The sequence below is a fragment of the Chelonia mydas genome, chromosome 9, assembly GCF_015237465.2.
Source record: "Chelonia mydas isolate rCheMyd1 chromosome 9, rCheMyd1.pri.v2, whole genome shotgun sequence".
In the NCBI taxonomy this organism is placed as follows: Eukaryota; Metazoa; Chordata; order Testudines; family Cheloniidae; genus Chelonia; species Chelonia mydas.
Genome location: NC_057855.1, coordinates 7723975 through 8003177, shown reverse-complemented (window position 1 = coordinate 8003177; position 279203 = coordinate 7723975). Strand labels below are relative to the sequence as shown.

Genomic DNA, 279203 nt, shown 5'->3' with positions numbered 1-279203 from the left:
TTGGTACCATGGTAGGGGGTTAGTCCATTGGGGGTATAACCCTTCCCAGAGACTGAGCCCATGGGGCTGGAGAGGATGAATGGGAGCCATTGAATGGTCTGGGTCCCACTCTGCAGCCTCCCCCAGAGTCCCTGCACAAGGTGGGCTCCCTAGAGAAGGAATTCAGCCCACCCAGGGCTCTAGGGAGGAGGCTGGGAGTTCATTTCTCCTGTTCAATGAGGGGTTTTAGAGTAAAGCCCTGGAGGTGACCTCCAATGGCTGGGGGCACTAGGGGGGAAAGGGCACCTCTTGATCACAGAGGTCAGGGCCGCCCCCATCCCCTAGCAGGAGGTTAGGTCAGGGACCGGCCAACCCCTTTTCAGGGTGCCGCGGGGTTGGCAGAGAACCTAGGGCCTGCAGCGCCGCTAGGCCCCGCCCTGCTGCCTGGGTGCCTAGATCCTGTGGCTCGGCCCCGCCCGACACCCTGAGAGCCCTGAGCCTGCAGCTCAGCCACCCTACAGGCCTGTGGCTGAGCCCCGCCCACTCGCCCGAGGAGCTGGGGTCCTGCAGCTTGGCTCTGCTGCCCCCTCTCCAAATGCCTGGATCCTGCAGCTCGGCCCCACCCCACTCACCCTGGTCTGGTGACCCCGCCCAGCCCCACTCCCTGAGTAGCCTGGGGCTCTGCCTTGCCTGCTGTCCTGGCCTCATCCTGCCTTTGGGACTGTCACTTGCTCATCACTGCTGAGGGCTCAAGCTTCTCCGTGGTGATGCTCAGCGATATCAGAAGTCCCAGGACCTCTGGGCAGCAGAGCTGGGACTGTGGCACATCCTAGCACCCAGTCCCACGGGGGGCAGTTCACAGTCAGGCCCAGTGACCTGGGTGGACACAGGGAGGGGGTTGGTGTTTCTTGCTTCAAAGGCCACTTACCAGGGAACCTCTCTTGGACTCTGAGCGCCAGAGACCCAGCTGCAGCATGGTCACCTGTAGCCCAGAACGGGCGCCTCTACTCATGGCATGACCTCCCTCCTCTCCTCCTACATTGCGTGGGTCTCAATAGGCATGGGAGATGTCCCTGGGGGCCAGTGTAGGGGATGCTAGGGCCACGGGCAATGCAACTGGAGGCTGTTCCTGGAGTCTGTATTGCCATGACAGCGCACCCCTGGAGGGTCTCACTGCATCAGGAGAGAGCCTTGGAAAGGACAATGCCTGTGATGGGGTGTGTGGGGCCAGGTGGCTACCAGAGCCAGTCGCGCTACGTTGTGGGCAGGAGGCTGAAGGAGCCAGTGTTACAGGCTCAGCGGAGCTGCCCGTCCTCTTGCTGGGCAGGTTGTTGGGGCTTTCTGTTTGGGAGAGTGGGGCAGGTCTCCATCGTAGGGAGCTGTGCTTTCCCAGGCGCAGGGCCTCCCTGAGCTGGAGGGGTGGGTGGGGGGAATCCCTGGCTCAGACGAGGCTGCCAGCAGGATGCTGAGACATTTTCACAGATGCCAGCGGCTCCCAGGAATCCTTCCCCAACCAGGGAGTTTCTGCCAAATGTTTTTTCTGAACAGACTCGTGCCCGTTTCCTGAGCTGGCAGCTTCTTTTGTGCAAACCCCAGCACTCGGTGGCTAGCGGAGTGCGCTGCCTCTTGAGTCTTTTTGACCCGGGCCCTGGCGCTCACGCTCCAGCCACTGCCCGAGCCACCCCTCACTGTGAAACTGGGCTCCCCGGTCTTACCTTTGATTTTTCCAAAACTCCCTTTCTCACCCTCGCCGCTGGGAAGGAAACCTTGAAAACGGGAGCCAAGTATAAGCGACATGGCAGTGTTGGCCCGAGTCTACAGATAGCCTCAAACAGGAGCTGAGAGAGGTGAACTGTCCCCATTCAGCTCAACGACATTAACCCTGAAACCTAATAGCAATTTTAACGTAACTGTCATTAACTATTTCACTGTTGGTCAATTAGCAAAATCAGCCATCTTGTGTGCTTATCACACAATCCTAAATCCCCTCCCCAAGGGGAAATCCCCAGCTGCTCAAACCCGCAGGTTTCCCCCTCATCTACGAGGCCGTCTAGCATGGGCAATGCCAGAGAAGTCCCAATGAAATGTCCAGCTAACCATGATTGAGGCCTTGTCTAGACTAGGTTCAAAGCTGCTTTAGCACTTTCTGACTAAGGCCTGATCTACGCTTGGAATTTGGCTTGCCGCCCTCTGCCCCAGTGTAGACATGGCTAGCTCGACCTAGCTACCATTGCTTGGGGAAGTGGTGTTTGGGGAATGATGGAAAACCCCTTCTGCCACTGTAGATGCATCTACACTATGGGGTTATGCTGGCATAGCTATGGCTGCACCGTAGCGATGGCACTATAGCCCCCCGCAGTGTAGACAAACCCTAACACCATTGAAAGTCTCGTGTAGACAAGGCCAGGGTGATTGAAAGGACAGGCTACCTGGTCTAGTCTTTTTTTTACTTTGATTGCCAGTCACTTGAGGAAGCAACCTAGTGTAAAGACTGAACGTTTGTAGCCTGGAACAAAAGTGTGGCGAGTGTCCACACCAGCCTTTGCAAGCATGCTAGGCAACTCAAGGGGCAGGGACACCTGGAAGGCAAGGTGTCCTGTCTACACTAGAACAGGTTAGCTAACACCGCTGTCATCACAGCCTTGTATCCCAGTCCAGACACAAGCCTTGCTTCCTACTACCATCTTTAGTAACCTGGTCCCCATCTCTCTGCAGCACAGAGTAGCTTTAGGGCAGGGGTTCTCAAATTGGGGGTTCTGACCCCCCAGGGGGTCACAAGTTGGTTACATGGGGGTCACAAGCTGTCAGCTCTGTGGGGCTGACAGCCCTGAGTCCCCATTAAGTTAAATTACCCCCCCTTTTTAATTTTAAGGGAGGGTCATGCTCAGAGACTTGCTGTGTGAAAGAGGTCACCCATACAAAAAGTTTGAAAACCACTGCTTTAGGGGCTGCAGGGCTACTGCCTTCCATGTTTTGGCTGTGCCCCATCTCCCACTATCCTCGCTTGGCTTTAGGGGGCACGGTGCTGCCTTCCTTGGCTATCCCTCAACTCCCACCACCTCAGCCTGGCGTTAGGGGGAGCTGCCCTGAGTATGCTCCTTGCCCCACCAGAGAGGAAAGCTCAGGATCAAGGCTGATGCCTCAGTTATGGGGCACCGAGAGTAATGGGAGGGCTGCGTTGAAGAGGGGGAGGGAGCAGGGCGGGTGGAGGCAGCTGGATGTGAGGGTGCTGGGCTGGATGGGAAGGGGGAAGGAGCTGGACTGGGGGAGGTTCCTCTCACCCAAGCAAAGGTCTCTCTGAGGTCAGTAGAAGCCCATTGGGCTGGGCAGATATGGCTGCTACAATGGAAGTGAATTCCCCTCCTGAGCTCCATGCAGGCTGCTGGCGCCAGCCTGCCAAGGCAGCCCGTTCCAGATGTTTCTTGGACTGACCACATCTGCATGGCAGCCGTGCAGAGGGAGGAGGCAGTGGCATTGCTAGGAAATGAAGCTGCAGGTTGCCTGGGAACCGAGGACTGTCTCCATGAGGCAATCTGACACCTGTCAGGAATGCTGATGTCAGAGCGGCTTCTGCAGAGGCAGCCATGGCAACCCACAGAGGGCGAATGGACGTACGTTGCTCAGGGGCAACTGCTGGTGCCTGGTGGGGGCAAGAGCTTCCTCTTCTCCACAGCACAAGCCTGGCAGCACCACCTGGTCCTGCATTTGAGTCGCTCAGGGGCCAGGCAGGGAAGGAACGTGACCCTCTAAAGTTGCAGGCAGAGGGAAATGCATTTGCCCACTCTTGGTTGGCATCGCCAGGACCTGCACCCTGTCTGCAAGGAGCCCCTTGGTGCCCCGGGAGATGATTCAGGCTCCCTGATACTCAGAGTGCAGGATCAGTGTTTTATGTAAAGGGAAGGCAGGCAAGTCCCACTGTGGTGCACCAGCCAGGAGAGGCCACAGAAATGGAGCGCTCCAACCTGAGGGAGATGAAATTGTCCTGCTGTAGACAGCTCCGTGGCCCCTCAGCTCTGCCTCAGTGTCACTGGGTCCAGCGCCCCCTGCAGGATCCTGGCTCTGGGTCAGCTGGGCCCCGTGCCCCCCTGCAGGATCCTGGCTCTGGGTCAGCTGGGACCAGCGCCCCCTGCGGATCCTGGCACAGCCCTCTGCGATGTCATTCCTAGCCTGTTTTTTCTCTCTGCAGATGTCTGATTACAAACGAGCTACTTTCCAGGATGACGAGGGAGTGGATGCGGCTGGGGATGGAAGCGCCTCTCCTGATAGCGTGGAGGTAGGATCATGCTCCTGGAACGTGCGTTAACGTGGGGCCTCTTTTAGACCAGGACAGGGCGCGGCTTCTTAGCGGCCAGGGCCCATGCACCGCGAGGGAGGACACGGCTCGGCTTCTGGGCCTTTCTGGATTCCCATGGGAGCCCCGCCAGCTCGTGTCCAGCAGCAGAGCTATTAATAAAAGCTGTCTCTGGAATCTCTGGGGCAAAATAATTTCATTGCCCAGGCTAGTTACCGAGCATCTGATACCACCAGCAGGGACTGGAGAGGGAAAGAGGAGGAAAAGGGGCTGTTTCCCATGGGAACGAAAGCTGATTTTGCCTCCTTTTCCCAAAGGCCACACGCCCGTGGCTCTGCCAATGCCTCTCGGTCCTGCTCTGCATCCTCTCTTCCCCACACTGTTCCAGTCCTGGGCTCCCCACACACAGCTCTGCCACTGCCCCTTAGTCCTCCCCCACAGCCCCCCGTCTCTCCTGGGACGGGACTGCCTATCACTTGGACTTGTATGGACCTGGGTGGCAGTTTTTAGAGGTGATTAACCTCCCCGCAAGCCCTTTGGGAGCCAAGGCTTCTCTTTCTACATGAATGGGCCCCGGTGCCAGGCCCTGGCTCCCAGGAACGTAGCTGTAAGGGTGGGCAGTCCTTGTGGGATCTCCAGGGGGGCAGATCCAGCTTTTCCCACTGGTTCTTCCTCTCCCAGCCAGACCATATGGATTGTAGGCAGATAGGGGAACTCTGACAATGCCTGACCCCTGCTCTTCCCTCCCACCCTCCAGCAGGTGCCATCCAAGTCCAGCCACGGGCAGGATCTGTTTGCAGCGCTGGATGGGTCCCGCTCCCAGCAGAATTGCTGTACCCTGGCGCTCAGTGCTGGGGAGGGGCCACAGCATCTTTTCACTCCCACAGGCAATAGGGCAGCCCAGGGAGAAGCAGGGTGGCACTGCCATGGCGGGGTTCGTCTAAGACAGGGCTACCATGAGGGAAGGGTGGAGTGGCACTGCCAAGGGGAGGGCCTCAGGGTCCGCGTGCAAGGCTGATTTGTGGCTATTTCTGATTGTGTGTTTGGGTTTAATCCATCAGATGCCCCTTAATACACTCTCCCCTTCTGTTCCCTTCCCCCCCCACACACACTCCCTCTCTCTTTCCCTCCCAGGTGGGGTTCAGGAAAGGGGTCCCCCCCTTGCTGAGCCGCCCGGGTTCACGGACCCAGCTGGAGCTGGCTCTCTGTGCCATCTGCCTCATCACGGCTCTGCTGCTGCTGGGCTCTATGATTGCGCTGGGCGTCCAGTACAGCAAAGGTAGGAGGGGGTGGGGCTCACACACCTTCGCTGCAGCCCCCCCAGCCCATCTCCCTGCAGCTCCCGCCGCTCATCAGGCAGACGCTGAAACAGCTGGGGCTACTCACTAGAGGAAAGATCCTGGGCCTGTCCCAGGGAGTTGCTGTGTGGGGAGGCTCCCCTGGGCTGGAATTACCCTGGGGAACAGCAGTTGCTACCAGAGAGTGGGGGACATACGGGGACAAGATTCTCCTGGGACTGTCCGGCAGGAAGTAAAGAGTAACTATTCTAAGGGACCACGTGGCCCCAGCCCAGGGTCTCACCGTGCAGCTGAAGAAGGATTCTGCTGCAGGACTCGGTCTCCCATCTCCTGAGGACCGTGGGGGCCACCTCCCGCGCCCCTGCGTTGGCAATCATACTCCCATTGCCCCCTCTCACGGGCATCCAGGCACCGACACAGGAATGGTCAATTGCAGGGTTGGGAGGCAGGGCTCCTGGGCTGTGTTCCTAGCTCTACCACCGACTTGCTGCAGGGCCCTGCCACTCTGTGCCTCCGTTTCCCCACTTGTTGGCCCTGGGACCTAATGACTGCGTCTCTCCCCCCCAGACCCTTCGCACAGCACGTGCCTAACAGAAGCCTGCATCACGGTGGCCAGTAAGATCTTGGAGGCCCTGGACCGGGAGACTAATCCCTGCGAGGACTTTTACCAGTACTCCTGCGGGGGGTGGATAAAGCGGAACCCGTTGCCCGATGGGCGCTCCAAGTGGAGCACTTTCAACAGCATCTGGGACCAGAACCAGGCCATCATGAAACACCTCTTAGGTGGGTGTAGCCCTGTGCTGGGGTGCCCCCTTGCGCACAGGCACAGAGAACCGGGGAGGGCGGCACTGCAGGAGGGCCCCTGGTGGGTTGTATGGACAAAATGCAGCCCAGGCTGGGCCAGGGAGAGACCCTGGGTCATCAGGGATCAGCTTCCCAGGGCCTGCCCTGGAAGGGGAGAATGCCCATACGGTCAGGGATTGCAGGGGCTCCCCCTCCCCCCCACACACGCTGGGTGCGGGTAGGAAACATTCCAGACATGGCCAGACAGGCCCTTCAGCCCAGAGGCTGATGAGTCTCCTGGATTGGCTCCATTTGGCCAGTGGGCCCAGCCCAGCTGGTGCTGGTGACAGGGATGGGGCAATAACCTATGTGGGCATTCAGCTGCTGGCATATATTGCTAGATTACAGCTTCTTGGAAACAGCACAGGGCAGACTGAGGTCTATATCCTGCATCAGCTTCCACGCTCTCTGCCTCAGTGAGGGCACACTGGCCGGCAGTCAGTCCCACATCAGCACTGGCTAGGGACAACCAATGGCACGCCAGCCGGCAGGCTGTCCCACACCGGCACTGGCCGGGGCACACCAGATGCACCCGGGCAGACCCTTGGGCAGCTGCAGGGGACAGTTCCCTGGTGCCATCACTGGTGGGGATCATGCCGTATAATCTGCGGGAACCTAACCCACATGAGACTACATGGTGATACAGGGAGCTCCAGATATAGCAGGAGGGTGAGATGGGACCCAGGGCTAAGGCGTGGTCACAGGCACGAAGTTCTAGGAGACCAGGGCCCGTCTCCAAGGTCCCTCCACGGGCCAGAGCCCTCCTGTAAGGGAGGAAGTGATTGAGTCCCTCTGGTTATCCACTCCTCAGAGAACGCCACCTTCAACTCCAGCAGCGAGGCGGAAAGGAAGACCCAGCGCTACTACCTGTCCTGTCTGAAGGAGCAGAAAATCAGGGAGCTGGGCTCCCAGCCACTGATGGACCTGATTGAGAAGGTGGGTGCCGGGGGTGAACCAGACCACCATGAGGTCTGGGCGGGAGCCCAGCTCAGGGAGGGAGGCTGCTCAGCGCACTCGCCTCTCTGCAGGGGAAAAGTCTCTCCATTGGGAGACCATCCTGGAGAAGGGCTGAGCCCTGGGAGCCTTTGCCTGGCCGAACACCATTCCCACGTGGGCATGGCTCAGGGGCCCAGGTGAGACGAAGTGCCAGGTCTCAGCCCAGTCTGCCATACACGGAGCGTTCACGTTCCTGTTACAACTGAAGAGCGCCAGCAGAGGAGCCATGCGCTGAGCTGCTCTCTTCCCTGGCAGGGGTCCCTCCAGGCAGGGTTGAGGCCACTAGTAGGGGTGGGAGTTTGCACTGGACGGGCTGAGCCCTATTTCCAGGGCTGTGATTCCTGCCTCCCCCTCACCCCATTTGTTATATTTCCCATCGTGTAAGTGATGTGAGAATCACCCCTCTCCAAAGGGGGCGCTTCTGTGCCTGGAGTCACACAGCAGCTTCACAGTCAAAGCACAGCACCCCCTTCTGCTAGGCAGGGGCAGTGCGCGTGGCACACAGGCCAGGCGTAGTGGGTAGCACAGTGCCCCCTACTGCTGGGCTGGGAGCACAGGCAGGGTGTACAGGGCAGCTCCCCCAAGCACAGTAATGGCTGGTGCGCATGGGGCACAGGCAGAGCTTGGAAGGAAGCACCCCCAGCAGCACCCCCTAGTGCTGGGCTGGGGACACATGGGAGAACACCAGCAGCACCCCCTAGTGCTGGGGTATAGTGCATGGAGCACAGGCAGGGTATAGAGGGTCTCTTATGCTGGGTGTGAAGGTGGAAGATTAAAGCCAGAGGAATTTGGCGACCCAGAGAGGCACAAGCCCAAATCCCTGCATTCCTGTTTCCTGCAGATTGGCGGGTGGAATATCACCGGGCCCTGGAACCAGAGCAACTTCATGGAGGTTCTGAAGATGGTGTCGGGGACCTACCGGGCCGCCCCCTTTTTCACAGTCTACGTGGGCGCCGACTCCAAGAGTTCCAACAGCAACGTCATTCAGGTAGCCCTGCGACCATGCCCCTGTCAGAGCTGGGGAGGGGGCGTGGTGCCAGAACCTCACACCGAGCTCCCAGGTGCAACGGACCCAGAGCAAACCCTTCCCATTGCCCCTAGCTCGGAAACATCGTCACCACAAAACGGGGCTGGAGGAGCCAGCCAGGCAGCGGGGAGAAGGGCCCATAAAGAAACCTAGCCAAGGACAGAGGGAGCACGGGGGGCCAGAGGGCGCACAGGGCTATCATGGCTGGGCATTTCTGACTCTGGCCTTAAGTGGCCCAGTTCAGACACCCAGCCCTCTGCCTGCCCCCTCCTGCCTGGGGACACACTGGGAGGGGTTCAGTGCAGACGGTAACTGTTTTGGGGCCACATCACATACCTGGGCATAAAACGGTGCCAACGCCCGAGGGCCCCAGGAAGGCGCCTCAGCCTCTCGCTTCTGGGGATGTGAACGCCACTTGAGGATTCCCCACAGGTCAGATTTGATGGCCCTGGTCTACTGCCGAGGGCTGGGGTTGCCACAGGTCCTCCACCCCCACTGATTCCCAGGAATAGCTATGACTGGATGTGGAGGCAGGGCAGGGGGCTTTGTGCTACAGAGCGGTGGCTGTGGGTATACAGTCCAGGCTCATTTGTTCTCCGTCTCCAGGTGGATCAGTCAGGCCTTTTCCTCCCCTCCCGGGATTACTACCTGAACAAGACAGCCAATGAGAAGGTAGGGGGCTGGGTGGGGGCAGCCCATACACACCAGCCCTTCCACAGAGCCGGCCTCATGAGCAGGCCCGAATTCACGCCTGACTTCCGGTCTGCATTGGTCTAGCTTCAGCTCCCAGCCACTGGCCTGTCTCTGCCAGCCTGATGAGCCCATCATCAAATTTTGGGGATTGGTCCTGCTTTGAGCAGGGGGTTGGACTAGATGACCTCCTGAGGTCCCTTCCAACCCTGATATTCTATGATTCTATGAAATATTTGGTCCTCATCTAGGTACTTTCAGCCTGATCACGTCACCCTTAGCCTTCTCTTTGTTAAGGTAAATAGGATGGAGCTCCTTGAGTCTCTCACTATCAGGCAGGTTTTCTCATCTTCTAATCAGTCTCGTGGCTCTTTTCGGAACCCTCCCCAATGTGTGCCCCATCTTGGAGATGACCCAAGAGGCCTTTGCTCTCTGAAATGAGCATTCCCACCCCAACACCCTGGGTAGGACCCACACCTTCCTGTGCTCCTGACGCAGATCCAGCCCAGTGGGTAGAATGTGCCCCACCCCAAATCACAAGGGGCCGAAGGAAAGGGACCCCCGAGTGCTAGGACCCTGGATTGGAGCCTGTGCTGAGACCTAGTTGGCAGGACATTTTGAGGGGGAGGTTTGGGAACTTAAGAGCACAGGATCTGAGGGAGCTGAACTCCCCCACGGCCCATGACTGATTGTGTGGGGTTGCCCCTGCCTAGGTGACTAACCCCTCTGCCTCTTGCTTGAGTGACAGGTGCTGGCTGCTTACCTGGACTATATGGTGGAGCTGGGGATGCTGCTGGGTGGGGAGACAGTCTCCACCCAGGAGCAGATGGAGCAGGTGCTGGAGTTCGAGACCCTGCTGGCCAATATCACCGTCCCCCAGGATGAGAGGCGGGATGATGAGAAAATCTATCACAAGATGAGCATTGCAGAGCTGCAGGTGGGTCCTGGGGAAGGGGGCCAGCCTGGTGCTGCTTGGGGAGAGGACTAGCATGGTGCTGCTGGAGGTGGGTGAAGAGCTGGGGGGAGCAGGGGAGGAACCAACCTGGTGCTGCTGCGAGCAGCGGCTGGGCTCTGTCCTCTGGCAGGTGTTGGGGATCAGTAGCGGGAGGCTCCCATTTGCTGGGCGGGTTCCACCGTGGCCTGGAGCAGCTGGGAGAAAAATTCAGAATGAAAACTGAGAGACGAATTCAATTGGTCTGAGTCCTTCGTTACATTTCGGAGCTGCCTGGGCAGAGCGTGAGGGCCCAGCCCAAAGTACATGGGGAGAGGACAGCCGCACCACGGTAGCCCCTTTCTGTGCCCCTTCTGCTTCCCCTGGGAGCCCCTGGCTGCTTTCCCCACACACTCCAGGCCTCTGTGTTGCTGGGCTCTTTGTTGCCCATCCCCCCACCTGGATTTCATTAGGATTCCAGCGAGGTGGAGTGTCATTAATGCCAGAGGCCTGGCTGAGCAGCATCCCAAGCAGCTGGGAGCCACTGCTGAGCTGCCTCCACCATCCCACAGGCTCAGCACAATCAGACCCATATGCCAGGGTGACCAGGTGTCCCGATTTTATAGGGACAGTCCTGATTTGTGGGTATTTTTCTTATATGGACTCCTATGACCCCCCACCCCTGTCCTGTTTTTTCCACGTTTGCTGTCTGGTCACCCTACCATATGCAGAAACATGGGGGCCCCCTGCCAGCCATTGCTCACTCCCCAGGGCCAGCGGGTCAAGGGGGCGTCAACATCCCCAAAGTCAGACAGAACGAGCAGCTTCTGGGTGAGATCCTCCCTCAGTCCCGCTGCACCATGCCCTGTTACCCCACTGGGGTCCCAGACCCCCTCTCTGTCACTGCCCCTCAGTCCCGCTGCACTGTGCCCTGTTACCCCACTGGGGTCCCAGACCCCCTCTCTGTCCCTGCCCCTCAGTCCCGCTGCACCGTGCCCTGTTACCCCACTGGGGTCCCAGACCCCCTCTCTGTCAGTGCCCCTCAGTCCCGCTGCACTGTGCCCTGTTACCCCACTGGGGTCCCCAACCCCCACTCTGTCACTGCCCCTCAGTCCCGCTGCACCGTGCCCTGTTACCCCACTGGGGTCCCAGACCCCCTCTCTGTCACTGCCCCTCAGTCCCGCTGCACTGTGCCCTGTTACCCCACTGGGGTCCCCAACCCCCACTCTGTCACTGCCCCTTAGTCCCTTTGCATCGTGCTCTGTTACCCCATTGGGATCTCCCTCCAGCTCTGCCACTGCCCCTCAGTCCCGCTGCACCGTGCCCTGTTACCCCACTGGGGTCCCAGACCCCCTCTCTGTCCCTGCCCCTCAGTCCTGCTGCACTGTGCCCTGTTACCCCACTGGGGTCCCCAACCCCCGCTCTGTCACTGCCCCTTAGTCCCGTTGCACTGTGCCCTGTTACCCCACTGGGGTCCCCAACCCCCGCTCTGTCACTGCCCCTTAGTCCCATTGCACCATGCCCTGTTACCCCACTGGGATCTCCCTCCAGCTCTGCCACTGCCCCTCAGTCCCGCTGTACCATGCCCTGTTACCCGTCTCTGGGTTCCCCCCAGCTCTGTCACTGCCCCTCAGTCCCGCTGCACCGTGTCCTGTTACCCCACTGGGGTCCCCAACCCCCGCTCTGTCACTGCCCCTTAGTCCCGCTGTACCATGCCCTGTTACCCATCTCTGGGTTCCCCCCAGCTCTGTCACTGCCCCTCAGTCCTGCTGCACCGTGTCCTGTTACCCCACTGGGGTCCCCGATCCCCGCTCTCTCACTGCCCCTCAGTCCCGCTGCACCGTGCCCTGCTATCCCAGCTCTGAACGCCCACACCCAGCTCTGCGGCTGTCCCTCAGTATTGATGGCACCCTGCTATCCCAGCTCTGGGGTCCCCACACACCCAGGCCCGATCCGCAGTGCCCTGCTGTCCCACCGCTGGGCTCCACACACAGCTCCGTGAATGCCCCTCAATCCCAACCTGCAGCCCCCTGCTATCTCAGCCCTGAATTCTGTTGTGTTGGGGAAGGGGATGCCAGGACCCTCACCCCAGGGTTTAAGTTCCTGGCAATACAGAAAATCCAGCCTTCGTCATCAAGCAATGGTCACCAAGCAACCAGTCACCATAGCAACAGGGAGAGATGCAATCCTGTCTAGTGGGAAGGGAGGTCTCTTAGGAGGCTGAGGCAGGAGCCAGGGATCGGAGTGAGGCGGTGGGGCAGGGCAGGGATGGGAGAGGATCAGGGGGCTGGGAGTGAGGCAGAGATTCAGGCAGCCAGTCTAAATGATGGGGGGCTGGAGTGAACCTGAGGGACCTGAAGTGTTTCTCCAGGGACATGCATCCTCCCCCTGCCCCAGTGAAACCCACCCACCGGCCCTGGCTGCCTTGTGGGATGGGGTTCCCTCGCAGGGAGGTGGCCCTGCCTGGAGCCCCAGGTACCCGGAGGTGGGGACCCACCCTCGGAGCCGGGGGGGGAGCAGCGTTCCCCCTCACAGCCCCGTGTCTCGGCAGGTTCTGGCCCCCGCCATCGACTGGCTGGATTACATGGCCTATGCCCTGACCCCGCTGGAGCTGAGTGAGGCGGAGCCCGTGGTGGTGTATGGCCGTGAGTACCTGCAGCAGGTCTCCGAGCTCATCAACAGCACGGAGAGAAGGTAAGAGCCCCGGCTGGCGGGAGGGGCTGGCGGACACCAGCGAAGTGACATCAGGGGTCTCCTTGCAGCACCCATTGCGAAGCAGGGGCCATGTCCATTGAGGATGAGGGAGTATCTGTTCAGAGCTGTGCCTGTTGGGGCATTGGGATGTGTCTCAGGGCCATGCCCATTGTGGGGGTAGGGTGGGGGCATGTGTCAGGGCCATGCCTATCGGGGGGGTGAGTAGGTGGGGATGTCTCAGTGTGGTGCCCATCAGGGGCAGGGTCGGGGTCTTGGGGAGTCAACGTGGCTCTGTCGTTTGCAGCATTTTGAACAATTACATGATCTGGAACCTGGTTCAGAAAACTGCCTCAAGCCTGGACCAGCGATTCGAGACAGCCCAGGAGAAGCTGCTGGAGACCCTCTATGGCACCAAGAAGGTGAGGGGCTGCTGCGTGGGGCACACAGGACCAGGCCACTGGCATCAGCCCCGAGGCCCCTTTCTCTATGCACATGGGGGAACCCTGTGCCCTGTGGGTGTTGACACCTTATATGCCCCTGGGAGACCCCAGGGGATCCTCAGCCAGGCAGCCACGGCCTGGCCTGTCTGGGGCGTGGGGTAATGAGGCACCGATGTGAGTGGCGAGGCTGCTAAGGGGAAGATGCCTGTGCACCACTCAGCCTCCAGCCCTGGGTCGGAGTCAGAGAGCTGCGAGCAGGGGATGCTGGGTGATGGGGCTGAGCTGGGACAGCCGGGGGGTGACGGCAGGGTTAGCGAAGCGCGTGGGGGCTCTGTGGCCGGGGAGGGAAGTGAGCACAGCAGGAGGGGTGGAACTCGGGGCAGCATGAGGCAACGCAACCGGCATCCCCTAGAGATGCAGACAGGCCTCAGCTTAGGGGATCCTTGGAGGGGGGGGAGAAGCTCAGTCCCTGAATGTGTGTCCCCAACACCCCAGGATGGCCTGGCAGACCCTGAGAGGGGGCAGGCAGATATCAGGAGGGGTTCCCCATCCAGATGAAGGCCCGTCTGCCTTGGAAGGAGACAAGGCGAAGGGACATACCTGAGCTCCAGGGGTCCCTCGACGACATGACGGGCAGGCCATACAGAGAAGAGAGGAGGGAGCCCTCTCCCTCTGCCACAGTGCTTGGGGTCTTGGGAGGCCAGAAATTGTGTCCTCCTGTGTCAGGGTGTGAGCTCGGCCCAGGCCCCTGCCCCACAGCCAGCAAGGACTCAGGGACGTGGCGCCAACCCTCCTCAGGTCTCACCCTGTGTCTCACTCTCTCTCTGGAGTCCTGCACCCCTCGCTGGCAAACCTGCATCTCCAACACCGACGACACGCTGGGCTTTGCCCTGGGCTCCTTGTTTGTGAAAGCCACCTTCGACAGAGACAGCAAGGAAATTGTGAGTTGCCCTGCCCTGCTCTGAGCCCTCTGGCCTCCCTCACGCCAGCACTCCTGAAGCCCCTTATCCCCTTCTCACCCTGATCTCCCCACCGCCCCCCGAAACTTCCGTACACCAGTTCTCTTGCAGCCCACCCTCCGATTTCTCTGCAGATCCCTATTTGTCTTATCTTCCCCTATTTCCTACCCCTCTCCAATTCCTTTGCAGCCCTTCAATTCGCCAGCGGTGAGCTCCCCAGCTCGAGGTGCCTCTGTGCAGCAAAGGGCAGGGGTACGCAGAACAGAGAGAAGGGAATTCCCTGCCCTACCAGTCACCCAGGCGAGAGGAGTTCAACCTGGCTGCATGCGCCCTCCTGTTCTCACCCACTACAGGAGCAGGGCAGTCCCCACAGCGGGAGTAGGGCTGGGAGGCAGGGCTAGTGCAGCATGACAGTCTCCAGGGGACGGGGGGTGCAGGCTGGCCCTGGGGGAGGAACTGACTCTCCCACTCCCCCATAGGCAGAGGAGATGATCAGTGAGATCCGGGCGGCCTTTGAGGAATCCCTGGAGCAGCTTGACTGGATGGACAAGACGACGAGACAGGCCGCTAAGGAGAAGGTGACCGCCGTTCCGCTGGCCTCCCAGACCCCAGCGGGAGGGGAGTCAGCCCAACTCCTGCCCTGAGTCAGAGGGGAGACGATGTCAGAGCTGACTCCTAATAGTCCCTCCCCAGGCAATGCCCCCTGCAACTACTGCTACTGTGCATTCCCCCCGCATGAGACACGAGGCAGGAACATCCCCAGTCTCTGGGACACGGGCGTCCTGGTGGCGGGGAAATCCCAGCCACGTAGTCCCACTGGCTCCCTGGCAGGGAACCCCAGCCCTGTGCTCCCTGGAGTAGCAGCGCTTGCTCCTGTGTGACCGCGCACACTTCCCCTGGAGGAGCCAGGGCTGGACACGGGGAGCTCCCAGGTCTCTCCCCGCTATGATCTCAGCCACTGGCCTCGCCCCGTCTCCACAGGCAGACGCCATTTATGACATGATCGGCTTCCCGGACTTCATCCTCGACAACAAGGAGCTGGACGACGTCTATGATGGGGTAGGTGGCCCCGGAGCATAGGGACCTGGGCCAAGAGTGGCCCTGGGATTGCAAGGCCAGTGGGGAGCAAGTGGCTCCCAGCTGCTTGTGCCAGGCACATGGCAGGGATCCAGTGAACCAAGGGTCTGATTGAGGTGAGATTTTGCCTGGCGCCCATCCTGATTGTCCCACCCAGGGTATCTGGGCCCACTGGTGGGGCTGTGCAGTGGGGATGGGATCCAGGCCCTCATTGCTATACTAACTGAGTGCCTAAAGTGATCTATCTACCCCCATCTCACCCCTTCACTGCGTGTGGGGTTGGCAGGGTGTGTCCTAGCCCATCTCAGACCCCCCCCCACCCTGTACCCAGCCTGCAGGGTGGAGGGGTGCAGCCCTAGCCCATCTCAGCCCCTTGTGTTTCTTTCTCAGTATGACAGGTTTCAGAGTAGCAGCCGTGTTAGTCTGTATCCGCAAAAAGAAAAGGAGGACTCGTGGCACCTTAGAGACTAACAAATTTATTTGAGCATAAGCTTTCGTGAGCTACAGCTCACTTCATCGGATGCATTCAGTGGACATGCAAGTCCTCCTTTTCTTTTTTCTCAGTATGAAGTCTCTGAAGACTCCTTTTTCCAGAACATGCTGAACTTCTACAATTTCTCTGCCAAGGTCATGGCCGACCAGCTGCGGAAACCCCCCAACCGGGACCAGTAAGGAGCTGCTGCAGCCTGGGCACCTTCCCACCCATGGCGGCAGGAAGCAGGGTGGGGGGTCAAGGCAGGGCATGACCGGGAGGCCCGGGGGCTAATTTTGGGGCATGGCTGGTGCTGTCCGTCTCCTGCTAGAGAGGGTAAAGGGAGATCCTGCCCCATTCTGCTGCCACCCTCACTTCAAGGGTGGAGCTGCAGCCTGTGGACACTACCAGTCCCAGCATGCAATGCTCTACCTGGAACCTACCAGCTGGCTCCACTGCATGCTGGGAGATGTAGTCTCCACAGACTGCACCTTCAGGAAAGTGAAGAAGGCAGCTGCCACTTGCTCCTTCCATCCAAGGTGGGGACTTGAGAAGCATTTGGCCCATTGGAAGACTCTCCCGCAGGCAACCCCACTCTTGGCACAGATGCAGCCGTGCATCCATTCACAAGCACACGCGCACTTGTCCATGCCCCACAACACAGTCACATGCCAGGGCCCGCCTGGCTCTGACTGTATCAGAGACACACCAGCAGCCGCCTGCCCCCTCTGTAATAGAAAAAGATCAGCCACGACCCCAGAGAAGGGGGCCGATGTCCTGCTGTGTTCCTGGCCAGCCTTTGACTCATTCCCCCCGGCCCCAGTCCCCGGGACAGACCTCAGCTCCCGGACAGCTGAGAGACTGCTACAATGGTGCAAGGCTCAACCAGCCCCCAGCACTTGAGCCGAGTGTTTCTGGCCAGACCAAAAGGGTCATGGTGAGGCTGGCTCTGGGGCCCTTAACACTGGGTGCGGAGAGGAGCTTCCCCCTGTGTCGCTGGCTGCTCCTCCTGCTGGGGCCTGTCCTGGTCCTTTGCTAGCAGGGTGCCAGGTGCAGGGGGAGATGCTGCCTAACATGTCTGACCCTCCCTAGGTGGAGCATGACCCCGCAGACCGTCAACGCCTATTACCTTCCCACCAAGAACGGGATCGTCTTCCCAGCTGGGATCCTCCAGGCTCCTTTCTATGCCCGCAACCACCCCAAGTGCGTCTGGCGCTCTGGGCTCTCGCCGGGTGATGCCTGTGTGGGTGGCAGGAAGCGGCTGGGGAAGGAAATGAGGCCCACTGGCAGCTGTAGGTTCCTGGGTGTACTCAGATCTGGGCAACCCCCTCTCTCACACAGGGGCAGCACCTGGTCCCAGGAGCAAGGAGCGGAGCTTCCAAGGCAGAGACACTGGGTCTGAGCTGCTGCTGTCCAAGCGCTAATGGAGGATTTCACAATCCCTGCCTTCCCAAACCCGCCCCTGATCAGAGAGGAGCTTCCTACCCTGGGATCCCAGTGGGGTGGGCACTCGCTAATGCCCTCAGCTATTCCCTCGGTCCCTTAGGAAGCAGCCTTGCCCATGGCGGCTGTGGGCTCGGGGTGGGGTGAGCAGTCACAGGAAGACAGTGGGCCCACTCTCCCTGCTCACTGCCCTTCTCACCCTCACGAGAGGGCAGGACCTGCATCAGTCCTTCCCCCGGGGAGTCAGAGAAGGGGGCAGCCTTAGCGCCAGTGCTGTGGAAGAGGCCGGGCAGGTGTCACCATCCCAGCAGGGGTGGCCAATGGTTGACCCATGGTGTTCCACTGGCACTGCTCTATCCGCAGGGCCAGGTCCATTGCGAGGACTGGCAGCCTTCCCCCGGGGCCAGCCTTCAGTGTTAACTAGGGCAGCTGAAGGCAGAGTAGAGCTGTTTTATGCCCATTGGGTTCCAACCTTGGGCTCCCAGCAAGCTGGCACTGTAGCCCTTGGCTAGGCAGAGTTTATGCTTTGCCCAGTACTGACACTAAGTGACTCTAGGTAAGGATCTACTCCAAGCCTGGCCTGCTAGCGCAGCGTATTGTTACGGGCAGCCATCCTGAGCGGGTTTCCTAGCCGGACATGTGCTTCGGTCAGTGGAGTCTCACCTCCATTGGGCATCCAGGCCCCCGGCACTCTGCATTCACTGCTCCTCGAAAGGGCACTAGGGAGCACTGGGAACGCAGCATGGGGCTGACTCACTTTGCTGCATGAGCAGCGATCAGGGAGGCTCCAATACCACCGGGATACGGGCCACGTGAAGAGCTTAGACAATAAACGAGGGTTTCTTCTTGGCTTCATCCAGGGCCCTCAACTTTGGCGGCATCGGAGTAGTGATGGGGCACGAGCTCACACACGCGTTCGATGACCAAGGTAGGACCCAGCTGGCCTGTCAGGCTCCCCTCTCAGCTCCCCGGTCTCTCGCGCACACCCTGCCATTCCAAGAATGCACATGGGCCACTATTGGAAAGGACAGTTGGTACAGGGACACCTTAACCAAACAATCCTTATACTGGATAGAGAGGTGACGCTATCCTGCCCCCCCGGCACAGTGCTCCCAGCTCCTCTTCATTGCAGCCTCATCCTGTCCTTTGCATCATGGAGCTGCCCAGCACCTCTGTCCTGTACATGTCCTGCAAAGGCTTCCAACATCGCTCTCCTCTGGGCTACCAGTGGCCTTGCCATCCATTCCATCCTGTGCTTCCCCACATCATCTTCTTCCTCATGGCCAACACTCCTTGCCCACATTAGCTTCTTTACAGCCCTCAAGATGTCCTTTCTCTTTGGCTGGCTCTCCTCCCCATTTTGTTTGTCCTCCTGTTTCCCCAGGTGACACCTGCAGGCATCTCCCCAGGCTTCTCTGTGCAGCTTTCGCTTCTGCTCCATCTGCTTGGTGAGGACCCATGTCTCTGCATCTTGAGCCATGGCTAGTGCCTGGCAATTCCCAATCCCCCCGCTCCACACTGCTCCTTGTGGCTATTGGAGATCTTCCCCTTTTCCAGCTGGACACGTGTTTGTTTTGTTTGCATCCTCTCTCTGCATGCTGTGTAGTGTTGCTAGGCCATGACCAATGGTGGAACGCAAAAGGCAGCTTTGGGGTGATTGGAGCCTCCATGCCAAGACTCACTCCCTGGGGGTCTGGTTGAGAAGCGGGTTGAGATCCCATAGTTACAGGGGTACAGAGAACGCCACCATCAGGGTAGGGGGCCTGCGTGCTCAGAGCATTGAGAATGGGCATGGAGACTTTCACCTCTAGGCTGCTGGTTCATAGCTAGCCCTGGGTGGCAGGGAAAGAGCAAGTCATCCGGGACTCTTTGGTGGCTGAGGTGAAGCGAGCTGGGATCCTGGCCAGTTCCTGGCAGACAGAAAAACCACCAGCACAACCAGCGCCAACTGACCCCATTGTTAGCAACTGAAGAAGCCGAGGATCGAGCAGGCCATGGAGTGTGATCTCCTCTTCTAGAGGGGTCCCGGCAGGTCGAAGAAAATTCATACAGCTGCTGCCCAGGCAGCTCCTGCTGGAGAGATGAAGCCGTCAGTCTCCAAGGCTGCACAGCCACCATCCTGGCCGCAGAAGATCCTGGGAGATGATCTTGTCCTTTCCCTGTTGCTCACTCACAGAGGCACCATGGGTAGGGAGGAATCCTGAAGCCCATAGAGCAGGTGCTCCATCCCCATCCTGAGCTTGACTGGCCTGTGCCTCTTATTTTTCCCTTTTCATGTCCCTCTCCATTTCAGCAGCCCCTCCCCTGCCAGATGCCCCCAGTCATGGGCAGCAGGCTTAAGATCCCATGTCAAGCCATCACATGGACCCTTGTAACTTACCTTAGCCTTTGGGCTGCTTGCAACATCCGTCATGCTGGGGGCCACTCAGGATGGAACTGAGACTGTGCTGGGGGTCGTGGCTCAGTTCTCTAGCGGGCCGCTTGAGGAGAAGGCTCCAGAGACAGGTGCAGGTGATAGAACTGTCGCTGCCGGCAGCGCCTCCTCCGGCCATTTATCATGCACCGGGTTGTCTTCCAGGTCGAGAATACGACAAGGAGGGGAATCTGCGTCCCTGGTGGCAGAACTCCTCCCTGGAGGCCTTTAAGAACCGGACCGAGTGCATGATGGAACAGTACAGCAAGTACATGGTGAACGGAGAGCACGTCAACGGCAAGCAGACCCTGGGCGAGAACATTGCAGATAACGGGGGCCTGAAGACAGCATACAATGTGAGTAACCCAGCGAGCCCGCCCCATATGCAGGTGATGGACAGCAGGTCCTAAGGCCAAGGTTCAATTCCCACTGCCCCCTGATTCTGAGGGGAGCATCACTCTGTTTGCTGCTGTTTCACAGCATGCCTTCTTGGTTCCCTCCAGGCCTACAAAGCCTGGCTGCAGAAGAATGGAGAGGAGAAGCACCTGCCTGCCGTGGGGCTCACCAACAACCAGCTCTTCTTTGTAGGATTTGCACAGGTACGACTCTAGGATGGGGCAGATGCCCCTCAATCTCAACCTGCAGCCCCCCTGCTACTCCAGTCCTGGGCTTCCCCACAAACAACTCTGCTGATGTCCCTCACTGCTGTTGACCTGCAGTCCCCTGTTATTCCAGTTGTGGACTCCCCCAGACACCTCTGCCAGTGCCCCTCAGTGCTAACCTACAGCTCCCTGCTATTCCATTTTGGGAACAACGGGCCATGGTTTTTAAAGGCCTGAGTCTACAGTATTGAGACCCAAGAGAAGAGAACCAAATGAGCTCCTCAGTGAGGCCAGATGGGACTATCCTAGCCCTCCACAGCTATACCAAGGGTCAGACCCCCTCCCAGCTAGCACTCCATCTTCCCCTAGCTCCATTCACCACCTCCCCAACGGGGCAGTCTTGGGGCTGCTGCTGCATTGGGAGGTACACTCCCTGTCCCAGTGCAGGGCAGCCTTGGCCCCTGGTGCCCAAGGCAGGAAACTAGTTGAGAAGAGGGTGCTGCTCAGCAGTTGTCTGGCTAGGCGTTGGGCTGAGGCTAAGGCCAGGTCTGTGCCTCCCTAATCCTGGTCCTTGTTGTGTCCCTCGCACAGGTGTGGTGCTCCGTGCGCACTCCGGAGAGCTCGCACGAGGGGCTGGTCACCGATCCACACAGTCCAGACAAGTTCCGGGTCATCGGCACCCTCAGCAACTCCAGGGATTTTGCTGAGCACTTTAAGTGCCCGGTGGGCTCGCCCATGAACCCCGGCAAGCACTGCGAGGTGTGGTAGAGAGGGGCTGGCAGGGCAAGGAGGCATGTAGCCAGGGAGGGGGACAGAGACTCTGTATATACACAACCAAGCAACTTCTCCAGGACATAGACAGGCAGGAGCACCCAGGTAGAGTCCCAGAGCCATGCCCCCCCGCCAGCCTCTTGGATGGGGACACGTGGGGGGACATCTCCGGGAATAGCCAGTGGCCTCAGCTTCTCAGCTCTGGCTTGTCCTGTGCAGGCTCCTCCCATCTCAGACAGGGCTCCAGGAGGGAGTGTAGGAGCCGCAGCGTCCTGCACCACCTGCTGGGTGGAGCCTGGAACCCAGCCCACCTGCCTTGGTCATACTCCACCCCTGCGCCATTGACCCCATCTCCACTATCAGCACCGGCCCCCACTGCACATTGCCAGGGGTGTCAGCCCAGGGTCTCCTGCTTGAGCCCCACTCCAGCCAATCAGTCAGCCCCGCCTCCCCCAGCTCCGGGTCATCGGGACCTGCCCACCCAAGCAGGGCATGGGTGGAGAGAGCCTTCAATGGCTCACTTTGGGCAACGCCAGCCTTTTCCTTACAGCCCTGCCCTGTGGGTCTAGTCTGGGTGCAGCTCCTCCAACGCAAGCAATGCTGGGAGTGCTGGCACCGTGTAACCGCCGAGTGATCGAACGCAGCTAGGGCAGGTTGAGATGCCCCCGACGGTTAGAACGGCAGTACCAGTGCTCCCAGCAGTTGACCTGCACCAGGGGGCAGAACTGGCGCTGCAGCAAGGAAGGGGGCAGGCTCTGAAGAAAAAGGCCAGAGTAGACAAGGCCAGTTATGGGAACACTGGGTGGGATGGGGCAGAGAGCCTCCGCAGCCTGGTGTCATCCCAGGGATGGGCATAGCCAGGGTAGGAAGGACAGCACCCACAGCAACCCGGTGCCCCTGTTGCCAGGCTGGGATGCAGGGAGAGGAGACCCCTCCAGGACACAAAGGGCAGGAGTGCAGCTCCCCTACCGCCACTCTGGGCACGGGGAGGTGAGGCATAATTCAGGTCTGAAGGGCAGCAGCCCAGCACCCTCTCGTGCCAGGCTGGCAGGGTGGAGAACATCCACAGACATTTATCTTTTTAAACCAAATGGAACAGCAACAGTTAACCCCAGGAGGATCCCTTCTGACTACGGGATCTTCCCCGGGATTTGCCCTGAAACAAGCCGCCTGTTCTAAACCAACTCCGATCCCCTGCCAGCTTCCCTCCCACTAACCCAACTGTGTGCCAGGGCAGGCTTTTTCTGGATTGTTTGAGGGGGATCAGACAAGGCGTCTGAAAGCTGGGAGCTTCGGACTGTGAGCTGCTCTCGCTTCTGGGGCATTTTCTTAACCTTCTTAGGCTCATTGTAATCCAAAACCAGCTTGGCTTAGAAACTCCCCATTTGCTTTAATAGGTTGGTCATGGTGGGGACTGGTGCCTTGGACTAGCTTTGGGTGGTTCTTGATGGATTTATTTAACGATTAAAAGCAGTTTCCACTTTCACACTAGGTTCTGTTCTTAACTCCGCACAGTCCCAGGGTAGATGGGAATAAGCCCCGGCAGGGTACGACTCAAGGGGAAGGGGTGGATTCTGTGGGGAGTGGGAACACACAGACTGGCGGTGGGGCAGAGTCTGGGGAGCGCAGCCTGCGAGGTGCTTGGGAAATCCTAACACGGAACACTTCTTACATTTTAAAAAACCTAAGGAAATTCCCAGGGGACCAGGCTGGGGGGCGGGCTGTGTTAAACTGGAGTTAAGACTGGAAAAATCTAGCAGTGACTTTCGTGAACGTTCTCCAAAAACACCAACCTTGAACAGCCTGGAAATTAGGTTACACGTACATAAAAAAAAGAAAAAGAAATGAGCAAGTCTGCAAATGTACAAGTGAGGTCATTCAGCCAACCCTAACTCCACCCCAGAATGGGGCACCATCAGCCCCCCGGCTTCTTATGTTCACCCACCGTCTAACTAGGGGAGTGACATAGGAAGGGCTGAATCTTGGAGTGACAGGGCAATTTCTATCCCCCATGAGGGGAAGCTGCTCCCTAAGGGAGATGGGGTGGTACTAACCCCAGTTGGAGTCACGCTGATTTGCTAGGGAGATGGGCCCCATTTCCCTAGCAGATCTGTACCCCTCCCCTGACCCATAATGAAGTAATGGGAGGCCCTCAGCCTCTGTTGATGGAGTCAGTTCTCCCAAAAGTACAAGCACAGGTAAGGGCCAGGCACCCCCTGTACAGCAGGGCCCGCACCATCCCCAGCACTGAGCCCGCATGCACCTGAGCACACGGTAGCATGGGGACATGCATCCCCCAAACCAGCAAGTCTCCCACAACAGCCACCGAGAGTTGGGTTCCATTTCATGCTGTTTTATGTAAAATTTTCAAGGGCATTTAGCAGGGGTGCAAAGGGCCAGAGCAACAACCCCAAAGACCAAGGCAGCGTGTATCTACAAAGCAGGTCCTGCTTGGGCAGCAGCAGGATAGGCCTCACACTGCTCACTGCCAATGCAGCTCCCCCTGCCCCACAGGGACCACCCCCCCACCCCCCGCTACCCAAGGGGAGAGCAGTCTCCACTGCCCACTCACTCACTGGCCAACAAGGGAGCCAATTACTGCCCACTGTAACATGGTCCCTTATCCACTGTAACTGGACCCTCTACTCATTTCACATGGGGCTGCTGGATGGTAACATCTCTGGCACTACAGAGCCGGGACAGACTGGAGCCCTGACCTCTCGGTAAAGGGCTCTGTGCCCCACCCAGGCCATCCCACAGTGTAAGGGCTGCAGGATTAAGGCCCTAAGGAAACTGGGGAATGAAGTAGGATCCCAGGAGCTGCAGCAAATAGAAGCCCCTCCCCCGTCCCGTTGCACGCCTTGGAGGTCTGCTGGAAGGAAGGCTGAAACTGTGGCATCACCAGCTGGAGTTGGGCAGGCCGCATAGCCACTGTGGGAGCAACCTCTCCACCAGCTCTGAATCCCCTGGCCCAGCTGCCAAACCTCCCCAAGACACGTGCTCCGGAGCAATGCCCCAGGTGGAGCGGTTTCACGTGGGTCCACTGCATTGCAACCCATGGAACCCGAGAGACCTGGCTTGGGGGTGCGGGTCAGAGAGGTTGTTTTTACATGTAGAACGAGCTAGCGAGTGGCTGGTGAATTTCTCCGATGCTAGAAGGAAATGAAAGGAAAGCTCTGAAAACTCCATCCCAGCCTCTGGCTTTCATCCTCTCCTCCTGCTCACGGCCTCCCCAGCTCCCTGACAGGCTCAGAAGTGCTGAGGGCGGGCTTCCTGCAGAAGGGAGGGGCAGAGGCCTCCCCATATGCCGGCTTCTTTGGGTATGAACACACCCAGGCCTGCAATCCAACCCCCACCTTCCTCTCCCCAGGAGCCACTTGTATAGGAACAACCTCACTGCGTCCCCTCGGAACACACGCCACAGTTCTGCCTAGGCCAGGGGAGTGCGGGTGGGATTAACTGGCGACCAAATTGCTTTTCTCTCCTCCACCCCAGCCCATCTCTCCATTCTGTGGGTATTTGCTGCGGTTAACTCGACTGATCGGCACCTGGGCATACACACCTGGGCTAGCCTATTCAGGTGTGAGCTTCCCCACCGCAAAGCCCTACCCAAGCTACCCGTACTGCTGCACTCCTCCATGTGTGGCTAGGACTGCTGGGAGCACATCCCATGGCGCTAAGCCCTGCAGTGAGCTGAGCCCCTCCGTGATTCCTTCCCAGGGAGAACTTGTCTGTCCTGGGCAGACCAGGAGAACTGTGGGAAGGCACTGGAGGACTATCAGCACTCCAGCGGGTTAGCCTGCACCCACGCTGGGCTTCAGCCAATACCCCAGAATAGGCCAGCCAGCCCGGGTGCATAGCACTCCTATGCTCAGGTGAGAGGGTTGTGCGTGAGGACAGGAGCAAGGTTGGGGCAACACCTCAGAAAGAGCCTGAGTTCACTCTGCAGTGGAGACAAGCCCTGTGCTTCTGTTACTACCCTGCTGCCCCCAGCCAGGGGTCACTCGCTCAAGAGCAGAGGGTCATGGGCAGGTTTCACCCACACCAAAGCCTACTGAGAAATGCCAGTCTCCAGAGAGCAGCTCGGTTCCTTCACGTACAATCCCCAGACTTGCCACGTCGGCCACCAACTCAGTTTCTCCTTGGCCTTTTGGCCAAGATCAGACACACTTTCACACGAAGGTGTGATATGCTGCCTATTGAGGCCTAGAGCCTGCCCCAGCCCCCTTTCAACAGACACCTTCATCTCTGATCTTTACAGTGTGCTGTTCCTAAGAGAAATATCAGCCCAGCTGCTAGGGGGAAGAGACAGACATGTCCTTGTTCCACCAGGGCATGGACAAGAAATCAGCCAGTGCTGAGCAGCTGGGAAAACAATATTTAGAGCAACATTTTCAGAAGTGGTGGCTGATTTTGGCTGCCAAGCCGAGTTCCCATCTCTTGCAGTTTTACAAAATTTGCAACATTTGGTGATTTCCTTAAAACCCCAGCTCCTGGAGTCACAGGATTATGTTGGGATCTCAATTTGAATTTCAAAGATAATTTCTAGCCCTTCCTGGTTGCGGAGAAAAGTTGGAAAATGTGACCCCAAAAGGCTAAAACCAAAACCCCCCCCCATTTATTTGTTTATTAAAATCTCATGATTTTGGGAGCCTGATTCTTGATTTTTGAATGACTTGGCCGAGCTATGCTGCAGCATGACATCCCCTGGGCCTGAATTTCAAAGATGGTGAGCATCCACGTTCCCACTGACTCCATTGTGGAATCTGGGCCTCGGGTGCGTGAGGCTGGGCACCCAAACACAGAGGCCACTTCTGAAAACACTGACCTAATTTGTGTAATTAGGAACCAAATGTACCTATTTCGAGCTAATGCAGCTATGTCTGTTTAAATACAGGATCTCTGACCGTCTCTCTCCCCCTTCCCATGTTGCTCATTTTAGACTGTAAATGCTTTGGCTGTGTGTTCATGCAGCACTAAGACCTGGATACTCTTTCCTTTTGGTGCTACCACAATATAACAATGATAGAAGGTATGCTCGTGGCCCTCTCAGGAAGAGCCCGGACTGCCCTGGCATTCGATGCCAGCCAGGCACTACTCTAATAAGTGGCATTCCTCCTCTCAGACCTCCCGCTCCTTCCGCATTGAACCGGTTCTCTAGTGGGCATTGGAATAAAAACATCCCGTTGTCTGCATAAGCTACTCAAGACCAGCGCACATGAGCTGCCCTTCTGACAAGCCAGTATGCCCAGGTTTCCTGAGCAACCCTACAACAACACACCGCCACGGGCAGGCAGGTACAACCCAATAGTCGCCAGCCTGTATAAACTGCACAGCTCTGAGCACGCCCTGCGAGAACACTCATACAATCGTAACACCCGTACTTCTCAGCACACTGACCCCAACAAACCAGTCTGGGGCGCTCAGAGCTCGTGAGCGACCCTACAATAACACACCAGCGTGAGTGCAAGGGGAGATCAGCGTGCAGCAGGGGGGAAGTCTGGATGTCAGAGACACTTAGGGTGACCAGACAGCAAATGTGAAAAATCGGGACGGGGGGGGGTGCGGGGGGGGGGAATAGGAGCCTACATAAGAAAGAGACCCCAAAATCGGGGCTGTCCCTATGCAAACGGGACATCTGGTCGCCCTAGGGATAATTACAAACACACGTCGGTTCTTTGGCGGTGAGAAGCGGGCAAGTCTGAACCTCCCCCGACCCTGCCCCGGCCCCCTGGAGCCCAGCCCTGGCCCCTAGGGCCCCACCCATGCCGCTGCATTGAGAACGGGGCTGCAGCAGCCCCACGTGCGCCTCCCCTCCCGATGCCATAGGGCCGTAGCCAGCGCGTTCGCCGCAGTGCCTCACGGGAGTCGTAGTCCCTGGAGCGGCGCCGCACGCCCTCCCCCAACGCCCCTTTGCGGTCTGCCCGGCGCAAGGCTCGACGGGAGTCGTAGTTCCGAGCACCCCTAGGGCGCGGCGCGGTGCGGTGCACGCTGGGAACTGTAGTTCCACAGGCTCTCGGCGCCGCGGCGGCCCCCAGGAGCCGAGCGCGGCCGGACTCCATCTCCCAGGGGGCAGCGCGGCGGGGCTGTGGCTCCCCGGCCGGTCCTGGACTCTTGGCCCTTGGAGCCCTCTTGGGCCTCGGGAGCGGGGCGGTTCCTCCCAGGCCCGGGTGAGTCTCCCAGCAAGGGGCCCCGGTCCGCCCCCGCCCGCCGGGCCCAGCCCCACGTGGGAGCCGGGCCCCCCGCCCCGGGCTAACGAGCAGCCCCCCCCGTGTGCTCTCCTTGCAGTCGCGGCGCCGCTGCCCGGCACCATGGACGCCCTGCCCGTCACCTCCGGGGAGCTGCTCTGCCTGGCCTCCAGCCTGGCCGCCTCCGGCCTCTTCTATTACCTGCACCGGAAGAAGGCCAAAGCGCTGGCTCGGATCCAGGTACCTGGGGCTCCCCGGCCCTGCCCTCCTGCCCCCGGCGCGCCCCCCAATCGCTGCCCACTTTAGCAGCTGTCCAGGTGCCCGGACAGGGCAAGGGGGGACCCTGCTGCCCGCCCCGCAGATCTCAGATCCCCACGGGGCCCACAGATCCCAGCCTGCAGCGCGCCGCCCCCGGGGTCACCGTCCAGCGCAGCCCCGGCTCTGGCCGCCCTGTTTGCACCCCCGTGCCTGGAATCCGGCCAGGTGCGCTGCGTCGCCGTCTCCTGCACCCCTCGGGGGCCCTGGCCTGGCCTGGCGCACTTGTATCTTTATAGAACTTGGTTTTGAGTTGAGCTGGCCTGGCTGGCCACTGCGTGCTGGGAGCTGTAGTCTCCAAAGTGCATGCGGCCTGCTGGGTGTGATAGTCCCCCTGGGCCGGGTCTCCCTGTTAAAAGAGAAGGATGGACAGACCGTATGGTGGGATTTGGCAGGTCACGTCTGCCCCAACCTCTCAGTCTAGACCCCTCTGCAGTTCTGCTCACAGGATTCCTCACTATCCACCTGCACATCTGGGAAAGGAGTCTGTGCCACCCTATGCTTCACCAGCTATGCCTGGCACAGGGCCCGCTGCACAGGGTGGGTCTGGTGTGCCCACTCCTGCGTGAATCGTACGGGCAGAGACGCTGCCAGCGGCTAAATGCAGCAGAGCCACGCAAGCGCTAGAATCGGATGGTGGCAGTCAGCTTCGCAGAAAGATGAGACTCCAGTAAGGGGCCCTTTTCCCCTGCAACGTGCCCTAATCCTCTTGACCCCAGGGCCTCCTCTAGTGCCACCTTTCCACAGCCTGCAGAGTAACGTAGTTCAAGTGAACCAATGTCACAGTGCAAAGCCTGGGGGCCAAAGACATTCCAGGGATGAGGGAGGTACCCACTGGTCTCTGGAGGTGGGGCACAACCAGGCATGGGCGGAGTGGGTGTTTCCCCCCAACAGGAGCTGAGTAGCAGCTCACTGAGATTGAAAGTGGCCAAGGCTCACTCATGTCTGGTTTCTTCTTCTGCAGGACGCCCCAAAGCTTCAGGTAGATGATGGTCTGCCTGACCTGCTATCTGCCACCAGTGGCCAGTGCCTGCATTATGTTGCCTTAGAAGGTAAGATCCCTGCACGCTTATCCAGCTTGGTGCACCGGGGCCCATCTCTCAGCGACTTTCACAGCAGCAGCATGCCGTCTCCTGGTGGGTTTGGAATCCCCATTCTAGTAACTGGGGAATTACAGTCACTGATAGGGCTTGTCTGCAGAGCAACATGTGGGTGGCCATTCAGAAACCCCTCCTGGGATGTCCTGCTTGGGCCCCAGAGGGGAGACCCCCCCCTTACTGAATCAGCTGAATTTTTGGAGGGGGAGAGGGACTCCTAGTTAAGCAGCTATAGCTCTCCCAACCCACTAGTCAAACCTAGTCTCCTACAGGCTGTGCTGGATTATAGCACCAGGGACCCCACAGGAATTTTCGACAGCTCTGGGAGCTGGAGATGCTCCATGAACCAGCGTGAGCCCCACAGGGATCACCCCCCCACCCCATTATCCATCTCTTTTCCATAGGGCTTGTCCTGCCAGCAAAAGCAGCTCTGTCCAGCCAGCACCATGAGGAGCTGCAGGGAGTGATCCAGAAACTAGTTCTGAAGGAGCATCGACTGATCTGGAACAGCCTGGCCCGGAGTTGGTGAGTGGTCATTGTGGCAGACCCAGGAGGGAGGGATGGGCTAACAGCTGGGAAGAGAAGGGCACCAGCTGCAGGCAGTGTGGGGGAGCACAGGGGGCCAGCAGATCTGCGGTGCCTGGCAGAGCTGCCCTATGGGAGGTTCCCTTCTTGCAGTGGAGGCAGTGTCCTCTGCAGGCCTGGGTTGGTTTGGATTCATTCTACCTGGGCTGGGGACTCAGCTACATCAGAGGCCCACAGACTGTGCCCCACAGACTGTGCCCCAGGGCCACTCACTAGTGGGGTAAGGTAGGAGAGCAAGGTTAGCCTGGGGGGGTGAGGGCAGACAGGGATCTAGGGCCGTTGGAGAGTCACCGGCTCAGCTGTTGTGCTCTTGATTGGTTGCAGGAATGAAAGTGAGCGGGTGGTTTCGGAGCAGGTGTACACAGTGCCCTTTGCCCTGGCAGCCCCCAGTGCTGAGGCAGCGACACGGGTGAGCGTAGAGAGCCCCCTACGGGCTGTCCGGCTGCCCCTGGAGACTGTGTATGAGCACTTCCAGCACCCAACCCACGGCTTCAAAGACCTGATCAGTCACTATCTGAGCGGGGAGAAGCCCAAGGGCCTCCTGGAGACAGAGGAGATGCTGCAAGTGGGGGCAAGCCTGACTGGCATCGGGGAGCTGGCCCTGCACCCAGATGGGACCCTCCACCTGCAGCCCCCATCTGATGGGTCCGACTACTTCCTGCACCTGGGGGACTGGCAGACGCTGCTGGCAGAGATGGAGTCAGTGAGCAGCTTCTGGAAGGGGGCAGCAGTGCTGTGCGGCTTGACAGGCATGGCGGTGATCCTGTACGCCCTCTGCCGGGCCTATCAGCAGCGCCGGCACAAGCAGGAGCAGGAGGAGCAGCGGCGGCAGTTTGAGGCCCTGTGGGGCAACGGGGACACGGTGACGGAGTCTGGGGAGGGTGCGTCGGAAGACACCTGTATCATCTGCCTGACACGGCCCCGCGAGTGCGTCCTGCTATGCTGCGGCCATGTCTGTTGCTGCTTCCGCTGCTACAAAGCCCTGCCTAGCCACACCTGCCCCATCTGCAGGAGCCCCATAGACCGGGTAGTGCCCCTCTATCAGGCCTGAGGGGGAGAAGGGGCTTCAAACGGTACCAGGGCAAGAGCAGTGGAGTTCCTGACACTAGGCAACACCACTGTGCCCATAAAACCCCAGCAGCTTGGGGGGGCAGTGTGCAAGCCACAAGTGTGTGGTTACTTGGGGTGTGAGCTCACAACCGTAGGGTTTGGGGGGAGGGAGGGGGTTCTGCAAGCTTCGCCTCCTAAGCTGGGTTTGGGGGTGTGCTCATGATCCCTCTCTTCAGTGATTGGAGCATGTGGCCTGAATCAGCATCACTCAGCACGAAGCTCTTGCTGAGTTTCCACCCGCTCACCCAAGCCTCATAGCGTGTCTGTTCCCAGCCCTGCTAGGAGAGTCTGATGGGCACAGGGCAGCTATTGAGCTGATATGCCAAGAGGTGTGTGTCAGTGAGGGGGAGGAGAAATAGAGCCACCCCTGCCCCAGCCATGTGGGAGTTTGAAGGGGGACCCTGTTGCGTGGAGCTGCATGGCTGAGTTGGAGAGGCGTTTGTGCTCTCGCTGATTTCCTCCGAGTCCTGCCTGGGCCCGGCCTTCTCAGTGCTGACCCCAGGAAGAGGCCGACTGGAGCTCAGCAGGCCTGCGGTGCAATGCTCCATCAGCGGCCCGGGATGCAGCTGGAACACAGCGGTTTTGCTCTTGCGAAGGGGCCACGTTTTACACTAGAGTTTATTTTTCTAGCACGTCTTTGCCACTGCTGTCCAGCTACTGCGCTGGGGAGAGGCCAGCAGAAGCTGGGTGGGAGAGACGGGAGGCTCAAGGTAGTTTGGGGCTGTGGGTTTGAGGGCAGAGAGGGTCTGGCTGAGGGGGCAACATGCATTGCACAACTGAACAGTCAGGGTTGGTCCATCCTCTGCCCGATTTCCTCTGGGTAGGCCCATGCAGCATGTTACACAGGCAGCAGCAGTCTCTGGTGTGCATGGTGGGGGGATGTGGGTCTTTCCCTCATGGTCTCCTACATGAGGGTGTTGAACTACAGAGGCTTCCCCTGTGAGTGAAGGCCAGCAGCCGGGGCCCTGTGCCCTCCTCAGCGTCCAACTGTTGCACCCCCTTTACTCCCACATGTGGGAGTTTGAGGCAGTGCCACAGCTGAAGCATGGGAGGGTGGATTGCAGCAGCTGTGGCTCCTGATCGCAGGAGGAGGACAGCCCTCTGCTTCCCTGCTTAAGCTGGAGGACGAAAGGAGCCACAGTGGAGGCCTACCCAAGGATTGGGGTGGGTTATGTTTGCCACCCCCCCCCCCCATTAAAGTGCTGGTGGAAGTCTGCCTGAAATCAGCAGAGCTCCTGCAAGCCCTGGGCTACCTGGCTGGAGTGCTGCCTTCCTGCCCAGCTCCCAGGACATGCCATAGCTGCAAGGGGCCGGGGGGGACACGACTCACTGAATCAATGTTGGTCATTATTTATAAAGAGAAGGATCAGAGACTGGGTTTGTGTCTTTCTTTAAGCCACACATTAGTAAAAGAATGGGCTAACTTTGAAGAGGGGTCCGGGGGGACATAGCTGCTGTATGGATCACCTAGACAGGCCCAAGGGGAGAAATGCTCTACCACAGAGCAGGACTTTCACAGGGTTGCTCTCTCAGGAGGTGAGTGACTCATTACAGATCCTTGTACTCACCCTGCCCCACTTACTAGCTGGTTTTCAAGCTCCAGCCCCACAGGTACAAAACAATTCAACAGCCCCAGGCAACATAGGAATGCAGATGAAACCCCAGCGGGAGGGAAGATCCCCACAAGTACTTACCAGCAGGGAGGGAGGGAGATGTAGTCTGTTACAAAATGGCTACTTTAGGAGTGCAGTAGTTTAGCTCGCCCATATTTAAAGGGCCAGTCTCAGAAAGGCATGCTGGGAAAACAGCTCCTCTCAAAGGTGTGGAAACTTAGGGCATGTCTTTACTGCACAGTTACCCTGAGTGCTTAGTGCCTGGGTTAGCCTAGCCCAGCTGTGAGCATCCCCACCCCAAAGCCCTTCCCCATGGTACTGTGGCCTCAGTTTTTCTGCACTCACCTGTGTGTGGCTGGGGGCAGAGCCACGGGTCTTTGTGTTGAGCTGCTCCAGGACTCTGTTCCAGCAAACAGCAGGAGACCTTGGCTGCCCTTAGGGGGTGTTTGTGGGAAGGCACTGGGGGACATCAATATGAGTACTTTTGCCTTCATTCTCACTGCAAAGCGGGCAGATTCCAGCCTAAATTCAACCAGGGCCCTGGGCTCTAACCCCCCCCTGCTCCCCAGCTGTGTAAATGCCTGGACTCGAAGCCCCACCAACCCTGAGTCAGGGTTAGTTTTTTTTGAGCGGGGGAGGGAGAAGAGGGGTGTTGGGCTAAAACACAAGTCAGAGCCTGGGATTACTGGTGTCGACTTGCCCTTAGCAGAGAGCAGGTGGTCACTGGGGATGGTGCTGCTGGGGAAGCTTGTTGCTGTTCCATTGCACTCCTTCCCCAACCCCCCCTTTGCATAGTGATTATTTTCCTAGGCCCCCTCCCTCTACATAAGCTCCCCTTCCCCTGGGTTATCTGTCCCCCAGGGGCTGGGGGGTCCCAAGGGCTCCCCACTCTGTGGCTGTGCAGGTGGAGGGATGAGTCACATGCAAAAGGCCAGGGTCTGTGACAATGCTGCTGGGCCCTGCTTGTTACTAGCCGCCTACTCAGTCACCTCCTCCCAGCGGTGAGTCTCAAAACCCCACCCCGCCTGCAACTGCAAACATCCTCTGGGCACCTGAGGCTGGAATGTAGCTGCCTCCCTGGAGCAGTACAGAGGGAGAGGGTGGCTCCTGCGGCCACAAACCCCACGTTCCAGGCTCCGTGTGGGGGCAGGCATAGAGTGGACTCCCACCCTGTCCTGTCGGTGGAGGAGCGATTGGAAAATGGACCTGGCCCAAACGCTGGCCTGTGCTGGGACTCAGTGATGGGTAGCGGCTGGTGCCGCGAACATAGATCTCAGCTGCTAAACCCAGCCTGGACACTTCCACGCCTTCTCCCGCCCCGTGCGTGGGATCGTGCTGAGGGCCTGCAGGAACGAACGCAGGTTTTTGCTCTGCGCTTTGGCACTGCAATGCGCTCGTGGCAGTCTTGATTGCCGAAGCACCCCTGGCTGCCTCCAGCAGGGGGTGTGCGGGGACAGCGTTTGCAGAGGGATGGCGGGAGGCGCGGTGCAGTGGGCCTAGGGTTGGATTCGTAGGGACGTGGTCTTCAGCCACTGCAGAGGCAGAGGAAAAAAAAAAACAAACAGGGAATCTGAGGATGGGGCCCCCCCCCCGAGCGTAGGGCGAGCCACGCAGAGCAAGAACTGTTCACCTAGAACAGGGCTGCGGCCGTGAGCCCCTCTCTAAAGGCGCCGGCCACTCGACTGATCCTTCGTTGTGAGCAGTCGGGTCCCGTCCTGTTGTGGGCCCCTAGAGCAGGGGAACCCCAGTGATCCCCCAGCCTAAGGCCCTGCCTGCTGAGAGTTGCTATAGCAAAGGAGAGCAGGGGTGGTTTCTCTGTGGTAGTGGGCACATGGGGGGGGGGGCGTGCCCCATTGCTGAGGCAGGCAGGGAAGTGGCAGCTCCCTCCCCTGTCCTGACTGGGGGGCATGACCCCTCTGCCATTGAGCACGGCCAGCCTGCTGGCCGCTTACCCCAAACTCCCTGCGCAGCTAACTCCCCCTGCTGCTGGCGAGCAGCGATGGGACAAAAGCCACGTGGGCCAGCAGCGGGGCCCGGGCCAGCAGCGGGGCCCAGCCCTGCCGCCACCAAAGGAGGTGAAAGAACTGGAGCAAGGTTTGGAAAAGCCAAGCTGGCTCTTCCTGTCGCTATGGCAACCCCACACCATCCTTCTCCACCGCTGTTCCTGCTCACACACTCCGGTTGCCTTGGAAACCCATCCCAGCGTGTTTGGCATCTCTGGAGTTCGTCGTTTATTTTCATATCATGGAGACACCTGGGAGGGAGGGAGATGGGCCAGCCAGGGCCCCGAGCTCAATGACAGCACGCCCAGCCAAAGTACCTAGCTGCAGAGCACGTGACGAGGCGCCAAGGTGCCGTTACGGGGCTACAGCCTGGGGTTGGCCCTGAGATGGGTGTGGCTGCTCCTGGGGCCGGTTCCTGAAAGGCAACAGCTTTATGGTGTTGCCCACTCTCACAATTGGTGATTTGGTCCTTAAAGCCCCAGCTCCCAGAGTCGCATGAGCATGGGAGAATCTCAGCTTTTAAGTTGCTCGGCCCCACGGGTGCAGACAAAACAAACAAACTTGAAAACATGATGCCACTGGGACTGGGAAGGCAATGAACACAAGAATGGACCTACTGGGTCAGACCAAAGGTCCATCTAGCCCAGTATCCTGTCTTCCGACAGTGGCCAATGCCAGGTGCCCCAAAGGGAATGAACAGAACAGGTAATCAAGTGATCCATTCCCTGTCACCAATTCCGAGCTTCTGGCAAAGAGGCTAGGGATACCATCCCTGCCCATCCTGGCTAATAGCCAATGGTGGACCTATCCTCCATGAATTTATCTAGTTCTTTTTTTAACCCAGTTGTGGTATTGGCCTTCACAAAATCCTCTGGCAAGGAGTTCCACAGGTTGACTGTGCATTCTGTGAAGAAATACTTCTGTTTATCTGTTTTAAACCTGCTGCCTATTAATTTCATTTGGTGACACCTAGTTCTTGTGTTATGAGAAGTAGTAAACAAGACTTCCTTATCTACTTTCTCTATACCAGTCATGATTTTATAGACCGCAATCATATCTCCCTTTAGCCATCTCTTTTCCAAGATGAAAAGTCCCAGTCTTATTAATCTCTCCTCATACAGCAGCCATTCCATACCCCTAATAATTTTTGTTGACCTTTTCTGAATCTTTTCCAATTTCAATATATCTCTTTTGAGATGGGGCGACCACATCTGCACGCAGTATTCAAGATGTGGGCGTACCATGGATTTATATAGAGGCAATATGATATTTTCTCTCCTATTTTCTATTCCCTTCTTAATTATTCCCAGTATTCTGTTCGCTTTTTTGACTGCCACTGCACATTGAGTGGATGTTTTCAGAGAACTATCCACAATGACCCCAAGATCGCTTTCTTGAGTGGTAACAGCTAATTTCGCCTCCGTCGTTTTATATGTATAATGAAAGAGCCCAACGTTGCTTATTGATTTAAAGTCTCATGGGTTTGTGGGTTTTTTTGTTTTGGCCAATCTGGTCATTTTTTCAGGCCTGATTATTTTAAGGCAGGGGGGCTGGTAGGCCTCCCTTTAGAATGCTGTAAATCATTTGTGGAAAGCTGTTACAACTGGCCCCTGAAAATAGCCCAAGGACTCATGTGGAACCTATCTGAGTCTATAGGGTTCCCTGGATAGATCCAGCTTCTTGGACAGACCATGAGTCAATCACAGTTACTTTCATTCTCTCCTCTCACTGCAGAGACCTATGGGTAATTGCATGTAGCCACATGAACTGCAACATAAATGTTCAGCATGATCAAAAGAACCTCCCACTCCCCAGTCAGCAGGTCTTCCCTGCCAGCCCTTTGCAGAGGGAAACCCTCTCCAGCATGGCCCCTCCACCCCCATCAGTCCTGCCTAGCCCCAAGGCAAAGGCCTCCCCAGCACTGCCCCAAGACTGGAATGAACACCTCTCCAGGAACTAGGCACCATCACAAGAGTCAGCATCTCTAAGTGCATGGTGCATTTCTTTGACCTGCCTTCTCTAACAAGCCTATAAGGGAAGGGGAGAGGGTGTGAGATATAACAGCACTCTGCTGCCCTAACTTCTCTTCCTGGGGAGAGGATGGGGGAACAAACATGCAACTGATGTTGGTCATGTCGCTCAGAGCATGACCAGAAGGTACAGATGCTATGGTGATGAGCACGGCATAAGAACTTGTATAGAACAGAATAGAATCAGCCCTGCACATGCCCTTGCAGGGTGAAGGCCTCTATACTGGAAGGTTTGCGCTGTTACTGGCTGCACCTGGGCAGCATCAGTGACCAAGAAGCCATCTCAACCTCACTCCATCATGGTTGCCCCTGCCAGGATGATCTCACTCCCTTTCAGGCCAGTTGCTACAAGGCCCACCACCATCAAGGTGGTGGCTCTGACTTCAGGGGGTATGAAACACTGTTTATGCAGCTGAGAACATGGGACCAGTGCCCTGAGAGGCAAATTCTCCAGAAAGCCAAACGGGCCAGTTGAGTTCAATCAGTGACTGAGCTTCGGAGGTAGCAGAGGGTGAAAAGGGCCCTCGCCCCTGGATCCATGATGCCACACAAGGCTAAGCCATGAGCTATCACTTCACCATAGGGCACCTTCTAGTCCCAACGGTGTGTACAGGACAGACCCCAGCCGGGTCCTTTCTATCCTCCAGTTTTATAACTGGGGCGCTGTGGAGTGGGGAGGAGAGGAGACCCAGTTCCCTTGGGAGTTAAATCTCTCCTCAGCATTAGCCTCCCAGCGTGAGGTATTTCACAAAGGAGACAAACACCAGATGGGGGAAGAGTTGGTTGCCAGGAACACGGCTCCCAGTGTGCAGAGAACATTTGGTGTGAGCGAGTGAGGGCGGGAGGCAGGAGATCCCCTGTGGCGGCCCACCTTGTTTGTGTCCTCTCCGTGCCAGAGTTCAGTTCACCGGGCAGATGGGGAGGGGATGGGCAGTGAATTCCCCTTGAGTGCACTCCAGGATCCCTCCCAAAGGACACATGGCCTCCAGCACCAGCTCCCTCTACATCGTCTGCTCTGGTCGCCTCATCAGATTGCTGGTCCATGGAACCGGGCAGCTCACTTCCTAGCAGAGACTGGATCAGACTGTTCGTAGGAGCTAGGGCTGGAGAAGACCCATTAGGAGGTCTAGTCTGTCCTCCACCATTGATCCTTCCAGTTCAGGAGCCCACCTCCCACCTCTCAGATCAGAGCACTGGTTGGTACCTTCTGATTTCCTGCCTCTGGCAATGGCCACTTCCCTTAGCAGGAGGCGGAAGCACCTCGTTGGCGGTGGGGCTGTGCATGCAGTGACTATGGCAGCACCTGGGCAGGAGACTGCTCAGAGTTGCTGGAGGCATCTCAGGGCAGCTCTCAGCACCCAGGAGGTTCTGTACTGTGAACTCACTGAGCATGGCCTATGGGGAGCCTAGGGGATGGTGGGGGTGCGGGATTCAGTCCAGGGCATCATCCAGCATAGAGTTCAGCCCCAATTCCAGCTGCCGGTCCCTCTGCCTGCGCTCTCACCCCATTCACAGCTGGGCTTGGGGCTGCCTTCTCCCGGACAGGCTGCAACCTCCTGGGGCTGATTCCTGGGCGAAAGAGTAGGAAATAGCATCTAAAAGGAATGACAAGCCAAGGAAGCCGCTGTGCCCAAGGGGGAGGCAAGCCAAGGGCAGCATCCCAGTGGGTCACCTTGTGCCACTGCTCCCAGGAGGGAGCAGGAATTCACTGCTCCAGCAGCCGCTGCTGGAGGAGCAGGCTCAGCAAACAGATCTCCATGGATGTGACTGACAGATGACAGTCCCGCCCCCACCTCACCAGCGCTCTCCCATTTCCCACCTCAGGGAATCCATCACTCTCACCCCTTGGCACTCTGCCCCAGTCGCCTCCTTTTGTGTCTTGTCCCATGGACTGCGGAGGACACAAGCACCTGGCCTGAGGCTGACACCCCCCTGCTCCACACACACAGCTGTAGATGCAGACCTGCTCGCTCACCCCTGGATACACCCAGCCAGGCGTGCTTGTCCATACCCACCAAGAAGGGTCCTGTGACTCAAAAAGCCTTACAAAGAAAGGGAAAAGGGGGCCCTTTTTGGCTTCTTTGCGAGGCCCGAAAGCAGAGCTGCTTGTCTGTAAGGGGGTCTTGCCCCTTTGTTTGGTGCATTAGAAAGTCCAGTCTTGCCTACCCTGTTTTCCCAGAAAGCCCTGGAGCTTCCCAAATGATTCCCTGCACTGGGACATTGCAGCTACCAAGGCAGAGATGCCTGTGGAAAGGAGATGGGGAGGGCCTGGAATTCAAAGGGCTTTGGAACACTTTGCTTTTTGCTGATGTCGATTTAACTATGAGGCCCAACAACTAGTCCAGAACGCTCCATTTGCTTGAAGGTTCAGCAGGACCTCCCGACGCAAGCAGGGATGGGGAGACGCCACCGTCCTGCTGTTGCCAAGATCAGAGATCAGCAAAACTACCCTTCCCACTCTTTCAAGGGAGGCCCTAAATACCCTCTCTCCAGCAGAAAGCTGCAAAATGGGGCACAAGGCCCTGTGATGGTTCCTGCAATATATTTGAAAACCCCGACTGAATGATGCTGAAGTGTCTTTGGAGTCCATTGTATAAAAAATCCAACATTTGTGTGTTGTTGGATTGTGTGTAACTTGGGGGGGTAGGGGAAGCCAGGGCCAAGGTAAACCTTGGGAAGTGTTCTGAGCTTCAAAGGCACAGATAAAGATAAGTAGGAATCTCTAAGGGGAGAAGAATGCATATGTATCTCCCTCTATCAATAGACTCTCAGATATGTACCTGTATGTAACATATCTATACTGTGACAGGGTCAGGCCAGATGGTTACAGGAAAGTGATTCTACTGAGATCCAGGAAGTGGGCGGGTGGAAGCCTGCCCTCTACTAAAGGACCTCCCCCCAGCCTAAGGGGAGTATCCACAGGTCTGGGATTCCAAGTGAGTAAGGGGATAAACTAAAGATAAAACAGGGACAGGAGTGAGGTCATAGGGCTAAACAAAGGGAACTTGATGGGGACACCGAGCAGAGAACCCCGGACAGCGCCCACTGCTCCTCGAAGGTGTCAAGGGAGCCAGCGGATGCCACCCAGAGGAACTCTGCCCAGATGCATGAGCGGACGGAGGAGCGGAAATAGGCCCCACAGTCACAGGAGACCCCGTCGGCCAATCCCCTCTCCCTGGTTTTGCAGATGGCCATTTTGGCCAGGGCTAGGAGGAGGTTGACAAGGAGGTCCCGTGACTTCGTGGGGCCATGGATAGGGAGTGCGTAGATAAGAAGGTGAGGGGAAAAGTGCAACCAAAAATGTAACATGATGTTCAAAAGGAGCCGGAATAGGGGCTGAAACCTGGTGCACTCCAGGTATACGTTCGCCAGGGTCTCCCTCACGCTGCAGAAGGGGCAGGCGTAGGAATCTCTAAGGGGAGGAGAATGCAAATGTATCTCCCTCTAGTTAGGCAAAACCCCAGCCCTGAGGAAAGGCCCTTTGTCTGCCGATCACCTGTAATGTGGACCAGATCAAAGGCCCCAGTTGAATAAAGGAAAGAATGAACTATTTGCGGTTCCTCTCTGTCTCCCGTGTTGGGCGCTGTGTGAGGGCGAGCTCAGAGGACTGCTCCCAGAAGAGGTTGCAGAGGTTGGCTGTTGGCCATGCAACGTGACAACCTTTTGCTGCTGAACGGCCTCTTTGCGATGCTGGGTAACGTGCGGACATCTCTGTGGCTGTCCCCATGTGTAGCAGAGGGCCCTGTCCCTCTGGACACATCTTGGGGATGTGCCCAGCTGGGAGGAGCAAGCTTCCCTGGCAGGGCCAGAGGGTCATCTCACCACCTCACGTGGCCCAGGGATTGCTGGGATGGAGCTTCTGCTCGCTTGGGGGGAGGCTGCATTTGCTGAGGGCTGTTCCCAGCCTTCTTTCTCCGATGCACAGGAAGATACGCACCCTCTACTCGACAGGGGACCCGTCACACTGACCCTGGGGCTCGTCAGCCCTCAGGGGCCCGGCAGAGGGGTGGGGTGTCCTCCTGGCTTAAATATTCTGGGGCCACAGTGGCTCAGGAACTGGGGAGGACACCTGTGTGCACACAGGAAGGTACTTATCTGAAAACCGCACACACACATCCCATCCACCCTCCATGTTGTGACAGCTCCATCCCATCCCCCCATGCTCTGACTGACAGACCCCCGGCCCCCGCACAGACCGTCTTCAGTCTGGCAACTCCCCCTCTCGCTAACATTGCCGTCTGTTACTATGGCAATGATAGTTATGGCGACAGACAGAAGACTGCAGCCTATTCAGATGAACAAGCGGGAGCAGGTGAGAATCTTTGCTCAGAAATCATCCCTTGGGATCAGGGGCCTGCAAGGGCGGCTCTGCCTGGACCCCGAAGGTCACCTCCACAGCCACAGGGATGGGGAGGACCAGCTGGGGCCCCAGGGAGGGATGCTTTGACACACTAGGTCTTCTTTACTCTCCTCACCAGCTCCCAGGGAGTCCCAAGGGGCCACTTGGGCTGGTTGCCTCTCCTAGAGGCAATGTTCAGAGCCTAAAGAGGTAAAGCTCCCAGCAGGCAGGAGGCTGCAGCGGTAGTTACTAGCTGTATGACAAAAAGAAAAGGAGGACTTGTGGCACCTTAGAGACCAACAAATTTATTTGAGCATAAGCTTTCGTGAGCTACAGCTCACTTCATCGGAGGCATTCAGTGACAGTGGCCATCCAGAGACTCCAGTGAGGATCAGGGCCCCTGTGGTGCCAGCCCTACAGGATCGGGTACCCTGAGGTGCCAAGTGCTGTGCACACAGCAGGAAGAGACAGTCCCTGGTGCACAGAGCTTGCAAACCAGTTAAAGACAAGGGGAGGCCCTGGCAGATCCAGCCATTCCGCAATTAGTTGGAGACGCTGAATAAAGGACTCAGCCAAGAAACAGAACTGAGGGATTCCCCCAAAGAACCCCAGGCTCCAAACATCCCCCACTAACGCTTCTCTCTCCCCTTGGCTTTCTCCCCTTGCTCCCCATTCTGCCACTGGGGGTGCTCTGCCCTGGAACCCGACTCAAACCCAACAGGACCCGAGGACACACGTCAGGTTCAGGTCAGAAAACAACCCCGACCTTCTCAGGCTGGGGCCAGGTCGCCTCTGCTGACCTTCACCTGCCCAGGGGGGCAGTGCAGCCAGAGCTGCGTGCCCCGCCCCGGCCCGTTGGCTGCGCTGTGTGTGCTACAGCATAAGAGTGCCAAGCAGTCACAGCACCCGTCACTCCACAGCACTCACACAACGCAGCAGGGCCCAGCAGCTGGCAGCCACCGGCATGCACAGCCGCCTCCACGCAGGAACTGGTGGCAGTGCTGACTCGGGTTCCCAGGGAGAGGTCAGGGTCAAAGTCAGAAAACAACTTGACCCTCTTGGACTTGGGTCCCATTTGAGCTTAAATATTGGGCCTGAGCAGCCCTCTCACTGGAGCCGCCTCACCAGGCAGGGAGTGGCCGGATAAGATAAGCCCTCCCCAGAACATGACCAAAGCTCCAGAGGGCTGCCTCAAAGAAATCACCTAACCCACCTGCATTTCAGCCTGGTCCTGCCACCGTGCAATGCTCCATCTCAGTCTGAGCAGCCAGCACTCCTGCACGTTGGGCCACATGGTCCCCACCGGCTTCGCCTCCACATTAACGAGGAGCACAGCTATGATCTACTCTAGGTAAAGCACCTGTGGCCCTTGGGCTTCTGGTGGATGGCCAAGCAGGCCCTCAGCTGGGCAAAGTTAGCAAGCCCCTGTTCTGGGCGAAGGGAGACTGTCTCCATGTTCTCTGGTTCATACACTCCCCAGCTCCCAAAGTGGGCCTTTGGAGACCAAGTTTTCCTTGAGGGAAACCAAGATACCTACATGCTGCTTTGGTCATTGTTTATATCAGCTCCTGGGCATTGTGAAAGGGTGGACTCACCGCTGGAGTGCCTCTCCGGGACTGGGCGTGGTGGAGTGGTTCTCTTCCCATCCGGCACCCCCTGCCAATGGTTGTTCTGGTCCGCTGGTAGTGTGCCGCTTCCCCTGACTCAGCCCTGCAGCCAGCTCATGATTTAAGTCCACCCCTTCTGGCGTAATAATGTCCAAACTCAAAGGAACAAAAGCTCTTCAATCCTTCCCAGCGTCAGTTCTCCACAAACTCTTCCTCCCCCTCAGAGTTCCTCCTCATTCTGTCCCAGAGCTCTGCCTTCCTGGGGGGCAGGGTCCTCCCAAGCCACGGACTCTCAGGGCTTCTTTCCTCAAGCCTCTTCTCTTCTAGGCCTGTTTTAGGAGTCTCTTTCCCCCCTCAGGGACAGTCTCAGGATATAACCTCCTTCCTGCAGGCCCCTCTATTGCTCCTTTCCCCTTTAGCCTGGGCCTTCCCCCAAAGCCCCACTTGCCCAGCCTTGCCCCTCTTTCAGGGTTTATTTCCCTTTTCAAAGCCCTCATCCAGTCCTGTCCTTTCCTCAGGACCCTTTGTCCAGGGACGTTCCTTTCCCCTGTAGCCCACTTTCCCTGAGTCTTTCCCATAGCTTCCTCTCAGGAGATCCCACCAAGACCTATTTTCCACACAGGCCTCCCCCCATCTACAGCCTGAAGCCCTACCCTTACAGTAGCCACCTAGTCCCCTCCAACTGGGCCTTGTCTCAAATTGGTCCTGGCTCCTCCTCCAGGTGTAATTGGACGCACTTGTTGAGCTCTCCAGCTGCTCTTAACCCCCTTAAGTGCTCAAGTGGGTGGGGGGAAGGTTAAACCCCTCACAGACCGGTTCTAGCCCCTGGCCACCTGTGTCAGAGTCTGAGACAGCAGAGCACGAGCTGATATGGGCCAAGCTCATGTCAGTGACGGCAATTAAAGTTCAGGAGGCTGCACTCATTCGCCCAGAAGAAGAAGGGATGTGGAGGTGATTTATTAGGGCATCATCCCCTGGCGAGGGACAGATCCAGTGTCGAAAGGGAGGTTTATGCGCCTGAGGATGGATTTAAAGCCCAGGAGAGTCCATCTGGGAATGAACGGTAAAGAGGGAACCTGGGCTCGGCTTGACTCCCGCAGTTCCCAGGCACAAGAGATCCTGACATCTCCCTTCCGTGGAGCCGGGGGCAAGGCATGTTATACAGCAGGTGTGAACTACCCCCAGGGAGAGAAGGGGCTGGGCCGCGGGGGAACAATCAGCACGTGTCCAGAGAGCTCAGCCGTCCCTCCACCCCCATGCTAGGATGACCGGGGGTTTCAGTCCATAAGACATGTCCTCATCCAGAGATACGTCTCAGCGTCCCGGCAGGTGAGAGGCTGCTCAGGCTCCAGGCGGGGAGAGGCCATTTAGGTTCCCCCACATGGTTCCACCAGTGGGCCCTCGCTCTGCCCTAATGGTGCCACTTTCTGCAGGGAGGAAAGCCAGTCAGTCCTGGGACTCCCGGTCCCATTCCCCCACCAAATCCCAACCCTGACCTAGCTTAAGCATATCCCCCTCACTCCAGCTTCTCCTCTCCTTGTCTCTGCCTGCTGCTGGAGTGACGAAGGCCCGTGCCCCCTCCTCATCGCTACCAGGAGTAGGACCCAGCAGGCCAGCTGTGGAAGGCAGAGCTGGCTGCTGCCAGCAGAGTTTGCTTAGAGCACTGCAGATGGACGGCTCAGCGTGTGTGTGTCACCAAGAGCACGGGAGGCGCAGAGCAGTGGCACCAGAGGTCGCACACTCACTTTTCTCTAACACTCAGGGCTGGAGGGAGGGGGCACGGTGGGGCGGGGGGGGGTACACCATTTTTATATCTGAACCAAGGGAGGAATAAAAAGTTAAGTCTCCCCCCTACGCCCCCACAGAAAATCAGACAACTCATGACACCAGTGTCCCCCGGCCCTAGCTGTTTTCTGATTGTAGCAGGAAGGTGTGATGACGAGCTTGCCCAGTGGTCAGCTCATGGCCTTATGGTTTCTCCTGGTCTAGTCGTCCCAGAGGCCCCTGACTGCAGCCTCAATGACTCACTCTTGCTCCAATTACTTCCCCAGAACTTGGTCACTACAAAGGACAGGGGAGGGGGGGCAAGGTGGGGGACCCAGGTCACTTCCTCCTAGCAGTCTGGAGCTCCTCAGTTTGGGGCATGGTCGCTGGCTTGGCGGACTCTCCTCAGCCTCTTAGTGTGCTGTTCAACCAGTCACTCTCTCTTAAGGCTTTCAACTCCCAAAGAAAATGGAGGACGGAATCCAAGTCCCCAGAGCAGCTGTCACCAAGCAGTTGCCCCTCCTTGCAGAGCTCTCAGCATGAGCTTTCCTGCCTGGTGCCACATGCAACTCATCCCCCCCCCTTCTCCTGGGCTCCCAGAGGCCTTTTAAATTGTTCCTCCACTGGGAATATGCCCTGTACCTGTTGAGGGGAGGCCTCACTAGTCCAGTATTTCTCTACTTCATGCCCTGGTTCAGTGTGGGGCCTGTAGAATCCTTCCTACAGGTTATAAGCAACACTCCAAACAGTTTAGCAACCCTCCATGCTCCCTTTAAACATCAGCCCTTTGCTCACCTTTCTTCATTCACTTTCCAGCCATTCAACTCCCTTCCCATCCCCAGCCCCAGGAACCTCCTGACCCCTTGAGCAAGAAGTGCCCATGGGCCAGAATTACAAGGGCAAAACGTCTGCGCCGTTAATGAACGATGCAGGATTAGTTCTGACCCCTATGGGAGCAGGGAGCTGAAACGCATGAATGACGGCTGGGATTTCTGGTTTGAGTTTTGGAAAAGGCCTCGGTGCTCCTAGGGACAAAGGTAACTGGAGTCATCAATACAACAACTACAAAATGGAGAGTGACTGGCAAGGCAGCAGTCCTGCTGTAAAGGATCGGGAAGTTATAGTGGATCACAAATGGAGTATGAGTCAACAGTGTGATGCAGTTGTGCAAAAGGTTAATATCATTCTGGGGTTTATTAATAGGAGTGTCATACGTAAGACCCAGGAGGTAATTGTCCCGCTCTACTCCGCACTGATGTGACCTCAGCTGGAGCACTGTGTCCAGGTCTGGCCACCACATGTTTGGGAAGATGTGGGCAAATTGGAGAGAGTCCAGAGGAGACCAATAAAAATGATAGGAAAGGTTTAGACAATTTGACCTGTGAGGGAAGGTTAAAAAACAGGGCCTGTTTAGTCTAGAGAAAACAAGGTGGAGCAGGGAACCTGATAGCAATCTTCAAATCTGTTCAGGGCTGCTATAAAGAGGACTGTGATCAATTGTGCTCTGTGTCCACTGGTGGTCGGACAAAAAGCAATGGGCTTAGTCTGCAGCAAGGGAGATTTAGGTTAGATAATAGGAAAAACTTTCTAACTCTACAAGTAGTTATGCTCTGGAATAGGCTTCCAAGGGAGGTTGTGGTATCCCCATAGACACATAGACTTTAAGGCTAGAAGGGAACATTAGGATCATCTAATCTGACCTCCTGCACATTGCCAGCCACAGACGCTCACCCACCCACTCCTGTTATAGACCCCTGACCTCTGGCTGAGTAACTGAAATCCTCAGATCATGATTTAAAGACTTTAAGTTACAGAGAATCCATCACTGGAGGTTTTTAAGAACAGGCTGAAGAAACACCCGTCAGGGATGGTCTTGGTTCTCTTGGTCCTGCCTCAGCACAGGAGGTTGGACTGGATGGCTTCTCACGGTCCCTTCCAGCCTACGTTTCTATGATTCTGTATCACTGCAGGTGTAGCCAGAAAGGGTGCGTGACAAGACCCAAACACCTTCCGAATAGGATCAATTACAGGGGCCCGGAAGGCCCAACAGACTTTGGTCTATAGTGCAGTCCAGGTGAGCAATGAGTGATTGGTGTTCCCATCTGATAGCTGTTAGATGACTGCCAAGTGACAGAGCTGGTGGGTTCTGAGTCCAGTTCCTTGTGGGTCAGATACCATCACTGCTGTAGGCCCCTGTTTGTTTGGATTTAGAGAAACATTACAAATGCCAGTCCCAGCCTCTGGGGCTTTGGCTGCCAATTACAAATGCAACCCTTACCCAATAAACTCAACACAAGCCAGCAGTGAATCCCACGCTCACACCAGATCACCCCTAATTGGCAAGAACATATCCCGGAACAAATCCACCTAAGGCTCAGGCTCCCACAAGAATCACAAATGCCTGCTCCAATAGACAGGGCTCTGCAGTGAGTCCAGAAGGGCAAGAGTGTCCAACTATTTCAGGCCAAGAGGAGTGAATGCCAATGTTTAACACCCCTCTTGAGAGCACTTTGCCAGCAGCCTCTCTTGTTCATCCCAAGTGAAGTCCAGCTGATTACAGCTTTAGCACAGAGAGGGCATCTCCCCAGGCCACTTAGGGCTTTGGAGGTAAGAACCAGCACCTTAAACTCCAAAGGCAATAAGTAGCCAAGTGCAAAGTCCAGAGCACAGATGTCATATACTCACAGTGGGATACTCCATTTAACCAGCCACTGCCCTGTCTGCTAAGTTCAGCATCTGAATGGATTTAAGGTGCAGCCACGGCCCATAGAACAAGAGCATTACAGTGGTCCAGGCTAGAGAAGACAGGCAAGGATCATGCCTCAAGGTGCACATCTGAGGAAAAGGTCATAACTCCTCCTGACGGTTGAAACAACAGACTGGACTTCTACATAGAGTGCTTCCGCCAACGTGCACGAGCTGAAATTGTGGAACAGCAGCATCATTTGCCCAATAACCTCAGCCATGCAGAACACAACGCCATCCACAGCCTCAGAAACAATTCTGACATTATAATCAAAAAGGCTGACAAAGGAGGTGCTGTAGTCATCATGAATAGGTCGGAGTATGAACAAGAGGCTGCTAGGCAACTCTCTGACACCACATTCTACAGGCCATTACCCTCTGATCCCACTGAGGGGTACCAAAATAAACTGCACCATCTGCTCAAGAAACTCACTGAAAAAGCACAGGAACAAATCTACACAGACACACCCCTAGAGCCCCGACCAGGGGAATTCTATCTGCTACCCAAGATCCATAAACCTGGGAATCCTGGATGCCCCATCATCTCAGGCATTGGCACCCTGACAGCAGGATTGTCTGGCTATTTGGACTCTCTCCTCAGGCCCTACGCTACCAGCACTCCCAGCTACTTCGAGACACCACTGACTTCCTGAGGAAACTACAATCCATCAGTGATCTTCCAGAAAACACCATCCTGGCCACAATGGATGTAGAAGCCCTCTACACCAACATTCCACACAAAGATGGACTACAAGCCTTCGGGAACAGTATCCCCAATAATGTCACAGCAAACCTGGTGGCTGAACTTTGTCCTCACCCACAACTGTTTCAGATTTGGGGACAATTTATACAAGTCATAGGATATCAAGGCTGGAAGGGACCTCAGGAGGTCATCTAGTCGAACCCCCTGCTCAAAGCAGGACCAATCCCCAATTTTTGCCCCAGGTCCCTAAATGGCCCCCTCAAGGATTGAACTCACAACCCTGGGTTTAGCAGGCCACTGCTCAAACCACAGAGCTATACCTTCAAGTCAGCGGCAATGCTATGGGTACCCACATGGCCCCACAGTATGCCAACATTTTTATGGCTAACTTAGAATAATGCTTCCTCAGCTCTCGTCCCCTAATGTCCCTACTCTACTTGTGCTACACTGATGACATCTTCATCATCTGGACCTACGGGAAGGAGGCCCTTGAAGAATTCCACCTGGATTTCAACAATTTCCAACCCACCATCAACCTCAGCCTGGGCCAGTCCACACAAGAGATCCACTTCCTTGACACTACAGTACAAATAAATGATGGTCACATAAACACCACCCTACTGACCGCTATACTTACCTACATGCTTCCAGCTTTCATCCAGACCACATCACATGATCCATTGTCTACAGCCAAGCCCTCAGATACAACCGCATTTGCCCCAATCCCTCAGACAGAGACAAACACCTACAGAATCTCTATCAGGCATTCTTAAAACTACAATACTTACCTGGGGAAGTGAGGAAACAGATTGACAGAGCCAGAAGGGTACCCAGAAGTCACCTACTACAAGACAGGCCCAACAAAGAAAGTAACAGAACACCACTGCCCATCACCTACAGCCCCCAAAACCTCTCCAGCACATCATCAAGGATCCACAACCTATCCTGAAGGACGACCCATCACTCTCACAGACCTTAGGAGACAGACCAGTCCTCGCTTACAGGCAGCCCCCCAACCTGAAGGAAATACTCACCAGCAACTACTCACCACATAACAGAAACTCTAACAGAGGAACCAACCCCTGCAACAAACCCCATTGCCAACTCTGTCCATATATCTATTCAAGGGACACCATCATAGGACCCAGATACATCAGCCACACCATCAGGGGCTAATTCACCTGCACATCTACCAATGTGATATATGCCATCATGTGCCAGCAATGCCCCTCTGCCAGGTACATTGGCTAAACCAGACAGTCTCTATGCAAAAGAATAAATGGACACAAATCAGACATCAATAATTGTAACATTCGAAAACCAGGAGGAGAGCACTTCAATCTCCCTGGACACACAATTACAGACTTAAAAGTGGCCATTCTTCAACAAAAAAACTTCAAAAACAGACTTCAACAAGAAACTGCAGAACTGGAATTAATTTGCAAACTTGACACCATCAAATTAGGCCTGAATAAAGACTGGGAGTGGCTGGGTCACTACAAAAAATAATTTTCCCTCTGTTGATATTCACCCCTTCTTGTCAATGGTTGAGAATGGGCCACATCCACCCTAACTGAATTGGTCTCGTTAGCACTGACCCCCCCCCACTTGCTAAGGCAACTCCCATCTTTTCATGTGCTGTATATTTATTCCTGTTTACTGTATTTTCCACTCCATGCATCTGATGAAGTGGGTTATAACCAACGAAAGCTTATTCCCAAATAAATGTGTTAGTCTCTAAGGTGCCACAAGGACTCCTCATTGTTTTTGCTGACACAGACTAACACGGCTACCCCTCTGAAACCAACTCCCCCAGGCAAACACGAATGGGAAAACAGCATCTCTATCACTCCTGCTGCTTGGTCATCTAGAACCCAGCCAGAACCCCAAGATGCAAGTTTTGGACAAAGCCTGCTGTCCAAGTGGCTGACATCATCTTAGCCAAATTGCCCAGGTGCCTCCTCTAACCTTCTGTGTTCATATCTGCGTTAAGTCACTACCGGCTCACTCTCATTCATGCCCCACACACCAGGCTGGGAAAGAGAGCAACAAAGCTGTGTCTAGCATCCTGATAGTGCTCAGCCCTGAATGGCTGCCCATGCCCATTGAATAAACAGGTGACTGCGGAGAACCTTGTGGTACCCACATGAGAGAGCTCTTGGGGCAGAAGAGCAATTGTCCAGCACTACCCTCAGAGATCTCTCAGAGATCCAGGGATGAAACCACCTATGGGCAGTCCTGTCCTCTCCCACCAGGGACCACAAAAGTATCAGGACCACCTCCTGAGTCATGATATTAAAGGCAGCCAATAGAGTTAGTAATATTAGCATGGACCCCTGATTGTCATCCACTGCCAGATCAGCCACCAGGCTTTGCGCTGGACCCAGGCCAGACAAGATGTGGAGAGTGTGTGACATTTCTGTATTATTTCTATGAACAATATCTGTGACCCAGTTTATCCACTGAGTGTGAAGGGGTTGATTCCTACTTTAGGAACAAGGGGGAGTGGGGATAACTGACTGTCCTGCAGGCATTAGATCTGGCAGGGTTGGATTTTATTGCACCGTCAACATCTGAACGGAATCAACACATATGAATGGAAGACCCAAGGACTGGACCATTAACTCCTAACAACTGGCAGCCAAGAGCATCCTCCAATTGTCTGCAGGGAAGCAGAGTGGAAAAGACTTGAGCAGGAGAAACACAGAGCGACAGAGACAAGATGGAGTCCAGGAAGGCATGGAGTGATGGGGCAGTTGCTTCTGCTTCTATAGGCACTGTCTTAAGCTTGGCTATTCCATGCTCCCCTGAGGTCTGTCCCAGGTGGATCCCAGGTGACTAAGAAATGCTGCCTTGTTTTGAAAAGGTTGCCCTGCGTCACTGAAAACACTCACTGGTTGCTTGCTCCCTGAAGGGGTAGAAGTCTCCAACAAGGATCTGAACTCACCATTGAGAGCACACAGTAACACACAGAGGGTGCTGGAGGCCAAAGGCCCCATCTCACAGTCGGGGAGCTGCGGAGCTTGCCTTTGAAAGGGCTACGCTTAGGGATTGGCAGGAAATAGGGGTACTCTCAGGAGACTGTATAAAGGCCAAGGCAACAAACCCCCTGTAGGCCCATGACACAAGGGAAGTCACAGAAATCCAGATGCTCCAAAAGTTGTCTTGCCACAATTCCACTTCCACTCTGTGGCTTGGAGGGGAGGACTCTGCCTCCCTGCCAGCCCCTGTGAGACCCCTGCACCATCCCAGGCTACTCAGGCACCGGGAAGGGGAAGACCTCCCCCTCAGAACAGAAGGGAAGGAAGCTGCAGAGGTGACGCTTGGATTTGACCCCAAGGGAGCTCAGGGCCGGACTGGCCATTCCATGCAATGTCTCTGCCACAAACTCTAACCCCGGGCACTTTACAGAGCTTGACAATAATCAGCCAAGAAGAGGGAAATGGAGAGGCCAAGAGCATTGGCAGACTCTTTTCAGGTGGGATTGGAGAGAAGGTGGAGAGCCCAGGCTTGGAGGATGGTGTTTAATAGGCAGAGCTGCTTCTCTCCTGAGATGCTTCCGTCCTTCTCACCAGAGAGCTTTAATAGGCAAGACCATGGGGAGCAGTTGGAAAGTCTCAGCTGCATCTTGTGCCTCTTCAGAGCCACCCAGGAAGGGAATGTCTTAGGAGAGCTATTTCCCTTGGCTTAAGTTTATGGCCCACATCAGGGGAGGCCCAGATGAGGGGGCTACATTGGTAGCCTGCTAGGAGGCTGAGGGCTGCCTGTGATTTGGCCAAATGGAGGAAGTGGTAATTGCCCTCCTCTTTTAACACTGGGGGTGTAGTCTGGAGAGACTATGGAGGAGCACTGAATTCTGGGATAGGTGGTCCTGATGGGCCACACTCATGTAGTAAAGCTGCATCTGTCCAAACCCTACCTATTGCCACTTCATGGGTCTCATGTGGTCATGCTCTGGCCATGCCTGGTCCACATGACCAAATGTGTGTGGGACAGGACCCACAGGAGAGGTTAAGGGGACTGAATTTGTGCCGGAGAAGGAGGGGAGAGTTCCAGTCATCATATCTACCCTAACGTTAGGAAGAGGGGAGAGTCCTCAGCAGTGCAAGGATGCATCAAGGGGTGAAGAACTGAAGGATCATGAACTGGAAAGAACAAAGTATAATGAAAAATGCCATTCGTCAACATAGGAGGGTGGGGGGTGGGATCACCATTAGGCTATTCCAAGCCAGACTAGAAGGGGGACTAGATGAGGCCACGTGCTGGGGACCTGGGTGACCTTAATATCAGTGTGAAATCAGAGCTATTTCTCTCTTGGGAGTAAGGGGAGGAGATGGATGCTCATGTTACCTTGTTAAATCAGCCCTCGATTGGCTGTCAGTCAGTTTCAGAGGGCAGTTTAAGGCCTTGATCCTAGTCATCAAGGCAATTAGCGGATCCAGCCCCAGCTACACCAAAGACTGAATTTTGATCTGTGAACTGCTGAGGCAGCTGGGCTCTTCTGGGATAGTGCAGGTCACAAAGCTCAGGACAAAGTGCGTGAGCGCTGGGGCCAACGTATTCTGTCACGGGGATCCGGCTATGGAACAATCTTCCAGAGCAGGGCAGGTGAACCCAGATTCTGACCATCTTTAGGAAACATTGCAAAACCTTCCTCTTTGAAAAAGCCTTTCCGCCCTAGCAAGAATGGCAATCACCATAACACCCTCTTCCACAGAGTGCCCCCAGCCTCCAAAAATACCCCCACAAACAACCACAGCCTCTCATCCAAGCAGAGTTTTAGCCCAAGAAGGGAAAAGACACAGAGCTTCCAGGAAGTCCCCTAAAGACTTTGCTCTTGTTATTGATTTTATCGGATGCTATGGTGATGGGCAGCAGGATAAAGCCCTCAGCCGGAAAGGTTGCCCAGGCAAGGCTGCTGTAGGGAAATGGGTTCTAGCTGACATCCTGCTGTGAGGAATGGTGTTAAATTTTCACTGGTGCACACACAAGAGTCCACAGAATTGGGGCCTTCAGGGATGCCATGTCGTCCATCCCTGTGGAGCCATGTTTCCCATGTTGTCCATCCCTGTGGAGCCATCCCTGCTGAAGCCACTGGCCCCAGTTCCTTACCAACGCCATGCTCAGCCCTTGCCTTCCAGCTCAGCCAGTCCAGGTGCAGCATCACGCCCCATCCCTGAGAGGGGACACGGGCGGCTGGAAATGGGGTGAGTCCAGGCAGGCCTCCAAGGGGAATTCCTGGCACAGGAGCCAGCCTGGCAGCAGCAAGGAGCAGCACTAGCTGGCCCACTGCCCATTCAGATTTGGCCCTATGATGGAGGGTACTCAGTGCAGGGAGGGATAGCTCAGTCGTTTGAGCCTTGGCCTGCTAAACCCAGGGTTGTGAGTTCAATTCTTGAGGGGGCCATTTAGGGATCTGGGGCAAAAATTGGGGATTGGTCCTGCTCTGAGCAGGGGGTTGGACTAGATGACCTCCTGAGGTCCCTTCCAACCCTGATATTCTATGATTCTATGGTTGCGGGGCCAAACCTGAGCAGAGCTGCGACCTCCCCCCACACTCCATGTACACAAAGTCACAACCCCACTCCCTCAGTTCTGACCCCACAGCTCCTCCATCATGATGGAGGACCTGTGGGGCCAAACCAGAGTGGGCACAGTGGGGCAGTGGGATGGCCAGTGCTGCTTCTCCATGCCGCTGCCGATGGAACACACTGCGTAATGGGCATGCGGCTGCTGGGGCCACTGCGCTCCCCCAGGTCTCGCAGGAAGATTAAGACGGCAGTAACATCTCTACAAAGCAGCGGCACTTCTTTGCCAGGGCCCACTAGCCGAAGCAGCAGCTGTGAGTCACACTTCGGTCTGTCCGTGCTGGGATGCCCTGAGGAGGCATTTCCCGGGAGGCTGGCTGGTGGCTGTGGAAACTGGGATCTTCTTAGAGATCGGCACAGTTCATCCACCAATCCCGAGCTTTCAAAATGCTTTTCTTGTAGCTACGACACTAAACTGGGTGAGAGCTCTTTGGGGAAGGGACCCTCTCTCCCTATGTGTTTATAAGGGGCTGATCTCAGCTGAGGCCTGTACTGTAATACAAATAATAATAAGATTTAATAGTTATCCTGGGTGCTTCAAAATACCAATGGGTGAACTCTAGGGACCTGTTGGGCTCACTATAGGGGCTTACCGGGATGCACTCAGTCCAGGGCAATATTGGGGGGCCGTGTATAATGTATTGCAAACAGCGTGCTCTTTAGCCATTAGAGTATCAGCCTGGTGTTTGGGGAGAGGGGGAGGAGGGGACAGATCTGTCTGGCATCTCTCCCCTATTTTCTGTCCATACTGGGGCAGGCGAATGTCCCAGGTACAGAGCTGATCATAGAATCATAGAATATCAGGGTTGGAAGGGACCTCAGGAGGTCATCTAGTCCAACCCCCTGCTCAGAGCAGGACCAATCCCCAACTAAATCATCCCAGCCAGGGCTTTGTCAAGCCTGACCTTAAAAACCTCAAAGGAAGGAGGTTCCACCACCTCCCTAGGTAACCCATCCCAGTGCTTCACCACCCTCCTAGTGAAAAAGTTTTTCCTAATATCCAACCTAAACCTCCCCCACTGCAACTTGAGACCATTACTCCTTGTTCTGTCATCTGCCACCACTGAGAACAGTTTAGATCCATCCTCTTTGGAACCCCCCTTCAGGTAGCTGAAAGCAGCTATCAAATCCCCCCTCATTCAGGATCTCTGCACCAATTTATGGATGCACCAGCATGAATGAAAGGCCTGCGGTTTGGGCTGCAGATGGGAATCTCAGCGCCTCCTGGGCTGCACTGATCTGCGTGGGAGCAAAATGTTGCACAGGAAATGGAATCCCTTCAGGAGAGTCTGATCCCTGTATCCGCTCCCCCTTCCAGCTTGCCATCCTCCTGCCCCAGCAGCAGCTGCCAGCTCAACAGATTTTATGAATAAAACTAGGCTATGTGTCTGCCTTTTATTTTATATTCACATGGACTCAGCCAGAGGCAGGCACACACTCGGGGAGTCACATACCAACAGATACAGGCACTCGGGCACAGATAGGGTCCCAGACACAGGGGATCAGACAGAGAGTGTCTCTATCTCTGGTGCATGCACACACACATACACACACACACGGGGACCCACACACAGGGGATCAGATAGTGTCTCTGATGGTCTTTCTGTGATGTATACACACATATACACACAGGGGATCAGACAGAGAGTGACTCTCTCTCTCTCTCGTGTGTACACACACACACACACACAGGGACCCCCACACAGGGGATCAAACAGTCTCTCTATCTCTGGTGTGTACACACACACAAACACAGGGACCCACACAAGGGATCAGACAGTGTCTCTATTTCTCATGTGTAAACCCAAACCCACACAGGGGATCAGACAGTGTCTCTCTCTATCTCTGGTGTGTACACACGCACAGGGACCCACACATGGGATCAGACCGTGTCTCTATTTCTCATGTGTAAACCCACACCCACACAGGGGATCAGACAGTGTCTCTCTCTATCTCTGGTGTGTACACACACACAGGGACCCACACACGGGATCAGACAGTGTCTCTATTTCTCATGTGTAAACCCACACCCACACAGGGGATCAGACCGTGTCTCTCTCTATCTCTGGTGTGTACACACACACAGGGACCCACACACGGGATCAGACAGTGTCTCTATTTCTCATGTGTAAACCCACACCCACACAGGGGATCAGACAGTGTCTCTCTCTGGTGTGTACACACACACAGGGACCCACACACGGGATCAGACAGTGTCTCTATGTCTCATGTGTAAACCCACACCCACACCCACAGGGGATCAGACAGTGTCTCTCTCTACCTCTGGTGCGTACACACACACACACACACACACACGATGGCAGTTGTCTGTGCACACAAGCTCAGCCCCATTTCCCTCTGGCACGGCTCGGGTTCCCCCGGGCGCTCCTGACCCTGAGGCTTGGCGGTGCAGTGCGCCCCCCCCCCCCCCCCCCCCTCCCCCAGCCAGTGCTTTGCCTTCCGGAGCCGCGGCGGGATCTCGCCCTGCAGCCGCGGCGGCGGCGCGGTGCGGAGCTGCCCGTGGTGCTGAATATTAATGCGGCCCGTTTGCGCCAAAGGTGGCTTCTCCGCAAAGCTGCAGCCGCCCCGCGGGGCGCTGGGGGGGGGGAGGGGAGGAGCCTCTCCACCGATCATTGAGAAAACGCTTTAGCCTCGCCCCCTCCCCCTCCGGGGGCAGCTGCCTCCCTGGGCCCGTCAATTGCCCCAGGCACTCGCCATAACAAGACCCCTTCCCCCCTCCCCACAACCAAGGGAACCTTCCTAGTAGCCCCGAGTTCACCCCCGTCCCGGCTGGCTTGGGGGATCCCTGAGCGCCCTTACACCCCGCTCACTCGGGGCGTTCAGCACCCTTCCCGGAGGGCCCCAGAGGCGGCCGGCGCAGGAAAAGATGAATGAAAGAGGCGTTTGCCCGGGACTGGGCTGGAGGCAAAACTATCCTTTGTTTGCCGGGCCCTCCCCACGCTCCCGCGCCTCCCAGCGGCTGGGGGGCCGGGAATTAGCCCTGGTGAATGGCAAGGCGTCCTCCTTGCGGGCCTGTGCTGGGACCTTCCCCTCTTGGGAGGGCGAGTGACATTCAAGTCCCCGTGACTAAACGGGGCGACTGTCCCGCTGCGGCACTGGAGCAGAACCAAGACAAAAGGTGGCTGAGTCAGGAGCGGCTGGGCCTGGGTTTGCAAGATCCCCCGCATGCTCTGGCCCTCTTCCGGGGGGACCGGTGAAGGGGTCGGAGTCACCTTCACGAGGGGGCAGGAGTCACGCTGCTGGAATCAGGGCTTCTCTGAGAGGGCTCCGTGCTGCACGGTGGGATCTTGCAAAGGGATTTGAATCTAGGCCCCTGTGGCCTCATCACCGCAGCATCTGGACTCCCAAACATTAACCAACTCAGCCTCCCAACATCTCTGCGAGATGGACGGAGACCAGCCTGGGAAGGCACGTTTAACTAGTAGATTCAGCTTGAGAGCCTTCTCTTTATTCATCGCACCCCCCAGAAATCCATTGGCTCTATCTGTTTGGCCACCAAGGCATCTGTCGATTCCAGAAGATCTGGCTTCTTATACCAAGCCCGTCACCATGGTATCTGGGCACCGAACAAGATTACGTCAATATGACAGGTAGCCGGACCCTAGCCTGTCTCTTGGCTTTTCTTTCCCCTTTCCAGGAACATACTGCGGCGCTGTCTGGGTTTAATACTATTGTTGATACCAGTTTGTACCTTGTTGCTATTGTGGGAAAGCCAAGGCAGAGAAGTGGGTGTTCCACTGCATCCTGAAAGGGTGACGGTCTGTGGTCAACCCTGAGAGGACATCCTGCCGTGAGTCAGTTGCTGGAAAAGCTGTCCTGGCACTGTCCCTCTGCTCAGAGGCCGTCCCATTGGCCAGGTGGAGTGCAGCTATTGTGTTGATGGAGGGAGAGGTGGTTTCTGCATAGCCTGGTGCCTGCCCATTGTGGGCTTCGGACCCAAAAACCAGGACCTTTAACTGAACCCCAGTGCCTCTAACATCAGGGCGATATATTCACACCAGCCTGTGAAATGTAGTAGGTGGGCTGTTGCAGGCCATGTCAACTGGGGCTGTTTCCCGGCCTGCATTGCAATTGGTGAGCTTGGAGCAGACAAACACCTGTGTTTCCATGGTGAGTCTTCATTGCTCCAGCAAGGGTGTGTACACAGAAGAAAGCATGGAGAGACACTGTTGCTGTGGGGTACCCGGTATCAGGGGGGAGCCCACTTTAATGGTGGAGCCACGCAGCAGATCCCCTTATTGTGGATGATGAAATGGCGTCAGCTAGTTCTTACAGTGGTGTCATCTTCCCACCAGCCTCAATGCCTCTCTTGCCTAAGAAATGATCAACCAGGAAATGAACCATCACTGTATTATTTACTTTCCACCATTGGTTTATCCCAGTTCTCCAATGTCTCTCTCTGGATGGTCTCTTCCATTCCACGACCTGAGGATACTCTTAGGACAAATCAGTTTCCTGACAATTGTCTATCCAGCATCTGAGAACTTTTCCTGGGAAGGCCAACATGATAGATCATTAGGATGCTAGGAGCTTAGGTCCCATGCCAGTCACTTTGTCTTTTGATTTTATCAGTCATTATTAATATTATAGCCTTTACTAGGTTTGTCTGTTTCACCTTGTTACATATTTATCTATCTGTGTCCTGGATGGTGCGTGTCTCCTGAGTCACTGGAACTCTGGGATATTCAGCATCAGTCAATTTCTGGTTATGGTTATCTCAGGAGAAAAATGTATTAAAAATGGCTTGAGCGATGGGGTCTCTACCCCTTCCTGGCTGGATCGCTCTTGCTGGCAGGAAGCTTGGCCTGAGATTAAACCAGCTGTTCACTTTGCTCATTATGTCTAATTACATCTCATTCCATCCTCTTGTACCACCCAAAACAATTCCTCTCCCTTTCTGGTGTTTACACCTGTCTGACATATTCATAAGCTGTCATCTCTTAGCCAAACTATTCATACAGACAAAGAGTACATCCACTGTCATATTAAGGAGAAGATTTGTTTTTTATAAACCTTCTGCTTCAGGGCATAACCCATCGTCTAAAGTTAGGAAGAAACTTCCCTTCTGGGTTGGGACATTCAACACTTGTCCTTTGTGGGAACTCTTATGCCCTTCTCAAAAGCATCGAGTAGTGACCCTCGAGATGGGCCCCTATCAGAGACAGAATATTGAGCTAGATGGGCCACTGGGCTGACCACTCTGGCATTTAATAGAACCATAGAATATCAGGGTTCGAAGGGACCTCAGGATGTCATCTAGTTCAACCCCCTGCTCAAAGCAGGACCAATCCCCAACTAATTTCTGAGGCTCTTACAAAGAGCAGGGACATGTTGGTGACAAGATTAGATGTTAAAAAAAACAACAATTCTAGGGTGACAAGGTGACCAATGGAACCATTCTCCATTGTGATATACAGTCCCAGCGGAGATCCGTCAGCCTGTTCCATTCTGATGAGCCAAGCCACCAGGTCCAATCCTGGGCCACACCCCCAGGAGGTGCAGAACACGCAGACCAAAAGGAGGCGAGGTGAAGGTGGATTGAGGCCACAGATTCTGGGCTGCTGCAGGAGCTGAAATAGGCCCTGTTGTAAGTTAGAGCAGCTCTTGGATGCTCTGACTTATGGCAGCCTGTCCTGCATTGTTCATGGGCTGCAGCCTGGCCCAGAATCCCTGCAGTGCCATATGCTATGAGCCTGCCCCCTCCTGCCTTGATCCTCCATGCCAGCCCTTCCCTCGGTACACCCTCTGTGCCAAAGCTTGCCAGGGGAGCAGTGGGAGGCCACATGCCTTTGCTGGGGGGAATTCTTCCCTGGTCAGCGGCAGCACATTAATGTCCCCATGTGTCACTGGAGCTGTGTACAGGAACCAGAGCGGGGGACAGAACCTGCCCCTCCTGAAACCCATACAATATTCCACTGGTTGCTGAACCCCCCATGGTACAAATGACCTTTTAAAGGCAACCATAGCCATTGTGTGAAATTAAATGTATGACGCTACAGATTCCTTCCCAGCCACATACCCAGTCAGCATGAAGGGTGGGTCATTGGGCAGGTAAGAACAACTGGAGAGGCTGGGAAGCTGCCAAAGCAACAAGATCATGATACAAATGAATGGTGATCCAGAGGCCCAGAGAGAATCCCAGTCTCCTTCTGCCCCATCCTGCATGAGGCTAGCACCTCCCTAGGGACAGATCACAATGCCCATTTAGGGCAGGGAAGTGCCATTTTCCAGCTAGGGAACTAAGACGCCCAAGGTCACACAAGAAGCCTGTAACAGGGCAAGGAATTGAACCCAGGTCTCCTACAGCCTAGGCTAATGCCCTAACCACTGTACCATCTTTCCTCTTTTATTAACAGGCCCTGTGATGTGTAAGACCAAGTCTCACCACTAACTTGAAAGTTTTTTTAAACAAAAATCACAGCTGTGAGGCTGGCTTTCTAGCCTATCACGCAGCTATTCGCTCAGACTCGCAACCTACACAAACTCAGAGCTGGAGCCCAGGGCCATATGGAGGTGGAAAGGGAATTGTCCCTAGAACCCTCTTCCTTTCTTGCACCCAGGATCCCAATGAGGTGGTATCTCAGCATGTTTCATACACCACTCCTGGGGACAGGACCCTGCACTACACAAGGTGGACTGGACAAGGGAAGATCAACATCTCTCTGTTCACAAAAATAACCTTGACCAAGGATGGAGGATGTGTTCTGCCGCTCTCTGGTTAAAAATCACTTCTCTTAGTAAGATCCTGTATGATACATACCAGTCACGGGCCATATAGAAGGTTCTAAGCAACAGCCGGCATGTGGGGCTGGGAGTGGGGGCAGAAGAGGCTGTCCCATCAGCTGAGCCTGCTTGAACGCAGGCCCAAAAGCCTTGAGTGCCCCTGCGTAGCTGCTTCATCCTCAGCGATTCTCAACCTTTGCTATACCAGGACCCCTCTCCCAGGGGATCTAACTGAAACCTCCTCCCAGTGAGCAATATGGGGAGGGCCAGGCGGCTGAAGACCCAGGACACAGGTTGAGACCTCCTCTTCTCCTCACTGTAGCAGAGCACAGCATGAGCTTCCTCCCACTGGGAAGCAGAGGGATCCATTTGGGGCTGTAGGACCATTCCAGTCCCAGAGCACAGAGCAGGAATGATTCATCAGCCCATCTGAAAATTCAAAGCCAGCCCAGCAGGCTCTGGAAAGGATACAGGTTCCTCGGATCCTTCCGGCAAAGCTCTCCTTTGCCCCAGCAAACCCATTCTGGAGCTGTTGCCACACAAAAAAAAGTTAGCAGGGCAAATATCATGTCCCTAATAACACCTGAATCCCAACTGCATTATCCAGAGCGATACTGTTTATACCAGCTGCAGGGCCTCTAATCCGGGTTTAATGATCACAAGACACTCCCTAAAGGGTTAAGCTCAGTCTACTACAAGTTCAGTCCTAAGCAGCATACAAAAATTCTTTCCAAGGCTTTCGGATTTTCTGTGGGCAACGATCCCTTTTCAGGGCGCTGGGCTCACGCACAACAGTTCTTCTTTGCAAACGGGCGCTGTACTTTGCAAGCGTGGGCTGCAGCGTTCGGCCGAGAGGAACAAACAAACAGTCAGCGCTCCACACAGGCCCGCTTCGTCACTTGCCTCTGACTGATGCATCAGCTAACACACCACAATAGATCAGCGCCACAATGAGACGGTAACAGCAAAACGCTACTGGACTGGCACATCCCCAGCAGCTCAGTGTGTCAGGGACTCCAAGCACTTCCTGATCTCCAGAGCTGGGCTGACCTTGGCCCCAAGGCCCAGATTTAAAGAGACAGGTGAAGCAGTACCAAGCGCTGCCATTTTACCCAGCTTTGGGTTAGACAAACACTTTAACAAGTTGGCTGTGTTTATAGAGGAAGACTATTATGGGTCATGACATCACAATTGGAGTGACACATGCTGGGTCACATGGGGAGGAAGGCAGGAGAGTCAGCTACCTCTCCTGGCAAAGTGCCAACTTCCTTCTCCCCTCCCCCCCCCAACTGCAGCTTCTCTGAATCTCCAGGAGCTCAAGTCAGCTGTAGTGGAAGCTTTTGCACCAGAACCAGCATGGTCAACCCCGAGCATTTGAAAATCAGGATTCAGGGCCCCAGCGTCATGAGACTGGCTTATAAATCATGAGATTTAAAAGTAATAATGAATGTGTGGTCTTTACATTTCCTATCCAGTTGAGCCTTTCAGGATCATGTCTTCCAGCTTTTCTCTGCAACCAGAAGGACTAGAGGCATACACATTTTTGTAACAAAAGCTGAGGCTCCCATGACTCCTGGATCTGGGGCTTTCAGACAATGCAAAATTCACAGCAAAATCATGGGAGTTGGTGACACTCTAAAGCTCATGTTGTAACAAAGACTGCAGCACAATGAAGGAACGTAGCCTCACAGCCCTCTCTGGGTTACAGCTCTCCTGCTTCTTGGACCTCCGTGTGAACTCTCCTCCATGCCCTCCAAGCTCCATATTTAAGTGCAGCTGTAAAACCATTGGGGCAAATACCTGACTTCATTTCTGCTGCTGTTCCACAGGCCAGATTTTCAGAGGGCTCAGCAAGTTGGGTGCCGAGCTCTTTGGAGACTCCAGCCATCGGTGGCCCAATGGGAGGTGCTGAGCCCTTGAGGTGCTGTTCCTAAGTGTCTGCATTCTCACAGTCAACAGAGCTCAGCGTCCCCTGCCACGAGCCTGGCCTGCACCCTGCATCTGCCACTTGCTTCAGGGAATGCCCTTTGCCTGCCAATGCCGCATGGAAAGTCAACTTGACAGCACAGAAAATCCCATTTCCTTTCCCTCGCTGTCTGTTCACTGCTCTGAGACCAACCACTTCCTTACTGTCCTCTGGGTAATCCATAGTCTACAGATCCGTCATCTTTAGCCCAAAAGTACCAGATATTTCCATATTTCCCTCCCTCGCCTCTCTCTCTCTTCCTCACACATATACTGTTCAGCTGATAACTTGCAGCCCCCTGTCTGAGTCTTCTCACCAGCCCCCTTTGATAGCTGATCACTGTTTTTGACAAAGAAGATTTTTACTCCCAGAATTCCATCCAGCTTTCAGTCTGTGCACAGAGCACATTTCTGGGTGAGGGCAGCCAATCCACCAGCTGTAATAAAGAATCCCCGAGACCTCAGGAGCTGGCGATGGTTTCTGCAGCTTTTGGTTCTTGGATTGACCCAGGCTGGATTTTGTCTTGATGAACGTGTTTGTCACAGGGAAATACCCCATTGTAGACCCAGCATGGTGGGGAGAGGATCTTCCATAGCAATTACTAGGTAGCACCTAAAGGTCAGAGCCAGGTTGGGCCTTATTGTTCTTGGGGCTGTACAAATGCTGTACGTTAATTATATTTATTGTTATTATTATTTGTATGATTGTGACACCTAGGAGCCCCTGTCACAGACTAGGACCCTGTTGTGCTAGGTGCTGTATAAACAGAACATAAGGCCGGTCTCTTCCCCAGAGAGCTTACGATCTAAGAAAAGACACGTTGTGCCAGATGTATAAGACACAAATGCCAGCTGAGTTAGAAGGAAGACAGGTAACAGCTCTAGGAGGCTGTGCACAATCCCTAGACTCAGATTATAAAACCATTAGGGACCACTGTGAACATCTAGTCTGACTTCCTGTGTAACACAGCCCATCGGCCCTCCATAGTCCACGCCAATCAGTAGCGGTAATCACTTGGATCAGTTCAGAATTGGAATAGAGTGGAAAATGTTGCCAGGTTTTTGACTTGTAAAACATTGGTATGTACCAGAAGTAACGTACTTTGGTGAAAGAAGGTGTTGTGAAAGTGACGTGTCTGGCTGAGTCTGTATCTACACTGATACACGCACCTGCACGCACACGCACACAGATTCATACTGAGCTCAGAGCTGCCATATAAGGCTACACACCTGGCAGGTTCTGATGTCATGATAACCATGGAAGCTGAATTCAAGAGTTTTCTTGACATCATCAGAAAGCCCCCGCCCGACGCGTGCTGCCTCATTCACTGGTTTGCGGCAATTGTGGTTCCAGCAGTTGACACAGCACAAAAGATTTCCCAAAGACAACCTGTTATTATCCATTTATGAGAAAAAAAACAGCCCTCGTCCCAAGTCCTTCTGCTGTTCGTTTTATTCCCAGGCAGCCATCTCACAAAGCAGGGCCCAGATGCAACTGCAAAAAAGCTTCTAAAGCATTGGTTTTAATTATTTAAATTATGAATAAAATGGGAGAGGGGAATGAAGATGTGGGAGAAAACATGATAGAAATTCCCCACCCACAGGTGACTTCCTATAAAGAGAGGAGACCCCAGATAACAGAGTCTGACCTTTTAATAGCCTCAGGGGCAGTCAGAAAAAGCAAGCACAGTGCTAGGGTGCATAGGGGATGGGATAGCAAGTAGTATGGAAAATATTCTGGTCCTATTGTCATCCTCCTCTGAATTACTGTTCTGGTCATACAGATGGGGTCCAGAGACAGGAAACGGGAATGATTAGAGGCCTGGAAAAGCTTCCATAAGAGGAGAGATTGAAAAAATTGGAACTGTTTCATTTCGAGAGGGGATGGATAAGAGGGGACGTGACAGAGAGACGGGAGAGGGAAGGTAAGTCAAGCACTCCTGCTCACCTCATCTGCTAATGTAAGGGCAAGAGGATGGTCAGTGAAAGCTGACTAAAGGAAATATTTCATTACACATTAACCTGTGGAACGCACTGCCACTGGATATCATTGAGGCCAAGAGCTTAGTAGAAGTTGTTGTCAGACGTCACCGGTGTGGTGCTCTGCTCTGTCCAATGTTGATAACAGTCGGCTGCGTGCGTGTGCTCCCGCTGTGTGCTGCCCCGGCTCTGCGCAGATCGCTGGCACAGCAGACCCCGAGAGAAGCCCCAATGACCACAGACTCTGATAAGGTACGAAGGCACCCAGCCAGGTTTATTGTCAAACGAAGCACAGTAATAGTTTCCTATAGACTCTACCGGGCATACTACGAATATGTGCCCCCTGGCAATGGACACAGTTCAGTCAGGGGGCGGGACACTCCACTGCCCCCTAGGCTGGACAGAGACACTGCCCCAGGGATGCATTCTTATACACAGGTACTAACAAGTTACACATCACTCCTGACGTATTGAGGTGCAACCCCTCTACGTAGCAAGGTGCCACCTCTCCCCTTGTACGTGTTGGTTTTAACAAAACAACTCTATCCATCATACTGCCCCTTTGCCCCTGTCTGTAGGATGGGTCAACCTGTTCCTTGTTACCTGTGGGGAATGTGCAAGTATTGGAGTGTTCTGGTACCATCCTAGCATATGTTTATCCTATTAGTACTTGATCCCCTTTAGATATGTGTATACATCCAATTAGCAGCCTTCTGCTTGCCAACTTTTGTGAGCAGGGCCTGCCTCTGGCTCCCAGCTTAACTCTGCTTTAGGCCTTAGGCCTCGTACCAGGCCTCTGATATAAGGGTTTATGTTTCAGGGCCTCATCTTACCACAGAAGTCAAAAATGGATCAGACTTTTTATAGATAATGAGAACATTGATAGGATATTCTTAAAGAAGGGATATCAACCCTCCTGCGTGGGGACATAAACCAACCACTAAGTGATGGGGGATAGGAAGAAACTTCCCCTGTGAGCAGGCTAGAGCATAACTGATCTCTAGGAGTTTCTCAGACCTTCCTCTGAAGCATCTGGGGCTGGGCACTGTCAGTGACCAGATATTGAACTAGACGAACCATTGGTCTGATCTAGTCTCTTTCTATATGGATGGGATTCCTCATTGGCCAACCGGATGGCCCTTAGTTCTATAACTTTCCCTCTCTTCCCCCAGCCCTCTCCCCTCATCCCCCCAAACTATCCCCACTCCCGTCCACCGCTCCCGCCCCACACTCCTCCCCACTTGTGTGTATGAATGAGTGTGCCCACGTGGATGTGTGTGTGCCCATGCCGGTGTCTGCGGGGGCTGCGTGTGCCGCCATGTCCCTGCGCGTGCGTACATGTGCTACTGCATTAGCCCTTGTGGGCTTGGAAAGCAGGACACATCTCAGCATGGGCCATGGGCTGCTGCCTACTTTTTCAGGTGCTCCTGCAGCATTATAAATGCTCACATGAGGTTGGATCAGCCGGTTCAGAGCAGCTGTAACAATAATCTGGGCCCACGGGATCTTATCACTGGTGCCCTTGGCCTCCATCCCGTTGTTTGTCACATTTACTTGATGTGACTGATCCTCCATTTGATTGTTCATTCTTTCTGGCAGGGACATATCTTCCCCTGGGTTTGTGCCAGACCCAGCGCAATAGGGCCCCAATCCTGACCGCAGTCTCTGGGGACAACTGTAATATAAACACACACAGACAAACGAAATCATGATTACCAGTACAATGATAATTCACAACAGTCCCTTCTGCTATAGCACTTATCACCCAAAGATCCCAAAGCACTTTCCCAAGGTTGGCGCCATAGACACAACCCTGCACATGCGAAAACAGACACACACACAGCATCACACACACAGGCTGTCGCACTTTCACAGCACTTTGACTCTGAAAAGCCGTAGTAGAAGCGTCGTGCCAACGGTGACTGGCTTAGACACCTGTGCGGGGGTGAAAAGAGGCCCGAAGAGTGCTCTGGACTGGTAAAGGACACGCCTCTTGCTTATGCCGTCCTCTTGACACCTTTCTTTATCAGTGCAGGCACCGCTTTGCCTCCGAGTCAGCATGCTGGCATCACATCTGACAGGCCCGTACTGTTTGTTTAGCTGGGCCTTTGGGAAGCTATGGAAAGAAACTGGAAAACCTTCCAATCAGCATAGTACCTACAGCCAGTGATGGGAGGCCAAGATGTGTGAAGCGCTCTGGAGCAACAGCCAACCCCCTTGAGGCCATTTTAACCTTGTATTCCATGCCCCCTCGCCAGTTGGTCTGACTATATATGTTGGCCTGCCCGATATGCATTTTCCCTGCTATACAAAGGTGGATGATATAAACTTAGGTCTCAGTTCTACCCTCAGATCCAGGAGCGTAACTCTCATTAAATCATGCCTTTAGGGCGAAGGCACGGTCCTGTACACTCACTTCACATGGTCCTAAGTATCTCAGAGGCCCTTGTGCAGGGTTCCTGAATGCGGATCAGCTTCACCCTTGGTTTTCTATAGTTCTGCTGCTTTACCTCTAAACTGTCTGCAGTTATGCTGCGTGGACAGGCCTTATTGCCTTTTGCATGGCAAAGAAGAACTGTGAGCCCCTGGGAAAGAGAAAACTCTGTGTATGCTCCACAGTCCAGGAGAAACCCCAGCACGGACATATGGACAAAGGACCGTCTTGCATATGAAACCCACAGTTAATGCCAAAGGCAGGAGGAGTTTGCAGAGACAAGGGCCTGCCTTGATGCTGGCCTGTGGCAGATGGGCTATGTGCTATGGTGAGAGGTGCCCTAGAAATAGAAAGATTCGGGGCGAACCCTGCCAGTAGTGGTCCTTCCCTTGGAATCAAACATTAGATGCCCATGGCACACACAGTTTACTCGTCTTCAGGCAGTAACACTTTGGTCTAATTCTGATTGTTCGGCTGGGTGTAGGGGTGCCTGTGGTCTCGTGGTCTGTGGTCATACTTGATGCTCTGGTGGCCTCCTTCTGCCCTTAAACTCTATGTGACTCTCTTCGCACAGGAAACACTTCTGCCTCCACTGTGAAATCTCTTTGATTCCCTTTCTCCTGCTTACGACAGTTTCATCCATCCAGACAGGAAGCAGAAACACCATGGATGTGAGGCTTTCCGATCACACAGCCCAAGTGATCGATTCTGGATCGGTGAATTATTTGCTGCGCTCTTCCCTTCTCTTGTCTGATACCCCATTCCTAGCGCTCTCCCATACCCCCACCCTCCTGCCTGCAGCCCCCTCCCCCAGCTCTGACCTGCCTGTATCAGAATTCCCGAAAGGTGAAATTCAACCCAGAGGACTCACCCACGGCCAGGGCCTTAGGAGCCATTTAAACCTCATGTTAAAGGTTTACACAGGGACATAACTGATGCACCGACCCTTGGCATTCTGCCGGGGGGGTGCATTTCACCTTGGAGGAAAGCTCTCCCCTGATGGACTCCATCCCATATTTTATACCTCAATCATCTCAATAGCCTAGGCTCACTCTGTGCTCCCAGAACTACAAATGTGTACGTATCTCAGCCTGGTTTTCCATGCTCTTATACATAGGGTTTTGTAACCCATGCCTGTAGGGTCTGGATGACCCTCATTTCGTCACTGTAAAGGTCCAGCCCACCCGGGACGTGATTCTCCCCTCACTTGCATTGGTTTTGTACTGGGGTTCAAGGGAGCGACTCCTGACCACTATTGGTGTAGCCGAGAGCCCCTGGCTTCTGCCGCGGATAGATTCCCTTCTCTCGAAGGCATGCCACCATTCCCTCAGTGCCCTGTAAGCGGCACATTCAACAGGCTAGTTGTGTTGTCCTCAGAACAGACACGTTTCTGAACAGCCATTTCTTGTTGCACTAGCCTACAGTTGGTTTCTCAAAGAGTAGGGGAGGGGGGTGTATCTCCCCCTCCCCAGGCCTGCCCTCTCCTTCCCATAATCTAGTGGTTCCCAAACGGTGGGTCACAACCCCAAGTGGGGTCACTCCATCAGCAGGTGGGGTTGTGGAGGAGGCCATCCCCCGCCCCATTTGTGTGAGGTCATGCCAGATGGAGAGTGACATTTTGCTCAACAAAATGGTGCCCTCCGTGCAGCGTGACCTCATACTCACTGTATGCGTGTGACGTCACACTGTGAGGAGGAGGAGGAGGCCATTTTCTAAAGCAAAATGGCCTCCTCCGTGCAGCATGACCTTGCACGTACAGTGCGTGTGAGGTCACGCTGCAGGGAGGCTGCCATTTTTAAGCGGCATCCTCCATGCCATCTGGGGGCATGGGAAGCCATACAGGTGAGAAAAATGGGGTCATGCCGAGAACATGTCTGGGGACTGCTTCCCTAGCCCATCCAATCTCTATCCCACCTCCCCAGTATTGACCCTAGGAGATGGAGAAGGGAGATAGTATTACAGAGAACTAGCCCTTTCTCTCTCTGCATGGTACCTAGTGCAGAGGGTCCTTTCTGTGCATGGCTCTTCGGGAGGTGACTCACACTCACAGGATAAGCTGCACCAGTCCATGCTCCATACTCCACTGGGTACAGTACAATCTACACCAGAACCAATAGCCCCAGTATAGGCAAGGCCTTAGCCTTCAGGGCTTGAAGCTCTGAGGAGCTGCAAAACAACTGTAGACACAGCATGCCAATTCCATGATCTGGAAGCATGCGTGCATTCAAGAGCAGCACGTGGGCCTTTGCATCACTGCCACAATTGGTTAATCACCATTCACATCCTTGGCACTAGCTAAACTGATGCTAATGCTGTCTGGGTGAAGCAGTCACCACCGATATTAACACACAGAGAGAGGGAGGGAGACAGACACACACACACACACACACAACCTCACCTTGCAGCAGAGACCAGGCAGGGAGACTTTCAGGCCAGAAGCAGGTGTTTCACCCCACCCCTCAATCTGAGAGCAGGGGTTGTAAGGGAAGCTAATCTGCAACTTTAAGCAGCACCAGGAGCCACTTAGGAGGATGGGTGGGGGTTGCTTTTGAAGATGTTACTAACAAGCTCCTGGGGAAGGTGAAGGCTGGTGGAGGAGCTGTGCCTAGGACATGGGGATAGGGGCTGGGGCCGGGAAGTTGGTATGGAAAAGGAATACGAGAGGGCATTTTTTAAAAATACAGGCTCTGTTGTCAGGAGAGAAAGATCGACAATGGGGGAGGGGGAGGAGAGAGACAAAAATTGGGGGCAGGGCCGGGGGGAGACACAAAGAGGGGAGGAAAGGGCCGGGGGAGGCACGAGGGAGTGGGGGAGTCACTGAGGGGCAGGAAGGGGCCGCAGGAGGCAGGAAAGGGCCGGGGGGAGACACACAGAGGGGGGAGGAAAGGGCCGGGGGAGACATAGAGGGGCAGGAAACCGCTGGGGGAGGCACAGAGGGGGGAGGAAAGGGCCAGGGGAGGCACGAGGGGATGGGGAATATCCAGAGCGGGGAGAAAAGGGCCGAGGGGAGGCATCGGAGGTGGGGGAGACACAGAGGGGGCAGGAAAGGGCAGGGGGAGGCACGGGGGGGAGATCTAGAGTGGGGAGGAAAAGCCCAGGGGAGGCATGTGGGGTTGGAGAGACGCAGAGGGGGCAGGAAAGGGCAGGGGGAGGCACGGGGGAGAGATCCAGAGCGGGGAGAAAAGGGCCGAGGGGAGGCATGAGGGGGTGGGGGAGACACAGAGGGGGCAGGAAAGGGCCAGGGGAGGCACGAGGGGATGGAGAAGATCCAGAGCGGGGAGAAAAGGGCCGAGGGGAGGCATGAGGGGGTGGGGGAGACACAGAGGGGGCAGGAAAGGGCCAGGGGAGGCACGAGGGGATCGGGAAGATCCAGAGCGGGGAGAAAAGGGCCGAGGGGAGGCATCGGGGGTGGGGGAGACATAGAGGGGGCAGGAAAGGGCCGGGGGAAGCACGCAGGGGGAACACAGAGAGGGAAGGAAAGCGCCGGGGGAGGCAGGGAAGATACAGAGAGGGAGGAACGGGCAGGGAAAGACAAACAGGTGGGAAGAAAGAGCCGAGGGGAGACACGGGGGGGTGGGGGGAGACACAGAGGGGGAGGAACGGGGTGGGATACAGGGGGAGGACGGGCAGGGAAAGACACAGAGGGGCAGGAAAGGGCCAACGGAGGCACGGGGTGGGGGGAAGACACAGGGGGGTTACTGTGGGGAAGGGCAGGGAAAGACACAGAGGGGGAGGAACGGGCCGGGAGAGGCACTGGGGGGGGAGATACAGAGGGGCAGCAAAGGGCCAGGGGAGGCACGGGGGGGGGAATTCAGAGGGGGGACAGCCAGGGAGCTCTCAGGTGTCTGGCTGAAGCAGCCTCCCGCACCCCGGCCCTGGGGAGTGTGCGTAGCTGCCCTGGGGGGGTGGGGGGGGCGCACAGAGAGCGCTGCCCCGGGAGCGCCGGGCCGGGGGGAGAGGCAGGGACCCCGGACGCCTCCCCTCCGCTTTTGCTGCAATCTCATTGTCATTCCGCTCTTGCCTCTTGATGTCACCCTCCTCCCTTCCCCCCGCACAGCTGGGGGCGGGAGGGGGGCTGGAGCCGCGGGGGGGGGGAGCTGGGGGAGGGCCGGGGGGGCCAGGGGGAGGACCTTCCAGAGCAGGGGCCTCAGCGCACCAGCCCCGGATGCATGACTTCATTCTTCCGCCTGGGTTTCCTTTATGATGTAGGGCTGCCCCAGCCCCAGCGCACAGACACCTCGGCAGGCTGCAGCGCTCCGCACTCCCTCGCCAGCCCGCCCGCCCGGCTCCGCTGCCGGATCGCGCCCTCCGGCCGCCCCGCAGGACCCCGGCCGCCGCCAGCATGTCTGAGATCCTCCCCTACAGCGAGGAGAAGGTGGCCCGCTTCGGCACCGACTCCGAAGTCAGCGAGATCTCCTTCAGCTGCCGGCTCCAGGACACCAACTCCTTCTTCGGGGGCAACCAGGCCAAGCGGCCCCCCAAGCTGGGGCAGATCGGCAGGGCCAAGAGAGGTAAGGGCCCCCTGCCTTCCCCGGTGGCAAGAGTGGCTCTGGGACCCCTCCCCCGCCCCTCCATCCGGATCCGCAGTGGGGAAGGGTCTCCCCAGGCTTGGGGAAAGGGAACGGAGACCCCCACCACCACCACCCGCGTTCCCCTGGAGGGATCGGGCCGGGCTCTGTCATCGCACATGCCAGAGAGCGGCTCCTGCCAAACCCCAGGGCTCTCCATTGTCCGCGCCACCCTCCCAGTGTCCCTGCTGGGGGGTCCCCCACCCCCACCCCGCTCCCCCAGCCGCATTCTGTGCCCGCTCCTGCCGCTGGCTGCGGTCTTTCTGAACCACCTTAGCTCGCTCTGCGCCCCCGCAGCAAGCCGGACAGGCCAGGGGCTCGCTCCGGGAGCCATTTTCCTGGGGCAGATTTCTCCAGCCGATGTTGGCTTGTGGGGGGGGGGGAGGAGTATAGGGAGAGGCAAATACTGCGAGCCTAAGCCCCACAAGAGACCATCTCCGCCAGCCCAGCCCAGCCTTGCTTAGGGGCTCCTGCTCCTGGGTCCTGACTGTCTGCTTGTCCCCCCTGCAGTGGTGATCGAAGATGATAGAATAGACGAGGTGCTGAAGGGGATGACAGACAAGTCGCCTTCTGGGGTATAAGCCGGCAGAGGAGGCGCCTGCACTGAGCTGCAGACTCTGTTCACTGATTTTAAGCACTTTTGGCCGTGCATGTTTGTTGGACTGTGGTCAACGAGGAAAGCAAAGGAAGGAGATGAGGCTGCTGGCGACACCTTCCACCCCCAACCCAGACCCCAGCCCGAGGCGGTAACGGATGGGGCCATCTCACCCTCCTCAGCATCCAGCCGAGAGCGATGGGACAAAGGGAGCTGGCCATCCATCCCTGTCCAGATTTTCAGGGCGCCGTGCCCACCCCGGAGATGCCATCTTTTTCAGCACCACGTCCTGCCCTCACAACCCCCCGCCCTGCAGAATGGAGGAGCCGGCTACTGAGGCGCTATCCAGGGCCAGCGCCACTTCCAGCCCCCTCCCGGGGAGCTGTCCTTTCCAGCGACACTTCCAGCGCCCTCCCGGGGAGCTGTCCTTTCCAGCGACACTTCCAGCGCCCTCCGGGGGAGCTGTCCATTCCAGCGCCCTCCCGGGGAGCTGTCCTTTCCAGCGACACTTCCAGCGCCCTCCCCGGGAGCTGTCCATTCCAGCGCCCTCCCGGGGAGCTGTCCACTCCAGCGCCACTTCCAGCGCCCTCCCGGGGAGCTGTCCACTCCAGCGCCACTTCCAGCGCCCTCCCGGGGAGCTGTCCTTTCCAGCGCCACTTCCAGCGCCCTCCCCGGGAGCTGTCCATTCCAGCGCCCTCCCGGGGAGCTGTCCACTCCAGCGCCACTTCCAGCCCCCTCCCGGGGAGCTGTCCTTTCCAGCGCCACTTCCAGCGCCCTCCCGGGGAGCTGTCCACTCCAGCGCCACTTCCAGCGCCCTCCCGGGGAGCTGTCCAGTCCAGCACCCTCCTGGGGAGCTGTCCATTCCAGCGGCACTTCCAGGGAGCTGTCCATTCCAGCCCCCACTCCTCTCCCATGCCCTTCTTCCCAGCCCCACTAAGCCCCCCCCCACACACACACTTTCCCCATGCCACGGCGCCGAGGTGCTGTTCCCCCGAGAGCGCGGAGCCCTTGGGATCGCCCAGCGGTCTCATCTCGAAGAGGGCTCCTGTAGCCATGCTCTTTACACCTTTCTCTGTCTCTCTCCGAGTGGCTGTGTATCTAGCCCCTGCATAGACACACACCTCTCTAGCTGTAGCAGGCTCATTGTGCGTGCAGTCACCCCCCTGCTGTATTTCAGACCCACACCCATTCTCTAACTCATCCACCCCATCCCCACACCTCATCCCTATCCAGTTTGCAAAATACCAGCAGATCGGACGCAAATCCAAAGCCAGCAGTGCTGAATGGAAGGCAGAGGTTCCGACCCGGATGGACTATAATATAAAAGACAGTGATCATTTTGCTGTCGAGAGACATTTTTGCTCCATCTTTTTTGCATGAGCTTCCTGGTCCTGGTGCCACATCTTGGTGCCACTGGTCATCCCACTCTGGCACGCTTCTTTTTAACAGAACTCCTCATATTTGTATTTTTATATCCGAATCTTTGTTAAAAATGATCTGCTAGTGTCTAAGGTTGAAATACTGCATCAAAGATTGTTCATATTTTTCCCATAGGAAAGGAAAATAAGTGTAAAGAATGGAATTTAAATGGTTGGTTCTCGCAATTCTATATATCAGTATTGGACAGGACTTCTGGGCTGTGGTTAGGGTTTTGCACACCTCAAAACACCAGTAAACAAATGTATCTAAGAATCTTATACTGTGATTAATGGCTTTATTGACGGACCATGCAGAAACATAATGACTTTAGAAGATCTGATTGCACTGGCTACGAATGTGCTTGGATAACTCGCTGGTTATTTGACTCCTCTTTCTTGGGGGATGTTCCGAGTGGGTGTTTTTAATTTTGTACTTTAATTTGATTTAATTTTTTAAAAAGCTTATTCTGGTCTGATGTGCATGAGAAACGATCATCTTTTCAGTAATGTACTGTGTCATTTTATGAGGACAACAAAGCAAAAAAAAAAAAAAAAAAAGAAAAGGTCGTGCCATTCTAAGAATGACCCATTGTACATTTTAATGCCATTTTTCACTGTATTGGTGAACAAAACTCAATGAATAAATACATACCTGTACCAAATGGAGGCAGCCAGCCCTGCGTGTCTTCCCTAGCAAGATCTTTGTCACTGGGCTTGAGCCAAATCCCAGTGAAGTGAATGGAAAACCTCCCAATGCAGTCAATGGGCTTTGGATCTGGACTGTTGAGGGAATAGTTGAGAGATTATTCAAGGACTTCTATCATGTTCTCCAGGCAATCACAACCCCCGGAGAACCGCACTGGGTCACAGGTATTTTTGCTGCAGTTGCCACCTCTCTCTGTGGGTTGACTCTCTGCGTTGCTTGGGGTTCAGGAGATAGGGTGAGAACCCCTAGCTCAGGCCTGCTGCTGCGTCCCGGAGGGTCACATTCCAAGTCCCTGCAGGTTCGCTGGGAGGGAGGGAGGGCAGCAGGTGACCTAGTTTTTGCTTAAGACAGAAATAGAAACCAGGCTGCTGAGCGGCTTGTGGCTGTTAAATATTTTACTGGGGCCTCTCAGAGGAGCTGCCCTCATCCTGCGGCGGCTGGGTGGAAGGAACTCTGCAGCAGGGAGCTGGAGGAGGAGGCTGGTCCCAGAGGGACCCGGACCAAAGTGGAGCCAGCATTGCTTTCCATCTCAATTCAACAGTCAGGCAGGCACATCACAAGGGCCAACACAAGGGCTCATTGGCCATAGAATCCAGTGGAGCTGAGGAGGAAGGGGTGCCCCAGGGCAGCAAGGGGGTCAATGGCCAGGCCATCAGGTGCTCTCTCTGTTGCTGCCTTAGGCACAGGCTGATAAGAAGCCCCAGATAGGCTCACAGACTTTAAGGCCAGAAGGGCCCATCATCTAGTCTGACCTTCCGCACACTGCAGCCCACAGAACCCCTCCCACCAAGTCTGGAATAGCCCCATAACCTCTGACTCAGTTACTGACACCCACAAATCTTGATTGAAACATGTCAAGTTACAGAGAATCCACCACTGACTCTAGTTCAAACCTGCAAGTGACCCATGCCCCACACTGCAGCAGAAGGCGACAGCCCCCCAGGGTGTCTGCCAATCTGACCTGGGAAATACAGAAGGGGCAAAGCTCGGCACCCTTTCCTGAGCCCTACAGACCATCAAAAGCCCCTGGAGAGGGGAGGCTGGAGCCTTCCACAGGCCTTGGGAATTTCCTTTAAACCACTGGGAAATGCACTTGGCAATTCAAGGGCTATTTTGCAGGAGGAAGGGGTGCTTATTTACCTTTCTGGGCCACTCTAACACACATACACATTGAGGCCAATCCTTCCTTCTCTGTTCTTTTACATTTATTAAACTAGCTTTTGCATTGGTTGAAACCTTGCTTTTTCTGAGTAAGGGAAGGATGGAGGCTAGGTCCATCAATGGCTATTAGCCAGGATGGGCAGGGATGATGTTCCTAGCCTCTACGTGCCAGAAGTTGGGAATGGGAGATGGGTCACTTGATGATGACCTGTTCTGTTTATTCCCTCTGGGGCACCTGGCATTGGCCACTGTCGGAAGACAGGACACTGGGCTAGATGGACCTTTGCTCTGACCCAGTGTGGCCGCTCTTATGTAAAGAGTCAAATTCAGACACCACAACTACAGGCAGTGAGCCACGCTACAAATACACTGAGCCACAGACACACCCATATACATTCAACCCACACACAGAGAACCACAGATGCGCAGCCAGTCACATAGGCTGGCCGACAGACTCATATACACACATGCAAAGTGCACACGCTCCCAGATGCCTACACACACGCTCAACATAGGTACTCAGAGACCCACATTCTGTATGGGAATCTGTGTGTATGACTTTGAGCCACATGCATACAGGAACTCCACAAACACCATCAGTACACCCACACCAAGAGACACACACACACACACACACACCCTATGTCTGCCCAAGCTGTATTTACATGGCTTAACGCTGACATGAATAAATGCCCATCCCCAAAATGCTCAGTATCTGGGGGGGGGGGTACCTCGGGGTCTGAGCCCCCTGCAGTTAAGTGTCTCTACAGCTGGGCCAGCTCCTGACTCCTTCTGCTGGAAAGGAAGCCTGTGGGTATGGGGCCAATGGTGGAACACGGGTGTCTACAGATCTCGCCCTTGCTGATCCATGTCCCGAGCTCTCTGGACACTCCTGTCTGTGCCCCCTGAGCTGCAGGAGAGATGAAGCTGCCCCCGAACCTCTGGATTCTCAGCACCAGCTAGAGTCTCTCAGGTGCACATTTTACATTCATATTTTTTAACATCCTGATCCCCTTCTAGATCTCCCTATTGAATCAGATTGGCAGATGCCAGCCTCTCCCTGGGACTCCCATCTGGCACCTGCCTTCAGTAGCACAGAGCAGGGGGCACCAAGACAGGCCTTCCCCGCCGTGACCGCTACTGAAGTATTCACACCATCCACAAAAAGCAGACACAACCCCAGCCCCAAGGAGCCCAAGTAAGGCCCCCATTGTGAAGGATTGGCTGGGGTTGGCTCCCTGCAGTTCCAGTCCTGGATCCACATGGGTGGGCAGGGGTCCAATTTGATTGCATCCTCCCAAACTAATGGGCTGTTTGCACAAGGAGACCACCTCTAGTGGAGACCACAGCCCAGGACAAAGTCCCTGCCTGCACCAGGGGACTTTCTCCAGCAGCTTAACACTTGCAATGGACTCTCTCTGCAGCACCGGCGCTTTGATCTCCCACTGACCCTGTGTGTAGGGGGAAAGCCCCTTCAGTTCCTCATATGGAGCCCAGGATCGGAGCTGGAGCCCTTTATCCAGAGACAGGCTTGTGAGGTCCCTAGAGGGGAGAGGCCTCCCCAGGCTGGAAGCTGCAGGCTGAGTGACCAGCATTAATGGGGTGTTGTGAGCACCCAGAGAGAGCACTGGGTGCTCCTCGCACTGTCATGGGTGTAGATCTGGAGTAACTCCACTTCCATCCACAGAATTACCCGGGTGTAAACGCCTCAGGCCCACAATGTGTTGGGTCCTGTCCAGCCACACAGGGAGACACAGCCCCACCCGCAAAGGGCTCACAGCTGAAAGGAACGAAGGCTTGTTATGCTAACTACAGTTTGGAGGGGTGGAGGGAGCCATCCCCCAGCAGTGGGAGTATGGGAAGGTCGTGACCAGGAAGCAGACGGCTCAGGTTCCCCCCAGTACAAACACACACACCCCAGTGTAATCACAAAGAGTTGCTGCTTCTCATAGCCCTGGGTTGTGGCTGTTTCCAAATCTGAGCCTGTGGGACAAGGGAACAGATCTGCCCCTGCCACCCAGGGTCAGGCCAGGAGGTTCCAAGGCATTTCTGATTCAGCCCAGCTGGTCTGGCAAAGCAGCAAAGCCCAGCCACAAGAGAGTAAAAGGGAGGGAAGGCAGCAGTACGGGGTCTCTCTGGTAGAGGTCACCCAACCTATGCCAGTGTAAACGAAGCACAGCCCAGGGCCAGCCTCACAGAGCAGCACCAGTGAGAAAGGGCCAGAGCCTCACCAGGCAGCCCCGGGAGCTGCTGAGGCTGATCTGTCAAGGGCTGCCGTAGCCCAGAGGGGTGTTGATTAATGCTATTGACTCGGCGCAGACCGCCGGCAGTTTCCATGGACTATCCTGCCAGGGTTTCCCACAGAGCTGACGGTGTGAGGCCTGGGTCAGCTCAAGCGCTGGGCTAGCAGGATGAAGAGATTCCCCTCCAGAGGCCGCACAGCACTGAGATGGGAGCTGACTGCACTAAAGGGGACGCTAACCTGCCTTCCTGAGAGCAGCCTCCCCCCTGCCCATCCTCCCCCCACAAGGGCAAGGGGAGGAGGCCCACTCCCCCAGCCTCTTCCAAAGCCCATCCTGCCCCAGCCTTCAGCCTTTATCGACAGTCCCCTTTCTTGCCCGTTCTCTGTCCCCACAGTGACTTTTTAGCTGGAGGGGCTTAAAGCACGGTTCATGCCCACATTAGAGCAATGGTTAGTGACTCCTTGCTGGCTGCAAGCTCCAGCACACAGTCTGGCTTCTGGAAGTGATCATGAGCAGGGTTAATTTACTGTGGGAATGGGTATGTCTGATCAGGCCACCCGTAAACCCAGTCCTCCCCCAAAGTGGGTATTCACCCACGAAAGCTCATGCTCCACTATGTCTGTTAGTCTATAAGGCGCCACGGGACTCTTTGCCGCTTTTACAGATCCAGACTAACACGGCTACCCCTCTGATGCTTCCCAGATCCTGTGGGTCCCGCTCTGCACACACAAGACTCTCTCCCCCAGGCAAGGGCAGTGAGTTATATGGGCCCGTGGTGCCCATGCTCCAGGAATATTCAGGGCCCTGGGGACCCGGCTCCACCAATGTTTAGGGCTGGTCTCTCCCCCGGCCCTGCCTGCCGCCCCCGCATGCCTGCCCCAGAGCATCTCCCAGCCCCACCTGCCACCCCCACGCAATTTAAAAGGGCTCAGCGGGCCCCAGTCACCACCACCAGCAGTGCAGCAGGGCTAAGGCGGCTTCCTGCCCAGCCTCACTCCATGCCACTCCTGGAAGCGGCTGGAACAGCCCTATGGCCTGGGGGGGTGGGGGGGGAAGTCACCATGCACTGCACCCACCCTGAGCACTGACTCCGCAGCTCCCATTGGCTGGGAACTGCAGCCAATGGGAGCTGCGGGGGCGGTGCCTGCAGGCAGTGGCGCACAGAGATCCTCTGGCCCCCCAGCCTAGGAGCCGTTGCTAGAGGGGTGTGCAGGTTGCTTTTGGGAGCCACCCAAGGTAAGCACTGCACCCCTCACCCTCTCCCACACCCCAACCCCCTGCCCCAGCCCAGAGCCCGCACACAAACTCCCTCCCAGAGCCCGACCCCCCCATACCCACTCCTGCACCCCAACCCCCTTTCCCAGCCCAGAGCACATACCCCACACACAAACTCCCTCCCAGAGCCTGCACCCCAAACCCCATCCTGAACCCAAACTCCTGCCCAGTGCCTGCACCTCTCCCCTACCCAAACTCCCTCCCAGAGTGTTAGGCAGGTGTTGGGCGGGGGGGGGGGCAGGACTTGGACCCATTCTGGGCTCCACCAAAAATTATACAAACCTGCTGCCCCTGCCCCCAGGAGTAAAATGTCTGGAGAAACCTGCCTTCTCCTCAGCATTAAGAGGGAGGAAACAACAGGGCCTCACCGTCCAGAGAGGCTGCCAACAGCTACCAGGTGCAAGATGGCTACTTTAGGGCTGCAGTTGCATGTCGCTGCTAAATTTAAAGGGCCAGCCTCCAAAAGGTACACTGGGGAAAAAGTTACTGTGCCCAGAGATTTAACTGGACAGGAAGATGCTGGCACTGTGCAGATCCCTGTTTTACCACATTGCAGGGCTGCTTATCTAGCTAGACCTGTTCCTATGCAGAGCATATCCTGGCGAGAACCAAGTATGTCCCCCTGTGAGGCCAGAAACTGTCTCCCCTTTACTTCCAGCCCAGAGTGCCATCACCTGCCCTGGGGAGTATTGCTCAATGGCCAGTTAGTGGTGCTGGTATCACTCCCCCTGGACCCCCCATCCCAAGGCTTGCTGAGCTACCGAAAAGCAACAGTGAACAGTCACCTGCCCTCACATGCAGGATGCTGGGACCAGCATCACATCAAGACATTTGACACTGCCAGGTGCCAGGGCATACCTCCCACCAGCGGGCTCCAGACCAAGAACATTCACGATAGGCCAGCAACACAGTCAGTTCACGCGTTTATTTGCACAGGGCCCGCTCTGAGGCGAGGCTTTGTCAAACGTTCTCTTTATAATGGCTTCAGAGATGGATGGGCTTGAAGCCAAGTGGTGCTGGGTACCCCCTGTGCTAATGGGGAGGGCCTCACCGGCTCAGGGTGCCAGTGAGCGACCCAGATCCCGCAGCTTTCTAGCTGCCAGCGTTGCAGCCAGTTGCTGCTGGAGAACCCTTCCCTTTGCCTCTGGATGTTCTAGGTGACACAGGAATCTAGCCCCAGCCTATCCCAATCCTCGCTAACACACCAGGGTCTTGAGCGGTTCGCTTTTCCCCTCCGATCCACCACACACTACCCAACCTCTTCACTCACATCAGAGCTTATCCATTTTCCTACCTCTGGCCAGCCCCCGAGCAAAGGGGTCCAGTTTCCCGATCAGTTCATGAGCCACCGGCGGAATGGAATTTGATGGAGTCACACTGGGTAACTAGCAGGCATCTGCACTGGGACCCTGTCAGCAAGGAAAGAGTCCAGCCCGGCCCAACCTGTGCCACTGAATTCTGTGGGTCAGGGCCTCAGCTGCTGTAAATCAGCATTGGGCCGCTGACCTCAATGGAGTAATGCTGATTTACACCTGCTAAGGAGTTGGCCCTCTGAGGCTTGTCGCTTTTGAGATGCCAAATAATTATTTAAAAAAATATAAATTCCATTGGCTGAAAGCCTGGCTTAATCTAAAGGCAGCTGGTGAGCTTTCAGCCCTCTTCAGTCACTCCCAGGCAGGGAGATGGAAGAATTAGGACAGCCATCTTGAAGTGTTGTGTCTCTCTAGATGCTGAGATCGCGATTCTGGCCAGGGATACAATGACCCACAGGGAAGGAGCATCTCACAGGTGGCATAAGCCAGAGGAAGCCGCAAGTGACAGTCCCAGGAAGGGCTCGGTGATCCCAAATGGCTACTGTAGGCCCAGACAGAGGGGTTATGGGTTTTGCGGAAGGAATCCCATCATCCTAGGTGGCAAGGGGAGGGGCTCTAGAACAAACCTACCCCTTTTCTTTGGAGCAGGGGGTGTTTCTGGGGCCCCGGCTAGCTGCTCAGAGCACCCTCGGAGAGCACAGTGAGGCAGCCTGCTGGCTGCGGAAACCCAGCTGTGATGGCATCAAGGCCGTTGCTTGGCCTCCAACTGATGGGTGCAATTTGTAAACAATTAACCCCTGACTGTGCCCCTCATTGGTTCCTGCCATAGTGGCCATGGCCTGGCCTTCGAGTGGCCCTGCTCTCCCACCCGACAGCTGGCTCATCTCACCCCACCCATCACCACAGCCAATGCCCAGCTCTCCGAGGACTCGCCCCTCACAGGGCTTTCTGTGCCCCAGGGCAGCGAGCGACGGTGGTTCTGACTCCCTGTATGTTTGCCTCCTCGTGGGGCTATCAGCCTCTGGTGACACAAGTGCCAGCTGCCAAAGAGCAAAGCCGTCCCTGGGCCCTGCCCAGCCCTGAAGGAAGCAGCTAGAACAGGCTTCTGCATTTGCACAGCCAGGCACCCCAGCTCCCGTCACGTTCCCACCTGCAGAGGCATTCTTTAGCGGACAGGCGAGCTGGAGAGAGGCAGGCGCCCCAGCCAGCAGGAGTCCCCGTTTTTGGGGGACCCGGAACCATTTGCGATTTCACCAGTTCAGTTATTCTGGCGCGTTCTCTGCAGGCGATGCTCTCTCCTGACACATGCAGTTTTACTCTAGTTCCTTCCCACCCACAGAGCCCTCCCAAAGAGCTAGAACACAAATCAGAGGCAGCCAAACCAGACAGCGGGAGGCCCAGGTGGTGGCAGGAACAGGGATGTTTGAGCCCAAAGAGGTGTAGTGCCAGCTCCTCCTCTGCTTTCGTTCCCCTGGGAATGGAAAGAGGGACCCATTCTCTCCGATCAGACAAAACCTCTTGAATTGCTTTGTTGAACGCTCTTTTTGCTTTTTAAATGCACTTTTTGCTGGGACATAATCCCACTTTGATCACCTTAGCCACGCTCTGGATTTGCCCACACAATAGCTCCTTGGGGCAGGGACTCCCGTCATCATGTACACACAGCACCAAGCACAAAGGGACCCCAAGCCCTGATCATGCTCCACAGATGGTACCAAAATACAAACAACAACAGAGTCTGCATCAGTGCAAACTTAACCCAGTTGCCTCAGGACAGTACTTGGACCCAGAGCTCCCTATGCTAGAGGGGAGTTGGCCCTGCAGGGCTCATAGAGTCTAAGGCTGGAAAGGTCCAATAAATTAAGTCTGACCTTCTGCATAACACAGGCCAGAGAATGTCAGCGTTACCCCTGTAACGATAAAGGGTTGCACCCAACATGAGGCACAAACCCATGACCCTGAGATTACGCATACTCTTCTGAGTGATCTAGCCAGCCGCATTGAGCCCTTGGATTTGCTAACGATACCACCGATGATGCTGTAAATTAGACTCACGGAGTCTTCGATGGAGCCAGCTCTTCACTTGGAACTGCACTGAGATCCCCCAAATCGCCCCGGTAAACTTTCAAGAGCAAATTGGTGGACTTCAGGAAAAAAGGTTCCCCCCCAACCTCCCATGGCTTTCACGGTGACCCTGCCCATTCCGTATGGATTCTACACAAGCCTTGCAGACCACATGGGAAAGAACCAACCCAATTAACTTCAACTGCTCCCAAAGTGACAGCTGAAAAGTGAAGTGAATTTTCCACCCGTTCTATCCACAAAGATAAATCTAGGTCAGGAGCAACATTAAAGATTTCATGCACACAAATTTTATGCAGAGCTAATATAAACACTGGGAAACATAATAGTTTTTCTCAGACACGTGTGGGTGGAGAGGCACTAGTAGCCAATCCAGTGCCGCGGCTCCAACTCAACGGCTGCAGCATCTCCGAGGAGCTGAAAAGGTGTGCACGCACGAGGGAGCCAGCCAGATGACTAACAAGGAGAGTGCTGACATTTACAAGCTCCCACATATATGTGGCAAATGAGTCGGCTTCACAGATACAGCCCAAAGGCAATGGGACTAATCAGTAGGCCTCCACCAGCCGAGGGAGAGCAACAAAAGGGTGAAAAAAGCCAACGCCACAGCAGGATAGGGTGGCATGAGGGCTCACTGGGGAGAACCTGGGACTGACCAAAGGCGGAGGGCGGGGGTCAGATCCACTTTAATATCAGGGTGTTGTTTGTGGGAAGGTTCCCATCAATGCAGAAGGGGCTGATGCACTTAAGGACTGAACTACCCTGGAAACCGGAATGGCTGTATGTGCCACACAATGACACTGAATGATGATCTACGGGCGAAGGGGCAACGTGGGGGCCAGGGAATACGCACAGGAGGATAGGGGTGGTTCTTAGCCTTGCCAACCCAGCCATGCTTGGGATGCTGTTGTGTGGGAGGTGCAGGCCCCAACAGGGGAGTCCTACTGTAAACCAAATGCTGAGGTTTTTTACCACCATGCCACTGCGACCTGCTCCGACTCCTGCAGCCCCAGGGCACGCTAGGCACCGCACCTGTACGACTGCAGCCGTGGGAAAGCACCACACCGGCCTCAGGGCAGAGGCAGCCTTGGGAAGAGATGGGGAAGCCAGCAACTGACATGGTGGAAGTGGAATCTTCTTCCCAACCCAGGAGACAGAGGCCCATGCAAAGCGCTGCAAGGCCCAGGCTGACCAGACAAGGAGGGTGAATTCCCGTCCTAGCCGTGGAGCAAGCAGTTATGCCAGGGAACAGGGTGGGTTCGCCATGCTGGGGCACAGGGCAGAACTGAAGCAACACTGGGCAGAATTCACCCCTCCCCCAAAGAGGCAGCCAGCTGGACCAAGCAACTCTTGAGTCCTGAATCCCAGGGCCTGAGCCCCTGCTGACCTCAGCGGCCTGGCTTCTTCCAGGCCAGGAGCTGGCTTCACTCCAGCAACCAGTGCATGACACCGAGGCAGTAGGTTGTCATGTCCCATCTGTCCCTGATTGTGTATGGTATAACCAGCCTCTCCCCCTCCCCCACTATTTCTGGCCACATGCGTAGTAAAATAACACATAAAACATCCAAATTCAACAATTTAAGGGACAGCCCTCCCCTCCCCCAACCCCAGCAAGGCCACAGGTTCCCTTGCCCGGGGAGCTGCACAAGGAGCCTTTGAGCAGGGGAGGACCCAGCCGGGGTCACGCTGTGGGTGAGAGCTCCCCAGGGCACGGCTGACTGAGCAGGGAGCTGGGAATCCTGCCCCTTTCTCGCTGGCATAATGCTTCCTAATCATGCGAGGACAGAAGCTGGATTAGAGCGATTTGCTTGTGGCGAATGCTAAAATCCCTCCCTTTGCCTCTGCACTGCTGCGAAATCTACTTGAGAGCGTGCGAGGCTGGCTCCTCTCCCCGCATCCCCCCCCAAAGATGGATGGAGGGAATTAATATGATTCAGGGATTCTCTGGCAGCTTCATTACCAGCCACAAAGACCAGTGACCTGGGGGTGGGGGGAGGGAAAGAGAGCCAAAGCACCGCGCTCATCCAGGAGCTGAGTCAACCTGAGCCTCCCCACACAAGTGCCCTTTGCCAGCTCTTCCCCGGTTCCGCCTGGCCTGCCCCTGGCTCCCTGCAGAACTGCAGCAGGTTTCGGGCGTTGCTCACATCCAGCCCCACGGAGCGTGCACACCGCAATGGACTGGCAGGGCTGCAGCAAGCTTCCCCAGCCCCCATGCCACCCCTCTCCCACTATGCTCTGCAGCCAGATGTGGGGCGCTCCCTGTGTCACCCCCACGGCTGCTGCTGGAGGAACAGGCTGCAGCCACCCTGCTACGGAGAGGTGGGGGGAGCAGAGCTGTAGACACAACAGCCCCCCAGGGCAGCCTGACCCCAGTGGCTGCTGGGAACTGTAGTCTACACAGGCCAGACCTTCAGGGGTAGGGGAGTCTGGGGTCCTGGGACAAGGGGGCCTTTGGGAACATAGCCATGTTCTGAAGCCTTGAGATCGACAGCACCAGGATGAGGGGCTGGTCTGGGCGACTAGAAAGAAACCAACTTTATTGAGCTGGCTGCAAAGCAACATTCCCTTTGGTCTCACAGCACCCAGGTGGCTGGAAGGATGGGCTGGGCTCCTGTCACCAGCCATAGGCAAGGCACTGGATTAGAGGAGTCCGCTGTCACCCAGCCCCATGAATCTGGCACTGGCAGCTGCAGCTGGCACTGGTTGGTTTAGGCCCCCAAGTTGGCTGGAGAACTCCTTGCTGCTACAACTGTGGCAAGCCCTTCCCACTCACAGCTCAATAGCACTGAGATAATCCTCGCTGTCCGAGGCCTGGAGGAAGCTGGGCGAGCAGGCGGGGCCGGGCGGCTCGTGGAGTCTCCGCCCGAGCGCTAGGTCGGCAGGGGACAGCTCCTGGCCCTTGCACATGACGTAGAGGAAGTAGTGGAAGTCAGTGCCGTAGGTGGAGTGGCGCAGGGACCAGCCGTAGGCGGGCTGGGCGTAGTGGCGCTTGCGGAAGTGCGGCTGGGCAAAGGTGATGGAGATGAAACGGCCTCCCGGCCGCAAGACTCTGCTGACCTGTGAGGAAAAGGTTAAAGGGGACAGGGTCAAGGACCCCCCTGCACTGTGCCAGGCTCCCCTCCTGGGCAGGAACCTCTCCAAATCCAGGGAACACTTCCCCCCCATCCCTGCCAGGGCATCCCTCCAACCTGTCGGCTGCTCCAGGAGTGTGCAGAAAACGGGTCACCTCCCACCTTGCTACAGATCTCAGGCTATGCAGGGAGGGGGCAGCTGATCCCCAGTTTCAGGGCATCTGCTGCTCACCACAGGGGGTTTGGAAAGAATTTCCTCCACCCTACCGGCAGCACAGTGCAGCTGGGCAGGAAAGGGTGAAGCAGCGGCCGGCCCCCACTGAAAGGAGGGGAAGGGATGTTACGGGATCTAGCAGATTCCAGCCTGCGCTGTCCTTGGCCCTCTTCCGCGGCCTACTCCCTGCTGCTGGAGCTGGCATTTGTCGCCATCAGCCCTGGCTCCTCGTGTTGCCAAGAGACCATGCTTGGCCTCCTCCACCTGCTCTGCACCCCTCCAGGGGTCCGACCCCCACCCTGCTCACACGGGGAAGGCTCACTGCAGGGATGACAATTTTACCCAACAGCATAAAGGCTGCAGCAGGAGTATTCGCCAGGCCTGGGGCTGCAGCTCCCAGAGCCTCCAAACGAGAAAGCCCACTAGGGTCCCCAGGTGCAACTGCTACGAGAGGGCGGGGGAGCGGGGCGGTTTTCCTTTGTCTTTTCTCAGGACTCTTTTGCATGCCCAGCACAGACGAGGGTAGAGCTACCCCACCCCCACAGGGGGCAGGACCTCACGGTGCCACCCCTCCCCCCACAAGGTAACAGCTCCAGGATCCATGCTCCCCACCCAAGTGGTTGTTTGTGCAGAGTGCCCCCATCCCAGCCCCCCACTGTGCTTGCCACGCCAGAACGTCCCTGAGCTGCGCTCGAAAACACAGTGTCCAAGGTACGGGGTGTTTGAAGCAGAGAGGACTTGACCCTTTTAATCATCATTTTCTCCTCAGTGGAACTAAGCTCCTGCTAATAGGATGGAAAAGAACATCAATTTTCTTGCTTGGCTTTATCCAATGTCAAAGGCATTTACGGCCAGCGCCGGCGTGCTCAGCATGCTAACGGCGCTGCTTGGTATGAGCAGCCAGCGTTGGCGGCCTCCCTGCACTCTGCTGCACAGCTACTCCCAGCGCAGCCTGACGGGGAGGGCACGGCGCAGAGCCGGGAACTCCCCCGCACTCGGCTGCCTGGGTCCCTGACAGGTGGGGACCGACCGCCCTTCATCTCTCATGACTCACCCTTAGCCAAAGGGCTACAGCGCCAGGGAGCTGCTGCTGCACTCCCGCCCGAATGCTGGCGGTGGGGAGGGGGCTCTGCAGCAGGCGGGCAGGGGAGGGACCACCCACGCAGGACGGATCTCTGTGGCAGGGTAAAAGATACTCCTTTAATCCTCCGGCAATACAGGGGCCGGTATCTCCCACGGACGCCATCCATTTGTCCATCGTTTGATGCAGAGAGGAATCCACAGCTGGCGCCACTGGCAACGCAGGGGCTATTAGTCCGGAAAATGCAGCCGCTGGGCATCCTCTGATCAGAGAGGGAGGAGGCCAAAGTTGGGCCTTGGGAGATAGAGCTAACCAGGGCCCATCCAGGACGGCCACAGCATCGTAGGGCAGGAGAAGGGCCAGCCCTGGGCTTCCCAGGTTGGTGCTGACACAGATTGTGCAACCACACACAATAGCTTTGGGGACCATGCGATATTAAGCTGATGTGCCACTGTGAGCCAGGAACTGTATGCAACTCCAGGGGCAGGGTTCCCACAGCTCCTCCAGGAACGAAAAGCAGATGGGGATGATTAAGGTGAATCACTCAGGTTATAAACACCTGCAGAGAGGTCCATTCCCCACCCTCCCCCTCCCCAGGATGGAGGCTGACATGTCCTGGTTCAAACTGGATCTCCACAGAGCAACGGACAAGGAAAGAGCTTAGGAGATAAATAGGCTGCATTTAAACTGACTCAGGGGCTTCGTTTTGATTCAGCAAACGGACAGGGACCATCTGTCCTCAGGGAGCCCCAACCTCTGTGGAAGGGTTGGGGAGATTTTGACTTACCAGGGCCCCATAAGATTGAGGGGTGACCTCGCCCAAGCGTCAGCCTATGGCGAAGCACTTTCATTGGTTTTAGGAGGTTTTCTCTGTACTGCTTTTACCGTAAGAATAAAGGTGCTTGCTCAGAAGAGCTGGGGGTAACTTGTAACTGCTGGCAGTACACTGCTCATAGCCCTGGGAGAGGAAGCAAGCCCAGTGTGACGCAGCAGGGAGGGGGGAGTGTTGACCTGGAAATGTGGCAGGGGAGTTTCACTGGGGATGGGAGACCTGAGAGCCTGTCACCTGAGCCAGGAGGGGGAGGGGTAGGTAACACCTCTGCCCAGGAATGTGGACAGAGGCTGCAGGAGAGAGCCTGCTGGAGGGCGGGGGGGGGGTTAGTTTCAGTTTGGTGCTGGGTGGTGGAACGCAGGGAACCCCAGGGCTGGGGTCTAAGCTCCCTGCTCCCCCAGAAGGACTTGACTGAGGGGTCCTGGTTGTACCCACAAGCTCCGTTTTAGACTGTATTCCTATTGTCCAATAAACCTTTGTTTTACTGGCTGGCTGAGAGTCACAGTGAATCCCAGGAAGAGAGGTGCAGGCCCCGGACTCCCCCACACTCCGTGACACCCAGGGATTGGCCTTTAGGCAGAGCAGCTTGCTGGGGACGGTGTACAGCATGGAGCTGTGCAGCCTTAAACCCCTGTCCCCCTCCCCCCAAAGGGAGTGGAACACAGGTCCCTGCCTGTCACTGTCAGGGAACAAAGGTCCAGAGACAGCTGATGACTGGAGACGTGGCTGGGAATTCCTGGAGAAGACCAAGGAGGGTGGGGGCAGAGGGGAATACTGGTGCAGTTACCCTGAAACCCATGACAGGTGCTCCTGGCCAGCACAGTCATTGGCTCCAGCAACACAAGTGAGCACTCTGGTCCCGCTCGCTCAGCCACAGTGGTCTTCCCTAGCACGCTGGCCCAGGCACCTGCCCCCAGGAAAGCCTGGAGCCCCCAGCTCTACACTTCTACCAATCTACCAGAGTGATCAGGCAAGAGCCCTCCCCCCTGCCCCTCCTTCCAGCAGCTGGGAGGGGGCGGGGGCAATAGGATATTTAAATTACCTGCCCTAGATGGGCCCCAGAAGCTGAAAGGCACGAACGCCCACCCCAAGGGGCAGGGTCTGGGGTACTCGGTGGGGGAAAGGAGTCCGTGCACATAGTTAGGGCTCTGGAAGATCACATATACGTGAGCCGCAGCAATGAACTCCCACCCCCTCCACACCAATCCCCCTTGGATGGGGGGCAGAAAGCCCCTGCCCCACACTGGGAAGATTCCAGCTGTGGGTAACAGGAGGCAAGGGGTGGTGCATGCATTGAAATCAGGCCCTTTAGGAGAGCTACACGTGCTCAGAACTATGCTGGAGAAGGTTCAGGGGCCTGAGCTCAATTCTCTGCCCTGAAGACCAGAAGGCTGTGTCCTTTGACTCACACTCAGTGCCGCATGGGGCAGCTCCGGGACTCAGCAGGACCCCACGTAGCCTTCACTGCCTCCTCCAAGAGAGCTGGAGTCAGGATTCTCGTTCCGCAGGAGCCTGGGGTGGCTGCATAGACCACATCCCTCCACAGGGAATGTCCCTACTCCAGGCACTGGGAGCCCTGAGCAGGAAGCCTGCCCCAGCAAGGCGTTCGCCATCCAGAACGCGGCCAGGATGAGGGGCCCAACTGGGGCAAAACCAGGACATGGCCCAGGTGCCACCTGTGCCTGAATGCACAGAGCTGGGGAGAATAACCAGACACCGGAAGAACTAATCACAGCCCTTTGTGCCTCCATTTCACCGCCCAGGGGGAGCTGGGCCTGCCGGTCCCAAGGGTTCCTGTTTTGCAGAGCGGCTGGAGCGCCAGGAGCCAGCCGCTTCTGACTTCACCCAGCCAGCACACAGTCACGCTCGGCCAGCAGCCACTGGACTGCCTGAGAGCCAGTGTGACCATGCCCCCAGACCCAGCTCAGACCCAGCTCTAGGGCTAGGAGAATCTGCTCCTTAAGCCACACCTGGGACCCCTGCTCCCAGACATGCCCCACCTAATTCTGCTCAGCGGAGGGTGGAAATAGAGCTGTGAAAGCCCCAATCTGCAGGGGGCAGAGTTTCTGAGGCAGATCTGGGTGCTGCTGGTCACTGCCACCAGTCTGGTTCTACCTCCACCCCCCAATTCCTGCTCTGTGGCAATGCCAGAGAGTTAGCAGGAGGAAGAATCGGTGTCAAAGGGGCTGCTCCCCGCTGACAGGGGTATGCAGGGCGCTGCAAGGTACATTACAGAGCTTAGCAGAGGAGACAGGAAGCAGGAGCAAGGACAGGAGCAGACCTGCAGGAGAACAGCCCCCACCTGGCTCAGGACTCTCACCCCATATCGCTGCCATGGGCCAGCCCCCCAACCCAGGGGGAATTAGCGTGAAAAACACTGAGGATGCACCAGCCCCCCCACCCCCAGGCAGTAGCCTGTCCTCAGCAGCTCCCCCAGCACAGCCGGCTGGGGCCAGCACCCCTGCCAGTCACTCAATCACAGGAGGTGGTAAGTTGGCCCGGAGGGTTTACAGCCACCAGGGGTCAGTGCAGAGAGCCGGGGTCTCCACCGAGCCAGTCGCCAGCCGCAGCGCAAAGGGAAGCAGCACCTCCAAAGGGTGGGAAAAGCAGCCCCCTGCCCAGGCTGGTGAACTGCCAAGCAGGGAGGAGGCCAGCCTGGACCTTCGCAGAGGAAATCAGCACAAAGCCGAGCACACGGACCTGCGTGATCAGAGGACTGGCCTGGGATAGGGGAGTGGGTGAAAGGATGTCACAGCTGGGAATCTACAGTGGGGAAATGGGGTATAACTGGGCGAGTGCTGGGATGAACTGGCGGGGGAGGCAGCTGGAGAGGAGAAGTGCAAAGGAAGAGGAAATTTGCAGAACACCCCCGTCCGCCAAGGGCTGGAGGGATGTCAGCCCACTGCTGGGACAGCCAAGCGCTCAGCATGGGGCAGGGCAACAGAGCACTGGGGGCTCCCAGCGGGGGACCAGGCACTGCTGACAGAGCAGTGACGACCAAGGAAAGGCGAGAGGATCTTAGAGGCAAAACTGCAGCCTGGCTCATGACACCAGAGGAACCACTCAGGGCTGCAGTGGGAGCCACCATGGATTCAAGGCTAAAAACCCCAACTCTCCATCTCCTACGCTGCTGTTAGAGCGACACCCGCCAGCCTGGACCACTTGCCCAGGCTTGAACCGGGGGCCTCTGGAGCGGAGAGCATGAGCTGCTGCAGCATGAGCCAAAGCTCCCTCGCTGGGGCTGTAACAGGCTCAGCTCCTCTGTGGAGCAGGCCGAAAGGGACGCAACACACACTCACCAGTGGGCCCTCCTCTCTTCAGAAGGCCCTTCCTGCGCCTCTGAGTCCCACAGCGGGTCAGCGTCCAGCACTTTACACTGCAACTGCCAGACTCGATCAGCCCAGGGACCTGGCTAGTCTGTTCTTCTGCCTCAAAGAGGGGCATGAAACATCTGGCCCAGATCCCCCAATGCATTTAGGCACCGAACTTGCACTGAAATCTGTGGGAGTTTGGTGCCTAAATACCTTTGGGGACCTGGGCCTCTGCACTTTCCCTGTTAAAATCCAGCAGCACCATGAACATTGACAGAGCTTCGGTCTGGTGAAAAATTCATTATCGTGGGCTCCCAGTGCCAGGCCAAAATCTTCCCCGCTCAGGCTGCTAAGGCGGTTTCCTCAGTACCCAGAGCTGCCTGGGGGGCAGGAGGGAGGGGTGGGGGGGTCCCTGCTGAGAGCAGGCTGGTTGGGGAAGGAAGGGTCTGGGCCCATCACACACCAGGTGGGATCCGTCTCCTGCTGTGAAATCTCCAGTTAAGAGAGGACTAATGGCTGTTGCTAAGAGACAGCTTCACAGAACTTTATCCACCAGTACCTGCTGCGGAGGGGCTCTGGGGAGATGGGCACGGGAAGAAGCATCTGCTTCCAAGCGGCCCCCCGGCTCTCTCGCCATCCCCTACTAGCGCAGCAGGATCTGATCACTCCCTAGCACAACCCACAGGGGCCGCCTGGGCACTCCAGCTACATGAGCTGTCCTCCCCCGGCACTGCCTCTGCCCCCCAATCCCAACCCAGAGCGCCCTCCCGCCTCTTCCAGCCCTGGGTCCCAGTGCCCCTTAATCTCTACCCACAGCCCCCCAGCTACTCCAGCCCTGGGCTCCCCACACACCCAGCTCTGCCAATTCTTCTCTCTCGTTTGATGTCTGTCCCCTCCTCCCATTCCCCCCGCCCAGCGCGGAGCTGGTGCCCCAGGGATCCGAATGCAGGACCCAGGGTCCACAGATCTGCCACTAGCCAGGTGGCACTGCCAGGGAGAGGCGTATGGGGTGAAGGGCACAAGAGCCCCTGTGCACAGGCAGGGGAGGCATGAAACTCCACGTGCACTGGTGAGCACCGGGGTCTGTACATGTTCACGTGCGCGTGCTCTGCTGTGTTTCATACACAGCCTTCCAGGTCACACCCGTGCAGGTCTGCCCCCCCCCCCACAGCTGTGGCCATGCGTGTTCATGCAGCACCAGGGTGCCGTTTGGATGTGCACATGCACACATCCCCCATGGTCGCTGGGAAGGGCTGGGGCAGCCGCCCGTAATCTCGTTACAGTGAGAGCCCAGCACTGCTCCCTAAGAGGATTGGAGCTGCCAGTTGGACAGTCATGAGAGAGATGCTGCTCAGACGCAAGTGGAGGTTGGCATAATACGGGTTTCCAGGTCATCAGTCCAGGCAGAGCAGCACCAGCCGGCCCAACCGCATGGGGTCTGCCTAGAGGAAGGGCAGAGCCCCCTGGCCAGTACTTCAGTGTCCACAAATCCAACAGGCCGGGGAGAGGAGCAGAGGGATTCGGCTCCTTCCTCTCATAACAGGGGGGGAAGAGGAGGAGGAGGAAAGCAAACATGTAATGACAGTGCCAGGCCAGCCCTGCCTGCTGCCCTCCAGCCCTAAGCCCTTTCCCTAGGGCAAGAGAGGCTGGGGGAGGGGGCGTAAATTGGGGAGGAGTTTGCAATGGGACATGGCTGTAAAAGGGCCAATGGGATTGGGGGCAGAGCATGCCCAGGCCTCCCGTGCAGGAGCAGAGAGGGGTCTGGCTCTCCCTACACAGCTGCAGGGAGAAGCCCCCTGTGCTGCTAAGCCCAGCTCTGCCCCCCACCCCAGAGATGTCCTGTCCCAGAGCAGGGCACACAAAGCCCCCGTCTCCAGCCACCCCACCTTGAACGTTGCTTCACCCAGTTCTAAGCCAGAGAGGCTGCAGGGACTGAGGTCGGAGTGAAGGTTACAAGAGCTTAACTTGATCGACTGACAGCTGCAGGCAGCACCACCAGCCCCAACCTCCACCCAGGCCTCTCTGGGAAGCCAGCATCGCCGCCAGCCGTGGTGAGAGTGGGAGCAGAGACGGGCACAGATCAGAGCACAGCTCAGCTGGCAGGGACCCATCACCCGCGTGACTCCCCTTGCCCCTAGCACCAGGGGGCAGGCCCAGCCCCAGCCCCACGGCAAGCGGCCCAGGGCTGATGGGGAAAGAGTCTGCAGGCAAGTGAAGGGTAAACGACAGAGGGCAAGAGGTGATTCGGGGCCAAAGGAGAAGCTAAAGCATCCAGCTGGACAGGAAGCCCCCTGGTTTGAGATAATCAGACTGGACTGGACTGGAGCAACAGAGCCTGCCCTGGGGAGAGGGACTAGGTGAGACCGCTGCTCCTGGCAACCACCTGCCCACACACACTTCCCATGATTCCCAGTGGGGTGGGCAGAGTTTGCAGGATCCTCTTGTCACAATCACAGAACTGGCTTGGGGCAGGCGAGGGGACCACATGGTGTCCCTGGAAAACCCCTTTGCTGAGCAACAGGGATGCCCTAGGTCTTCTCTCCACCCACCCTGCACCTAGCCAGCATGCGGGTGACTGCTGCTGTCTCTAGGCCAGGTGGGGCAGGGAGCACCATGCTCATAGAGCTCCATGGGGAGACAGGGGTCACCCCATCTCTCCAACCCTCTTAGCTGCCCTCCTCCTGAAGGACAGGAACCGCCCCCTCATAGAGCTCACGCCTAGGCCCCCCAATTCTTGGCACCCTTCCCTTTTCTCCCGCTGCTCTCCACAGAACCAAACCCCCACCCCCATCTCTCCTACCCCACACACTCCAGCCCTGCTGAGCTGACACTGGGGGGAGAGGGCAGCCACCAGGGAGCCCCGGAGCTGCTCGTACCAGCCGCTTTACAGCCCAGCGCCAAAACAGCAGCATCTGGGCAGGGAAGAGAACTAGCACCCACAGCTGCAGGGCCCTATGCTCTGAGCCACAGAGGGCAGCTGGGTCACAGCCAAGCTCTCAATGGACAGGACCATGGGCAAACACGCAGGATCTTTGTCCTTATCCCCAGCCTGCGGGAGTCAGGGGCTGGGGGTCAGGATCCAGGGGCATTGGGGCAGTGGAAGGAAGCTCACAGGGCTCAAAGGCGTGATTGATTCTTTGTCTATTTGTGGCTGAGGCACATGGGAGTCAGCGGGGGCAGGGGAAGGCCTCCCCCCATGTCACGCACTGCATGGTTAGCCACAGCCAGGCAGTGATTACACGGGGGAGAGTATGAGGCTGTTTCAAGCTTAGCAGAAGGCCAGGCTCTTTCCCAACCCCTCTGGCCCAGGGCGAGCCACCCAGGGGAGCCCAGGGCCTTGAGCAAGTTCCCCACGGAGGTAGCCTCACCGAGCAGGCCTGGACTCTGTGCAGAACGGGCAGGGGTGGAGAGATCCTGGCTCAGGAGAAACCCAGCTGAGGAAGGGGGGGAGAAAAAAAAACAAAAACACACCAGTGAAAGCAAAAGGCCAAGCAGAGGAGGAGAGCAGGTGCAGGATAGGAGGGGAAGGGACTTCCCATCCCAGTGGGCAGCACTGCCTGGGCCAGCGATCCCCAGTGCCCTGCCCTGGTGAGTTGAATCAGGTTCCTGCTGTTGCAGCCACATCACCCCATCGTGCCAATTAATAGCGGGCTGGAGGCATCACCCATCCCCATGGTAACGCCACGGCCCAGTCAATACTGACAAGGGTTTCCACGGGCAACCGGAGAACAAGCCAGGCAGATCTCCCTCTGCAAGGGGGTCCCCAGCTAACAAGATCGAAGTGCAGGAATCAAAGTGGGGATGGGATGGGCTCTGGCTTCTAATACTTCCCGTTTCTGTGCCTAGTGCCCAGGTTCACTTGACTCGGGAGGCACCAGGAGAAAAAACCCAGGGAGCCCAATGGCAGCAAGCCTGCCTGGGGCAGGGATGCTCAGGGCCCAAACCCTCTTGCTGTCCCCTCAGCCTAGAGGGCCGTGATCACCCCCCCAAGAGCAATGTGGCACAGTCAAAACAGGAGGAACCCCACTCAGTCCCACGCCCAGGCCCAGGGCAAGGGAGAGGCCTTCCAAGCATTTTAGCCAGTCTGGTTCCAGAGGTCTCCATCAAAGGTCCCAACCCTTCCCTAGGGGATGATTCCTGGCTGGATCCACGCCCCTGTTGGGGAACGCTGGGGCTCCCAGCCCTTCACTGAATCGTCTACATTACAACAGCATGTGGGAAATGGTTTAAGAAAAAAAATGGAAGACTAAGACTTGGTCTACATTTAAAGCTTTAAGCGTGGCCTAGTCATGTTGGTCAGGGGAGTGAAAAAGCCACAGCCCTGACTGCCGTAGCCATGCCAACCCAACCCCAGTGAAGATGCAGCCATATCGATAGAAGAATTAGCTAATGTCATTCAGGAAAGTAGTAGAATGTACACACACACACGCAGAAAAACTCCTGTCAGCGTACACTTGGTCTACACTAGGGACCTCACTTTACCCACTCACCCCCTATGGAGACCTGGTAGGGCTGAAAGAGTTAATCGTGGTAGGCAAGCGGCATGGCTGGGTTGTTGGTTCCAATGAACGATCAGAGATGGTTAAGGCATGAATGGAATTGCCTGGGAGAGTCAATAGAAGGCCAAGGACCAGACAGGAACTTCTAAGGACTGGCAGCTAGGGGAAGCAGGACATGCGGAACCGGCCTGACCGTAACTGGAAATGGAAGATGGAGGTGTTCAGAGCGGGTATAAGAACTGGCTACCAGTGAGGGAAAGATGAGATGCTGGATGCTTTGGGCTACAGAGGCAGGTAATGCTGCAGCATGGTAAAGTTTACATGCATGTCTTTTCCGTCCTAACCTCAGGATCTTATTACCTGCTGTATTCCAGATTTTGGTGTGTTGTGAAAAAGCCATTCTGTCTCTCTGCAAAACATCTGCGCATTGCATGGCTGCCAAAGGGGAAACGTCTTGCTGCACAATGAGACACCGGGGTGATTTAGCCAGAGCGCCAGTATTGGGGTAGTGAGGCCGTGGGGCTGACTTTCATAAGAAGTGCTAGCCGAGGGCCTATCGCTACACGGGCTACCCTCCCAGAAAGGTCAGAGGCACGCTAGCCCTGTGGATCGGTGAGACATGCAGACGTCCCAACTGAGAGCAGGCACCCACGGTGCTGGGCGCTGCACAGACAGCAAGAGACCATTCCTGAGCCAGAGAACTTACAGCCTCACTGGACAAAGGGTGGGAGGGGAAGTGATTTGCCCAGGGTCAGACAGCAGGGCAGAGGTGGGAACAGAATCCAGGTCTCCGGAGCCCCAGTGCGATGCCCCCTATGCCAGACCTTCCCTGGGAGGAGATTCCACAGCCAGCTCCATCTTCCTAGCAGGCAGTTCCCCTGACACAACCGGAGCTGCCCTCTGGCTCTTGCTGCCCCAACAGGGCAGAGTGAAGCCAAGCACTCATCACCTGCACCAACAGAGGCAGGGACCTGCTGCTCCCAAGGTCACTGCCAGCTTCCCAGGCAGCATTGGCCCGAACACAACATCAAAGGATGAGCCACTGAAACTATTTGCAGGCAACAGGCTCTGCAGCCACTTCACCATGGCAACCCTGATGAGTCATTGTACTGGGGAAGAACAGGGAAGAGGAATTTCACACCCTTAGCAGTCCTGAAAGAGCAGGCAGCCTTAACTCTTTCCAAGGAGCCAGTCCCAGCCCCGGTCCCAATCTGCAGCCCCCTCTACTGTCCCAGCCCTGGGCTCCCCCCTCCCCAGCTCTGCCAGTGCCCCTCTGTGCCAATCTGCAGCCCCCTCTGCCATCCCTGCCCTGGGCTCCCAGCTCTGTTGAAGCCTCTCAATCTTGACCCACAGTTTCCCCACCCCCGACCCGCTTTTGCCTTCCTGGTGTTGTCTTCAGAGCAGAGATGCCCATCCAGCAATTTTGTGGACCAACATCCCTGCCCTGACAAAATCAGCCAGCTCTGAACGACCAGGCAAGGAACACAAGAGCATCTCCCCTCCACAACCTCAGGATACAGCCCCAGGGCAGAGCAAGACCATCAGTGGCCAGAGGTCTCTGGGCCAAACCAAGGACACTGCATTCACTCCAGTGTCTCCCTGCTCAGCAGTTTCCAGGAGGGGGTGAATGGCTGGGATGTGCCCCGGTAGCTGGTGGAGATGCTGGTGGTGGAAGAGCTCCGTACGGAGAGCGTGGGTGGGGAGGAGTAACTAGCACCCCCTTTGGGGGAGAAGCAGCTCCCCTCAGACCCATAGATCAGAGCGTAGAGCTGAGCCAAGACCTGACCCCAGTGCTGCCTAGCTCCCACCTGGACAGGGGCCCAGGGATGGGCCAGGCCGACTCTACCCCTGGCTTTGGAGCAGTCAGGCAGCTGGGGCTGTTCTCCTGGGGGTTGCAGGGATGCTCAGTCCCAGCTCCATCACACTTCCACATGGCATGTCCACCACGCCTGGCAGATACGAGTCCACATCCTGGCTGGGACCAAGTCTGGTCCCACCCTGCACCGACTGCCACAAGGGGATCAGAGCCTCTAACAACCTCTGAGTCCTGCCCACTCACCTCCTTTAGCACCTGGTCCAGCAGCGCCGTGATCTCGGGTGACACATTCCAGGGGTCCATCTCCGCCACCATCATGGAATCCAGCGTGCCCTTCTCCAGAACCACGTCGAAGGTGCCGTCCGCGAAGGCCAAGTCCCGAGCGTCCATCACCACCCACTGCAGGCCCTGGCACTGGGCGTAGCGGGCTTGCATGCCCGCGATGCACACCGGAGAGTAGTCAATGCTGGTGACATCCGTGTAGCCGAGCTGGAACAGGTCGGAGCTCAGGGCGCTGTTTCCACAGCCTGCAAAAACGAGGATGGCCAGGTGAGAGCCAGCCAAGGCAGATGGGTCCATGAACTACAGGGGCGGCTCCGTGACGCCCAGCAGAGCCGCGGGTGTTTCGCAGCTGGGGACTAGGAACCAGCTGCCCCAGCCAGCTCAGTAGGCTGTTAAGTCTGGAACCTACAGAAGACTATTCAAATGTCAGTGTTAACTGCTTCAGTGCCAGTCATTTTAGCAGCAAGATCCAGCTAATGCACTTTTCCACTGTCTGTGGATGCCGGGGCAGATCCGGAGGCAAAGGGGCTGCTGACCTAGGAGCTCAAGCCTTGGTCACACACAGTATCAAGTCCAGTGGGGGATGGGAGGTTGAGACTTTCCCACTGCCCCCTCCCAGTGGCTCCCCAACCCCCAGATTGGTGAGATGATAACACACATTCCCTGCCCCCGCCCCCCACCTCCAGTAAGCTGGGGAGCATGAAGGAGACTGGCCTGACTGTCTGTCATCACAGCTAATCCAGCAAGCCCCAGCGATTTCCCTTCACTGCAGCTGGCACACAAAGCCCTCTCTGCAGCAAGCTCTGGGCCAGCCTCCTCGCCCCACAGTGCACTGCGGAAGAGACAGAGCATTCAGACTGACGGGGCCCCAGCCCGGGGTCTGGGCCCAAACACTCAACAACCTGCTTCCAACCTGACTGGGGAAGCTGGATATCAAAAGTAGTAACCTCAATTTTTGTGGGGCTCACCAAAAAGGCCTGGTCTCCTCCAGTTCTGCTTTGCGATACCAAGAGCAGTCAGTTCTGGGAGAGGGAGCGGTGGGGTGCAGCAGGGTCAAATTAACTTAGAGACAAAGCTCCACGTAATGAGCAGTTTGCAAATTCCATTTTAATGTCATGGGTGGGCAGACGTGCCCAGGCAGAGCAGCCAGAAGGACCCAAGACTCTGCTCCATCCCACAGGGCAACTGGGGACACAGATCCCAGCCCTGCTGAACTCGGTTCTCCACGGGCAGCCTGGCCAGTTTCACCATGGACAGTGACGGGTTTACAATGGCTCCAGTGGCTCCATGGAGCCAGGCCCATGCTCAGAAGGAGCCCCGGCCTGCTCCACTTGCACCGCACCCCAAGACCCCGCTGGCTTCCCCCGCCGACCACTTGCTCCCCTCGGCCTGCCCGCCGGCTGAGGGTTCATCTCTGCCCCCTAGCCAGACCCCAGTGCGCCTCTGGCTCCGGGCAGTCTCTGCTTCCCACCACCTGTGGGGCCCCACCTGTCTCCCCAGAGCTGAGCCACCTGGGACTGGTGCAGAAGCCTGGCTAGTCTCGGCCAGGTGTGGGGGAAAAGAGCGTGAGGGGCTTGGCTGGGCCCCTCCAGGCAAGTGTGTCTTGAGGGAGCCCAGTCGGGCAGGCCCTGGCCTGCCTGACTGCGCCACTCCCGAGGGGACAAGGGAACGGAGCGACTCCCAGCCAACTCAGCCCGGCAGACACAGTCGCCTCCCAGCAAGGCTGGTGAGTGCGGCCAGGAGGCAGGGCTTGCAGGAGTGGGTCTGTGGGGAGTAGCGGGAAGTGCTGGGCTGGGAAGGGGCAGGGAGGATCTGTGTGTGTTTGGGCTCTAGGGAGTGGGGGGTGCAGGCCAGTTGTGGTGGGGCTGTGATCAGGGGGGCTCTGGGCAGGGGTGGTGTTGTGCACGGCACTGTGCATTTGTGGGTGGGTCTGGGGGGGCTCTGGCCATAGGGAGTCGAGGGGTGTTGGGAGGGGGGCTGTGTGGTGTGACGTGGGCCTGCCCCCAAGGGGAAGGGGCATGATGGCAGCACAGGGCTGGGCAGGCCACTGTGCATCTCGCAACTGCCGGTTTGTAAACAGTGCCCTCGCACTGGGTGGAGCAGGGCAACCCCTGCCATGCCATGCCCCATTGCCTCTGGCTGGCCCCTCGCTCCGGGGACTGACCTCCCTGGGCCATGCTCCACAAAAATGCGGGGGCCCACAAAAGGTTAATCTGGCCCTGACCATGGACTAGAGGGGTTTGGCCAGGAATCCAGCACCAGGGAAGAGGGAGCAAGATTCTGCCCTGCCCCACTCCGGGTCGGGCAGGTGAGAGACTCCAGTCTGGGATTTACCGGGGCCAGCCCATGTCAGAGTGGTCTGGGGCAGCGCACTCGGGGCAGCACAAACATCAGAACTGGATCCTCTGGTGACATGGAAGGGACTCGGCTGTCCCTGCCATGCCCTGGGTTTCAGACACCAGCACAGGTTCAGAGTGTACTACTCCCAGGGAGATGGGGCCTGGGCATGAAGGGCAACTCCCCCCACAGCACAGTACTGCCCCCTCCCAATACCAGGCTGGGGTGCAGACACCGGGCAGCTCCCCCAGCAACATAATCCCCCACCCCCTATGCCAGGCTGGGATGCAGAGATGGGCAGATCCCCCAGCTGCACAGCATTACCCAGTGCCAGGCTGGGATGCAGAGACAGTGCATCCCCCACAGCGACGCAGCCACCCCCCCCCCCGCCATGCCAGGCTGGGGTGCAGACACCGGGCAGCTCCCCCCAATGCCAGGTGGGGCTGCAGAGATAGGGCACCCCCCCCCAGCAGCCAAGGTCTTTACATGGTTTCTCTGACAGCCGAGTCACAGTGCTGGGTGCAGCCAGTCTGTGGGTCCCTACACCCCTCCCAGGCTCCCCATTCCTGCCCCCTCCCACCCCTTGAGCTGCAGGGGGAGCCGACCCACCAGGTAGGAATGTAGCTGGGATGCAGAGGGCCACTGGCCAGTGGGCAGATTACTGCAGCCTGGCACCATCTGGCAGGCTTTAACTGATTTGGAGGGAGTGGGGGGTGGAAGGAGCATCTGCGACTCTCTAGTGCACGTGAGGCAGAGCAGGGAAGGGAACGGGCTGTCCACGCTCTCAAGGGAGCTCCCCGGCCAGCCCCACAGGGGTACATGGGAGGCCAAGGCAGGGGGGAGCCTGGCACTGCCCTGCAGCAAAGGTATCTGGGACAGCCAAGCCTTGGCCAAGTGCCCTCAGACCAGGGGCTGGGGAAGCTCCCAAGCCAAGCCTCATGCAGGGGTTGCAGCTAGGCCATGGAAGGTGTATCCCTGGGGGTCTCCCCAATGCAGAACTCCCCTCCCCAAGGCTCCCTTCCTGCTTCAGACCGGGTGAGACACTCCCTTCCCTGCTCCAGATGGGGCCTGGCCTAGCACACTCAGCCCTACCATTAGGCTTGGCTCCAGCCCCCACCCCACACCCCAGGGCTCCCCTCCTACCTTTCCTGAGCAGCCCTCAGCCTCAGGGGGATTTGGCTGCTATTAATCACAGATCGTATAGATTGATCCTGTTAGGGGATCAGGCGATTAGACCCTGTTAATCTGAACCTGCTCGGAAACTCGGGGAAAACTCCAGATTAAGGAGGCACCAGGTTAAAAGCTGCAGCAGCAGCCAGATCAGAGATGGATAAAGCACCAGGTGGAATTAAATGAAGCTTTGACTCCTCTCCTCCCCGTTAAATCCCCTGGACAGACAGGACTTCCCCGTGGCCTGCTGGGGGATCTGGTTAATTCACGGGAGAAGCACTGTGCTCAGGACAGCGAAGGGATCAGGCTAGAGAGGTAGGATGCAGTGGGCATTGTCCACCCCCATCCTGCAATCATGCCCAAAGGCTTTACAAACCAAGACACAACCATGCGCCACGTAACTCACGGGGAGTGTGTTTATAAGAACAGGAGCTGCCGCACTGGGTCAGACCATGGTCCATCTTGCCCTGCTTCCTATCTCCGTCCATGGCCAGTATCAGAGCTGCAGGGGACTGTACAGAACAGGGCAATTATGGAGGGATCCATGTCTTCCCCTCCTGGCAGTCAGAGGTTATGGGAAGCCCCAAGCATTGGGGGGTGCCCCTGAACCTTGGCTTGTAGTCATTGGTGGCCCTATCCTCCATGAACTTATCTAGGTTTTTTTAACCCAGTTCTACTGTTGGTCTTCACAACATCCCCTGGCAAGGAGTTCCACAGGTGAATAGTGCATTGATTCTCCAGAGGCACGGATTGGCCAAAGTGACCAGGTTCCCCACCCTAGGCAAGGCTGTGCTCCCCTGCACTCTGACAGCGAGGCCAGAAGGGAATCACCTCCTGCAGAGAGACTGGCCGTAGAGTGCACCCAGCAGTCCCTGCACCCAGCCCACCCACTCATCTCTTCTAGACAGAGACACCCGGTCTTGGGGCGAAGGCTTCAAGTGATGGAGAATCCCCCCCACATTCCTCATTGGCTACGCCCCCCAGCTTAGCTAATGTTAGCACTTACCATTAGGAAGTGCCGACCAAAGCCAGGCTGCTGCTAACATTGTGATAGACAGCAGCTAAGTGTGTCTCAGTGTTTCCTTGTGCTCCCGTCTGTCCATGTCCATCTGTCATTTCTTGTCTTATACTCAGATCGGAAGCTCTTCGGGGCAGGGACCATCGTTTGTACAGCTCCTAGCGCCACAGAGTCTTGGCGCATGACCAGGGCTCCGAGGCGCTGGGGTCAGAAAAATAAGAACGCGTTGGCAATTCATGCCCAGATGCCAGGACTGGGCTTTAAAAGCAGAACCTAGAATTCAACCATCCTGCCCTGTGCATTGTCATGCCATGCAGGTCGGCCCCTCTGCCACACAACTGGGGGTTCCAGCTTCCTCCTCCAGGCTCTGGTCTTTGTACTCTGGATTGGCAGACGTTGCGTTGGTGAAGACCCCCTGGCTTCTCAGCCCTTTGGCCCAGCCCTTTGTCCTGGCGTCCTCGCGGGGGAACAGCTCTTTGTTGTTAACTGGGTCAAGCCAAGGTTTCCACCCAGATCAGTTATCAGCCAGCGAATCCCTCCAGAGCCCTCGCCTGTTGTCCGTGCGGGGCCTTGCTGGTGGAGACGTGTTCTGATCAGAGCCCTTGTGCCCATCTCAACAGCTGGCCCAAGCGCAGAGGCGCCCTGCCTGAGCACCACCAGGTGCGGGGCATCAGTCGTCCCTCCTCCACCCGGCCCACGGCAGTCATGGGAGAGTTCGACGTTCACAGCAGGAGTCAGCTGTTTGCAGCATCAGGTTCAGTCGTGCGCCAGACATCCGAGTCACAAGCCTGCAACGGCTGCCCCCACTCAGGTCTCACCTCCTGCACTGCCCAGCCAAGCAGCAAAGACCCCCCTTGCTAGGCATCCCCAGCACCTGGGCCACGATGCTCTGTGGTTTGCTGCTCAGCTAGTGTGGCAGCAGGTCACCCCCACTGCTGGGTCATTTCTTAAGTGTCCAGCCATCCTGCATTAACAGCAACACCGATCTTCTCTTCCACTTTTCCTCCATTTAGCCACCTGCAGCTTGTGGGGGATGAGGGAGGCTAGCCCAGTAGTCAGAGTGCCAGCCCGGAACCTGGGAGACTTGGGCTCTAGACCCTGCTGTTCCAGACATCTCATGAGCCCTTGGCCAAGTCTCAGTCTTTGTGCCTCAACTCCCAGACTGCAATGAGGGGATAAAAGCCCTGCCCGGCCTCACAGGGGTGACAGCAGGGTAAATACACAAGTGTGTGACCCGGTTACTACGCTACCTCCGAAGATGCTAACAAAACATACAGCGAACCAATGCACTGGCTCCACCATGCTATGGGGACAGGAGCCACGGCACCATGTTCGAGCAAGTCCCGGATATCTAGGTGCTGCCTTTTCCATTTGGAAGTAGTCGTAGCCCATGCCGCCGAGGGCTCTCGCCCATCTGCCCCCCCGCCACACTGTGGAACAGCCAGACTTCACGTTCCAACTTACGGGCTGCCAGCACTTGGATCCTCATGAATGAAGAGGCTCCTTTAATTGGAAGAAGCAGCTGCAGCTCTACCAACCCCCAGCCAAAGCCAAGGGCTGCTGGAAACTGGCTCCCGCCACCACAGAGCGTTTCCAGCGCTGTGCTGATGCCAGGGCTCTGCCCGAGCCAGCACAGAGAACCGGACGTCCTGATGGCGCATCCTCGCCGTAGGATGTGCAGGTCACCAACGTTCTCCTCCCATTAGGGACGGGGCATTCTTGCCTCTCAGCTCTCCAAAGGCCAACGGTGCTTTCGTAGCTTCCCCTGAAACATAGCGTTCAGTCTAGATGTGAGCCTCGGGCCAGGCTGGTTCCCTCTGGATCTGTCTACACTGCAATAAAACAGCTGCAGCCGGCCCATTTCAGCTGACTCGGGCTGGGGCTATAAAACTGCAGTGTAGACGCTGGGGCTTGGGCTGTAGCCCAGCCTCTGGGACCCTGCGAGGATCCCGGTCTACACTGTAATTTTATAACCCTGTGAGCTCAAGTCAGCTGGCACAGGCTTGGCATGGCTGTTTCATTGCAGCATAGATGGATCTTCAAAGATTTTATTGCTCAGAATAAAGGGCACCAGCAACAGCTCTGGATACCCTCCCTCAATGCAGTCGGCACACACGGATTGTCAGCAAATTCACCGGCCAAGGTGAGGGACGTGCAGCATAAACTGATGTGCAACTCCGTGTTATGCAGACAACGCATGCCAGCTGGCTCCTCCATGGCTGTTCTCAGGTCCCAAGCCCACGGTTCGCAGCGTATTGTTGCGAGCAAGGACTGCGCTCTCATTCGAAGCCCTTTTGGGTCTGTCTATACTGCAGTGTAAGCCCAGGGTTAGCAGAACTCGACCTAGCAGACCCTGGGCTTGAGCATCTAAACACGTTTGTAAGCCCAGGAACAATTGAACCTGGGGCTCCAGCATCTACCCTGCATTTTGCAGGCCTGAGTCCAACCACCCGCAACTGAGACTTCCCAGCACCCTCGCAGAACGCATCCCCCACAGCCCTTTGTTCGTGATGCAGAGCAGGAAAACTTTACTGTCCAAACCTGACTCTCCAGAGGACACAGAAGACTGGCTCATGGTATTTTTTTGGCAGACCCCCAGAGCATGAGTCCAGTGCGGCTGTATTTACACTGTAAAGCAATAGGGCTTGAACCCTAGGCCCCAGTTTGACTCAGGCACAAACCCTCCACCCCATGGGGTCCTGGGATGCTGGACAAGCCCTCAGCCCCATCTTCCACTCTGACCACCCAGGAAGGTGGGGAGGCTTCTGACGCTTTGCCTGGTCCGTCCCACTAGAGCAGCGGGGGAGGGACGGCCACATATAAAGCCAGACCAATGGGTGTCTCTAGGGACTTCCTCTGGTCTGCTCCAAATGCCAGGGCTCTAGGAAGTGCAGGGAGGAGCCCCAAGGGAGTGCCTGGCCCTGCCCTTCGTCCTGTCACCGCAGAGAATGGGGAGGACGATTGAAGTGGGGTTAGCAGGGAGCCAACATTTCCTATGGCCTGAGGAGAGACCCTTGAGGAGGTCTGAGCCCCCTGCGGCTGGACACCTCTCCCGGAGGGGCAAGAGGAAGATGGTGGGAACGGCAGCAGATCCTGAGCACATCTGGGGAGACGGGACACAGAACAGACTGGGGACCAGCCCTGGGTAAGTGATCATAGGCTGGGGCGGGGAGACCCATCCCTGATGCAGGGATTCAGGGCCTCTGCTAAACCCCCATTCCTCCCTTGAGCACAGAGCCCACAAGGGAGAGGTGCTGCTCAGTCCCAGCCCCGCCTGGAGTAACCTCAGACCTAGCCAGCAGCAGGACACAGCTCCCACCACACAGCCCAGGAGAGGGTGGCACCAGCCCAGGTGGAGCCCAGCCCTCGCAGAGCAATCCCAGCTTGGCTTGGGCGAAGTGAGCCCCCAGATCCTCGCTGCTAGGCACAGGTGCGGCAGCTCTAGCCCAGTGACAATACCCGGGGGCCACAGGGGCAGTGAACTCCCTCCCACGGACGTTCCCCTTCCAAAGGCTGCGCCATGGTAGCCTCCGCATGCCGTAGGCTGGGGACTACTGGGGGTGGGGGTTCAGGACTCCTGGGTTCTCTCCCATTTCCTCTCCGCCTCAGTTCTCCCCATGGGCCCTGGGCTCGCTGCAGGCAGAGGAGGGCAGCGTGAGCTCTTCTGATAAAGGGAGGCCTCAGAGGAGAGCAGAGGGGTGAGCGCGAAGCCCTGCTGGGTACAGCACCCACCGGGACCCGGCTGGGGCTCTCGGGCAGAAACTCCCAGGCGTCCCCACGGCTCTCGGGTGCAACAGACAGGAGTGCAAGAGTCTCATTAGCAAAGCATGCTGGGAAAGAGCAGCAGGCTTTCCCCAGAGATGCTTGAGGGGAGGCAGGGAAGAGGGGCCAGAGAGCGAGGAGACGCCGCACAAGGAGACCAGCCCTAAGCCAGCCCCAACGGCCCAGGGCCTCCCCCACCCCGAGCTCTGCACTCGCCCACATCAGGGCCAGAGTCCAGCATCCTCAGCCTCACTCGAAAGGGCCATGCTGCCCCCTGGTGGTGATCGGAAGGAATTGGCAGGTACTTGTTTTCTAGAGGTTACCTCTGCAGCAGAAATTCAGGGGTCTCCAATGCACCCCCTGCTGCCAAGGTCACCCTGGAATAAGGGGGCCCTTGATGGCTTCACAGACGGATATGGTGTACACACACACACAGGCTGCAGCTCTGATCTATGGAATGGGGCGCTCAGGCTGTAGGCCAGAGGCCTGCTCCCCCCATAGAGTCTTGGGGGGACAGGGGAATAAGGGGTGGGCTGGCACATATATACGTCACCTTAGAGGGACAAGCTACACAAGCCAAGCTGGCATCTTACAGCCCCTTTGCTCCACAAACAGCTTCCTCCTTGGAACGAGGATCCGCACAAGCCCCAAACCACTCACTCACCCTGCTGGGCCAGTGGCCTGGCTCACGACCTGCCTGGCACCGACAATGAACATCAGCAAGGGATGTGGCTGAACCAGAGCTGGGCATGGCATGTCCTTGGCTACACTTGCAGCCACATCATGCTCTGTGCCCACCCACCTGCATGTTTCAGAGTAGCAGCCGTGTTAGTCTGTATCTGCAAAAAGAAAAAGAGGACTTGTGGCACCTTAGAGACTAAAATTTATTTGAGCACAAGCTTTCGTGAGCTACAGCTCACTTCATCAGATGCATTCAGTGCATTTCCACTGAATGCATCCAATGAAGTGAGCTGTAGCTCACGAAAGCTTATGCTCAAATAAATTTGTTAGTCTCTAAGGTGCCACAAGTACTCCTTTTCCACCTGCATGTGTTACTGACACCCACTGTCAGCAAAGGGCATTTCCTGTAGCATAGACCAGGCTTATTAAGAGAGCAGTGAATGACTAGCCAGATAGAGCAGGGGCTCTGGAATACCCAAGGATGGAAGGGGGTGGGGGGGGAGAAGAGGAGAACAGTGAGAACACACCCACACCGAACACCATCTCAGGACATGTAGGAATATAGGCCACATTAGCCCTAGGTGAGCTACGGTTTTAAATTGAGTTTGGATCTTAGCATGAGTGACTGGCCCAAAGCATGTGACCAAAAAAAGAAATCATGAGAAAGGAGGACTGTTTGTGTTAAACACGTAGTGACCCTTTGGAATAGCAGCATTCCCCGATTTAAGGTTTGGGCTAAGCAACAGGACTAAAGAAAACATGGTTAATTGGGCACCAGGCGCAGTGAATAATTGGTTAGAAACGCTTAGTGCAGTAGTCAGGGACAAAATATGGCAAAGTGAGAGACGGGGAAAAACCTTGACGAGCAGAGTGCAGCCCTAAACTGCTTCCACTGACTTTAGCTAAGGTCCAACCACCAGCAGAGACATTGCTTGCTTGTTAGCAAGCTTTCTGAGTGCTCAGAGCTTTCCCTTGCCCCTCTGGGGGAAGACAGCTCCTGGGCCTGACCTGGCTGGAGTATTCGGGAGATGCTGATCACTGTAGAGAGTGAGAGTGCTGGGGTTGGAATGGTTGCTGCTGGACTGAAATATACCATGTGGTCTGTTTGCGGACCATGTGTGACTGTTGGATGCTGAGCCTAGCACCCTGCTAGGCAAGGCTGAGAGCTTCTTAACAAGGCTTTTTGAACAGGAGCAGCTAACGGGGGAATGTTCTGAGGTAGTTTAGAGGGGGTGTGGGGGCTACATACACTAACATTCCTTAAACTTAAGCTAACCCCCCCCCCCCCCCCCAAAAAACAAACAAACAAAGGAACGAGCTGCAGGAGTAAAAAAGAGAATGCAGGCAGAAATCCAGCAACAGAGTAGGGTCTACCCAGTTTATTGCACCCAATGCAGCATGTATGATTACCTGCCCTTTGGACAGGTGGCGTATGTATGCATTCGGTGCAAGGAGCTCCTGGCCCTCAGACACCGTGTACAGCCTTTGGAGACCAGGGTGGCTGAGCTGGAGGAGCTAAGGGAGACAGAGAGGTACATAGATGAGACTTTCCGGGACATAGTAGAACGGTCCCACCCCTGGTCTGAGAGCCTCTGTGCTGTTGAGGAAGATGAAAGCCTCAGGGAAGGAGAACACCCAATGGAGCAGAGGGAAACGATCCCATAGTTGGGACCCTCCTTCCAGATGATGATGTGGTATCCTCTTGCAGTGAGGATACCTCTCCGGGGGAGGGAACTCCAGTTATTAGGAAGAGACAGGTATTAGTAATGGGTGGTTTGATCATTAGGAACATAGATAGCTGGGTTTGCAATGACCATGAGAACTGCATGGTGACTTGCCTGCCTGGTGCGAAGGTTGTGGATCTCTCGAGACATCTAGATGACTTATGTGTAGTGCTGGGGAGGAGCTGGTGGTCGTGGTACATGTAGGTACCAGTGACATAGGAAGGGATAGGAGAGAGATCCTGGAGGCCAAATTTAAGCTGCTAGGTAAGAGATTGAAGTCCAGGACCTCCACAGTAGCATTATCCGAAATGCTTCCACCCACACGGCCAGTTAGACAGGCAGAACTGCAGGGTCTCAATGCGTGGATGAGACGATGGTGTACGGAGGAGGGGTTTACATTTATTAGGAACTGGGGAAACAAGTTTATAAAGTGCTTATATACCAGTGCTAGAAGTCTAAATAGTAAGATGGGCGAGTAGAGTGCCTCGTATTAAATGAGGATATTGATATAATAGACCTCATAGAGACTTGGTGGAATGAGGATAATCAGTGGGACCCAGTAATACCAGGGTACAAAATATATTGGAAGGACAGAACTGGTCATGCTGGTGGGGGAGTGGCACTGTACATGAAAGAAAGCATAGAATCAAATGAATTAAAAAAATCTTAAATGAACTAAATTGTACCATAGAATCTCTATGGATAGTAATTCCAAGCTCTAATAAGAATATAGCAGTAGGGATATACTACAGACCACCCGACCAGGATGATGATAGTGACTGTGAAATGCTCAGGGAGATCAGAGAGGCTATTAAAACAAAACACAATAATAATGGGGGATTTCAACTATCCCCATATTGACTGGGTACATGTCACCTCAGGACAGGATGCAGAGGTGAAGTCTGACACCTTAAATGACGGCTTCTTGGAGCAGCTAGTCCCTGAACCCACGAGAGACAATTCTTGATTTAGTTCTAAGTGGAGCAAGAGGTGAATATAGCTGGACCCCTTGGTAATAGTGACCATAATATAATTAGATTTAGCATTCCTGTGGTGGGGAAAACTGTAGCATTTATTTTCAGAAAGGGGAACTACACAAAACTGAGGAGGTTAGTGAAACACAAATTAAAAAGGTACAGTGCCAAAAGTGAAATCCCTGCAAGCTGTATGGGAACATTTTAAAGGCACCATAATAGAGGCTCAACTTAAATGTACACCCCAAATTAAAAAAAAACACAGTAAGAGAACCAAAGAAGTGCCAGTGTGGCTAAACAAAGTAAACGACGCAGTGAGAGGCAAAAAGGCTCCCTTTAAAGAAGTGGAAGTTAAATCCTAGTGAGGAAAATAGAAAGGAGCATGAACTCTGGCAAATGAAGTATAAAAAATATAATTAGGAAGACCAAAAAAGAATTTGAAGAACAGTTAGCCAAAGACTCAAAAAGTAATAGCAAAAAATGTTTTAAGTACATCAGAAGCAGGAAGCCTGCTAAATAACCAGTGGGGCCACTGGACGATCGAGATGCTAAAGGAGCACTCAAGGACAATAAGGCCATTGCGGAGAAACCAAATTAATTCTTTGAATCGGACTTCACAGCTGAGAAAGTGAGGGAGATTCCCAAACCTTAGCCATCCTTTTTAGGTGACAAATCTGAGGAACTGTCCCAGATTGAGGTGTCATTAGAGGAGGTTTTGGAACAAATTGATAAACTAAACAGTAATAAGTCACCAGGACCAGATGGGATTCACTCAAGAGTTCTGAAGAAACTCAAATGTGAAATTGCACGACTACTAACTGTAGTCTGCAACCTATCATTTAAATCAGCTTCTGTACCAAATGACTGGAGGAGAGCTAATGTGACACCAATTTTTAAAAAGGACTCCAGAGGTTATCCCGGCAATTACAGGCCAGTAAGCCTGACTTCAGCATCAGGCAAACTCTTTGAAACTATAGTGAAGAACAAAATTGTCAGACACATGGATGAACATAATTTGTTGAGAAGAGTCAACATGGTTTTTGTAAATGGAAAGCATGCATCAACAATCTACTAGAATTCTCTGAGGGGGTCAACAAGCATGTGGACAAGGGGGATCCAGTGGATATAGCGTACTTAGATTTTCAGAAAGTCTTCGTCAAGGTCCCTCACCAAAGCCTCTTAAGCAAAGTAAGCAGTCATAGGATAAGAGGGAAGGTCCTCTCATGGATTGGTAACGGGGTAAAAGATATGAAACAAAGGGTAGGAATAAATGGTCAGTTTTCAGAATGGAGAGAGGTAAATAGTGGTGTCCCCCAGGGGTCTGTACTGGGCCCAGTCCTATTCAACATATTCATAAATGATCTCGAAAAAGGGTAAACAGTGAGGTAGCAAAATTTGCAGATGACACAAAACTACTCAAGATTGTTAAGTCCCAGGCAGACTGTGAAGAGCTACAAAAGGATCTCTCAAAACTGGGTGACCGGGCAACAAAATGGCAGATGAAATTCAGTGTTGATAAATGCAAAGTAATGCACATTGGAAAACAATCCCAACTATACCTATAAAATGATGGGGTCTAAAGTAGCTGTTACAACTCAAGAGAGATCTTGGAGTCACTGTGGATAGTTCTCTGAAAACATCCCCTCAGTGTGCAGCGGCCGTCAAAAAAGCAAACAGAATGTTGGGAATCATTAAGAAAGGGATAGATAAGACAGAAAACATCGTATTGCCCCTATATAAATCCATGGTACACCCACATCTTGAATACTGTGGGTAGATGTGGTCGCCCCATCTCAAAAAAGATACTGGAACAAGTTCAGAAAGCGGCAACAAAAATTATTAGGGGTATGGAACGGCTGCCGTAAGAGGAGAGATTAATAAGACTGGGACTTTTTAGCTTGGAAAAGAGACGACTAAGGGGATATGATAGAGGTCTATAAAACCATGACTGGTGTGGAGAAAGTAAATAAGGAAGTGTTATTTACTCCTTCTCCTAACACAAGAACTAGGGGTCACCCAATGAAATTAATAGGCAGCGGGTTTAAAACAAAAGGAAGTATTTTTCCACACAGTGCACAGTCAACCTGTGGAACTCTTTGCCAGAGGGTGTTGTGAAGGCCAAGACTAACAGGGCTCAAAAAATAACTAGATAAGTTCATGGAGGATAGGTCCACCAGTGGCCATTAGGCAGGAATGGTGTCCCTAGCCTCTGTTTGCCAAAAGCTGGGAATGGGCAACAGGGGACGGATCACTTGATGATCACCTGCTCTGTTCATTCCCTCTGTGGCACCTGGCATTGACCACTGTCGGAAGACAGGACACTGGACTAGATGGACCTTTGGTCTGACTCAGTATGGCTGTTCTTATGTTCCTGGTGGTAGAATCTGATTATGTTGATATTTTGGATGTAACCAATGCCAAGTGGCCTTTGGACTAATAAAGGAATGCTTGTGTGGAAACTGAGTCATTGTAAAACCTTAATAAACTTACCAGGGTGTCAGGGTTCCTTCCCCACTCTGAACTCTGGGGTACAGATGTGGGGAACCGCATGAAAGGCCCCCTAAGCTTATTTTTACCGGCTTAGGTTAAAAACTTCCCCAAGGCACAAATCCTTCCTTGTCCTTGGATGGGTACTGCTGCCACCACCAAGTGAGTTAAACAAAGATTCAGGAAAAGGACCACTTGGAGTCCTATTCCCCCAAAATACTCCCCCAAGCCTATTCACCCCCTTTCCTGGGGAGGCTTGAGAATAATATCCTAACCAATTGGTTACAAAATGATCCAAGACCCAAAACCCTGGGTCCTGGAACAATGGAAAAATCAGTCAGGTTCTTAAAAAGAAGGATTTTATTTAAAGAGAAAACGGTAAAAGAATCACCTCTGCAAACTTAGGCTGGTAGTTAACCTTACAGAGTAGCAGAAAATACAAAGAGCACAGAGGAACCCCCTCTAGCCTTAAAAACAAAAGGAGTACTTGTGGCACCTTAGAGTCTAAAATTTATTTGAGCATAAGCTTTCGTGAGCTACAGCTCACTTCATCGGATGCATTCAGTGGAAAATACGGGGGGAGATTTTATATACACAGGGAACATGAAACAATGGGTGTTACCATACACACTGTAATGAGAGTGATCAGGTAAGGTGAGCTATTACCAGCAGGAGAGAAAAAAAAAACTTTTTGTAGTGATAATCAAGGTGGATTATAATTTTGCAGATACAGACTAACACGGCTGCTACTCTGAAACCCCTCCAGCCTTAGTTTCAAAGTTACAACAAAACAGGGATAAACCTCCCTCTAGCAAAGGGAAAATTCACAGGTTGAGAAAACAAAGGTAAACTAATACGCTATCCCCGACTGTTACTTACAAATTTGAAATATGAGAGACTTGCTCAGGAAGATTTGGAGAACATGGATTGATGTCGGGTCCTCCTTAGTCCCAAGAGCAAACGGCCACAGAAAACAAAGACCCCAAAACAAAACCTCTTCCCTCCCCCCCCCCCCACCAGATTTGAAAGTATCTTTTGTCCCCATTGGTTCCTTTGGTCAGGTGCCAACCAGGTTACTTGAGCTTCTTAACCCCTTGCAGGTAAGGAGGAATTTAGGCTACACCCTATGGTTATGACACAGGGAAATTTCCAACAGGCTGCAGTGTGGTCAGCTCTCAGCAGCTAACCAGACTGGGAGACACATTTGAGTCAGTAGGGGGCACTCTCCTCTCCAGGAGAGTGCAGATCCCACTATGCCTCCTCACCAAGTTCACTACAACCCTCCACAGAAGCAGCCAGTTACTCCCCCAGACAGAGGGAAAGACAGATCCATGTTCTCCCCTGTCTGTCCTGCAGCACTCAGCCCCAGAAAGGCCACGTTCAAGGACCACCGATTCAAAGAGACCTTCTCACACAGCCCGGGCCGAGGTCACCCAACACAGCCCAGGCCTTCCCCACAGCCGCTGGGACGTAATCCGGACGAAACCCGCCATTGATCCTGTTCCCCCAGGCCAGGTGTGCAGCTGCCTCCCATCGCTAACACCAGCAGCTGACCACTCGCCAGTACCTTCCCCTTCCGCACCTGGAAGTGCCCAGCCCAGGGCGGAGATGTGCGTGGGATAAAGGGATGATTCTCTGCTCAGGCTCCCCCCACAATCCCAGCACCACTGGATTTCTCTACTACAATGATCAGCAATGAAACAGTTAACAACATTAACACTCAATGCATCATTAGGCTCCAGAGATAACAACCCTGGACATGAGAGGAGGCAGGTCAGGGGTCTCAGAGCTTTCCTTCCTAACTGCCAGCAGGCTCAGGTAGACGAGGCTATGCCAGTGCCGGGTTCTCAAGGCTACTTCCCAGGAAGATAGGTCTAACTTCACGTGGCTGGGGCCTCTAGGCACTACCTCAGTGTAGAGGGGTCACTACCGCAACCGGCTCCATCCCAGCCCTGTCACTCGGCATCAGGTGCAGGATCACACCGGCTAGCATGTCACCATTGTCCTTTTCTGGCCGCACTGCGTCTGCCCCAACTACACCAGTCCAGCTCCTCAGCCAGGGGGCCCCGGGACAGGCCAGAGCCCAGCATGGTTAAAACATACTTCAGTCTCATGGCACAGGCATGTCTGAGCCATGTGTTATCCACCTCTCCGAGTCACTGAGCCCGGCACAGTCCAAGGGGTGCAGCACTATCCAGGGACATGGCTCAGTCCCATCCGCCTTACAGAGCTAGACCCAGGTCCCCCACTGAGGGAGCATCTCCTAGGGCGGACCAGTCCCCCCAGGCGCCCGGGAGGCTGCAGCTCTCTGAGGGCGCAAGCCCTGACGTTACCGCGACTCCGGGGGGCACCCTTCGCAGAGAAGAAAGGCACCGTCAGTGTTTTGTTTATGGAGGACCTACAATAAACCGAAAGAGCGGGGGGGGGGGGGGAGGTATCTTAGTGCCGGGCAGTGGAAACACGTGTCATCCCGCGCGGGGACCCCCAGCACAAACCCACCACCAAGATCCAGCCCCGCAGAGGAAAACGGGGACAGAGACCGGGGTGCCCCTAACCCAGCCCCAGGCGCCGGTCCGCGGGAGGGAGGTGAAAGCCCCGATGAGGCTGAGGGGTAGCCCCGGGGGGTTTCACTCACCCAGCACCAGGATCCGGTCCCCCGGGCGCAGCTCCGCCTCCAGCTGCTGGCGGAAGCAGGATAAGCCCCCAAACCACTCAGCCGGAGTAGCCCCCGCCTCGCGGTACCGCGAGTCCCAGAAGCGCCGGTCCCGGTACCGGAGGTTAGAGTCCGGCAGCCAGGGAAGACCCGGGCTCCCGGAGCCGGGGGCGCGGCGGCAGCGGCTATGTGAGGGCGGGGCCATCGATCGGGGGCGTGGCCGATCTGCAGCTGGTCGCTGAAACCGAACCTGCCGCCTCCCACGTGTATCCCCACAAAGAGCGTGGCACTTCCGGGCCGGGTTTGGTGCAACGCTGAAAACACTCCGTCCGGAAACCAACCCCCCCCGTCCCCGCCCCAGCGGGCAGGCCGAGCCCGTGGGAGTGGACCCTGTGGCCAGCTCCCAGGGGACGGAAAGAGGAGGGGATGTTGCCTCATGGGGACCCCCTTCCTCATGGGGACCCCCACCACTCCGTGCTGCCCCCACCACGCCCTGCGTCCTCACCCCTGTGTCACCATCCCCCGGCCCTTCTGTCACCCCCATGCACGACATAGCCCACCCCCTGGACGCCGGGGTCAGGGGCACCGCTTAATCATGGTACGTTTAGGGCCACAGGTATCAGGACCCTAGCCCAGAATGCAGCCCCTCGGGGGCAGGGATGGGGCAGGACACTTGTTGATCCAGCGACCCCCCTCACACAGCAGTGAAATGCAGCTGCCTCTGGGCGGAGGTGCATCAGCTGCTTCCCCACGCCCTGCCAACCAGGGCTGTAAGGGAAGATGATTCCTGTGTTCCCAACACCAGCCACTGGGGATTTAGGAAGCCCAGCTTGGTCGGGACATTTAAAGACGTGGCAAACAGCTGAGCCAGCCCCAGCGCTCTCACCAGCAGGCCACGCTGCCCTCCCACAGCCTGGAACAGCCCGGAGCCCCCCCGGTCTCTGTGTCCCCCGCCCCACCAGCTTTGCCTCTCTCCGGCCAGCCCCAGGCAACACGTGGCTGGGTCCAGGGCAAGCTCCTGACATGGCCCCATCGCAGCCCGGCAGGCAGATCCCGTCCCCCGTTTTCCTCGGGCCTGGGGGACCGACCGGGGACCGGCCTCCCTGGGGGGGCTGCGTGTTTCCTCCCGAAGTGGAGGAGCCCTTAGCCCGTGACACCGGGGCCAGGAGTCGGCCGCCTGGCCCGCGCAGTGTGGACGATGGCTCCCGCTCCCGGCTCGGGGCTCCGGCGGAAAGGGGCGGCGGGGCCGGGCTCGCTGCGCCAGGGCCTGCGGCGAGCCTGGCAGGAGAAGCACCGGGTGCTCCTGGCGCCCCAGTACACGGGGCTGGTGGCCGCCTGGCTCTGCCTGGCGGAGGTGGGGGTCACGCACTGGGTCATTCGCAGGGTGGCATGTGAGTGGCCTGGAGCATTTCCTACGGGGCGGCGAGGCGGGCCGGGCCGGCCCGGGACAGGCCCCGAACCTGGGACCCGGGACCAGGGCTGGGCTAGCAGGGGCTGCGGGTCGGGAGTGAGGGGCACCGGCAGAGCTGACTGTGTGGTGCCCAGGGCTGGTACCAGGGGGCTGCGGGTCAGGAGTGAGGGCACCGGCAGAGCTGGGTGTGGGGAGCCCAGGGCTGGGCTAGCAGGGGCTGTGGGTCGGGAGTGAGGGGCTCCGGCAGAGCTGGGTGTGGGGAGCGCAGGGCTGGTACCAGGGGGCTGTGGGTTGGGAGTGAGGGTCTCTGGCAGAGCTGGGTGTGGGGAGCCCAGGGCTGGGCTAGCAGGGGCTGCGGGTCTGGAGTGAGGGTCTCTGGCAGAGCTGGGTCTGGGGAGCCCGGGGCTGCGGGCTGGGAGTGAGGGGCTCTGGCAGAGCTGGGTGTGGGGAGTCCAGGGCTGAGTTAACAGGGGCTGCGGGTCGGGAGTGAGGGGCTCTGGCAGAGCTGGGTGTGGGGAGTCCAGGGCTGAGTTAACAGGGGCTGCGGGTCGGGAGTGAGGGGCTCTGGCAGAGCTGGGTGTGGGGAGCCCAGGGCTGGGATAACAGGGGCTGCGGGTCGGGAGTGAGGGGCACCAGGAGAGCTGGGTGTGGGGAGCCCAGAGCTGGGACGGCAGGGGGCTGCGGGCTGGGAGTGAGGGGCTATGGCAGAGCTGGGTGTGGGGAGCCCAGGGCTGGGCTAGTAGGGGCTGCGGGTCTGGGGTGAGGGGCATTGGCAGAGCTGGGTGTGGGGAGCCCAGGGCTGAGATAACAGGGGCTGTGGGTCAGGACTGAGGGGCATTGGCAGAGCTGTTGTGGGGGAACCTCGAGGCTGCTGTGGGCTACTTTTTCACTGTTAGTTCAAATTCAAGCTTCTGACCCTCCGTATCCCGCCCTGCCCCCCAGCTCCTCTCACTCGCTCCCCCCCTTCTTTCTCAGCTTTGTCTCCTCCCATTGGCCCCTTCACAGTTAATTCACTGGAACAGCCCCCTGCCCAGCTCCCCGCCTGGCCCTCCCTGTGATCTCTCCTTACTTTACGCTGTAGTGCCAGTCTCCAGCTCTGTGCCTGGCTGCTCCTCTGGTGTTACCGAGTTGGGAAGTCCCATGGGGCAAGGACCTGGCTTGGTGCCCATCTCCCACCCCGTAGGGTTGGGGAATGACCATGTTTTCTTAGCCCTCTCCTAGCACCTGTCTGTGTGGAGACGCTGCTGAGTGTGAGCCGCATGCTCTCCCCACAGACACAGAGATCGACTGGAAAGCCTACATGGATGAGGTGGAGGGAGTCGTTAACGGGACCTTCGATTACACCCAGCTGAAGGGAGATACCGGGCCCCTGGTGTGAGTACAGGAAGGGCTGGGAGGGAGCTGGGGACTTGGGGGACCAATCCTGGGGGCCGGGGCTTCCTGCTGGCTAAGGAAGGGAAGTGTGTGTCTAAGAGGTGGATAGGGCCTGTCTCTTTTGGGAGGGGGCTGTCCGTTGGCCAGGTCCCCTTCCCTCTTGCAGTGGCCCAGACTGCCCCAGCCCCTCACTCCCGTCTCTCTCTGTAGTTACCCCGCCGGGTTTGTTTACATCTTCCTGGGTCTCTACTACATCACCAGCCGCGGCACCAACATCCGTCTGGCACAGTATCTCTTCGCCGCGCTCTATCTCGTGACGCTGCTGCTTGTCTTCCGCATCTACAGCCGGACCAGAAAGGTGAGACGCTACTTGCAGCCACCCGGCCAGGGCCAAAGTCCCCTGGGGCTCAAGGGAGTAATCACAACTCCAGCTTCTGAGCACATCCGCCCTGTGCGGAGCTGCGGGTCGGGAGTGAGGGGCATTGGCAGAGCTGTGGGTGGGAAGTCCAGGGCTGGAATAGCGGGGGGCTGTGTGTCAGGCCTGAGGGGCATTGGCAGAGATGGGAGAGCCCAGGGCTGGGATAACAGGGGCTGCAGGCTGGGACTGAGGGGCACTGGCAGAGATGTGGGGGATCCTAGGACTGGAATAGCAGGGGGCTGTGGGTTGGGACTGAGGGGCACTGGCAGAGATGTGGGGGATCCTAGGACTGGAGTAGCAGGGGGCTGTGGGTTGGGACTGAGGAGCATTGGCAGTGCTGGGATACCAGGGGGTGATGGGTCAGGACTGACAAGTATCGGGGGGCTGGGACTGCAGTGATGGCAGCCCCTGTCTCTGCTCGTAGGTCCCCCCCTATGTTTTCTTCTTCATGTGCTGCGCTTCTTACCGCATCCACTCCATCTACATCCTGCGACTCTTTAATGACCCCGTTGCCATGGCCATCCTCTTCCTCGCAGTCAACCTCTTCCTGGAAGAGCGCTGGTCCTGGGGCTGCTGCTTCTTCAGGTGCGTGCCCCCTAAACCACAAGGCCTGAGCCTCTGGACCCCTTCCTTTGGCTGGGGAGTGTCGGATTCTCGTGGGTTGTTCTGGGTCAGGACTGACCCCTCCCTGCTCCAGGACACGAGGCCTCTGGGGCTGAGGAGCGCAGCGAGTCCACGCTAGGGGTGGTTGCTGCTCCCAGGAGCTCCCGGTCACGGATAGAGCTCGGGGAAGGGGAACGAGCACAGGTGACTTCTGCGCAGATCAGCAGGATTGACTCCAGCAGCATGACAGAGGTTGGGCTCTAAGCGTCCATCTACCCTGCAGCTAGATACCCATGTCTGGCCCGAGTCAGCTGGCAGCGTGGATGTGCCCTCAGGGGGACTGAGACATGGGTAGGGCAGGGTCTCACAAGTCGCTGTGCACAGGAATTAGCATTGGGAGCCTTAGCAGAGCAGAGGGGATGGGGAGGGGCAACGCCAAGCAGATGAGGGAGGAGCAGGGACGGGCACTTCCCCAGAGCTTGGGTGGCTGTGATGTTGGAGGAGGAGCCAGTGGAGGGATCCCCTACTGGGAGTGACCTGATCAAACCCCTGGGCCAGGACGAGGCCTCTCGGGGCAGGATTTGTGCAGGCTGGAGGGGGGGGCGGCATTTGGGAGGCCAGAGAGGAGGAGGCAGCAGTGGCCCGGGCAGGACATTTGGGCTGTGGGTATGGAGAGGAAAGAACGGATTTTGGAGATGCTGAGCATGGAGAAGCAGCAGGATTTGGAAACGGCCCAGATGCATAAGCTATGGGCGAGGGCGGAATCGGACACAACCCCACATGCCCCCGACAGCACCTGTCTGAGCCAGTCGAGCTGCGGTTGGCCGGATCCCCATGCCCCTGACAGCACCCAACTGAGCCGCTCGGCCTGCGTTTCCGGGGAGGCCGCATCTAACCCCTCAGCCCGCATCCTCTGACAGGGACAGTTCGTTCCCCTGGCTCCGCTCCCCTCAGGATGGGCAGCTGCCAGTCTCCTCTCACCGTCTGTCTTGTCACTTCATCCAGGGCCCTCCCCCACCAGCCTCAGCACCATTACAGCGCTGGAAGAGGGTCCGCTAGGGCTGGGGAACCTGCGTGGGGGAGGGGGGCCTGCAGTCAGGATCAGGGCCATTCTGCGCAGGGTCAGGGCCAGGGAGGGGTGGCACCCCGCAGGCAAAGCCCTGGTGAGCCGCAGTGACTCTCTCTCTCCCCTCAGCCTGGCCGTGTCGGTGAAGATGAACGTCCTTCTCTTCGCTCCAGGGCTCCTCTTCCTGCTCCTCTGGCGCTTCGGCCCCCTGGGCGCCATCCCCAAGCTCTCCATCTGCGCACTGCTGCAGGTAACCCACCCCGTGGGCCTGGCCCAGCCCAGGCGAACGCTGGGGCCCTGCATAGCTGGGGCGAGCTGTGTGGCCAGCCCAGTCTGTGGGTCTCTGATGCCTCCTGCATGGATGCACCTGACTCTGCCAGGCTGAACCCAAGAGGCCCAGCATCCAGAGACTCATGGGGGACGGGGCAAATCAGGACAGTGGATGGGTGGGTAGAGAGGGAGCCTGGGGCAAAGACCATCCCCACCCAGAGCCCCCTCACAAACTCGCACTTAGTATCCCCAGCCGTTCAGTGTCCCCCAAGGCGGGAGGCAAGGAGCCTGGGGGCCCAAATTCACACAGGACATGACGGGAGCAGCAGGCAGGAGAACACAATGTGAGCTTCTTCCTGCAGCTCTGCCAATGTCCCTGCTCCCCCCACACCTCTGCCAGTGCCCCTCAACCCCGACCCACAGACCCCTGCTATCCCAGCCCTGGGCTTTCCCCATTCAGCTCTGCTGATGCCCATCAGTCCCGATCCCCAGCACTTAGGGGTGTCTGGCGAGGTACCTGGGACAGTTCTGGCTGGGGAGCTGCTCTCATGGTTCGGGGGTCTCACTTGCAGGTGGTCCTGGGGCTGCCCTTCCTGCTGGAGAACCCTGTTGGGTACGTGACCCGCTCTTTCGACCTGGGCCGCCAGTTCCTTTTCAAGTGGACGGTGAACTGGCGGTTCCTGCCAGAGGAGGTTTTCCAGCATCGGGCCTTCCACCTGGCACTTCTCGCAGCCCACCTGGGTGCCCTGGGACTCTTTGCACTGCATCGGTGGCACAGGTGAGACCCCGGCATGGAACGGGGCGCCGGGTACAGAGCAGCTGATCCCTGAGGTTTCCCTGCAGCCCCTACACTGCCAGGTGGTTTGGAGAGGAGGCCGAGGCAGCCCACGCCCACAGATCCCTGCCTGGCCGGGCTACCAGGAGCATAGCGTTAAAAAGCTTCCATTGCATTGGGGCTATGGAGTTCGGGGGGAGGCAGGGGAAGGGAGAACTTTAGTCCATTTTTGGGGCCTCCCCTATTCAGACGTGGGCCCCCTGGCTCTGTGAAGCCATTGCTGGCTGTATAGTCTTGGAGGGGCCAGTTCATGGCCCGGGGGGTCTGCAGCCTCTCTGCCGGGATTGGGCCTGAAGGGTCCTGTGCTCGTCCTTCTCCCCTGCAGGTCTGAGGGGAGTCTCTTGTCACTGCTGAAGGATCCAGCAGAGAGGAAGAGTCCACCCCAGCCCCTGACGGCCAACCATATCCTTACACTGGAGCTGGCGATGGAGGCTAGGGCAGGGCAGCCCTGGCTGGCCAGGGAGTGCTTGAAGGCCATGGGCTTGAGGAGGCCCCGGTGCAAGCATCTCCAGGCTCCCTGCCATGCGGCGCTGGGGAGACCCAGGCGTCCTGGGGCCTCCCAGTCCCACAGCCCGGAGTGGCGTGGCTGTTTGGGAGCTTCCCCCACACTGGGTTAGGAGGGGGGAAGCAGCCACTCCCTGTGCAGCCTTGTGGCTCTGGGATTCAGTCACGTGCTGGGAGCCCCAGCCTGGGCTGGGAGGTTGGGATGGGAGGACAGTAGCCCTGGAGCCAGCAGCTCCGTTCCTCCTTAACGGCAGCGCACAGGTCGTCTTCGTTCTCTTCACCTCCAACTTCATCGGCATTTGCTGCAGCCGGTCCCTGCACTATCAGTTCTACGTGTGGTATTTCCACACCCTGCCCTACCTGCTGTGGTGCACCCCCGCCGGGAAGCTCAGCCACCTGCTGAGGTACGGGCCTGGGAGGGGAGTGGGGTCGACCTACCTTTGTGCCTCAGTGTCCTGTCCCCAGCTCCTGGGAATCCCTCCCACTGCTGGTACTGCACAGAGCAGGCCCTGGCCTTCAGTGGTGCCATAAACTTGAGCAAATGAGGGGCTGTGTGGGTTCCTCCTGGGTAATTATCCACATTGCAACTCTGCTTGATTCGTCATCTCTGCTGTGGAAAGGGCCAGGGCCAGGATCGCAGGGGCTGTGGGTCAGGAGTGAGGAGTATCGGCAGATGTGTGTGATGGGGAGCCCATGGCTAGGATAGCGGGGGGCTGTGGGTCAGGAGTGAGGGATATCGGCAGATCTGTGTGATGGGAAGCCCAGGGCTGGGATAGTGGGGGCTGCGGGTTGGGAGTGAGGGGTATTGGCCCATCTTTGTGACAGGGGGAGCCCAGAGCTGGGGTTGCGGGGGGCTGCAGGTTGGGAGTGAGGGATATCGGCAGATCTGTGTGACGTGGAGCCCAGGGCTGGGATAGTAGGGGGCTGTGGGTCAGGAGTGAGGGGTAGCGGCAGATCCATATGACAGGGGGAGCCCAGGGCTGGGATAATGGGGCGCTGTGGGTCAGGAGTGAGGGATATCGGCCAATCTGTGTGACGGGGAGCCCAGGGCTGGGATAGCGGGGGGCTTTGGGTTGGGAGTGAGGGGTATTGGCAGATCTGCGTGACGGGGAGCCCCCCAGGGGTGGGATAGCAGGGTGAGGAGCTGAAGGCTGTTCTCCCTCCTGTGGGGGAGGGACCTGACTCCCCAGCGCTGACCCAGTTCTCTCCCATTGCAGGGTGCTAATCCTGGGCCTCATCGAGCTCTCCTGGAACACGTACCCCTCCACACTTTGCAGCTCAGCCTTCCTGCATGTGTGTCACGGGATGATCCTGCTGCAGCTCTGGTATGGCACCACTGCCCCCCTGGAGCCACAGGGCCCTCCCGCTGCCCAGAAAACGACCCCCTCCCTGAAAAAGACACAGTGAGACCGTGGGCAGCTGGACGATGGGACCTGCAGCCCTCCCCCTGGGAGCTGGAGCTGGATATTCTGCCTGGGTGGGACAATGCTCTGGGCTGGTAGCCCTGGCTGCTGAATTTCCAGGCTGTTCTGCAGCTGCCGCTCAGCCGGTGGCACTGCCTGTCCTACCCGGTGGCTGAGTGGAGCAGGCCCCCCCCGGGGACGCCTGTTACATGGGATTTCCTCAATAAACGTGGCAATGTCCCTGTGGGCTCTCCTGACCCCGGCCTGCAGTCTGGCCCTGGCCTGCAGTGATCTGCCTGGCCCTTGCTGCTGTTGGGGCAGAGGCACCATTTCACAGGACGGAGCAGCTGCCCTGCTTTTGGAGGGAGTGGGGTATAATGGCTAGAGCAGTGGCTTGGGATCCAGGACTCCTGGGTTCCATTCTCAGCCCTGGGTGGGAGTATGGTTAGAGCAGGGGGCTGGGTGGCAGAGGGCAGCTCTGGGAGGGAGGACTCCTGGCTTCTATGTGCTCCCAGGGGCAAGTCCCTGAGGGGTACCTGCAAAGACACCCATTTCAGGGAACAATGTGACTGGCCTTGGAGGTGCTTAAAACTCGGTCAGTCTTAGAGGAGATGGGACCACACATGGGGATAAGCATCACCCCCAACCCGGTTCTCCAGCCCTGCTCAGGCCATGGTTCAAACAGGGCTCAGTCCCATTGACCCTACACCACGGAATCATTCTGGAACCTGGTCCCCTAGCACCCTCGAGTTGCTTTTACAGAGCAAAAGAGCCTTTCACCTCCTCTATTTGTTTCCCCACCTTCAGAATGGGGGTAAGGGGACTGCCCCACCCACTGTGGGTGTAGTGAGGCTCAGTGCAGCGTGCGAGGGCCCTGGGCCTATGTGAGCACAGAGCGAGGGGGGGTTTCATATGCCTCCTCTTCACCCAACACTGCCTGCCCCTCGCTTGCTTCCAACCCCTTCTGCTGCTCCTTGGGCTACCCCAGGCCCCCAGCCGGAGGCCGAGTGACGGGCACCTGGGCCCAGGAGCGGGACTGATGGTGGGAGGGAGCTGGCTGCCGGAGCGGGTGGGGCCTGCCCATCTTGGAGCGAAGCGCCCCCTGGTGGCAGTGCAGGAGGGGAAGGAGCTGTGGGCACAGCAGGTCTGAACCAAACCTCTTTATTGGCGCCACGGCCCTGCCCCGCCCCTCACATGTTGCTGGGGTTGTAGCACAGCATGTTCAGCCTGATGTTCTCGTCCCAGTGGCGCAGCAGCAGGAAGAGGTGGTGTGCCGCCCCTTTCAGAGAGCCCACGTCCACTCCCTCCGGCAGCTGCTGGGCCCGGAGCCAGGCGTCTGCCTTGGCGGCCAGCAGCTCCCATTCCACGAATGAGCCGGCGCAGCGGTGCTCGAGCCAGGCCAGCGCCACAGCCGTGGCCCAGCTGGCACTCTCCAGGTCCCCCTCCTCGGCCTCGAGCCCCACCTCCTGCAGGCTGACGGCTTCGGAGGTGGCGGGCGAGTGGTCGCAGGCGTCGGTCTCGGAGCCGCGCCCGCTGTCTGCCTGCGGCCAGATGGCGGTGCTTAGGACCTCAGAGCAGGTGCTGTGCGAATGGGGCGAGCCTGGTTCTGGTGCCCCCTCCTGGCTGCCTCTGGCAGGCTCCACGCCCTCTGGAGAGGGCTGGCTTGCCACTTGCTTTGGGCCGCCATCAGGGCTGCCCTTGGCAACGAGCGCCCAGGGGGAGGTGCAGGAGCCAGGGCTGAGGCTGGCACGGTGCGAGGCATATGGCGAGGCACGGCGCAGACGGTCCAGCGGGATCTGCACCACTTCGGAGAAGCTTTCTGTCAGCTGGAAGGTGCCCAGGGCCTGCTGCAGCCGCACCTGGTGGGGAGGAGAGGGCGGGGGGGAGCATCTCATATTCACTGCACAGGGCCAGCGTCTGTCACTCACACTGCGTAGAGCCTAGGGTGTGGAGGAGGGGTCCTGCACGCACTCCAGAGGCCATGGGGGGTCTCCTGGCCAGGTGAGGCCCTGGCTGCAGCAGGGCTGTCTCTGAGAGGCAGAGCTTGTGCACCAGGCAGCTCTTTTGCTGATGCTGGCACTGCGCAGTAGTGTTGGGGAAGCCCAGCGCTGGGGCCTGGGCTCGTTATGTACAAACATAAGAATGGCCAGGCTGGGTCAGGCCAACGGTCCATCTAGCCCAGGGTCCTGTGACAGGTGCTTCAGAGGGAATGAACAGAACAGGCGATCACTGAGTTGTTCACTCCCAGCTTCAGGCAAACAGAGGCTAGGGACACCCAGAGCAGGGGGTTGCATCCCGGCCAATCCTGGCTAATGGCCATTGATGGACCCATCCTCAGTGAACTTATCCAATTCCTTTTGGAACCCCATTATTTCATAGAATACCAGGGTTGGAAGGGACCTCAGGAGATCATCTGGTCCAACCCCCTGCTCAAAGCAGGACCAATCCCCAATTTTTGCCCCAGATCCCTAAATGGCCCCCTCAAGGATTGAACTCACAACCCTGGGTTTAGCAGGCATTCTAGTTTTGGCCTTCACAACATCCCCTGGCAACAAGTTCCACAGGCTGACCTGACTGCGTTGTGGGAAGAAATACTTCCTTTTCGTCGTTTTAAACCTGCTGCCTGTTAATTTCATTGGGTGTCCCCGGGTTCTTGTATTATGTGAAGAAGTAAATAACACTTCATTATTCACTGTCTCCAACTAGACATGATTTTATAGACCTCAATCATGTCCCCTGTTAGGCGTCTCTTTTCCAAGCTGAGAAGTCCCACTCTTTTTAATCTCTCCTCATATGGAAGCTGTTCCAAACCCTTTGTAATTTTTGTTGCCCTTCTCTGTACCTTTTCCAATGCTAATATCACTTTGCTGAGATGGGGCGCCCAGAGCTGCAGGCAGGATTCGAGGTATGGGCGTACCATGGATTTATATAGTGGCATTGTGATATTTTCAGTTTTATTATCTATCCTTTGCCTAATGGTTCCTACCATTGTTCGCTTTTTGGACTGCCGCTGCACACTGAGCAGATGTTTTCAGAGGACTGACAATGCTCTGAGTTCTCGTTCGCGAGTGGTAACGGCTAACCTAGATCTGTCCCCATCACACGGACACACTAGGTCTGATCTGGGGTGGAGCAGGTAGAGGAAGGCTGGGGCAGCAGCAGTTTCCCCTGTACAGTGCTGAGGCTGTCATGGGGCGCGCACACAGTGTTGACTCTGCGCTTTGGAGCCTAACCTCTGGCAATACCGTGCAGTGGTGGGGGCAGCTCTGCAGGAGCCCTGGCTCCCGTGAGGTTGGGGCGGATCCTGTTCTTGTCATTACAAGTCTGCTCCATCATGTAGGAGACCCAGGTTTGATTGCAGGTCCTGGGGTGGGATCCATCCCTGGCACTGCTGGGCTGGGAGTGGAGTACCCCAGGAGAGGAGCTGGGCTCAGCAGGGTGGGATGACAGTGCAGGGTCCTTACCAGTGGGAGGTAGTCATGGATGGCACTATCCTTGGAGAGCTCACTTTCTGGGGTCAGGCACTGTGGCCGCAGTACTAGGCCGTGCCCCCTGATCCTGCTGAGACTGAACCTGCCAGAAGAAGAGACCAGTGAGCAGCATGGCCTGGATCCTGCCAGTGCTGGGAGAGTGGTGCTCATCGCAGGAGAGAGGCGGTCCATTGGGAGGGCTGTGGGCCTCCAGCACTGAATGAACACACCCCAACTCCCCTCCATGGCACAGCAGCCGTGGCCAAGAGAGATTCCTCTCCAGCTCCTTCCTGCCGAAGAAGGTGACCAAGCTGCAGGGGGACGCTGGCCTCTCTCCAGGAGGCTGCTGGGCCCCAGGCCAATGCACGCTGCAGTGCAGGGTGGGCTGGCAGCAGCATGGGGAGAGATTAACCCCTGCTGTGCTGCAGGGTCAGGGCTCAAGCACTGGAGGTTTTGGGGGAGGCCCCTCAGTGAAGAAGTGGTGGGGTGTCCCCCTGACAGCCTAGGGCCTTTCCTGTTGAATGCAAAGTCCCCTCTGCATGGAAGGAGCCCCCAGCCAGGCCCCCCCAACCCCAGAGAGTCAGTCTAGAAGGCCTACCTGGAGCCAGCAAAGTTCTCCATGGATTTCTGGGATCCCACGTTGGTGGCAGAGGGACTGGCCACAGGACCTGGCATGGGGAGGGAAGGTCACTCCATAGGGCTGGGCTCCCCTGCTTTCTCTATCCCCACCACAATTGCCTGCTGCCACAGCACAGCTCCACAGAGGCCCCCAAAGCACCCCTACCTGTGGGGGAAGGGCTCAGCCACGCTAGGAGGTAACAGGGCAGGTGGAGGGCCCCCATCCACGAGGCCTCAGCAGGCCCTCTCCCCAGACTGTGCCCCACCTGAGCATTACTCCAGCCTTGCCAAGTGCAATACGGTACAGGATGGGAAGTTTACGACCCCAGCAGGGGCTGCCTTCCCAAACCCAGCGCTCCCGCAGGGTACTGCAGACAGGTCAGGAGCGTGGGGAGGTTACGGCTCCCACATGGGGTCTCCTACATTCCTGGAAATGGGAGCCACCCTCTCATCAGACCCTTTATTTCCACAAGAGAGCCAGCATCTCTGCAGTGGCTGGAGCAGCGAGGTTGGAGAGCAGCCCATTCTGGCCAGTCCCAGGAGCACAGACGTGGGCAACAGGCTGTCTGATAACGTAACCACACAGGTTAGGGGAGGGGGCTCAGCCCCCTCATGAGACATCGCACCCCAACATGGGATTGAGAGGTGGACAGTAAAGCTGACGCGTGCCTGAGCCCGCTGTGCATTACACATCCAAATGGGCTGTGAGGTGATTCACACTAAGGCTCCAGGCTTCCTGCCACTTCCCGGGGGCTTGGCAGCAGCCACAGGCAGGCATCTGTCCAGGAGCTGCGGTGGAGAGGACAGTTGGCCCCATCTCTCTCTCAGGTTTTCCTATAGGGCTGAGCTGCGCAATATCTAATCCTCAAAGAGCCTGCTTTCCCAGATTCCCCCGCCCCCAGCTCTGGGCTCTGTGTGGGACTTACCATCGGGGCAGCTTTGCTTTTCCCAGGCACCAGCAGCAGAGGAGACACTGACAGGAGATGCGGGTGTCTCGTCTCGCTCTGGAACGGAATCAAGAATTCAGAGCCTACGCTGGGTGCTGGGACCCTCCAACTCCCAGCTGCAGCCGGCTGAGGACATGGAGCCACAACCTCCATGGGCTCTAGGGCTCCGGTTTGGTCCCCATTGCAACAGCAGTGGCCTGCGGTGCTGTCCTCTGTCGCCATCTCCATTTGATGCAGAGGCTGCACCCACCCCCAGGATCCCAGCACCTGCACAGGGTTGCACTTGGGAGTGCCAGCTGTGGGCTTCCAGGGAGCACCTCACCCCAGGGCCTTGTAAGCTTCCCTGGCTCCCAATTCAAGGTGCTGAGTGTGGCTCAGAGAACCCCTGATGCTTTGATCCAGGCTACTCAAACTCTCCTAATTTCCCATCCTGGGTGGCTGAGATCAATGGCCCCTTGAGCTGACAGCCCTCTGATGTAACCCTTCAGGGGCTGTGCAATGTCAGCAAGCCTGCCATTGCCCTAAGAGCCTGGGCAAGTCTCACTGGTTTGCTGCAGTTCCTCCCCGAGAGGGCTGGCTCTAGGGAGGCTGTGTTGGGGTTTCATGGGCATGGGACAGCGTGCCGGGGCAGGTTAGCAATGCAGGGCTGGGCTGGTACCTGCAGAGATGACAGCATCATCCAGCTCCTCTGAGTCACGCCGTTGTCCCAGGCCCACTGAGTAATTGCACTGGCGCCGGCTCCCAGCCTGGGACCCTCGGCGATGGCTGGAAGGGCCCCCTTGGAAGGAATCACAGCCACCATCAGCTGTCAGCTGCACCACAGAGCCAGGCTCAGAGCCTGCAGAGGGTCCCCAAGCCCCCCTGGCCACTGCTGCTTTGAGCCCAAGAAGCTCAAGCCCACATCCTCTAAGGTATGAAGTGCCTAACTCCCATTGATCTCAATGGGAGTTAGGCTCTTCAATACTTCTGAGGGTCTGGTCCTCAGTTCCTTTAATGCTTCCTCTCACACTCGGCTTTCCCACTCTCTGGGCAGTTCTTTGGAGTCTAATCTATCTCTGTCCTCGTCATAGCCAGCTGCCCTCCTGAAACATCTCTGAGCCTGGACCCCAGACACACCTGACCACACAGGTGTATGCATGAGCATGTCCGAACAGGGAGACAAATACAGACCCCGCTACACGTACAGGCCCATGGATGGAGCCAGGTAGACCCAGACACATGCAGATCCACATATGCATACAGAGTCCCATGGGTCCCGAGAGGTGAGCTGGGGGACTGGGAGGGAGCTCAGTATAGCAGTGCCTCCTGGGAGCCGTACCTGCATTGTGAACCTCAAGGGCCCTGGGCAGGGCCTCTTGGGTGGAGGAGTCCACAGGCACCAGGCAGGTGTAGATGGAGGGCGTGTTGCAAGCCTTGCTGGACTGCATGGCCTTGAGGCGGAACCTCCGGGAGAAACCTGAGAGAGAGTCACAGGGTGAGGCTGGGAGGGGAGGGGGCGAGCCGACGGGACATGGTGGGGCACGCAGGTAAGTGCATACTCACTGTGCTCCAGCTCAGCTTCCCTCTGTGCCACATTCTCGTGGTCCCGGATGACAGAGCTGGCAGTCAGATGGTGCAGCAGTTTGTCCCAGGCCTTACACGACTGTGGTGGCAGCTCCTCCTTGCCCTTGCCGTCCCTGGCTTGGAGCAGAGGCTCCAGGGTGACTGTCACTTCCCAGGAGATGGGCTTCCCAGCACTGAGTGCATGGATCACCACCTGGCATCGCAGGGGCAGACAGGCACCCCCCTCACACTCACCACGCTCAGCCGCTGGCGACGCGCAGAAAAGATACGAGGGCTCCACCAGCATGTCCCAGTCCAGATGGGATGGCGAGAGCAAGTTACCTAGGAGACAGCAAGAGTGAGGTCAGGGGGCAGAATGGGAGACAGCCCCCCATGGCTTCTATACAGCAGTCCCTTGCTCCACCCTGGGGATGGGACTGCCCTGAGTCCCCTGCACCTTCCTGAGGGGGCTGCCTGGAGACCTGAGCTAATTTGGGCTCCAGCCCCCAGCGCCTCCCTTCTGCTGTAACAACACTCACTGGAATCTGCCAGGCTCCTTCGCAGCCGCTGCAGCTCTGGCCCAATCTCATCCAGCTTCCCTTCCAGGGACTGGTTCCGCTTCTGGGACACCTTCTCCAGGGCTCTCTGCAGCCGATGGGCATCCAGCTCACCATGTGGGGACGAAAAGCTGCGTCCAGATAAGGCAGTTCGTGCCAGCGCCTTCTTCCGCCGCGCCAGCTCCTCGGAGCTCAGCACCACGCATGCCTGAGCAGGAGAGATTCAGGGGTCAGTCTGGGGAGTTGGGGCTCTGCTTTGGGCAGGCTTGCAGATGAGCCCCCCTGGGGTCACTGCAGGGGATCAGCTGGCTCATCTCTGTACAGAGGCCTAGCGCTGAGCCCACCTATCTCTCTGCAAGGACTCAAGGCCTGATAGGTGGAGTGCTGGCTGATGGGCAAGCTGCCCCCAAGGCTGGGGCAGTTGCAGTCCCAGACAAACCAATGGAGCTCAGAGAGGGCTTTGATGCAGCCCAGTAGCTGGCACAGACTGAAGTGGTACCTCCCTCCCTCGGGTTCCCTGGACGTGCTCTGGCTGCTGGCAACGGTGGTGTCACAGCAGTGTCCAGGTTGGAGCTAGACCCTGTGTACAAACTGAGCCTCAACCCACAATTGTAACACAAGATTTTCAGGGCAGGTGCCCTTAAGTAGTTTTAGAGCTGCAGTCCAAATATTCATTTCAACCTGGCTGTGATCTGCTCCTCTCTCTATCAGCCATTTGACTAGAATATAAATACATCTATCAATGAGAAAGATTGATCATTCCCTGTTATTTTGGGTGTGTTAGCTAAGCAAAGACTGCTGCATTCCCAAATTATTAGATAAAGCTGATGAGGAATTGTTGGTTTATTTGATATTAATCTGATGAGATTAATTTGATTATTTGATACTAACCTCTTTTATTGTAGTGTGATTTGGGTAACATTAAACCACGAGTATATTTCCAGTGAGGCTTTTTTTTTTTTGTTAGTTTAGTTACTAAATAATATAAAACTCTGAAAACCAGACACTTTTCTCCCAGATGTCAGAGCCCAAAACTGTAGGACCCTGGGACAGAAGCCAGAGATAACTCAGGTTTCAGAGTAGCAGCCATGTTAGTCTGTATCCGCAAAAAGAAAAGGAGGACTTGTGGCACCTTAGAGACGAACAAATTTATTTGAGCATAAGCTTTCGTGAGCTACAGCTCACTTCATCGGATGCATTTCATGGAAAATACAGTGGGGAGATTTATATACACAGAAAGAAAATCTCAGCTGTAGCTCACGAAAGCTTATGCTCAAATAAATTGGTTAGTCTCTAAGGTGCCACAAGTACTCCTTTTCTTTTTGCGAATACAGACTAACACGGCTGTTACTCTGAAACCTGTTATATACACAGAGAACATGATAATAAGCCACCTAGTGGTGATCCATATGACCTGCCTCCTGTAGTCCTCACACTGGGGCTTCCCTGGATGGGCCCTTTTAGACAGAAATAGTAAATCTGTTGTATGGATTGAGATGTTGATTCCCTTTAAAATCTTGGGGTTGTAAAGTTCTGTCTTTGCTCCAGAGAGCTGGCAGCCAGAAAAGCAGAAACAAAGTTTTGGGGAAAAAACAGAAGTGACAGCCAAGGACTGTTGTGAAACTCTGCTTGGTCAGCAAAGCGGAACTACCCCTGTGCAGTTAACAGGGAGCGTTTTTGCAAGCTGGCGGCAGTGTTTAATATTCACGTTGGCTGGGCTGTAGGGGGGATGGTTCTGAAAGATGGATTATATTTTCTTTCCTATTCTGCTTCTGAATGATCTAGAGGATTTAGTGGACAAGTCCCTAGTGTAACTGGCAGATCAATATTGTAAGGGCCAGTACATTTGGTTGCTTTCAGAGTCACCTCCTCAAATTAAAATAGATTTTAATAGTGTTGTAATTTAAAACTGTCATGTACATATTTCTGGTTTCATCTCAGAAAAGCAATCACAGAGAGTCACCGAGAGTCTGTCTCAAGGAGAAGACGTTGCTATCTTGCCTGTTATCAGGAAGAGGTCATCATCCCATGGATTCAACAAAAAATTGCGTCAAGTCCACTTTAAGATGCTGGAGACTGTAGCCCAGCGTTTTGACCCTTTCTCCAAAATAAACCAAAGTACAACACACACATTCAACACATGAACCAAAAGGGATGCCTTAAATTTGACCCTAATGGTTTGTTTATTTTTATTAGTTATCTTTAATCATGAATGAGCCAGTATGCCATGGAAGGTGTGAGGATGTAGTTGTATGTTTCACAGAAGAAATTGTCTAGATGAATTTAATTTGACGAAGCAGGAGATCTGGGGATCTGCTTAGACTCTGAAAGCCAGAGTTCAGGCTTGGATTGAGAGGTTGACAGTGGTGACAGTGAAAGGCAAAGAATTATAAACTATGGGTGATGCACATGTAGGCTTTCCCATGGCTTGTGTATTTAAGATAATGTTTTGCAAGACCAGCCCTAGAGCCCCGTATGAAATAACAGGGAACTTTTGCACTGCTCTGGATAGACCCAGCTCTCAAGAAGTATCATCTTGAGATGATGCCTGCCATAGTAAAGCATGGAACGTGACACAGAGGTCAGCAGCCATCAGCCAAACTGAGGCAGTGACACCCATCAACATTCACTGCTAGGTCCCACAGCTGGCAGGAGACAGTCGATTTCGGAAGGTAGCCATTTGTGTTGACGACAGGAGAGATTCACTTGGGGAAGCTCCAGGAAGGAGCTATCAGGAGTCTGGGGACATGGAGTTAGTGGCCCCAGTTGAATGACCTTCTTTAAATTAATTGTTGGACTGTAATTTCCTTTCATTCCTCTGCCTAGAGACTGCCACAGAAGTACCTTGTGAGTATAGGTTTCGAGGCCTAGGTTGATTCCAGGAGAAGGTAGTCCAAATACTGAAGTCTCCAGTCCCAGCTATTACTCAGGGCATCCCAGGAAAAGCTAGGATGTTAGCTCTGGGAAGGGCAGACAGCTAACGTGATGGCAGAGGGCTGGGGGCCTGTGTGCCTAAATCTTCAGAAATCACATTATCTTCACTTACATTTTTCATTTGACTGTCAAATGTAACCAGCCGTGGTATCCGGGACTGGAACATTTTATGTAACCCTAAATTATGGAGGGGAAGTTGGGGGAGGAAAGATGGATCATTACCTAGCAGATGAGTGACCTTAATTGGTACCAGAGCTGCAGTCTAAGCACTAACTTCAACAAGGGAGTGAATTGACCCTCCCTATATCTGCCCTTAACAGGAATTTAAAGAAGCATGTCAACTGGCAGGGAGATAGATAATGAGCTGTAATTCTGGGGCTAAAAGCTAAACAAAGACTGCTCGCTTCCTCAATGATTAGATCAAGCTGATGAGAAACTGGTGGTGTATTTGATATTCCTTAATTTGATAATGAGATTAAATAGATGGTTTGAGATTAGCCCACTTTATTTTAATTTTGTTTGTTTCATGTTAAATTAAGACTAATTTTAAGTGATTTTAATTGTATTGGGGTTTTAAATTAATTAATTACATTTTAAATTCCATGTGACTGAGTAATTGTGCCCATCAGATGTCCTTTCTCCAGATGTCAGGGCCTAGAACTGCAAGAACCCAGGGGGCAGATAACAGACATAGCTCCAGGGCCGTCCCTAGCTATTCTGCGGCCTTGTCATAAACATACAGCTAAGGGTAGCATAAAATCCCTCCTTTACCTGTAAAGGGTTAAGAAGCTCAGATAACCTGGTTGGCACCTGACCAAAAGGACCAATAAGGGGAGAAGATACTTTCAAATCTGTGGTGGGGAAGGGTTTTGCTTTGGCTCTTTGTGTGTGTTCTCTTGGGAGACAAAGAGAGAGACCAAGCAAGTAATCTAGCTCCTACTGAATGACACATCTAAATTTACAGAAATAGTAAGTAATAGCAAGGAAATGCATTAGAGTATCTTTTGTTTCAGCTTGTGATAATTTTCCCTGTGCTAAGAGGGAGGTTTATCCCTGTTTTCTGTAACTTTAAAGTTTTGCCTAGAGGGGAATCCTCTATGTTATGAATCTGATTACCCTGTAAAATTACCTTCCATCCTGATTTTACAGAGGTGCTTCTTTTATTTTGTTTTTATAATAAAATTCTGTTGTTAAGAACCTGATTGGTTTTTAGGGTCCTAAAAACCCAAGGGTCTGGTCTGTGCTCACCTTGTTTACCTATCTGGTTGGTAGATTATTCTCAGGAAAGGGGGTGAAGGGCTTGGGGGGGATATTTTAGGGAAACAGGAACTCCAAGTGGTCCTTTTCCTGAATCTTTGTTTAACTCACTTGGTGGTGGCAGCAGTACCCATCCAAGGACAAGGAAGGATTTGTGCCTTGGGGAAGTTTTTAACCTAAGCTGGTAAAAATAAGCTTAGGGGGTCTTTCATGCGGGTCCCCACATCTGTACCCTAGAGTTCAGAGTGGGGAGGGAACCCTGACAGGCCCTATGCAGCCCCCAGGTTGGGGGGGGGGGGACTGGCTTGGGGGGCAGGGGGGAACCGCCCCCCCAGCACTCACCAGCGGGGGCAGGTACATGAGGCAAGAGGAGATGGACAACCCCAGCCTTCTCTACTCACGGCAGTCCCAGTTGTGGCCAGCCAGGGGCTCGGCCACACCTCACCTTGGTGCCAGCAGTCAGCCCAGCCTGCGGGAGTGGAGCAGATTTGGTGGAGGAGTCGCACAGAGAAACGCTCTTCTGTCCCTGCTGAGAGTTGGCTTCAAAGGTGCAGGCCAGCGAGCCACTCTCAGGTGCTATGTCCCTGGAGCCAGTGGACTCGCTGCTGGTGGAGCCATGGGAGAGCAGGCCCTGGCTCCGGTCTGTGCTGATGGAGCAGTGAGTGAGCACATACTGCTCCTGGATGTAGGAAGCCTGGTAAATCCTCTTCCAGATGTCAGAAACAGGATCCACACCTGCCAAGGAGAGACACAAGCAGCAACCCTATTCTACTGGAGAAAGAGACGCTCCCCCTCACCCCAAACCCTGCCTTTATAGCCCTCTGACACTGCCTGACAGGGACTCATCCTTTGGCCAGCTCTCTCCAAACAAGAGGGGTGGGTGCTGCAAAGTCTGGAGGGCTACGTACACAGCACCAACACAGCGAGAGCAGGCAGTAAGTGACCAAACGGGGAAGGGGTCAGTATTCTGCCTCTGCAGCTCCTGTGTGAATGAACGTCCATCTCACTGGCCAAGCTCCCCAGGCACAGCCAGCCCCGCTCCCACAAAGTGCTCACTCACTGCTCCACTCACTCTTCTCAGACTCCTCGATGGCCCCAGCAGAAAACTCCAGGGAAATCTCACGGGAAATCTCCTGCAGGGCTTGACTGATGTCCTGGCTCTCGCCAGCTGGGTACGGGTGAGCCACGTCCGGGCTAAATGCCTCATCCTGGGACTGAAAGGCTGACCCCACAGAGCCTCGCGAAAGGCTTCTGCACACCCGTTCTCTACCCTGGCAAAACAAGAGGACAAGGTAGTTGTCACAGCCACAGAAAGAGGCTCTCCTGTTGGCATCAGATCACGGGCAGGGAAGAAATACACCAGCATGTGAGTTTCCTTGCCACAGGGCCCAGCCATCCGGGGCTCCAGCAGCAACCTTCCTCACCACAGCGCCTGATGCTTTGCAGCTACTGTCCAATCCCCACTGGTGAGCACGGCCCAGTGGAAAACCCTCACCCCCGCTACACAGAGGGTTCTTACTGTCTTCTTGTCCCGGAAGCTGGCGATGTTGTAGAGGGTGCAATAGCTGATGAGCCGGTCTCCTGGGTACAAGGCTGCAATTTCATTGGGTGACAGCAAAGCCTCCATGGTGTCAGGCACATACCAATCTATGGTGATGTCACTCACGGCGGGCTCAATTGCCTTCTTCAGAGACTTTATCAGCTGAAGAGGGGGCAGAAACCAGACCCATCAGCCCTCAGAGGCTCACAGCCTCCCCGCCTATATGTTCCACTGCCACGCGCGCTCCAGGGGGCTCCAGCCCTTTGAATTACCAACCAGCTGTTGGTCCCGAGAAGCAGATGACAGACACTGAACGCTGAGCCACCCAGAGCTCAGAGCACAGACTGGGCCTCCCAGACACTGCGAGTGGCTCTGGGTCACAAGATGGCACAGAAACACTGATAGCAGGAACCAGGCTGGAGTAGGGGATGAGGGTAGATCTGGGGCTACAGGGGCGCTGTTAAATGCTGGTGGCCAATGCCTTGCTGAACACTGGCAGAGGGCTGGCTCGATGGATCCTAGGGGAGTGAGAAAGCCTGTTCTTGGCACTAAAATATCTTTCAAAGTCATTCAGGGTGGGGGGGACCTTAATTCTTCTCCCCCTACGTTTACTCTCTCAGAGCTCCCATTGCACTGAGTTCCCTCCCACCGACGGGAGATGGATGCAGCTCATTCCAGAGCGCAGGATTACCACTCTGAGCACCAGGCTAGGTACTGGGGCCCCAAGAGCAGACACGATACCCTTCACCCCCAGGGACTGAGTGACAAAGGGTGGGGGAATGGTGGAAGGATGGCCATGTGATTAAGGCACAGGTGGGACTCGGGAGAGCTGGGTTTAATTTTTGGCTCTGCCACTCATTCTGCATGATCTTGGGCAAGTCACCCAGGCCCAGATCCTCAAATCCTCGGAGCCTTGATTTCAATGGAAGCTAGGAGCCTATACCACTACTTCCTTTGTCTGTTCAGGTTGTAAGCTGTTTGGGGCAGGGACCATCTCTCAGTGTGTTTGCAGTTTATTAACATAGCATCTTAGCCACTGGCCATTGCACATCACTGTGTGTATGAGCAGTGCCCAGCACAACGGAACCCATCGCAGCCAGGGCCATGTAGATGGGCATTCCCAGCAGGTGTGCAGTGTAGCCATGCTGCCTAGATCAAAGTGGTGTGCTCTGTGTTGGAGACCCCTGGTCCCTGCCATGAGCCACACGCCACAAGCTGTGTGACATGCCAAGTCCCCTGGTCTGTCTGCAGGCTGGGCCCTGCAGGCTGCACCTGTGGGTGCTCTGTGTAGGCCACCCCTCTGTAACAGAAAGAGGGCAGCTGAAACCAGTGTCGTTCTATGCCCATTAGGTATGGTGGGTGAGCTTCAGGCATCCTTGGTTAATAGAGACCTCAGTGCTTTCACCCCCACAACTGAGTCCAAAATATTGGTGCACAGGGAGGACGCTTACCTTGGGCTGCAGCCTCTCCTCAGGGCTCAGAAACTCAGCCCGACCTTTGCTCACTTTGGCCAGGCCTCTCAGGAGCCTCCGGCAGGCTCCAGAGCCCAGGCCAAAGCTGAAACACCTGCAGGAATAAGCAGAACTGCTTAAAAGCAACCCTGAGGCCTACTCTGAAACCCACCTGGCCTAGATGGGGATGGCTGTAGCCTGAAAGGAGGAGGCACTGAGCCACCCCACTTGGGCTGGGATATTTGTAGGTTTTCTAGGACTAGGTCTGCACTGGGGTCTTTGGCATAGAATGCTCAGAGACATCTCTCCTAGGGTTTGAGGTTAGAGCTGGTCAGAAATGTTCCATTGAAAAGTTTTTGATGAAAAATGACGTTGTTGTCAAAATCAAAACAATTAGACATACGGTGTTTGTAGTACTGGCCCCGGGATGAGAGGATAAGGCAGGTGAGGTAATACCTTTGTAGAACCATGTCAATTTAAAACAAAAACTCAAAACAAAGAACATTTTGAATTTTCATTTTGAAATTTTGGGGCTTTTTTAAAAAAAATTTCATTTGTATATTTGTATTATTCTTTATATCATTTCGTGACATGTCCATAGCAATAATGCATAATATGCACCTCTGCTATAGACCTGCCATCCTATGACATAATACAATATAGTTACAATATTTTATTATTTTATTTTATTTTTAAAATCATTAGAAGGCAGCTGCTACTTAGTACAGATTGAAACATCGTATCTTGTTTTCTAGATCTGAGTCTCCTGTTTGTGTTTTAATTAAACAGTCTGACATGCTGACATTTGAAGTAATGTACAAATAATAAAAACGACATGAAGATTACAATTAAAAATCAAGGTAACATTTCAAAATCCCCAAACAAAAATTTGAAATTCTGGAACAAACATTTTCCAGGTCCAAAAGTTTTTCCGAAATTCTGTTTCGTGAGAAATTCATGAGAACAAAAACAAATTTCAGAATGTCAAAATTTCCTGTGAAATGGGAATTCTGAGTTTGGAGCGCTGTGTGTGTGTGTGTGTGTGTGTGTGTGTGTGTGTGTGTGTGTGTGTGTGTGTGTGTGTGTGTGTGTGTGTGTGTGTGTGTGTGTGTGTGTGTGTGTGTGTGTGTGTGTGTGTGAGTGAGTGAGTGAGTGAGTGAGTGAGTGAGTGAGTGAGTGAGTTATTCTCTCAGGAGTGAACTTTGGTATAACCAGGGCCAGGGCCAGGGCCGTCCCTAGGGGGGTGCAGGGTCAGCAACAACCCCCTCCCTCTCTGCCCCAGGCCCTGCCCCCACTCCACCCCTTTCCCCAAACCCCTGCCCCGCCTCTTCCCGCCCCTGCCCTGCCTCTTTCCGCCTTCCGCCCCCTCCCCCAAGCGACGCTGGGAGCCAGCGGGGCGGGCTGGGGTTGCTGCTGCCGCTTCTCACCCGTGCGTGCAAGCCTGACCCCCGCTGCCGTCACCAGGCCTCCCGCTAATCCCGCAGGCCAGCCTGGCCCCTGCACCCTAACCCCACCCACCCTGGGCCGGCCTACTGACCCCCCCCACAACACGCACACAGAGCCATCCCTAGGGTATGGCGGTTCGGGCCAGCCGCCACGGGTCCCCCAAAGAGCGGGACCCAGGGTGGCCACCCCGATTCGCCATACACTAGGGACGGCTCTGACCAGGGCTTAAATTCAGCTGGAGCTGTCCAGAGCAGAGCTCCGGTAAATATTTTCAAACCCATGGGACTGAAGCCCCAAGCCATGGCGCACCCTACGGGGCTTCAGCCCTGAGCCCCCCTTGCCCCACAGCTGAAGCACAGAGCCCTGGGAGGTTTCATAGGGAGCCCCGGGGGTGGGGCGAAGATTGGGAGGGGCTCAGGGAAATACCCTAAGAGAATTTAAGCCCTGGGTATAACAGTACCAATGCAGGGCCCTCTGCTCATCCCCTCTGGCACCAGGGGCTGCAGGCTAGTTCCCCATCCCCTCAGCCATCCTTCCCGCAGCAGAAAGATTCTTGTCCTGTCCCTCCCCTGGGTTTGTTTCCCTCCCCTCAATCACACACACAAACACACTCCATACCTGACGGTGCTGGCCTGCCTCCGAATCAGCTCAATGATCTTGCCTGCATTGCTGACATTGGCATCTGTGAAGATGAAGAGCTGGCGCGGGTAACCACGGTGAAGAGGCTGCCCCAGGATCCAGGTCAGAGCAGCCAGAAGGTTGGTCCCACGCATATCGGCCTGGAGCTTCTGTATGTACTCACAGGCCAGTCTGAGGTTCTCCTGCTGACACAAACAGTGTGAATTACAGGGGCACCCGAAGCCCACAGAATCACCCCCAAATTCTCACTCTTCTCCCCTCCTGTCTATAATCCCACCACACTACGGTCATGTTGAAGCAAGGAGTCTGATACCGAGCGCCGATCTGTTGGCAAGCGCCGCTCACACCATGGGAGCAGCTAACTTTCAATCACAGGAGCCAGAGAAAAAGACTTAAGTCAGGGGTAGGCAACCTATGGCAAGTGTGCCAAAGGCGGCACGCGAGCTGATTTTCAGTGGCACTCACACTGCCCGGGTCCTGGCCACCGGTCCGGGGCGGGGGGGTCTGCATTTTAATTTAATTTTAAATAAAACTTCTTAAACATTTTAAAAACCTTATTTACTTTACATGCAACAATCGTTTAGTTATATATTATAGACTTATCAAAAGAGATCTTCTAAAAACAGTAAAATATATTACTGGCATGCAAAACCTTAAATTAGAGTGAATAGATGAAGACTCAGCACACCACTTCTAAAAGGTTGCCAACCCCTGACTTAGGTGTTAAACAAGCTCATGATGAGAGTGCACCAAGCAGCCATGGCCCATGAAGAGTCAGGGACGGGGATCAGGGGGCGTTGAGTATTGGAGGGGTTGGTCATGGGGGGCCAACATGAGGTGGGAAAGTGTGGTGAAGGCTTCAGACTGGGATGAGTGAGGGAGACTGGTGCCTGGGGACCCTTGAGCCAGGTTGTGATGGCATCTGGGTTATGAGAGTCAGGAATCCTCACATGCACCACACTCACATTGCTGCAGGGCTTGCTTGCTGAGAAGAGGGGTTTGATGTGGGAGCCAAATCCAGCAATGTTCAGCAAGGTGCCAGAAGGGAGGCTCTTCATTGCCACCAACAAGGCCTCCTGGGAAGAAACGAAATATAACACATATGGCAGGTGAGGCCAGTGATGATGGGGAGAGCGGAGAGTGAGGCTGATCAGCTGTAAGCGGGACAAACCCTGTCCATGAAAATGCACCTCTCCTTACCAAGGAGATCTACCAGGCTGCAGAACCATCTTCCAGGGGAAGGGCTGAGAGCCCCACTGCTGGGAACGTTCGTAACTGGACTGGACAAAGCCTTGGTGCATGGGCTGGAGAGAACACTCCTGCATTGCCTCTGTGGGTCCATTCAATTTCTGACATCTCTCAACAAACATGGCCTCTGGGACCCCTCCCTTTGTGGCACAAGGCTAGAGCACCTCTCTGCGGAGTCACTTCCTGGCACTGGCACTCACTGGGTAACTGAGCCAAGTCACTTCCCTCCTCCTCAGTCTCAGATGCCACCCTGGCCTTTCTGGGTCTGTTGAATAAGGATGCTCCATGCACAAGGGCCAGTGTGGAAGGAGGTGTTGGGTTGGGGAAGAAGCACACAGATGTGTGGCTGAGGCTGGACTCACTGGGGGGAAGGAGGCTGGAGGCAATGTGACAAGGAGGAGCAGCAGCAAGAAGCTGAGGTGTGAAGGGCCTTGAAAGGGAGGACAAGAAGCTTGGATTTGATGCAGTGGAGAAGGGGAGCCACTGGAATGCTGTGGGGGGGTGCTGGGATCAGAGGGTCAGGCAATGACGATGGTCCTAGGATGTGGGTGTATTTCTGGTTAAAGCCTACAGGGCATATCCTCAGCTGCTTAAGTGCCCTGCTTCTTCACAGGCTACTTCAGCCATTGAATTACTGTGGAGCTATGGACTGATGGAGCTGATCTGCCCCTATATATTTACACACACGTTCGATACAGGCTAAGGAGTCCAGGATGTCCCGGACAAGGCGATCACGTCCTGTTCCTGTTTCAGCACCTCTCCCCGGATGGGATAGCTGCGTTTTCCCATGACGAATCTCAGTGTATTTACAGCCCATTTTTCTAATCTCTTTAGGTTTCTTTGTATCGTCTTCCTGCCCTCACTGGTGCTTGTATCACCTCTTCAGTTAGTCTCACCTGTGAACTTCCTTAACATGCTTTCAGATCATTACATGAAAACGATAAAGAGGATTAATTAGCTCATGTTTACACTGTACCTTAAATATGTGAAACGCTATGCAAATGCTAAGTACCACTATTAGAGAGACAAGGTGGGGGAGGTAATATCTTTTATTGGACCCACTTCTGTTGGTGAGAGCTCTGTGTAAGCTCAAAAGCGTCTCTCTCTCACCAACAGAAATTAGTCAAAAAAAGATATTACCTCACCCACCTTGTCTCTCAAATATCCTGGGACCGACACAGCTACAACACCACTGCATACAAGTAACACTATTAACAAGTTAACTCAGACAGGCCCTGGCAACAATCCCTACAGTCCCCACTAGAAACCTCCTCACAGCTCTACCCGTTGCCATTTGCCAGTCTTTCAGTTTTCAACCCAGGTACCAGTGCTCCTATCCAAGCCAATCAGAATGAATGTTTCAAGCACCATTTCATGGGGCACAATCAAATGTTTTCTTTCCTAAAGTCTCTCTCAATAAAAACTGCCATGTTCCTTTCATTCACTAATTCTACTGTTCTGTTAGAAAGAGCAATTAAATTTGCTTGACGTGATTTATTCTGTACAGCCCCTTATTGCTCATGGTCCTCTTACTCTATAAACAGTGTTCTCAGAGTATCCATCCCATTATTCTAGAAGGGACATACAGGACAGTAATTGTCAGGATCATTCTCTGTCAGTTTTTAAAGACTGGTACCACATTTATTTTTCTCCAGTCCTCTCATATCTTTCCAGTTCTCCAAGACTTTATAAAAACAGTTCAGCGATCATATGGATTTATCAGTTTATTTCCCTAATGCCCTGGGGTCTGGGCCATCCAGACTAGCTGATCTTTATATGGTCACATTTTCCAAGTATTCCCGCACCTAGTTTTATGAATAGATCTTCACTATTCCCTATGCAGCAAATCCAGCCTGAACAGCTGGGCTGTGGAGATGTGTAGGAAAAGTGTGAAGGAGTATTTCCTTCAGCTGCAGAGAAGCTGGGGAGCCATTCTGCAAAGACCTTTCAGCTCAGTTGCTGCAGTAGCCTATGCAGGGCATTCACACAGCCTCACCCCCACAGGAGGAAGGAGATGAGAGGATCCACACAGTGGCAGATCCACTGGTCCCACCTCCAGCTCATCCACGTCTCCCTCCCCACTCCTCTGCTGTGCAGAGGACTTCACTCACCTACTGCAGGTCCTCTGCCCCTAAACCTGTTCATACTGTACAAAGTCATATTGGTTCCATGGCCCAGGGGCTCTCAGAGGAGGGAGATGGATTTGGCCTGCGTGTCCCAAACCTCTTTGCTTTATTAATTTAAGACAATTTTTTTTTGAGCAGCTCAGAACCTCAAACATCTGAGTCAGCACTGATGTCATCCCCTCCTCATTTTCTAATGTCTCTATCCTTCCCTTCCCCCAACCGTTTCTTTAAAAGCCCTTCTTATTAACAGCCTCAGTCTGCTTTGTCTTTTCCCTGCAGCATGGACTGACCCTGCACATTGTTCAGCTACCTCCTCCCCTCTCTGTTTCTAATACAGATCAGTCTGTGATGTCTGTCTGTCTTCCTTCCATTCTAATCTCTAAAGTCTCTCCGCATTGGCCAAAGTATTTTCAGAAGTAACTAAGGAGTCTTGCCCCTCCAGGATATCATGTCCCGCCCCGCCACCCCAAGCAAAAGCATGAGAAGAGAGATGGGTCTTACACCCTGCCCAGATGGTCAGCAGACTCAGGCTCTGGTGGACTCAGTGAGAAAGCAAATTGCAGTCTGTCTCCTCCAAAGAAAATGGCATGACCTGGCCCCTCCCCACAACATTCAAATCCAGGGATTGTTAGCAAGTCCCTCAGTTGACCTCAAATGCAGCAGCACAGGGAACAGAGGTAGCCAGCCTGCCTGTTAAGTAGCTGATCAACCAAGGGGATTAACACAGTCTCTGTGCCATCAGGCCCCACTGAGAAGGAGGAAAGGAATCTTGAGGGCTCTGGGTGACCTAATGTTTCCTCCCTCTCATCTCACCCCTAATGGGAAGATTTGAGACACATCAGTGATTCACCCTGAGAACTTGGAGCCATCCTGGCCACTGCTTGTTCCTGGCTTTCTTCCCCTAGGTGCATCTTATGCCGCCTGTCCCCAAGCTGGGCCCTTTTCCCCCTGACCTTGATCCTGATGATGTTGGGGCCACTCATGCTGCCGCTCTGGTCGATGAGGAAGAGGATTTCCCGGGTGACCGTCTGGAGGTCAGTAGGCACACGGCCCACCTCAGGGCAGAAGTTCAGCATCAGGACCGGGTTGTGGAAGATGTCTTTGTGGAATCGCTTCTGAACGAAGGCCACCTGTGAGCACGAGAGAGAGATGGGCGTGGGGTGGGATCCTCAAGCCTCACATCCCCCTTCCACAGGCACTTCCCCTTGAGCGTCACACATCCTCGCCCAGGACAGCTGTTTCCTCCGAGTCTCAGACTTCTCCCAGACCTTCTCCCATTCCAGTCCTCTAACTGGCTGGGACACCTCCCCCTCCAGGACCACCCTGCTGAAGACCCTCCAGGGCTGGTCACCTGTCTCTCCCCATCACTGTCCTTCTTGGCGATTCGCACGTAATCCCGACGACTCCTGATGTGCGCCTCATACTCCTGGTAAGTCATGGCACCTGCCTCAATGACCAGGTGAGGGCAATGGGGCTCTGGGCAAAAGGACAAACATCAGAGAAGTCAGTAGCTCCCATCCCATGGCCCTGGGACACTTTCTGGTGCTCCTCAGAACTTAGAGTCATGAGGACCCAGTAATTGGGAAGTGAGGTGTTGGGAGGGGAGCTGGGCCCTCTCCCTTATGAAGTGGGCTGCAGAACAGGATGGGCCCCTGACACAGTCTTCTAGGACTGGTGAATGGAAAAAGTCTCTGAAATACTAAATATGACTCCATGTAAGAGAATTGGGGTTTACTCCACTGGCAGCACCCCCGGCTAGGAGAGGCAGAGAATTGAGCAATGGAGAGCTTCCCCATGCTTAGCATGCCTGCTCCCTTCTCCACAGCACCACCAGCTGGAAGAGTCTTGAACTGTAGTAACCAGGAGCTTCCCACAGCTAGCGCTCCTGCTAGGAGAGGCCTTGAGCTCCCAGAGTCAGTGCCTCCTGAATTTTCCCTGCAGTGCTTCCTTTACCCCAACTGTGGACTCCAAGTTAAAAACATGCTCCCAGTGTAATGTTGGTTCACTTGTTCCTCTTACCACAGGGATACAAGATAATCTCCAGACTCCTGTCACATTGGTGACCCTCTGCCAAGGTAACACAAATGGTGGAGGCAGAGTTGGCATAGGGATTTGCATCAGCCCGTAGGGCATGTGATGGGCTCTCCAAGCCTGCAGGGCAGAGGAAGAATAAGAAGCAGAAGTTACAGTTACTAAGGGGCTTGGGGAGGTAGGGGTAAGGCCCATGATTTGTTGTTTTTAAAGGTACTCAGGCATTGCTGCACTCAGTGTTGTAACACCTAACCAATTTAGGAGCCTGAATTTCATTTTCAAAAGGCATTTAGGAGACAAAATCACATTGACTGTTGATGGGATTTAGGCACCTATATCAGGTAGATGTTGCAACACTGATGCACAGAAACGCCTAAATACCTTTAAAAATCTGGGCCTAAATCATCTAGTCTCAGCTCTGGATCATCATTTTGGCTTTTATATCCAGACATCATCCCAAGGCACTTAGGGTATGTCAACCCTGTGGTGGCGAGTCTCAGCACCTGGGTATACAGACTCGGGCTTAAGCTACGGTGCTAAAAATAGCAGCGTAGCATAGATGATGCCACTTGGGCTGGAGCTCAGGCTCTAAGACCCATCCCCCTTGCTAGGTTTCGGAGACCAAGCTCCAGCCCAGTGGGAACGTCTACACTGCTGTTTTTAGCACCATAGCAGTGAGCCTGAGTCTGCAGACCGTAGCTGAGAATTGTTGCTGCAGATTTTTTTTTTGCAGGGCAAACATAATCTAAGTCGCTGTTGCATCAGCTGGGTGCCTTTTTTATTTTTTTGAATACTTGTGGCCTGTTGTGCCAATTCTTTCTCTCCCCTAGACCCTGCTGTTCCTCCCCCGCAGAAGACTTACAGAGATATCGGGAGTAACTGCAAATAGATTATAATTACATCCAAAAAGCTATGCTAAAAGAACACTAAGGTTGCGAAGTCAAGCACTGAAAAGTTAGGAAGTGTCAGAACTCAGGTTGCCTTTGCAATCTGAATTCAGCCCCCTTGTGCACATGCATTATGATACAATCTTTAATTGCATGATCACATATGATTTTTTCCACAGGACCCCTGCCTCATTGAGTAAATGAGAAATTATTCAATATTTTTTATCCCACCATTCAGTGATTTGCCCCAGACCTTATTTACTCCATACCATTCAAACCCTGCCCTGAATTCAAAACTGCTCATTCTCTCCTGAGTGTTTTTATGATGCTCTCACCTTTGTATCTGAGGGCTGCACAATCTTTCTTTAATTTATCTTCACAACACACCTGTGGGAATAGGTGCTATTATCATGCTCATTTTACAGATGGGGAATTGAGGCACAGAACAATTAAGGCTAAAATTGTCAAGTGTCCCCTACTTTGGGGGGCCCAATGTGAGATACCTGTGGCCTGATTTTCCAGAGCACCAGGACTGTATATGTTCAAAGCACAGCACAGCTCCAACAGTCTGCAGCTGCCATTCTGAGCACTCTGCACATCTGGCCATAGATGTCTCATGCTGGGCATCCAGAAAAGGATAAACACACAATTAGTGGACAACCATGAACATTTTGGTTTAAGTGACTTTCCCAGAATCACCTGGGAACTCAGGGGCAGAGGCAGGGATAGAATCCAGTTCTCCAGGGAGACATTCAGTTGCCTTAACCATGAGACCATCCTTTCTCATCCTGCAGTCCCCTGCCTCATCCACTACTCAACTTCCTACTTCTGCAACAAACGAGGCAGGGGTCCGACAGACTACAGCCAACCCTGATTCATTCCCAAAGCACTGTCCATTCTGTGGCAGTGAATGAAGCTGTAGTGTGTGATCATGTGATTAAAGACTGTACCACAATGCATATGTAAAAGGGGCCAAATTAAGGCTGCATTTTTGGTCTGGACAAACAATGTATTTTCCCCTAATCTCACTCTTGGAAACAGGCAAACCATTTCAGCATAAATGTTTCAGAACAACTCAGGCTGAGGCAGACATCTGGTATGGAAAATTTCAGCCCAAATACTTAAAGTCTGGCAAAGTTATAAGCAACTGAAAACAGGGTCTTAAAATGGAAAGTTTATGCAACCTTAACTCCAGGCCACACTACCAGCTCTGCTAAGATAAAACAGATCCATCCCATGAGAGGGACGAAGGGTCTGTCAAACTGAAATGGACAGAATTTTCTCATTTACTAGCCTCCAACACATACACACACACTCAGGCACATTCATACTTGGGTGTTATCATAGAATCATAGAATAACAGAGTTGGAAGGGACCTCTGGAGGCCATCTAGTCCAACCCCCTGCCCAGAGCAGGACCAATCCCAACTAAATCATCCCAGCCAGGGCTTTGTCAAGCCTGACCTTAAAAACTTCTAAGGAAGGGGATTCCACCACCTCCCTAGGTAACGCATTCCAGCGTTTCACCACCCTCCTAGTGAAAAAGTTTTTCCTAATATCCAACCTAAATCTCCCCCACTGCAACTTGAGACCATTACTCCTTGTCCTGTCATCTGCTATCACTGAGAATAGTCTAGATCCATCCTCTTTGGATCCACCTTTCAGGTAGTTAAAAGCAGCTATCAAATCCCCCCTCATTCTTCTCTTCCGTAGACTAAACAATCCCAGTTCCCTCAGCCTCTCCTCATAAGTCATGTGTTCCAGACCCCTAATCATTTTTGTTGCCCTTCGCTGGACTCTCACCAGTTTCTCCACATCCTTCTTGTAGTGTGGGGCCCAAAACTGGACACAGTACTCCAGATGAGACCTCACCAGTGTCGAATAGAGGAGAACGATCACGTCCCTCGATCTGCTGGCAATGCCCCTTCTTATACACCCCAAAATGCCATTGGCCTTCTTGGCAACAAGGGCACACTGTTGACTCATATCCAGCTTCTCGTCCACTGTCACCCCTAGGTCCTTCTCTGCAGAAATGTTATGTTTGGCTAACATCATTATGCAAGGCCCTGAAAATCTGGTATTGCTTGGCAGAGGGGCAACATTATCCTTCCCCCTCAGGACTTCCCATTACCCTCCTTTCACTGTCACACATAGACTCATAGACTTTAAGGCCAAAAGGGACCATTGTGATCACCTAGTCTGACCTCCTGCACATTGCTGACCACAGAACCTCACCCACCCAATCCTGTACTCAGAGGTATGCGCAGGAATAAAAATTTGACCACTTTTGGAGGGGCACGTTCTATCTCTCCCTGCCCCCAATGTCCCTGGAACCGGAGAAGCTGGCTCTCTCCTCGAGGAGCTGGCTCTCCCCACCTTAACCCTAGAGGAGTTCTGTGCCCCTGCTGATTATTCGGGGCACATGTGCCCCTGCTTGCCCCCTCTTGTGCACGCCCCTGTCTATACTAGACCCATAACCTCTGGCTGAATTATTGAAGTCTCAAATCATGATTTAAAGACTTCACGTTACAGAGAATCCACCATTTACTCTAGTTCAAATCAGCAAGTGACCCGTGCCCTACACTACAAAGGAAGGCAAAAAAAAAAAACAAGGTCTCTGCCAATCTGACCTGGGGGAAAATTCCTTTGCAGCCACAAATCTGCCAATCAGTTTGAACTTGAGAATGTGGGCAAGACCCACCAGCCAGACACCTGGGAAAGAATTCTCTGTAGTAACTCAGAGCCCTCCCACTTAGGGTCCATCTCCGGCCAGTGGGATTATTTGCTACTAGCAGTCGCGGATGAGCCATATGCCATAGTAGGCAATCCCCTCCATAAACCCATCAAGCTCAGTCTTGAAACCAGTTAGGTTTGTTGCCTCCACTGCTCCCCATGGAAGGCTGTTCCAGAACTTCATTCATATACAAGTACTCACACACAAATGTGCACACACCCATGCTTCCATACACAGGAGTATTTATACCAACACATACACACACACAGGCACATTCAAACACAGGTGCATACGCACACATAGAGCCATGCATGCACATGTGCTCACACACAGAGACAAGCACTCATGCATGCACACAGATGTGCACACACACACACATGTATGCTTACACAAGTGCATGCAAACACACACGCTCACACACACACAGCCATGAGCACAAGCACTTACACTCACACAGGGGCACGGGGTTAAACACATTTGCTAAGAGGGAAGGTTAAGGTTTGGAGGCCTCGCAGAAGGAGGAAGCGTGTTTTGAGGAGAGACTGAAGGAGGAGAGGGTGGAAGCGGAAGGAAAGGGGCTCTGCGCATAAGGGACAGTATAGAAGAAAGCCACAGGCTATCTGCTGAGAGCCCTCTGCCCATCCCACTTGGCCAGAGTCTTCCCTGAGCATCCCTCCCCGCTCACCCTTATGCCACCCCACACACAGACACTCACCAGAGCATGGCCTCCACTGAAACTGCCACTGGCTAGTTACCACCCAGTGTAATATTCGCACCAGTGCTCAGTGCCAACATCCCCACCCCCAGACGCAGTAGTTCAGGGGAGGCAGAGAAGAGCCTCTTCAAGGTCTAAAAAGGATGGTGGGGATGCTCACAGTGCAGCTGGGACCCCTTGACATTTCTCTTTCTGGCATACCTCCCCCTCCTACCAGAGAGGGGCCTATAAACCACTCAGCACCAACAGACATTTTCTCCAGATCGATGCACAGTGAGGCCGGAGTGCGGCACCTCAGAGACAGATGGGCCTTGAGCCAACACTAATGGGATCAATTCCCCTAACCTCTCAGGCACACACTCCAGTCTCTGTGCAATTCATCCCCATCACATCCCTTCTCCCCACAGCCATTCCTCACTTTCATTTCTCTGAGTGGAGGAGGATATTGGCTAAGCAATAAAGAGCTAGGCTTTTACTGCTGGGTCTAAGTGGTAGCAGCTAAGACTCCACCCCAGGTGAAATGAGTTGACTGGTCTCAGCCAGCTATCCCATAAATCCATGATGTGCAATGGCATTTGGGGGCAGGAGTAAGTGGACTGGCTCATCTACTGGCCTGCCTCAGATGCCCTTTGATCCTTCCTGCATTCCCTGACTCCCCCAAGAGCTCTCATTCTATTATTAATGGTGTACTTATTTAACAGGGTGGTTGGATTCTTCAGCTGACCCTCCTGGTTATAAGTTATAAGGTACTGGGACACCATAGGAGATGTTAATTGATTCCTGTTGGATATAATGGAAGTGGTAGTAGCCCTTTGGCCAGAGGTATCTATGGGTGCTTTTGTCTTAAGTGAGTGCCCTGGGGAGGCAGCTTGGGATGGGTTTTGCCTCTCTCAAGTTTGTGTTGAGTGTATTGGAGCACAGCGAGAATGCCACTGGTTCACAGCTTGGCATTTATAGTCATAATCTACTCTCTGCCTTGAGAAGCTTAATCAGAGATGGCATGTCCCAGGGAGAGATAAAATCAGACAAGGACATTGGGGCGGGTTGGACGGACCAGGTTAACATGAGAGAAGGTCAGGAGGTTCCTTGGCTATGGTGGGATCACATCATGTGAGTTCAGCTCCCCAACCCTTTTGTTTTATTGTTCAGCAGCTGGAGCAGGAATGAGGCTCAATGATGGAGGGAGGCAGAAGGAGCAGGTTTGGAGAAGGGATTGGACGGCGGGACAGGAAGTAGCTTTTCCCTTAAATACCAAACAGAAATGTCTTCAGGAATGAGGTGCATCATCAGATATCCTTTGTTCCATGGGACATCTCTCAATTAAGTCCCAGAGTTACCTACATATCCCCCCCCAGCTTTTATTGTTGGAAACTTTCCATCAGAAACAGACTCATGAATCTGAGTTAACAGAGAGAGCCATTTACACTAAGGGAATGAATCCCATAACCGCAATGGAATAGTAATTTTTTGGTGCTCTTAATTTTGGGCCTTTGTCACACTCTGCAACCCCTGTTTGAGCCTTGGTAGGTGACGGGTAGGATCAGTAAGCTATAGATCTAAGGAGCTGAGGGCTGGAATAGCAGGCTGTGGTGGGTCAGGATAGAGGGACATGATGAGCTGTGTGTGTCTGTTATCACAGGGCTGGAATAGCGGGGGGGACTGTGGATGGGGATTGAGGGACACTAGATGGGCTGTCAGGGGGAGGCTTGGCCAGCTGTTGCCCACACACTGTCCAGCTCTACTGACACTTCACTTCCATGAGCATTGATGACCCACCAAAAGAGAGAGAAAAATAAGCCGACAGAGAAACATCACCCTCATACCTGCCAGCAAGCAGGGCCCCTTGACCAGCAGCTCAAAGGAGAATTCATAGGGGAAAGGATTGTAGGCCTGGCCCCTGAAGATGTCTGTGCTCTCGGGAGGCACAATGAATGACTGTTCACTTCGCAGGCCAGTAGCTCCAAAGCAGCTAGTGGGACTGAAACAAAAGACAAGTCAGTCATGAGCTGACTGCAAAGCACCTGCTAGGGGTGGGCTTGGCCTGCTGGGGAATGTTAGCCTCTGCAGTGCTGAGCAACCTGCAGAGACCCTGTATCCACAGCAGTCTCTCTCCCTATCAGCGCAGAGAGCTCTTGCCATGCACTCCTGGGCATTCCAGCAGCTGGGAGATTAACAGGTTCCTCTGATGATAGCCTGGGATGTGCACCAGACTTCAGTGCACAACTGGGTATCTTAGGCAGGCCATGGGGACTTTACTGCCACCTCAGGCCAGTGGAGATCCACAGTTCACCAGGGAGGGAACATGAAGCGCCTTCCTAAACCCCAACATCCTCCCGCATTTACCTGTCAGGTAATTCCTGGTCTGCCCCCCCGTGAGCAAGCAACAGGAGAATGTGGGAATCCACAACTGGGAAGACCTGGGCAAACCCTCTAGCGTGAGACTCTGTGTTCAGGTTTGGTGAAGTTAAGGTGCATTCTGGGAATCTCCTCAGGAATGAGGTGACCACAGAACCATCCAATGCTCCTTATCCCCTCCTTATAGCCCCTCTGCTTTCCCTCCCCTTCCATAACCTCCTCAGCCCCCACTATGGCACAGACTCCGAGAAAGCCATGAAAATCACCATAGGGCCAACCTGTCGTCACACAAGCCTCCCGGCTCACTCGCATTTTCCGGGACAGCCACCACGAGGGGCGTGAGGATGGAGGGGAACGCAATGTGGAGCGCACCGTCTGGCAGGGTCGACAGCTCCTGGCTGCTGGTGAAGACCACAGTCAGGATTTCTGAGGGCCCAATGGGGCCCGTGCTGAGAATGAAGGTAGAACGCTCTAAATCTTCATCAAGGATTAGGTGACCTGGGCAGGAAAGGAACAGTCAGCAGGCAGTTTCCACAGAACAGGCATTTAGAGCATCAAGCTGGTATTTGCAGTTACAGACCAGCACCAGGACAGGGGATTAGGCCCTCAGCCATGGACAGTCCCAAACTGAAATAGTGAGGCCAGTGGGATTATTATTCATTATACATTAAGTGTTATCAGTGTGCTTAGCAATGTACAAACATATAAAAAGACACAGTCCTTGCCCCTAGAAATTTAGTCTAAGGTCTGGTCTCACTATAAAGTGAAGCTGATGTAAGCCACCTTGCGTTGACCTATTTGTGTACGTGTCTACACTTGAGCTTGTCTTCCACCAATGTAAGTGCCCCGTTACAGTGATGCAGTAACACCTCCTCCCTGAGCAGCATTGAGCCATGGTCGATGTACTGAGGTCAATTCAGTGTGAGTGTAGACACTGCATTACTTATGTTGACCCTAACAGTCCTCCAGCAGCTGTCCCACAATGCCCGACACTGACAGTTCTGGTCACAATTGTGAATTCCACTACCCAGGGATCACGGAGACTGGAAGGCCCCCCTCCCCTTTAAAGCTCCATGAATTTTTGAAATGTCTTTCCCTGATTGTCCAGCTTGGCAAGCACACCTAGCAGCTCTCTTTTGTTGTGTGCAACTCCCCAGCTGATCATGCTGGCTACATGCTCCAGATGCATTCCAGCTTGGAACAGAAAGGAGGTACTGGATCTCCTGGGCCTGCGGGGAAAAGACGCTCTGGACCAGCCATAGAAACATGGATATCTATAAGCAGATTGCCTGGGGGATGCAGAAGGGACCAGCAGCAGTGTCGTGTGAAAGCAAAGAAATTGCGGCAGGCATATCAAAGGCCAGGGAGGCCAACAGTTGATCCGGTGCCGAGCCACAGACGGGCCACTTTTACAAAGAGCTGCATATCATACTCAGCAGAGATCCCAACACTGTCCTGCACCACCATGGATACCTCCGTGGAGCCCAAGCCACAGGCTTGTGTCATGAAAAGCGAGTTAGGCAGGAGGAGCCGTGTGGACAGTGGGGTTATGTACACAGGGATGTCCCTTGAATCCTCCTGAGAGAGCTTGATAAAACTTTCATGGAGGTACTCTGCAATCCTCTTTTGAAGGTTTCTAGGGATGGCAGCCTTATTTCTTCCTCCATGGAAGGACCCTTTCCCACACCAGTCAGCGTTAAGTTCAGCAGGCACCATTGCAGTCCACAGGCTAGCAGCATACAGGCTCGGGCAGTTTCAGGACACTAGCAGCAGCCGTGCTCTCTCTGCCTTTGTTACCCTCAGTAACAAGATATCAGTTAAACCACCACCATCTATGGAAAATGGTGCCAGTATTCAGTGCCACTGGCCTATACCAGTGGTTTTCAACCTGTGGTCTACGTGTAAGGGTACATGAAAGGTTGTTGTTACCATAGAATAGTGGTTTTCAACTTGTCTAAGATTTCCAAAGGGGTTCACCTCTATTTGAAATTTTTTACGGATTTGCAAATGGAAAAGGTTGAAAACCACTGGCCTATACTCATAGTTTTATGCAACTGAGCAATTCCTCCTCCTTTTCCTCGCCCCTGGCGAGCCATACTCACCATGGCTGGTGCTGTGAGTAGCGCCATGCACAAGGTCTCCAAAGCAGAATTGTCAATAAGTATGCCTTGTTTAAAACTTTATTGGAGAAAGAGAAGGGAGCTATGAATCTTAACTTTCACTTTCTGTTGTGACTATAGTGACAATGGTACCTCCGTGTGTTTTACCTGCAGGTTCTCCCGCTACACCTTTGGAATGGCTGAGCCAGATGCGGAGGAGAAAGAAAATTACTCGGGATGACATGTTCAATGAGATCCTCCAAGCCAGTGGTGCATCAGACTGTGAGCAAAGGGCCTGGAGGGTGAACATTGCAGACAGCCTGAAGAAGGAAAGGGAAGACAGGAGAAAGGCCCAGGAGTCCCAGCAGGGAAAGGAGAGAGAGATGCATCAAGCTATAATCAGGCTTCTCTGGCAGCAAATACAGATGATGCAGACTCTTGTGGACCTACAGGGTCAACAATCACAGGCATACCTCCATTTGCCATCCCTGGAGAACTCCATTACACCTCTCTACACACACCCCTAACTTTCCACCTGGCATCAGGGGGCACATCTCTACCTCACCAGTCCACCCCAGGGGACATAAAGGACAACCACAGCTTCACATACACTGACCTGTGAAAGCCACAGTTGCTGTATGACTAGGTAAATGTGTGTAGGTAGGACACGAATGGTCTTTCCCTTGTTACGTTATGTTCCATTAATTTATTAAGATTTTAATGTATTTGCTTTTCAATTGCACAGATTTTTCTTTGTACTGGTTTTGCTACTGAATAAAATTATATTATTTGGAAAATAGCTCATCTTTATTAGCTTCCAACATATGCTGCAGAGTGCCTAGCCGTTCTGAAAGCACCTACTTACTAACTACTTTACAGTGTGACCAGGGGTGAAAGTGAGTCAGGACACTTACCAGTACAGTGCTGGGGCAGCTCTGGCCCCCAGAAGGGGCGGGGCCTCTGGCAGAAAGGGCGGGGCTGGGGGGTCAGCTGCAGTAGCAGCAGCGGCGTCCAGAGCCCCGGGCCCTTTTAAATCACTGGTCACAGGGCAGCTGCTCCTTTTGCCCCCCCAACCCATCAGCGTCCGGGGGGGGGGGGGCGGGGGGGGGCAAAAGGGGCAGGGACATTAAAGCGCTGCAGCGTCCTTTGCCGTGGTAGCGATTTAACGTTGCTGCGCCCCCCCACCCGCCCTGTTGGCAGCCCAGGGCTGCCGACATGGGGGGTGGGGGGCGCAGCAACGTTAAACCCCTGCAAAAGGCAAAAGGGGCAGGGTCATTAAAGCGCTGCTGTGGCAGCGCTTTAATGTGGGCTGGGTATGGTCTGGTGCGGGTTCTTACCGGTACGCCATATCGGCCCGTACCGGCTCACTTTCACGCCCGAGTGTGAAATAACTCATAGGATCATACACACACAGTGTAATAACCATAAATGTACACCAAGCACTGCAAAATTATTAGGTTCATTGACAGTGTTATAGTCATAGATGTACACCAAGCACCACACCATTTCTAACAGGCCCACAAATAGCAGGGTGAGGTACAGCACAATACACCACAATGCATTACTGTGATCCCACTGTTAAAGTGCTCCTTCAAAGCCTCTATGAACTGTATAGCTCTGAACTGAGCTCTTCTAATAGCCTGTGCATGTGGCTGTTAAAACTCAGACAGACTCCACCCCAGCTGCAACTTTTCCCCCTTTGCTTCACAGATATTATGCAGGACACAGCAGGCAGCTATAATCACTGGGATTTTTGTCACTGAGATCTCATCTTGTGAGTAAACAGCACCAGCATCCCTTCAATCTACCAAGAGCACATTCAACTGTCATTCTGCATGTGCTGAGCCAGTAATTAAATCTTTCCTTGGTGCTGTTGCAATGCCTGGGGTATGGCTTCATAAGCCAGAGGACAACTGGTAGGCTGGATCCCCCAGGATCACTACTGGCATTTCAGCATTGCCAATGGCAATCCGCTGGTCGGGAAAGAAAGTACCTGCTTGTAGCTTTCTGAACAGTCCTGTTCTTAAAGATGCCAGCATCATGCACCTTCCCTAACAAGCCAACACTGATGTCAGTGAAGCATCCCTGGTGATCCATCAATGCTTGTATAATCATAGACAAGTAGCCATTTGTGTTGATGTACTCTGTGGCAAGGTGCTCTGATGCCTAAATAGGGAGATGCATGCCGTCTATCACTCCACGCCAGTTCGGGAACCCCATTTCTCCAAATCCATCCACTGTGTCCTACAAACTGCCAAGAGTCACAGTCCTGTGTAGCAGGAAACAATTAATGGCCCTGCATACTTGCCTGACAACAGCTCCCACAGTGCATTTCCCAATTCCAAAATGATTTCCCACTGACCGGTAGCAATCTGGAGTTGTAAGTCTCCAGAGTGCAATTGTTACTTGCCTCTCCACTCTCAGTGAGGCTCTCATTTTGGCATCCCTGCGCAAAGGGCTGGGGCGAGGTTGGCACACAGATCCAGGAATGTGGCCTTGTGCATCCGAAAATTCTGCAGCCACTGATCCTCATCCCAACCTGCATTACAATGTGTTCCCACCTGTCAGTGCTCATTCCTCATGCTCAAAAGTGGCTCTCCATCATCTGCAACTGCTCCGTGAACACCACCTACAAGCTTTAATTGGTTCTCATTATGTCCCACAGCAATCTTTGTCCTCCAAGAAATCATCACATTCCCCACAGATTCCATTCTTCTTACGACTCTGCAAATACCGGAAGGTCATGCATCCTGTGTTTGCAACACTCATGACAATAGTGCAGAGCTATGCAGGTTTCATGCTTATGTCAGAGATGGCAGACTGTGAGAAGGGTTCATGGGATTTTTTAAAAAGGTGCAAAAAATATGGGATACAGATGACATTATGGGATGAAGATAGCTGCACACTGGGAAGTTGACCCCTTAGTCCCGGAGACCCCTGCGCCGCTCCTTTCTGTCCCACCATGCATTGCTAATATTTCCCAAAGGACAATGCGCTGGATGGCAGCAAGTTGCACACTGGGATATCTACCAATGTTGCAACCACACTGTGCATCGACGAAAGCATTGCTTTTCAGGGGAGGTTGGAATCCCCCACCCCAGCTAACACCCAGAAGCACAAAGACAGCCTTGAAAGCTACATGACATAGACGTCGACTCCATGGATGCTCCAGCCCTGGAGCACACACGAAAAAAATTAGTGGGTGCTTAGCACCCACCAGCAACAGTGATGCTGCAGCCCCAGCCAGGGATCAGCAGTTCCTAAGTAGCCCCACCTACACCAATCAGCTGGTAGGCTACTGCACTAATCAGCTGTTTGGCGGGCTCCCCAAATGCAGCCCCCCCTGCCTATCAGCAGTTCTGCAGCCTCTGGACTGGCTGCAGCAGAGGCTGACCCAGTCCTACTTTTCAGCCCTCAGTGGGGGGTGGGACCCCTCCTCCAGCAGCCTCAGGGAGCTGCTCCAGACAGGGCTGGGGAGGGGGGGAGCACAGGGTTCCCTCTGCTCTGCAGAAGCCCAGCCTCATCAGCAGCAGTGAGATCTTGGTTACCTGGGTCAGGTGGTCCCGCCTCCTATGTAGATCTCCTGGGCAGGCTCCAGCTCCCAGCCGGCTCCAACTGCAGGCAGCACTAGGTGAGTCCACGCATAGGGAGCCTGGCTGGGGGTGTGCAGGGCCCACTGCGGTGGCAGGAGAGGGGAGGCCACCATGGGCACAATTTGGAGGTGATGGGGCATGCAGAATCACTGCCACTGCCTTCCTATATTTCTGCCAGTGCTGAGCTGCTCTGCTCTGGTGGGGAAGGGTCTGTCCACAGGAGTGCCATTGGGCAAGGGGGGGACTGTCCTGGCCCCCCATGATAGTAAAAATCTGGGGGCAAATTTGTCTCTCTCATCCCTCTCTTGCACCCATGCATCCTTTATCCAAAATACTCATTTGGCATGGAAGTTAAATAGGTGTTAACAAAATCAGACAAAACAGAGTTTTTCAAAGTGTGATTTAAAATCCCTTCCCCTCTCCATTGCTCCATTTTCTGTCTCTTGACTCTTGTGATGTTATAATTTCACTAGTTCTCCTATTATCATAGGCTTTGTCTCGACTAGCATTTGTTCTCCTGATGTAATTGATTGCCAGTTGCTTGTTAAGTGACTGTAAATGCTAATCTAGATGCAAACATTTGCAGAGTATCAGGACATGGGGGCTCAGCCTGGGCAAATAACAAAACTTTGTGCTCCAGAACAAACATTTGTGGAGAGCCTCAGTTATTAACACAATTAGCATTCACAGTCAATTAGTTCAAATTATAACAGGACCACCAACTCTAGTCTAGACAAAGCCAAAGCATGAGTCCCCCAGGCTAGACAGGACCTGCATTTTTAATATAAAAGGTGGCAACATAAATGTATCTTCACTCCACAAAACAAACAAACACATAAACAAAACAAAAAACACCTAGGACCCCCAAATCTTCATGCCTTCTTTACACATCAGAAGAAAATCAAACAAAGGCACAGTCTCAGTTATTGCCCCTTTACAGATCACCTTTAAAAATGAAATGATCCTTTACATTCCTAATTCCCCTTTGTGGGGCTGAAAGACTGGATCTGGGTGTGAAAATTTGTTCCTTTCCACCATTGTATGTACATATAGAACAGTGTGCTGGGAGCACAACAGAGTAAGTTAGGGTAAGAAAAAGCTGATTAGGGGGAAAAAGAAAAGGAGTACTTGTGGCACCTTAGAGACTAACCAATTTATTTGAGCATAAGCTTTCGTGAGCTACAGCTCACTTCATCGGATGCATACTGAGTTTTTCCACAGGATGCATCCGATGAAGTGAGATGTAGCTCACGAAAGCTTATGCTCAAATAAATTGGTTAGTCTCTAAGGTGCCACAAGTACGCCTTTTCTTTTCGCAAATACAGACTAACACGGCTGTTACTCTGAAACCTGTCATTATGCTAGGGGGAAACAGGCCCTCAAAAAAACCCTGTCTTGAAAATAGCGACAGGGTTGGTTTAGTAGTCAAGTTTCAGAGTAGCAGCCATGTTGGTCTGTATCCGCAAAAAGAACAGGAGTACTTGTGACACCTTAGAGACCAACAAATTTATTAGAGCATAAGCTTTCGTGGGCTACAGCCCACTTCATCGGATGTATAGAATGGAACATATAGTAAGAAGATATATAGAGATAGATAGATATATAGAGAAGGTGGAAGTTGCCATACAAACTATAAGAGGCTAATTAATTAAGATGAGCTATCATCAGCAGGAGAAAAAAACTTTTGTAGTGATAATCAAGATGGCCCATTTAGATAGTTGACAAGAAGGTGTGAGGATACTTAACATGGGGAAGTAGATTCAATATGTGTAATGACCCAGCCACTCCCAGTCTCTATTCAAACCCAAGTTAAATGGAATCTAGTTTGCATATTAATTCAAGCTCAGCAGTTTCTCATTGGAGTCTGTTTTTGAAGCTTTTCTGTTGCAAAATTGCCACCCTTAAGTTTTTTACTGAGTGGCCAGAGAGGTTGAAGTGTTCTCCTACCAGTTTTTGAATGTTATGATTCCTGATGTCAGATTTGTGTCCATTTATTCTTTTGCATAGAGACTGTCCGGTTTGGCCAATGTACATGGCAGAGGGGCACTAGTAGTCAAGATTTCTGAGGTCGGGGGCAGGAAGAGGTGGAGGGAGGGCGGGGCCTTGAGTGGGGCAGAGCACCCACCTGGAAAAATAAAAGTCAGCACCGATGCTACAGGTAACTTCTCAGCCCTCAGGAAGCTCTTGGTTTCCATCTATGCTTATTTTATTTGAGCAACCCTTGGCTTCAACATCATTTTAGCCAACCCTTGTCCTAATTAGGCTAGGTGACATCACACCACCCAGCATACTTACCGTTGGCGCAGAGCAATGGCTGGCCCAAACTGGGGCTGCAGTTAATGCAGCAGTCCTCTGCTCGGTGTCGATTCTGGATCTGGAAGGTGATGCTTCTGCTTCCTGTCACAGCTTCAAAACCCACTACCACCTCAGACTCCTCCAGGGGATAGATGAACACACCTTTAGGGGGCAGCGGAGAAAGAATTCTGAGGCTGAGACTGCAAGAGCTACCAGACAGAAACCAGCCTGACTCAGAATAGATTCCAAGCTTAGGCTCAACATTCCCAGCCTGCACTACGTGATGTATTAGCTCTTCACCACATATTCTGCTTTAGTGCTGGTGAAAGGTCCTGAAGAGCATCCACCTCCATTTAGCCTCAGCGCTGCTACGGCACCGGCAATTGCAACATCAGCTTCTTCCATGTTCCACACTCCCTAACATGTCTTACCTCTGCTCTGAAGGCAACCCTTCTATTGTGGAGAGAAGAGTTCAGACTCAGTTTGTTTACTCGGTCCATAGCTCCCAACAAGGGGGTCAAATCTGATGGTGGCTTTTGTGATGTGGACATCTGCCCTCTGAAAATTGGACCGAGACTCACTAACTCACTTCACCTCCTAAACCACTGAACAGCCAACACATGGAAACGACTTTTGGTCACTACTCCCAACGTGGACAGAATGGAGCAGTTGACCTAGTGATGCAAGGTTTTGTATCCCAGTTCCAGTCCCCTCTGAGCTAACCAGTCCTCCAACAAGGGATTTTTAACCTTCAGGGTGCAGTAAGGAAACTAAGAAACTGCTCTAGATCCATTTTAGTATCTACTTAATGCATAAGAGGGTGCCTAGCCATTTAAATGCACAACAGCCTGGCTATTTGTCACTTTGTTGAAAGGTGACTGGATCAGTGCCTCCTGGATACAAACCAGCTCAGATTCACCTATGATATGGTCAGGAAGAAGGAAAGCCCAGTGCTTCCACCTCTTCTTAGGGCACATCTTCACTGGCAATGTTAAAGCGCTGCTGCGGCTTGTGTAGTTGCGCTCTAAAAAAACCACCTCCACGAGGGGAATAGCTACCAGCACTGGGAGCGCGGCTCTGTCTACACTGGCACTTTACAGCGCTGAAACCTGCAGCACTCGGGGGTGGGTGGGTGTTTTTTCACACCCCTGAGCGAGAAAGTTGCAACGCTGAAAAGTGCCAATGCAGACAAGCACTTACTCATGGGCTGTGCTAGGTTTGGGAAGGATCCTTTTGCCAATCTAGCATTCATGTCCTGGCTCAAACATGCGTATTCCACTGCCTCCTATGGGAACATGCTGGGTTTGGTTCTGCGTATATCAGTTCCGTATACGGACTGTCCTAGTGGGTCTCCTCCTTTAGCTCACTAAGTAAAGGCAAGAGTTCAAGAGACTAAAGATGAACAGTTAGAGGAGGGTGGGTGCAGCACTGCTCCACACCAAGATAGGTCAGATCTGCTCCTATATACCAGCAATCTGCTAGTTAAGTAGGTACAACTTATTCTTTAGCTCTACATAGACGCATCTTACCTTCTACAGGATCCTCCTCTGAGTTGATGTAAGTGAGGTGAGCAGTGACTCCCAGGGAGTACCCGTTGGCACAGGCCTTTACGCATGAGGTCTTCAGAGGGAGAGCTGTCCAGGTATCTAGAGAATACAATCCTGGCATGGTCTCTAGGCACAGCTACCAGGTCCTGCCAGCTGGGGCTATCAAGAGAAGGTGAAACAACACAAGCAAGCATTGAAGTTTGGAGGCAAGGATGGGTCAGACTGAATGCTGTCTTTAACTATCAGGAGAGCTTCAGAAGTCTGGAATAAGTCAACCGCAAGATTAGAATATTGCCCAATGAAGCTGGTGACTTTACAGTATTCTTCCTTCCTCAATTCCTTCTCACCCCCTCTCTCTGCTTCTTGGGCTTCCATGATGCTTTGCTATCCTGGATCTTCTCAGCTTTCCTCTCAAACTCTCTCCTCTGCCCCCTTTCTCTGTCACCCTTGACAATTCCACTATCTTCCCAATCACCAAAGTGTACAGCCCCGGGGTACTATTCAACTCCTTTCTCCCCTTCTCTCCTCACATCTCAGTTCTAATCAGTTCTTGTTACTTTGTACTCTGCAAATTCTCTACTGTCCTTTCATCTCCATCCCAACCTTCATCTAAAACTCTCACCTGAGCCTTGGTCCTCTCTCACCTCAGCTATTCAATCTTTTCCTCTAGAGATTCCCTGAATCTCATCTTGCTCCCCTCCAATCTATTTAAAGTGCAATACCAAATTCTCCTCTCACACTTCTCTGACCATTCCACTCCACCTCTGAGCCCACTCCTTGACTTCCCCTAGCCTGCTGTATTACATACTTCTCATCCATCATCCTCACCTCCAGGATCACGTATATGTTTCTGCCTTCATTTCTCCTGCTCTCTCCTTTGCTCCTGCTAAGGCACTACCCTAATTTCCCTCTCTGTATCCTTCCTCCATGCCCACCTTCATGCCTTCTCCATGCCATTATGCTCTTATACTTGGAAGAAGCTCGCTCTGCTGATGCACCAAACCACCTCCTTCTCTGCTTTCAAATCCCTCTTCACAATATTTTTTCTGGCAAGCCTTCCAATAATGAGCATTGCACGATTCCTCCAGCACCTCAAGCTCACACCAGCACTCACTAGAGTGGGTCTCTGAACTCTGCATTGTCTGCATCTAGACTTTATTGCAAGACTGGGCCGTCTCATGTTTTGTACAGGGCTGAGCATACTGTTGGTTCTCAAAAAACAATCCTAGGGTAGGGACCTGAGGAAGGTAGCATCATGCTGCCAGGCTGAGCAGCCACTCAGGGAGTGCTCACTGGCCACAACAGCAGCAGAATTAAATGAGCCCACACACTAAGCAGAGTGAGGACTTCCTCAGCCCCTGCATTTAATTGAAATTAAGAGAAAAATCCCAGTTTCTGCGGCCCTTCAGAATGGATTTTGACTGGGAGGAAAAGAGCAACACAAGGACTGATTCTAAGCATGATTGGGATCAAATAGCCATGCGCTTGCTCTCTGTTTATTTTTCCATGTCAGCAGCAGCTGAGCACTCAGCCTAAACTTTCCAATGAAACCAGTCCTAGCGGCTAAGATCTCCAGAGGGGGCCTATACGGACACTGAAGGCAAAAGAAGATTAATCCCAGACTATGCTCCATGCTCTCTTCTCCTGTCTTTAGGGACCGGACATCAGGAGACACCAAACCATACTTCAGCCTCAGAGCACACGCAGTATCTGCTGTTCCCATCCCCGTCAGCCACCCACAAAGGTTACCTGGGTAATTGATAAACAAGTGAAGGGAAAAAACACACAGAGTAACTAGGACAAAACAGAGACTGGAGTCTCTGTTTGTTGGGGGATTAATAATTAACAACAAGGACAACACTAAAACTGAGACAACAGAGCAGGGAAGGAATTGTGGAAGGATGCATCCCTCAGAAACCTGGGATCTCCACAATGCCCTCAGGCAGATCACACAGAGTCCACTTCTGGCCACAGCAGCTCCCAGGCTATGCCCACCTTCCACCTGTGATCACTTACCCTGAGAAAAGCCCATGAATGATACCAAAAGGTCAGGACACCAGCCCATCCCTGAGGCTATCAAACTTTCCCACCCCATTCCTACTTCCAGTTTCCCATATCGACTGAGAGACTTCTCCAAAATTATTGCTCTGGCCAAAGGATTTTCCTGAACAAGATGTGAAATGTAATGTTATTTCCACAACGTGCCTCAAGACTCACATGGAGGGACTGCCTGAACCAACAGGCCTCACTGCTTACGTGAAGGGACTGTTTGGCCCCTCTTCCACCAGTATCCCTCACCCCTTCATGGGAAGAGGTTGCATAGTCCTGGAATAAGAAAAGGATTCTGGCTCAGTGTTCAGCCAGAGCTGAGCTTCTTCGCAGTTGTAAGTGAATAGATCCCCAAACTGGTCAAATCAACATTCCATAAAACATTCGGCTAAGCCATAATGCATCTTCCCTGCAAAGAGATTCCTTGTGTCCTTCTTCTCCAGACACATGCAAGTATTTAGTCTGTGCCCATCCAGCTTGCTACATACCTCACCTCAACTCCCACTCTTGATTCACCCAGAAGCATAATGGATAGAGACATCCCAGCATCACTAGCGTGTGCTATAGATTTAGCTGCTCTGAGTGCAACAGGCCAAGAGAAAAGGGCAAGGCCAGATGGAAACAAAGCATCTGGTTTCATCTCACTCCAGTGGCCTTCATCTCAGGAATTGCAGGTTTATGAGACAGACTGTAATTTAAGATTCCATGTACCCACAACTTATGGGTCAAGGATGCATCTGTTTAGAGCACCTTACACCACTTGGAAAATGGAGACGCTGAAGTGGAGGAGTGATAAACCCAAAACAAATCTGAGGAGACAGAGTTGTGATCAAGTCAATCACAGTGAAGAGAGCAGTGGCTACAAAGGATGCGGACGATGTCCCGGAGCTTTACAGATGACCCTTAGAAAGTACATACAACCCAGGAAAACATAGATTATATGAGATTGCCATTACCATGCCATCCACCTACACATCCCATAAAATGTAATTACCAGACAACTTAGATTAGTGCACAGATCCTAGGATGCTGGGGAGTGTGAATCTTGGTAGTAATCCAGCCCTGGGTGTGGACCCTGCTGCATTTAGGAGCTGGGAGTGTGATTCCTAACACTAGAGTCCTGGAGTGAAATCCTGGCTCTGTTCAAGTCAATATCAAAAGTCCCATTGACTTGAACAGAGCCAGGATTTTACCCTGATGTACAGGTCCTTCTGGGCTCAGGGGCTGGGAATTTGAGTCCTGGCACTATTGTGGTGCTGTAGTTCCAGGTGTCATTAAAATTACTCTGAGGATGATCACACCAGGTTAGCATTAGAGCTCTGGTGGGGTTCTAGAGCACAGTCATCCTAACAGGGAACTGCCAGAGGGACACTCCCACTGCTCAAAGTGCCAGCTGGCATTGGGAAGCCAAGCTGATGTACATCTGTTCTGATCATGCTCTCACTAGGACCCCTTAAGCATTAGCAAAGGGAAAAGAAGGCATCAAGCAAACCATAGGAACCTGAGGGGGGCTCAGACACATTTTCACCTCAGAGCCACTCCACTTGTTCCCAAGGCAGTGTGCTTAACGCACAACCAGCAAGCCCGCTATTTGCCAGGCCTCTGATTGGCCAGAGCTCCATTTAGCTGTTTACCAGGGACTTACCAGAGAGGCTGTACTGGCTGCTTTTTATCAACAGTCTTTACATTTATTCTACCAAAGTAAACAAGTCCCATCTGGTCCTCTCATGTTTTATGTAGGCTGCAGTGAACCAGTTGGTAATGAATAAAAACAGATCCACAGGTCCTCACCCTGTCCCCGCCCCCACTCTTATTGCCCCACTGGGAAGCAAATGGTCTGTGGCAGTGACTGCAAAGACTATGGGTTCTTGCTGCTCTCTCCACAGCATCTCCTGCAAGACAGGTCAGGTCCCCTCACATGAGCAGGGTGCCAGCCCCTTTCTCTTATTCTGGATTGCCTATCAAATGGCACAGACGGAAGTACAACTTGCTAGCTCTTTCTGCCTCCTACCCCACTCCTGCTTGTCACTTCTACCTAAGGGAGCTGTTGTTAATATCTGTTTCAGCTGGCACGGGAAAGAGAATCGTAATTTAAAGAGCCAGCATCCCTGCTATGGATCAACTGATTCAGAATCCAGGGGACTAAGCTGTGTGTTGGTAAACAGCCAGGGAAGGTGAGTGGTCAACAGCATCTGTAGTAGATATTGAGAGAAGGGCCAAATCCAGGCCTACTGTAAGGAGGTGGAAATCCACTGAAGACAACAGAGTTAAATCTACTTAAACCAGATCTGAATTTGGCCCAGAGCGTCTGTGAGATCAGGCAATGATAATGAAGTATAAGATAGTCTAGCTTCTTTCATCCACGGATCTCAGAACTTTCATTTAAATATTCATTAAGACTCACAATATTCCTGAGAGTTTATTCCTACTGTATTTTTAAAAAATAAATAATGAATCCCAAAGCACTTGCCTGACTGTATTCTAGCTGGAGTGATGGGAATAGTTAAGGATGCTCAAGTGCTTAGAGCCTGAAGGGTCATTTTCAGAAGCTTGTAACTTTGTCAAACTTTTGCATGTTCTGCTGAAATTCAGCATGTATATTTCTGTCTAATTTTTCCAAGTTATAATGATTTTACATATGCAATGTTTTTTTTTTTAATATGTAACAATCTGCCAATGCTTCATTTGCACTACACACAGGTACATAGGCAAACCCAGTGGAAACTTCCACTGAAAAGGTGATCTCATAACATTACAGTCGACTTTCACATGCATGTGTAAGAAAGTAAAGCAGGAAATCAATTTTAAGGCCATGGTGTTGCGGGGGGGTGGGGATATTGTCTATGATGGTGCATGGAGAATGAAGCCAGGGCTTCTACCTCATTGACTGCACATATTATACAGGACAGAGCTTTCTAACACTGAACACAATAAAGAGGTTTTGTTCTTTGTAAAAAAGTAGGAAATTTCACACAAAAGGGGTTGATCTTAAGCTGGTGAAAATCAGGGCAGCATGCCAATTTACATCACCTGAGGAGTTGTTCCATACTCTTTAATTGCATGTTCACATACTATTACTTCCCCACAGACCTAGCCTCATTTAGTGACCAGGCTGTACATGGAATGAGGCAGGAGTACAGAGGACCCAAACTTCATTCGCTGCTGAAGTTTTGTAGCATGTAACAAATTAATTCAAGGTCCATAGGACCACTGCCTAACTCATTGTAGGAGTTGGAGGATGAGCAGTGTATGGGCCCAGAGGCCATAAACTGAATGAAGAGGATAAGAATAAATATTGAACAGCTGCCTCGTTCACTGAGCAACAGCCATCTAGCACATTGTGTGAGGCAGGGATCCTGCAGAAAAACTGTATGTATAATTACAGATTATCATAAGGCACACACACAAAGAAGCAGATCTAAAGTTGTGCAGGCAGCCTGACTTTGAATGCTTCACTTTGCAACCTTAACACTTTTTTTTTTTAAAGTAGGATACATCAGGGGTGCTGGAACAATTTGTATAGTGGGGGTGCTGACAGCCACTGAACCAAACTGTAAACCCTGTATGTGATGGAAACCATTTGAAGATAGAGGTGCGGCAGCACCCCTAGTTCCTGCACCTATGGAATATATGGGAATTCCTAAACTCACCTGTGATATCACTCCCAGTCCTGGGGTGGAATGTAACCCGGGGTGGAATGTTTAACAGTGTCCAGTGGCAATGCAGAGTAGTTTAGGGCAAGACATGAACAGAATGTTGTGTCCAACTGCCTCTGCAGGAGCAATTTGGGGAGACAGAATGTAATTATCCATGCTGGAAGTTAGCCAGTCAAACCCCAACTCATGCAAAACCAGCCTCGGGATCCTTATTGAACACAAGTGGTTAGGACTTTGGTTTTACTCCTCAGCCAAAAGACAGAACCTCCAGCAGCACCGCATCCACCGCCATTAACTTTGCCTGAAGAAACAACTCCAGATTGTTCCCTCCTATCAACTTTCTGCTACTAGTTTACTGTCTCCTTTTTATTGGTGTTGTCTCTTACTTGAGATCCAGAAGGCTAAAAGCTATGCTGACCCACCAGAGGGGATCCAACCGTTCTGAGCATGTGTGCCAATATTGGGGTGCAGGTGGAGAGTGAATTCCCTTCACAGCTCACGATAGGGGGGCCCCCCAGGTCTAGCACGGGCACAATAGATCCTCTTGTACCTAATGAACTCAGTTTCCACCCAGCCCAAGTTCAGATGTTTGTACAACGGCCCAGATCCTCAAAGGTATTTAGGTGCCTAATTTCCATTGGTATCATTGGGAGACAGGCACCTAAATACCTTTAAGGATTTGGACCAAAGTGCTCATGTTTGTCTTTTTGTCTCTAGTTGTCTCTCTATCTAACACACTCTGCACTGTAGGTCTCACAGACTTACCTGAAAATAAAGGAGGACTTGCCTTCCCTAGCAGTGCTGGAAATCAGTCCTCTCTCCTGCTTCCCACCAGGCAATATCCCAGGAAATCCCCAAATCACCACACTAGGGTTGAGCATAAGGTCATTGACGACAGGGTCAAACCAACCCTCACAGGTGCAACACAACACTTTGAGGAAAAACAAGGACAAGGGTGAATGTGCAGATAGCTGTGGGTGAACACACAAAATTGCCATGTGCCCACACTTACAAGGCACCCACAAGTAGTGAGCATAGGCATTCTAGCTCAGCTTGCTGACGGCTGAACGAGGGGGAGGAGTCAGGCACAGTGGGGTAGTAAGGGGAAAGAGAATTTTCCTAGAGACTCCGTGATAAGGACATTAGGTTAAGCAGGGATTATCCCGACTCTTTGTGGGCTGCACTGAGACAACAGTCACCAGATTTCAAAGAAGCAGTCCCCACTGGTGACTGGCAATGCTCTCTACCCCACCCCAATGCTTACCTACTTGTGTTCGCTGCTGCTTCCGACTGGCAAAGAGGGAAATTGTCACAAGAGGTGAAATAAGGAATGCAGCCCTGAGTCCATTTAGACAGAGCCACCCACAAGTTAATACACACATCGGACATTAAAAAATGGGGCCTCCTGCTGGGGGCCCCCATCTGTTCCCAACCACATTGCTCAGGTGGCCAGGGAAAAGCGTCAGGTTAAAGCGTCAGACACAAACCAAGAAAATGCCTCAAAGTCTCTTTGACTCATGATGCCCCTTCATGTCCAAGTCACTGAATCTTAGGGGAGAAACTCACCTGAGCACCTTTTTCATGCAGACTGATCTCAGACAAGCTAAAAGTCTCCATCTCTGCATGGGCGGTGGGTTAATAATAGGCCAGGGGAATCTCTGCCTTCCCTGAAGCCACTTATAAAATACAGATCTTTACAACAATAATCAAATGCCAGGAAACAGAGAGAACTTTCTTTTCAGCGTACCATCAAAGCTGCTAATTCTCATGCCATTGATCCCCAAGCCCAGTAACTCTTAGCAAAAAAACCCCCACAAAGACACCCAAGCGCACTCTCCCCACTTCTCAGCAAAACCTGATGAGCCAAAGCAGTGCTGGGGAAGGTGGGGAGAGGGGAAGGGCAGGCTCCTCACTCCTCAGGTATCAGGGACTTGTACAGTATAGACTTGGGAACATTTGCTAATATACTATGACATATTATCATAAATAATTAAAACTACACTTGCCAAATACTTAAGGACATGTCAGTCTGTGATGCTACGGCCTTGACTGGAGGGTTATTTCATTGTGTTCATTTGCTTTCTTGCTAATTTAGAAAATTTATTACCAGTCTGCAATGAGTCTCCCAGACAGCCATGAAAAACATAAGCAAGCAGAAGTCACACACACATTCCGTTTAGGGAGTCGCTGACCACAATTTACCCCCAAGGGTTGCAGGGGGGCGGGGGGGAGCCTGAGAAAGCAAAGGTCTCATATCTATCCCCCCCACACCAGACCTTGTTCAAACCTCCCATTTTCTGACCTGCAAAGTTGCCAGGCAGGACTGAGTGTTAAGCACTTACCTGGAGGATGATGACAGAGTCTGCAGTCCCAACTCGCCCAGCTTCAGATGAATTAAAAACACATAAGGAGGAGGAATGAAATCAGCCCCGTTCTGGATGGTGTCCTGCCTGGGACACTCACCAGAAGCCTGCTCTTTCCCGCCTCTCAGGCTCTTCTTTCTCCTCTCAAGAGGAAAATGATGTGTTTCCTCCTCAGCCTGCTGTCTCTCTCTCTCTCCCCCCCTCTCACTGCTGCAGAGTCCCTCTCTCTCTGGCATTGGCTTCCTCAGTACTGTACTACATCTCTTCCTCCTCAGTGCCAGAGGTAAGGGAGCTGAGCAGCTCCAAGCCCAGCCTAATTAAAGGGCCATACGCACTGGTCTGGCAGCAACTGGGAGGGGATGGAGCTGCTCTGCATGTGCTGTCTTGCTTCTCAGGGGGATGGTGAACCTTGCCAGGAGTACTTGAGGGACAGGCAGAAAAGCAGTAGGGAGCTACAGATTTACACACACAACAAGCAGATTACAGCAGAGACAAGCCTGATGATCCTTTTGACCCTATCTGCAGGCCCAGCTCAGAGGTGTCAGGACAAATGCCTGTTAGGCAGAGGGACGTGATCGTTCCCCTCTATTCGACATTGGTGAGGCCTCATCTGGAGTACTGTGTCCAGTTTTGGGCCCCACACTACAAGAAGGCACTATATTTGCTCTTTCCCAGTCTTCTAGAATTCTCCCGTCTTCCATGACTTTTCAAAGATAATTGCTAATGGCTCAGCTATCTCCTCAGTTAGTTCCTTGAATATTCTAGGATGCATTTCATCAGGTCCTGATGCGTTGAAGACATCTAACTTGTCTAAGTAATTTTTAACTTGTTCTTTTCCTATTTAACCTCTGATCCTACCTCATTTTCACTGACATTCACTATGTTAGATGTCCACTCACCACCAACCTTCTTGGTGAAAACCGAAACAAGGTTGTCATTAAGCAACTCTGCCATTTCCACATTTTCTGTTATTATCCCCTCCGCCCCCATTGAGTAGTGGGCCTACCCTGTCCTTTGTCTTCCTCTTGCTTCTAATGTATTTGTAGAATGTTTTCTTGTTACCCTTTATGTCTCTAGCTAGTTTGATCTCATTTGTTCCTTGGCCTTTCTAATTTTGTCCCTACATGCTTGTCTTATTTGTTTATATTCATCCTTTGTAATTTGACCTAGTTTCCACTTTTTTTTGATTTTTAGATCATTGGAGATCTCCTGGAAGATCTCTTGGGTTTTTAGATCATTGACGATCTCCTATATATTCTGCAGTATGGTTCTTCCTCACTCCTATAGAACATGTATGCTTAGACCTATAGCATATATACTGCAATATGCTGCTATTTCTCTTGCTCATTCACCTGCACATCTACTAATGTGATATATGCCATCCTGTGCCAGCAATGTCCCTCTGCCATGTACATTGGCCAAACCAGACAGTCTCTACGTAAAAGAATAAATGGACACAAATCAGACATTAGGAACGGCAACATACAAAAGCCAGTAGGAGAACACTTAAATCTCCCCGGACATTCAGTAACAGATTTAAAAGTAGCCATCCTGCAACAAAAAAATTTCAAAAACAAACTTCAAAGAGAAACTGCAGAGCTACAATTAATTTGCAAACTTAACACCATTAACTTGGGCTTGAATAGGGACTGGGAGTGGCTGGCTCACTTCAAAAGCAATTTTCCCTCTCTTGATATTGACACCTCCTCATCAAATATTTGGTGTGGACCACATCCACCCTGATTGAATTGGCCTTGTCATCACTGGTTCTCCACGTGTAAGGTAACTCCCTTCTATTCATGTACCAGTATATTTATGCTTGTATCTGTAATTTTCACTCCATGCATATGAAGAAGTGGTTTTTTACCCACAAAAGCTTATGCCCAAATAAAGCTGGTAGTCTTCAAGGTGCCACCGGACTCCTCGTTGTTTTTGTGGATACAGACCAACACGGCTACCCCTCTGATACTTCAAGTAGACTAATGTAGATATTGAAGAGGAATAGGGACAGGACGAATCCCTGTGGGACTCTGCATGTGAGGGCTCCACAAGACGGAGCAATTGCCCATCACCATTCTCTGGGTCGTGCTGGAGAAGAAAGATTGGAGGTATTACGTCGCTGCACCATTTACTCTATGTCACGTAGGTGAGTCAGCAGCACCTTGTGTTCAACTGTGTTGAAAGCTGCAGAGATTGAGCAGCATCCACACTGAGACATGGCCTACATTCGCTGCAATGAGGAGGCTGACGTTTGAGACAATTTGCATTGTCTTTGTGTTGTGCCCTGTCTGAGGCCAGTTGCAAAGCATCCAGGATATTAACAGAGGTCACATGATGTTAGTGCATGTTTGTCGTATTTTCTTGATGATTTTGCCTAGGAAATAGCAGCTGAAGATGGGGCACTAGTTTGAGAGAGAATCTGCACTGAGTGCTGTCTTTTTTAAGGACTGTGTTAACCATTTGCATTTTTTTGAGACTGCCATGTTTGCCTCTCTAAACAATGCATTGATTATTTTAAGACACAGTTGTTCTTTGCTGGCTTTCACCAGCCAGTAGGTGCAGGGATCAGTTTCGTTGGTGGTAGGTTGAATGTTTCTAAGGGATTCCAGTGCTTCATTGTGAGTCATGGGACAAATCTCAGTCAAAGGGGTCGGGTGGTTACTGCCATCTGGTTCACTACCAGGTATTCTGCCTCATGTATTCACAGTTGATCTTTTCTGGAAAGTAGAAGACCTTGCAGTTGAGGCATGTGTGTCTGATGTCTCACTGATCCAGTCCAAGTTGATTAGCTAGTTCACTCTGTGGAACAGCTTTGCCATCAGTGATTTTGAAATTCTGGTTCTGCTTGTTACTGCAGTGACATGGCCCTGCAGGAAGTCTTTGTGCTGTCAGTGGATGGATCTGTAACAAGCGTTCTAATCTTTTGCCCATGTTCTTCATCTGATGCAGTTTGTTGGTAAACCATGGTGGTCTAGTCAGCTTGAGGGCAGAGGGCAGGATGGGGCAACAGTGCTGACCACAGTAATCAGTAGGTGATACTATCTTACTTGCTCATCATCACCACCTTTGCTTTGCAGTTAGTTGGTCTAGGGTGATCTGAAAACTTAACATATTCCAAAGTTTTTCATTAGTAAACTGGGTTTTTCTTTCACTTCCCTACTGCGATAAAGGGAAGACTATGATATTTGCTTAGATGAGGCAACTGTCTCACCAGGACAGTGTGAAGATTGTGACATCAATAATATCTATTAGGATGAAGATCAGATCTAGTGCATGCCCAGCTGAAGGTTTGGATCCAGACACTGTATGGATTCCATGCAACTGAGGAATTCAGATATTATGATGTATTTGGTGTTGTCTAGGTGTAGGATACAGTCACCAGAATGATGAACCTGAGTGATTCAGGCACTCTGCTAGGCAACAGGTCCATTAGTTCCTCCAGGAAGTCTTCATCTGGAGGTCTGTAGATCCGGAGGTTCCTTTTGTCCCTAGCCTTGCCAGACCATATGGACGCAGGTGAAAGCTTTTGGTTTCTAGAATGGGGTATCTTCTGTATCTGAGGCTGGAGGGGAACAAGACTGCTATTCTGCCTTCTCTTTCCTTTTTACCCTTTCCTGGGAACCTTCTCAGTTTGTACTGAGTATTTTGGAGGAATTAGGGGAACTACAATGGGACAACAGATAGTTTTAAACAGATGTTACTGGTGCATGCAAGGTCTGGTGTCCCATCCAAAACCAGATCACAGATGGTGCTGGTTTTGTTGGTGACCAATCTAGCATTCATCAGCATGAGTTGCTCTCCTGTGTGCTAATTCTCTACACATCATATACTGCAGTATGTAGGTAGGAATAGCGGTCAGTAGGTTTCCGGTATAGGGTGGTGTTTATGTGACCATCGCTTATTAGCACCATAGTGTCCAGGAAGTGGATCTCTTGTGTGGACTGGTCCAGCCTGAGATTGATGGTGGGATGGAAATTGTTGAAATCATGGTGGAATTCCTCAAGAGCTTCTTTTCCATGGGTCCAGATGATGAAGATGTCATCAATATAGCGCAAGTAGAGTAGGGGCATTAGGGGACGAGAGCTGAGGAAGCGTTGTTCTAAGTCAGCCATAAAAATGTTGGCATTCTGTGGGGCCATGCGGTACCCATAGCAGTGCCGCTGATTTGAAGGTATACATTGTCCCCAAATGTGAAATAGTTATGGGTGAGGACAAAGTCACAAAGTTCAGCCACCAGGTTTGCCGTGACATTATCGGGGATACTGTTCCTGACGGCTTGTAGCCCATCTTTGTGTGGAATGTTGGTGTAGAGGGCTTCTACATCCATAGTGACCAGGATAGTGTTTTCAGGAAGATCACCGATGGATTGTAGTTTCCTCAGGAAGTCAGTGGTGTCTCAAAGATAGTTGGGAGTGTTGGTAGCGTAGGGCCAGAGGAGGGAGTCTACATAGCCAGACAATCCTGCTGTCAGGGTGCCAATGCCTTAGACGATGGGACATCCAGGATTTCCAGGTTTATGGATCTTGGGTAGCAGATAGAATGCCCCAGGTCGGGGTTCCAGGGGTGTGTCTGTGCGGATTTGTTCTTGTGCTTTTTCAGGGAATTTCTTGAGCAAATGCTGTAGTTTCTTTTGGTAACCCTCAGTGGGATCAGAGGGTAATGGCTTGTAGAAAGTGGTGTTGGAGAGCTGCCTAGCAGCCTCTTGTTCATATTCCGACCTATTCATGATGACAACAGCACCGCCTTTGTCAGCCTTTTTGATTATGATGTCAGAGTTGTTTCTGAGGCTGTGGATGGCATTGTGTTCTGCACGGCTGAGGTTATGGGGCAAGTGATGCTGCTTTTCCACAATTTCAGCCTGTGCACATCGGCAGAAGCACTCTATGTAGAAGTCCAGTCTGTTGTTTCGACCTTCAGGAGGCGTCCACCTAGGATCCTTCTTTTTGTAGTGTTGGTAGGAAGGTCTCTGTGGATTAGTATGTTGTTCAGAGGTGTGTTGGAAATATTTCTTGAGTCGGAGCCATCGAAAATAGGATTCTAGGTCACCACAGAACTGTATCATGTTTGTGGGGGGGGGGGGCAGAAGGAGAGGCCCCGAGATAGGACAGATTCTTCTGCTGGGCTAAGAGTATAGTTGGATAGATTGACAATATTGCTGGGTGGGTTAAGGGAACCATTGCTGTGGCCTCTTATGGCATGTAGTAGTTTAGATAGTTTAGTGTCTTTTTTCTTTTGTAGAGAAGCAAAGTGTGCATTGTAAATGGCTTGTCTAGTTTTTGTAAAGTCCAGCCACGAGGAAGTTTGTGTGGAACGTTGGTTTTTTGTGAGAGTATTCAGTTTTGAGAGCTCATTCTTAATCTTTCCCTGTTTGCTGTAGAAGATGTTGATCAGGTGGTTCCGCAGTTTCTTTGAGAGTGTGTGGCACAAGCTGTCAGCATAGTCTGTATGGTATGTAGATTGTAATGGATTTTTTACCTTCAGCCCTTTTGGTACGATGTCCATCTGTTTGCATTTGGAAAGGAAGATGATGTCTGTCTGTATCTATACGAGTTTTTTCATGAAGTTGATAGATTTCCACTCCATACGGCTAAATGCAGTGCCTTGCATAATGACAGGTTTCAGAGTAGCAGCCGTGTTAGTCTGTATGGTCCCATAAACACCACCCTATACCGGAAACCTACTGACCGCTATTCCTACCTACATGCCTCCAGCTTTCACTCAGACCATACCACACGTTCCATCGTCTACAGCCAAGCTCTACAATACAACCGCATTTGCTCCAACCCCTCAGACAGAGACAAACACCTACAAGATCTCTATCATGCATTCTTACAACTACAATACCTACCTGCTGAAGTGAAGAAACAAACTGACAGAGCCAGAAGAGTACCCAGAAGTCACCTACTACAGGACAGGCCCAACAAAGATAATAACAGAACGCCACTAGCCATCACCTTCAGCCCCCAACTAAAACCTCTCCAACGCATCATCAAGGATCTACAACCTATCCTGAAGGACGACCCATCACTCTCACAAATCTTGGGAGACAGGCCAGTCCTTGCCTACAGACAGCCCCCCAACCTGAAGCAAATACTCATCAGCAACCACACATCACACAACAGAACCACTAACCCAGGAACCTATCCTTGCAACAGAGCCCGTTGCCAACTGTGTCCACATATCTATTCAGGGGACACCATCACAGGACCTAATCACATCAGCCACACTATCAGAGGCTCGTTCACCTGCACATCTACCAATGTGATATATGCCATCATGTGCCAGCAATGCCCCTCTGCCATGTACATTGGTCAAACTGGACAGTCTCTACGTAAAAGAATAAATGGACACAAATCAGATGTCAAGAATTATAACATCCATAAACCAGTTGGAGAACACTTCAATCTCTCTGGTCACTCGATTACAGACCTAAAGGTCGCAATATTACAACAAAAAGACTTCAAAAACAGACTCCAATGAGAGACTGCTGAATTGGAATTAATTTGCAAACTGGATACAATTAACTTAGGCTTGAATAGAGACTGGGAGTGGATATGTCATTACACAAAGTAAAACTATTTCCCCATGTTTATTTCCCCTCCCCCACCACCTCCCACTACCCCTCAGATGTTCCTGTTAAATGCTGGCAATGGCCCACTTTGATTATCATTACAAAAGGTTTTCTCCCCCCACCCCCGCTCTCCTGCTGGTAATAGCTCATCTTAAGTGATCACTCTCCTTACAATATGTATGATAACACTCATTTTTTCATGTTCTGTGTGTATATAAATCTCCTCACTGTATTTTCCACTGAATGCATCCGATGAAGTGAGCTGTAGCTCTCGAAAGCTTATGCTCAAATAAATTGGTTAGTCTCTAAGGTGCCACTAGTACTCCTTTTCTTTTTGCGAATACAGACTAAAACGGCTGCTGAAATACTCTGAAATACTGCTGTATGCTACCCTCCACAGTGTATGTACTGCAGCATACCACCTCCTATAATGTATATACTGCAGTATTCAATCTCCTGCACTGTTTGCATATATATATTGCAGCAAGTTAACACTCATAGTTATGTTTGCTAACTCTAAAGTATCTACATTGCAGTATGCCACCAAATGACTCCCAGCAAAGGCAGAGGTGTACCAAACACACCTGGAGGGCATAGACAAACAGTATCTACAGCACTGTCTGGGTATGTGGGGTATATAATTTATCATAGGCAGGGCGGGTAGCACTACCTATTATTAAGGTTGCCCAACACTTCCCATTATAAAACCCTGTTTATAGTTATCATTTTGCCAAACTTTAACATTTAGGGTGAAATTTTCCATGCCATATGTCTGCCTCAAAATGCTTGAGCTGTTTCTGAGAATGAGGTTGGGAGAAAATACATTGTTTGCCCATATCAAAAAATGCTGGCAACCTTTTCTTTCAACACAACCCCCATGTTTTGGAGCAGGGACTTGAACCACACTGTGCATACTCCAGCTTAGGGCTGAGCAGGATTTTCCCTGCAATTGCAGCTCTGGGTGGCTCTGAACTGTGCCGGGTTTGGGCACCTGAACTGAGAGCAGGAAGATTGTCTCTTCCGTGCTCTCAGTGCCTCCCCTCCTTGCCCAGGCAGCACAGAAGAGGAAGCTGCCTGAGACAAACGCAGAGACGACAAGAGCCATACCTGCAGGTGGATGTTGGGAGTAGATTGGGGCAAGGAGCCTGGGGAGGGTGAAACAGGAACTGGAAGCTGGTGTGGGAGATAGGGAAACTGGAACTGGCAGTTCAGGGTAGGAGGAGAAGGACTGGCCGGTAAAGGAGACTGAAACTGGGACCCATGGGAGAGACTGGACCAAACTGGTCAAAGAATCAGGGTCTCGTTGGGTAAGAACCTGGGGCTGGGAGCCAGGAGGTGGCAGAGAAACTGAGATCAAATGAGAAGTCAGGGAAAGACTGGGACTGGCTGGGCAAGGAGACTGGTACTAAGAACCAGTGGAGCAGTATAAGGAAGTGAGGGGAAGATTGCTTATGGAAAAAACAGCATGTGATCATGTAATTAAAGATGCATACACACAAGAGGGCTGAATTAAGGTTGCACAGGCAACTTTAATTCTGGCACCTCCTAATTTTTAAGTGCTTGACTTTGCCACCTTAATAATGTTCTTTTAATGTAGTTTTGTGTGTGTAATTATTTACATATTGCCAAAAAATGTGCTAGATGCTTGAACAGTTAGATTAGGCCATCTGAGATACAATTTGCAGAACCAAATCCAGTATTAGGCCAAAAGTTGTATCTATCCATGAAAGTGGCTCTGATTCTGATTTCAACTGACAGGTGTGTTTATCTGGTGGCTCAAAAAAGAAGAGGGGAAGACCAGAAAAGAGGGCTGAGGGACAAGAAGACAATGGGAGGAGAGGGAAAATTCAGCAGGAAAGAGATATGAAGGTGCTGGGAGGAGAAGAGAGGGAACGGAAGGAAGGAGAACATGAGGAGAGACACAAGGAACAGAGTCGGATGATCATATCTCGCCATCTATATCATGCTACTGTGAAACTGCCACTCCATTTCTGTATGCAGTCTAGTTGTAGCCATGTTGGTCCCAGGATCTTAGCAACACATGGTGGGTGAGGTAATATCTTTTATCAGATCAACTTCTGGTGGTGGGAGAAACAAGCTTTCGAGCCACACAGAGCTCTTCTTCAGGTTTGGGAAAAGTACTCCCAGAGTCACAGCAAATGCAAGGTGGATTGTTTAGCACAAGTAGACAGCACATATTCTAAGGGACCAAGGTAGAATGGCCCATTAATGCCTCTGCAGTCATAGGACAAAAAGAGGGTATTAGTGGGTTATAAATTGTTGTAATAAGCCTTCTGATCATGTTGGAATGGGATGGCTCCTCCCTCCCACTCTCCATTGTGCTAAATTATTGCACCTTCCCCCCCCCTCCCCATCTGGATTGTGCTGAAGTGGGATGTCCCCTTACTTTCCCATCTGAATTGTGCCAAAGACAGAATAAAGGAGGTGGCATGTGCTCAGCAGCCAGAAGAGGAACATGCCTTCTAGGGTGGCAGGACATCCCTCTGCTCCACAGACTTTTAATCAAGGAAGCAAATCCCACACAGCTGCTGCAATGCTCCCATGGCAACTGTTATTTTGCCTTTTGATATGAACCAGCAGAAAGTGCAATTGACAAGGATCTGTTAATCTGCAGCTTGCCTGAAAGGAATAAGGTGTTCCACAGAGCTCACATGGCTGCTGTAGCCAGGAATCCAGAGGAGTGGAGCACAGCAAAGTGATCCTGCAACAGCTGGTGTCTATAAAACAGGCTTTCCCTAGCCGTACTCTGAGATACAGAGCATCCTTCATCTTACTGGTCAACTTTAACACCACCCCTGCAGGGATACAAACAGCCTCCAAAAAAAAAAAAAAAAAAAGGAGGGGGAGTGGGGGGGTTGGAATGTTTTGAAATGATGGATTTTCTACTGTTGACTTTGAGAGCAGAGCTATGCAAATGTGACATTGTCAATACATTTGATCCAGAGTGAAATTTCACTTTTTCAAGCCTAGTTTTATGCAACAAAATTTGACACACTCTAACCCCCAACCCCCCAAGGAAACAAAGAATATTCCTGGAATTTCCCCCAGGTAAAAGGTCCTCACACTCATAAAATTCACTTTGTCCACATAAAAGTTGAAGCATAAACATTTTCAGTTTTGGTGAGCAAGGAGACAAGTCTGATTTCTCATTGGTGGCAAGACTTCCACAAACAGACAGGATTTCACTCTTCCTTCTGCTTGCCAGTGACTACGAGCAGCAGGCTCATTTAAGAGATGAGCCTCTTTGTGCTGCAGCTGTACATTCAACATGGCCCAGTCACCTGTCTCTGTAAAACACATGTCACGGCTAGCCTTAAAGGGCCTTATATCTGCCTATTTTGCCAAGCGCTGTGCTGTTCTCTGTATATTTGAATGAATGACTCCCTCTAGTGGGAAAATCCAGCTATGCCCATTGAAAAGGATCTAGCACCCTGTAAACGTTTTCAGTTTCATCCCTTGCTGTTCAACTTCAGAAATGAAGTTGCTGTTGTTTCATCCCTTGCTGTTCAACTGCAGCTGGTAATTACTTAGCATTAACCATAGGTAGGGATGAGCTCCAGCAGAGACAAGGAACTCCTCTTCACAAGCACCCTTCCCTTCAAGCACTACTGTATTACCAGGAATTGCTGACCTTATGGTGCTGTGAGTGATCTGCAGCACAGGGCTGGGCCTCAAGAAAGTGAGGAATTTGTCTCCTGTCACTCCATCAGTCTCTCTCCCCATCAGCTCCCCCATCACATTGTCCAGCTCCCTTTGCTCCAGTCTCAGCACCATCACTCTACTCCCCCTGGATATTTATGCAATGTGGGGCCCATCTGCTTTGGAGAGATTTCATCCCAGACTTGATATCCTGGCTATCCCCCCACCTCCCATCCCCGTGTGGTACCAGATCCCTTCCCTCTAACAGCTGCCCCTCCCCGGGCCACCAGGGTTCCCCCCTGTGCCACAGTCTTCTCAACTGCCCTTCCCTGTGACATGCTCCTCCCTCTCTCCTTCTCCCAACCCCCCCACCCTGTTCCTGTGCCACGGCCCCTCCCTCTCCCAACTCCCCCACCCCCTTTGTGCCACAGCTCCTCCCACTGCCAACTGCCCCCCCCATCCTCCTGCCACAGCCCTTCCCTCTCCCAACTGCCCCTTCCCTGTGACACGCTCCCTCCCGCCTTCTCCCAACCCCCCCCATCCCTGTCTCACGGCCCCTCCCTCTCCCAACTCCCCCACCCCCCTTGTGCCACAGCTCCTCCCACTGCCAACAGCCCCCCCATCCTCCTGCCACAGCCCTTCCCTCTCCCAACTGTCCCTTCCCTGTGATATGCTCCCTCCCGCCTTCTCCCAACCCCCTCCATCCCTGTCTCACGGCCCCTCCCTCTCCCAACTCCCCCACCCCCCTTGTGCCACAGCTCCTCCCACTGCCAACAGCCCCCCCATCCTCCTGCCACAGCCCTTCCCTCTCCCAACTGCCCCTCCCCCTTCCCTCCACGGGCCACAGCTCTTTCCTCTGCCAATCCCCCCACGCCATGGCCCCTCCCTCTCCCCACCCCCCGTCGCCGCGCCACGCCCCCCCCGCCGAACTCCCAGCTCTAAGGCGGCGGCTTTCCCGCCCCTCCCCCAGCTCCTCCCATCACCCGCCCCTGGAGCGGGGAAGGAGCCGGGGCGGAGCAAACAAGTTCTCAAGAGAAACTGACGACGCCGCCCGGGTGTTGGGTGAGGAAGTGTGGCGGTGCAGGCCCGGGGGGCTACGTTCCGGGTTTCCTGGCGGGGCGGGGGCTGAATCCCCTTGCCGGGGGCTGGGTTTCCCGCCAGGGGGAATGTTGGGGGGCGGGGTAGGGGCTGGGTTTCCCTGCCGGGGGGGGGCGGGCTGGGTTTCCCCCCAGGGGGAATGTTGCGTGGCGGGGTGGCGTAGGGGCTGGGTTCCTTGCCGGGGGGGGGGGGGGGGCGGAGTGGGGTAGGGGCTGGGTTTCCCGCCAGGGGGAATGTTGGGGGGCGGGGTAGGGGCTGGGTTCCTTGCCGGGGGGGGGCGGAGTGGGGGCTGGGTTCCTTGCCGGGGGGCAGGATGGGGTAGGGGCTGGGTTTCCCATCAGGGGGAATGTTGGGGAGCGGGGTGGGGTAGGGGCTGGGTTCCTTGCCGGGGGGCGGGCTGGGGTAGGGGCTGGGTTTCCCACCAGGGGGAATGTTGGGGGGCAGGGTGTCGTAGGGGCTGGGTTCCCCGCCGGGGGGCGGGGTAGGGTAGGGGCTGAATCCCCTCGGGGGGGGGGTATGCTGGGGGTACGCTGTAGATGCCTGTGGGTCTGAGATCGGTGATGACCTACAGGCCAAAGGCTCCACTCCCTTGAGCTGTCCATGGCCCCTCCTTGGCTCTAGCACTTTATGAATTATAATTCACAGACCAGGACGGTGCTCGAAATGAAATCTAACTTATCACTACAACCCCTCTATCCTTCAGGGGCAGAGGGTGTTTTACAGAAACCCACAGATGGTTGGCAGAGGTTTGCTCAGTTAACATGTACTGCATTAGGAATAAGCCTACTTGGGGGCTGTATTTCAACCAGGGAACAAGTTTCACTTTTAAGCTAATAGGCTTGTTTTGAAGAGCCTATGGGGGTGGGGATGGTAGAGTGTAATCATGAAAAATTCATATTTGGATGCTCTGTGAATTACAACTGCAGAGTGAGGAATAAATAAACCACCTTGCCCTGAGAACCACACACATGGATGCAGACTACAGCAGTTCAAGTCATCCTGACAGATATGCCCGGACTTGTTAGCAGAAGGGACTATTTGAGTCACTGGAATCTGAACATTTTGTCTTGTCATAATCCTGGCACTGCAGCTGGAAAGACAGGGTGGGACCAGTGAGAGAAACATGGAGGGGGAAGCCAGTTTTATAGCTATAAAAAAGCATGGTGTCACCATTTGATCCCAAGAAAATTTCACCATTCTGAAGATTATCATGAAATAAACAGCCGGGCCTGTTTGCAAAATGACACTGCCCCAAAGCCCAACCGAGCCACTAAACTGGAGAGCCAGGATATAAGGTTTTAAAATCAGGGCAGAGGACAGGATAATGGCTTGAGGGTTACTCAGGGGCATGTCAAAAGTCAAAATAGTGGTTACAATTTTTCAGTTCTTTAATTACAGTCTTTTAAAAGTTCATAATTACCATGTCAAGAGCGTTCATGCCACCCCTTAAGCTAACCCTCAGCCCCAGAACTGGTGAAATTGACTATCAGTCCTTCCAAATCTAAGGTTCCCCAGAATCGAAGAGAGGCAAACTGGGGCATGTTTGCTGAATGGGATTCTGCTGTTGGCTTTTAATAACTTTTCCTGCCAAAAAGAGAAGTGAAATCCCAGAGCACTCATCATTTCAGTGCTTTGATTTCTGAAAAGAATCGTGTAGCAAGTGGGCCTTTCATGGTGGCGTAAACACACAGGAGGAGATTGGGCATTTTCCATGACTCTGTTTGTTACTTTGGGGCTCTGAAGCACTCTAATCCCCTTTATCTCTACATACACAGCACTGCAGCTAGGCATGAACCTTCATAGGCCAGCAGAGAGGGAGTCTCTACCCCAGGAGCCTCTAATAATATATTCTCTGGAGCTTCTTTACTTAATGAACAATCCAGTGCACACTTCCTTTAAGCAGGTTGAAAGATGTGATCAGTGGCAGCTTGGACTAGTAAAAGGAGCTTACTTGACCCTAATTCCTGCTGTTTCTCTTTTGCATTTCTTGCAGATTGGACAGTGAATCTCCGTGGAGGCCCTGGCCCTGCAGGTTAGCACTTCTGTTGCTGTGTTAGAGTTGCACACACTACGGGTAAAGATTGGTTGGTTTAAAAATTTAGGGAAATGTTACTTTTGGGATTTTAAAGAGTTTTAAAGAGTTTTTACAAATATCTTGAGTGTGGGACCAAGCAGTTGGCGTTTCTCTTTTTAGTATTTGGGCAGCACTTTCAAGATGGAAAGAATCAGCTGTTAGAATCTGGCCCAGACCCACTCTCTGGATGATCACCAATCTCTTGTGATTGGATTCAACCACTGAATCCCACATGTTTCTGAGCCTCTGAATTTGGATAGAGACAGCTCTCGGTCTTTCAGGCATACTCCCAGGTACAGATCCCATTTCTGAGACCTTTCTTAACATCCTGAAAACAGTGGCACAACCCACCCAGTTGTTTCGTCACATTTTCCCCAGAGTTCATGGGCTCTGGGAGCTCTGGTTTTCTAGTTAAACCCTTCAGGGTCAATGTGGCACTAAAGCAATGAAAACAGGCTTAGCAAAGGAATTTCTTAAGCACAAATACTTTACTCTGTAAAAGCACAAGAGAGTTACAGATGTGTGGAAATCAAACTCCTGAACACAATACCCATTTGTCTGATCTTACCACCTCTGACTCCTGGGTTGGGTCATATTCCTTAGGCCTGGCAATAGAATGGCCTCCCTTGCTTAGAGAAGCACCCCATATAAAACAGTCAATGCTGATGGCCCTCAATTGCTCTCTCAGCTTTTCAGATACAGTCTGTCCACTAGATGTCAAGGCTGTGCTACAAAATGGATGCTCTAAACCAGGGGTGGGCAAACTTTTTGGCCCAAGGGCCACATCTGGGTGTGGAAATTGTATGGTGGGCCATGAATGCTCACGAAATTGGGCTTCGGGGTGCAGGAGGGGGTGAGGGCTCCAGCTGGGGGTGCGGGCTCTGGGATGCGGCCAGAGTTCAGGGTGCAGGAGGGGGCTCCGTTTTGGGACAGTGGGTTGGAGTGTGTGGGGAGGGTGGGGGCTCCAGCTGGGGGTGCAGGCTATGGGGTGGGGCTCAGGCTGAGGAGTTGGGGGTGCAGGAGGGTGCTCTGTGTTGGACTGAGGGGTTCAGAGGGTGGGAGGGGGATCAGGGCTGGGAGTTGGGGCTCATGAGGGGGTCAGGGTTGCAGGCTCCGGGTGGTGCTTACCTCAAGCAGCTTCCGGAAGAAGCGGCACGTCCCCTCTCTGGCTCCTACGCAGAGTCGCGTCCAGGCAGCTCTGCATGCTGCCCCATCCAAAGGTGCTGCCCCTGCAGCTCCCATTGGCCGCACTTCCTGGCCACCAGGGACTTCTGTCTTCATCAGATCCCATGATAGTAGTTCCCCACCAGTGGGAGCTGTGGGGGCAGCACTTGGGGCAGGGGCAATGTGTGGAGCCCCCTGCCTACATCTACACATAGGAGCCAGAGCGGGGACATGCCTCTGCTTCCAGGAGCTGTGCAGAGCCACAGCAAATGTGGAGTGGGGCAAGCCCCAGACCCCGTTCCCTAGCTGGAGCTCGAGGGCCAGATTAAAACATCTGAAGGGCCAGATGTGGCCCCCGGGCCGTAGTTTGCTCACCCCTGCTCTAAACTCTAGTCAAAGTTACATTCACCAAACAAAGCAAAATGGAATTAATAATAACTCAGACATCTCCCTAAACTTTCACATCAGCTATTATTACATTACATCCCCTCCCATTCATCTCAGCTCCAGCTCTCATGAGACAGCCCTAGCTTGATACCCAGCTCTTCTCTGACCCCTCTCTGGGTCAGCTCCAGTTCAGTTCTGGGCTGGCTTCATTGGGTCAGAGCCATGCATACTGTGGAGTTGCAGGCCCCAAGAACCAGCTTGCTGCAGGGAGGCCAGACATCACACAGCCTTAAAGAAGAGGAATAAAGGGATGGGTGGGGCATTGATGTATCTGCATGACCGCTCCCCGGCAGATACCACAGCCTGGGGAAGGGATTTGCATAGGGACAGAACAGAGGTGTCATAACAGCTTAATATGGAGATACAGACAAATTCTTGCAGAGGGCAGCAGGGAGTCCTGCCTACATGGGGAGAGAAGGGACGTAATCCTCCTGAAGCCTCAAGCACAGCGGCCACAGCCAGAGCCAGGAAACCAACCTAGTCTAGAGATGTACACTTACCTTTCTCTTGTGCCCACACAGCGTGATCCCTGACACTGAACAATGGGGAGACCCAGGGAAAACCCTGACAGCACAGCCTCACCTCGTCAGGCTGCAACTGTGCCCAAAGCCACCCCGGCAACACCTCGTTCCTCTACCTCCTCCACCCAGGCCAAGACACCACCCACAGCCAGCCGACCGAAGAGTGCTCAGGCTGCTGGGAGTTCAGGTACCAGCAGGGCACAGACAGACAAGCCAACCAGCAGCACCACTGCCAGAAGAGCTGGGCAAAGCTCTTCCCAATCAAGGGCCACTGCAGCACATGGCAGTGATCAAGGAGACACCAAGATAAGCTACAGAGTGACAGCTAAGAACCCCTCAGTGACTAGTGGAAGGAAACCCTGCTCCACAACAGCTAAAGCACCTGCCGGTGTCGACCCCTGCCTGGAAAGGAATCAATCCAGTCGCTCTCGGGCCAATACCGCTGGCTGGGGCAAAGAAAGCAAATTTCCCTCCCTGCTGACAACAGAAGATGTGGTGAAAGTGGAGAGGGAAACCCGGGGCCAGAGGGACAATCCCAAGTGGTATGAGTGGCGGAAAAACCGCATCACAGCCTCAGTCGCACCCAGGATTGCTAACAGCAAGTTTGTCAATGGCAAGAGCTCAGAGGTGCCCCAGTCTTACCTTAAGGCTGTGGTGAGCTCTGGTTCTAAAGTGCAGACACCAGCCATGTCCTGGGGCACCCAAAACGAGAAAAAGGCAGTGCAGGCATATGAGGAGCTCCAATTCAGGAGGACAGGTAGGCCCGTGAAGGTGGAGGAGTGTGGCCTCTTCATTCACCAAGAGAAGGAGTGGCTCGCAGCCAGCCCAGATGGAATTATCAGAGAAGCAGATACAGGGAAGCTACTGGGGCTGCTGGAGGTCAAGTGTCCCTATAAGCACAGAGACAAGACAGTGAAAGAGGCCTGTAAGGACAAAGCCTTCTGCCTGGAAGTGGATGGTGAGTCCTACGCCTTGAAGAGAAACCATCCCTACTACACTCAGGTGCAGTGCCAGCTGGCAACAACGGGCTTTGACAGTGCTGATTTTGTGGTTCACACCAACAAAGATACAGTCATCACCTCAGTGGACTTTGATGCAGTGTTCTGGGAGAGAACTGAGCCCAAGCTGGAGAAGTTCTACATGGAGGCTGTGATTCCCCACCTGGAGGAGAAGAGAAGCAATTCAGTTTGGGCTAGGGAAGAATAAAGTAATGGGGACATCTGGCCACTACCCCACCAGGGACTTCTGTCTTCACCAGATGCCATGATAGTAGTTTAATGGACTCTCTCTGGTTCTGCCACAGCAGAACTATGGGATCTAGAACCTGATGCCTGCGGAGTCCTGGTCTACATTTAAAAATTAGATCTAACTAGCTACATTTGTTCCCTAAATGGTTTAGTTAGGTCTACCTAACCTCCAGTGTAGACATGGCTAGGTCTTTTAATGAGCTAGTTACTGCTCAGTGTAGGAACTATCTTCAGTACAGCTGCAGCACTTCTGCAGTGCTGCTGTAGTGGCTGTAATATAGACATTGCTTGAGACTGGACTCTTCCTTCCTATTAAGATTGTAAGCTCCACGGGGCAAGGATTGCATCTCTCTTTGTCTCATACAGGAGTGGAGACACAGGGAATGATTTTCTGGTTCTGTCTCAGCCCTTGGCATTTAGTGCTCTGGGACTGAACTGATTCCCTGTCTGTGTAGACAAATTCACTGTTCTCTCAACAGCTGCCCTCTTTTAAACTTCTTATTCCAGTGCCTGGCAGCTGCTGCAAAGTATCCCATCTCTAGGGAAATAAGTTGGTCTGTCTGTGAAATGGTCTAGTTCAGGTTTTAGAGAAGAAGATGGGTGAGATAATCTCACCAATCTTGTCTCTCATATCCTGGGACCAACACGGTTACAACAAAACTGCATAGTTCAAGGTTGTCTGGGGAGGGGGCTGGATTCCATTTAATGGTCTGGGGTGTAAGTTCAAGACTAAACTTGAATTTTAGTCTACCAAGGAATCCTTGCTGCTGTCGATGGCAGGTTTGCCAAAGATCAAACAAAAGGTATGGACTTTAAGGGGTAACTGAACTTGTAATTATGGGCCGCATTGTCAATTCAGCATCAGACAAAGGGATAATGTGTTCTGCTTTAGATGGACTGCTGTTTCTTCTCTTGCCATCTTCCCTCACAACCTCTTTCCCACAGTCTGTCAAAATGATCAGCAGTTAACTGCTTACATTTAAAGTGTTATGTTAGGATATAGATATTCAGGCCTGTCTGTAAAGGCCTATACTCTAAGAATTCAGGTGTATTCTTATCACTTGGCTAGTTAGGGGTATAAAAGAGAGAATCAAAATCACTGTCTGCCGGTGTAAGGTTCTTCCCTTACTGTGACAGTCTGAGGCCCTGTGCTTAGGCTAAGATCTTTGGCTAAGCAGCAGAGGCAGCCATAAGCTGGGAAGCGAACAGTCACATCCTCACATTCCAAACTAGTCACATTGAAATAAGGTGCTATTGGGCTGTTAGGAATACAATCCTGTCCTGATAGTGCCTATCACCTCCAGAGAAAGGGAAGTGCCTAGAAAATGTAAAAGGAAACTTAGTTTGATAGCATCCTGTCTGGCAAGAACTCACTTATCAATAGCTGGGATGTGAAATCCTCACTTCTGTATTGTTTTGTCATTATAGTTCCCACTTTGCTATTGTTTGTCTGTATAAACTCTGTCTGGTTCTGTGATTGTTTCTGTCGGCTGTATAATTAATTTTGCTGGGTGTAAACTAATTAAGGTGGTGGGATATAAGTGGTTACATAATCATGTTACAATATGTTAGGATTGGTTAGTTAAATTTCAGGAAAATGACTGGTTTCAGAGTAACAGCCGTGTTAGTCTGTATTCGCAAAAAGAAAAGGAGTACTTGTGGCACCTTAGAGACTATTGGTTAGTCTCTAAGGTGCCACAAGTACTCCTTTTCTTTTAGGAAAATGATTGGTTAAGGTATAGCTAAGCAGAACTCAAGTTTTACTATATAGTCTGCAGTCAATCAGGAAGTGAGTGGGGTGTGGGGGGGAAATTGGAATCATGTTTAGCTAAGGGCAGAAATGGGAACAGGGAATGGGGGTGGGGAAATTGGAATCATGTTTGGCTAAGGGCAGAAATGGGAATAGAGACACAGGTGTAAGGCTCTGTGGTGTCAGAGCTGGGAAGGGGGACACTAAGGAAGGAAACTGGAATCATGGCTTGCTGGAAGTTCACCCCAATAAACATCAAATTGTTTGCACCTTTGGACTTCGGGTATTGTTGCTCTCTTTTCATGCGAGAAGGACCAGGGAGGTAAGTGGATGAAGGAATAAGCCCCCTAACATGTTAGTAGGGTTTGGAGTCCACCCCTTACCCCTTGAGAATGTGAACCATGAGCACAGGCGTGTACCTGGTGCGGTTCACCCCATCCCTGATGCCTGTCCCTTTTGTGGCATGAGGGAGACCCCAGCTTGTGTGCACCAGGTTGCGGCCTCTTTTCTGGCTCCTCTTGGACCCACTTTTGCGTTTTCTCCCACCTTCTCATCTACACACCCAATCTGTGGCCCCACAAAGTCATGGGACCTCTTCGTCAACTTCCTAGTGATGGCGAAAGTGGGCATCTATAACACCAGGGAGAGGATGTTGGCTGAGGGGGTTCTCTGCAACTGTGGGGCCTATTTCTGTTCCATTCTCTGAGGGGTCTTCAGTCATGGGTGGACTTATGCCCATCTGCTTCCCCTGAACCCAACAGGACCCCATGAGAATTTGGGGGAAGGGGTTACATCTCAGAGCTACTATGTCAGGCTGTCTGCAGATGCAGGAAGACAACACTGCATCCATCAATTAACCTTTCAAATGTGAACCAAGTATAACTACACAACCGTGAGATTCCCCAGATACTTTTTTTTAAATTAAAGTGTGTTTATTCAATAGCTGACTCTGCCATGTGTGTCCCAGCAGTATGTAGAGTAGCCTATGTCTTTGAAATCACTGCTTTGGTTAATTTCAGTTGCTCCTGTTTTGGAAACTAAAGTGTCTAAATAAAATATTCACTTTGGGTGATTCTCTTGTGATTTGTAGAGGGAACCAGTTGTGGAGCTATAATTAAGCCAGGGGGTCTGGTTAGGGCACTGCAGCAGAGGGGCTCATTACCAGGAGTGGGTGTCTGCTCACACACACAAGAACAGGACACCCAGTTTGAGCTGCTTGTATTAACATATGGGCCTTGTAGCATGGGGTTGTGCCTGCCTCCCAGTTTCTCCCATGGTTGAACTGGTGCTTTCAGTGGGTGTTGGAATTCCCCCATTTCCAGAGTTCCTCACAGCACAAGGCTACCACCACCACCCTTGTAATCAATAGGGCTGTGCACATCTCAAATAGTAATAAAAAAAAACAGTGGTAATTTCACTCCCAAGACCCTAGATGAGACCTGTTTTCAGCTGCTTACATCACAGATGGGGGGAAAATGCCATCAGTCCTATCTCTCTCTTAGCCTGTGCCTAGCAGATACATTCTAGTCTGAGATTTTAGTACCCCAGCTTACTGTCTCCTGCCTTTTCCACTGGGAGACTGCATCTGAGCCTGATCTAGCTCAGAGCCCTGGTGTTCTCCCTACTCTTTACCCTATGTTTGTTTGCTCAATTTCACCTCATTCTGCCTACTTTTACACACCCTTGCACTTCCACAACCCTTTCTTTCGCAGGGCAAGAGGCTTGTACTCTTCAAACACATGTAGACAGACTCTTTCTTCCATGCTTTGGATTTTTAACTCCCCAGGATCCACCAAACTCCCAATGAAGACTGTGAGCCATGGTAGAAAAGACATGGCAAGGGACCATTCCCACCCACCGCGTTCTCAGTCAAAGTTGAGATTCAGGGACACTCACCCCCAAGTGGGATTAGAGGCGAGGCTATGAAACCAAGATAAGGCCACAACGATTATTGCAAAAGTACTATATTATATACATATTACTCCAGCCACACTCCACAGGGCAAGGACCAGAATTTGCTATTTTACATAATTTCAATAAAAACGTGACTACAAACTATAAAAGTGTAAAGTATTTCACAGGCCTAGGTTTCCCACTGCAGGAGATGGGTACAGGGAGTTAACCCTCCCAATGCGGGGGATTGCTGAGTGAGGGGAAGATCCCCCATATGCCCCTCCCCCCAATAAGTGGTCACATGGGAGCCAAATGCACAAATATGAAAAAACCCCTTTAGAAAAATAAGGGTGGAATTGTGATCTTAGGTTCCTTTCATGTCCCCTACCCCTCCATGCCCCTGATGACCCCAAAAAACAGGTCCAACTCAGTATCAGCATAAATCCCCTATGCACAAGCATCAGTACACCTGCAATCATATGACTAAACCAAGGGCTTCCAACACAAGAGGAGTGGAGTCTTTGAAATGCAGCACAGAATGTGCAAAAGGTACATGGGTCTTGTTCTGTGGGGGAGGAGGAGAGTAAAGAAGAATTAGAAAATAGGATCTGATTCTTAGTGCATGTGGAGCTCCCAAGAGACCAACCAGCTCAGTTGTGTCCTCCCCCTAGGGTGACCAGATAAGTGTGAAAAATCAGAAACGGGGGTGCGGGGTAATAGGTGCCTATATAAGAAAAAGCCCCAAATATCAGGACTGTCCCTATAAAATCGGGACATCTGGTCATCCTACCTCCCCCTGAAGAAGAGAGAGGAAGACAGAAGACCAAATACCCTGTCTAGAAACTCCATAGTCAGCATATCCCATTCAAGGGGCAGCAATTTGCATAGCAGATGAGGTTCAAGGCACAAGACCCCCCAGTCTGTATGAGGCACTAACAGTCCCCAAATTTGACTGAGGAGTCCAGATTGCCAAAACCTGAGAATTATTCAGGGGAGAGGACAGTTCAGAAATAGAAGCCTCACCTGTTTCCTGCTCTCTCAGGACTTGGTTCCCATCATCCACCAAATTTTTATGAAGAATGCTTCCTGGCAGGCAGCCCAGCAGCAGAAGGGGAATACCCGAGAGCCATTTCAAGGGGTTGAGATTGATCTGCTTTTGCCCAGGGTGGTTTTACTTATTCTCTGCTGCCTGTGGACTTTCCCTCTTCCCCCTCCCATGAATTTTCTGAACTACCCCTGCTAACTAACTGTTTTGGTCTCCCTGCAAGAGACTTCAGTGCAGCTGGAAGTTCCAGAGCAGAGAGGACTCCATTTTACAGTTTAACAAGAACTGTTTTATACTTTTCTAAATGTCTTTTACAAATTATTTACAGTAACTTCACACTGCTCACCACCTCTGGAGCTACTGAGTGCTGTCAGATCAGATAGGGGCTACTCTTTGCTTAGTCCAGGTGAAGCGAGTTTACAGGAGGGAGTGCTCAATTCAGGTCCTAGGGCAAATCACAACATTTGACATTGATTGGCCATAACAGCAGAGAGGACAACTTCCTTTCCACCCCCTTAGAGGGTGTTACTCCAGGGCATGGTGTGCAGAGGGAGAAGCTTGCCCTCTGATCTGGGCTGTATCTGCTACATTGAAAGAGGCCCATAGCCTCTGGGACTAACCTCCCTGACACCTTTCACCAGCACTAAACTCACGCAAAGGGTGAGAGGAGCCAACCACTGGGGATAGGGGAAGGTTGGACAGCGCATCCCACCCCCCAAACCTCGCTCCCAGCTGAGTTAGTGGCTTGAGGGAGAGCGCTCACCCCGCTACTGAACAGTAACCCCACTGCCCCGCTCAGTGCCCCCGCACCTACCCTGCTGCCTAGACCTAACCCCTCCCCCCCACGCACACTGACAGCGCGCCCCTTTCCCGCTCCCAGGCGGTGGGTTGCGCGCCCCTGAGTGGGGACCGGGGGGGGGGGGAGGAGCGGAGTGGTCACGTGACGCGAGCGGTTACGCCACCGGGTTTTTTCCTGTAAACCAATGGGCCGCTTTTCCTCCGGGCTGTTTTGTTGTGCTTCCACCCTGCCCCGCCCGCGCCTAGCGTGACTGCCGAACCCCACCCCCGCTTCTACCTCGCAGCCAATGGCCTGCGAGGACGTTTTAAGAAAGTGAGCGGAGGCCCCTGATTGGTCGGGCCATCCCGCTCATTCTTTTGTGTTTAAAAAAAAAAGAAAAGGAAAGGCGGCGACCGTCGCCGATTGGCTGCGCGGGGCTACTTTACGAGCCTCGCCGGCGGGCGCGCGGCTGGGGCTGTCGTTAGCTGCGCTGAGGGGCGCGCGCCGTTCGGAGCTGCGCTGGTCCGGCCAGCCCGTCGCTTCGTGTGCGAGCGGCCCGCTTTCGCCTCAGGTGGGGGCGGGGGCCCGGCCCGGCTGCGGCACCCTGGGCGAGCTGCCGCCCTAAGCCCCCGCGGCAGAGGCGCTGGGCGCGGGGCCGGGGCGCTCCCTGGCGTGTGCTGCGGCCGCGCTCGGCCCGCCTCGCAGAACGGCTCCGGAGCCGTGGGGCTGTCCGGGCCCGAGCCTGGGCTCCGAACCCGGCGCAGGGGGGCGGGTTCCGTCTGCACGGCTCTTTTCAGCGCCGGAGCGGGAGTGACTCCGCCGCGGGTCCCTTTCAGCCGTGTGGACGGACGCTGGCGCCGGTCGCTGGCGGCGGGGGGGAAGTGCGCCCCCGGGGGGTGGATTTGGTCTCCCGCAGTGCGGGGTGGGCGCTTGTCTCCGCTGCCTGCGCGGGACTGGGTTGAGACGGGCTCCGTTCCCTGCTTGGGGGGGGGTATGCTGGAGACAGGCTTGTTTTGAAGAAGCGGTGGGGGTGGCGGCGTGTAATCCTGAAAAATTCACTTTCGGATGCTTTGTGATTTGCAGCTGCGGAGTGAGGCATAAACCCCCTTCCCCTGACCGTCTCTCACATGGACGCAGACTAGAGCAGGCCAAGCCATTCTGACAAATATGCCTGGACTTGTTGGCAGAAGGGACTACTTGAGTCACTGGCATTTGACCATTTTGTTGTGTCCTAATCCTGGCACTGCAGTTGGGAAGACAGGCTGGCACCAGTGAGAAACCTGGAGGGAGAAGCTAATTTTAGGGTGGCAAAGAGTGGGTGTCACATGTGATCCCAAGAAAACTTCACCATTCTAAAGATTATCATGAAATAAACAGATGGGCCTGTTTGCAAAATTGACACTGGCATCCAAAAGCCCCAGTTGAGCCACTAAACTGGGAAGAAAACCAGGATATGAGAGTAAAGGTCCTTACATGGGGGTGGAGGACAGGAGAATGCCTGGAGTTACTTGGGGGATCAGGTACACTTTAATTGTAAATATAGTGGTTACAGCCTTTCAGTTCTTTAATAACAATGTTCATTATTGCCAGGTCAATAGTTCATGCTAACACTTCTCCCTGAGAACTAGTGAAATTGACTATCAACCCTTCCAAATCGAAAGTTCCCTTGTATGGAGGAGAGGCAGGCAGAGGCGTGTTTGCTAAAGGGGACTCTGCTGTTGCTCTTAACTCTTACTACCAGAAAGGGAAGTGAAATCCCAGGGCATCCATAATTTCAGAGGCTTGATTTCTGAGAAGTGATGTAGTAAGTGCCCCTTTCATAGTGGGGCAGATGCAGAGACCTGGTTCTCCCAGGAAGCAATTGAGTATTTGCTATGGCTTGGTTTGTTACTTTGGGGCTCTGAGAAGCACTAATCCCCTCTGTGTCTATTTACCCAGCACTGTAGCTGGGCATGACCCTTCATAGGCCAGCATAGAGGTAGTCTTCACTCCAGGAGCCTCTAATTTACTCTCAAGTGTCTTTGTTTAATAATCAGTACAGTGTGGTTAGAAGCAGCTTGGACAGGTAAAAGTACCTCTGGACTAGGAAACAAGAAATCAGTTCCATTCCTGGCACAGACACCTGCTCTCAAACGGCCTTGGCCAAGTCACTTCACACTCTGCCTCAGTTTGTCCCTCTGCATCATGGAGATATACTTTCTTGATCTTAATTCCTACTGTTTCTCTTTTGTATTTCTTCCAGATTGGACAGAGAATCTCTGTGGAGGCCTTTGCCCCGCAGGTTGCCACTGCTGTGGTTAGGGTTGCACCTAAAGGTGAAGGTTGGTAAGTTTGAAAATTGAAGGAAATATTACTATGTTATTGGGCTTTGAGATTTTAAAGAGTTCTTACAAAAATCTTGTACTTGTTAAGAGTAACAGACCTGTGGACAACAAGCGCATGAATGCAGTTCCTGCTGGTCTGCAAGTCCTGGGTTTGGTCTGAGTCCTTGTGCACTTTTCACTGCCTTCTGGCCTGTTCCTGTTGCTGCTGGTAGTGGAAAGGGCTGGCCACCTTGCTTAAAGAAGCACCAATTATAAAACAGTGCTGCAAGATAGGAAGAGGTCTAGATTTGAGCTTCCTGCCCCCTCAGATTGTATAGAGACCCATTCAGTCAATGGCCGTACCAATAGAAAATCCATTGTTCCAGTAGGAAAGCGTCATTGAGTGTTGATGTTCCTTGATTACTCTCACCTTCTCAGTTTGTCAACTAACTGTCAAGGCTGTGCTACAAAATGGGTGTTCTAATGAGCTGTAGTGATATGAAGTTTTCAATAACAAAAGGTGTTCACAAAACAATGGGATTCACAATGACTCAGACATCTCCCTAAACTTGCACATTTAGCTGTTGCATTATGTCCCCCCTCTCCCCCCGAATCCATCACAGCTCCAGCTCCCATGGGACAGCTCTAGCTGATACCTACTTCTTCCCTGAACCCTCTCTGGCTCAAGCTCCAGTTCAGTTCTGGGCTGGCTTCATTGGGCCAGAACCATGCATACTGTAGAGTTGCAGGCCCCAAGAACCAGCTTGCTGCAAGGAGGTCAGACATCACACAGCCTTAAAGAGCGATAAAGAGAGGGCATTGATGCACTTGCATGCTCCTTACATCCTGGCTTGCCTGGCAGACACCACAGCCTGGCAAAGGGGCTTGCATAGGGACAGCATGGGGCAGAGGTGTCATAACAGCTTAATATGGAGATAGACACATTCTTGCAGAGGGCTGCAGGGTGTCCTGCCTACAGGGGGAGAGAAGGGATGTGTAACCCTCCTGGAGACTCAAGCATAGAGGCTCCTGCCAGAGCCAGGAAACAATCTGGTCTAGGGATGTACACTCACCTTTCTCTTGTGCCCACACAGCGTGACCCCTGACACTGAACAATGGGGAGACCCAGGAAAAACCCTGACAGCACAGCCTTACCTTGTCAGGCTGCAACTATGCCCAAAGCCACCCCAGCTGCACCCCGTTCCTCTGCCTCCTCCACCCAGGCCAAGACAACACCCACAGCCAGCCGACCGAAGAGTGCTCAGGCTGCTGGGAGTTCAGGTACCAGCAGGGCACAGACAGACAAGCCAACCAGCAGCACCACTGCCAGAAGAGCTGGGCAAAGCTCTTCCCAATCAAGGGCCACTGCAGCACATGGCAGTGATCAAGGAGACACCAAGATAAGCTACAGAGTGACAGCTAAGAACCCCTCAGTGACTAGTGGAAGGAAACCCTGCTCCACAACAGCTAAAGCCGGTGTCGACCCCTGCCTGGAAAGGAATCAATCCAGTCGCTCTCAGGCCAATACCACTGCCTGGGGCAAAGAAAGCAAATTTCCCTCCCTGCTGACAACAGAAGATGTGGTGAAAGTGGAGAGGGAAACCCGGGGCCAGAGGGATAATCCCAAGTGGTTTGAGTGGCAGGAAAACCGCATCACGGCCTCAGTCGCACCCAGGATTGCTAACAGCAAGTTTGTCAATGGCAAGAGCTCAGAGGTGCCCCAGTCTTACCTCAGGCTGTGGTGAGCTCTGGTTCCAAAGTGCAGACACCAGCCATGTCCTGGGGCACCCAACATGAGAAAAAGGCAGTGCAGGCATATGAAGAGCTCCAGTCCAAGAGGACAGGTAGGCCTGTGAAGGTGGAGGAGTGTGGCCTCTTCATTCACCAAGAGAAGGAGTGGCTCGCAGCCAGCCCAGATGGAATTGTCAGAGAAGCAGATACGGGGAAGCTGCTGGAGGTCAAGTGTCCCTATAAGCACAGAGACAAGACAGTGAAAGAGGCCTGTAAGGACAAAGCCTTCTGCCTGGAAGTGGATGGTGAGTCCTACTCCTTGAAGAGAAACCATCCTTACTACACTCAGGTGCAGTGCCAACTGGCAACAACTGGCTTTGACAAGGCTGACTTCGTGGTTCACACCAACAAAGATACAGTCATTACCTCAGTGGATTTTGATGCAGGGTTCTGGGAGAAAACGGAGCCCAAGCTGGAGAAGTTCTACATGGAGGCTGTGATTCCCCACCTGGAGGAGAAGAGAAGCAACTCAGTCTGGGCTCAGGAAGAATAAAGTAATGGGGCCATCTGGCCACTACCCACCAGGGACTTCTGTCTCCACCAGATGCCATGATAAATTAATGGACTATCTCTGGTTCTGCCCTAGCAGATGGGATCTAGAACATGCCTGCTGAGCCTAGACTCTTCCTTCTTTAGATTGTAAGGTCCATGGGGGCCAGGATAGTATCTGCCTTTGTCTCCTACTGAGAGACAATCAATGATTTAATGGTTCTGTCCTACTGCAGAACAAATACTTTTGGCATTTGATGCTTCCATGTGTGTGCAGACAAGTTCAGATTACCATATCTCTGGGGAAATAAGTTGGGTTGTTAGACTCTCTCTGTGGAGGGGGCTGGGTTCCATTTAATGGTCTGGAGTAAAAGTTCAGGACTAAACTTGAATTTTAGTCCACCAAGGAATCCTTGCTGCTGTCAGTGGCAGGCTTGAAGATAAAATGTAAGGTATGATTCTCACTTTTGTACTGGTGACCTTTCACATAGGAAGCCTCTGAGTATGACCCCCCCCCCCCATTTAATAAATTAAAAACACTTTATGTATTAACACCATTATAAATGCTGTAGGTAAAGTGGGGGTTGGGTTGGAGGCTGACAGCTTGTGACCCCCAAGGGGTCCTGACTCCCAGTTTGAGAATCCCTGCTTTAGGGAGTAACTAAACTTATGTGCCTTATTGTCACTGCAGCATCACACAAAGCTGTTTTTTCCCATGCTGCCATCTTATATTCACTCCCACCCTTCTTTCCCAGAGTGAGCTTAATTGCTGATTAACAGGCTAATTTCTTACATTTAAAGTATTGTTTGGCTTTAGCATCAGTCTTGCCCCCATGCGAATGTGAGGGAAGGAGCTTACATCTCAGAGCTACTCTTCCTGCAAACTTAAGAAGAAAACACCATCAGTTAACTTTTCAAGGGTGATGCAAGTACCACCACAACCAGGAGAGATCCCAACTTTTTTTAATGCAAATTTATTTCTCTAGTAGCAGACATAACTTGCCTTGGTGTATGAGATCACTGTTTTGTTCAAATTGATCCTGTTTTGGAAACTAAAGTAATCTAAACAAAACATTCATTTTAGGGTGTATTTTTGGTGTGATTTTTAAAGAGGCTAAAGCTTGATTTCTAAGTAACCACAGAGGCTGGGATAAGGCATGTGTGGGGTGTCTAGTTGCAGAGAGGGTTGGCATTTTGAGCTGCTTCCACAGGTATGCTCAGAAGTGTGGTTCGTGTGGGGTTGTGCCTGTCTCCCACAGTTGAAGGGATACTTTCCCTTAGGTGAGGGAGATGCTCCATTTCCATAATTTTCTTTTCTACAGCACCATGGGTGTCAGACCACTACCATGTAATCAATAGTGCATTCCACTTCTCAAATAGCAAGCCTGTTTGCATCACAGATGAGGAAAAATTTCATCAGTCCTAACTAGAATCTCTCACTGCACCTGACTAGCACATATGGTCTAATCCTAGGGTACTAAAATCTGATTCTCACCTTTTCAAGGGAGAGACTGTGTCCATGCCTGACCCATCTGAGAGCCCTGGTACTCTTACCTACTCATTCTAGATTTCTGTTAACTCAGGGACATTGAGTGAACACCACCTACTTCTCCAGAGCAGCAGGCTTGTACTCTGCTTTGGATTTTTAATTCCCCAGCATCCACCAAATTGTCAAAGATGACTCCAAAGTAAAAATGACAGGGCTAGCAGCTATTCCCAGCACAGCCAAAGGAAATAGTCACAGAAACTTACCCCTGAGGGGGAGTTACAGGTGAGGTCATGAAACAATAAGGCCACAAGGGTTATGGCAAAAGTACTTTATTATATACATATTATTCCACCCACACTCCTAAGAATTTGTATTTTACATAATTTCAATAAAAGTTACTACAAACTATAAAAGTGTAAAGCATTTCAGGGGCCTAGATTTCCCCCTACAGGAGAGGGACATTGCTGACTGATGAAGATGTCTCATGGCAGCTAAGTACACAAGTTTGGAAAAAGAGAGGAATTGTGGCCTTAGGTTCCTTTTATCTCCCCACATCCCTCCGTCACCCCAAGCAGCAGAGGCCCAGCTCAGTACCAACATGTAGCACAGGAGTCAGCACACCTGCAGTTTATATGACTAAATCAAGTGCCTCCAGCACAGGGGGAGCAGCATCTTTGAAATGCAGAAGGCACATGGGTCTCGTTCTTTGGTGGGGGGTATATAAGGAGAATTAGAAGATGGAATCTAATACTTAGTGCATGTGGAGCCCCTAGAGACCAGCCAGCTCAGCCATGTCCTCCCTGAGGCAAGGGAGACAGAAGACCAAGTATCCTGTCTAAAAACATAAAGGTGTGCTCATAGCAGGCACATCCAATCTAAGGGGAAACAATCTGCATAGTGATGAGGCTCAAGGCAAAAGACCCCCTAGTCTGTCTGAGACGCTAACAGGAGAATTCTTCAAGGGACTGGACAATTCAGACAGAAGCTTCACTTTCTTTCTGCTCTGTCAGGACTTTGTTCACATCATCCACCACACCTTCACCAAAGATGCTTCCTGGGGGACAGCCCATTGCACAACAGCAGGGGAAGTCTTGAGAGCCATTCCAAGAGGATGAGATCTGCTTTTGCTTAGGGTCTGCCTGTGGCCTCACCCTCTCCCTCATGAGTTTCCAAGGGTTACCCCCCGACCCCAAACTGTTTTGGTCTCCTGCCACAACTCCTTAAATCCCCTCATACAGGAGACTACAGTGCAACTGGAAGTTTGGGAGCAGAGGATTCCATTTTACAGTTTAGCAAGAATTGTTTTATAATTTTCTGAACATCTGTTACAAATTATTTACAGTCACTCCATTAATATTTACAGTAACTGCACACTGCCCCTCTCTTCCGAACCTCTGGAGCTAGTGCACTCAGATCAAGGGGCTACTCTTTGCTTACTCGCATGAAGCAAGTTTGAAGGCAGGGGTGCTCAACTCAGGTGTTCACCTCACTATAATTGAGGGGCCATGACAGCACAGAGGACAACTTCCTTTTCCCACCCGAGAGGGTGTCACTCCAGAGCATGGTTTGTAGAGGGAGAAGCTTGTGCACTCAACAAAGCAGATACAGCCCAGATTAAAGAGGACATTAGTCAGGGGGGCGCTAGCCAGGTGACAACTTTCACCAGCACTAAACTCACTCTTAAGAGGTTGTCAGGAAAGGAATTGGGCACCAGTGGGATAAGTCTAAGCAGCCACCATACCAGAGGGAAACTACTTGGAGTAGGCTCTCCTGGAGTGCCTGGGGGAAAAGCACTGAGCCCTGTTTGTGAGACAACAGGCAGGTTTCTGGCTGACCTACTGCACTGGATTCCATTCAGAGACACACTTCTCTTGCTGGACCCCACTGCATTGGCGAAACTGATGTCTCAACTGCATAGTTTACATGACCCCCACAAGAGAAAGATTGAGTCTCAACGTGCCAGCTTCCTAGAGTTGGAAGTACAGGGGGCACGCCCAGCAAAAATGCTCCCACTTTCCAGTGCCACCGGCCTCCTATGGTCACTGTGTATCGATTGTCTAGCCAACTTGGGCTATAGTCTTAGAACAAAGAGCCCCCACCCACAATCACCGTGTCTCTGGGGGAGAGAATCAGTCACAGAAGCGTTTGCGGGGCACTGTCCTGGCTCGGTTTGAGCGACGGATCTCCTGTTTGGCGTCACGGCATCTCTGGCAGATGAAGACCTCAGGCACATTGGATTTGCGAATCTTGGCACAAGAGAGATGGATCCAGGTGGTGCATTCGTTACACTCTATCATGGGTCTCCCTGCAAAGGGCTTCAGGCAGAAGCAGGTTATCAGGTCCCAAGCATCATCCTCTGGGCAGGAAAGAGACAGACCTCCATCAGAAAATGCCAGACAAACCCAGTTTATAGCATAAGATTATGCATGCAGTGGAAGGCAATATACATTGTCCCAGGGGCATGAAGGCCTATAGGGATCAGCACTGACCCCCACAGATGATTAGCGATCAGCTCTGAAGGAAACCCAGGCCTGTCCTATACTGGCCTGCATTTCCCTCTGTTTGGTTCAATCCCCACCCATTTCAGGAAGAAAACCAGCAGCAAAGCAAGACTCCCAGCTCCCTGTGCTAGAGAGGCTACCAGTACCACACATAATGGGGTCCCACTCACCTTCTGATTTGGTGTTGGGAGGTGCCACCATGAATTCCACAGGTGAAGCTGCAAAAGGGAAGAGAGCAATTAAAACCAGTCAGATGCTTAGTTTGAGAGAGTCTCCCAAGCTGAAGAATGAGTCTGGACTCTGGCTCCAGCACGGTTTGCACCAGGGGAAATAAAGACTCTGACAGGCTGAGGCCCAACACCTAGACTCTATACTTTGCAGTTCCCCTACTTCACCTCTTATTGGGTGAGGCTAGGACTCCAATAGCTGTGGGCTCCCCACAAAGCCAGTGAACCTACAGTTCCTCCACCTGGAAGAAAGCAAGGTACTGGGCATTGGAACACAATGCAGCTTTGCAGTGAGAACAAAGCATTGACATAACCACCTATCCAGACCAGGGACATCTTCCCCATTTTCCTACAGACCCCTCCACACTCCTCATACAAACTAGTTTGGAAGCTTACAGTTGAGCTGGGAGCGGACACTGCTTGTACCCTCCTCCTCTTTGCTTTGATCCAAGGTATTCTGACAGCTGGAGCTCCTCCTCTCCTCAGGGCATGATTCCTGCTCCTTTGGTCGAAAGTAGCCTCCTACTGGCACCTCACTCCCCTGAACCCCTTGTGTCCAATCCTTTTCTTCCTTCATGAACTCCTCCAGCAGGGATTTGGGTCGGAGCTCACCAGCTGGGACAACCAAGGATTCAAGACATTTTGCCATTACGTAAGGCGCCTGCTCCTCTAGTACAGCTGACTCTCTCCTTTGCGGTTGAACATCACTTAAATTCTTCGTGCCAGCCAGTGTCATCTTCTGTTCCATCTCTTGATCCAAGATGAGCTTCTTTGCAGACAGTTTCTTCTTCTTGGTTTGCTGGGGTCGGGCTGCATAGAAACTGCTGGGGAAGTCAGGGCAGTTCAGGAACAGGTTGCCCCCTTTGTACTTGGCATTCCTGATCCTCCCCTCATCTGGCAGGACTTGGGAATCAGAGGAATGGGATGAGGCCCAGCTGTCACTGTCCTGAGTGCTGCCTGTGCTGTTCTGGGGACTCATGCTGCCTCCAAGGGTCCAGGGTTCATTCTGCAAGAAGGACAAAGAAAAGCACATAGGATCTGCACAAGACCACACCACAGATGTGGTGTTCTTGGAGTGACTGGGGGAGAGAAGGAGACATGAGCGGGAGAAATGACATAGCAGGAAGTCCCCAAACCTCAATGCCAAGAAAGAAAGAAGAGGTGCCAGGTCTGTCTCCCAGGACACTGGCCCCTTCACACAACACTAAACAATGACGCACACACCAATCTGTTTTACCTCCTCGGGGTAGGGGATGTAGCCAGCATAGGCCAGCACGAAGGTGCAGAACTGGTTGAAGTCCTCCACGGTTCTTTGTCTTTTCTGTGGCGGCTGCAAAGAATGACAGTTTATTGATTAGAGTCTCTACCTCCAGCCTCAGACTTGATGGCTGGAAAAAAATGTGACCAAACATTGTCTGTAGTTAAAGGCCAAGCTGCCAATGACCAAATCTTATGCTACAAGGTGCCATTGTGGGAGTCAGAAAGGACTGTGTGTGCAACACCAGCCACCAAGCAACTCCATTACACGTCCAGCACATACAGCCCTGGAATGCCTGAGCAACATTCCCCACAACCAACCAGCACAGTCCCAGACTGTCCAAACACCACCACAGAAGCCTGCAGTGCCCAGCCCACCCAGGCGACCCTCCTTTCTCCCAAACCAACCCACACATTCATTGTGCCTAGATATTCCCCATCAAAAATACACCCAGAACCTGCAGCCATAGCCCATACAGGCATCCCCACTACATCAAATCTACCTGCACACAATGTGTACAAAGGAACTATAATACAAAAATACTTGAATATTGAGTTTCTACAAGGTTTCTAAACAGGGTGAATCCCCCAAAGTTGTGGAAGAGCCCCCAGCAATAAGCTCCATTTATCTGCAGTCACAGGACTGGGGTGTTTGTGGTGGGGACCATGTTCAGTGCCTAAGGAAATTCTGCTCTGAGATCCAATGGGAAGGATAACAGGCCCCTACACAATTAACACAGGAGAGTTCAGTCAAAGCCTTGAGCATTGGACTCTAGGGAAACATCCTGCCCTGATCCCGGAGTCTACAGCTCTATGGAGGGGAATCAAAACATCTGTGCCACAACGGCAGGGGCACCTGGGAAGAGTTTCCTCTCGGGACAATCAAGTTGCCTATTATGGAACTCCAGGGTCCTACACAGAACAGCCTCTTGCACCCACCTCCTTCAAGACAAAGGGAAATGAAAGCACTGCAGCCAATCCCAGCCAGCACAGGGGCACTTATCTGACTGACTGGGGATAGGCCATATGGGCACAGTGCTGCCATTTACTTCAGCCAGGCAGTCCATGCCAGCCACCCAAGGCCAGTGAAAAATGGCTGAGCTTGAGTCAAAACCAGCAGCTTGGAGGCCCCCTCCCTGCTGGTCTGCAAGCATCTAACACTTGGCACTACCAGAAAGGCCAACTCTCCAGCCCCTCAATCCCAACTCTGAAGAGCTGTACCCCAAAAAGCAGAAGGGGAAGTGCAGGATAAACACTGAGGGAAGCCTGGAATTTCTGGGGTGTGGTCACATCCCACCCCCAGAGGTCTGTCTCCACCCAACCACCCCTCTTCCCCAAGGGCTAGAAGGACAATCACTTCCAGCCATAGGGAGGGCACCTGCCTCCTGGGGAGCAGGGGGGAGAAGCCTTTATTGCCTATGGTGGGTGGGAGGAGCGTCCCACCCTCACTCCTGTCGGAGTTACTGGCCTGAAGGAAAGAGCATGCCCAGGGCTACAGAAAGCTGACTACCCTCAGCCACACACTCTTCTCCCAGTGCCCAGACCTCCCACCCCGCAGTGCCCCGACCTCCCCCCTCACACACACACACTGCCCAAAGCTTATCCCCACATGCTCCCAGTGCCCAGACCTACACCCCCCCCCCCCACCCCCACACACACACCCAGCTGACACCTCCTGCGGAAGGGGCAGGCAGTGGAAAAGCCTGTTAGCTGCGGCACCCAAGCCCGATCCACCCGGGAGCCCGCCCGGCCAGGGCAGAGCTCCCCAACGGAGGAGTCCCATTATGGAGGATGGAGACAGGCTGAGCCCGAGCCCGGCGCTTCCATGAGGAGCAGCCCCCGAGCCGCCCTCGGCCCAGAGCCCGAGATGGAGCGAGGAGTCCAAGGGCGGGGGGGGGGTCCCTCCCTCCCCCGACATCTGATCCCGCCCAAGATGGCGCCCGCGCAGCGCTGCCGGTCCTGCCCTGAGCCGGCCCCCCACGGGGTCACTCCCCGCCGCAGGAGCTGCCCGGCGGATCCTCCGGAGGGAGCCGAGTAGGGGCGGGGGCAGGCAGGCGCCGGAACACCCCCCCCTCCAAAACGTGTGGCGGCACCCACTGCCTTTCGGGGTTCACAGCCCCCCCCAGATACATCCCCTCCGGTGAACAGCCCCCCCCCAGATACACCCCCCAGACTCCCCTCCGGTAAACAGCCCCCCCCCAGATACACTCCCCCGACTCCCCTCCGGTAAACAGCCCCCCCCCCAGATACACTCCCCCGACTCCCCTCCGGTAAACAGCCCCCCCCCAGATACACTCCCCCGACTCCCCTCCGGTAAACAGCCCCCGCAGACACACTTCCCAGGCACACAGCCCCTCAGAGCCCCCTCGGGTAAACAGACGCCCGCCCCTCAGATACACCCCCGGCACACAGCCCCTCCAGTGAACAGCCCCCCAGAGCCTCCACCCGCCCCGGAACACAGCTCTCCCCAGAGCCCCCCGGCACGCAACCCCCCTGCCTCCCCGCAAAACCCGGACCAGCGCACTCCGCCTCCTCCACGGCCCCCTCCCCGGCCGGCTTGGCCCCGCTGGTCCCCCACCTCTCCCCCAAAGCCTAGCCCCGCACACAAAGAGCCCCCCGCCAGACACGCAGCCCCTATCCTCCCACACAGCCCCCCCTCCGCCTTCTCCCCCACCCCCCCGCACACAGCCCCCCCTCCGCCTTCTCTCCCACCCCCACCCCCCCCGCACACAGCCCCCCACTTCACAGCTCCCAGCCAGACACGCAACCCCTATCCTCCCACATAGGTTCTCCCCCCCCCCCGCAGCCCACAGCGCCCCCCCCCCAGCCCGGCACACGGCTGAGTCCTGCTCCCGTCTCCAGAGCGTGGCACGCAGCCCCCCGCCCAGCTCGCCCGCGCCTCAGCCCGGCCCACGGGACCCTGCCCCCCACTCCAGAGCTTGGCACGCAGCCTCCCCCCCCAGCCCGGCCAGCCACGCCACGCCACGCCGCCCCTCCCCCCAGAGCCTGGCACACAGGGTCCCCCCCCAGATCCCCCGGCACCAGCAGGCCCCTGCCTCCCCCCCCAGGGGGCAGAGCCCCCCGGACAGCACATGGAGCCCCCTCCCCGGCAGCCCGAGCCTTCCCCGCCCCCACAGCCCGGGCGCCCAGCGCTCCCTCCCCGCCGCCCGCCTCACCTCCTCGGGTCCGGGGGAGCCGGGGCTGGCACCTGCAGGGGGAGAGGCGGGGGGAGAGCGATCGGCGTGGGGGGGCGACCCCGAGCCCGGCCGCCTCCCACCTGCGAGCTCGTCGCCGCTCATCCCGCCGGAGCCGCGGGGCGGGGGGCGCGTGTGCCTCGGGCGGGGGCCGGCGCGGGCCGCCGTGCTCCGGGTCGCGGGTCTCGGGGGCGCGGGCACCGCTCTGTCCCCGCCGCCGCCGGCTCCGCTCTCCCTCCCGGCCGCTCCTCTCCGACGCTGGAGCCCCGCCCGGCCGCTCCGGGGGGCGGGGGCGGAACCACCTGGTGGCGGGGAAGGGGGAGGAGGGGCCTGGAGCCGGCACAGGGCGGGGAGCCGCCCCGGCCCCTCGGCACTTGGACTCGCCCGTCAGCTGAGCGGCAGCCCCGCGGCCTCCCCCGCCGCCAGCGGCCCGGGCGGGGCCTCCCGGCTCCGCCGCGTGTTGCCCTCCCCAGCGCCCGGGGCTCCGCGGGCAGCGCCCCCGGCGCGGGGCGGCCGCTGCCCCCTTGCGGCCTCCACCCGCTGCCCCCGGGCAGCTGCGCACCGGGGCTCGCCGCTTCCCGAGAGCCTGGCGGGGGAACCGGCTCCAGAGCGCGGGGGGCTGCGGGACGGAGCTCAGGCCGTTCCTGCTGCCCCCGGCTCGGGCTCCCGCCAGCCGGCCGCACAAGCGAAGGCGGAGGAGGGGCTGCTGGGCCCGACCCCGGTCGCTCCTAGCTCCCCTCCGCTGGGAACCGAGCCCGGGAACCCCCTCCAGGCTGGGATCATTCGCCAGGCAGCCAGCGCCGGCTCGGCAGCGGGAGGGAGAGGCCACGGGTACTGGCCCCTTGGCAAGAGCTGGACCAGGGATCCGAGGGGATATGGCAACTCCTACAGGTTTGGGGTCCTTATCCAGGTGAAGGCAGCCGTCGGAGGCTAAAATGAGGCTACCTATAGCAGACCCTGGGCCTCCCTACCCTGCTGCCAGCTCCCAGAGCAGACACAAGGCACCTGATACCAGTGATCTAGTGAGACAAGCGGCAGGGCAGGCTTTGCCTGGGAGATAAGATTGGTACTGACCCTCTTCCCCCATGACAGGATGGGACTTCACCCTTGCAACTGAGAGCTTTGGCCCAGAAAGCCTTTTAGACTGTTGCCCTGCAACCCTTCCCCCAAAATACCTACTGGGAGACAGATTGAAATCCTTGTTAAGAGACAACAGAAAGTCTGGAATTAGCGGAAAACGCCCTCACTGCCTCAAGGGGAGCTGCTAGGGGAATTAGCCCCCCAAATTTTCTAACCTACAGGTAGGCAACAGGCTAGCACTAAAATCCCCCAGAAAAGGCTGAGAGAAGCAGAGCTGGGGTGTATTTTCAACAGGGCTGCAATCTTACCAAGGGGATCACACACAGGACAGAACTTAGGTGGGCCGTGTGTGGCAGGAATCAGCGTATAGAAGGCTGGGGGTAGAGTCACTCAATGGTTATAGAGCCCACCACAGGGCTAGATGCAGCATTGCGGTGTTGTTTTTAAGGGAGTTCGTTTTTTTTTTTTAAATCAGGTGGCTCCTGTCTTTACCACACCACAGCATGGAAGGTGGTGCCCAAGGCAGCCGCTGCAAATGTACCATTGCAACAGCACAGGAGACAAAAATTCCAGACTGTTAATCAAGCAATTAAAAACTAGCCCCAAAAAGTAAACAGATGTTAAAATTAAGAGACTATTAAGTGATTCCCCCACCCACTTCAAGGATAAAGATCCCAGCCATGAGGAGTTCTTGCTCCAGCAGATCTGATGTCCCTAAAGAAAAAAAGGGAGAGCACAGCTGCAACACATAGGACTGTAAGTCCAAGGCCAACCACATAAACAGCTAGAGCTGTTAAGGCAATCCAGTAGCAGGGTGACTGCTTGCTGGAGAAGGTGCCAGGTACAAGTGTGGACTGATAGTGAAGTCCTTATTTTGAAAGCTCAAACTGCACAGGAGTCTGCGCTCACCTGTGAAGGGCAAGATGTGTCCTAGTTGAGACTGAAGACTTCATAGCATGTTTACTAGCACTAGATCCATCCCCATCCGTGTCAAGCACATGAAGAAGGCATGTGGGAGCTGTCAGGCTGCTATCAAAATCCCTTGACTGTAGGGGAGAGAATGGCTCCCCTCCCTCCTGCTGCTTCCTTTCTTAGCCTCTTCTGCAGCACTGAGGCTGCAAGTGCCATTGACACTCAGCAGAGCACTAGGCTTTGTGGGGGCTGCACATCGAGCTTCTCAGCCCTAGCGGTCCAAGCAGGCCTTTTGTCAGCCTGATAGGTTTCCCCAGGGCTACATCGCTTCACTGTATGACCACCATCCTGGCAGATGTAGACCATACATTTGCTACTGATGTTGCTGCAAGGACAGTTTGAAGCTGCCACATATTCTTGCCATAAAAAATAAAGAAAAACACTGGAATGTCAAAGCAAGTGTGCCAAGAACAATTTCAGGAGCAACCTGGACCAGATTGGAATGCAGGGACCTGACAAAGGATACCCAACCCCTGCTTTGGCATGTTCTGGAAGAAGAGCCACAGCTCCTTAGCTAACTGTGGTCCAGGAGGAACTGATGGAGGGTTCCATGGGCAGCAGTCCTGTTCCAAGGGTGATAATGACTGCCAGCACAGAGGGGTGGGAGAAAGATTACCATTGCCATAAAAGCTTTCAGAGCTTGCGGAGTGAGTTGTGCCTGCCTCATGCTAGGGAGCAGAGGCCAAGCAATGAGACTCCTCGCAGATGGTAACTTTAAAAAAAGTTTTCCCCAACTAGTTCATCTAGTCACACAGAAACGTCAGCATCCTCAGCATCACCCCACCACCCATTCTTGTGCTGGTTTGTAATAGCCCACCATTCTAATAGTAGTAGCCAAATAATTCTTTGCTCATGATATGCTTCTGCAGAGGCTCCTAGCACTATGTGCTTTGCTCAGCAGAGGGAGGGCTGGATCTTTTCCTCCCCCTCATTCAGTGCTTTAGCAAGAACTGAATAATCAAACTCCCCTTTCATAGCACATTTGCTGACTGGAGGCAGAGATTGTGCAGGAATCTGTAACCAGGAATCTGTAACCAGGCCCTCTTGCCCAAATTCACTATCAGTAGAAAGGACGGTAAAGAAACAGACTGGAAACCAGCAAGTGGAATCCACTAGCGAAATAAGAATCCCAAGGCCATTAGGTTCTGTTTTTATTTACACTGCAACCTCTGGGCTGAGGAACAGAGAATTTCACTCAGTGCTCAATAACTTACCTTGCAATGTACAGTATTTGATCATTTAAAAAGAAATGAAACAGAGTGATAGCTGGGACAGACCTAGCCTAGTCCTGCATGGAGAGGCCTTTAGCTGGGAGAAGGGTGCAGGCGTTTGTGTAACAGTTAAGTTGGTAGAAGCTTGTGTGCAGGTAAGATTTTGTCCCTGTCTGGCAGAGTAGTGGGCCACTGCAATTCAAACAGCACAAGCCCTTGACTCTTACTGACTGCAGCTTAGGGAAAACAAAAGCAAACCCTGTCAAGGATTCCAAGGGACCTTAGCAAGAAGCAGGGCCCTTTCAGCAGCAGCATAAGCTTCCCCACTCCTTAGCAGGACGGGGAGAGTAGCATAGGGTCAGGCCAGGAAGAAAAGTGTGTTCCTAAGAGGGTTTGACTAGTGTTTGGCAGGTAAAAATGACTGAAAAGCCAGGAGGCAGCAGCTCCTCCCTGCAGAGGAGTTGAGAGGCCTTTCCCACCACCTCACATGGTTTAAGTTAAAATTGGGGGGGGCGGGGGGGGGTCTAAACTCTATCCCTCTTCTCAGCAGAGCAGAGAAGCAGCTCAAGGTGCAACAGGTAGCAGCACTCAAGCCCAGTGTTCCCTGCGCACTCGGATCACCAATCCTCCACTAGCCGCACAGGCTGGCTGAGCTAGGCAGCACTGGGCAGGGGGCAGAGGAGAGGATGTTCTCAGAGCAGAAACTACCCACTCTGCACTCCTCCCCTCGCACTGCAGCTTTAGACTCCCCCTCCCCCCATCACTTTACTGTCCATTCACCCCTGCCCAGCAGAGGCCTGGTGTAGCTCCAGAGGCAGGAGAGAGCGCCCATCCCATACCCCAAACACTTTTGCAGTTCTGGGGGGAGGGTAATGCAGATGGCACAGCTGACAGTCCATGGGGTGCAAGTGGTGTCCCTGCTGCTCCGCCGGGCACCTTTCAGATGGAGATTGAGGCCACTGCACTTCCCCACTCCAGCCAGCTCACACACAATTTGGCCGCCTCCTTTATAGAAAGCCCTCCTTCCGGAACTGCTCCTGCAGGATGTCCCTGTACTCATCGAAACCACCCTCGATGCGCGTCACGGTAGCGTTCTCACACACCCACAGCTCCTTGCACAGCAGGCGAATGAAGCACTCGTCGTGGGACACTAGGATCACACCACCCTGAGATTGAGGTACAAAGAGAAAGTGCTTTACACCAGAGGGGAAAATAAGGTACAACAGCAAACAGTCCAGCTCTAAATCGCTATTTGAATACTATGGGGAAGGGCAACATGTCTTGTTAAGTCTGCTGACCCCACTGCTTAGACCACAGAGGTGGCCTGAGTGTAGCTCTTGGCCCCTCAGCTCATAGAGATGCAGACCACAGGTCCGGGCACGCAAAACAGCATCATACAAATGTAAGGCTAGAAGGGACCTTAAGAAAACATCAAGTCCAGCCCTGTACTAAAACAGGACTAAGTAAACAGAGGTCACCCCTGACAGGGGTTTTCCAATCTACCCAAAAACCTCCATAATCTCCCTGGGAAGCCCATTCCAGAGTTTAACTACCCTTAGAGTTAGAAAGTATTTTTTACTATCTAACATAAATCTCCCTTGCTGCAGATTAAGCCCACTGCTTCTTGTCCGACCGCCAGTGGACACGGAGAACAACTGATTACCAGCCTCTTTATAGCAGCCCTGAACCTACCTAAAGACTGGTTGGTCCCCCACAGCCTTCTTTTCCCTAGACTAAACAGGCCCCGTTTAACCTTTCCTCATAGGTCAGATTTTCTAAACCTTTTATGGGTTTTGACGCTCTCCTCTGCGCTCTCTCCAATTTGCCCATTTCTCTCCTACAGTGATGCCCGGAGCCGGACACAGTACTTCAGCTGAGGCCTCACCAGCACAGAGTAAAGTGGAACAGTTACCTCCTGTGTCGTACATACGCCACTCCTGTTAATACAGCCCAGAATGCTAATAGCATTCTCCTAACTGCATCACATTGTTGACTTTCAATTTGTGATTAATAACCCCCTGATCCTTGTCAGCAGTATGACTGCTTAGCCAGTTATTCCCCATTTTACAGTTGTGAATTTTATTTTTTTCTTTCTTAACAAGTGAAGTATTTTGCATTTATCTTTACTGAACTTCGCCTTGTTGATTTCAAACCAATTCTCCAAGTTGTCAAGGTCATTTTGAATTCTAATCCTGTCCTCTAGAATGCTCACAACCCCTCCTAGCTTGGTGTCACCGGCAAATGTTATAAGCATGTCCTCCACTCCATTATCCAAGTCATAAATGAAAATACTGACTAGTTTTCAGACCCAAGAGTGACCTCTGTGGGCCCCACTGGATATATCCTCCCACTTTGTATCATTCCAATAGCTAGGCTGCAATGCATATTGGAACCTCTGGACTCCATCTATTGCAGAATGGGCCCACTGGGAACTCCTACTTTCCATGGTACAAGTAGGCAGGAGGGACAAGGGGGGTAATGGGGAATGGGCTCGGGACCCTCACCTTTCCTCCTGGGAGATCTGGGGCCAAGGCTGGAGAGCAAATGCATAGTCTGGGAACAGATTGTGTGTGTAATGAGAAGGAGCTTGACTCTGGCTTTTCACTTCACTCCTTGGCCTACAGCTAGAGTTTGCCACTGGCCACCCAAACTCACAGCAAGGCTCAGCCATTGCCCTCAGCTTTGCCTGAACAAGCTGTAGCTTCTCTTTTGAAGCAGGAGGATTTTGAGTTAACCTGTCAAGCTATTACTGGAAACAAGAGATTGTGATGGGCCCATCCCCATGAAGACACCACAGAATATGGCACAAGTAGCATATTTGCCTAGGACTGGAACAGTAAAGTGTGCTAGAGGCCAGGCTGAAGTGAAGTGAGCTGGCAGAGCGGTGGGATACCCTGACCTAGAAGAGAGGATGCTGTGGGAAGGGGCTGCTCTTTGGCTGGCTCTTACCTGTCAGCCACTTTCCTGGGCACTAAAAGAAGAACAACCATATTTTTCAAGGGAAGTCTGAAACAAGCCAAGGGACAGGAAGCACAGAGTCAAGGTGGAAATGCATCATGTTCTCCATTGACCAAGATAATTTGGGGCCACTTTAAACTACTCTAGTGGCTGCCACCGGGCTGGGATGCTCCAGCAACACAAGACAAGAGGCTGCAGGGAGCGTCAGACCCAGGAGAGCCTTACCCGGAATTTATTCAGCGCTTTTGCCAGGGCCTCAATGGTCTCCATGTCCAGGTGATTTGTCGGCTCATCCAGGATATAGAAGTTGGGACTGGAAGAAGAGAAAAGAATCAGCAACTCAGCATCCCACTAGAAGAGGCCCATGCAGACCCTGCAGTGCAGTCACCTCCTGGCATTACCGTCAAGAACAACAGGCCCTCTGTTAGCAGGGCTAGAGAACAAGGACTCACATTGGACGGGAGAGCCCAGCGTATTGATCATTCCGCTCAAAACGTGATAGAGAGGTTCTTCATGGCACTGTCTCTTGTCAAGGCTCAGGTCCCCAAGTGTCTGCTCTGCCCAGTCCCATGTGTGGGCTATAGGGACCCCTGTGTCCCAAGAATAGGACTGTGGACTGAGCCCAAAAGGGTAATGACAAGAGCAAGCTGCATGCCTCTGTCCATGCATAGCTCCCTCAGAGTGACCATGCTTCCCTAGAAAGCATTGGGCCTCCTACTCAGCCAGAACCAGCAAAATACTCTTAGCATCTCTGCTTCCTCCCCCAAACAAACACCTAGGGACAGAGCCGTGTCACTAAAAGCAGCAAGAGCAACATATGGGAGAGGGTTACCAGGGCATGGTCATCTGGGCAAATGCCACTCGGCTCTTCTGACCTCCCGACAGGCTGGCGACAGGGCGGACGGCCAGCTCCCCCGAGACTCCGTAGCTTCCAAGCTGGTGACGATACTCCTCCTCTGTCTTCCCTGAAACAGCACATAGGGAGAATGTCACAACCCAGCCAGAGCCTGTTCGCATTAGCCCCCAAGATACTAACTCAGAGCTTCCAGTCAGCCAGGAGTCACACAAGGCCTCGGTAGCAAGCTGGACCAAGGTTCTGCACCAAGTCCCCCGGAATCTACAGTGCTCAAGTGCAGGAGGAGGGAAATGCAGCAGCAGAATGGAGGAAATTCCCAGAGGCTTCAATATGAACCTGAGTGACACAATCAGGACAGGGGCTCCAGGGTACTGACTGAGATGAAATTCAAGTGACAATGGCCCTAAATTCAGTGTTGCATATTTTTATATAAGGTAAAAGGATTATCCTACATCAGAGAGGAGGAAGCTGGAGGTTTTGGCAGCTGGGAGAAGAGCAACTGAGGCTTTTGCTGCTAAAATGATCAGCAGCTAAATAGTCTGCAATGCTGATGCGTAACTCTGAAACCTAATGACAACAATCACTTCCCAGGGCTCATTTCAGGCTGTCTGCAGAGTTGGACATCCCTGCAGCACTCACACTGTGACACTACCTGAACTTTTCAAGCCAGGTATCAGAGAGCCTGCAACTCCCATGAGGTGGGGAAATATTAGGCAAGGGAAGAGGATGGCCCCAGAGCACTGCGAGAGGTGGCTGGTTCTCTAGGCAGGAGCTCCTATCTGCATCCAGGGGAAGCCTCCCGAATGCATCAATGCTGCTCCTTGCTTGGCAGAAGGCGCTACATGCCAGTTGCCAGCTCTACTTGCCCCAGGAGGCAAGACATCAAATGCAGGTCTCACTTGGCACCCGCAAGCACCCAGAGTCAATGCCCATGGAAGTGTGATGCTGACCTGGGAACCTCTTGGCCAATAACTCTACAGCACTGATGTTTAAGTCCAGCTGGTCCACGTGGTGCTGACTGAAGTAGCCAATCTTCAGGTTCCTGCCAAGCCAGAGAACAGAGACCATTATAGGCAGCACTACCCAGAGCTCCTCTGGCCCATTGGCCTCACCCACTCGCTGCCAAGAGCGAGACAGAGGCAGCAGAAAGGGAAGGCATGCGCACATGTGGTAGTGGTGGGGGCAGGGGTTGCCTTCCCTAGGGGTTGGGGATCTGGCTGCTCCATGACAGCTTGGAGAGCTCTTGGCCATTAAGTCTTAGTCACTGGTAACTGGGGAAACATGTTAATGCAGGTTCCCCAAGCCATGGAGATGTCGGGAGGTGGCCCCAGGACAGAAGGAGCAGCCATTCTGGGGACCCACCCATAGTGCTTTTGGGGAAGTGGCCGATAAACCATGTTCCCTCCAGCACTCTGCAAATGGGGGGCCATTTCCCACAATCCCCTCTGCAAGTCCAGAGACCTCTTGGCCCTTACCCCACGATCCCCCCAATCCCTTCCTCTGTGCTAAAGCCAGGCAATAGCAACACAAGCTGTACCTGTGTGCGTGTCTAATCCCTCGAACTGGTGCCAGGTCTCCCATCAGGATCTTTAACATGGTTGACTTGCCAGCTCCATTCTCTCCGACCTGGGAAAAGAAGCAATAGTTGAGAGACTAGGTCCCACAGGGACAGCAATGGGGCCCCAGTGCCCATGGGGATTCCTTGCCTCACCCAAGATTAGACTGGATTTTAGGGATGGAAGGTATAATTGACCATCCCCCATTACCACTGTCCAGGGCCCTCCTTCACACCAAGGGGGCTAGCCACAGGACAGCAGATACTCCAGCAATGCAAGGAGCTCCACAGCCCAACTGGCCACAAAAGGTTTACTTGCCACACTCCAGCTGTGATCCCCTTGTACGACATCTGCCCCAACTGCCCAAATCCTACTTCTAGGGCCTGCCAGGTCTCTCCTGAAACATCCTCTTGCGGCCCCATCCCAGCTAGAAGACCAAGTCCCCAATACCTACCACACAGATCCGGGACTCCAGGTCAGCTGAGACAGAGAGGCCACGGAAGATGCAGTGACTTGGGTTGTAGCTGAAATCCACTTCATCCAGCTGCAGGATTGGGGGAGAGAATTTCTCAAAGCCATCAGGGAACCTGTAAGGGGGTGGGGGAGGAGAGGAAAGCCCAGTGAGGTCAATACAACAGGCAAGGGGAGAGGTAGCCAGGGAAAGCACAACACCTGAAGAGGAGGAATATCCACACACCATACGAGGCAGGGGGAGGGCAGGAAAGGATACTGCTTCACCTGCCAACCTCCACCTTCTGGGATAGGGAAGAAGTTCAGCACAGAACCCCACCTGCCTGCCATATGCATCCATTACTGCTGTATCTGGCCCACCCAGCCCATCTTCCCCGGGCCTGGATCCGTGGCCCCACCATGAGAATGATGCAAGCAAACCAAGAAAACAGTAGGATTTATGTGCATGCCTGGGCCCGATACCAGGGAAGGCAGAGGGGAGGTGCCAGCTCAGGGATAGGATACAGAGGGACTTATACAAATTGGAGGACTGGGCCAAAAGAAATCTGATGAGGTTCAACAAGGACAAGTGCAGAGTCCTGTACTTAGGACAGAAGAATCCCATGCACTGCTACAGACTAGAGACCGAGTGGCTAGACAGCAGTTCTGCAGAAAAGGACCTGGGGTTACGGTGGACAAGAAGCTGGATATGAGTCAACAGTGTGCCCTTGTTGCCAAGAAGGCTAATGGCATTTTGGGCTGTATAAGTAGGAGCACTGCCAGCCGATCGAGGGACATGATCGTTCCCCTCTATTCGGCATTGGTGAGGCCTTATCTGGAGTACTGTGTCCAGTTCTGGGCCCCACACTACAAGAAGGATGTGGAAAAATTGATAAGAGTCCAGGGGAGGGCAACAAAATTGATTAGGGGGCTGGAGCACGTGACTTATGAGGAGAGGCTGAGGGAACTGGGGTTATTTAGTCTGCGGAAGAGAAGAATGAGGGGGGATTTGATAGCTGCTTTCAACTACCTGAAAGGGGGTTCCAAAGAGGATGGATCTAGACTGTTCTCAGTGGCGCCAGATGACAGAACAAGGAATAATGGTCTCAAGTTGCAGTGGGGGAGGTCTAGGTTGGATATTAGGAAACACTATTTCACTAGGAGGGTGATGAAGCACTGGGATGCATTACCTAGGGAGGTGGTGGAATCTCCTTCCTTTGAGGTTTTTAAGGTCAGGCTTGACAAAGCCCTGGCTGGGATGATTTAGCTGGGGATTGGTCCTGCTTTGAGCAGGGGGTTGGACTAGATGATCTCCTGAGGTCCCTTCCAACCCTGATATTCCAGGATTCTATGAGGGAAATGGCACCAGCTTCTGCAGCCTTGATAGTGCTTTGCTGGGCCACGTTTTACAGAGCACACGCCCAGTAACAGGACCTGGGAGGCAAGAAGCTGTGGTCTGAGGCTGCCAGTCACCAGTACAGGGAACCGAGCTACCAGTTCCTCACCACGGGGTCTGTCGTCACTTACTTCATAATCACTTCAGACTCTTTGTCCACTGGTTTCAGTTCCGGCCTAGGAGAAGGAGAAACTTGTCACTCTGAGCTGGGATATTGCTGTAGCAGGACAGCACCCCCTCCCCACACACCATGCAATTCCCTGGGCCGGGGTAGAGTGGGGAACTTTTGCCCCAGGGCAGGGGGCTAGGAGTATGTCAGTGACACGCCCAGCCATATACTGTACAACCATCCAGCTCCATACAGTCATCCCAGGTGGCCTCAGAGACAGGACAGGAAGCAGAGGAGATGAACACTTGGGGAACTGACCATGTAGGTCAGGTGACCCCCTCCAAAAGAGCAGGCCCTATGTCTGGTCAGCCAGAGATCGGCCATTTCTGGGTCCAGAGCCATTCCCGGGTCCAGAGCCATTCCCAGCCCCCCAGAGCCAGCCCCGTAAGCCTAGAGAAACGCCACTGTGTTTCAGGCCCATGTGGAGCCACTGGGAAAGGCCCTCAACACCTTCCACTTACTCAAATAGGATTAGGTGCTTTACCACCTAAAGCGTGTGAAGCCCTGTCCCCTACCACCTGGCCAAGTGGCATGGTTTAACTGCATGGCACGGTCTCAGCCCCTCCCGCAGCTGTGCCAGTGGTGCAGTCCGACCGCATGCCACTGCTTCCCCTCCTCCCAGGCCCAAGTGAGGGGCAGGACCAAGCACTCACAGCTTCTCCAGCAGCTTGAGTTTGCTCTGCACTTGGGATGCCCGGTTTGCATTATAGCGAAATCGATCAATGAAGACCTAGGAGAGAACAGATCATCAGAGTCCCCTGGCCCAGTGTGGTACCAGCCACTAACCTCTGCCCGCTGCTAAGGCCCCCACCTCAGAGCTTGTCCTCCTACAATGGGACCTGAGCTGTGGGCCTGATTCCCCTCTAAAGCCAGAGCAGCATGGAGGATCCAGGGTGAGGACAGCCCAAGAACAGTCTATGGCTGTCAGTATGAAGGAGGACTAGAGATGCTCCCCTTACAATTAGCCCAGAGTAAGAGTGCTAGGCCCACATGAGCCCCTCCATTGCCCCCCACTGGCAACCGCCAGAGCCATGCTGCACGGGAATGAGTTCTGTAAACTGGCCCCTCTGCTGGAGGGACTCCCAGAATGGTACAGCAATGCTCTTCTCACAGGATGTGATCGCATCCATGCCACGTCATCATCTCTGCACCTGTATATGTTCCCGGTACTGCTGCTGGGCCTCATACTCGCGCTGCTGGTTCTTCAGCCGCTCCTCCTTGATCTTCATGAAGTTCTCAAAGTTGCCCCGGTAGGGTTCGAGACGCTGCGAGTGCAGGTGGATGATGTCAGTGGCCACAGCATTCAGGAAGTTCCGGTCGTGGGACACCACTAGGATGGTTGACTGCCAGGTCTAGAGGAGATAGTAGCGGGGAGGCCTGAGCCAATGTATTAATTGATCCCAGGGGAGCTTCATCCAGCCAGTGGGGATCTCCAGCCTGTGTCACAGGGACCCATATCCCATGCCTACTGCCTATCAAACCATTAAGGAGTAATCTCCACTCCAAGGGTGCATCACCAAAGAACCAGTGATCTTAGACAACAGCCCTCCACAGGTCGGATTACCCTTTGCCACCTCACCTACCTGCAGGTAGTTCTCCAGCCATAGAATGGCCCTCACATCCAACATGTTAGTCGGCTCTGAAAGGGAACAGAAAAGGGACAGAGATCAGGGGATTCAGCCCACATAAAGGATGGCAAACACCCAGCTGATAAGAACATGCAAAGCTACCACTTGCTCCAGAACTAGGACCATTGGAAAGGGGACCGTCACAGTAGTGCCCAGAGAATCATGGGGACAATGTACTGGGCACCGCATACATCCACTGGATGAGAGTCGGACAAGATGCAACAAGCGGATGCAACAAACGGTGAAAATCTGGTGGCTCCCAACTTGAATGGTTGGCAGGTTTCAAGTCTTCTTCGGTAATAAACACAAATACTAACGCCTTCAGAGCCCTTGAACAAGCCAACATCCAGGCCAGCCAAGGTCAATGGCCAAGGAGGAAGAGGGGACAGGATAAGCTATTTGACTTCCTTAGATGTCTGGACTCCTCTGGTGAGCCAGTACACAGGGGCCTCACTGCGCCACATGCAGCTCCACAGCCCTGGCAGCATCAGGTGAACAGCTGGGCATTCACTCAGGATATGCAGCCAAAAAGCCATACCAGGTCTCCCATTCCCAGCAAGGGCATTCAGAGCCATCCCACAAGGCCACAGCTCAGAGATGAGAAGGGATTCATGGCATTCGCTTACCATCAAGCAGAAGAAGATCCGGTCTGAGAGAGAGTGTAGGGGGAGGGGAGAGAGAACAGTTAATACTGGTGTATGTTTAAATACAAGTAGATCTACCGTAAGATTGTTTTAATTCAATTATTTGTTACCCTGCCCGGAGAGGCTGGGGGCTCCCCCCGCAGCCAATACTGCCCTGCTCCCTTGCTGGCAGAGTGAGTGTGAGCTAACCCCGAGGTAACTCCTGAGCTCTGCCATCACAGAGTCTACCCTACTTTAACAGAGATGGAGTGGAATAAGATCAAATATGGACCATGCTGAGACCTACCTGGCAAAAAGGGCCCTGGCTAAGGCCAACCTCATTCTCCAGCCCCCGGAGAACTCTCTGGGCAGAGAAAAACACACATACAGGAGGCATCAGAGCTCAGTACAGAACCACCCTGACTTAGCTCATCCACAAGAAATCCTCCCCCACGAGTCACCCTGTTCTCTCACCCCATGACTCCTCACAGCAGAGATGCCAGGGCTCATCACCACCTGGGAAGGAGGTGCCCTTTAAACTCTGCTGTCACCCCAGAGAGAGCTTGTCAGTGCAGCAGGGGCGAGATGCAGCAGGCCCTGACTCAGAAGTTACGAGGGGCAGCAAAAATTCGCCATGGTATGCCTGCTGCTGAACTTGAGAGCAGCATCACATGTTGCTGAGTTGCTCTCTGCCCTGCCACATCTGTAGCAGCCTGATTCAGGAGGGAAACAGCCAAGCCCTTCCAAAGAGCATACCAGCTGCTGTTTCATCCACTCCAGGCCATCCCCACGGCAACAGCAAGGGGGACGCCAGTGACCCACGGAGCGTCCGGCAGTGCCCAGCATTCAGTCCGATGCCTCTAGCCTGGCAAGAGAAGCACTGGGGTAGGGCAGCTCAGGCCCCTCCAGGCCTAGGGCAGGGAGGAATCTACCCAAGCACTGACACCTTGATGCACGGAGACTTACTTGGTTGTCTGTTGCTGCATCTTTGCACTGAAGCCCAGCCCAGCAAGAATGACAGATGCCCTGTGGGGAAGAGGAGAGACAGGCCTCTGAAATCCACTCGACGGCTATGTGTAACTGCCTGCAGCACAGGGCTCAGAATCCAAGACAAGTGCTCCAATGGAGACTGTTGCGGTATCGAAAGGATGCTGCAAGATTTTGGACCCAGCAGAAACCCATCTCCCGCCCAACAGCAGCCACGCCGGGAATCCCAGCTTCCCAACAGGGCACAGGATGGTTTTGACATGACGTTCTGGGGTTTGAAATCAGACACTGACTCCAGACCACTGGCCCAGAGCCAAAAAAGCCCAGCCCTGCCTCTAAGGCCAGCATAACATTCAGTTTCCATCACCTACAACAGACATGGAAACATCTCTCAGATGGTCACCTTCTGGGAGGTCCCAGAGGCCAAGTGGAGCACCATTAGTCTAGTCATTAGAGGGTAAGAAAGCCTGACTTTCCCCAAAACCTCTGGGGGGCTCCCACCTGCTCCAGTCCCAATCTCTCCCAGCTGTAGAGAATGAGGCAGGAGCAGTGGCCACAAGAACCTCCAGCTCATTTGTTAGATTCCATGGCCAGGTAGGGACATTCCACCGACAAAGAGTCCATGTCTTGAATCCTGGAGTCCATGTCCACCAGTCTAAATACCCATCTCCTAATACCCCAGGCTGGCTGCAGATAGTCAAGGGGCAGCCCCCCATGTCTGGCTCAGAAAGGGGGCTCGTCTTACCTGGCTGGGGCCTTGTCTGCCTCTATCTCTTCCAGCTTGGCATAGATTTCCGACAGTCTGTCACCTTCTGTACCTTGTCCCCTGGTAGGAGACAAAAGGGCAGCATAGGGAATTCTTGTAAGGTCAGGGTTTAAAAATCGGCTCTCTCAGGTTGTGTGCATGTGGGCTGGGGGAGAAGGCAAGCAGAACTCAAGCTCCTGAGGTATGCACTCCATTCCTACTGGAGCTTTAATCTGAACAAGACCAGCCCCAAGGAGGAAAAATGGAGAGCAGAACCCTGGCAAAGCCACTAGCTCAATTTTAGTGCTAGCACATGGCAGGAGAAAGCACTGGTCTCTCCAGGACACTAGGCTCAGGCACTAGGAGCGGGACCAGAAGCCTAGGTTCAGGCAAGGCCGTAACCCCAAGGCATGGTCTACACGGCAGTGTCTCACTTGCCAGCGTTGATCCTGGCTGTCAGCTCCCTTTCCTCCTGCAGCAGGCTCTCGCGGGTGGTGTCACACTCTAACACGCTCTGCAGAGCTGGCGTCTCATCCCCTGCCACCTCCTGCTCCACGTGGAGGATGCTGATGTGTGAGGGGATGCGCAGGCTGCGGCTTGCCATCATCTTCAGCAGGGTGGTCTTGCCCAGCCCATTCCTGCCCACCAAGCCGTAGCGCCGGCCAAATGCCAGGTTCAGGTCTGCACCTGTTAGCAGGACACTAAGGCAAGAGAACAGACCAATAGCTGGTCAGCCTGACAGTTCACCTGCAAGGACACAGCAGCACCCAGCAGCAGCGCTTCCACTGGATGGTGGGTTCTGCTGGGAACTTCATGAAAGCTGCTACCCAAAGCCAGAGGGAGGACAAGCTCCCATACAGTGGCAATCAATCCTGAACTGTTGCACCTTTCCTGCTATTCCAGTCCAGGCTGTCCCACGATCCTATCCCACCACCTCCCCTATTCTAGGGTTCCCCACACATACTGCAGCCACTGTATGAATCTTCCCCTATCCCACCCGTATCCCAGCCTCCCCCGGGTCCTTCCCACCCCACAGGGACTCACCGCTCACCGAAGGACACATCGAAGTTCTCGATGCGCACATCGTATGATTTGTTCTTGCCCGATGACTCCATGCGAGTCTCCTTCTTGCTGGATGCCTGGCTAGCAGATGCCTCCTCCAGGACCCTGTGACCAGGCATGAAAGAAAGTAGAGCTTCAGTGTGGCAAAGCCCCGGAGCACATCAGACTCCCGAGAGAGCCACACTCATCAGTGCGATCAGAGCCTGCCCATCAGCTACGTGCACACTCACAGTATGCCAGTGGGGTTCAGGGAATCCCGCTCTGTCCTCTTGTTTTGCTTGGCCTTCAGTCTGGCTTCTGCCTTCTCCAGCTTCTTGGCATTCACCATCTGGGACACAAGGAAGGGCATTCAGAAAAGAGCAAGAATGACCATCAGGGGCCTGAAGCAACTGACTAGTAAAGAAGAAGAGCCTAGTTAGGAGGGAAAATCCTGATGGGTGGAAATTTCAAGGAGGAAGGGTCAATTACTTAGGTGGGACACGAGGATTGACTAAGAGGGTGCAGATGGCACCAACGGGCATTTCAGGGTCACAGCTCTTCTCTGAGCCTTCTCCAATTTATCAACATCCTTATTGAATTAATGGACATCAGAAATGGACACAGCATTCCAGTCCTGGTTGCATAAGTGCCAAATAAAGAGGTAATATCACCTTCCTGCTTGAGAGTCTTCTGTTTGTACATCCAAGGATCACATTAGGCCTTTTGCCCATAATATCACACTGGGAGTTCACGTTCAGCTGATTATCCACCATGACCCCCAAGTCCACCCCCGCCCCCAGCCCACCCCGAGTCACTTCTTCTCAAGACAGAGTCTCATATCCTGTTAGTATGGCCTATTCGCTTTGTTCCTAAATATATAACTTTACATTTGGCTGTACTGAAACACAATTGCACCCAGCACACCAAGTGATCCAGATCACTTCGTATCAGTGACCTTATCACTTCCTTATTTACTATTCCCCGCTCCCAATCTTTGTCTCATTTACAGATTTTTATCATTAACAATTTTATTTTTTCTTCCAGGTCATTGACAAAAATATTACATAGCTTAGACCTGATCCCTGTGGGATCTCACTAAAAACACACATGCTCAAAGACTCCCCATTTACAGTTATATTCTGAGACCTATCAGTTAACCAGTTTTTAATCCATGCCCTGTTACTTTTATATTATTCTAGTTTTTTAAATCAAAATGTGCGGTACGAAGTCATACCCCTTGGAGAAGTCTAGGTATATTACGTCAACACTGATATTACCTTTATCAACCAAACTTGTTATCTAATCAAAAAATGATATCAAGTTAGTCTGACAGGATCTATTTCCCATAAAGCCATGTTGATTGGTATTATTACCATCCTGTAATTCTTTATTAATTGAGTCCCATATCATCTGTTCCACTATTTTGTCCAGGATCTATGTCAGGCTCACAGGCCTACAATTACCTAGGTAATTCTGTTTACCAGATCCAGACCAAGCAGCCCCACTCATAAAGTGAAGGTGTGAACAGAGAGAAAGCAATTTCAACATCTAGAGAGAAGAGAGAGAAGGCCCCACTCCCCAGCCTATTGTGTGGATGTATGTGTAAGAAGGCAAGGCCCTCTCAGCATCTTGAGCAATGCAGCAGGCAGGCTGGTAACAGCATGAGCAGGACGGATCCCTTTCTTACTTACTGAGTTCTGGTCTCTCTTTAGCAACAGCTTCGGCAAAAGGTCCAAGCCAGAATCTGCAATCAACAAGAAAGGCACAGTAACACTCAGCCCTTCTCTCTCTCCAGCACCTTCTGGCAAAGCAAACTCAGTGCTTAATACAAATCTACCCAGCTCCCCGGCAGGAAAATTAATAACCTATTTTACAGATGGAGAAAGGTGAAATGACTTGCCCAAGAGCACATGGCAAGCGAGTGGCAGAGCTGAGACTAGAATTTAAGTCTTTATTCCTAGTTTTGTTCTTGCCATTAGATCTCACTGTCTCAAAGGCCACCACTACACAGGATGAGCTCCTCAAAATTCCAAGGAGGGAGTCCCATTCCAATCCATAAACTCCAGGGTTTATAAACTTCCGACCACAATGATGCTTCTGTTGGAAGGAACAGATCAGCTGGGAGACCGTCCAGCTCAAGCACTGAAGGTCGATTCCCTAGGAGCAAGGGCTGCTAAACATTTGTTACTCACCATAGTTGTCTGTGATCTTGGAAAGCTGAATTGGGGCATCCAGCAGCACCTGCCTGCGTCCCCGTGAGTTTTCCTCATCCCTGTAACATACAGGAGAGTCAAGGAGTAATACTGCCAAGATACCATCCTCTCTGCAACATTCCCATCTGCCACACCTCCCCAAATGAGTCTCAGATGCTGCCCTAAGTAATTCTTTGCACCCCGTTTTACATCCTCATGCCATACATTCCAGATGCTGACGCTTGCCACCACAGCTCCAAAGTAAAATGCAGGCTCCAACACATCACAAGACCCAGAGCCCACCTGATCTCTCACCCACTGCCTTGGCCCCAGGCCTGTTTCCAGATCCTTGCACTGAGGCCCAAGAGCCTCCCACCACGTCACTTGACGGAGGGTACTTACAGGTGGAGGGTGTTGTACATCCTCTGGCAGATTTCCCGGATGTCCTCATCATCTTTGGAGTCTCTGGACACTTCCTGCAAGAGCTCTCCCACCGCTTCAAAGAGATCATCCACAGACTCAAAATCTGCACTGCCACTATGCAGGACCCCTGCAAGAGGAAAGAGGCAAGCCCCTGAGCAACAAGCCCCAAATAATCCCAACCCAAATAACAGCCAGTATCACGGGCTCAGCACTTCCCCATCATTTTAACTGAGCACCAAGGATCATTCTGGGATTAAGGCAGTGGGCTGGGACTCTTGGTTTCTTCTACCGGCACTAATAACAGAGCTGTGGGTTCAATCCCAGGCTCTGCCACAGACACCCTGTGTGACTATGAGTAAGTCACTTTGGCCCAGATCCTCAAGGCATTTAGACGCCTCACTGACATCAAAGCCCATAGGAATGAGGCGCCTCAGATCCCCACCACGGGATCAGACGCCCTCTCTCCCCGGAATTGAGAGTAATGTCATTCACATCGGAGAGGCTCAGACTACGCCGCGGGGGGCTGCAGATCATCAGACCCCGCACCTCGGGCGCCAGGGACTGAAGCCTCCCCCACGAGCAGGAAGCCTTCGGGCGAGCAGGGCGGCCAGCCGGGGCCTGACTCTCCGCGGCGCGGGGAGCTGGAGCAAGGCGGCAGGGGAGCGCCCAGGTCCCGCCGAGCGGGGCTGCTCCGGAGGCTCGGCTTCCGGGCAGGACACCCGGAGAAGCAGCCGAGGCCCGGACCGCAGGCGGCGGAGCGGAGGGCAGCGGCGCCCGCCTCCCCTCAGAGCCCCGGGGAGAGGCGGGAACCCGCCGAGGCAGCGGGCAGGGGACCCCTGAGCCCCGGCCCCACCCCCTCACCGGTCACGTAGGCGAACACCTCCCCGTCCAGCTCGGGGAACTCGCTGCGCAGGATGTCGGCGCAGGAGGCCATCGCCGCGCAGCCCGCCCCCGGCACCGGACCGCAGGCCCCAGACCAGCCGCCACCGGCCCACGCAGCCCCGGGAAAGGGGGAAGAGCGGGGCACGCCGGGGAAAAAAGTCCGCCGGGCGCGCGGGCTGCTGGGAAATGGAGTCCGGGACAAGCCACAGCGCGAGGGACGGCGGGAGACGGAGTCCCACGCATGCGCCTCTGCCTGGGGCGCGCAGTCCTCGAAGTTCCCGCCGGGACTGGGGAGGCGCATGCGCAGTGCGTGCAGCGGGGGTGGGGGCAGAACTCTAGAGCGTGGATCAAGGTGAGGCCAGGCCAGGGGGCGGAGCGCAGAGGGCGGGGCAACGGCATGGTTGCCCCAGTGATCAGAGGTTGGGCCCCGCCCCCCTGCTGGGAACCAAGCAGGGTTCAGCCCAGCCCACCCCCCACCCCCACCTGTAGCCCCGGGGATCCAGCCAGGGGGTGCTGGGGACTTCGGGCCTCTCGCCGCCCCCCATCAATGACTCTGCCCCACGGGGGGGGCCCGAGCCCAGGGACCTTGCCTCTCTAATGTCCTGGGACCGACACGGCTACACCACCCCTGCGAAGAGCTCCCACTGCGGCTTTTCCACGAGACGGGGCCTCAGACTGCTGCTGAGAAGGCAGCTGAGGACATGGGGGGCAGGAGGTTAAAATACCACTTTCCTTCAGCCCCTCATTCCCTTCCGATCCTCACTGAAGATGCTGAAAGGAGAGGCTGGGTGTATTTCTGTCCAGCACGGTAGCAGCCCCCTGCACCTGAGGAGCTGCTCCGTGACAGGGCCCAGCTGGGCACCAGAGGCAGGTGGTGCACAGTGCAGACATCGCCAAAGGGCCCGAGCAACCACTCACAAGGGAGCGTTGGATAATCAGCATTTCCAGCCCACGCTGCTGCGGTTTCTTTCAGATAACTTGTTTGGCGGGAAATTGCAAGGATCTATTCCAGGAAAACGAACATCCACACCCTTAAGGGCTGGGGTACAGAGCTAACAGCTGCACTAGGCCAGGCTGGGGACGTGGAAAATGACAAATCACTACTTGAAAAGGGCAACTGAGCCAAAAGAAGAAGGGCAGAAGAAGGCAGCTGGGATTCTCAGCTGGGTTTTAATTCAGCTCCTGGTTTGACAGGGCTACAGCAGGGTGGATCTGGATATAAGCACAGGCTTGAGGTGCATGGGAGGGGGAAGAGACATGCTCACAGATACCAGCTAACTGGGTGGGTAGGGAATGAAAGCAAGCAGAGGGCCTGGGGAAGGAGGCCGATAGCAATCTCACCCTCACTTCCTCCCAGTAGGAGATCACTGCCCTGGCTCAGGAATAGTGAGCAGAGCAGCTTCTACCAGCACTGGGAGTGGGCCAATGAAAGGAGCAGGGTTCTGGCATTGAACTCACTGCTATTGGGCCAGCCCTGGTTTAAGTGCCTAGGACGAGGAGGAACCAGAGGAGATAGGGCAGGATGCTGAGTGATGAGAGACCCGAGCAATGAGACTGCTGTGAAGAAGAGGGCCGATAGTGTCCCGCCGCAGGGCCCTGGGGCCCCGAGGCACATGTTTACAATTGTGCATGCATCCCTCGCGCTATGAATCAGTCACATGCATTTCCCTGCATATCTCTTCAGAGCCCTGGCTGCTTGTGAGAGGAAGGACTCCTGGCCTTGAGCTTTATCTGCCAAGAATGGGCCCGGAGGATCCTGCTGGCGTGGCGGATCAAGCACGTGTACTGCCCTTCGCTGAACTTAGTGGCACGAACACGCAGCTCCTGGCGCGGCAGCAGCTTGAAGCCAGGAACAGAATCTGAAAGGAGCTCCCCATCTTTGTACCAGCTGCAAGAGAAAGGGGGGCAGTACAGTAAGTCCAAGGCAGCTGCTCTCAACTAGCACCAGCCGCCTCTGGCCCATCACTCAGTGTCACCCCGCAAATGTTAATGCCTTTCCTGCAGCTCCTGGTTTGTTAACAGCCTCCTTCCCTCTGCCCAGAGCGCTCCCAGCTACAGCAGAGATCAGGCCATTTCTCCCTTCCCTCCATCTCTCTGCTGTGCCTGCTAGACAGGGACTTTATACACAGAACACGGTGGAGAAGTTTGTTTCATTCAGGCATGGTCAGAATCAGGACCCATGATTGCTCCTTATTAGAGGGGTGTTCAATGCTCAGTAGCCATTGAACCCCATCTGCTCTGCCTTTCCAAAGCAGTAGCCTCCCTCCTTCCTGCCCTCCACAGCTGGTAGCATCTGCCCAGACACCAGCTCCAGGAGAGCGAGCTGCACTGGGAAAGACCTTCCCGCTCAGAAGACATCAAGCTTCCGGACAAGGAGGTTACTGCAGAGATCCGCCCTATGGGGCTAGAGTAGAGAGACCTGGGGCAGGTCTAGTGGCTACTGTGGGGAGAGTGAATTGTCTGTGACCCTGGACACAGCAATGCTCTGCACCCAAGAAGGACCCCCAGCTGCAGGGGGTAGTGGCTCACCTGACTTGCAGGTGTGGCTTGGAGGAGTTCAGCCCACAGCGGAAGGTTATGACTCTGCCTTCGGAGATGTACTTGGTGTGAATGTGGGGGGGGGCGCACAGAGGGGGAGGAGGAGACAGCAAGGGGCTCTGAAAGAGAGAGACAAAGAGCAGTGACGCCTACAGCTGAGGGCCCTTGCAGCTCCCCCAGACCTCTCCTCATACTGCAGAGGCTGGATGGGGATTGAGGGGCATGGAGGTGCTAGGTGGCATTTGCTTTGCAGGGGGCTGGGCAGGGCTGGTCGACCTGTGGGCAGCTGGTTTCTGTAGCTCAGAGCACCAGGCAGCAGCAGGATTGGGGTGTCTCACCGAAGCAGGAGTTGCAGATTTTGGGGCAGTGCCTCTTCATGAAGGCTCGCCGGCGCGTGCAGAATCCCAGCCGGGCCCAAGGCTCACACTGCCGCTTCTCATCCACGCAGCCTGCAGGGGACAGCACTCAGGGCAGGCTCCCAATGAGCATTGAAGTAAAACCACCTCCTCCCAACCTGGGGCTCAACTACATGGGGGACTGACCTTTGGCACAGAAGCAGCCAAGCAATTTGGGGTGGAAGAGCCCCAGACAGTGCAACCCCAATTGAGGGCTGGGCAGGATTGTTCCAAGCCATGGGGCTCCCATCCTATCCCCAGCTGCCTCCCTGGTGCCTGTCACAGGCCAAAGGATACAATAAAGTCTGGACTGACCTTCGCTCATTTTCCTCCCAGTGACCACGCCCCCATAACGATTGCTGTGGCAGCCATGGGATACCCTAGCCAAAGTGACCCCAAGGCAGCTCTACGTTCTGGGCTCCTGGCTGGATGCAGCTGGACTGATGTAGGACTCTGTCTCAGTGCAGGACAATGATTCAGCCAAAGGGGCCCTCAAGGGGACTGTCCCCTCTTCTGGGGCCAGATGGCGACTAGGTGCTGGGCACACATCAGTGCTGGCACTTTCTGGCACCCCCTTACCGTACAGTCGCTGAACGGCCCAGACGTCATCCTGGCCGATGCGCCACGTCCTGCTGTAGGTAGCGTTTGGGTGCATGAGCGCGCGGACGTCCCGCGAATGCCACAGGCCCAGGGCATGGCCGATCTCATGAGCTGCCACCTGGACCAGGTCATTCAGCCAGACCCCTGCAAGCACAGAGTGCCCCAAGGGAGCAGGACCACACAGACATGCTGCAGAGCCAACCCTGGCAGCTCCCAGCTACCTTGGTACAGGGAGAGGGCTCTTGGACCAGCCCCCTAAGCAAGTCCAGCCTGGCTTCTCTCTGCTACCCAACTACAAGCATCCTTGAAGAGCCACCGCTGCAGCTCCCCACCACCTCTGCACACAGTCCCTGTCCTAACCCAACCCAACATCAGGGAATATTAGCTTTGATGGGGAATTCCCGCCCCACGCAGCAGCACAAGGGGCTCCTGCGGTGGGGTTTGAATTTGGGCCCTCACCTTGCAGCGTGGCAGGATCTGGCAGCCTGGCACACAAGCCCAAATAGAGGAGCAGAAAGCTCCAAAGGGGGGGGAGTTCCCCACGGAGAACACCCTGCCAGGGAGAAGAGATCAGCTGCAGGGGCATGGAAGAAGAGGCAGAGTTGGACGTCATGGGCAACAGTAGCAGTGTCCCTTCAGCCATTGCCTGCAAGAACCGAGCTGCGCACTCCCCACGCACAGCGCACTCCGAGCTGACGGAGGACAGGGTTGTGGGAAAGCACCCACCACCCAGGAGGAAATGGCACCCAGGTGCCAAAAGCAGGTGCAGAGCCATGTACGTCCCCTTCCCAGGACTCAAGGAACAGTGAGGCATCCACAGGCCCCCCAAGAGTGCAGCCCCACTGGCCGGAGGCCACCGCCACAGAGAAGGCTCCTCCTGCCATTCCTTCCATGCTCCTTCATTGACTGAGCTGCAGCCAGCTCGCTCTTCGCTGGCTCAGCTGGGCCCAAAGAGACACTGCAGCTTTCTGGGGCGATGAGAGAGGCAAGGCCCCTGTGTCATCTGTAGATGGACGGCACCTCAACCCAAGCTGCCTGGCAAACCCATGGGGAGGGGGAGACAGCAGATCCCCGCAGCAGAGGGGCCTCGTGGGGGGTGAGCAATTCCCAGCTGCGACCTCTACTGGGGGCCCGGGAAGAAGCCACGCCAGGGCACAAGCTCATGCAGCTGGGACTTGAACCGGGACCCTTGGGAGAATCATAGGCTGGAGCTGCTCCGATCTGGCCTTGGCCGCAAGTCATCTCCCCCTGAGTGGAGCTGGGAGGAGCCCAGGGGAGCTGCCATGAGCTAGTCACAAGCAGAATCTCTTCCTCCTGGGCTGGCCTAGCCGGGGCATGCCCTGCGGCCCTGGGCAGAGTTGGGAAGGCATCCAGCTCTATAGCATTAGCAGAACAAGGCGCCCCATGCTGGCTGTAGTCTGTGCAGACAGCACTCGCCACTCTTCCCCACCCCAAGGCTCTGCTGTGGCACAAGGAGCTGTAGTGGGTGGGCTCCTGCTGGGGGGCAGAGGAAGGGTAGCATAATGCCCTGATCCTTGGGGGTGGGGGCAGGCTGAGCCTGGCTGTCAGGGGCGGCTCTACCAGTTTTGGGGCCCCAAGCAGTCACCGCCAAATTGCTGCCGCCCCCGGAAGAGCAGTGGGGCTGCTGCACAAAAGCTGCCGTGGTGGGAAGAGGGGCGGAGCTGCTGCCGAATTGCCGCTGTGGGACACGGACTGCCGGCCCATTCTGACTGCCGCCCCAAGCACCTGCTTGGAAAGCTGGTGCCTGGATCCGGCCCTGCTGGCTGTGACAAATGGTAGCCGACCATTCTCATCACTTAAGCATTAATTGGCTCCCCAGGGAAAGGGCTGATGGAGGAGAAGAGGAGTGACCAGACTGGGGGTTGATGGCGTCGGGGTGAGAGTCTCCCTGGAGAAAGGGCTGGGGATTAGGAAATCTGGCCTAGCCGTGCAGCGCAGGGTGGAGCTGGTGCTTTAGTGAAGGGGATAATGAACCTCACAGAGGCGCTAACCAACCCAAGGCTGTTTGTGAGGGATCTCAGGACAGGAGAGGCGCCTGCCCTGCCAACCCTGGCAGGCCTCTAGCCACCGCATGCTCCCTCCTACCTTGTTTCCAGCTGAAGTGCGAGCGGCCCAGGATCCAGAACTCATGGTTGTCAAAATGGATCTCGCCCCGGGGCGGCAGGAAGGCGTGGGCCAGCTCCCCGTTCAGTCCATCGAAGCAGGGGTGCCGGGGGGAAAACCAGCAGTCAGTGTGGTTAAAGGTGTAGAAGCCTGCCCAACAACAACCAGAAAGACGTCCTGGAAGCAGAGGGCCATGTGAATCCCAGGGAAAAGGTATCAAAGGTGGGGCAGTGAGTCTGCTGGTGGCTGGGAGCAGGAATCCCAGCTCTGGAACCTGCTGGAGAGCAGGTGGTATGGTTGGATCTGCTAAGTCCGCCTCTGACAGCCCCTCTTCGGTGCCAGGTGTGTGCAGGGGAGGGCCTGGGGGCTTGTATGGATGCTCTGCTGGGGCAGGGTCTGGCAGCAGGGAAGGAGTGAACAGGGGTGGCACATGGTCTCAAAGCCCTTCAGATGGCTCCCCTGCAGCTTGGGTCTGCGACCCCCAGAGGCAACCCCAGAGCCATCTGCACAAACAGGAGGAAGGCAGAAGGGAGCTCAGAAGAGGCAGGGAGAGCACCAGTGAGAGACACAGGGTGCCGTGCCAATGGCACCCCCAGCCCCATCCCCAGCCCCTCATTTCTACCTATGGTGATGTCAGCCGGCTGGGCAGGGGGCAGGCGCCGGAAGCTGAGGGGCGAGACTTCACTCCACATGCGGAAGGCAGCGGCAATGGCTCTCTCTGTGTCACCCTTGTTCAGCGTGCTGGGGAACTGCACAATCCTGCAGCAGGAGGAGGGGAGGGTGACCCATGGGCCCCAGCTGCTCCTCCAGCCTCTACTACTGTAGCCAGGGCTGCTGTAGGGAAGGGGTGGGAGTCCCCTCAGCTACTCCAGACCCAGCCTCTCCCACCAGTGGGCACTGTAGGGAGCAGGGCAGGAGCGCTGGCTGTGGGTGGGGGGGGGGGGGGAAGCTCCCAGCTGAGCCAGACCCAGCCTCTCCCACCAGGGGGCACTGTGCAGGGTGGGGCAGGAGCGCTGTCTGTGTGTGTAGGGTCCCAGCTGAACCAGACCCAGCCTCTCCCAACAGGGGGCGCTGGCTACACTAACAATTCTCAAACTCCTTCATACCACAAACTACTTCTTGAGTTGAGGCCAGCTTCCCGCCCTGCCCCTTCCCCAGTGCATCTAGCTATGTGGAAGGGGCCTGTCTACACAGCATGGAAAGAGACTGTATTAGGGCAAGTGGAGCAGCAGGGTGCCAGGGTCCTGTTCCTTCTGTACCCTCGGTGCCTACATGGCAGGGATGTCCCCATAGGGTCATAGAGCCCAGCTGCAGGAGTGCTGGGGGATTATTTGGGTGGTTGAGCCCCCGGGTGGGGAGGGGAGGTTGGATCCCCCAAGCAGGCAGAAGCGCTGCTCAACGAGGCAGCCCCTGCTCCCTGCCACGCATAGCCCAGGGGAAGCAGGTTTGGAGCAGAGTCAGGGCCCCATTTCCTGTGCAGTGGGAGCATCCAACAGAGACCTTTGGGCTCCTGGCAGCCACGGGCCTATTATCGTCCTGAAGGAAGCAATCAGCTCCTGCTAGCAAAGGCTGGTGTCAGGGAGTCGCTGCTCTCCAGAGACATGCAATGGTGCAGAGGCGGTGGGAGCCAGGGGCAGGCTCAGCTGTGGAGCCACCTTCTGAAGCCTCTCAAAGCCAAACAGGGTGAACAGGGACAGCCAAGAACTGGGCTAACTGCAAGGGATGGGGGCTGTAGGCCAGGCTGGAGAGGGCTCAGCTGAGCTCTGTGTAGGATGCTCCATATGGGAATGGCTGGGGGGGGGGGGGGCTGCAGATCAGGCTGACGCACCCCTGTCCTCCCTGGTACACTCACTTATAGGTCAGGTTAACATGGTCCCACTTATAACCAAGCGGGTTGATGGCATAGCGCCTCCTCCTGCCCATGCGACGATCTTGTGTGACGGTGAAACCGGGATCTGACTCTCGGGGGGCTGTCGCTCCCTCCTGCAGGAAAATAAGACAGCCCCCCCGCCCCCCAACCCCGGTGAAGCAAGAGGAGCAGGATCTCAGCCAGGCTTCCCCCCACACCTTGCCTCCCACCCAGCCAGCATGGTGTTGCAGCCTCTGCTCCCATAAATGCCAGAGACCCCACCCAGACCACACCAGGCTCTTCGGGCAGCTCCTAGCTCGGACTGTTCAGCGCAAAGGGGCAGACGGTTTCCATCCAAACAGCGCCGGCGCCAGAGACTTCCCATGGCAGCTGCCTCTGGGGACACCCTGGGACCGCCTCCTTCCCAGTGGGCCCCAGGACTCCGGAGCTGTCCCTGCAGCATGTCTCAGCAGCCCAGCATGGGCCACAGCGGTCACCGTGAGAGCCCATGGGCAGCCCTTGGGAAACGACCTCCCTCTGGGGCATTGCATTGGGCAGTATCTACCAGCCAATGGCAGCTGCAGGTTAGCAAAGAGATGGGGGGGAGGGTGGCAGCCAAACTCAGACCAGGGAGTTCTGCCAGGCTGCTCCAGGGGAAACTACAGGTCCCAGGGTGCACTGGGGCCAGTGACCCCAGCCTAGCCAACCCCCCTATGAAAGCTATCAGCTGTGATCTGCTCCATTTTACCCCCCCCCCCCGAGGGGCAGCATTCGGGCTCCTGGTGCGTTGGGCAAACGGAGCAGCACTGGGAGTTAATGCTCCACCTCCATGGTTTGTTCAAGGACCGAGGGGGCAGAGTGAGGGTCCCCTCTTCCCCCTGGGTTGGTGCTGATTTCACTCCGCACCTGCCCTTCCCCCAGCCCAGGGCCCATTGAAATCTGGCTCGGAAAGCTGAGATCCCCTCTTCACCCCCAGCCCCGGACCCAGGGCAGGTGCTGGGCTGCAGGTTCTGCCTTGTGAAGAAAACTTCTGTGGTGTATTTTGGGCTCTTTTCCCAGCTCTAGCCAATGCTGCAGCTGAGGAAGTGGGGAGAGGTGAGGGGCTCAGCAGGAAATGGGCTGGGAAGCCAGACACCCCTTTCACTGGCCAGAGTGCCCCCCCCACCCCATGATTTCAACTGGGGGAGACAGAGGCAGCTCTGTGTCTGGTTCTCGCAGACTCAGTCTGCAGCACTCTAGGTAAGAAATCCAAACTCCCTGGGTTCCCAGCAGGATGGCCCTGACCCCCTGCTAACCCCGAACTTTGCCTCCCTGTCTTCTCAAAAAGAAAAGGAGTACTTGTGGCGCCTTAGAGACTAACCAATTTATTTGAGCATAAGCTTTCGTGAGCTACAGCTCACTTCATCGGATGTAGCTCACGAAAGCTTATGCTCACATAAATTGGTTAGTCTCTAAGGCGCCAAAAGTCCTCCTTTTCTTTTTGCGAATACAGACTAACACGACTGCTACTCTGAAATCTGACCTCTGTTCCCTCTCCTGCACCCCCATATGCTACAGCACCGCTCTCCCCCTCCCAAGCGAGGGGATCAGCTACACAAAGCCCCGGAGTTCAGAGTCCCAATGGCAGAAGTTCTCCACTCACCCAGTGATTCCAGCCAGCTCCTTGCAAAGTCTGGAAAACAGTCAGCAGCAGGATCAGGAGAGCAGCCGTGGCCCACCACCACCTTCGGTGTGGCTGAGCAGGCAGATGGGGGCCCATGCCCATGGCTGGGCTCAGCTCTCCCCTTCCCCCAGTGACAGGGCTCAGCACAAAGTGTCCCCCTATCCCCACTGTGGCCAATCCCACCGACAGCCACCCGCATGCGGGCCCTCTGCTGTGAGAGCACACGTCTGCGAGGAGCCCCCAAGCCGCAGCGCAGCTGGCCCCAGCCCTGCTAGATTGGATCCATCTGTCCACAAGGCACGGAAACAAAGCAAAGCCCCACTTCAGCCATTCCAGCTTCACGGCCAGATGCCGACCCCTTCCCCGGCCCGGCCCAAACCAGGAGGCTGCACAGCACCGACAGCCGGATTGTCACACCAGCTGATAGCCATGACCTCCCCCCCCCGTTTCTCCAATTCTGTCCCTTTCAGCCTGAGCATCCCTCATTTCTGAGTTACTTGCAACCCCCCACCAATCCTTGCCAACCACTGCAGCCCAGCATCTCCCCCCCCCTCCATTATTCTGCCAATGCCCCCATTCTGTCCTGGGCTCCTTGACACAGCCCAGCAGATGCCCTTTAGGCTCAATGGTAATTCGGACCAGAAGGGAACTCCTGGCTCATAGAGACCACTAGCAGTATGTTTCGGGTGCCGGGGGCAGCCAACAGAGAGGTAAAGCACTGTGGGGCAGGAAGCAGCACTGAGGAAGACTTGGCTGGTGACTCCTACCCTGCGCCAGGCTCAGCTGCAAGTCCCAGTTGGGGAACACAGGACTTCCTCTTCCCCTACATGGCATCTAGGGCTGGGTCAGACCCACCCCCCAGTTTTTCCTCCTGGCTGCAGGAAGCCCTGCAAACTCCCCATCCCCCCGCTTCCTGCACCCATCACTCCTCAGCTGCACAGGGAGGGATCCCTGTACAGGGAGCTGCACCCCCATCTTCCCAATCCCCATGCATCTAGCCCTCCTGCTGAGCCTCCCCCCCGCCTCAGAATCCCCCTTAATGAGCCCCACTTCCCCTGCACCGGGAGCACCCCAATGAGCCACCCACACTGGGATACCCACCCCACCAAGACCCAACCAGCAGCACCTGGATCCCCACCCCATTGAGCCTCATTCCCCCAGCTTCTGGACCTCCCACTAAGCCCCCCCCCAGATGCCACCCCCTCTGAGCCCCAACCACCTTCACCTGGACCCCCCTGCAGAGTCCCATTACTGTTGCACCCAGAACCTCCCCCCGCCCCAACAAGCCCCTGCACATTCAGATGTCCAGTGAGCTGCCTGCAACCAGATTGCCCTACAAAGAACCCTCTCAACCCAGACCTGGATCCCCCCCACACTAAACCCCTCCACACTTAGATACTGCCCTGCTGAGTCTTCCTGCCCACACCTAGTATGGAGGGGCAGGGCCCTAGGGTGTTTCTGGGGCAGGCACATTCCTTGCTCTGTGTCAAGGTTGGGTGCAGCCTCATCACTGAGTTTATGTCCTGGGAGGCCATGGGGGACAGCTGCAGAGTGATCTCCCACCTCTGTGCAGCCAGTGGCCTGTGCTCCCCACTGCCATGCTGGAGTCACATTTATTTGACAAATAAAATTTGCAGAATTTTAAAATATTGTGCGCAGAATGCCCTCAGGAGTACCTGTAGTTCATTAGGACCAGTGCCCAAGTGAGTGGGGCCCAGTTCAGAAGAATGAAGTGGAATCTGTGTCCATGACCATAACTACACCTCCTTAAGACCCCCTCATGCTGCGGGAAGGCCAGTTGTTTGGCACTGCTGCCTTTGCCAATCATGAGTGGCTCACTCTTCACCTCAGCCCCTGCACCTCCCCCATCAACCAGATGAAATTCAGTAAAGAAATACACGGTACTACACTTAAGGAACGAGGGGAGGAGAAATCAAATGCACAAATACAAAATGGGGAACAAACAGCTAGGCAATGGTACTGCTGAAAAGGATCTGGGGGTTACGGTAGATCACAGATTGTATATGGTCTAGGTTTACTTGGGACTGCTTTTACCACAGAGGGCTGGACTTGACTACTTCAAGGTCTCTTCCAGACCGACATTTCTAGGATTCAGTTGCTCAAGCACCGGCTGTGTCTTGTTGTCTGTACATGGGGAGTTTTGGGATGGGGCTACTGCTATGTACAGAACCTAGCACACCACTCTCTGCCCAGGGTTGGTGCACGCTAGTGGAATAAAAAGTCATCTAAGTCACTACAGCAGAATCAACTCTCAGTACCAGGGAGGATTTGAGCTGCAAACACTAAAACACAAAATCAATCCACAGTGCACCGCTCAGGCCCAGCCAATGGCACCAGTTTCACACAGGAACATCACAGAGCCTGCAACTGGACTCAGCTCAGCAGGAAGGGTTTGCCTACACTGCTGTTTTTAGCCCTGTAGCGAGGTGTCTCTGTTTCGTTTGCAGTGTAGACGTTCCAGCTCAGGCTGGAAGCCAGGCTCTGAGACCTTCCTCCCTCACCAGGGCTCAGCTTGGGCTCCAGCTTAAAGTGGAAACAGCAACATTGATATTTAGCCCCATATCACAAGGCCCAGTTTTGCTGGGTATGTCTTTTTTGGGGGTGGGGGGGGGGCAGTATCGACATATGTTTAAAGGAACAAGTACAAGGCCAAATGACCTGGATGACAAGTGTGTGCTCTAATTTAAAATAGAAACCCTGGTGCTAGAAGAGGAGAGGATGCAGAGGATTTGTTCGTGTGAAGGTCAGGGCTCTTGCATGCACCTAGAGACAGGACAGAAGCCCTTCTCATTACATGTTCAGTATTTCTAGAGCCATGTACCAAGGGGAGCAAACCTTTGGCAGGCAGGCAGATTTTACTACAAGTCCTGGTCAGAACCAGTACTAGAAACTGGGAGCTCTTAGCACCAAGCTAGTGCTGCTCCCTGTCAGATGAAAGGGTAGCCCCAGCCCATGCTGCAGCAGACCAAATCTGGAAGCAGAAGCTCCTAGAACAGGAAATCCTAGGCTGTTCATCCACCCCCATCATACATACAAGCTCTTCTTCCTCACATAGTTGTGGTTACTGTATGCTATCGCCAGCCCTGACATCTCTGATGGCCTTTGGGGGAGATGATGCTGGTAACAGTAGTTTGCCCAAAAACACCCTCCACAGCCCACCAGAGGAGAGGTGGTTGAGCCTGCTATTCTGAGCACTTCAGCCCCAGGGTCTCATGGCCTCAGTCTGCCAGCTGGAGACAGTGATGGCCCTGTAGGGGTGCTGAGAGGGAGGAGTACGTACACCACCCTAAAAAGTAGGGGGATGGGCTCCATGTCCAGATCCTGAGACAGCCTCCAGCCAGGCTCAATGCAGATAATGGTTCTAAGGTAGAACCAGTAGTTTGCAAGTGGGGCCTTGTTTTTGTAGTAGGGATCATAGGACAGGCTGCTGCGTAATGCTCTTCCCCTAAACAAGGGGAGCTGGAAACAGGGCAGTGCCTATGCAGCTAGCACTTCACTACGGTCAGACATTACCATGCAGGACAGCGCTCCTGCACGCTGACATTATGGCTTTAGGGAGCCACTGCCCATGCTCCAAAGGAACTGGAAGTTCCTGATGTGGGGTCCAGAGACAGACTTGCATTATCAGACAAGGACCGACTGGCAACTCCAGGCGCAAGCCCTTCAGCATTAGGCTACGAGGAAGGCTCCATGTTCTGACTCTGTATCTCACTCCACTGCTGCAGAGATGGGCTCCAAAAGCCTCTGTTCCCGCTTTGAGAGTTAGCCTTTGTGGCTCAGAGGTAACAGTAATTAAGGGTAACAAAGCAGAGGTGCCAGCCTGAGTCTGCAGACACCCTAACATGGGAGTGCAGTGGGCTGAGAAACCAATGTTAGCCCAATGCACCCACCCCCTGAATCTGACTGCTAGGTTCCCCTTCCACCCGACTCAAGCCTTGCACTCTGCTCTGCTGCAGGCAGAGACTGGCTGGGTCACTCACTCCTGGCCAGAAGACAACAGACCTGGATCTGCCTCGTGAGATATGTGCTGGGCCAAGACCACGGTAAAGGATCTTTATTTTCTCTCTCACCCCCCCCCGAGAACACTGCTTTATAGCAAAGTAACGAGCACAGGACTACAGTGCTGGCCATTTGTATGTCATTCAGCCAGGCCGAGTCTTTTCTTAAGTCTAGGTGAAGTTGCAGCAGACTCCAGGGGCTCTCACTGAAGGTAGGTGTAGCTTGCCAGGCTCCATGGGCCTCAAGCACTAACAGCTACCAAAAGTCCAGTCAGCGAAAGGTCTCTGCCTGAAAGAAAGTTGCCACTAAAGCTGCCAGATCAATGACCCCCATCAATTTAGGGGTTCTGCCCATTTACTACTGGGCTACAGGGTGTTGCCACATGCTGCCCTGCAGAGTCATTTGAGAAGTCAGAGGTCTGAACAAGTTAGCAGCACTGCTGGCTATTGCCAAATGAGGGTGTCTGCTGCAGGGGAGCTCTGTCACAACCCGAGAGTCCAGGGAGCGAGTGGCCAGGTGAGTGGTGCTGCCATTACTGGCAAGCAAGAGCTTCACTGGCCCTCTTCACCTGTCCCACCCGGGCAAAGTCTCAAGCTATTGGGAGCCCTGACATTTCCAGCAACATGGCAGTATTTACAGGTCAAAGCCTGTGTCCCGGCTCGGCTCCTTCAGGGCCCCCGTAACAACAGCTCTCACAGCCTCCTCTGTTCTACGTACTTTATTAGGTTTAGAACTGGACAAATCACAACGTGTACAAAATGGAGACCACACTATTCGAAGCAGAGGACTGTGGGTAGCAGCAGCATTTCTATAGACCCAGAAGCATTTGGTAGAAGTGTGGGGAGGGCAGGCTGGGGCAGGGGGGCTCTTACTGGCCATCATGTTTCAGATTGCCAAGGACGGATCCTGTAGTTCACATCCTGGGTAGAGTAAGGATGACCTGCGCCCACACCCGCTGGGATGGAAGAGGAGTTTCCAATCCACTGAGGGCAGACTCTGGCTCAAGCCAGCATCAGGTGGGGGTAAGTGCGCCAAGGACCTGATATGGGCTGTGAAATGCTGTGCCACCCACATACACACCAGCGAGAGCGTCTTAAACCCTCATCCTTTTTTGGTCACAAACCTTCCCATGGCAGGACACGATACTGAAGACTTTGCAAGGGAAAAAAGGGAGGTGGGGAGGCTTGGCGCGCTCACCACACCTAGGCGCCTCAGACTGCACAGCAACGTCTACCACGACAGCAATAACTAGTACAGGAGCCAGGTCAGCGTCAACTCAGATTTGTCCAGTCTATGGTTTTCAGGCCTACTCTACGAGTACATATGCACAAGAACTTCAAAAATACTAGGATATGATGCGAGTAGCGAGACACCAACAGAAGAGTTTAATGGTGGATGTTCCCTAGAACGATCCTAGGAGGATGGTGGTTAGACTAGTCCCTCCCCACCTTGGGACAGGAAGCAGGAGGCTAGCTATGCTCCTCCTGTGCATGGTCAGGTTCTGAACTTCAGCTGCCACTCTGGTGGTAACGGAGATCATAGACAGGAGAGAGTCCATTCCCGAGGTGAGCCACAGGGGTCTAACTTCCAATCCGTGTGCAGAGGGGGCCAGACAGATGCTCTCTTTAAGTGTACTTCAAGACCAAGGAGACTGGGAGGGTGGCTGGGGAAGAGAGGGAACCCGCCAGCCTCGTGGGGCTAGCACCTGGTCTCGTAGATTCCACTCCTGCCGATGTACCTCACCCATTTGATCACATCATGGTCACTGTAGTTCAGCTTTGGCTCAAAGACTTTCAGATAACGCACCTTCAGCCCAGAGGGTGCGAATGGGACCTGTTCAGAGAGGGAACAACGAATGGAAAGAGTATGAGCAGAGCATCTGAGAAACCTGCAGGCACCGTGGATCCTGATCATGTTCTGTGCCAGGCTCATAGCACTGCATCCCTCCTAGTCCTAGGGCTGATATTCCTCCAAACCAGGCATGGCAAAAGCCAGAGGGTAACTGCGGGAAGGAACAGGGAAGGCATTTCTAGTGACTTTGAAGGCACAAACACAGGGAGTGCTACAGCCAGAAGGCTTGCCAAGGGCACGGCCATACAGGGGGAACATTCCCACTGCAGTTAGGAACACAAACTGTGGACCTCCTCCCATGACTCCCAAAGTGGCCTCCTACAAGCCTGAGCAGGAGAGCGCTTCCATAGCAGAGGTTCCTCCCAGCAGGACAGGTGGCAGCAGCCAAGTGCCCACAAGGCTAGATTTGTGTCTGAGGAGGAGGGATGCAGTCATCCTACCTCAAAGTTCATGGAGATTGGCGGCCGAGCCCATTTCTTCTTGTCATTGGTGGGCAGCAGTTCAATCTCTGCACTGATCTGGGACTCCTTCATTCCAGCCATACGCTTAATTCTAGAAAAGAAAAGGCCAGAGATGTCAGACTCAGATTCCAGCTATTCCACCTCTTCTCTAGGAAAGAGGGGTCCATCCTAGTGCAGACAGGGTGCTGCAGGCCCCAAGCACCCAGCAGAGTTGTGGAGTTACTCCTGATTTGCATGGAAGCGTGGTTTCCCCCATGCAAGCAGCGTCCAATCTGCCATGCTCACTTACTTCCACACAATGGCGTTCTCGCTGGCCTTGTACTTTGCCTTCCCTTTCATACAGATGACTTGCACTCCACTGGTATTGAGGGGAGTTGGGATTCGGACCTGGAAGACAGTCAGTGAGCAGAGGCAGGAAGAACTCTGGCTGGGGTTGAGAGTCTGTGGGCAGCTTCATCTTAACTCAAGAACAGCCATGACTGGGCAGCTTGTCCTGTATCCCCTGACCCTATCCCATCCATTCCAGGGCTCACAAGCTAGCTGCTACTGCAGAAACACTAGATACTGCTCCAGGAATTATAGCATGAGACTCTACCCAGAGGGAAAGAAACCCAAGGGCTTGGAGAGAGCGCTTTAAACCCCCGAGAGCCAAAACTGCCAGCTGGTGCTGAAGGAGCCAAGTGAAGGGCAAGATAAAGCCTTTTCCCTTTAATTCAGGCAGGCAGATCTGCTTGAGGAAGCATTGGAGGGGGGAAAGCATGAGTATGCCTTCCAGCAAGTATTACAAGCAGCCCTCCTCAGGAAGGGTAAACCCCACTGCAGAGATGTATGCATGAGGGGAACAGGTTTGCATGTGAGCCCAAGAGGTTTACATTAATGTACACCATGAAGACCTGGATGAGGTAGTCAGGAGTTCTGCACTGCAGTATTATGCTCCCCCTGGCAGCAGGCTCTGCTGCTGCACATCTGTACTTGGCCTGGTTACCTCTGGCTGCAGTGAGCAATGGGGCTGCTCATAGCTCACTGCATCAGGTGAGTGAGAAGGGTACAAGCATTAACAGTGGCTGGAGTGCTCAGCGAACAGCTGCTGGGCAGATGCCTGGAAGAACACAAAGTGAGCCCAGTCCAGCACCTAGGGAATGGTCCCAATTCTGAAGTGCAACTTTTCAGAAGGATTGCACACAGCTGACTTCGTAGCCCTTTATCTCCCTGAATGGCAGCACCAACACTGAGCCTTTTTAGTCTTGCACAGAGGATACTGGGTCCCAGCTAAGCCCCCTGCTTCTCTCTAAAGCACAAAACCGCATGGGGCTTTGTCCTACCTCTATCTTCTGGGCCAGCAGGGAGGGTTTGAAATTGGATTTGATCACCACTTTTACTTCCAGCTTGGTGCGGCCCACCTCCCGCACCAGGGGAATGACACGGAAGGGCAGGATGATGTCCTTGGTGGTTCGGTATCTGCAGGGATAGGACGAACACATTAATAAACCCTGCAAAGGAGAAGGCCCTTATGGCCTCAAATAGCAGCAGCTCTCCCAAAAATGGGGAGGCCAGCCATATACTAGAGGTAAGCTCAGACTGCTGGATGGCTCCACGATTTATTAAGAGCACTAGCTGGAGACACCATTTAAAGTGAGCTGCCCCACAAGCAGGATGGGGAAGTAGAGGCTAGGAGACTAGGAGTCTGGATTCTTGGAATCTGTTCCTGGCTCTTGAGCCAGTCACATACAGGTTGATTTAAGTGCTAGGGAACAGGGCTGCACCCTACAGATTAGGGGATCTGTATGCACTGCTTTGGGAATGGCTGAGATGACCCTGGGCTTAGGCCCTTGACCTGTGTGCCATCTGTAAAACAGGGAGCTGAGCAGATCATTCTCCTCTGAGAAGGTGCAAGGCTCAGCTTGTTAGCATATAGACCTGTGAAACCCCTAGGAGAGAAGGAGGGACCAGACGGGTAGGTTGCACTAGTGCTCAAGGAACTTGAGGCCAGCTGGAAGCTAGCAGCACAGAGGGAGACTCCTGCGGCAGCGAGGGAGACCAACGCAGTGGCCCTGCATTCCCAGTGGCCATACCTCATTAGCTCAAACTCTCCATCAGGTGGGATGAAGCTGATGCTCCTCTCCGAGTCGAACTTGCTGAGCCGCACACACTGGTGGAAAGTGCAGTCGTCAATGGCGATTGACTGTTTGCCGCTATAGCACAAGACAGAAAGTTAAAGTGCAATTTGTGGCCACCTAGAAGGTCGTGGGGCACGCGAGGTCTGCCCACGTTGCATTTCATAGCGAGTATTCTATGTGAGCACTTTGCCATCATGTGTATCCACGAAGTGAGGGAGGCAGGGAGGGAGGAGAGATTCAGGGGACACAGACCTGCCAGCTCAGACACACACTTCCCTTGTCTCAGTGAACCACTGAAGTCGTATCAGACCTTCAGGACACTAAGTGAGAAACCTGAACCCAGGCCTCGCCTGGGTGCCCCCCATGATGTGAGCTGGACAACAATGCTGGAGTCTGCCCAACTAACATCACTTCACTGGGCCATGGGAAACTCAGCCAACCTCACCCAAGGAGGTGTCCCTGCAGTGAAGTCTGAGGGGAGAGGAGGTATTTTCCTGCACACAGCGCTATTCCACTCTGACCCTCTGGGGTGTCCCTTTCTTCTCAAATTTCCACCTTGTGAAGTTTTCTAGTCACCAGCCATGTTTCCATGCACCTAATAGTGGTTCATTCCAGGGCCACAACCCTTCCTCACTGAGCCAACCAGCACAACAAGTTTGGCTTGTGAAGGACAATGCTTCCCTGCCATAGGTCTTAAGTTCAGATATTGAGTTTCTGGCATTGTACCTGTAGAAGCTGGATAGATGCTGCTCCTGGAATGACCAGAGTGCCTGGGATAGCAACTGGGTTCCAAACACTCTGATTATCCTCATTTCTGCCTCGGAGGACAAAAGGGGCACTTTGCCTCAAAAGCTTTGAGGGGATGCGTGAAAGGGACAAAGACACTAAAAGTGACAGGGAAAAGATGCCAGAGTGCAGGAGTCTGGCAGCTGGGAGGCCTTGAGGGCTTCATGGCCAATGGGGGAGCTGTGTAAGAACAAGCAGCCTGGGAAGCAGTTGGCTTCTCATTTATGCAAAAATCTGTATCCTAAAGCAGCCAGTGGTGGAGGCTACAAGGACAGACTCCAGTCTGACTGGTCAGTGTCTACTATACACAGCCTTTGTATTGCAGCCTTGACACGGGCCACTCTTCAGTGGGATCTGCCTACTGCTTCCTCTTCAGAGAAGCCCAAGGCCCTTCTATTTTGCCAAGGGAAAGAGAAACCTTTAGGTCCTGGTTCCTTCCTGTGTATCTATGGAAGGCCTTTATCGCTGGACTAGCCAATTTATTACAATAGTCAATACTCTTGCAGAACTGAAAAGTCCTACCTATCAGAGAATTATGGAGAGGCTGGGACTTCAGGATTGCCTAACTTTAGCTTCTACACGAAAGCGGAGCCGCTTGTGCCTTAAACCTCCATACACCGGAACTCAGAAGACAGTTACCACTGCTGGGCACTTCAGTACCAGAATTCAGTGCTCCTGCTCACTGCTGCTGTGGCCAGAGACAGCTCAGTTTTTGATCACCGAGATGGGGAGTTTCCCTTCCTGCTTCCCTACCTTGGAGAGGCAGCGTTACAACTGGCAAACCTGCTTTGAAAACTCCCATCCTGTCTCCCCACTTAACACTTCTGGCCAATAAAGGAGCTTTGGAGAGAGATGGCTGCTATTGGCTACTAGTGCTGGAGACTTACCAGCCAATGCAGAGAACTTTACTAGCTAGAGCAGGGGCTCTCAACCTCTCTCTTTTTAAGGCCCCACCAACAGGCTACAAAGACTCCACGGCCCACCTGTGCCACAACAAATGTTTTTCTGCATATGAAATCCAGGGCCAGTGTTAGGGGGTAAAAAGCAGAGCAATTGCCTGAAGCCCCATGCCACAGGGGGCCCCCATGAAGCTACATTGCTCAGGCTTTGGCTTCAGCCCTGGGTGGTGGGGCTCAGGGCCCCAGCCTTCTGCCCCATATGGTGGGACTTCAGCTTTCCGCCGTAGGCCCCAGCGAGTCTAATGCTGGCCCTGCTTGGCAGACCATCTGAAACCTGCTTGTGGCCCCCCAGAGGGCCCTAGACCCCTGGTTGAGAACTGCTGAGCTAGAGGATTTCCCAGAGCAGTAGCTCCTTGCCAAGGGTCACATCTACAACACAGCTACTGGACAGATGGGATTAAAGGGGACATTGAAGTGCTCGTCCTTGGCTTGTTCTGAAGGGTAAGCAGGTAGCAGCTCAGTCACAGGAACCATCAGGAGAAGTGTCTGAAGTTTGAGTCACATGCACAAGTCACGCAAAGCAAGAGACAGGGATAGGGAGCAGAGTGCGCGCACACAGCAAAAGCAGATTATCTACCTTCCCAATTCACTGGGGTCAGCAGAAAACAAGAGAAAATGTAACAAATGGTTAGTGGGAGGCCGGAGCTGCTCAGTGCTGTCGGCAGCCCCCGCCTGAGTTAGCACTCTAATCCCAAGCAGGGAAGCTGGAGAGAGCACAAGCCTCTCTCTACAGCATGAGAGCAAGGGAACTGACTGAGCACGTGGCACCAAGAACTAAGCCCACAAGGGTGGGTGGGGGAGGAGCCTTCAGCTCCAGCATCACCTGCTCTTTGCTCAACACTGCCCAGAGACAGGTTTACCACCAAGTGATTAACAAGAAGTCGTCGTCTAACTGGCCATTCTAAGCAGGGCTCAAAGGTCAGTGATCTGGCCTCAACATTAGTCATGGAACAGGAGATTAGCCTGTGCTCCCTCCTTCATGCTACATGAGGATATAGTGCTAGTGATCATGTAGCATTGGCCAGAACAGGCTGCTTGAACAATTAAGTACTCTGGAAGAAGAAAAGGAGTATTTGTGGCACCTTAGAGACTAACCAATTTGAGCATAAGCTTTCGTGAGCTACAGCTCACTTCATCGGATGCATACTGTGGAAAGTGTAGAAGATCTTTTTATATACACACAAAGCATGAAAAAATACCTCCTCCCACCCCACTTTCCTGCTGGTAATAGCTTATCTAAAGTGATCACTCTCCTTACAATGTGTATGATAATCAAGGTGGGCCATTTCCAGCACAAATCCAGGGTTTAACAAGAACGTCGGGGGGGGGGGGGGGGGTTGGAGGAAAAAACAAGGGGAAATAGGCTTGAATAGAGACTGGGAGTGGCTAAGTCATTATGCAAGGTAACCTAAGTTAATTGTATCCAATTTGCAAATGAATTCCAATTCAACAGTTTCTTGCTGGAGTCTGGATTTGAAGTTTTTTGTTGTAATATCGCAACTTTCATGTCTGTAATCGCGTGACCAGAGAGATTGAAGTATTCTCCGAGTGGTTTATGAGTGTTATAATTCTTGACATCTGATTTGTGTCCATTTATTCTTTTACATAGAGACTGTCCAGTTTGACCAACGTACATGGCAGAGGGGCATTGCTGGCACATGATGGCATATATCACATTGGTGGATGTGCAGGTGAACGAGCCTCTGATAGTGTGGCTGATGTTATTAGGCCCTGTGATGGTGTCCCCTGAATAGATATGTGGGCACAGGCGGCAACGGGCTTTGTTGCAAGGATAGGTTCCTGGGTTAGTTGTTCTGTTGTGTGGTATGTGGTTGCTGGTGAGTATTTGCTTCAGGTTGGGGGGCTGTCTGTAGGCAAGGACTGGCCTGTCTCCCAAGATTTGAGAGAGTGTTGGGTCATCCTTCAGGATCGGTTGTAGATCCTTAATAATGCGTTGGAGGGGTTTTAGTTGGGGGCTGAAGGTGACGGCTAGTGGCGTTCTGTTATTTTCTTTGTTAGGCCTCTCCTGTAGTAGGTGACTTCTGGGAACTCTTCTGGCTCTATCAATCTGTTTCTTCACTGCCGCAGGTGGGTATTGTAGTTGTAAGAATGCTTGATAGAGATCTTGTAGGTGTTTGTCTCTGTCTGAGGGGTTGGAGCAAATGCGGTTGTATCGCAGAGCTTGGCTGTAGACGATGGATCGTGTGGTGTGGTCAGGGTGAAAGCTGGAGGCATGTAGGTAGGAATAGCGGTCAGTAGGTTTCCGGTATAGGGTGGTGTTTATGTGACCATCGTTTATTAGCACTGTAGTGTCCAGGAAGTGGATCTCTTGTGTGGACTGGACCAGGCTGAGGTTGATGGTGGGATGGAAATTGTTGAAATCATGGTGGAATTCCTCAAGGGCTTCTTTTCCATGGGTCCAGATGATGAAGATGTCATCAATATAGCGCAAGTAGAGTAGGGGCGTTAGGGGACGAGAGCTGAGGAAGCGTTGTTCTAAGTCAGCCATAAAAATGTTGGCATACTGTGGGACCATGCGGGTACATACATACACATTGTAAGGAGAGTGGTCACTTTAGATAAGCTATTACCAGCAGGAGAGTGGGTTGGGGAAGGGTGTGTGTGAGAGAACCTGGATTTGTGCTGGAAATGGCCCAACTTGATCATCATACACATTGTAAGGAGAGTGATCACTTTAGATAAGCTATTATCAGCAGGACAGTGGGGTGGGAGGAGCTATTTTTTCATGCTGTGTGTGTATATAAAAAGATCTTCTACACTTTCCACAGTATGCATCCGATGAAGTGAGCTGTAGCTCACGAAAGCTTATGCTCAAATAAATTGGTTAGTCTCTAAGGTGCCACAAGTCCTCCTTTTCTTTTTGCGAATACAGACTAACACAGCTGTTACTCTGAAACCTGTACTCTGGAAGGAAACAGCTCCCCAGGGGAGGCCTGCAGGCAACAACCGTAGGGAGGAAGTGGAGGAATCAAAGCCTCCCACAGACCTCCGACTCCACAGTGGCATGTCGGAGTGAAAAGCCACTAGAGTAGTTGGCTCCCTCTGCGGCCAAGTAGGACACAGCCATGACTGGACCTACAGGAACCCAGCTACTCTCATTCTGATCTCATGGTCTTGTGTAGACTAATGGCACCAAAGCTTCTGTGCAACTAGCACCAGGTTGTCTCCTTGTTCACATCGGCCCTGGAACCAGATTATTCTCAAGCCAGCAAAATTATCTATGCTGATGCCTTCAGGCCAGCTTTCCCCTTTTAACCTTCAGAGCAACAAGCATCAATACAATATATTCAAAGACATCTAATGATCCAGTTCTCAAGGAGATGAGGACGATCTCACATCACCTCTTTCTACCAGATCAAAAACTGCTAAGTTCCTGGCTAAGGAATCCTGCCATAACATTCTTACCTTTTCCCTGTTTCATCCGCAGTCCCTTTGCCCTGTTTCTCAATGACGATCTTGTCATTCATGCCAAACTTGCACTCTGGCATTCCACTCAGATAGCTCTTCATCACCACCCTGCCAGAGACGTGGGCACTGAGAACCTGACCTGGGTGGAGAAGAACACACACTGAAGCAACACCAGGAGGTTAGGTTGCTACCTACGGAATCTCCACTCCTGCCCCCTGGGGAGATTGCCGATTCCAGGCCTATCCACTGTGACAAAAGCCTGCTTCTCTTCCACTTACCCTGTGGTGACATTAACAGATTCACACTCTCCAGCACATCCAGGAAAAGCTCATTCCGACGGTACTTGATCCCTTCACGTCTCCAGCCAATCTGACCAGTCACCTGACTGGTAATCTGCGATTGTTCTTCTTTAGTCTGAATAAGAGGGAAGATGATAGTTCTTTGGAAACCCAACATTAAGCATTAATAGTAGTTTACCGCTGAATATATAGCAAGTTGCTTGCAGTGCAAGACACAATCGGCCATGAGACTACATCTGTTGCCTTGATCTAGGGTGCCGTCATGATACCCCATTGGGTATCAATTGCCAAGTTAGTGTGCAGTGTCCATAAGAAGAGTTCCCTTGTTCTGGGAAGGGACTGATTATTCTCACTCATCTGGCTCTAGTCTCTGCCATCATAAGGAAGCAGGGATAGGTCTCTTTCCATTAGGTCAGGTAGTGCATAGTTAGACCAAGGGTTAAGTACAGGGAAATTAGACCTAGAATGCAGTTCAGGCTTTACCAAGCCATGATGGCTGACAGCAAACCCTGGGCTAGCCAAGAATAATGCCACCAGACGAATGTAACAAGACATGAGTTTGACAAGCTTTGTACTGTATTTTACTCAGGCCAGGATCCGACCAGTTTCCAATGGCTGGCAAGAAACACCCAAAAATATTCAAGTTGGGGACAGCCATTCCATGTCAAGTTACACATACATCGGGTCAGTATAACAGCTGCTGCTCTGGGATCTAATCCCACTAACTCATCTGCACTACTAACATCATTATGGATTTGCTGGGCCGTACAGCAGGTTCGCCTACCTGGTGCTATAGGCAGGTCCAGTCAGACGCAGAGCGAGAGGAAGCAGATGTATAGCAGCAAGTGTTGTGCGCACAGAGTTAACAGGCAAGCAGGTCAGTAGCAGGAAAGGGAAGGAAGAGGAAAGAGGCAGGTTAGGTTCAGGGCTACCTCAGGAGGGGAACACAGTAGGTTAGCTTGTCACTGTCTGGGCAACTAATAAGCACAAACAAGTTGAAGGCTTTCCGGTAAGCTCAGGCTATGGAGCACTCCAGCACTGAAGGAACTACTTCCAGACATGACCCGTCAAGGCACCACTGAACAGGGACAAGGCAGGAGCCTGAAATCTCCACTCTGCCTGCACTGCTGAGCAGAACACTCACTTGGGTGAGCACCAGGCCTTGCACCGCAAGACACACCCTTGCACTGGGTCTAGACTCTGCACTCCCCTCAGTCTAAGTCATTGGCACTTGCCAAGCCCCAGCACAGCCGCAAAGGGGATATTAGAGTGAAGCAGGAGGGTACTCTGTAAGACAGTCTCATAGCAGTGGATGCAGACATTAGGCTTCATTTTCACCATGAGGCCCCATTTTAATCCTGGTTCTTCCAGGAAAATGGCTATGTTTTGGGCAACATCAGCCTTTTGTCTCACGTCCCTGTGGTGGTAGCCACAAGGGGGCAGTGTGTGAACTCGGTATTGTAAACCAAACACATGAACAGCAGGGAATTTGGTTCTATGCCAGGCTCCTCATTAACGAGGTTACAAATATCTCCAGTTTTTCGCTCATGCTGCCATTAGACTATTGCCTTCCTTAAACAAGATACTAGCTCAGGATCTGCAGGACACGGTCTATACAGCACTTTGCCGAATACCCTGCAGGGTACCCCATGGTCCCTCACCCACCCCACTGACCACCTCCTTATATGTGTATCCTTCAATCCTTTGAATATTTTTGCCAAACTATTGCTTCAATTTTAGGCCTAGTGGTAGGAATGGGGAGGCTTGAGCAGACATGAATCCCCGGGGCTCCAGTTTCTGCCACACAGCCAGCCAGTGGAACATTTACTGGTTATCAGATGCAAGTCATGGTTGATTGGGTAGTCAGAGCCACTTTGCAGAATGCTGTCACACATGGGAAAGCCAGTGGGGTGTATGGCTCTAGCTCAGCCCACTGCTCAACTGGATGAATGTTGCTTTGAGGTGAGTTCCTGCTCAAGCCACTCTGTTGGGCTGTTTTTGTCCAGCAGCCAGATGGGGCAAGTCTAACCGCTTCTACTGAATGGAGCTGGAGAAGTGGTCGACCTCAACTGTTCAAGGGTATTTGGCTCTGCTGAGGCAGCCCCACAGCTTTTGTATTCACTAAATCCTTGGAATATTATGGTGTTGCAGGATTTTGTTTTGAACACACAGCTACTGAGACAGGCCCTGGGGGATGTCATCTCCTGGGGGACGCATGTCATCTCCTGGGGGACGCATGTGGAGTGCTAATCAGCACGCGCCCTGGAATGCAGAGAGGCTTCCAATTCAGAGTGGGGATTACCAGACATTTCGTAGCTATAGAATTCCTATAGCTGCAGAATGTCCAGAACTTTGCTAATAAGTGAGAAGTAAGGGAGATGCTGATGGATGGGAATTGCAGTAGAAAGTTCAAATAGGGCACACTTTTTGGAGTGTGGTGTGTGATTTTTTCCTAGAATTAGTTCCTATTTATAATACGGGGTGTAGAGATGGCAAACTGGCCTCCCTTTTTCTGCCCAGAAGCAGGGCCATTAGGAAAAGATTTCAAAAGCTGAGAGTTTAGTTTTACATGAAAGGGAGGATGAGCCAAGCTACAGTGCCAGCTTCTTCCAAGGGAGACCGATGCAATCTGTACCCTGTTCCAGTGCTGGGTATCCCTAAAAGAGACTACCCCTTATGTGGGTACACAATATTGACCGGAAGGGACACACTAATGTCTGTCATGAGCTTCAGAGTGACATGACACCCTTTCCAGCACCCTCTGGGAGCTGCTTTGAGACGCTATAAAGCAATAGCCAGTCAGAACCACCATTTCCAGGATACATTTGTGTCCAGTTGTTACCAGCCCTTCCAAGAAGGCAATGTGCATTTTGGACAGTATAAGACCGTCCTATGGATGTGGTAAGGGGTCAATGTGTCAAAGGCAGGTCCATCCCTAGGCATACGCAGAATACACAGCTGTGTAGGGCACCATGAAATTTGGGGCACCAAACTGCCCCAAAATTCATGATGTCTGAGGCAGCATCAGCTCCAGTGGCCAGCCCCATCCCCCGCCTGGGCCCAGGCGGGCTGTGTCCACTGCAAGGGGAAAGGCTATTCCTAGCGGGGTATGGGACCCGGGACAACTCCCTCCGCCCTGCCTCTTATCCTTCCCCCCGCCCGCCCCTATTCCACCTCTTCCCCCAATGACCCCACACTCACCAGCAGTGACGGGAAGCAGAGCAACCCAGCCCCAGCCCACTCTGCCACCTCCCAGTCGCTGCAGTGGGTGGTCCTTCCCCCGCCCCTGAGCAACAAGGCTGGGAGAAGCAGAGTGGGCTGGGGCCAGGTCACTCCACTTCCTGCCACTGGTGAGTGCTGGGGGGGGGGGGGGGGGGGGGAGGAGATGACACCCAAGCCTCCTCCCCCAAAGCAGCCTCCCACAGCTCCTGCCTCCCCAGCCCTGCAGGTCTTGAGTGTGGCCAAGACCCTCTGCGGGGCTGGGGCGGGGGGAAGAAGAGGAGGTGCTCAGGCTGCATATGGCACTATAATTGGTAGGGATGACTCCTGGTCAAAGGAAGCAGAGTTCAAACCTATTTGGAAAGTGTCATAAGTCAGACTATTTGGAACTGAAGGATGCTTTGTGTAGAGTAGCCTTTTCCACACTACAGCTGGATTGAGGCCTAAAAATGTCTTTGTCACAAACAGGGCAGGCAAGCCACCTAGCGTTGCCCCATGTACGTGCTTTTGCGGGTTTAGTCTCAACGGTTACATGCAGTTAAAGTCCTTGGACACAGAAGTCTGGATTCCAAGCAAAATTTGCTTTCTTCGATAGAGATGCAGAGTGCACGATGAAGTCCTGGAAATATGGTAGGACTCTCAAGCAGAACAATCCGAGGGCCTTGTAGGTACAATGCCAGCTGCAGACCGAATCTGCTCTTGTTTTTAATAGGTGGGTGAAGCCCCTTGACAGAATCCCAGCATGCAAAGCAGAATTGTTATTTGGTTCAAGATGGACCACTGCCAGGACCTGTAGTCTAAAACTACTCTATTACAGGGATAACAGCACATCTGGCTCTTTGGCCAGCTGTTGAATGAGCTATGTATGATGGTGATGGAGCCTGAGCTGTATGTGGCAGCTTATTGCCTACCAGCATGAAGATTTGCTAAAAACAGGAATGAAGAGCAGTGTTTAAAAAAAAAAATCAAGGAAGGAAGTGACAGAGATGGTTAGTTTTAAGTCTTCCTAGGCACTGGAGCTGACTCAGCCAGTTTGGGCACTGACTGCCTTGCTTGTCAGATTGCAGCAGGCTGGAGTGATCAGGAGGGAGTGAGGAAGCCTGGAAGAGCAGCCTTTCCAGAGCCTTCACATCTGGCCCCTGACACTTCCTGCCGGAGTACAAGTCAGCAGATTGTGCAAGAGGGAATGTGGGTGGGGCTCTGGGCTGGCCAAGGGCGAGGCCACTGCTGGGATTTCTGGTTTAAAAAAAGCAGTTACTGGGAAAGTTAGTGCAGATGAAGGTAGTTGGACTGCAGCCCTGGAGAAACTCAGATTAACAAGATTCAGACTGCTCACTAATGCAGGTTTAGGACTTGAGTCCCCTCCCTTCTTCTTCCAACTCTGCCTATGCAGAGCAGGTGAGGAGAAGTGATATTCTCCACTCTGAATTGGATGGCTTTTGCCTAAACTGGATGGAGTGTATAGTTGGCCTGCTATGGGCATGGCCATTCGGAACCGGAGCTGAATGACTGCTGTGCCTCCAGCAATTTCACAGGGTCCAACGTGAACTGCAATTGCAGAATTCTCACCCCACTTGGCCCTTCTGCCTCATGGCCAACTCCTGCTCCATAGCAGGTGGATTTCGTGACCAGCTCTGTGGAGTTGAGTGCATCAGTAAGATCTCACAAGCAATGCCTGCCCAATGAGTTCAAACAAGCCCAATTCTTCGTTCTACTTCAGGCTGTACAGTCCAAAAAGCACTGAACGGCAAGGGAATACACCCTCCTTCATGGGGATTAAGCTTCCCTCCTTCATGGGGATTAAACTTCCCTCCTTTAACACCCAGCCCTCCTTTTCACGCACATGGAGGATCTTCTATCATCAAGTGATCACACTTTCTCTTTCCTATCTAGATTTAAGCTCTTTGGGGCAGACACTGCCTGGTGTCTGTACACTACCTAGCACACTTCATTTGGGACTTCTTAGGTGCTACCATTGTACACAAGCTAAACAAAGCAGCATCTAAATCTGTGAGGGCAAGGCCATGTAACTAAGAATAAGGGAGATTAACAGCAAGACTCATCAGGCTGCAAAAAAGGTCACCCAGGTGAAGGTGAGAGCCCCATGGCTTGAGACACTGAGAACTGGAGAGGAGATTGGAGCAGGAGTCAGAGCCATCCTGCTCTAGCAGAGGGATATGAACAAGTTCTCTCCCTAATTGGGCTATGACTAGGACTTACTAGGACTTAGGATGTTTATCTCCACCTGTCAGCCTCATTGTCAGTCAGTTCAATGAAATCAAACTATTGAACATTTGCAAGTAAAGGAGTGATAAGAGCTGCCCCAGCTCAGTCCCCAGAGAGTTCTCTCCTTGTGGCAGAGAAACAAGGAGATGGAGCAAGTACACCGTAAGCACAGAGTGAAACACTGCTCAGGTTCTCCCCTATGCTCAATCTATCCAGCTTCCTATACCATGACCAGCTCAGATCCCATGGTCAAAGTTTGTGTACTTTAGATAGATCCCTCCCCCAAGAGGCTGAGACCCCTACACTTCCTTGAACAGATTTTTATACCAAGATAGAACAGGGACAGGACAGTGCTACTATACCCCAAATCCCTTTCATTACCTGGCTCTTGATGCCTTGTTGAGTGATGAAGGTTTTCAGAGCCCCTGTCTCAGAGTTCTGAGGATAGCCAAAGTCCAGGATTTCTACAGAAGGGTAAAGAATAATCAGCTCAAAGAACTCACAAGACAAGAGAGCTGCAGGGTGTAAGTCACTTCCAATGCAAGCAGTCCCCAGCGGTAAACATTCCTAGAGGGAGAAAGGACTGGGGCATGGATGCCCACCCCGCTCCACAGAGCCTGGAGCCTCTGAAGCAGGGCAGACAGGACCAGCCCAAGACTTGCATCAGAATGCTCCTCTGCAGCAGACATAGCCGTGCTGGACTAACGGCAGCGACTGTCTGGGGGAAATCGAATTTTCAAGCCAGTTTGGGGGCAAGGGAGGGTTTGTCCATCTGGAAGTGAGGAGCTCACTAGCTCTCATGGCGCTGTACTTCAGGGTCTAAATACCAGCAAGACAGACATCCAGGGGACACTGAAGAGGGTCTATCCAGAGACATCCAAGGGACAGTGAAGAGGGTCTATCCAACAGCAGAATAATCTATCTTTGCAGCATTTTCTTTAGGTTTTGATTTTCGCATGAAGATGTAATAAAAATCAAAACCTAAAAAAATAACAGCAGAGTAGTGACACCGCAGGGTGAGCCAGCAGGGGAGAGAAACAGCTGTTAGCTACAGAGAAAGAAGTGCACTTTGCCCCTCCAGGGGAGAGCAGGCCACCTATACAAAATCCAGCGGGGATGGCAAACCTGTAATGTGAATATAACATGACACTGCACATGCAGGAACTGTTACCACTCTGCTAGGAGAGGGCAGGCTTTGAACACCAAAGGCAGAGCCTGCCATGTAAGAGAAATGAATAAATTACAGCTCTGCAGCTTCTCCTCCACCCCCATCAAGAGGAACCTGTAGAGAGTTTATCAAGCACTAACTGTGACCTTTGGACAGGCTCTGAATCCTAGTACACCCACACTTGTTTTATTCTTTTGATTTCAAGTCTGGAGGAAGATGGAGCTCAATTTTAGGAAACAGCTGACACTGGCTATCTAGAGTCACAGCATTAGAAATAATTTTATTTGTATTGGCATTAGGCAAGATGAGGACCCAGAATCAGCCCAAGTGCAGACCTTTAGCCTCGACAGACCCAAGCAGTTTTTTGTATTTTTTTTAAAAAAATACACTGAGCATCAAAAAAGTTTCAGTGAGCATCCAGATAGAAGAGACTGCAATAATATGCCATTGGAAGCAGCTCTGAACTGCATTATCACCTCAGTGGGAAGAGAGGGCTGAGGTGTTAGCTCCCCAGACTTGCTCGAACACCAAGTAAGGAACAGGGCAAATAGCCCACATGGCATGGACGCCAGCTCGATTAGATTCAATGATGGTTGCTGAAGCAGTGATTTGCGTCACTTTCTCAACATGTTTATACCATCCTCATCACCACCATAGCACAGGTAATCTCACTACTGAAGTGAGGAGCAGCTAACAAGCTTAAGTGTTTGAGAATGGGGAAAGCTCCATCATCCTACACTTGAGAACACCGGAAGGCAGAATGCAGGGGAACTTTAAAGCAGAGCTAGAAGCTATATGGCCCTGCCCCATACAAACTACACGAAGCTACTCAGAGCCAACGCTGGGATGGGGGTAAGCTATGGCTGACTGGATCCTGGCAACTAACTGGGTAACTCACCATCCAGCAGCTCATAGATCAGCACAAAATTGTTCTTGATGTTTTCCTCGCTGATCTTCCCGAAATAGGCAGTCATCACGTCGCACATCTTGTAGAGGAATTCGAAGACCATGGCAGCATTGACATTCTGCTTGGTGACTGCAGCCAGCCAGATGTTGGAACGCTTGACATGGAAGAAACTGGTGCGGGCAATGTTGGTGACAGGCGAACGCACCTGCTGCCGTGCGTGGATGACATTGACACGGAAGGCGTCCACTGCATTCCGCCTAGAGGGTTGTCACAAGAGGCGGAAAAACAGAATTAAACTCCACATGCACTCTGCAGATTGGTCAGAAACTGTAGCCAAGTTGCTTAAGGACTACATTTGTTAAGCTACAGCTACATTTGCCTGGCCCTTGTCAGGAAGGGTGTTTGGGACATTATAGCTAATGGGGTCTAACAGAGTTCAGGAACAGAGTTAACATGTTAAATCCTGCAATATACTATGTGAGGGGGACGAGGAAAGAGAACCTACTGCACCTCTAAGCAGCTTTGGACTACAGCTCAACGCCAATTCCTATCTGCATCCAGATGGAAGTTTCTCAACTGGCCTAACACGAGGCTTCCTGTCAATTCACCTTGCTAGTGCTCCCTCATTGGCTAGCACTGTCAGAGGCCAAAAGGCATAGCAGGCTGTGGCCTAGCTAGAGAGAAACCCAATTCTGACTAAATACACAGCCTGTTACTTCCTATTCTCCACTCCTTAAAGCTTCACAGCAGCCTGGCTTCTACACCTGCTGCCCCCCACAACTTGCTTGATGTTTAGGTTGACTGCAACCCCTTCTGCATGAAAGGGACTGCTGTCATATCACATGCCATTGTGAAAATCCATCAAATCCTACTAGATTCACTTGCCTGATGTATGGAGGCAGGTGGTGTCAGGAATGGGATTGTTCCCAGATGAGCTTAATCTCTGAACACAGCAAGCATTAATGAGGAAGCTCAAACCAGTAGGGGAAATGTAGAATTTAGAGCATATTTTACTTGTTTCCAGTCTACACTGCTAGTCCTTATACCTCAACTATAGAACAGCAGCGTGGTTTGGCTGATAGTTTTTAGAATTCCAGTGGTGCAACATGCTAATGGAAATGCACTAGTGTAGTTGCATAGTGCAGGCAGGTACTGTGCAAGCTTCGCTATGTAGCTCTGCCATTCCCCTTAATCTCAACATGATGCACTACCATTCTGGTCCTTTGTCTTAAAACCCACTACACAGTTGACAATTTATGTGGACTAGACCAAGTCCTTACTGTACAAATGCCTTTACTTTTGAGAGATGTGGAATTTAAACCTAGAACAAACTCCAGAGGCTAGCTCTTCAACCTTCTGCATTATGTAGCAGGAAGGTTTTGGCATCCTGGCCACTGCATAGTTACCAGACTGTACTCCCATAATTAAGCTGAAAGTCCATTAAGACTAGGAATCCAGGGAGTAAGTCAGGAGGCTTTTTACACTCTTTTCTTGATGCAAGCCTGAGAACTAGTGTCTGTGCACCAAGGAATGAGCTAGGAGCCATACAATAGTCCTTCAATACCTCTGCTCTGGGACTGACCATATGATATAGAACAGGGTTTCTCAAACTGGTTTGTAGCCCCCTGGGGGTCCATGAAGGTACTCCAGGGGGTCCACAAGTCATGTCCAGAGCCACTGGCCCCGCTGATCAACTCCTCCCCCTCCTTCCAAGTTCAATGGCATGCAGGAGGCGCTGGGAGGAAGGAGAAGGAAAGAGGTGGGAAAGAGGGGTGGAGTGAAGCAGGAGGCTTGGGGGTCCAGGAAAAATTTTAAATCAAAATGTGGGTCCTCAGGTTGGTAAAGTTTGAGAACCGCTGATCTAGAAGATAAACACTATTTCTAATAGGCTGTTAGGTGCTGAACTGCCTACTGCAATTCTGATACCTTTGCATTTTGGTAGTCAAGATACTGGGTATAGTCAATATTAGTGAGTTGGATAGTAAATACTCATCCTCAAAATGGGTTAAGTTCCAGCCCCTTCAATCTTTGTCACTTACACTTGATAACATACATTGTTACTACCCAAGAACCTTGAAGAATACTAGTTTAGTTTCCGTCTTCAAGATGGAGACAAGTTGATAAGAATTACCTCTCATCCCGAAGAGTTTAAGTTCCTCAGTAATACTTAAGTGTTACCCAATAAACCCTGCAATGAATGATAATGCTCCAGGATTGAGCTAAATCTTCCCCCCACTAACACTAATACTAGCCCCAAGAGTCATGGACTGGCCAAGACAGAGAGGAAGCCTCAAATGAATGAAACTTTTAGCACATCAATTCCCCACTTTGTTGGGCCAGTCATGGCCTGCCACGCGTCTCTTACCTATTGCTACAGCAGCCAATGAGATGGGATGGACAGAAATGGCGCCAGCGAAGAAAGGAGGAGTGACAGCAACAAGAGAAAGGGTTAGAAACACACACAAGGCACAATGAATCCAAAGAGATAAGGAGAGACCAAATAGCACCCCCTCCCCGTTTCCAGGCACAAGAGGCGAAGGAGGTACTTCATGGGAAGTCAGAAGCTGTGACAGCAGTGAAGCAATTGCAGACAGAAACTTAACATGCAGTGGTCACTCAGCAGCCGTCTGTGCCAACAGATTTCTGTGCTGTTTAGCTGCAGCTCTAATTGGGTGTTTAGTCAGAGCCATACCCAAGTTGCTATCAGTATTACCCAATTTGCACTCTTATGTGCAGTTTATTACAAATAAAATAGCAGACACCAAGAATGAAGCAGCCTCAAAGTGTCAGGCTGCATCTAATGGAGAAGCCTGCTTAGAGTTTAGATTTCTCCTACCAGCAGACATCAGGCATGATATTACTGACAGGACTGAGGCACCATTCTCTCCTAAAAGGCTGTTTTGACTGAAGCATCTGAGGCTTGGTCCAACCATAGGGAATTATAGAAAGGCAGGCACAATCAGAGCACGAAGGAGAGATGGCACTTCCAGAAGATTCAGATGCTGCACTTCACCATCATCTTGGCACAACTAAGAGCGAGTGTATGATAATCAAAGCACAAGATCAATATTAAGAGAGTCTGGTTTGAAATCAAATGCTCAAGAATTAGAGGATACATGCAATTTGTCATTTAATAGCACATTCCTACCAGGTGTCTATATGGAGATCTGCATGCTTCAACGCAGGTAGGATTACTTCAGGAGTTAACCATACAAATAAAAACTGCACTTGAAGGTTACAGTGAACCCTTCCATGTAATCTTGAATTAAATGCACTGGGCTTTTGTTTCAATATGGAGTTTAAGAAAGGTAACAAGACCATTTATGCATGCATCTAGTTAAATGGCATTGGCAGGTGCTCTACATGCATTTATTTCAAGCCATTCTTTTAGAGAGAAGTTGCAAGCAAACAAATCTGTATAGCACTCAAACTTGAGAAGTGCCAGGAAATTCAAAGCAATGGTTACTTAACTGCTACTCTGCTCAATGGACACCAAGTTACCATATGCAGTTTAAGATTTTACATATGCACAAGGGGAAAGTTCTAGCTACTGTAGACCCATGGCTTTGAGTTTCTCCCCCAGTGTGTAGGTTTCAAGTTTCCACAGAGTTTGGCAGGAGTGAAGGGGCCAAACAAGAGCCAGGGAGTCAGAAGCCTTAATTTCTCAGAGTTCACATAAAGCATAAGCAGCAGCACAAGTCTTCCCAATTCCACCCCCATCCAGTCTCAAGCCTCTCCCTCCAAAGACGGACATCCGGTCAGTGGGTCTCAACTCTGGCACCGAAAGACGAAATTCAGGTCATGAGCTACCAACCAACAAGGACATCAGCAGTGATTGTTTGTGGCATGCATACCTCCCCTCTGTGCATGACATTCATGTTGACTTTTGCATTTACATCACTGTTCAGCTAAGATGGTTTGGAAACAAGAGCCCACAGGCTCCAGGAGTCACAATACAGCCATTTAGGATACCGAGTTGATCCAGCAATGCTTTAGCAACAAGCCTGGAGCATTTCATACCCAGACTCCACTTAGGACACTGGACAACAGTATTTTTTATTTCCTTTCGAATACTTAGAAGCTGGATAGTATTCCATTCTCTTTGGACTCTAATGATGTGCTAAAGGGCAGAGACGGACCAGCAACAGCTTGAAGCAGACATGGCTTTGCTATTTCCTGGTTTGGACATTAGCATCAAGCTCTCCTTGCTCACTACACTTGCTCAGTACAGCAGAAAACCCTAATTTAATTACTCACTTCCATCACAAGTTTTTAGCATGCACAGGACACTCCCTACCAAGTTACAACTATTTATAAAAACAGCATATGTGGGCCATTAGCCAACTGTGTACCAGGTTCCACCACACTGACAGAAGAAACCCCCAATAATTCTTTGGGCACTTTAAGAGCCAGGTGAAGTTCCTGCCGGAAGATTAATTGATCTTTACCAGTTTTAGAGGTTACAAGAGAAGTGAAAGTGAAGCAGTTTTGCAGAGCTGCAAATTGTGAGAAACGCTTCACTCCAGAAAGCTTCTTTCACCCAAGTTTATGCTCTGCCCTTGGAAAGGGGTGCTGAAGGCATAAGTACCCACTTCACTCAGCCACATTAGGAGTTTGAGCATATGTACAGGCCCAGGCCAGGCCAACGCACTTTATAATCTCCTCACCAACCATGTATCCTCACCAAGCAGTTGTAGTAATTTTAGAGACCTACTTTTATAGTTCCTTCCAGACAAGTCATTTAACATGGGCCTCAATTCCCTTATTTGTAAGAGGAGGAAAGTTACCGAAAGCAAAATCTAGATACAGTATTCTGATCTCCACAGCCATGTAGAGGTAGGAGTTCCCCTTCAGTAAAATGAAGTTAAATGGGCCCAGGCTGGCTAGTCAATTTGCTTAGCAAGGCATAGGTCACGTTTCTCAACCCAGGGGTCATGATGAATGTGTCAAAGGGTCAAGCAGAGAGCTGCAGAGTGAGCCCACCCCGTGCTTACCCTGCAGTGGCAGCTCTGGTCCCACAGGGCTGGCTGGGTTCCACTCCTTGTTCCAGGAGTTGCAACCTGTTGCATGGGGTGCTGTTCAGGTTTGGCCCAGCTCCTCCATGAGAGCTAAGAGCCAAATATGACTAAGTGGTTCTCCAACCCCAAGTACCAGATCACAATGCCACTCAAGTTTAGCCCAGCCAGTGCAGGGTACCAGGCAAACCTGAGCAGTGCTGCAACCCCAGAGATCACAACGCCCAGAGTGGGGACAGGAGCTACTGGAGCTGCTGTTACGATGCTAAATAAATACACTGTGTGTACTTATTAATATATATTATATATATCATGGGTAACAAATATTTAAGCCAGTTTTTTTGGGTTTTTTTGCACACTAAAGCTATTTACTAGGTCATGACAGGCCATCAAGGTTTACAAATGGGTCCTGAGCCCAAAGAAGGTGCGAACTGCTGAATGAAGTACAGGAGTGAGAGCAAAGGCCAAGGCTCCAGAACTGCTACCTTCTGTTCTGCCAGGAGCTTTTTCCAGTCCCAAGGGTGACTTTCCATGCAAAAAAGATTAGATGCCTCAGTGCACGTTAGGCTCTGAAAGACGGACATGCTGGCGGTGCAAAACAAGGGGAACTACAAATTATTTGGCCCAGCTACAGCCTTTTGCTGGCCAGTGTTTCAATGGATGCTATTCAGATAAAGCATCCTTAAGTGGTGCCATTTTGAGAGGCACTAGAATCAACTTTTAGCTCTACAAGGTTGCAGAATTCATACCCTTAACTGAATTCTTACGAGACTTTACATGTTGATATTTGCATACTTGTTTCTCCACTACACGTTCTGCATTAGTGTAGGCGTGTGTGTCAATACCCAGCAGATCACGCAAGGTTCAGAGGGCTGTATGCATCCGATGAAGTGAACTGTAGCTCACGAAAGCTTATGCTCAAATAAATTGGTTAGTCTCTAAGGTGCCACAAGTACTCCTTTTCTTTTTGATTTGATTATGTGATTCCAATCTGTTGATACTGGAATCATAGAATATCAGGGTTGGAAGGGACCTCAGGAGGTCATCTAGTCCAACCCCCTGCTCAAAGCAGGACCAATCCCCAATTAAATCATCCCAGCCAGGGCTTTGTCAAGCCTGACCTTAAAAACTTCTAAGGAAGGAGATTCTACCACCTCCCTAGGTAACACATTCCAGTATTTCACCACCCTCTTGGTGAAAAAGTTTTTCCGAATATCTAACCTAAACTTCCCCCACTGCAACTTGAGACCATTACTCCTTGGACATTAGCTAGAATCCACTAGAGGCAAGAGTTTCACTATATAAAAAGGGCCTTGCATAACTTTTTCCTTTTTTTTTAAAAGGAAAAAGCTGTACTTCAGAGTTGGACTGCTAACTTCACTGGGATGCTTCTGTCTGGTTTCCATCTTAGGAGGCACTAGCAGACACATTATTCCTGTTGAGCACGGCTAGATCTTTGGATTCTTGACTTGATAAATATAGAGGTCAGTGACCCATCATCAGGGATTGGAAGGGACCTCAGGAGGTCATCTAGTCCCACGCCCTGCTCAAAGCAGGACCAAACCCCAATTTTTGCCCCAGATCCCTAATTGGCCCCCTCAGAGATTGAACTCACAACCCTGGGTTTAGCAGGCCAATGCTCAAACCACTGAGCTATTCCTCCTGCAGGTAAAGCAAGTTTTAAATCTATTCTAGGGGCTGCCTAAATTCAGCTGCCATTGTCTTTATGGTAGCCAGTGGATATCACAGGCTTGATCCAAGCAGTAAGAATGAATTGCATGCTGGGCCCTGTAGACCAGTGGTTCTCAATCTTATCCGACTTATGTACCCCTCTCAGGAGTCTGATTTGTCTTGAGTACCCCAGGTTTCACCTCACTTAGACTATTTGCTTACAAAAATCAGACAAAAATATAAAAATGTCACAGCACACTGTTACTGAAAAATTGCTTACTTTCTCATTTTGTCTGCATGAAATTTTAGTTTGTACTGACTTCACTAATGCTTTTTATGCAGCCTGTTGTAAAACTAGGTAAATATCTAGATGAGTTGATGTACTCCTGGAAGACCTCTGCGTACCCCCAGGGGTATGCGTATCCCTGGTTGAGAACCATGGCTGTAGACTACCTCTTTTATACAAGTCAGATGTAACCTTCAGCTCTTGGGACCTAGGCAAACTTTGCCCAATGGCTTTGCGGGCAATGCGGCCATATCCAAGTATGGAAACATACCCTCTTTCTCCCCATGCTCGTGGGGAAGACTAGCATGTGTCCCCTAGGCCTGGTATGTGGTATACACTCAAATGCCATTTTATCACTCCTGCTTTAACTGCAAATCTACCAGCTTCACGGTAAGTTAGGAAGCATCTCCTTACAGAGGTTTTTAGCTGAGAAGCCCAGCCTTACTAGCAGGGCACTTTTTACCATCACCTGAAGGACACCAATATTCAGAAAGATCTAGAGTATGTCAAAAAATCCTGCTAGTTAAGTTAACGTAGTTATGAACTAGTCTCACATGCATACACAGCTAATGCAGAGGAAGCAGCTATGGAATGTTGTCTGCACAGTGAGTGGGACTAGGGTGCAGAAGCTTTAAGTTGGAGTCAAATTACTTACCCGATGTCATCACGGTAGACTCGAGAGATTAGAACCTCTCCTTTGTGATTATAAATGAACAAGCCTCCGATCATGATGGAACCTTAGTCTTCTCTTTCCATATTGCATAAGACCTGAGAAGACAGAGGGAGCATTAGGCTTTTTGTATGGCAATAAGTGGTGTAATTGTACAGCATCAGACTTTTCACAGCACTAAATTCTATCAGCTGGGAGATTACATACATGAGTCGTTTGTGCTAGAGTCAGAGTCACTGTAAAAGGTGAGAATGAGAGTTTGACAGGTTTGTATTAAGGTTCTAAATCCCTACATGAGGTTATAGGCTTGAATACACTATCACCTTAAAGATTCTACCAATTAGAGCCAGGTGGAAACTTTACACAAGCACTGATGTGGCTTCTCAACTTGTCAGTTTACCAGGCTATGAGCAAAGCCCCAATTATTCAGGAAAGCGAACACTGATCTGTCACCCTGAAACCACAAGCTTTGTGGCTCAGTCACTCTGGACCTGTGCGTATGCCCTTGCTGGCAGTGCCACGGCAATAAGCAATCTTGAACTGCTGTTCTACAAAGTTCAAAAGGGCATTGGGACAGGATTCTTACATCCTGAGATCTAAAAAGTTCGAGGTGGTTAAAAAAACATGTCTTATCTGGGAACTCCCAGACTACTTTACTTACTCATGATTTTTACCCCAAGCAGAACTTCTCCCTGACCCCCAGTGCAGTGATAGCCAACTATAGAGTTTATTCATTCTGAAGTTTACTTATGGGTGCACATTTTGTAACTTGAGTAAGCTAAGCCTAAGAGATGAACTTCCTAGTTAAGGTATTAATGGCACAGAATGACCTGTACGGTTCGTGTCAGCAGCAAGGAGCTTTATGATACTACTTGGTATTGCATGAAATTTTGGTGAAGCTCTGAGGATTTTGCCTCTTACAATCATATTATGCTTGGAGCTCCAGATGTAGTAACTGCATAAACTGTGGATATTCAAGCTATTTAGCTTGAGTTGACAATTTAAGCTGTTCTTTTTAAATAAAGTGTTGCCCAAAGGTTTCAAAGGAACCTTAGAAGTGTGACCACCAAGTGTAAGGCAGCAGTATCTGTCCATTTGCAGAAACAGCCACAGCCTGAAACAATAACTCAAACCTGATCTACACTTAAATTAGAACACTCTAGTGAGGTCATTCAGGGCTGTGAAACATTGTTCCCTGAGTGCTGTAATTAGGTCAACCTAACTGTAGGTGTGGCTAGGTCAATAGAAGACTTCTGTAGACCTAGCTACCACCTCACAAATGGATTAACTATATCAATGGAAAAATCCCTTCCATTGATGTACGAAGCGTCTATACTACAGCGGCTGCAGCAGGGTAACAGTGCTGAGATAGTGTAGACATGTGTAGGCCTGAGAAGGATATATTGCAGCATTTGTCTCAACTAGGTGTTTACCCTTAAGTGTAATGAAAGAATATTTATTCTGAAGTCTGATGAAACCTTGACCAACACTGGCTAATTTACTGCTGATCAATTTAGCCAGAGCAAGCTAGTTATAAGGCATAGCAAGGTAGCAAATTGCTAACCATGGTTGCTGGAATGAAGAGGAGTGCCACACCCCCACCTTTTCACTCAAATTTAGAGTGATTTCTGCACCTTCTTAAAGGGAGAGTTAGAAATACACCCCCCCACCTCAACTTACTAATTCATAGATTCCGAGGCCTGAAGGGACCACTGTGATCATCTGGTTTGACTTCCTGTGTAAACAGGCCATAAAATTTCCCACCCAAAAGCATCTCTTAAAAAAATAAATAAAATAAAATCCAGTCTTGTTTTAAAAATTGCCTTGATGGAGAATCCAACACGATCCTTTTAAGTTGTTCCAGTGATTAATTACTCTAACTGTTAAAAATTTATACCTTGGAGTCTAAATTTGCCTAGCATTGATTTCCAGCCAGTGGATCGTTTTGTATCTTTCCCTGCTATGCTGAAAATATTTGTTCCCCATGTAAGTACTTGACTGATCAAGTCACCCCTTAACCTTCTTTGTTAAGATAAATAGATTCAAGGAGCTCAATCTATCATTATAAATCATGTTTTCTAATCCTTGAATTATTCTCATGGCTCTTCGCGGACACCTCTCCAATTTATCAACATCCTTCTTGCATTGTTGACACCAGAATTGAATATTGGACACAATATTCCAGCAGCTGTCACACCAATACCAAATACTGAGGTAAAAATCTACTCCTACTTGATTCCCATTTATGCAGGGGAGGATTGCATGAACCCTTTTGGCCACAATGTTGCACTGTAGCTCGTGGTTAGCTGTTCATCCACCACAGCCAAGTTTTTTCCCCCACAGTCACTGTTTGCCAGGATAGAGTCCCCATCCTGTAAGTATGGCCTACATTCTTCATTCCTAAACATTTACATTTAGCCTGCTAAAATACATTGTTTGCACGCTGCTTACCAAGTGATCCAAATCACTGTGTATTACTGTATCACTGTCACCTTTATCAGTGATATTTGTGTGTTTTCTTCCAGGTCATTGGTAAACACCATTAAATAGTAGAAGACCAAAACCTGATCCCTAAAGGGCCCACCCCAATAAAAAAAACAAACCAACCACCTACTTGATGATTCCCTCTTCACAGTTATATTTTGAGCTCTATGATCCAGCTTTTATGACATTTAATCTGTCATGTTAATTTTATATTCTAGGGCGGTTGTTTTTTTAAAATCAAAATGTTGTGTGGTACCAAGTCAAAGCACCTTATAGAATTCTAAGTATTACATCACACTATTAGTTTTATAAAAAAAGATGAAGTTATTTCAGCAAGATATGTTTTCTATAAATCTATACTGATTGGCTTTAATTCTTGAACTAAGATCAACAGCCTCCTAGATGCCACAAACAAAACCCAGCTCCTATACCATTAAAGGTGCCAAGAGTCCCAACTTCCGGAACTGCCAGAGGCTGTATGCCCACTGTGACTGTTTTGGGATGCAGTTACATGTCAGATCAATGTTACAACGTACTACTGATTTTTTTATTTTTTATTTTTAAAAGTTTAAGTCAGCACAGGAATTTAGCTTAATAGCAGTTACACTAAAGGGTATGTGTATGTGTTCACTACCAACGTTAAAGCGCTGCCGCGGCAGTGCTTTAACATAGCTGTGTAGTCGTGGCTCCAGCACTGGGAGAGAGCTCCCCCAGCAGTGTAAAAAGGGGGAGTAGCTCCCAGAGCTGGTGCACTGTCTACACTGGCACTTTACAGCGCTGCAAAGTGCCAGTGTAGACAAGCCCTTAGACACCTCCCAGTAGAGATACTCATATTCCTCCACTTCAGCAGAATTCAGGGCCCATGCTTGCCTGAAGCTACAGGCAAGTGCTGAGCCCAGTATAACATCTAGTATTTCTAGAGAGGAAAAGTATTTCATTGTATTCATGGAGCCTCAAAGCAATTATTTTATTAGAGTTTGTTCATTTTGACTCAGATCTCTCTCATTTCAGAGAGAGTCCACAGATAAGGAAAATGTCACTCTGAATTGACTTGTAATGGTTTACTGCAGAAAAGCCCACTGCCACACAGCAGTATAAGTACTGCATTATGTTGTGCTGTTTTATAAGGAATGGTCTGTTTTCCTATGTCTGGACAAAACCTAAAGTGCATTTTGAGCGCTATAATAGTATGTTGACTAAGTACACTGAATAGGTACAGAAATCCAATGACCCATACCTATGGCTCTTCAATCACATTAGTAAACCAATTCACAACCTAATGAAGTGTCCGAAAATGCAAAGACAACATTACTAAAGCTTCATAAGAAACACCATTGATCTAACCCAGTATGGCCAATCTAGTCCAGTATCCTGTCTTCCAACAGTGGTCAATGCCAGACGCTTCAAAGAGAAAGAACAGAGCAGGGCAATTATCCAGTGATCCATCCCCAGTCATCCAGTCCCAACATCTGGCAGTAAGAGGCTCAGAGACACCCAGAGCATGAGGTTGCATCCTGTCCATTTTGACTAACAGGTCCATCAATGGCTATCCTTCATGAACTTTAGTTCTTTTCTGAACCCCGTTACAGTTTTGGCTTCCACAACATCCCCCAGCAATGAATTCCACAGGTTGACTTTGCATTGTGTGAAGAAGTACTTCCTTTTATTTGTATTAAACCTGCTGTTTATCAATTTAATTTGTTCTTGTGTTACATGAAAGGATAAATAATCCTCTCTTATTTACTTTCTCCACACCATTATTTTAGAGACCTTTATCATGTCCCTCCCCATAGTCATCTCTTTTCCAAGTTGAACAGTCCCAGTCTTTTTAATATATCATATGGAAGCTGTTCCATATCCCTAATCATTTTTGTTGCCCTTCTCTGTACATTTTCCAATTCTAATATATTTTTTTTTGAGACGGGTCAACCAAGACCGCACACAGTTTTGAGGTGTGGGTGTATCACAGATTTATAATGTGGCATTATGATATTTACGGTCTTTTTATATATCCCTTTCCGAATGGTTCCTAACAGTTAGCTTTTTTGACAGCTGCTGTAGATTGAGTGGATGTTTTCAGAGAACTATCTGCAACGAGTCCAAGATCTCGATCTTCAGTGGTAACAGCTAATTTAGACCCCCATCATTTTGTAAGGATAGTTGGGATTATTTTTTCCCATGTGCATTAATTTGCATTTATCAACACTGAATTTCATTTGCTATTTTGTTGCCCAGTCACCCAGTTTTGTGAGATCCCTTTGTAACTCTTCGCACTCTGCTTTGGACTTAACTATTCTGAATGATTTAGTATTATCTGCAAATTTTGCCACTTCATTGTTTACCTCTTTTTCCAGATCATTTATAAACATGTTGAATAGCACTGGTCCCAGTACAGATCCCTGGGGGTCCCAGCTATTTACCTCTCTCCTTTGTGAAAACCGACCATTTATTCCTACTCTTTGCTTCTAGCCTTTTAACGAGTTACTGATCTACGAGAAGACCTTCCCTCTTATTCCATGACTGCTTCAAGTCATGGCATCTTGAATACCACTAAGCCAAGACTGGATTAACACTAGGTCTATACAGATACTATACCACCAAAACTTATATTGAAGAGGAATGCAACTTTTTATACTGCCAAAAACCTTTGTGTAGAGGCAATTATACTGGAGTAAAAGTGTTTGCTGGCCTAGCTTATTTGCTCAGAAACAGGTATAAAGATATACTGGCAAAAGCACTTTTGCTCTTATAAGCTGCATCTATGGGTAAACTTTCTAGTATAGGCTAGACTTAAGACTACCACTGGAAACCCAGATGCTAATTACAAATGTCATCAGCTTTTACCCACTACATTTATCTCTAACAAAAAGAGCTACTCTACAGCACCTCACATGGAACTACATGCTTCTCCCTCACCACACACCAGAAACAATGCAATCTAAGATCCCAGACAGATTTGATGCCATCAGGAAAACTAGGAGTGGTGTAGAACTGTGCTTCTGTATTGTAAGTGCCTACAAAGCCAAACTTACATACTGCAGAATTCTACCACCTACACTAATGACACAATAAGTTAAAAAGATGTCTAGCTGCCAGCCATGGCCTTCTTCATCCTTATCAAAGCCTCCACTTTGCACTCAAAGTACAATAGTGCAGAGAATGGAAGTTCAGCAAGGAGAGAGTTACGTAACTTTGATGACCCTAGATTCTACTCTGCACTTGTTCGTGACCCTTCAAGTTTCCAAACTATTTGTTCTCTGAGAAAAGTGATCAAGGGTTTTTCCCTCCACAGAACAGCCAAGATCAGCTATTTGCCAGTGAATCCTCATGTGTGCTTACTGGCCTCACAGCCACTAAGAGGTTGCCAGACTGAAGACAGCTTTTATCTATGACAGACAGCTGCTTTAATACAGATCCAGTTTCTGCAATGCAGTTGTTTGCCCTCTTCACTCAATTAGCTCCTTCAAGTCATAGTATTTATTCTAACAGCTGCTCTTGTGGCTTAGTCCAGAGAGTAGTACAGCAAAGATGATAGCAGACAGGACCCTCACAAGCAGTCACAAGAATGTCAATATGCAAGTATTTCACAGCTCTACACTTGGTTAACCAATGGCCACATGCTGTTCTTCCCACCCATCCAAAATAAGTAAAGGATAGCAAGAAGCAACAAATGGAAGAAGATACTGAACTATATGTACGTGGTGTTCCTAGAACACACCAAGAAAAGAAGCTGAACTATTTTGTCCCCTGCTTACCTCAAGGGGATCAGGAACAGAGGGGTCTAGAGACGCCAAGTACAACTGGAAGCACGACAAGACTTCCACGGAGAGAGATTTTTTAAAAAATAAATAAATAAAAATCAAGCCATAAGTGGAAGAACATACAAGATAGCAAATGGTACTGAGTCATGTATTATCTATGCTCAAAGTAATATTCAAATTCAAAAAGCCAACACATTTTTAAAAAGAGGAAACATTTACTCAACGCAGTTTTAGCCTAGGGAACTAACTGCTACACGGTCGCAAGCAGGAGAAAAGTTGGGCAGATTTCTAGAAAGATTAGGCATTCTTATGGGGTAAAAGACATTATGACTTGGAATAAAATGTAACACATCATGCTCAAAGGCATTCTCTATTAAGACATTTTCCCTGTGGACATGCTATTCTTATATACTTTTCTACTTGAGTTACTTACATATCCTGAAGCATCAAGTGACAGAGGTTTTTGGACTTAGTGGGTTAGTCTGATCTGGTATGGAAGTTCCTTGTTTTTAAACCCATGCCTTTATAAGCTAGCAGAGTTCTGATAGTGATGCAGTGATAATACTTAGTACATCACATATTCAAGGTATGTACAAACAAGCTTCAGCTGCCAAGCAGCAAGGTGGTATGATTCAAAAACAGGATGAGTGACTCAAGGCCACATTAAGTCAGAAAAGCCAGGATGCTTACAATTCCTGTGCCATGTCCACTAGCTCATGATCTCTCTAACTTGGCTATTAACAGAATATCTGTTCTGCCCATTACTGTCTCAATGGGCAGCTACAGTACCATCAGTAGGCTACATGCAACATGCTTTGAAATACAGCCTTTGGAAGTCACAGTATCCATAGGCCTGATATCTTTAGCAAGGTAACAGAACCCTGCCTACTGGGATGTAGAGCCTATAAACTATACCAGTGGTTTTCAAACCTTTTTTCTGGCGACCCAGTTGAAGAAAATTGTTGATGCCCGCGACCCAATGGAGCTGGTGATGAGGGGCTTGGGGGGCGGGGGTCTCACGGCTGGGCAGGGGAATAGGGTGCAGGCAATGCGGGGTTTGGAGTGCAGTAAGGGGCTCTGGGTTTGGGACAGAGCTCAGGGCTTGGTCAGGGGATTGGGGTGCGGGCTTTACCTCAGGCGGCTCCTGGTCAACAGCACAGCAGGGATGCTAAGGCATGCTTCCTGCCTGTCCTGGCACCGCGGACCACACTGTGCCCTGGAAGCAGCCAGCAGCAGGTCCAGCTCCTAGGCCGAGGTTCACAAGCAGCCCATATGTCTCTTGCCCACAGGCACACCCCCCCCCCCCCGCCCAGCTCCCATTGGCCAGTTCCTGACCAACGGAAGTGCAAAGCTGGTGCTCAGGGTGGGGGCAATGTGCAGAGACCTGTGGCCCCCTGCCTAGGAGCTGGGCCTGCTGCTGGCCGCGTCTGGGGCACAGCACAGTGTCACAACAGGTAGGAACTAGCCTGCCTTAGCCAGGCAGCACCGTCAACAGGACTTTTAGCGGCCCGGTCAGTGGTGCCGAGACCTGCAGTTTGAAAACCACTGAACTATGCTGTTCAGAAGATTAACATTTTTAGTTAGCACTGGGATACTTCTACATTAGTACTGCTAGATAGCCATGGTCAAGTTACGAAGTTTATGTCCACTGTTATTCATACTTGTGGCTCAACTGCACAACTTCGGAACACAAAGTCAGGTGTTTGAATACACTAGGATAAACCTTTTGCAACATGCTGGCAAGATTAGTCCAATTGCTATTAATCTGGCTAGTGCTCCTTGTTATCCACTTCATGTACTTTTACTGTTACTTAATATGCAATCAAGACAAGAGTATGTTGTGTTTTACAGTAGAGACTCTGAACGTAGAACAGACAAAGCAAAGTTTCTCCATCATATTAAAAACACTGATTCAGTGGACTACAGAGACATTCCTAGATGCTTACGTAATTTGCATGAAGGTAGATCACATAAAACAAACAGCTCTCTCCACAGCTCATGTCAGAAGTCTCTCCTCATCCTGCCTTCAATAAATTTCCTAGAAAGAACATCCCAGCCTTAAAAATAATCTCCCTTTCAGGAATTCAATATGATTTAAGATTAGACTATTTTTAGCTTGCCAAAGGAAAAACACCTGTTTTGATGAGCATCAGGACCAGATACAATGTAGCTAGGGCCCTACCAAATTCAGGGCCCACTTTGGTCAATCTCATGCTCACTGGATTTTAAAAATTGTAAATTTAATGATTTCAGATATTTAAATCTGAAATTTCACGGTGTTGTAATTGTAGGGGTCCTGACTCAAGAAAGGAGTTGTGGAGAGGTCTCAAGGTTATTGTAGGGAGGTTGCGGCACTGCAACCCTTACTTCTGCACTGCTGCTGGCAGCGGTGCTGTCTTCAGAGCTGGGCAGCCAGAGAGTGGCAGCTGGGAGCTCAGTTCTGAAGGCAGAGCCGCTGCCAGCAGCAGCACAGAAGGAAGGATGGCCTGGTATTGCCACCCTTACTTCTGTGCTGCTCCCTCAGAGCTGGGCCCTCGGTCAGCAGCTGCAGCCCTTTGGCCACCCAGCTCTGAAGGCAAAGCAGAAGTAAGGGTGGCAATACTGTGATCCCCCCCCCCCCGCAAAATAATCTTATGACCACTCACCCACCCCGCAATCCCCTTTTGGGTCAGGACCCTCAGTTTGAGGAACACTGGTCTCCCATGTGAAGTCTGTATAGTATAGGGTTAGGGTAGAAGCACACAAAAGACCAGATTCCACAGTCCATGACACGTTTTTCAAGGCCTTGAACATAGCAAATATCACGCAATACAAGGGTTCTTGATATGAAACGCAAATCACACCCTCCCAGAAGACTGCTGAAGTCTAACCAACAGCCATTCATGTAATTTTCTGACCAACACCTTCATTTGTCTGAAATATTCACATTGATGGCCTTAGGTTCTCACTTGTCTTTGTACAGTGAAACATTCCATTTGGTTAGTAAGAATCCTAGATACTTATTAGCTTGTCATCTTAGTCAAAACGTCAGCAGCCTTCACTACACTAGAGAAACTCGGACCCATAATCCAACACCAGTGCAGCTCTACTGGTGGCAGCAATGGTGAAGGCTGTAGCACAGACAGTATTTAGGCAGTTCTGCCACCATGTTATCCAAACACTACACAAAGCTGTTTGGTGGATTATAGATCTTAGTTTTCCTATCTATGATCCCTATATAGCCCCATTACTACTAGGTCAGAGTGCCATGCAATCTTTAGCGTATTTAACCTCACAACATCCCTGCAAGGTAGGGAAGCATTCTTTCCATATTACAGAAGAGGAACCAAGAAGGAGACTACTGTGGCTTGCTCAAGTTCAGGAAGTCTGTGGCACAGCAGGGAAATGAACCCAGATCTCCTGTGTCAAAGGTCAGTGCCTTAACTACTGGACAGTCCTGCTTAGAACCATGGGATGTGTCTGCACAAGAGCTTAAAAGCTTTCATGCCTTTTGCCATAAGTAAATAAGTGGGCTGTAAAGCACAAACAGCATGTAGTGGTTAAAAAATGCAGGGAACAGTTTAGTTAACTGAAACATTGCTATATTTTGTGACTCATAGTTGTTGGAATCAGGAGGCCCCCTTAATAAAAATCCAAAATGGAATTGAAGCAAGCTGCTATGCACAAAGCAGAATGACTCAGTCAGAATGAGCAATCCAGTTACTGGGAAACAATCAGCCTTGAGCTACTAACGTTCTGTTCTCCTCTTTACACTTTCAGGCTTTTCAAGGTAGCTTGGCCTATGCAGGCTCTATACTTCCTCAGATTTAGCACCCAAGAGAGGTGCAAGATTAATGGCTCAACTCTTGAGCTTTAACAACCTACAATATAAGTTATTTATCCTGAAGAAACTTGAAGCAAAGGCTACCTAGGCTTTATGCTCCATCAGAAGCAGATTAAGGAGACCTTTTACCTGAAGAAAAAGAGCTGTGAAAATGCAGTTCCAGTCTGCTACTGTGAATGCAGTTACCACTGTTGTGTGAGACAAGCCTGAACCTAGAACTGCGTGTTCTGTAACGATTTTACAATCCTCGCCTCCCCCCACCGCCCAGCTACAGTACAGATGTGTTTATTCTAGTCTCCAACAGGTACCGTGACAATAGGCTCGGTCTGAAGGAACACTTAGGCCTGGGTCTATACCTGAAATTTAGATTGACCTAGCTATATCACTTAGAGGTGTGAAAAAATTCACTCACACACACACACACACTCAAGCCCCATAGTCAAGCCTACCTCACCCCCCGATTTAGACATGGCTAGGATGATAGAAGAATTCTTCCACCAACCTATCCACCGATGCTCAGAGAGGTGGATTACCTACATCAACAGAAGAACTGCTTCTGTTGATGTGGGAAGCACCTATGCTATGAGCACTATAACAGCATAACTGCATCACTGCCACAATAGCGTTCACAGCGTAAACATAGCCTTACTCTGTTAAATCACATGAGTTTTGTGGGTCAGTCACATGTCAGTTTCTGTACAGCAGTGCTCAACAGGAACCAGATCCTTCTCAAATCTTCAGACCCAACACATGGCTAGAGACTTACCATCCCTTACAGTTAACAGCAAGTTACTTGGCAGAGATACTCCAACTAATCCCTCTACAATTCAGTACAACTACACCCAACAGTGAACACAGCTGAATGGATCCAGAAAAGTGCTGGAATTCAAAGGTGGGGAACATAATGGAATGTTCTTAGTCCTTCATATCTACTTATAGATTGTTAAGGCCAGAAAGGCCCATTAGACTAGATCTAAATTCTCTTGTCTGTGTTAAACAGGAAATTAATCTGTATTAAGCCTAATGCTTTAGTCAGTCTCAAATTAACTTCCAGTAAAGCATTCATTCTAGATTTGATGCGATCAGGAGGGGGGAAAATCCACCACTTACTTGGGTGATTTATTAACTGTTGCAACACTCTTACTGAAATTTTCCTAGTGGTCACTGCCAGCTCCAGTGGGGGAGGGATGGCGTGTACCTTAGCTTTGTACTACTGTTTTAGACTTTTCAGTTTAGCCACTTTCCATGGTCTGGAAGGGCACAAGGCCCCACTGGGCAAACTTAACTCTGCATTTAAAGGTCCTTGTTTTTGAAAAGTGATCTCAGTATACCCTATGCTCCCCTGCCTCCTCCCACTTCTCCTGGCTCCTTCTTGCCCATTACCCCTGCCAAAGACTGTACTGGTGTGTTTTAGCCCCTTCACAATCTTGTCATCCGTCTCTACTTTCCCAGCACAGCCTGGTTCTTCCCCAGATCTGAGCCTAATATATTGGGGAAAGGCTCTACACAAACATCTGCAGCAAAGGTGGATCAGAGAGGTGTGAAGTGATCCCCTTCATTTCATTGAGATGTCTGACCACAACACCCAATGGAGAAGACTACAGACCAACAATAGCTCAGAGGTGTGAACTGCTTCACTTGTCTCAGTAGGTGTTCACATCCCCTCACTGGGGCATTAGTACCCCAGCTAACACATGGAGGAAGGAGAAGGGCTAAGACCACCAGATTTCCAACTCACAGATGGGGGTCCCTACCCTTCCCAGGGCTACAGGTCACCATTTATCCTATTCCCCTCCACCCCCACCCACCCACTGTGAAACACATCCCCCTCTAGCCCACAATCAGCAGCCTGAGACAGGTCTGAGAGTGTCATTTCCACACCACCAGCCAGCCAGGCCAGGCCAAAGGGATCAGGGAGGGAAAATGTGGTGCTGACAGGCACTCCTAACCCCCCGCAACCCACTTGCAGCTTCATACCCTACTCCTCCCCCCCAACTTCCCCATCCTGAGGGCACCCCAACACATACACCCCTCTTATAGCAGACCAAAAATGAAGACACCACCATTCAGTACACTAATTCCCTCCATTTCTCTAGGAAGAAACTAGCAGCTTTCAACTCACTCTCAATTCCAGGCTCTAAACCAGTGGTTCTCAACCCACAAGCTGCTTGGCAGCCTAATCAGCACACAGCTGCAACCCATTAGACATCCTCAGGGCCATACAGGTAGTATTGTGTGGATGCAGCCTAACCCAGATAGCTGCATATGCAGCCCACAATGGTACATAGGTTGGGAACCACCCCTCTAAACCCTAATCTCAGCAGTTTCTTGCCATCACCTGAGTAAGAGGGAACATATCTGCAGAAGCTACAAGTTCAAAACTTGCCAGAAGATGTGTTCCTCCTCTTTCCAGGAGAAAAAAAAACACACAAGTGTCATTAAGGCTGTTATTGTATCCTACTATTATGGAAACTACCATGGACTTTCCTAAAGCAAGCACATGCCAATACACATTTCTGTCATAAAGCTAATGGGCTAACTTGTATTCTCACTGGCTGACTTCAGAGAACTCCTCTCCTCAGGGAAGATGTGTAAAACATCTCTGCTAAAATTCTGAGCCCAGCCTCCTGCCATAAAAAACTGACGTAGAGGATAGCTAAGCTTCTCTGTGCTGCACCCTCACTACACCTTTGAAATTGTAGTCTTAAAGCAAATCTGTAAGCAGGACAGGAATTCTGTTCTATTCAGATCCTATGTGGTCCTCATCACCATAACAAAGGTACAGCTATCACCACCCAGCATAACCAGAAACCCCAAAGTACTCTATTAGTGCAGCATTAGCAGAGAAAGGTTGAAGTCTTTGCATATTTCCAGTCGTGCTACCACCTATCTTTAAGGAAGACATTATGGGCTGCCAGCCATGGACACACGTGCTAGTCCTTACTATTAAGATGTCCCTCCACCAAAGGAGAAGGATAGCAGGTAGCAGCAGTTTGTCAAAGCAAACGGGTTCTTGTCTGATGTAGGTCAGCGCTTTTCAAACGAGGGTGTGCGTACCTATAGGGGTACATGAGCTCTACATCAGTGGTATGAGAGAAAAATCCTGCAATGGCAGATACCACATTTTATTGAGTAAGACTTGGAAATCTAATCATAGGTATATTATGACCGTATCTCAGATAGGGGTATGCGGTAAACTACATTATTTGGAAAGGGATATGCTAAAAGTTTGAAAACCACTGTTGTAGGTGATCAGAGCAGCATTTGAAGCATAGTTTATCTGGCTGCCTTACCCAACAGCTGCCAGAAAGGAAAAGGTCAAGACTTGGTAGATGAATGCAATACCCACCAAGTCACTCCAGTGATGTGCAACAGCCCCTTTGTAAAACAAGTTGGTAGTTTCAGTCCAGTTCCTAGAAGCCAATAAGAAGTTTGGCTGGGTGAGGAATGCGGCACCCTGGTGGGAGCCCATGGTACTGGAAAAGCTTGCACTGCCCTTACCCTGGCTGTACCTACTCCAGCTAAGAGTAGCTCAGTCTCCATGGCTCCCAAGCCAGTACCCTTCCCCAGCACAAATTGCACATGGATGAAAATGCATGAAAGCTGAAGAGTAACTATTTCCTCGGTATGTATGATACTTACACAGCACTGCTTTTCACCAGCCATCACCTAATCTGGTCTGCTGTTCACTGCCCATACCATTTTGTGTATATTTAGTAGCCTACTAAATTGGTTTGAGCTATGATTTCCAAGCAATGAGTGAGGTTCCTGAATATTAATAAGCTTTATCTGACTAAGCAGCCCAAGACCCAGCAGCATCTAGAGGAGAACAGCCCTAGGAAGAATCCAGGAAAACGTTCCCTCTGAGTAGCAATATATCTACAGGAATGAGTCACAAGCAACCCCCAACTGCCACCGATGCAGGAATTCAGAATTGCATAAAGCATTACATGGTAAAGCAGATTGCTCTTGAAGCCCAGTACAAGTGTGACAGTGACTGAAAGAGGAAGAGGATTAATTCACAGATCTGAGTTAAGCAAAATGAGGTTGCTTAGTAAGCCAATTACTTTCTGGTTAGAGTTGGTATTATCAGATCAGACAATGCCACCCTACAGGCCATAAAGCAGCTGACAAACTAATACTCAAGCCCCCAAACTTTCCTGGCAAGTACCTAATGTGGCCCTCTAAGCAGTTCATGAGCTGCACTTGGTTTATGGTGAGGGAACAGACAGCAGCTGCCCTTACGAATACGGATGCCTAAACCCAGCAAGAGATTGTTTCAGGGCCTCCTCTTACTACAGAAACTAACTCTTGTATCAGAGCCCCAGTCTGAGGCCTGAAGCCTGAACCAAAGTACTTCCAGGCAGTGTTAAGCAAAGCTGGGCTGTGAGCCAGAGACAGGTCCCACTCACAGAAGTTGGCAAGAAAAGGTTGTTAGAAGCACATGCACACACACAAGTGCTAATGAGAGGAACCTGGGCCAAGACAGCATCAGAACACTCCACAGACATAACAAGAAACAGGCAGGTGCATCTTAAAGACAGGGTCAAAAGGACAACATGGATAGATTCGTCTGAACTACGAGTAATCTGTCCTGCAACTGTATAAAAGTAGGTCCGGGAGCGCACATCTTTGTCCAGTCTAGGGGGCAGTGGAGTGTCCTGCCACTGACTGAGCTGTGTCCATTGCCAGGGAGCACAAATTCGTAGTATGCCCTGTAGAGTCTACAGGGAACTATTACTGTGCTTCATTTGACAATAAACCTGGCTCGGGTTCCTTCATACCTTACTAGAGTCTGTGGTTTTTGCGGGTTTTCTCAGAGTCTGCTGTGTTAGCTATCTGCACAGAGCTGGGGCAGCACACAGAGGGAACACGCACGCAGCTGACTTATCAAACAAGAGCAGAGCACCACACCAGTAGCTACTGACAACAGTTTCAGGACAAAGGTGACCACCACTGGAGTTTCAGGGACAATACCCTGGTTTTAAGTCCAGCTCAATAAGTCCTCAGAGCAGGCAGGAGGGAAAGAGTACTGGGATTTCTCTCTCACTTGAGGGTGCCATGTTTCATATAATCAGCCTGTGGACAGAGCATGTCCATTTGAAGCACTACTTCCAGGGATAAAGAGCTTTCTGCTTCTCTCTGCTCTAGACTGCTGCCTGGAGATGTGGGAAAATAGATTCTCAATATCCTACCCCTCTTTAGCCTCCGATTTTGATGTTTTCTCCCTCCACTGCTGCTCATAAGTTTTCCAACCACCAGTGTTAAGTGAACAGCTGAGTTTCATTGCTGCTTTTAGGGTTCTCAGTAACAGTCAAGTCTTTCATTTCTCACTGCTGTTGCTTGACAAAGCTCTGAGAAGCAGAAAGAGGTACTAACATCTCATGAAAATGAGTTGCATTCCATCCCCCTTGGAAGATTAAAAGCTAGAAAATTAGTTTTAGGGTTTAAGTGAAAGCTTAGACTTCAGAAAACTGATGGTTTTGGCCCCCCGACTCACCAGGGAAAGTGTCCTATTGCCATTGCTAAGTGAACAAGCATATTTTGGAGTCCTGGGTCCCAGCATGCTTTTAGATTAGTTGCTCTCCTGCTGGGATCAAGATGAAATGCTGCTTACTGGGACCTATAGTCTCTGTTGGTCACCTGTCTGTATTAAAGAGAAATGAAGCTGCAGGCTGTACAGTACAAGTCTTTCTGATGCATTTAGCACCCTGAACTATTCTTTGTTCATCCTTAGTCTAAGAGAGAAGAGATGTTTTTTCATTCCAACACCAACACACCACATTTCCAGTCATTTACTTCTCAACAACTCATGCTGCAAGCCATCCATAACCCCAGGGGTCCATTATCTTTTATAACAGAGAAATTCTAAATGTGCCATTCTGGGCATCCCTGGGCAGAGAGGTTTCCTCATCTTTTTCAACGGAGATCTCCTCAACCGCCCTGAAAGGAAACTTTGACAAACTGTGGCTCCAAGAAACTGACAACACTGAGGTACTAGTTACCAGTGATGGAGCCCTTACAACACAAGAGAAGCAATGCTGCCTTCTACCAAAGCAACATACACAAAAAATTAGAGAAAGGGCAGTTTGGTAGCATCACACCAGATGAGAGACCAGACTGCTAACAAAGCTTGCAGGGACAAGTAATGTTGCTCCTGCTAATTGATCAGAATGGCATCAGCTCTACTTCTTAAGGAGCCCAAGTAAATCTTTTCTAATAAGAGGCTGTGGCTTAGTCTACATTTTAAACTTATATCGGCATAGTTATATCAGCCAAGAGTGTGCAAAACCCACCCACCCCATCAATACAGCTATGCCAACAAACCCCCCAGAGTAGATGCATCTAGGCTAACAGAAGAGTGCTTCTTTCTGACGGCATAGCTAATGTCATTTGGGGAGGTAGCATTCCTACACAAGCAAAAAAAACTTCTACTGGTGCATGCTACATTAGGGGCCTATGCCAGCATAGCTATGCCAACACAGGCTCTTCAGTGTAAACACAGCCTGTAACTACACAGAATGTGCGCTCAATAAGAAGGGCCCCTAATATCCCAGACATTTGGAATGCACAAAGCATTCAGGTTTCCCTACCTGGAAAGGTTCCAAGTTCTGATTTTGGGCAGCCGAAGGGTAAAGTTTGACAGCAGTCTATGGTGCAGAGGGGATAAGAGCGGAGATCAAAAAGCCTACAGCTTAAAATAGGAAAGAGATCAGAGAAGATTAGCTTCCAAGTGGGGAGAGAAGCCAACTACATTGCCTGATAAACAGACACTGGGTTTCCTGCAATTGTACAGAATTCAAAAGCCCAAAGAAAGGAAATGGGAATGCAGTGGACGAGCTGTGTGAAAAGGGCCCCATTTTCAACCTCAGAACAACACTTTACAGTTACCAGAGCTACATAATGCCTCAGCCCAGTAGGCTTTACAGAAAGAAGCTGCAATCCATGAGCCAACTAATTCATGCTTACATCAATAATGCAGATAATTTTGGGGAAGGGATACTCCTGATCCACCTATGAGGCCTTTGCTCACTTTAACATGTCATGTTAGATTACACCACACCACCTTCAAGAAAGCTCTACATATCCTGATTTAATTCCCATTTCACTCAAGGACTTTCAGCTGCATAACTGATGCTAAGATGACTCATAACAGTTTTGTTGCCATGACAGGTGTTTCCGATGGATCACCAATAACCAACTGGTACCCCACAGAAACAGTGCTTTAGCATTTGAAGAGAGGTGTCAAATATCCTCATCACTAGGTGAGAGCAGAGTCTATGTGCATTCTGGAGAGTACAGACTACAGATATTAGCATTTAGCTCTCAATATCTTTGACTCACCACTATGCAGTTCAGAGGGGGAGCACCACAGCTGTTTAACAGCTGCCCAGGAACCCTCCCTACACAAGAAAGAAATAATTCTATCCAACAGGAACTGCAGGAGATTTTTAGGGAGCCAGACTAGAATTTACACAGGATGCACAAGATAATAGCCCAATTACAAAAGGAAAAGTGGCCTGCAAAGCATAGCAAAGGGTCAGAAGATTACAGTAAACACAGGACCTTGGTTGTATCCTTCCCTTGAGCATAATGCCTCTTACCATACTCAGTATCACAGCGGAGCAATGGGTTGTACGCTGACATAGGAGAAGAGCCACCCACACCAGTTCCTGCAGTACTTGTTTTCTCCTTGGGAGTCTCCCACCAAGTGCTGACCCAGCCAGGTACTGGTTAGCGCAACATTTGTTAGTCCAAACACAAGGCATTTGTAGCTGCAAGCCAAACTCCCACCCGCCCCAAGCCAAGGCTAGAAAGATTCTTTTCCTCACAGCTTCTCCCAGGTCAGGGGTGAGCCAAGCAAGGAGCCATCAGACTTCCTGCTCTAAAGCAGTGGGTTAGGAAAAATGATGAAACAAGAAACCCAGATACAGGGTCTCTCCCTCACACCCCCTTCCCAAATACCGAGTCTATTTCCCCCCGCCCATACATCACCCCTCTCTTGCACACGCCTGCGGAGATACAGGGTCTACTCCCCCCGACCAGAATACAAGTCCTCCCTCGTACCCACCCTCTCAGGCATAGGGTCTATGTCGTCGTCCCCCAGAAAAATACAGGGTATCACACCCACCCCAGATAGAGACGGGGTCTATTCCCCCCAGCCCCTAGAGACGGGGTCTATTCCCCCCAGCCCCTAGAGACGGGGTCTATTCCCCCCAGCCCCTAGAGACGGGGTCTATTCCCCCCAGCCCCTAGAGACGGGGTCTATTCCCCCATGGTACCCCCTCCCAGACATCGCGGGGGGGAGCTGTAGGGACCGAGCCCAGCCCATGCCAAGCCGGCGCCCGCCACAGGACACCGGGGAAGGCGGGAGCTCGCTAAGCCGGCCCCCAGGGCAGCACCTCGCTTCCAGGCAGGGCAGGCTGTGACCCACGCCCCGAGGGCTCCGGAGGGGGGTGCCCGCCCCGCCCGGACCGGACAGGACGGGACGGGAGATCGCCCCCTATCCCGGCCCACAGGGCCCCTGAGATGAGGCACCCGCCCAGACAACGGGCCCCCACCCAGGGCAGCCCGGGGCAAAGGAGGGCCCCGCCGCGCCCCAGCAGCCGCTGCCCGGCCTCACCTGCCAGTGCCGCCTCGGCTCGCTCTCGCGCCCTCTCTCCGCCCAGTCCCCAAGATGGCGGCTACTCCCCCGCCCTAAAGCGCCCCCCCCATTACTGCAGAGCCGCCGCCTCTGCGCATGCCCAACCCCCGCCCAGCAGCCTCTGCGCATGCGCCTGCAGGAGGGCGCGGGGGCGGGAAGGGAGAAGCGCGCAGATCGGGGAGGCGAAAACTTCATGTCCCAGGATGCACCGCGATAGCTTGATCCGAGTAGCGTCAGAAGCCACTCGCACTGCATACTGGGATTTGTAGTCTCTCCGGCCAGACTGCCGCGACGGAGACCGTGGACCTCCAGGAGGGGGCGTTGCATGCTGGGGCTTGTAGTCCCTGAAGATGGACAGCGCCAGCGGGCTGAGTTCGAGCCCGAGGTTGGGGAAAAGAAATATCCCCCAAATCCAGATGGTGAGGGTGGGGCTGTGGCGATGAGGCTCTGTCATGGCGGGATAGGAGGCACCCCCTTATTCCTAGAGCCCATGTCAGAGCCTGCGGGCCACAGTGAACATGGCACCAAGCAGCTCCGGCCCGCAGTGAGCAGTGGGATGGGGCAGCAGGGGCCACATGG

The 279203-nt window shown here is 53.0% G+C and overlaps 11 protein-coding genes across 42 annotated transcripts in view; 5 read left to right on the top strand and 6 right to left on the bottom strand.

The window, feature by feature from the left end:
• Positions 1–22412, top strand: part of ECE2 (endothelin converting enzyme 2) — a 23274-nt gene extending 862 nt beyond the window's left edge. The window contains exons 2-19 of the mRNA XM_037909521.2: positions 4166–4252; positions 5405–5549; positions 6136–6351; positions 7223–7347; positions 8249–8395; positions 9041–9106; positions 9873–10061; positions 12607–12749; positions 13054–13168; positions 14020–14130; positions 14628–14726; positions 15130–15207; positions 15790–15893; positions 16790–16900; positions 18001–18068; positions 19719–19909; positions 20057–20152; positions 20747–22412. Of these exons, the coding sequence (XP_037765449.1) occupies positions 4166–4252; positions 5405–5549; positions 6136–6351; positions 7223–7347; positions 8249–8395; positions 9041–9106; positions 9873–10061; positions 12607–12749; positions 13054–13168; positions 14020–14130; positions 14628–14726; positions 15130–15207; positions 15790–15893; positions 16790–16900; positions 18001–18068; positions 19719–19909; positions 20057–20152; positions 20747–20923 (2268 nt within the window). The 3' untranslated portion in view covers positions 20924–22412. The remainder of the gene's footprint in view (positions 1–4165; positions 4253–5404; positions 5550–6135; positions 6352–7222; positions 7348–8248; positions 8396–9040; positions 9107–9872; positions 10062–12606; positions 12750–13053; positions 13169–14019; positions 14131–14627; positions 14727–15129; positions 15208–15789; positions 15894–16789; positions 16901–18000; positions 18069–19718; positions 19910–20056; positions 20153–20746) is intronic.
• A 4437-nt stretch (positions 22413–26849) lies between these two features.
• Positions 26850–31592, top strand: LOC102938209 (mitochondrial ubiquitin ligase activator of nfkb 1-A). Of its 3 annotated transcripts, XM_037909169.2 has the most exons (5): positions 26853–27096; positions 27215–27354; positions 28394–28481; positions 28931–29051; positions 29436–31592. In XM_037909169.2, the coding sequence occupies exons 2-5, from the start codon at positions 27238–27240 to the stop codon at positions 30160–30162; spliced, it is 1053 nt and encodes a 350-aa protein (XP_037765097.1). In that variant the 5' UTR covers positions 26853–27096; positions 27215–27237; the 3' UTR covers positions 30163–31592. The 3 variants fall into 3 exon arrangements, with proteins under 3 accessions (XP_043378572.1, XP_037765097.1, XP_037765098.1); XM_043522637.1 differs by having other exon boundaries at positions 26850–27354; XM_037909170.2 differs by lacking the exons at positions 26853–27096; positions 27215–27354 and adding an exon at positions 27767–28099.
• Positions 31593–69926: 38334 nt separating this feature from the next.
• CAMK2N2 (calcium/calmodulin dependent protein kinase II inhibitor 2) lies at positions 69927–72880 on the top strand. Its single transcript, XM_007068615.4, has 2 exons — positions 69927–70247; positions 70815–72880. The coding sequence occupies exons 1-2, from the start codon at positions 70079–70081 to the stop codon at positions 70883–70885; spliced, it is 240 nt and encodes a 79-aa protein (XP_007068677.1). The 5' UTR covers positions 69927–70078; the 3' UTR covers positions 70886–72880.
• Positions 72881–82662: 9782 nt separating this feature from the next.
• EEF1AKMT4 (EEF1A lysine methyltransferase 4) lies at positions 82663–113311 on the bottom strand. Its single transcript, XM_037909323.2, has 3 exons — positions 112992–113311; positions 96165–96448; positions 82663–84154 (listed from the first exon to the last, which is right to left on the bottom strand). The coding sequence occupies exons 1-3, from the start codon at positions 113212–113214 to the stop codon at positions 83867–83869; spliced, it is 795 nt and encodes a 264-aa protein (XP_037765251.1). The 5' UTR covers positions 113215–113311; the 3' UTR covers positions 82663–83866.
• Positions 113312–113977: 666 nt separating this feature from the next.
• On the top strand, positions 113978–121167 carry ALG3 (ALG3 alpha-1,3- mannosyltransferase). Of its 2 annotated transcripts, none has more exons than XM_037909670.2 (9): positions 113978–114363; positions 115695–115794; positions 116005–116152; positions 116637–116797; positions 118011–118131; positions 118724–118929; positions 119312–119388; positions 119750–119894; positions 120708–121167. In XM_037909670.2, the coding sequence occupies exons 1-9, from the start codon at positions 114033–114035 to the stop codon at positions 120895–120897; spliced, it is 1479 nt and encodes a 492-aa protein (XP_037765598.1). In that variant the 5' UTR covers positions 113978–114032; the 3' UTR covers positions 120898–121167. The 2 variants fall into 2 exon arrangements, with proteins under 2 accessions (XP_037765598.1, XP_037765601.1); XM_037909673.2 differs by having other exon boundaries at positions 114144–114400.
• Positions 121168–122038: 871 nt separating this feature from the next.
• VWA5B2 (von Willebrand factor A domain containing 5B2) lies at positions 122039–167396 on the bottom strand. 4 transcript variants are annotated; one of them, XM_043523030.1, is made up of 22 exons: positions 166971–167396; positions 158906–159082; positions 157377–157538; positions 149656–149887; positions 148858–149012; positions 142688–142819; positions 142020–142144; positions 141622–141798; positions 138260–138370; positions 137274–137476; positions 135210–135324; positions 133738–133920; positions 133279–133489; positions 132664–132953; positions 128010–128235; positions 127471–127812; positions 127247–127384; positions 126587–126706; positions 125908–125985; positions 124962–125031; positions 124358–124466; positions 122039–122752 (listed from the first exon to the last, which is right to left on the bottom strand). In XM_043523030.1, exons 2-22 carry the CDS (start codon positions 159042–159044, stop codon positions 122084–122086), a joined length of 3987 nt encoding a protein of 1328 aa, XP_043378965.1. In that variant the 5' UTR covers positions 159045–159082; positions 166971–167396; the 3' UTR covers positions 122039–122083. The 4 variants fall into 4 exon arrangements, with proteins under 4 accessions (XP_043378965.1, XP_037765596.1, XP_043378966.1 ...); XM_037909668.2 differs by having other exon boundaries at positions 133291–133489; positions 166971–167395; XM_043523031.1 differs by having other exon boundaries at positions 149668–149887; positions 166971–167395.
• A 10747-nt stretch (positions 167397–178143) lies between these two features.
• LOC114021460 lies at positions 178144–194898 on the top strand. Of its 13 annotated transcripts, none has more exons than XR_005226923.2 (4): positions 178144–178284; positions 180314–180352; positions 191482–191560; positions 192637–194898. XR_005226923.2 is itself a non-coding variant. In XM_037909677.2 (4 exons), the coding sequence occupies exons 3-4, from the start codon at positions 182548–182550 to the stop codon at positions 193824–193826; spliced, it is 1185 nt and encodes a 394-aa protein (XP_037765605.1). In that variant the 5' UTR covers positions 178160–178284; positions 180314–180352; positions 182527–182547; the 3' UTR covers positions 193827–194898. The 13 variants fall into 13 exon arrangements, 7 of the variants coding, with proteins under 7 accessions (XP_037765609.1, XP_037765605.1, XP_037765606.1 ...); XR_005226921.2 differs by having other exon boundaries at positions 191482–191564; XR_006284059.1 differs by lacking the exon at positions 191482–191560 and adding an exon at positions 180515–180687.
• Positions 194899–195624: 726 nt separating this feature from the next.
• On the bottom strand, positions 195625–202757 carry LOC102937754 (PHD finger protein 23B). Of its 2 annotated transcripts, none has more exons than XM_037909675.2 (5): positions 202473–202757; positions 199277–199369; positions 198436–199045; positions 197983–198030; positions 195625–197667 (listed from the first exon to the last, which is right to left on the bottom strand). In XM_037909675.2, exons 1-5 carry the CDS (start codon positions 202593–202595, stop codon positions 197441–197443), a joined length of 1101 nt encoding a protein of 366 aa, XP_037765603.1. In that variant the 5' UTR covers positions 202596–202757; the 3' UTR covers positions 195625–197440. The 2 variants fall into 2 exon arrangements, with proteins under 2 accessions (XP_037765603.1, XP_027686581.3); XM_027830780.3 differs by lacking the exon at positions 202473–202757 and adding an exon at positions 200969–201239.
• Positions 202758–205676: 2919 nt separating this feature from the next.
• ABCF3 (ATP binding cassette subfamily F member 3) lies at positions 205677–221962 on the bottom strand. Of its 3 annotated transcripts, none has more exons than XM_037908713.2 (21): positions 221639–221962; positions 220757–220904; positions 220355–220434; positions 219854–219906; positions 218414–218511; positions 218166–218288; positions 217556–217822; positions 217122–217202; positions 216356–216415; positions 215697–215753; positions 215393–215415; positions 214722–214777; positions 214290–214490; positions 213792–213868; positions 213101–213145; positions 211578–211710; positions 211105–211193; positions 210518–210609; positions 209544–209676; positions 208937–209024; positions 205677–206919 (listed from the first exon to the last, which is right to left on the bottom strand). In XM_037908713.2, the coding sequence occupies exons 1-21, from the start codon at positions 221958–221960 to the stop codon at positions 206761–206763; spliced, it is 2385 nt and encodes a 794-aa protein (XP_037764641.2). In that variant the 5' UTR covers positions 221961–221962; the 3' UTR covers positions 205677–206760. The 3 variants fall into 3 exon arrangements, with proteins under 3 accessions (XP_037764641.2, XP_043378968.1, XP_037764642.1); XM_043523033.1 differs by lacking the exon at positions 221639–221962 and adding an exon at positions 221324–221472; XM_037908714.2 differs by lacking the exon at positions 215697–215753 and having other exon boundaries at positions 221639–221811.
• An 848-nt stretch (positions 221963–222810) lies between these two features.
• On the bottom strand, positions 222811–231050 carry LOC102938210 (matrix metalloproteinase-23). The gene is given in 9 exon segments (XM_007068632.4): positions 222811–223547; positions 224189–224272; positions 224274–224316; positions 224536–224646; positions 225172–225336; positions 227299–227466; positions 227939–228075; positions 229169–229299; positions 230808–231050. Coding segments are annotated over 9 exon segments (1170 nt in total). The 5' UTR covers positions 230931–231050; the 3' UTR covers positions 222811–223339.
• Positions 231051–235550: 4500 nt separating this feature from the next.
• AP2M1 (adaptor related protein complex 2 subunit mu 1) lies at positions 235551–278720 on the bottom strand. Of its 11 annotated transcripts, XM_037908477.2 has the most exons (13): positions 278604–278629; positions 272925–273037; positions 259898–260010; positions 252262–252527; positions 250577–250659; positions 245535–245540; positions 244730–244865; positions 244449–244590; positions 239233–239352; positions 238483–238618; positions 237450–237547; positions 237140–237251; positions 235551–236681 (listed from the first exon to the last, which is right to left on the bottom strand). In XM_037908477.2, the coding sequence occupies exons 3-13, from the start codon at positions 259969–259971 to the stop codon at positions 236547–236549; spliced, it is 1308 nt and encodes a 435-aa protein (XP_037764405.1). In that variant the 5' UTR covers positions 259972–260010; positions 272925–273037; positions 278604–278629; the 3' UTR covers positions 235551–236546. The 11 variants fall into 11 exon arrangements, with proteins under 11 accessions (XP_037764405.1, XP_037764404.1, XP_043378014.1 ...); XM_037908476.2 differs by lacking the exon at positions 272925–273037 and having other exon boundaries at positions 278604–278720; XM_043522079.1 differs by lacking the exon at positions 245535–245540 and having other exon boundaries at positions 278604–278664.
• Between the last annotated feature and the right edge of the window lie 483 nt (positions 278721–279203).

Coding starts and splice junctions, on each gene's coding strand:
- AP2M1 (XM_037908476.2), bottom strand. CDS start 259,971: ATGATCGGAGGCTTGTTCATTTATAATCACAAAGGAGAGGTTCTAATC. Junction 238,619..239,232: donor GGAGAGTTTGAGCTAATGAG/GTATGGCCACTG, acceptor CTATCCCTGCAG/ATACCGAACCACCAAGGACA. Junction 237,252..237,449: donor GAGAACGCCATTGTGTGGAA/GTAAGTGAGCAT, acceptor TTTCTTTTCTAG/AATTAAGCGTATGGCTGGAA.
- VWA5B2 (XM_043523030.1), bottom strand. CDS start 159,044: ATGCCAGGATTGTATTCTCTAGATACCTGGACAGCTCTCCCTCTGAAG. Junction 126,707..127,246: donor CCTTGAGGTTCACAATGCAG/GTACGGCTCCCA, acceptor ATTCCTTCCAAG/GGGGCCCTTCCAGCCATCGC. Junction 124,467..124,961: donor GAGAACTTTGCTGGCTCCAG/GTAGGCCTTCTA, acceptor TTCTTCTGGCAG/GTTCAGTCTCAGCAGGATCA.
- LOC114021460 (XM_037909677.2), top strand. CDS start 182,548: ATGGGGAGACCCAGGGAAAACCCTGACAGCACAGCCTCACCTCGTCAG. Junction 183,406..193,499: donor AGCTACTGGGGCTGCTGGAG/GTCAAGTGTCCC, acceptor AAGCTGCTGGAG/GTCAAGTGTCCCTATAAGCA.
- EEF1AKMT4 (XM_037909323.2), bottom strand. CDS start 113,214: ATGGCCCCGCCCTCACATAGCCGCTGCCGCCGCGCCCCCGGCTCCGGG. Junction 96,449..112,991: donor GGACCGGATCCTGGTGCTGG/GTGAGTGAAACC, acceptor TCGTTTTTGCAG/GCTGTGGAAACAGCGCCCTG. Junction 84,155..96,164: donor TGGACCAGGTGCTAAAGGAG/GTGAGTGGGCAG, acceptor TTTTCCTCACAG/GTCAGCAGAGTCTTGCGGCC.
- CAMK2N2 (XM_007068615.4), top strand. CDS start 70,079: ATGTCTGAGATCCTCCCCTACAGCGAGGAGAAGGTGGCCCGCTTCGGC. Junction 70,248..70,814: donor GATCGGCAGGGCCAAGAGAG/GTAAGGGCCCCC, acceptor TCCCCCCTGCAG/TGGTGATCGAAGATGATAGA.
- ALG3 (XM_037909670.2), top strand. CDS start 114,033: ATGGCCCCATCGCAGCCCGGCAGGCAGATCCCGTCCCCCGTTTTCCTC. Junction 116,153..116,636: donor TCTACAGCCGGACCAGAAAG/GTGAGACGCTAC, acceptor CTCTGCTCGTAG/GTCCCCCCCTATGTTTTCTT. Junction 119,895..120,707: donor AAGCTCAGCCACCTGCTGAG/GTACGGGCCTGG, acceptor CTCCCATTGCAG/GGTGCTAATCCTGGGCCTCA.
- LOC102937754 (XM_027830780.3), bottom strand. CDS start 201,214: ATGTCGGGGGAGGGAGGGACCCCCCCCCCGCCCTTGGACTCCTCGCTC. Junction 199,046..199,276: donor ACATCCCCTACCCCGAGGAG/GTAAAACAGATT, acceptor TCCTTCTTGCAG/AATGAACCCTGGACCCTTGG. Junction 198,031..198,435: donor TGTCCGCTCCCAGCTCAACT/GTAAGCTTCCAA, acceptor TCCCTTTTGCAG/CTTCACCTGTGGAATTCATG.
- ABCF3 (XM_037908713.2), bottom strand. CDS start 221,960: ATGCGCCTCCCCAGTCCCGGCGGGAACTTCGAGGACTGCGCGCCCCAG. Junction 217,203..217,555: donor GCCAGGATCAACGCTGGCAA/GTGAGACACTGC, acceptor GTCTCCTACCAG/GGGACAAGGTACAGAAGGTG. Junction 215,754..216,355: donor ATGCAGCAACAGACAACCAA/GTAAGTCTCCGT, acceptor TTCTCTGCCCAG/AGAGTTCTCCGGGGGCTGGA.
- LOC102938209 (XM_043522637.1), top strand. CDS start 27,238: ATGGACGCCCTGCCCGTCACCTCCGGGGAGCTGCTCTGCCTGGCCTCC. Junction 27,355..28,393: donor AAGCGCTGGCTCGGATCCAG/GTACCTGGGGCT, acceptor CTTCTTCTGCAG/GACGCCCCAAAGCTTCAGGT. Junction 29,052..29,435: donor AACAGCCTGGCCCGGAGTTG/GTGAGTGGTCAT, acceptor GATTGGTTGCAG/GAATGAAAGTGAGCGGGTGG.